The sequence below is a fragment of the Lynx canadensis genome, chromosome B2 (assembly GCF_007474595.2).
Source record: "Lynx canadensis isolate LIC74 chromosome B2, mLynCan4.pri.v2, whole genome shotgun sequence".
Lineage (NCBI taxonomy): Eukaryota > Metazoa > Chordata > Mammalia > Carnivora > Felidae > Lynx > Lynx canadensis.
The window spans coordinates 24,915,160-25,203,517 of record NC_044307.1 but is presented as its reverse complement, the minus strand read 5'-3'; the positions used below and the strand labels follow the sequence as shown (position 1 = coordinate 25,203,517).

At 46.2% G+C, this 288,358-nt stretch overlaps 3 protein-coding genes, 2 long non-coding RNA genes, 1 other non-coding gene and 2 pseudogenes across 12 annotated transcripts; 5 read left to right on the top strand and 3 right to left on the bottom strand.

The window, feature by feature from the left end:
* LOC115514875 overlaps positions 1-1,782 on the top strand; it is a 3,632-nt pseudogene extending 1,850 nt beyond the window's left edge.
* A 2,167-nt stretch (positions 1,783-3,949) lies between these two features.
* Positions 3,950-4,398, bottom strand: LOC115513291 (annotated as a pseudogene).
* Positions 4,399-18,031: 13,633 nt separating this feature from the next.
* Positions 18,032-21,190, bottom strand: TUBB2B (tubulin beta 2B class IIb). The gene is made up of 4 exons (XM_030314937.1): positions 21,019-21,190; positions 20,103-20,211; positions 19,709-19,819; positions 18,032-19,355 (listed from the first exon to the last, which is right to left on the bottom strand). Exons 1-4 carry the CDS (start codon positions 21,073-21,075, stop codon positions 18,295-18,297), a joined length of 1,338 nt encoding a protein of 445 aa, XP_030170797.1. The 5' UTR covers positions 21,076-21,190; the 3' UTR covers positions 18,032-18,294.
* Positions 21,191-54,122: 32,932 nt separating this feature from the next.
* Positions 54,123-64,259, top strand: PSMG4 (proteasome assembly chaperone 4). Its single transcript, XM_030314936.1, has 3 exons — positions 54,123-54,365; positions 60,609-60,684; positions 64,069-64,259. Exons 1-3 carry the CDS (start codon positions 54,192-54,194, stop codon positions 64,188-64,190), a joined length of 372 nt encoding a protein of 123 aa, XP_030170796.1. The 5' UTR covers positions 54,123-54,191; the 3' UTR covers positions 64,191-64,259.
* Positions 64,260-66,127: 1,868 nt separating this feature from the next.
* Positions 66,128-248,160, bottom strand: SLC22A23 (solute carrier family 22 member 23). Of its 4 annotated transcripts, XM_030314934.1 has the most exons (11): positions 247,492-248,160; positions 208,164-208,267; positions 202,211-202,365; positions 117,307-117,475; positions 96,586-96,713; positions 87,335-87,437; positions 85,140-85,372; positions 83,449-83,481; positions 83,293-83,316; positions 82,094-82,217; positions 66,128-70,595 (listed from the first exon to the last, which is right to left on the bottom strand). In XM_030314934.1, the coding sequence occupies exons 1-11, from the start codon at positions 248,158-248,160 to the stop codon at positions 70,238-70,240; spliced, it is 2,100 nt and encodes a 699-aa protein (XP_030170794.1). In that variant the 3' UTR covers positions 66,128-70,237. The 4 variants fall into 4 exon arrangements, with proteins under 4 accessions (XP_030170794.1, XP_030170795.1, XP_035920293.1 ...); XM_030314935.1 differs by lacking the exon at positions 83,293-83,316; XM_036064400.1 differs by lacking the exons at positions 66,128-70,595; positions 82,094-82,217; positions 83,293-83,316; ... (3 more) ...; positions 96,586-96,713; positions 208,164-208,267 and having other exon boundaries at positions 117,406-117,475.
* LOC115515108 lies at positions 174,811-174,915 on the top strand. Its single transcript, XR_003969171.1, has one exon. It is a non-coding gene; the product is annotated as a U6 spliceosomal RNA (small nuclear RNA).
* Positions 237,596-243,605, top strand: LOC115513643. Of its 2 annotated transcripts, none has more exons than XR_004343601.1 (3): positions 237,596-237,778; positions 238,141-238,305; positions 243,050-243,605. It is a non-coding gene; the product is annotated as an uncharacterized LOC115513643 (long non-coding RNA). The 2 variants fall into 2 exon arrangements; XR_004343602.1 differs by lacking the exon at positions 243,050-243,605 and adding an exon at positions 238,432-238,555.
* Positions 247,757-281,639, top strand: LOC115513641. 3 transcript variants are annotated; one of them, XR_003968775.1, is made up of 7 exons: positions 247,757-247,843; positions 261,303-261,427; positions 262,190-262,297; positions 262,647-262,813; positions 263,046-263,187; positions 263,432-263,603; positions 281,020-281,639. It is a non-coding gene; the product is annotated as an uncharacterized LOC115513641 (long non-coding RNA). The 3 variants fall into 3 exon arrangements; XR_003968774.1 differs by having other exon boundaries at positions 263,411-263,603; XR_003968773.1 differs by having other exon boundaries at positions 263,046-263,603.
* Positions 281,640-288,358: the final 6,719 nt, after the last annotated feature.

Below are 288,358 nucleotides of genomic sequence, written 5' to 3'. Positions count from 1 at the left end.
TTCTGCCTGAAGAACCTTCTAAACCATGGTGCAGAGAGAAGGAATCCAAGCAGAGCACAGCAGTCTTGCTGAGCTGAGAAGACAGAGACAGACGTTTGGAACGCTGAGGGAGGCTGAGGTTGCAAAGCAACGCAAGGAAATAGCTCCATAAATCTGCATGACACTTTTGAAGGTTCTGGCTGAAGGCTAGCTTCTGTGATATACAGGGGAGATTCCACAAGGCCAAGCAAAGAACAGCTACCAGAGAAAAAAGAAACGATTTAGTAATTATAGCTTGCATGGCACTGGAGACATTTGAGTTCTGACCAGCCACATGGAGATATGTCGATGAACACCCAGGATATTCAGTAGAAATCCCAGAAAGGTCACACCTGAGGAACAGAACTTAAGTAGCACTAAAGTAAAGGCTACTCCAGATTCACCCAACAGAGCTTAGAAACAAGCCTGGGAAGGACCCTGCCGATCTGCAAGTAAGAGAACTACCTGCAAGAAGGAAGCCCAGCACTCTGTCAAAGAGGACAACAAAATCCAAATGCTCGAAAATGAAACATTTGCAATATCCTAAATTCAATCAAAAGATAGTAGACATGAAAAGAAGTATGAAAATGTGACCCATATTTCGGGGGTGCGGAGATCAAGGCAATAGAAAGAGAGCCAGAAATGACAGATTTTTTAAATGTCAGGATCAGACAAGGATTTAAAAACAGCTTTTATGAATATATTGAAGGATTTAAGTGGGAGGCGGAGCAGGGCTTGGGGAGGAGGACACGCTGGGCTGAGAGAACTGTCTGGGAGCAGTTCTGACGGAGGTGGGCGAGCAGCCCGCGGAGGGGGCGGGGCCGGGCGGGGCCCGCCGGGGTAGCCGCCGGCCTGTGAGCTGTGCGTCGCTCATCGCTCATGGAGCGCTTTGTGCTGCAGGTGCACGTGTCCACGTGTCGCTGCCTGGCCACCGTGGGATGCCTTCCACCGAGGCTTCTTCCTCTTCAGCTACCAGAGCCACCAGGCTAAGACGGCTGTGAGTTTTTAGGAACCAGGAAAAAGGAGTATTACTCCTATGAGACACCTCCTGAGGATCCGCCCCACAGACAGGAGAATCCTTGTGCCTCCAGCTGGAGTCTGGTGCTCCCCTCTTCAGGGCCTGCGGCTATCTGGGCCCCCAGACCTGCTCCAGATGTCCCAAAGCACATTACCGCTTTGGATAGTTGAGTTCCAGACTCCCACTTCCTCTTTTAAGGATTTGAAATTGTAATAGAAACAGAAGATGGCATTACACCTGAAGTCGTGGGAAAGGATGATGTTGCACAGACCATAGGAAGCGTGGGTGAAGCGCACGAGAAAGAATTGGATTCCACAGCAAAACATGAGTCCAGGGAAGATAAAATCTTCCAGAAGTTTAAACCTACCATAGCTTTTGAATCTGGACAAGATTCTCAGAGATTGGCGGAAGTGTTGTCCTGATCTGGATTCCTGGTGAAAATATCCCCCCAGAAAAGGGTATTCCAGATTGCCCCTGTAGTGCCAAGAGAGTATTTGAATTCCAGGCCATGCCTCAGCAGCTCAGTTACCTTGAGGCAGACATACTAGGCAGAAGTGTTGACTAGGCCGCCCGGCTGGCCTCCCTGGTGCTCAAAGCTGTAGACTGAGCTCTGGATACACAGAAGAATTTGTATGAAGCAAGATGTAACAGATACACCTCATAGACATCGTTGTAAAGCCTTAAAAATGCTGCTAATCTCTCAGACCTTGCAGTTCTGTGTCTTGGACTTTATCCTAAGGAAATAATTATACCAGAGACACTAGTACAAAAATGTTATTTTAGGCATTGCTTACAATGTCCAACAAAAATGTCCAGTGACAGGGAATTAAATAAATTTTGGTACATCCATGCAGCGCAAGACTATGCAGTCTTAACAGTACAGACCTATATGGACACCAAACAAGATCTGGATCTAAACTGATCTAAACTGATCCATACCAAGGGGCCATTATAAATGGTATTCACAGTATGATCATATTTTCATCAAAATATTTGTACATGTGTATGTGCACAGAAATAAATCTGGAAAGACATATACCAGGTGTGAACTGGTTACCTATGAATGGTGAGACCAAGTGAAATGATCCTTTTACTTATATGTATATGTCTTTCTACAATAAAAGTGGATAATATGCCTAAGTAAGGAAAAAGAAGTTTTGTTTTCTGTTAAGAATGGATTTTTAGCAATCCGATGATGTAAAGTGAAATGGTTACAAAACTGTCAAATTAGGAAAGATTAGCCGTGCCAAACATTAGGTGAAGCAAGATAGAACTGGTTTTAGAAGGCACAGAGCATTTGGATTCCTTTTCCATTGCATTATATCCAAAGTTGAGATTTCCAGGGTGGGAGCAGATCTAAAATTCCTGACCCACTCTCCCTCTAGAGTGGTAACATGCTTGGCCAGAGACATCAGCACCAAACCCTCCTGCCCTTTGCTTGCCTACTTCATATTCTCCTCACCCTGTGCTGACAGGGTTTTTATTGATTCTGGCCCGACAGCTGGGCTGTAAAATGTCACATAGCACGGATGATGCACGTTCACCCTGGAACATTTTTCATTCCTCAGCAGTCTGTAGCCCAGCCCTTTGCCAGCAGCTGTGAGGCCAAAACTAATGACTTGGAAGCAGGTTGAGGTCCATGGGCATCTCAGATGGGAAAACCACCAGGCAGAGGTTCCTACCAGGGGGCATAGTACTTATAACAAAACGCAGTTCAGCAAAAATTGGCTGATGGAGAAGTGATTGAGACCATTCTCTACGCTTAAGAAACTTCAAGTGTAGCAGAGAGAGAAGCAGAATTTCAGTGTAAAATTGTCAGAACCAAGGGGGTGCAGGAAATCCACGTGGGCGTTCAGAAAAAACGGATTGGGAAAGGGGAGTCACATCTGGAAATGGATGGGTGAGGAATGAATGTCTACAGGAAGAGGGATGGAGCAGGTGCCAAGGGTCAGAACTGCTCAGCAGGAGATTGTGGGGACAGAAGTATAGTACTGGGCAGGGCTGGAGGTAGGGTGAGCTGTCCCTGAGAGGGTAAGTCCGCTTTCAGCAGGTATCAGAAGTGCCATATTAGGGGGCTTCCACATATACTGTGTGGAAGCAGAATTGTAAGAGAAATAACAGAAGGTCAGGTTTCATTTCCAATAATGACTCCTGCCACAGTCCAAGGCATGGGTGGGAATTTTTCTGTGTTACACAGTGCCTCTGATGTGGTAGGTGCTCAGTAAATACCTGTTGAATGAAAGATCAGTGAATAAAGGAAAAGAAAAAGTTCCTTTTTAATAGGCTTAGTGGGTTTGCAGCAAAAAAAGTAGATTATGAAATTCTCCAGACAGGTGGGGTGGGGGCGGGGGAATGTGACACCGCTGTCACAGGCACAACCAGGTGCAGCTTTGTTTCATTTTGTTTTTAATATGCTGATGTTGCCAGGGAAAGGTTTATCCTGGGAGCTCCAGACCTAGAATGTGTCAAAACTCTACCGACAACATTATCTAGAGCCCTGCTACTCACAGGATGGTCTGGGGGCGGCAGCAGCATCCACTGGGTGCTTGTTAGAAATGTAGGGCAGCCAGCCCTGTCCCCAGCTGAGTCAGAATCTGCATTTTAACAAGTGCCCCGGGGTGGGGGAGGGGGAGAGCAGGCAGTCTAAAGTTTGAGGTGTCAGTCTGGGTGTGGAAGCTATGCCCTACGTGAGGAGTCATCAGGAGGACCTGGGAGAGGGGAGAAGAGCTAGAAATCCCCATTTCCCTACTTCTCTCCTGAGGCTCCAAGTGGGACCTAACAGGAATCTATGAGTTTCTTCCCAAACCCCAGCAACTTCACACAGTTCAACCTCACACTTGCCTGTTTTTTTTTCCTTTTTTTTTTTTTTTTTGCCTATGAAAATGTATTACTGTCGTGTGTGCACCATCAAACTTAAGATCCTGGTCTTTCTTTCTTGCCTTTTATACAACCAAAACAGAGACTTTGGCTACTTTGACATCCTTAATGTCTCCAGGAATGTCACTGACAACATGATCTTTGCAACCAAATCCAGCCACCAGAACTTCCATCATTTTCCTCAATAAAATTCAAACAACCATCATTGGGTACAAAGGCTGTGATTATTTATTTATTTCTTGCCTTTCTTGATCACCTGGACCCTGACGCACTTTCTGATACAGAATTTGGCTGTTTGTCTTCAACCCCTACTTTTTCCAACACAATTTCTCTTGCAGAGGAAGCACCTCCAAAATGGTTGGCCTTCGAGGCTGTGCCCAAGCTCGCTTGTGCTGTTCATCACACCACCTCTGATCTCAATGGTGGCTATGGAGCTTCCTGGCAGTACTAAAGCCCCCAACACTTGCCCGTCCTGCTGGCACCATGGGCCTGAGCCAAAGAGCTCAACCTTACACTTTGGGAGTGCCCACAATGAGGCTCGTCCGTGCCCTCTCCTCACTCAGCTACTGTGTGTGTGTGTGTGTGTGTGTGTGTGTGTGTGTGGTGTCACCATCCCTCTGCTCTCTGACTTGAGTACCAGCCATGCCTCCTGAGGACAGACAGGTAGGAGGCTTGGCTGGGAGGGCACTCTGTTTAAGAGATGACAGTTCTGGGGTGCCCGGCTGGCTCAGTCGGTTAAGTGTCCGACTCTTGATTTCGGCTCAGGTCATGATCTCACGGTTCATGAGTTCGAGCCCTGCTTGGGATTCTGTCTCCCACTCTCTCTACCCCTTCCCCACTTGTGCATGCTTGCTTGCACTCTCTCTCTCTCTGTGTCTCTCTCTTTCTCTCAAATCAATTAAGTAAACATTAAAAAAAGAGAGAGATGACAGTTCTTCTGTACGTGTTTAATGCTATCCATAGTCCTGACCACAATCAGTAATAATATCAAATACTGGGAGTGCCTGGGTGGCTCAGTCAGTTAAGTGTCTGGCTCTTGATCTCCACTCAGGTCATGATCTCACGGTTTGCTTGGGATTCTCTCTCCCTCTCTCTGTGCCCCTCCCCTACTCACACGCTCTCTCTGTCTCTCTCAAAATAAATAAGTGAACATTAAAAAAAACACTGCTATTTTAGCACTGTTCTAGGTACACAAATGCACTGTTCTAGGTATTGCATTTGTATATAACCTTATAGAACAGCCATCATGACCATTCCTAGTTTAATGATGCAGAAACTAAAACCCAGAGAGGTTAAGTAACTCGCCCAAGTCACACAGCTTATAATCAGAACGATGCCGGATTATCGTTTGGGCACCAGTGGCAGAGCTGCTTGATGCTCTATTGGACAAAACCTTCAGCAAAAGAGCTTTGCTCATTTATTGTTGGACATACGAGCTAAAAGCTAGAGAAAGCATTCAGAAGGAGCTTGGGACTTAGTGAATAGCTTAAAAATGAGTTAAAACATGGGGCGCCTGGGTGGCTCAGTCGGTTAAGCGTCCGACTTCAACTCAGGTCACGATCTTGCAGTCTGTGAGTTCGAGCCCCGCGTCAGGCTCTGGGCTGATGGCTCAGAGCCTGGAGCCTGCTTCGGATTCTGTGTCTCCCTCTCTCTCTGCCCCTCCCCCGTTCATGCTCTGTCTCTCTGTGTCTCAAAAATAAATAAACGTTAAAAAAAAATGAGTTAAAACAGGACATATGGATCTGGCTATCCAGCTCACTGCAGGGTAGATGTGTTCCCTGGAACCAAGGTGCTCCTACTAAGTCCCCATAACTGAGGCATAATCAGTCCCAAACTCCAGCCCATGCATCTGGGACAAATAGAGGCATCTTTACTGAAAGATGCTGTTGTCGTGAACAGCCGGTTGACTGTGTGTGTGGAAGGCAGGAGAAATGGAGCCAAGGTGGGAGGAGAATACCAGGCTAAGGCCATGGAGCTGAAGGATTTGTTCAAGAAGATTTGAAGCCCCAGAGAGAAATACCGACTGTCCAAAGGGGAAGTGTCTGCATCACCAGTGGCTCAGCGATAACTGAAAGAACAAAACAGAAACCCTGGGTAGCCCAAAGCCAGAGCTCCCACCTCAGGCCATGCCCGGAAGTGAGAGAAAGAAGGAAACCAGTACTTAGGGGGACAGAGGGCCCCATCCCAGGTCCATTGTGGCCCAGATGACCCAGTCTCTCTGCTTGGTGCCCAACTCAGACAGGGTTGAAGTAAGGAAGATGGCGGAGGGGAGCCCAGTGGACGGTGCCAGCTGAGCCAATCTGCAAGATAGTTGAGTTAGGACAAGAATCTTGCAGCTTAGAAGTCCTCTGCTTCCAAGCTTTAGAGTTTCTAGTTTCTTTTTCTTTTTTTTTAATGTTTATTTATTTTTGAGAGACAGAGGGAGACATGGCATGAGTGGGGGAGGGGCAGAGAGAGAGGGAGACAAAGAATCCAAAGCAGGCTCCAGGCTCTGAGCTGTCAGCACAGAGCCCTACGCGGGGCTCGAACTCATGAGCTGTGAGATCATGACCTGAGCCAATGTCAGATGCTCAGCTGACTGAGCCACCCAGGCGCCTTTAGAGTTTCTAGTTTCTAATTTCTTCAATGAAGTTTCTAAGTTCATCTTACAGAACTGTCCTACAGGGGTGCCTGGGGGGCTCACTTGGTTAAGCATCCGACTCTTGATTTAGGCTCAGGTCATGATCTCACAGTTCATGAGTTCAAGCCCTGCATCGGCCTCCATGCTGACAGTGCAGAGCCTGCTTGGGATTCTCTTTCTCTCCCCCTCTCTCAGCCCCTCCCCACTCACACTCTCTGTCTCTCTCTAAATAAATAAACTTAAGAAAACAAACAAACCTTTTTTTTTTTTAAAGGAACGATCTTGCAAAAGGGCTCCCCACCTGGCGAGAAATCGGGAGTGTCAGTGAACCCCTAGATTGCAGGAGGAGTGGTGATCTTGCAGTGACTTGCCTGAAGGCCTGGACATAGAAGCTGGTCTGGGGACGGCAGGGCACCCAGAAGGGCCAGGATGAGGGGCATCTAGGAAGGCTGTTAATCCCTCCTGTCCTGGACTGTGAATTCTCTTCCTCTTCCTCCTCTTTTAGTCAACAGCTTCCAGCTGTGTTTCTCCTTAACAGGCTCCTCTTTCTGGAAGGTCATTATTGGTGCTCATATAGAGAAGGCCTTCTTTAGCTCACATCCTCGTTTCTTCCACCTCCTGCCTGGCTGGCCTCCTCCTGCTTCTGAGCTTCTGGTTCTGTAAGAAGCAATAGCATCACAGACTGAGGAAATACTGCAGAAAATAACCACATCTTCTATGTTAAAAAAAAAAAAATCTAGTTGAAGCCTTGCATAATTGAGTACAGGATTCAACACTAAAAAAATTTTTTTTTTAAATTCTTATGAATAGAAGTCAGACCCACACATGGGTGCTGTATAATGAAGATCTGCCCACAAAGACTGCTCTGGGTAAAAGCTGGGTAGATGGCAGCCCGCCCTCTTCCTGTGCCAGCACACACACCAACCCCTTGGCTTTATAAGAATACCCAAACAAAGGAGCTTGATTGTGTGAAATGCTAGCCAAGGAGCCAGCCTGTGAGCCTACCCAGGTGACCGGATGGTGCAGGGCTGGCGGTGGACACCACAGGTCAAGAAGGCAGGAATGCTGAATGCAGGACCCTGCTTCCAGCAGAAGAGTGGCAAGCTATAGTCTGGTGTGTCTCCTGTGAAGAGAAAGAGTTAGGATCTACAACAAGTGACAGTCATACCGTCTTCCTCCCAGAGACCTGTCAGCATTGCTAGCAAATAAAACAATAGAAGGAAAAGGAGTCCATGCTGAGGGTGACAAGAAGCACACAGTTCTGTACAGGAGACAGTACTCATTATCTCGCTGCATTTTCTTTAATAACATAGCTTGGCTGTTTCAAGAGCTACTGTTTAAATCAGTCCACCCTCCTACAAGAATCCTGATTCCTATTATTATGTGGATCACATTAGACCTTTTAGTTTGGGATAATGTAAATGTTGCTTCTTTATGAAAATTGCCCTGGCTTCAAACCAATAAGAATTAGTTGTTGTCATCTCTGTGTCTCCATGGCACCTTCACAGCATTTACCGCAGTCTGGCTGTACTTAATTGTGCTTATACTTGCCTCCCTGACTGACTTTGGAGACTCCTTGAAGGCTAGAGTATGTTTATTCCTATTTGTAATTTTTAGCACAACATCATGCACGCAGTGGGTACCCAATAAATATTTGTTGAAGTAAATGAATAATTAAATAGAAACATGACAGATGGAACTACAAGACTTTAGAAATGACTGGATTCTGGGAAATGTGGAAGATAGTGGAGGTGGGACCATAGGTTTGAATCTCCCTTGACCATCCTTCCCCATCAGCACCACCCCCCCCATCAAAAAAACAAACAAACAAAAAAAAAAAAAACAAAGAAAAAACAGACCAAGAAGCTAACTAAATGAATGCTCAAACTAAAAAACCAAAATCCCTTTCAGAACAAGCCTGAAAGTGAGTAAAAACTGCTGGAAGGAGATTCCATGATATGGAGGATAAGATTAACAGCAGCAAAGGAAAAAGAAGATCCCAGTAAAAATGAAGGAGAGGCAACATTGAAGCAGATCTTTAAAGTAGGGCGGTTTCTGAAGCCAACAGAAGGGGGAGCTATAGAGCCATTCACCCCTTAAAACTATCCTGGCCTTTCTCTTACTCCTAAAACCACAGTAAAACTCATTTCATCTAAAAATGGGCAACAGAAAAGGATCATGATCAAATCCAATAAAATCAAGAATAAACAGGAGCAGACTAATGTCTTTACAAATGATGAAAGAATGCCAGAAAGACAACAGATACAAACTCGTGAAAACTCACCTCAAATTTCAAATTCACCAAAAAAAGAAGGAAAGTCAAGCAAAGGATAACAGATATATAAGGAAAAAATATGTTAAAATTAGAAAAACTCCGACATGAGATTCTTGGAGAAAAGAAATATTTGTAAATAAGTGAAAGAACTGAGAAAAAAAAGGCAAAAATAAAGAAAAAGTTATAAATGAAGTCCAAATTAAAAGGAACACAAAAGTAAACAGGACAGACACTAAGAGAATTAGTAGATGGAAAGAAAGAAAGCACACTTTTAAAATTTATCTATTTTGAGAGAGAGAGAGAGAGAGAGAGAGAGAGCATGGGAGGGACACAGAGAGACAGAGAGAGAGAGAATCCAAAGCAGGCTCTGCACCATCAGCACAGAGCCCGATGCAGGGCTCGAACTCAGGAACCGTGAGATCATGACCTGAGCCGAAATCAAGAGTTGGGCGCCCAACCGACACCCAGGTGCCCCGAAAACACATTTTAATCAAAGAAAATGAAGAGAGGATTTCTACTTTTGGCTGGGATGAAGCAATCAGCGTTAGATATATCTTCCTGACTGCAATAACTAAAAAGGGGGGTAAAATATATGAACCAATGTTTCTCAGGACATTGCACAACAAGCAATGCATGACAGACGGGGGGGGGGCGGGGACTTCACCCAGAGAGCTCTGGAGATCTGCAGAAAGGTCCTCTCCAGTCTTGGGCTGAGAATTGACAGGCACATACAAAATTAGAAATTACTCAAGAACAGGGAAGGAACAACTGGAAAGCAGTAAACCAAACAATTCCTTGAGGTCACACAGGGCTAGGAATGATTTGTGTTCCTGTGAGCTGGAATGGAAATGCCTCCTGGGCATTGCCTTAATAGTGGGGCTAAATTATCCCGAGACCTAAGAGTACTCTGGACTTGCCCTACTGTAGCTTAGAAGCAAGCTTCGAAAAGATCCAACCTATTCCAAGTATGTCCACTGTTCTTAAATAACAAGTTTTTTTAAGAAAGGAAGAAAAGAGATCATCTTAATAAAAGCAGCTAGGCATAATAAAACATTACATACATACATACATAATAAAACATAATGACTAGTGACTGCTCATACAACACAAGTCAGGAGACAATACAATGCCATCTTTAAACTTTTCTTTTTTTTAACATTTATTTATTGTTGAGAGACAGAGAGAGACAGAGCATGAGCAGGAGAGGGGCAGAGACAGGGAGACACAGAATCAGAAGCAGGCTCCAGGCTCTGAGCTATCAGCACAGAGCCCGATGTGGAGCTAGAACTCATGAACGGTGAGATCATGACCTGAGCCGACTGAGCCACCCAGATGCCCCTAGAATGGCATCTTTAAAGTGTCGGCAGAAAATACATCGTCTATGTAAAATTCTATATCCGGCAAAAATATCTGTCAAAAATGAAGCAGAATGAAGACTTTTTCAGCCAAACAAAAGCTGAAAGATTCATTGCCAGAAGATCAGCGAACAAAAAATGTGAAAGGAAGCCTTTCAGGTAGAAGAAAATGTTATTCAACCCAAACAGAGGAAGAGACCTGAATTGGTAAATATGTGGATAAATATGTTTTCCTTAGTTTTTAATGTTTTATAATGATAACTGTTTAAAGCAAAGCAGTGACAGTGTAGAGTGGGGTTTTCAAATATGTGAAAATAAGATATGGCTACAAACGCACAGAAAATAGAAGGGCCAATGGAAGCACACTACTGGAAGGATCTCATCCTGTATGTGAAATGAGACACTATTTTGAAGATAGATGATGGTAAGTTAAAGATTTATCTTAAAAACCCTAGAGGGGCGCCTGGCTGGCTCAGTTGGTTAAGTTACCAACTTCAGCTCAGGTCATGATCTCATGGTTTGTGAGTTTGAGCTCCATGTTGGGTTCTGTGCTGACAGCTCATAGTCTGGAGCCTGCTTCAGATCCTGTGTATTCCTCTCTCTCTGCCCTTCCCCCACTCATTCTCTCTCTCTCTCTGTCTGTCTCTCAAAAAATAAACATTAAAAAAATTAAAAAGAACAACTTAGAATAACCACTAAAAAACATACACACAATGAAACCGATAGTGGAGATAAAAATGGAATAAAAAAACCTCACTCATAATAGAGAACCAACGAACAATAACCAAAATTGAAGGTGAAAATGTTAGGACTGGAGTTGAAATGGCCTGGCTCCTAGGACTAGGCTTTTATTATACAAAATGCAAAGAATGGGGGCGCCTGGGTGGCGCAGTCGGTTAAGCGTCCGACTTCAGCCAGGTCACGATCTCACGGTCTGTGAGTTCGAGCCCCGCGTCAGGCTCTGGGCTGATGGCTCAGAGCCTGGAGCCTGTTTCCCATTCTGTGTCTCCCTCTCTCTCTGCCCCTCCCCCGTTCATGCTCTGTCTCTCTCTGTCCCAAAAATAAATAAACGTTGAAAAAAAAAATTAAAAAAAAATACAAAATGCAAAGAATGTGCCACATGAGGCATCAGGTAAAGAAAGTTTTCTGAGAAGAAGGAGAACCTTAGTATAATGCTAAGAGCTGAAAAGCATTTTGGGAAGAGAAGTAAAACAGGATATTCTTCAGGGGGGAGGATGGTATCTACAATGGTGAAGGATGGAGAAGAGGAAGTGTGACATTTTAGTTGGAGAAATTAATAAAAGGAAGTATTCGTGCAGAATATTGGAAACTAATAAGGGAGGTAAAGAGGTTTGCCAGATGGTCCAGTTCTTTGAAATTAGACTTGAGTCGCTAGTCAAGATGGAACCTCTGAAGATTTGCTTATCTGTGTATCAGGCATGTGTCCTCACCTGCTGCTCTAGATATCCCTTTATATGTGGCTCTCATCACTTTTTTGGTGTTGTGCTGCAAATATCATGCACTTTGGAGTCAGAAATCCCTGGGGTTTACACCCAGATCCCCCACTTAGAGCTGAATGATTTGGGGCAAATTGTTTAATCTAAGCCTGAATTCTTTTAGAAACTGTCGGTTCCCTAAACGATGAGACTGTCAGTCACGTGGCCCTTCCTTGCACACCTGCTAGGAGGGCACATGATACAGGTAGTTAGTTGATCAGTGTGTCTTTTCCTTTCTCGCATTACTGATTCAGGGGTGGGCACCTGACACAGTTCTGACCAGTCTACCTTCTTCTTTTCTTTGGTTCTCTAGCAATAGGGTGGGTAGAAATGAGCCTAAAGGTGCCACTATGTGGGGAAAGCCTGACAAAGAATGAAGCTGAAACAGAATGCGGAGCCAGGACAGTAATAAAGGAAAAAGTTCTGATAACATATTTAGAGGCTCCAGATGTAATCATGGTGGAACTTGAAAGATCTGCCCCTGGACTTTTTGATTATGTGAGTTGATAATTTCCAAAACTTACCTTTTCATGAGCAAACTTTTAAATTATCTTGGACTCAGTCAAAAGCACCTAAACTATATAGCATTTCTGTAGGATGAAATGAGAAAAATGTGTAACAAACAGTTCACATTCGATTAATACTGATCATTATCACTTTCTTATCACTGTATATACCTCAATGACATTTAAACCTCTGATAAGTAGATATTAAGAACTCTGTTTTATAGGAGGATTTAGAGAGGTGGGGGTGGGGGTAGCTTGTTAAGGACCCGAAGTTAATAAATGACATAAATGAGGTGTTTCTCATTCTACACTATAGTCTCTGCAATAACATCCCTAGCACATGGTAGGCATTTGGTAAATGTTGATTCCCTTCCTCTTTCCTGTAAATGAGACCCTAAAATCATGCCTAGCTACTCAGAGATCTAAAGGAAAGCAGAGTCTGGTAACTTGCTTCTCTAGATCTGGCTCACTTAGGCATAGTTCACTCGTCAGAGCATTAACTTTGAACAATCTTTCCTACTTAATGTTTGACTCTTCCTGTCCTAACCTCTGAAAGCTTGTCCCTCTCAGCTGACCTCCAAGATTCCCAGCTACTTCTGGATGTGGGTATCTCAGATTCCCTGGCATGGGCTGGCCCTCTAGCCCTTTGACTTGCACTAGTCACTGACGCCTACCAGTATCTTCCTGAGCAGGTGTCTCTCATAATTTCTTCCATGTGACCCATGTGGCCCCACAGTTGCTCATGCCTGGTGTGTTCCCTGGTGCCCTCTCCTCCCACTCAATTCACCAAAGTAGCTTTGGTTCTTTCTCTTCAGTGATCAAGTTTGCAAGTCACAGTGAAATACATTCATGAAAGAAAAATCCTATAGCTTTGGCCTATAGGCCAAATGTTCACGATCAGCACAACCTACTACTACGAACGTTTCATTATAGATCTTTGAAAGGAATTTCTCTAGAAGTCATGAATGTGTGTTGTCATCAGTTGATCACAAATTAGAAATGCTGAGAACTAAGTAAACATTTTGATTTAGAAATTTGACTCTAAGTTTTCTAAATATTGTAATCCTGAAGAAGAAACATCTTCTTTCAGGGGCATCTGGGTGGCCCAGTCGGTTAAGCATCTGACTCTTGATCTCAGCTCAGGTTTTGATCTCAGGGTCATGAGTTGGGCTCTGCGCTGGGTGTGAAGCCTACTTAAAAAAAGACAAGACAAGAAAAGAAACCTTTCATTCAGTCTTCAGCTCTCTGCTTTGGAAAATGAGCACTTTAAACATGAAGCCCTTTGCAAACTTATATCTACAGAGAGCACTGGAAAGGAGCTGAGAGATCTGGGTTAATGTCACTTCTTGACCACTTTTTAATTATGAAAGAAACTGCCAGTTTCCCATCCAGTGTCCATTCTCCACTTCTTCCTTTCTAACAGAACCTCTAAATTATTGGGGGGATAATGTGTCCATCTAAAAGCCTATTTGTACAGCCTTCCCTGCAAAAAGGGTAGCCAATGCAATGGAAGAAGAAGTCTTTGGGGGGACTCCTGACATTATCTTTAAGGTGGCTTACTTAGCTAGAAGGTACCTTTTTACCCTCCCTCTTCCCCCTCTTCCTTGCTTAGATCTCTACAGTCCCCTCCATTCCTCTAACTATACAATATTAAGACTCTATATGAGTGCACAAGTACAAAATCCCAAGGCTTTCCTAATCTCTATTTTATCTTGGCCATCTGGGCAAATTCAAAAGCATTTACATTGTTAGGTGGAAGTTAAAATGATTATGAGCATAGAGTTACATGTGACCTACAATTCCACTCCTAGGTATATAGCCAGGAGAAACACACACACACACACACACAAACACACACACACACACACATATGAATACTCATAGCAGTGTTATTATTTTTTTAATTTTTTAAGTTTATTTATTTATTTTGAGAGAGAGCAAGAGAGCAAGCAGGGGAGGGACAGAGAGAGATGGGGAGAGAGAATCCCAAGTAGGTTCCACACTGTCAGCATGAAGCCCAACGTGGGGCTCGACCCACAAACCATGAGATCATGACCTAAGCCAAAACTGTGTCGGACCTTTAACCAACTGAGCCACTCAGGTGCCCAGCAGCATTATTCTTGATAGCTAAAAAGTGGAAACAACCTAAATGTCCACCAAGTGACGAACTGATAAACAAAATGTGGCATATCCATGCAATGGAATAATATTCATCCATAAACAGGACTGAGGCACTGACACATGTTATGGCATGGATGACCCTTGGAAACATTATGCAAAGTAAAAAAAAAAAAAAAAAAACAGACACAAAAAAACCAGAGTGTATGATTCCATTTACATGAAATGTCTAGACTAGGCAAATCCATAGTGTCAAAAAGAGTAGTGGTTGCCAAGGGGCTGGAGGAAGAGGGGAGAGGGAAGGTCTGCCAATGGGCATGGGGCTTGTTTTTTGGGTGATGAAAATGCCCTGCAATTACATAGTGGTAATAGTTGCACAACTCTGTGAATATAATAAAACTCACTGATTTGTACTCTTCTGCAGGTGAATTTTTATGGCCTGTAAATTCTATCTCAGTTAAAAGGAAAAGAAAATATGACTATGAAACATTTTGAGTGAAATAGACTGCACCCAAATAGGCTTCTCTGGGTATGTGTTGGCAAGCATGCCTGAAGAAAAACATGAGGAACAGGGAAGATAGGGGGGGAAAGCTTCTAAGAAACAAAGGTATGAGTGGGCCAATTTTCAAGGTAATAGCTCAACTTTGAGGTGCATTTAAAAAAAGCATGACTACATGATAGAATCTCTCTTAAACACTGGAAGTAAATCAGCATTACAGTAGTTGTCAAACAGCTTTGTCTAGTATATAAGTCACATCTTAACTAAAATGGGGATGTGTAGAAGGTGGCACTCCAATGTGCTACTTCCTACTCATTAACATCCTACTCGTTTTCACAGCAACCATCCCCCGACAGAACATTCTAGCCACCATGATTACACTAGAACAGTGTATCTGCAGTGTTTTAGAACCAGGAAATTCAGCATCATCAGTCAAACAGTGATGCCACTAGAGACAAAGGCCCTTCAGCATTTCATCTGTGCCCAACCTATCCAGGGAGGTTGAGTTGCATTGGAATTTTTTTCTGGAAGCCAGGACATTTCTCTTTCTCGTTTTCATGTGGCCTTGTATATAACAGAACCTGAGAGATGTTGTAGAGAGAAGAACACTGAGTCCAAGATCTGATTTGTACAGAAAAAGTCCAGTGACCTTAGACAAAAGTCACTGAGCTTCAATCTCTTCCCTTCCAAAATAAAGACGTCAAGCTAGATGATCTCTTAAGGTTACTTTTGGTTCAAATTTCGATTAATTGAACACACTTATGATGAAATGGGAGCTCCAACATAGTCTAAGATCATCTCTGGGGCTGATGTAGAGGGGAAGGCAAATTTGGAACATATGGGATTTCTGTTCCTTCTCAGATTCTTGGAAGGACCTCAAGGTAACTCCAGCTTCTCCTCCCTAACCCCAACCTTTGAATCCCAACCTTTGAATCCTGCATCACATCCCAGTGGGTTTTATAATTTGGATACTGTGTCTGCCTAATAGTGAATATCTTCTTGGTGGCACCTCAGGAAGCAATAGAACATTTCCTTTGTTGAGGGGTGAAAACCCACACACATACACGTACACACATACACTCACCACCACCACCACCACCAGCCCCACCAGCCCCACTGCCATGACTATCCCCACCACTACAAATTCCATCAATGTACAATGGTAATGCAACAAAAGAAACTAAGAGTTTCAAAAAGTATCTTTTAATCTAAGTGTTAGTCTGCATTTTCTTGCTTTTGAACTGTTTTCCTAAGTATGCATTCCAAGTCATAGTATACAACTGTGCTTTTAAAGCTTTGCCCCAGAGCATCTGCTTGGACTGGTCAGTCTGGCACCCACTGTTCTGATCATGTGGAAGTAAGGTCTAGCAGCACACAGACCTGGGTATGCTGACAGGCTAGCAGGCTGGCCTGCTGGGTGCCTGCCTGTCCCCTTCTCACAAGGTGTGAAAGAGGCAGGATACTTACAATATGCCAAGAAGCACCTGGCAGTGATCCCTGTCTTCTCCAAAGTCACTGGATCATGTGTCTGACAGGTTGTGGGGAATGCATGGCCAAGGATCCAGGGGGCCCTGGCAGCTGACCCAAGTGTTCAGGGCATTTAAAACCAATGTTCCCCTTCAATTAGGTTGTTGGAAGCTTTACATCAGCCCAGCAGGAATGGCACCAGCCAGTTCATTGTTAAATACAGAATATTGAAACAGAAGTCACTGACTCTTGACTCGTGCCCCTACTCATCACTAGGTCTAGTTTTTATAATATATAATTCTTGTAAAGTAAACTGCTGCTCTTTTCCATTGTGAGGGCCGTTTTCACACCATTTAGAATGACGTTGCTCACACTTTTTCTTTGGAACTGTTTTCATGAATACCTCAGCCTCTTTAAAACAGAAATCCCTTACCCACCCCTCATCTTTTCTCCTTCTCCTCCTTCTTAAAAAAAAAAAAAAAAAGAACAGGGTCACCTGGGTGGCTCAGTCGGTTGAGCGTCGGACTTCAGCTCAGGTCATGATCTCACGGTTCGTGGGTTCGAGCCCCACATTGGGCTCTGTGCTGACAGCTTGGAGCCTGGAGCCTGCTTCTGATTCTGTGTCTCCCTCTCTCTCTCTGCCCCTCCCCTGCTCACTCTGTCTCTCAAAAATAAGTAAATGTAAAAAAAAAAAAAAAAATCCTTAAAAAATAAATTAATTAAAAAAAACAAAAAAAAAAAACATTTGTGTAGGAATAGAAGCAAGTAGAATGAAATAAATACAGGGTCAGAAAGTAGAATGAAATAAATACAGGGTCAGATTTAAGGTAATAATTTTTCCAATTTTGCATTTGTTTAAAAAATCAGAAAAATTATAGCTCCAGTGTTTTATTTATTTTTCTTTCTATAAGGGTATGTAAACAAATTTTGTACCTTTGTTTATAACTTACTCTCTGCTTTTCTTCCCCAAATAAGAAACTGACCAGCCCAAACTAAGGCAGAGCATGACAAAACTTGGCAGAAAATTTCCATGGAAAAATTTACGGGATAGCTATTCTCATACACACAATGACATATACACAAAATTATTTATTGTGGCACTATACTGTAGGAAAAAAGTGTAAACAACCTACATGTCCATTGGTAGGGAACTGGTTAAATAAAGTATGGCACAATACTGTGTATCCATTTAAAGGAGGGAAGCTCTCTATATTTTGAAGATAAACTGTTCAGTGAAGAAGAATCAGCAGAACAGTGTTCCTATCATAAAATGTGTGAAGGGAAAAAAAGGGAATAATCTACCCAGATTTGAAGATATATGGGATATTTCTGCAAGGATTCAGGAAAGAACAATGATAAGAATGGTTGCCCTCCGGGGAGGAAAAGTGTAGCAAGAAACACAGGAGGAAGAGACGTACTTTCCACTCTCTATCCTTTAGAATTTTGTGCTGTTTGCACGCAGTAACTTATTAAAAAAAATTTTTTTTTTGGTAAAGCAGGTGAAGACACAGTAGGATTTCTACATGAAAGGACACTTAGTTGGCTTTCAAGTAGGCAACCTTTCAACTAATAAAATATTTAAAGGCATTTACAAATTCGGGTTGATGTCACATCTTCAGCTGGGTATGACTGTGGTTGGTTCAATTTTAGCATGCCATCGGTAAATTCATTTTCACCCATCCCTTCCCTTTGCTAGAGGAAGAATTTAATATAATGTGTTCCAAAAGTTACATTCAAATGGCAATAAAGAACTCAATAAAGAGAAGGAGGCAGAAGAGAGGACACCATTAGGACACAAACGTTTATGTGATTTTAGCCATTACAACAGTAGTTCAGAAATAGCTCAAATGTTACATTGATGTCAATATTACAAAAAGAAAGGAAACCAAATGACAGGCAACAGTGAAGAGCACCAGAGATGCCGCGCACACACCTAGAGAAGACCATGCTTCTTTCCTTCGACTGCCACGAGATTTTCACCACTAAGCCCCCCTCCCCCGTGCTTTTCCTTCTCAGCTTTCCCTAACCCGCTTTACACCGCGAGCTTAAGCCTCGTCCTCGCCCTCCTCCTCCTCGAACTCGCCCTGCTCGTCGGCCGTGGCGTCCTGGTACTGCTGGTACTCGGACACCAGGTCGTTCATGTTGCTCTCGGCCTCGGTGAACTCCATCTCATCCATGCCCTCGCCCGTGTACCAGTGCAGGAAGGCCTTGCGCCGGAACATGGCCGTGAACTGCTCCGAGATGCGCTTGAACAGCTCCTGGATGGCCGTGCTGTTGCCGATGAAGGTGGCCGACATCTTGAGGCCGCGCGGCGGGATGTCGCACACGGCCGTCTTCACGTTGTTGGGGATCCACTCGACGAAGTAGCTGCTGTTCTTGTTCTGCACGTTGAGCATCTGCTCGTCCACCTCCTTCATGGACATGCGGCCGCGGAAGATGGCAGCCACGGTCAGGTAGCGGCCGTGGCGCGGGTCGCACGCGGCCATCATGTTCTTGGAGTCGAACATCTGCTGGGTCAGCTCGGGCACCGTCAGCGCGCGGTACTGCTGGCTGCCCCGGCTGGTGAGCGGCGCGAAGCCGGGCATGAAGAAGTGCAGGCGCGGGAAGGGCACCATGTTCACGGCCAGCTTGCGCAGGTCGGCGTTCAGCTGGCCCGGGAAGCGCAGGCAGGTGGTCACCCCGCTCATGGTGGCCGACACCAGGTGGTTGAGGTCGCCGTACGTGGGGGTGGTCAGTTTCAGGGTGCGGAAGCAGATGTCGTACAGCGCCTCGTTGTCGATGCAGTAGGTTTCATCTGTGTTTTCCACCAGCTGGTGCACCGACAGGGTGGCGTTGTAGGGCTCGACCACCGTGTCTGACACCTTGGGCGAGGGCATGACGCTGAAGGTGTTCATGATGCGGTCGGGGTACTCCTCCCGGATCTTGCTGATGAGCAGGGTGCCCATCCCGGACCCTGTGCCGCCCCCCAGCGAGTGGGTCAGCTGGAAGCCCTGCAGACAGTCACAGCTTTCTGATTCCTTCCTCACCACGTCCAGGACCGAGTCGACCAGCTCGGCTCCCTCTGTGTAGTGGCCCTTTGCCCAGTTGTTTCCAGCACCGCTCTGGCCTGCCAGAGGGAGAGACTTCGTAAGTCACTGAACTGGATTAAATTCTTTTTTTACCTTAAACCCCTTCATGTAGATCAATGAGTCGGTGTTAGGATTGCTTCAGATTATCACCAAAATGACCAGACATTAAAATATGTGGTTATACATATAATTATAAATAAGAAAGGCTAGGAATACCTGACTATTAAGGCTGAAAGGCAAATTGTTTTAGCCGACACGAAGACTGAACTGGCACACACAACAGGGACGTTCTTCACACAGTAAGCTACTTTCTCCCTTGGGCAGTCATACACCCCTCCACCCTGAGCTGTCAAATGAGCCTCCCATGCCATCAGCCATGCCAGTCACTCACCGAACACGAAGTTGTCTGGCCTGAAGATCTGGCCGAATGGTCCAGACCTGACCGAGTCCATGGTGCCTGGCTCCAGATCCACCAGGATGGCCCGAGGTACGTATTTGTTACCTGCGGGGAACACAGCTGGACTTAGACACATAGGCAGAGAGCTCTAAAGAGAAAGGCTTTTCTCCTTTTTGCAGGCACTGCTCTCGTCCCCAACAAAGGACATAGGAGGGGCTCAAAGGCTTTGGTTGTGAACCGGGGAACCCATTGAAATCATGCAGTGTAAAGTGGGAATCCTGAATCCTAGAGTCCTCCCTCCCCTGGGGCCACACTCCTGGAGTTAGTCCTGGGGACTAGAGAGTAAAAAACTGAAGGGCGGCCTGGGGGGCAGGTGTAAAGCAATTACCAGTGGCTTCGTTGTAGTACACATTGATTCTCTCCAGCTGCAAGTCACTGTCTCCATGGTAACTGCCAGTGGGGTCGATCCCATGCTCATCACTGATGACCTCCCAAAACTAAGACACAGAAAAAAGTTTGCATTTAGCCACGCCCGACCTCTCAGAGAGCTTGCGTCTCACAATGAAAAGCCCTCGACTCAGTTGCAAAAACCCAAACTTTCAGGCAGCGTGACCCGGCCCAGCCTCAAGGCTTGTATTTTACAGGGTGAGAAAGTTGAAATTGGGCGTTTCCCCGGCGAACAGCTGCCGGCGGCAGGAGGTGGGAGTCTCGTCGGGGCGGGGTCGAGGGGGGCAGCCAGCAAGCTGCGGGCTCCGGCGACTGCGGAATTGCGCGCTCAGAGTCGCAGCTGCGTGCGGCAGCAGGAGGCGGGCGCGGAGGGGGTGGGCTGGGGAGCAGGGACCGGAGGCAGCGGAAGGAGGGTGGTTTGGGATTCAAAGCACGTCCTGAGACCTCTAGACAATCGCTCTCCTCCCCTCCCCCACAGCTCGCCTGGGGTTCCAGCGGGTAAAACCACTTCTCCGGTAGTCTCTGCCCCTCCGGTAAACCCGCGCGCACAGCCTCGGGGACACACCCGAGCCTTCTCCAGGCACGCTTGCCTTGCCGAGTAAGGAGCAGGGAGGAAGCGGAGAGCGAGGAGTGGCCGGGATTCCAAATGAGTTACAGCAAAAATGAAAGAGAGGTTCCTCCCCCCTCCAAGTCGCCTCCGAGCCCACGCCCCACACCGCCGCACAAAGCAGCCGGGAAGGTCTGTTCTTGGGGAACCCAGGGCCTGCTCAGGTCGAGGCTCGCACCCGGGAACCCCGAGGGGCTGCAGGCGAAGGCACCCCACCACCCCCCGACCCCTCCCGGCGCGGCGCGCCCACCTTGGCGCCGATCTGGTTGCCACACTGGCCCGCCTGGATGTGCACGATCTCACGCATGGTGTTAGCTAGCTTCTTCTGGCCCTGGTCGGCGTCTGGTCAGTCTGTCCGTCCTCCCTTAAACACCCACTGTGGGGTCACCGGGAACGCGCTCGGGAACCGACTGGCTGAGAACGTCGGCCCGGCGGACTGGGCCTTTTATGCAGGGAGGGTGGGGCAGCCTGCGTAGGCCGCGCCCCCAGCCGGAGCCCCCCAGTCCCCTTCGCGCTAGCGCTCTCCAGGCCCAGCTGACGTAATGCTCCGAGCCCCAAGGACCATCCCGGGGGCTGGACATTGGGCCCGCAGCCAATCAGCACAGGCTTGCGGACCAGGCGAGGGCTGGGGGCTTAGGGTAGCAGGGTGGGGGCGTGGGCATTGTCTAGGACTTGGATGGGGGGAGGTGGAAGAGATGGGTACTGAGAATTGGGGGTAGGTGAGGGAACTGAGGGCGGGAGGTGGGCGAAGCTAGGGTAACCCGTGTGGTAGGCCGGTGATGGGGGGAGAGCTGGTACTAGATGGGGTGAGCAGGGAGACTGGAGCAGGTGGAGAGGCCCTCAGGTGCTCTGGAAAGGAGCGCACGGTGCTCCGGAGGCTGGCAGGTGGAAGGTTGAGGTGGAGGGCATATGTGGCAGGTTGCTCTGCCAGCGTTGATTGAGGCGCCCCCTCAGCCAACGGCCAGGGATCTCTAAGCTACCCGTCCCTCGTGAGACCACTGCCTCTTTCCCCAACCCTAGAAACCACCGACTGTCCAGCGGCCGAACCCCGGTCACACAGAGCCTTGGGACACACGCAAGCCCAGAGGAAAATCGTGTGTGATAAGGCTTTTGGGGTCTGAAGAACAGTGCCCCTGGACATCCAAAGCCCAGGAGCCCCAGGGGGCTCTCCACCCCTCCCCCAGCATCCACTAGCTCTCTCTTTTGTCTCTGTTAAGGGCTTCTGGCTCCCTCTCGCTTGCGGTTGCTGCATCCAGGGGTGGGGCGACCTCCGCGCCCCTCCAGCCCCACCCGACTCTCTCCAAGACTCCCCAGCTCCCTGGCTGGTACCAAAGACCCTTCCACCCCAGGGACTGGCTTTTGTTCCTTGGGAGTAGATGGGGTGGGTGTGGCTGTCCGCGCACTGGTACTGTCCAGTGGTCAGAAAGTGGGTGGGGTACGGGGGGCGGGGCTGCGGCAGAACAAAGGGCTCACAAATATGTGGGATACCTCTCACAACTGAGTATTTAAAAATCACACCCCAGGCACTCCTCCTGTCTGGATTTGGTTCATCTATTGTCCACTAAGGAGATGGGTTTCAAGGGTGATCATCGCCCGCTCCACCGCTAACACTCTTATCTTTCATCAGGTGCTGGACCCTGCTGCCTGCCTGCCACGAGGTCCCCAACCTTGGTGCTACTGCTTGGGGGTGAGGGACACGCCTAAAAACTGCGGCACAGCGAGGGAGAGGCCACCCGAGACCCTGACGCGTACAGAGCGCGTGCGCAGACTCTGAGCACTGACACTTTAAAATCCACAGTTTGTAGGTAGTCGAAGGAGATTATCTCTTTGTTACTTTTCGTGTGTACGTGTGTATTGGGGGCGGGGTGCGGAATCAGCTTATGTTTAAGGGTGAGAGTTGAAAGCGTGCATGAAATGTTTACTACGGACCTGGAACCTGACCCCTGCAATATAATGGGTGCAGGACCCTTCCCCTTGTCGACTCAGGACCGGTCGCCTGCAAGGTGACGTGACCCTTTTTCATCCTCTGGCGAGAAGGGCCGAATGACCCGGGTTCCGGTGGGGGAGCGGAGCCTGCAGCTGTTGAGTGAGACCCTCCCAGAACTATCAGCAAGCTGTCACCGCCTTTCTTTCCCGCTGGGAGGTGGAAGGGGGGCTTTCAACTCAATTCCAGTGCACAAAGAGAAACCGAGAGAACAAAAGCCCAGCCTCCCCCAGACACCCATGGCGCCCAGACTGAACCTTCAGAATTCCCCAGACGCGGCTTCCCTTCTTGGGGTTAGGAGGGGGTCGGGAGAGAGGCAGAGGAGCCGAAGGTCCGCCCACATGCCGCACTTGCGGGGTTCCAAGGACCCAGGACCCCGAGTTTCTAATCCAGCTCCTACAGATGCAGAAACGTCCAGGGTGAACGACTCCCGAGGTCACACAGCAAGTTAAAAACAGGGCTCAGTCTGCAATCCCGTCTTCCGGGCCCCTAGGCCTCGGGGAAGGGGGCCACGTTGGGGCCGCAAGAGCTGTGGTTGGTGTCAGCACCCGGACCTGGAGGGCGGCTGCGATGGGACCGAGGCGTGCAGGAAGGAACCCAGCGAGGGTGGCACCCGCGCCCAGTGTAGATGCTCACTGAGCGGTTAGCGCCTGGCTACCAGGGCCGAGGGGTAACCCTGGCGCGCGGGGCTCCAGGGATCGGCTCCATGCCGGGAAATTTGAGCCGGCCTCCAGCCTCCCTCACCTAACGGTTTATTTTCTCAGCTTCGGTTTCAGAGCCAGATTTCCGCGGAGTGTCGGGTGAAAGCGTGAGCTCAAGATTATGTGGATAAAAGGACCCTTTCCTCTCGGGTTTACTTCGGGGGGAAAAGGCTTGGGGTAGAGTGAGGCTGGAACTCGAAGCCCTTCCTTTCACACATTTGCGGGTACTGTCGCCCACCCCCAGCCGCTGCGAAGCTGGCATTCTTGTTCTCGGTTTTACATCTCCCCCTGCCTCCCCCCCACACCCCGCCCTTTTTGGATTTATGCTGCTGCACATTTTTATTTTCACAAGAAGCTGATTTTACGTTGGTGACAGCCAAACCTTTCAGTTTATCTGCTGATCCTTATCATTCTTATTCCGTATAGTTCCTGAGGAGAGGCTGGTGAGGGAAAGAGATCCGGCCGCATTTGCGTCTTCCAGCATTTCTTTTTGTGAATTACACAGAATTCCTCTCCATCTAGGTCATTGTATATCAGGCGTTAAAGGTGTCAGAACTGTGTATTTCACCATCACTTACAGGCTAAGTAGCTTTAATGATATGCTAATATTTCTAAATTTTCCCTTCACCAGAAGTTGTAGACATAACTTGGTGTAAAATAAAATTCAACATTTATTTTATGCATAACTGATTGTATGGCTGAGGTAGGATACCCCCTAAGCAATTAAAATTATATTTGCCCTCACAACATTGAGAGTATTTAAATGCAAATTCTCAAGTGATTTTGCATTTATCTATTAGTACACGTAGAGTCACTGTTTTAATTAATTGAAGTCTGATAGGGAGTACTGTACAGCTGAATTGGTAGTGAATTTTTAAAGCATTGTTTCCTTAAAGCAAGATTTTTTTTGTTTTACACGCTTATTGAAATCACAAGACCTCTAGCTTTCGCATTTCCTTACTGCCTGTCTGCATTCACCACTTAATACACAGCTCCAAGCCCGGTTAGCCTAACAGCCTACTCCGCAGCGAGATGCACGCGGTTTCCTAGGCAACCGACACTTGGCCAATGAATGAAGAGAGATTGAAAGAGACCGCAAATCCATCATTATTTCCTTTTTCTTTTCTTTTCTTTCTTTTTTTTTTTAACTCTTCCCAATACTCTCCAGCTAGAGGTATTGGAAAGCTACCAATCCTAACTTTTATGTAAAGAAGTCAAATGCCCAGGGGAAGGGGTCGCAGCCCTATGTTGTGACGGTGGGGAGAAGGTGGTGCGGGGGCTTCCTAGGCTCCACTGAGACCTGCGCTTTCTCGGCTTTGTCATTCTCTCTGTTCATATCCCACTGTCCTCCCCCCACTCCCAGGCCTTCCCCTCCCCTGATGAGAAGCCAGCAGTTCCCGGCAGAGTCGGCCCCGTGCTATTTGGTCCAAGGGTTGCGGGGCTGTGAGTCTCAGAGCCCTTGACCTTCCGCAGTCGTGGGGCTCTGTGGGGACCAGCCGGCCCAGGTAACAAAAGAGTGGAATGAGCAGAGAAAATTGCGAGCCCGTGAATGCAGGGCAGTGCGGAAATATTTACTTTTGTTCCTTGGTAAAGCTGGCTGCTTTCCCGTTGCCTGCGTTCGAATTTGGGTTAAAATGGCCTCAGTGCAGGCTGAGAGTGCTGAGCTTTCACGGAAGAGATTTGCCTTCTTTGTCATACAAATGCGCAGAGGGAGTAGAACCCGGCTTTCCAAGGCGCCGGCGCCCTTTTATAAGCAGCCCCTCCTCCCCCAGTGTATCAATGATCTGTAAGACTCTTAGGCTGGGGGAGGGCAAGCCAGAGAATGCTCGCTCTGTGAATCCTAGGTAAATGGCATCTCAGATACAGAGCCAGACTGTGCAAAAGCAGAAACACAGGAGTAGAGAGTACTCTTAAATGGGAACATTATAAACTACTAAGCTTGACAGGGTGCAGCTTGCAAGGTGCAGTCCGTGCAGTAGACAAATTTATAAATAAAGCCCTAATGAAATGAATTGCACACAAGAAGATACATTCGGGAGCCATTTTAAGTGGCAGTGGCAGACTGCTGTGGATTCATGCGATGGCAGTTCTGTCACCACCCCTTAGAAACTTCCACCAGCAGCTGCTGCTCACAGACAGCTAGGCAGCTCACAGTTTCTCTTCTACATGGGCCCCTAGACCTTTGCTTGCCATTTAAATAAAATTAAAACACTCATATTCAGATAGATACAGATACATATGGTAACCCCCTTGCCTCTTGGATTTGGATGCCTGGTGGACTTTAGCTATGTCTTCACAGAAGAAAGAAATAGGTCAGCTTCTGAACAGGAACTCTTCTCTTGACATGTCCAGCCTACTTTGGAGTGCCAGCGCATATTCTCTTTACGTTCTCAAGAAAATAATGCATTAAGGGAACCTACCTCTTTCAAAATAACCCAGAGGAGGGGTGCCTGAGTGGCTCAGTCCGTTAAGTGTCTGACTTGGGCTCATGATCTCACAACTCATGAGTTCTCATGAGTTCAAGCATGAGTTTGAGCATGAGTTCGAGTGTGAGTTCAAGCCCAGCATCAGGCTCTGTGCTAACAGCTCAGAACCTGGAGCCTGCTTCAGATTCTGTCTCCCTCTCTCTCTCCACCCTTCCCCCACTCCAGGCTCTGTCTCTCTCTCACTGTCTCAAAAATAAATAAGCATTAAAAAGTTTTTTTAAAAATCCAAAATAACCCAGAGGAAAAACATTGTAACTTATTAAAAGATAAAGTTTTTCATACACACCCCAAAGAATTGAAAGTAGAGTTTTGAAGAGGTATTTGTAGGGGCGCCTGGGTGGCTCAGTTGGTTAAGCCTCTGACTTCAGTTCTGGTCATGGTCTCACAGTTTGTGAGTTGGAGCTCTGTGCTGACCATGCAGAGCCTGGAGCCTGCTTCGGATTCTGTGTCTTCCTCTCTCTGCCTTCCCCCATTCATGCTCTGTATCTGTCTCCTTAAAAAATAAACTTTAAAAAAAATTAAAGAAAAAAAGAAGAGGTATTTGTACACCCATGTTTGTAGCAGCATTATACACAACTTCAAAGAGGTGGAAGAACTTAAGTATTCATAGACAGATGAATAAATAAAATGTGGCATGCACATACAATGGAATATTACTCATCCTTTAAAAAAAAAAGGAAATTCTGACACGTGCTACAACATAGATGAACTTTGACGATATTATGCTAAGGAAATAAGCCAGTTATCAAAGGACAAATGCTGGATGATTTCATGTGTATGAGGTCCCTAGAATAGTCAAATTCATAGTCAGAAAGAATGGTGATTGCCAGGGGCTGAGGAGAGAGGATAATGGAGAGTTAGTGTCTAATGGGGACAGAGTTTCAGTTTTGCAAGATGAAAAGACTTCTGGAGATGGATGGTGGTGATGGATGTACAGCTTTTAGAGAATGTACTTCATGCCATTGAATTCACACTTAGTAGTGAATAAGATGGAAATTGTATGTTCTGTGCATTGTACCATAATTAAAAGTGAACTAAAAAAAAGATTGGTTTCTCAGTATCTCCTAAATATTAAGCGGCATTTTTTGTCTTGGTGCTAATATAGGACTCTACATTTCCCAATGAAAAATAAGTGGTGATAGATAGATATCCTTTAATTTTTTTTAATGTTTGTTTATTTTTGAGAGAGAGAGAGAATGTGCTAGCAGGGGAGGAGCAGAGAGAGAGACACACACAGAATCAGAAGCAGGCTCCAGGATTTGAGCTGTCAGCACAGAGCCCAACACTGGACTCGAACTCACAAACCCTGAGATCATGACCTGGGCAGAAGTTGGACACTTAACCAACTGAGCTACCCAGGAACCCAATAGGTAGATATCCTTAAAACCAATGTCAATATCATTATTTATTGCTCCTTCTGTTGCCAAGTAAACTGGGGGTTTGAGAGTGGGCGAGTGTTGCTTGCCCTAGGGGTTAGGTTTCTTTTTCTTTTTCTTTTTCTTTTTTTGAGAGAGAGACAGAGAGAAAAAGAGCATGTGAATGCACATGCTCACACAAGTTGGGGAGGAGCAGAGAGAGAGGAGAGAGAAAATCTCAAGCAGGCCCTGTGCTATCAGCATAGAGCCCTACCTGGGGCTTGATCCCATGAACCATGAGATCATGACCTAGGCAGAAACCAAGAGTCAGTCAGGCATTTAACCCACTAAGCCATCCAGGCATCCCTGGGTTTTTATCTTTTATTGATAGTAGTTACCTAGGGGAGCAGAATATTCATTACTTGGGCAGAAAGCAGGGTTTCATACTTTTTCTTCCTAATTTAGTCAGCGGTTTCCTGTCATCTCATCTACCATCTTGGGCCTGTCTGGTTTGATTAGCTTCTTGTGGAGTGCTGCCAGGACAGACTTTTGACCTTCCCATTAACTGGCCTTGACTTCCTCCTTGCTGACCTCCAGGTATCCTTGTAGAGCCTAGTCTAACACTTCCCCAGGCCAATATACTACTGACAGTGATATCAGACAACTAAACTCCTAATTGGATCTTGCTCATTCATCTCTATGAACTCCCTATAGCTTGTAGTGCATGGTCCGAATTCCTAGCATAGAATTCAAGTCTTTGGAATTTGGGTGTGATCCACCTTTTCTGTGTTTCCTGCCACCCTCCTGCCTAGACATGGTACATTCTAGAAGACTTGAACTTGCCCATTGCTTTCCTTTTTAGGTCATGTTGTCTGAGCCTCTGAGTCTCTGCTCATACTGTTCCATCAACCTGAAATGAACCTCTTCTCTTCTTCATCTGGTGACATTTCATTCATTCTTGATGATGCAGCTCAACCATCTGTGATATATCCTCTGGTTGCCTGAAACAATGAACTGTTATGCATACCCAGAAGTTTCTTCCTTCCTACTACAGGTTCTGCATTTATTACATTAAAGCAATGGTCACCAAGCTTATCCAGTAAAAAAAGAAAAGTTGAGCATATATATATATATATATATATATATATATATGTTTATAAACTATATATGTGTATTGTTTTAAGTCAGTATTTTAAGGTGTATATACTTAGATTGAGATACATCATTAATGATATCAGGTGTTAATATTTCAAATACACTTTTCTGTAACTTTTAATCTTATTTTGGCCAACATCTTTTTTAAAAATATTTTTTAATGTTTATTTATTTTTGAGAGAGAGAGAAAGAGAGACAGAGCATGAGTGGGGGACAGGCAGAGAGAGAAGGAGACACAGAATCTGAAGCAGGCTCCACGCTCTGAACTGTCAGCATAGAGCTCTACGCAGTGCTCAAACTCACAAACCGTGAGATCAGGCTCAGACGCTCAACCAACTGAGCCACCCAGGCGCCCCTGTTTTGGCCAACATCTTGCCACACTGGAGTTCCTTGTGGTCCCCTTACCTGGCAGCGGGCCCGACTAAGAGCGTACATAAGCAGCAGAGTGTCAGCTCTGCTATTTCCTTATGTGTTCACATCATTAACATCACCTTCACTTCACCACTTCTTTGCTGTAGTGTTTCAAGTCCCTTGCCCAGTTGTGAAGATCAGTGGAGCAAAATCTAGGTAACATGGTCAGCAAACTACTGTCAATTCCTCCTTTATGAACCTCCCTTTCCACGGAATGATTCATGACATGTGACCCAAAGACATAAGCATCCTGTGAGGACACCAGTGTCATTTGAACATTTATTTAAAGAGTAATTTATTTTGGGGGGTGCCTGCGTGACACAGTTGGTTGAGTGTCAGACTCTTGATTTTAGCTCAGGTCATGATCTCACAGTTCATGGGATCGGGCCCCACAACAGGCTGTATGCTGACAGCAGGAGCCTGCTGGGATTCTTTCCTTCCCTCTCCCTCTGCCCCTCCCCCACTCTTGCGTGTGTGTGTGTGTGTGTGTGTGTGTGTGTGTGTGTGCACGCACACATGCACTTTCTCTCTCTCAAGATACATAAATAACTGTTTAAAAACCAGTAATTTAGGGGTGCCTGGGTGGCGCAGTCGGTTAAGCGTCCGACTTCAGCCAGGTCACGATCTCGCGGTCCGTGAGTTCGAGCCCCGCGTCAGGCTCTGGGCTGATGGCTCAGAGCCTGGAGCCTGTTTCCGATTCTGTGTCTCTCTCTCTCTCTCTACCCCTCCCCCGTTCATGCTCTGTCTCTCTCTGTCCCAAAAAATAAATAAACGTTGAAAAAAAAATTAAAAAAAAAACAAACCAGTAATTTATTTCCATAGGAAATAAGTATAAAAAAGAGTTCTCATAGTTTCTTTTCACACTACAAAGGATGCCCTTGCCTGCCCCACTCTGAGATTTCTAGATTAGATTAGAACTAGTTCCATACATGCCTCAGTTTCCCACTGGTTTGTGACTCCTTGGTGGTAGGGACCATACTATGTCTGATTAGCCTTTGTATCTCCTACACTAAGTATAGGCAAACAACAAATAGTCCTTGAGCAAATAAAATACTTCAAACAGACGGTAACCAGAAAAAAACAAAAAACAAAAAAACCCAGCTCTTTTCTAACCTGAAGCAGGAGCAGGCTATTCTGCAGGTAAGTAGTATGAAACTATCCTTCTCCTTCTTCATCATTACCTCCTAGCCCGGCCAGGCCGAGTCCCATCTTTCCTAGACCATGCTGTTCCAGCAGGATGGTTGATACTGTAGGGTCCAGAAAATGAGGGCTTCTCTGGAATGATCTTCCAATTCCCTACAAGCAGCTGCCCAGCCCTTCTCTTGCATTTCCACACTCTCTTATCCACATTGGTAATGCATGACTGAGATCCCTGGTTAAGCCTACCTAATACGGCAGAAAGGAAGGAGAGAAGGAAATCATTCCTTAGAAATCAGCATTGTTTGATTGATTGTCTCCTATTTCTCACCATATAAATCAGGGGACTTAATCAGACAACTATTTTCATGAGCAGGTTTGGAGATGACAGAACAAAGTGGTTTTCTCCCTCCTGAATGAGGAAAGGAGGAGGAGACACAAAACTGCAAATCCCATCTTTCATGAACCAGGGGAAAGATGAAACAGTCAATATCAACTTTCTGGATCTCATTGGTAAAGAAAGAGTCCTTTGGGCAACGCAGAAAAAAGATCAAGTCATTCATAAAGGTGGGAAACAAAAATCACAGTTGTCCCAGATTTTCCCAAACAATATTGGATGCTAAAAGATAATAGAACAATTTTTTTTAAGTTTACTTATTTATTTTGAGAGAGAAAGAGCATGAGCAGGAGAGGGGCAGTGAGAGAAAAAGAGAGAGAGAATCCCAAGCAGGCTCAGTGCTGTGAGCACAGAGCCCAATGCGGGGCTCAAACACATGAACTATAAGATTATGACCTAAGCCAAAACTGAGAGTCAGAAGCTTAACCAACTGAACCACCAGGCATCCCAATAATAGGACAATTCTCATGAAATTTTCAAACACAGTATGCCCCAATATTTGTTTATCCAGTTACACTGCCTTTTAATTTTAAAGGTAACAAGTATTTTTGAACATAGAAGAACTAAGGAAATATAGTATCTGTGAGTCATTTTGTGGGGGAAAAAGGGGATCCTAAAGAATGTAGAAACAGATCTTAGAAAGGTTGGCTTTTTAATAGCTTGTGACCTAAGCGATAATGGTACGTCTGAATATAGCCTGGAAACAAATATGGAAATCCTTCAGAGAGGGGGAAATTCTACTCTTTCAGTGAAGGATGTTGCAAATGCTATTCCAGGATGCTGGTGGTGACCCTGGCTGACGACCTGAGGCTGACCAATCTCCCACAAATTGGAGCTATTACCGCCTCCCAGGGAATTGGTTGTTGGCCAGTTTATTCAGGAAGCTACTTCTGCCACAAAAAGCAGAAGATTATCAAATGATGGAAAAGCAGATCGCACAGACGTTCAAAATATCTCGTGAAAAAATAAATAAAAAAATAAAAAATAAAATCCTAAACAAACTGTAAGATTTTTATTTTATTTTATTTTATTTTATTTTATTTTATTTTGCTTTATTTTATTATTATTATTTTATCTCTTAGGGTTAGTGATTTGGTATCCTTTGGATATATGCCCAGAGGTGGAAAATTGTAAGATTTTAGACAGAAGATCAAAGCAACAAAGGTGCCTTTTGAACTCACTATGCAAAATAAGAGTGTCTGAGGTGAGAGGGTTTAGTGACACAGTCAAAGGGTTGGAAGAAAGGAATCCTGTGGCAGCAGAAAATTCTGCTTCTTTGACAACAAAAGACAAATGCCATGTATGGGGAAGTCAAAACTCTATAAAAACATCATGTTTTTCTAAGGAATGTTAGAAAACTTTCAGAGAGGGGCGCCTGGGTGGCGCAGTCGGTTAAGCGTCCAACTTCAGCCAGGTCATGATCTCGCGGTCCGTGAGTTCGAGCCCCGCATCAGGCTCTGGGCTGATGGCTCAGAGCCTGGAGCCTGTTTCCGATTCTGTGTCTCCCTCTCTCTCTGCCCCTCCCCCGTTCATGCTCTGTCTCTCTCTGTCCCCAAAAAAATAAACATTGAAAAAAAAAATTAAAAAAAAAAAAAGAAAACTTTCAGAGAGAAAAGTATGTTGTAATGAAGCTGACCTAGCAAAAGATGATGTCTAAACTCCACCAGGCTAAAGAAAAAGATGACCAAATAGAAGAGAAACATGGAGCTGTTATTGTGGGAAAATGACTGGAAAAGGAACACTCTGAGCTCAGTGGACCAACAAAATCATATGAGAACTCTTAGAAAGATGTCTAAAAAGCCTTGCTTGCAGAGGGAAGGAAATTGAAACTTTAAATAATTACATTTTGCAATTGAAACAGAGAGATCATTGGAATGGGATTTTTTTTTTTTAATCAGAGAAGGAAGAAGATAAAGTGCTCATAGATGAATCTTTGCTAAATCCTTTGTTTCCAACGTGAGCTGAGTGGTGAGGGGTCATTTAGGCATGCCGTTCGGCCATAATTCTGCTGGAAAACAAAAGAAGAAACCTTGCAGGAGAAAATACAGATCCTTAATGATCTCTAACTAGAGAAAGACTTGTTTCTGAAAAAGGCCCTGATTCATGGTTGGTATAAATAGGAAAAGAAACAACAGAAACTACCAGCTGCAGAAGTGAAAAGTTACAAGCAGGGGAATGAAGACATGTTGAATGAATTATGACCAGACTGTTCTTCATGGTGAGAAAGCTCACGACAGCTGGCCCACTGTCCTTCTGGAGAGGATGGGGAAATACGCCAGAGCCTGGAACAGAAATTCACACAGCTAAAACCAGGACCCGCAGAGAGAAATCCTTTTCACCATGCTTCTCTTCTCCACTCACTGAATTGAGGCATATACCAGCTGTGCCCAGTACCCACATGGATGATGTATCCATAGCTCCGAATTTCTCTTCTCTTCTCTTCTTTCTCTTCTCTTCTCTTCTCTTCTCTTCTCTTCTCTTCTCTTCCCTTCCCTTCCCTTCCCTTCCCTTCCCTTCCCTTCCCTTCCCTTCCCTTCCCTTCCCTTCCCTTCTCTTTTCTTCTCTTCTCTTCCAAAATTTCCCAGGACATAGGCTTCAGGAGCCTTCATCAATAAACCCAAGAAACTCTTCCCTTTTATAGTGATGACTATCAAAGGTAATGCTGGTGTCAGAGAACACGGACTTTCAATAAGAAGATGCCACAGAGTCCACTTGGACACCTCATCACTGTGGGGGGGCCTCTGCGTCTTCGTCCACATCTCATTCTTATGGGGCTTCTCCTCCAGACTTAGGGAATACTGCAAAATTGAAGCAGGCTTTCCCCTGGACCCAGGGACGTGTCTTTTGGCCCTGAAGAGAGTCCACCTTTTCGAATCGAGGCCCTCACATACTCTTCTCCTGACCTGAAAAGACCACTCCACCCTCGGTCCAGCCCAGGACCAGGGACTATTGTCTCCACCTTCTGTGAGATTCAGGAATGTCTTCGGGTCCAGATTCGACCCTCCTCTCATGGCTGGTCACGGGATGACTCACAGGCCTCATCAGACCTTCATCGTGACAACAAACAGACTGTTGGAAACATTCCCCATGCTTCAAACCCATTTTCATTGTACTACTTCTGTTAAATTTTTTATTTGCTTAGGCTGACCTAAACAAAATGTGCATTTTGATCTGCAAATGAAGAAGACTCTGAAGATGAAGCCGCCTGCAGTACGACCCAACTGTTTTGTTTTGGTTACTATCATTTGAGTGATTAGTGAATTATTGTAAATGTTATGAAAACATTATGCAAATGAACTACCTTTAATATATATTTTTAACGTTCAGAAATGTTAAGGTACTGTGGGGTGCCTGGGTGGCTCAGTCAGTTTTAAGTGTCTGACTCTTAATTTTGGCTCAGGTCATGATTGTATGGTTCATGGGCTCAAGCCCCACATCAGGCTCTGCGCTGACAGTGTGGAGCCTGCTTGGGATTCTCTCTTCCTCTCTCTGCCCCTCCCTCCCTCCCTCTCTCTCTCTCTCTCAAAATAAATAAATAAATAAATAAATAAATAAATAAATAAAATTAAAGAAGAAAGAAAGAAATGTCAAGGTACTCTAAATTGGAGAAAAGAAAGGTTTCTATAAACTGAAGTGCAGTGAGGAGGTCTGCACCTCCACTAATTTCCTCACTCAAGAAATCAGTGATCTGGAGTGGCAGCACACGTGACTTGTTTCTTTGTACGAGTTGTTGTCTTTATCCTAGAAATGGTTTGAAATCATATGTGTTCCTGACAGTGGTGGCACACTGCCACTTTAAAGGTGCATGGATTTCTCTGACCCTATATTCCTCAGGATCAGAAGAACCCAGGGAGAGTGGGTTATGTCACAATGGGAGGTGAGGTTGGGAAAACAGTGCTTGCCTCACAGTGCTTCCCAAAGCCACCTTTGGTTCCAGGTGTAGACCAGGTATGACATACTAGTGCTTTCTCTAGATGTGCAAAGAGGCCCGGTGGACTTCCAAGGAAAATGGGCTCTGGCCTCCTCCTCCAGGTGAACTAGGAAGCCCAGTGTAGGACCCTCAGGGCCTTTGGAAGCACAGGTGACCCTTGAACACCACGGGTTTGAACTGTGTGGGTCCGCTTACATGTGGATTTTCTTTCCAATAAATACAGTGCCATACTGTCAATGTATTTTCCCTTCCTTATAACTTTTTTAAAATTTCTTTTATGTTTATTTATTTTTGGGAGAGAGAGAGAGAGAGAGAGAGAGAGAGAGAGAGAGAGAGAGCTGTCAGCACAGAGCCTGATGCGGGGCTCGAACTCACAAACTGCAAGATCATGACCTGAGCTGAAATCGGACGCTTAACCGACTGAGTCACCCAGGCGCCCACCCCCCCCCCTTATAATGTCCTTAATAACATTTTCTTTTTTCTAGCTTACTTTATTATAAGAATACAGTATATGATACATAGAACATACAAAACATGTGTTAATCGACTGTTTATGTTCTTGGTAAGGCTTCTAGTTAAGAGCAGGCTGTTAGTAGTTACATTTTTGGGGAGTCCCTAACCCCTGTGTTGCTCAAGGGTCAACTGCATTGTCTTACAGCCTGGCACACCCAGTTCGTCCTTTAAAACAACGTTAGAGGCCATCAAGCTCATCCAACAAATATGTACTGTGTGTCAAGCACTGTTCTAGGCGCCAGAAAGATAGCAGTGCATGAATCAGGTGTGAATTGCTGCCCCCCGGGGACAGACACTGCAGTTAGCCTTGCCAACTGAAACGTACAGTTCTTCAAGTCTGCAGTTTCCTGCCTTTGTGTTCTTTCTTATTTCCTTCCCCCTTCATTAGTTTTTTTCATCCCTGTCTTGATTCTTTTCCATAACCTCTTTGCTAAATAGCATGTGTGATGAGGGGGTAATTAAAGGTTACAAAGGACTTAGGTGATACTATAATAAAAGAGTGTCTGGGATGGCTTTATTAGACAGGTGCAGCCAAGGTTATCTGAATCTCACTGCCACATTCAGTAATGACACTGCTCCAGCCTCCAATATGGCTCTACACCCCTCACACCCCCCCACCATCTTTTCTCTTTCCTTCACTCTTTTTCTCTATCTGAATGACTGTAGATTACCTGGTATAGGAAAATTAGTGACTGATTCTAGGATTTCATTCAAAACAAGCAAAGAATCTGACAGCCTAAACGTTGGTGTCTTTAGTTATTAAAGAATCATTACTAGAGTGACCTCTAATTTGCTAAGAAAATAGTGTTGGAAACCCCAAATTAAACAGTGCTCCCCACCACCACCACCAAAAAAATAATACTAATAAGTAAAAAAAATTACTCCTTTATTGAACAGCTATAGCCAGGAAAGGGTGAAGTTCAATGCTAAATGAATTCCATCCTCGGGGCTCATCCACAGGTAATACCACACAGAGAGACAAAGGTCAATATTTTACCAGACATACTTACTCATTGTCAGGTTAGCCAGTGGGAGGGTTGGAAGGTAGGTCCTCTTATTAGGCGACTATTTTTACAGTGACAAATGGATTCAGAACACAACACAAGGCAGCTGAATTCACTAGGAAGGAGCTGCCTGACTGAATTTGCTTTCTCAGCCTTTCACCGACCAGCTGTGAGACCTTGAACAAGCCAGCCACCTGCCCCTGCAGTGCATCTTCAGTGCAGTTTCATCTGTAGGTGGGAATAATAAGAATAGTAACGTGCTTTCCTGAGATGAGATAATGCCGCCGTGTGCTCTGAACTCCTCTCAGGTTGGCACCCAGGGGTCCCGGAGTGTTATCACAGCCATGGTGTGACACCTCCCCCACAGCCTGCAGAACTGCACGCTGAATCTTACGTTGTCTATATTCTTCCATACCCTTCTCCTGCACCAGTGGAACACAGATTGGATGAAAAATTGTTCATTTAGTGTCATTGATCTTTGCTATTTTTCTTCCCAGCCCCCCCCCCAAACAATTGTCAATCTTTAGTTATCGAGAGTTGCTATTGCAGAGAGAGGGTAGGTGCGTTATTTTACCAAACTTGCAATTTTATTGCACGTGAGCATGTGTGTTAACAAGCAAACTGCACGTGGCTAACGCCAGTTCTGCCTCACCTTCAGGCCTGTTTTCTGCAATGGAGGCGCCTCGCTAATCTTACGTGTGTGAAATGTTCACATTGTCTTTCCTTTTTTTTTTTTGTATAAAGTTTATTTTATTTATTTTGAGAGAGAGAGAGAGAGAGAGAGAGAGAGATGAATCAAGGAGGAGCAGAGAGAGAATCCTAAGCAGGCTCTGTCTGAGCTGTCAGTGTGTGGCTCGAATGTGAGATCATGACCTGAGCCGAGATCAAGAGTTGGTCGCCCAACTTACTGAGCCATGGGTCACCCCTATATTGTCCTTCTTTTTAATAAACTGTCACCTTAATCTATATTGTCATAAGTAAATGTAAAACTTAATACCATGGTCCCTGCCACATTTCTACACATAATTCAGCTCAAATGTTAGTTAATAAGTGACTTAATGACTTCTACCTTTTCAGGTCTTTCCATCTACTATGCTTTATTTTTTTTCCATTTGGTATGCACACTTTTCCCCTATAATCCCTGTAATCAGTACCTCTTAAAAATTTTATTTTAATGTTTATTCATTTTTGAGAGACAAAGAGACAGAGTGTGAGCAGGGGAGTGGTAGAGAGAGAGGGAGACATAGAATCTGAAGCAGGCTCCAGTCTCTGAGCTGTTAGCACAGAGACCAATGAGGGGGTCGAACCCACGAATTGTGAGATCATGACCTGAGCCGAAGTCAGACGCTCAACTGACTGAGCCACCCAGGTGTCCCTATCCAGCACTTCTGTATGATACTTTCAGACTCCTGTTCCGGTCAAACCCCAAGTCCTTCCTCCATCCATAAAGGGTGCTTTCTTACTGTAAGAGAGATGGGTTGTTTGGGTGTGCAGGCTTGCCCTGAGTTTGACTTCGGGATGAAATCAGGCCATGCCGCCTCCACATCACTCACTACACTCTCTGTGTCTCTCTGCATGGGACTTAGGGGCAATTTAGAGAGTTTCCTGTCCCTGCAGCAAGAACCCTGGTGCGAGAGGTGTGCCGTTCTTCTGTGAAGTCTGCACTGGGGGAGTATGAAAGTCCAGTTGGAAAAGCTGAGCCCTCAGAACACAGAACGTTTGCAGGCACAACACTTACAGAAAAGATGTATGTGTAAGGCTTAGATCTGCAAACAAACCCTTAGAGCTCTACGTCACTGCACTCCCAGAAAGTCTCCATGTTCCCATGTTCAGTGTTTGTATATTGCACTTTGAAGCCCACTTTGCTATATGAGGGGGTGGCGGAGCAAACCCCCCTGGGTCTCAAATGCAAAATCAGGGATTCTTTTGGCCCCAGCCTCCAGCCACAAGGCTCGGAGCCCGCGGGGTGAGCACTGCGAGGAGCCCACAGAGCTTCTTGTGATTTGTTGCGGGTTGGAGTGGGGGGAGGGGCCTTTTCCATAAAAGTCTACTTCAGGGTGCAGTGGGATGGGTGCTGGTGACCACGTGAGGGGTTTTCATTTGCAGCCGGGAGAAGACAGCACACACTGCCATAGAAGCCGGGTTACAGATCCTCTAGCTTATGCCTTTATCAACTATTTGAGTTACCAATTATTAGATTCTACCACGACTTTATGAAGGCCTGTACCATGAGCCCTCTGGGCCCTACCTTAGCAATGACATTTTGAAAGGTAAAAGAAGAGACAGAGAATGTGCTTCCTCCCCTCTAGTGTCGGCTCCCACTGGCTGCAAGAATTTCTGTGGTTTGCATCTGGGAAGGAGCGATCGGCAGGAGGGCAGGATTTGGGCAGCTGCTTGCCCATCCTTCAGCCTCAGATGGACTTCGATCCAGGAATGGCACAGCATCCATCCAGGAGGATATGGGTCTTTTCCCCATGGGCTAGTCAACAGGTGCGTTGGGGTTGTATTCCATGCAGACAAGTGCCATTGGTGTTGGAATTGTTATTGGACTAGACATTAGGTCCAGTTAGAGGCCTGGAAGCAATGGGGCAGGCCGGGCAGGATACAGGAGAAGCAATAGGTCACAGGAGTATGTGACAAAGTTAAGTATGTTGTTACATTCTCTTTAACCTGGAGGGAAGCCTTAAATATACTTACAAGGGGAGCCCATAATGCATGAATGAAGAAGAGCAGAGTGGGAAAAACATCAGGTTTGGAATCAAATTTTGTAATTAAATGGTGAACCCAAGGAAGATTAGTACCTCCCTATACTGGTAGTGTGAGCACTTAACGGCCCTGAGCAGAGTTCCAAACGCGTGGTAGGCACCGTTGATTGGTAACTACTATCCTCGTTCTATTATGGGATGGGGGATCATCCAATGTGCCAAATGCTTGGGAAGAAAATCTTGGTGTCAGAACTGAGAACGAGAACATGCATTTTAATGCTGTAGAGAGGAAAGAAAAGTACAAAGGAGTTAATTAAGCAGGTTAAATGGGAAAGGCACAGACTGACTTCTCCTCTTGACTCAATGTCTGCGGGCCTGTGAGCAAGTCACTCTTTGACCTCTGGGACACCTGGGTGGCTCAGTTGGCTGAGCTTCCAACTTCACCTCAGGTCATGATCTAATGGCTTGTGAGTTGGAGCCCCACGTCGGGCTCTGTGCTGACAGCTCAGAGCCTGGAGCCTGCTTCAGATTCTGTGTCTCCTCTCTCTGCCCCTACCCCACTTGTGCTCTGTCTCTTTCTTTCTCTGTCTCAAAAATGAAATAAACACTGAGCTTTTTTTTTAACTGTTTGACCTCTTGATGAGACGGTCAGTTCTCCTCGTGGTGCTGCTGTCAGGGCTAGAGGGAACTCAGCAAGCAGTTAACAATTGCTAAGCAGTGATTCTTCCTGCCCTGAGAAGCTGCGCATGGTGGGCTTGTGTCCACAGCTTCCAGAGCGGTGTCCAGAAAGTGGGCTTTTGGAAATGAAGTTGATTCAGAAGCTAGGAGAACTGTAAAATGGGGTCATTCTAGAGTCGATAATTTGTTACTTGTTCTGGGTTCTTGGAGGAGGACCTGTTATATTTTGGGCAACACTGTACATAGAAGCGCCTTGGGATGATGGGGTTTGGTTAAATTCATTCACAAGATGATGGACTTTCCAAGCCAAGGTCATCTTCCTTTTTTACCTTTTAATTTTTAATTATGGTAAAACACACATAGTATAAATTACCATAATGTATAATTTATGGTTCAGTGGCATTAAGTACATTCACTTAAAGCTGTGTAACCATCACACCATCCATCCAGTGAACTCTTTTCATGTTGTAAAACTAAAACTCTGTCCCACTTAAACACTGACTCCTCCTTCCCCTCCCCTTGCCCCTGGAAGCCCCCATTCTACTTTCTGTATCTGACAATTTGACTACACTAGGAACCCCTTATACATGGAACCATCCAGTATTTGAACTTTCTGGCTTATTTCACTGAGCGTATGTCCTCAAGTTTCCTCCATGTGGTAGCACATGTCAGAAATTCCTTCCTTTTTTTTTTTCTTTAGTTTATTATTTATTTTGAGAGAGACAGAGAGATCATGAGTGGGGGGGCGGGGCAGAGAGAGAGAGCTGGTTGGGGCAGAATCCAAAGCTGGTTCCACACTGTGAGTACAGAGCTCGACGTGTGAGTCGAACTTATGAGCCATGAGATCATGACCTGAGCCAAGATCAAGAGTTGGATGCTTAACAGACTGAGCCACCTGAGCACCCCAGAATTTCCTTCCTCTTTAAGACAAGGTGACCTTTCTAAGTGGGTTCCCAGACATTCAGCTGAGGTTTTACATGGGATCATATCGACAGGGGGCATTTTACTGAATTTAGTTCTGCCCTTTTCTTCCATATTGCTGCCCTTTCTTAGCTAATTATGTCTCTCCCTACTTGAGTAATGGCTTCCTAAGGGGCTCCATCCTGTGGTACCACCTTTGTTCCCATACTTCCCCTACCTTCCCATCGCCTTGCTGTTCCCCCATCTGGCTTCCTCCCCCTCTCATGCATGTGCCCTCACTGCCCTGCCGGGGCTCCTGCCAAGTGCATCGGACTCCTCATCATCCTTTCATTCTGCTCTGCTCTCACCTCTTCCAGGAAGCTCTCCTATCAGCCCCACCTGCCCTTGGAGAGCCTCCTAAGTCACTCTGTTTATTTTTAGCCCAGCACTTGCTGTGCTGACTTATAGTTTTCACTGGTCCATTTCTTTCACTAAAAAGAGCTTTGTCTTCTTTTTTTGATATCCTTGGTGCCTGGTGCACAGTAGGAACTCAGAAATGTTTGGAGGATAACCATGTGTATGAGTAAATGAAAAGCTGCTTGGGAAGTCACCAGTGCAAACCAGACGCCATCATCATAATAAGTGGGCATGATGGCTGCATTTCATGGGCTGAGATTGGCCATAAAGAAGACCTCTTAGGGGGAGACATATTAAAGTTTGGGGTGAACACTGAAGGGGCCAGAATTATTTAGATATGATCTTGAGCAAAGGTAATACATAGAATAGCTGCCTTTAAAGACCTCCTGCTCTCCGATTCAGTATACAAATATATGTAAAGACATATATAAATAGATTCTTAAGCTGCTGAAGGCTAGATTCAGAACAACCTTCAGGTCATGGGTGTATAGCTCAACACATGTCCTAGTGAACACTACCAGCCTTCCAGAAGCCCCTTGATGTCCTCCCTCTCACCCCAACCTCCAAAAGTAACACTGCCCCAACCTGTTGCACCAAGGGTTAGTGTAGTTACATTGGGACTTTATAGAAATAGAATCTGCCAATATGTTCCCGCTCTCTCTTTTTTTTTTTTAAGTTTATTTATCTAATTTGAGAGAGAGGTGCGCCTGGGTGGCTCAGTTGGTTGAGCTTCCAACTTCGTCATGATCTCACGGTCTGTGAGTTCGAGCCCCACGTCGGGCTCTGTGCTGACAGCTCAGAGCCTGGAGCTTGCTTCGGATTCTGTGTCTCCCTCTCTCTCTGACCCTCCCCCATTCATGCTCTGTCTCTCTCTGTCTCAAAAATAAATAAACATTAATTTGAGAGAGAGAGCAAGCGAGCGAGCATGAGTGGGGGAGGGGCAGGGAGAGAAGAAGAGAGAGAAAATTCCAAGCAGGCTCCTTGCTGTCAGCACCAAGTTCAGTGAGGGGCTCGATCTCATGAACCTTGAGATCATGACCTGAGCAGAAATCAAGAGTCGGACACTTAACCGACTGAGTCACCCAGGCACCCCATGCCAGTATGTACTCTTTGATATGTTGCTTCTTTTTCTGAGATTCATTCATCTCCTTGCACAGTCACACACACCTCCCACGAGTGCTCCGCTCCTCAGACGCCGTAGCACCGTGGATGGTGAGCCGTGCTGCATCTGCGTGGGCCCGTGTCTCCCGCTCCCTGTGGTGTGCTTGTTTGGAGCTTCCAGGGCTGGACTGCTCAGGGGAGGTGTGGTCACCATTCTCAAGGGCATCTTTGTGTCTGTCCGGCCCTCAGTGCAATGCCTGGAGCACAGATGGCTTCAGTAAATGTTTGCTGAGTGAACCCGATGAATGGACATTTTGTCACTGGATCTTTTCATTTATCCCTTGGCTTATTCGACTCCCCCTGAAATACAGCTGCTTTCATGGGCTGTATCTTTCTGTATTGGGTAGTTGTGCTTGCTTTCGGTGCCAAGAAGATAAAACAAGTGCAGAAATAGGCCCTCCAGGCAGCCATATTCTCTGCAAAGGAGATTTCTTTTGTGCCAAGAATAGAACCATCTTCGGATTAGATGGAGGTTTACTTACAGTCCATCAGGACTCAAAAGGCCATGTGTGGGGAATCAGAAGGGCCAAGTGACCAGGCTGACAGGCCATGGTTCATGAGTCATGCAGTGTCCCGGCACCAATGCGGGGGCGGGAGCCGGGGGGAAGGTTTCAACATTATTGGAAAAAACCCCACAGTGTGCTGAACAGCCAGCCCACCTGCCCCTCCCATCCACAAGGCCTCTGCAGAAGGAGGCTGCTTCAGCATCACGTGATCTATTTCAGCAGGAGGAGGGGGGGGAGAGAGAGAGAGAGAGACAGGGAAAGAGAGATGGAGAGAAACAGTCTTTTGTTCTGCCATCCTCCATGATTGCTTATCTCTGGCACAAGGCTCTGACGTCAGGCCAAGGGTTCTAATAAAGTGTCAGAAGACTCACCCAGCAGACAGGATGGTCTTTCACTAGGCACTAATTTGGGCCTAGGGATGTAAATTCTGCCTCCCCTGAGATAGTAGAGCTGTGCCTGCTTCCTGGTGAGTTTGTTGTGTCTTACTAACCCTCTGTGTATCCCAGAGCCTTAAAGTAACCCCCAAACACAGGCACACATATGGACTATCACATATCTCCTCACCTCTCCTCAGCAGGGTACATGCTGCCGATTAAAACAATCCCTCCATATGTGTGAGTTTGCTCAATGAAAAAGCGTGGAGTCACAAGATAAAATCATACTGAGGCCTGCACGTAATTGAAATATTACAAATTAGGGTTGTGTGGGGGAATCCCAGGCTATTGGATAAGACACCTAGAGCAAGGGGACAGAATACAAGTCCCACTGGCTTCAGTGACGTGGTCTCAGAGCCACAATCCATCTTCAGGGCCTGCTGTGGATGAACAGCCTTTGGGAGTTGACGTGCGAGGCGGCATAGTGCATGTTCAGTGGGGAGAGAGGAGTATCTGGGTAGGTGCAGGATCTAAGGGAGGCCCAGCTCCACCTGCAGGGCGTGGGTGCCTCTGAGCACCTCATCTATTCTCTGAGCGTCCATTTCCTTATGAATCATAATACCTACTTCACAGGATTTTTGTGAGGCTCAATTGGGACAATGTGGGAGTCTTCAAATGTGTGACATCGCTCTTTTCCAGCTGGGCTAATCTACTTCCCAGGACAAATCTACCTCCCTCTTGCCCCAGCACACCCTCTTCTCTTCTTTCAGCCTGTTATCCACCTCTCCTCATTCAGGCCCCAACTGCCCGTCCAGCCTTACCCAGCCTTCCTTGAACTCCTGACCTGTGAGTACTTGGCCCCTGGACCCCTTGCTGGCCTGCGTGTGCCCTGCCCTCCATTGTTAATTATCGTCTTGTCTCTGCAACAGTCTGTGTGTACCTGGAGATCAAGATTAAATACTCTATGGCTCAGAGCTCAGTGTATCGTAAAAGCTGCTGAAAGAAGCAGAGGCGTCAGGAAGGTGAAGACAAACTGCCACCGTCTGTCGCTTCCAAACTGCTTCTTGTTGGAAACCCCTTTCCTGCTTTGCTTCCCTAAATCCTCAGGCTGTGCCCTTTCCTGAAACAAGTAAGTATGTGCATAGGCTGCCCCGTTGGCTCGCCTGACTAGGGAGGAACAATTTTATTCCCCACTCATGGCTGCTCCAGACCTGCACCTGCACTGTGGGAGGGTAGAATTTGGGCTCCTGTGTAGCTGGGGTGCAGTGAAGAAGGGGACGGCCCCCTCCGGGGCCCCTGGCAGGGCTGTCCAGTCTAAATGGCAGAGGTACAGTTGACTTACCAGCTGTCCTCTGGGTAAGGCAGAGCCGTATCGAAGCTTTGTTGGTTAAGAAAACTATATTGACATTTTCAAAGAGTTATAAAAATCTCTTTGTGGTGGATTCTGCCTGTGACCAACAGTGACAATGGTCAACTTGTTTCCAATCCACTTTGAGATTTTCTTTCCACCCCCTGCAACAACCTGATAGGATTAGCTTATTTTCCTTTTGTGCCGGAGCCTGATGACATTAGAACTTGGGCAGGGGTTTTTCTTCCGTGTGCTGAGAAATGCTATGGGACAGCTGCAGCCAGCAAAAATATTTTGTCTGCACTTGTGAAGAGTGGGGGATGGGGGAAGCAGGGTGGAGAAGGTAGGGATGGGGGCAGGGAAGAGGTGGATGTGCTTGAGAATACTTGCCTTTGGGGGGATTCAAGGACTGATAGAGGAAATTTTAAAAAATATGAATTGTTCTTATAGCACCAAGAAAGTCTAACATTCTGGAAGCCTCCCTTGGACACAGACTGCTCAAATTAGACAATTTTGGTATTAGAACCTAATCCTTCTATTTCATAAATAAGGTAAGAGGAAAACTGCTTTGAAAGAGTCCTTCTGACTGTTATGTTGAGAATAGATGGTAAGCGGATGAGGGCGGAAGTAGGGAGACCATTTAGGTCAGCACATGAGTCCAGACGAGAGCTGATCGATGGTGGACAGGATGGCCACAGTCAGTCTGGACAAAGCCAGCAGGATTTGCTGATGCATGGGGTGAGCTGGGAGAGGGTGAGAGGGGTCAAGGAAGATGCCAAGGTTTTTGACCTGACTGCCTGGAAGAAAACAGGTGCCACTTTCTGAATGAGGAAGGCTGTGAGGAAGGCAAGCTTTGTGGGGGACCCTTGTGAAGTTTCCAACACACACTCCAGTGGAGGTGCTGGGTAGGCAGCTGACTCTAGAACAGGGTTAGAGCTCAGGAAAGCTCAGAGCCACAAATGTGGGAGTCATCAGTGTGCAGAAGGCATGGAAGCCATGGGCTGGGGGAGAGCACCTTGCAGGAGGGCAGCTGGAGGAGAGAACTGCCGATGGAGCATTTCCACGGGGGAGGCTGCGACTATGAGTGAGAACCAGCAGAGGCTCTGGGAGGAGGGGCAGGGAGGGAAGAGACAGAATCCTGTCCCTGGAGTCAGTGCTGCCCAGGGCAAGGAAGAGACTCTAGGCCTTGACATCTAGAGATCTTCAGTGACCTTGGCAAGAGCAGAGTAGTGAAGGGAGGGCAGCATGCCAGGACAGAAAGGGAGGCGAGGATCTGGAGACAGCCATGGGAGCCTTTCCCAGGGGTTTTTCTGTAGAAGGGGCAGGGACACAGGGAGGTAGTCAGAGTGATGTGAGGCAAAGAAAGATATTTTAAAGCTCATATCTGTATGCTGATGAAAATAGCCTAGTAGAGAGGAGAAGATCCATGATACAGGAGAGAGAGATACAAATCAATGGCATGCTGTCCTTGAGGAGGGGTGAGGAGGAAGGGGACAGGTGCACAGGTGTAGGGTTAGCTTCGGGTGGCAACAGAAGGTTCATCTGTAGTAACAGGAACCAAAGCGGACTTACTGGGTTCAGTTGTAGACAGTTTGTTGGGTTTGGTGGGAGGAGCAGATTTGGAGCAGAATGTGAATTATTCTCTGCTCTCTAGATCAGAGGGAGGCCACTTGGGTGATGAACAGAGCTTTGGGCTATACCTCTTGACTCCAGGCCACAGGGGTTCCTCAGTGGAGAATCTGGACAAACACTGATTGGCAGATGTAGTGACTCGGCAAATCATTCGTACATCTTGTCACTGTGGCAGGTGTGGGGCATTCTGACTGGTGTGGGTGGTGAAAGAATTTACCCAGGGCAGATCAAAGGAGAACTTTCTGATTATACTGCAAGGGAGCAGTGGGCAGGACAGCAAAAGAGAGACTGTCTGCCAGGAGGTGGTGGTAGGGGGCTGTAGTTATGGGGTGCAGTGAGGGGGTTTGGGAACCTATGGAATTTTCCCCTTTTTGGTAACTGTGCCTGGTTGTAAGTAGCCCATTGGTCAGTTAGGGCTTGTGGTCATTCAAGGTGGTCACTTATGAGACTGTCAGCTCAGTAGTCACTGTGGGCCCTTTTGCCTTAAGTTTCCATTGCTCAAGCATTTCAGGCAACAGGCCTGAAGGTGGCCTCCACAGCAGGACAGTGGTGCTCACCAAATGTTCTGTCTGCCTCCCAGTTTTTTGCACACACCCCTCCCCCGGATGAAGGGAGCCAACAACAGGTGACAGTTTCTGGCTAACGGGCTACAAGAAGATTTGATATGTCACTTCTAGGTCAGAGCATCAGAAGGCCAGACCCAACACTGTAGATCTCTGTTTTGCCAGACCCAACACCAGATGTTGTCTGGGGTCCCTAAAAAACTATATGGAGCAAAGTTCTCCCACCTTACCTCCTACCCCCCAATGCCAATGCCCTTGCAGGATTAAAATGTTACCAAAGCATAACCCAGCCTACTGCTAAACCAAGCACCACATCACCAATCACGGCATATAACAGAGTTTGGGTTGGGTTTTGGATTAAATGCCCAAGGGTCTCATGAGAGAATGCTGTGATGCTGAAAACATCCTGGATGTTCTTATGACTCATTTAATTGCACTTTGAATGTGCCAGGGGCAGCTCTATCTTCAGATGGCGTGCATTATAATTCCAAGACTCATCTTTCCTCACCTGGAAGGGAGGTGACAGGTAATCCTCCCCACAGAGCAGCTTCCTTATCTGTCATCTAAAAAATCCTGTAATTCTTGGTTCCTACTGAAATTCACAGCCCAGATTGGTGGCAGAAAGGAGAGGGATGAATCAAAGCACTAATACCCTCCTGGCCCTCTTTTCAAGCAGACAGCCAGTCGGCTGGCCTCTTTGGCGATGTACAGCTGGATGTTTTGCATCCGTGGGCTGTGGGCTTCCTGAGAAACAAGACTTGTTGTGTCATCTCAGCATTCTAAAATTGCAGAGCCTGGTGAAAACACTACCCCTGACAGAGTTCCTGAGTTAAAAAGAGTGGGAATCCAGCCACTCACCCTTGCTTTCCGAAAGCGAAAGCTCTCAGGCGCAGTTAGCCCGTTTCCTTCCCACCTGCCATCTAGTGGCACCAGGAAGAATTACACCCTCCTGCTCGGGACTGGCCGACTGCAAGGCTCTTGTTACCATTCCTCCTTCTTATCTGATCTGCAAAGGGCATTAGTTCTGGAAGGCGCCTTACAGATCATCTAAGCCGATCTTCTCAGTTTACAGCTAAGGTAACAGAGACCTAGAAGAGAGGCTTAGAACTAATTAGTGGTGGAGCCAGGCCTAGCCTCAGCCTAAGGGCCTTAGGAGGCCTTATTTATCTTTCCAGCATTTACTCATTTACTCACTCAACCACTCAATCCATATTTGTTCTGTGCCTATTAGGTGCAGGGCACTGAAGATGAGAGCCCTGGTAGCCCTCAAGGAGCTTCCTGAGAAGGATGATGAGCCTGCATACAGGCCAGCACTTAAAATGAGTGCTCTGGGGGAGGTGAAGATGAAGGGCCAAAAGGGCTACCCCAAGGAGTGGTCCTGGGGCTGACTTCAGGCCAAGGGGTTTCTCCAGCAGGTGAGTCAGGGATGGGCCCAGGCAGGGGGAAGCATGAACAATGGTGCACAAGGCAAATAGAGGTGGTGGGTTGTGGCCGCGTTGTGGGGTTCAGGAAAGCAGGAGGTGAGGGAAGAGACAGGCATAAGTAGACTGACAGCTGGGTGAGGGCCTTGTATGTCTGCAAAGGCATTGAGAACATCCCTGAACATCCCTGAAGAATTTTTCATTACAGGAAATACTGTGAGCAGATTTATCCATTCAGTAGATCTTTCTGGCGATGGTGAGAAAGACACACTGGGGCCTACTGCAACACGAAGCAGGGGAGCCAGTCAGAATGCCAGGGCAGAAGTTCAGACAAGAAGAGAAGGGCAGGGTCTCCACCAGGACGGAAGCGCAGGTGGGGCGGATGTGAAGGAGGAGTGTGGGAGAAATCCGCAGGCAGTGCTGTTTGCAGTAACTGAGAAGATTCTTTAGTTGTGGTTTGGGAACATTCACCAATGTAGGGAATACAGTAAGGAAAAGAGGGGGGGCAGGAAGGTGAGGATGGAAGAGATGATGATATTGGGCATGGACATACTGAGGGTCCAGGTGTTGTTGGGGACAGTTGGGAAGTAAAGGCCAGTTGGCAGTGCAGCATGTGCGTGCCTCTAAAAAGAGCTATGATGGCCGTACATTCATACTTTAGAGATTAGGTGTCAAGGAAATCATTACCATGGATGAAATTGCCCAGGAATGCATACGGTGAGAGGAGAACAGGCCATAGAAGGAGCCTGTCCCAGGTTGGGTTCGCCAGAAAGCAATTTCAGAGTTTAATCTGAATATTTTATTAGGGAGTACCCTTGGGATCAATACCCTTGCAGGGGAGTGAGAGGAAGTAGGAGTAGGCAGAGGAAGAAGGAAAAGCCTCAGTTGACCCTATGGGGACCTCTGAAGCTCATGTGGCTGTCAGAGTTGAGTGCATTGGGCTAAAGTGGCTGCATCTTTTTCCCCTTGCCCCCATCAGAGAGCCCCCCCCCCCACCCATCCCCCTCAGTCCCAGGAAAGACCTTGGGGCAAGATAGCTCTCAGTAGCAGAGGCAATCACTAAAGGATTGACTCTTGAAGGCCCTATGTTCCTAGCAGCTGGGCAACAATTCTTTCCTAGAAGGAGGATCTGCCCTTACGCCAGAGTGACAGTTATCTGCTGTCACAACTGGGCAAGGGAGTACCAAGTGGCACCCAAGTAGGTCACCTGAGTGCCAGACAGTTTCCTCCCTGCCCCCACCTGGTGACAACAGCCCCATCTCCTTATGATGAGGATGGAGACCCTCCCCCAGGATGGTGACTCTTCTTTTTGAGTTGCTGGGCTTGACACAGGGATGATTCTCCATCCTTGTAAATTACCATCTCTGAGCATTTCTGTCTTCAGTGGGCAGCTTGTGGGTAGCACAGACTGTGTGAGGGGGCCATTGGCTCCCCTGGTTCTGGGCCCACTCTCCCACCTCTTCTGCTGTCTCATGTGACATCACACACAAAGCCATGCTGGAGGATCACGCACTCTGTAAGCACTCAGATAATGGCACTAAGGCTCTGTGGACAGGAAGGGCAAACACATACTCACCACGTGGTTCTATTTCTGTCACAACAAATTGCTGGTCCTTCTGGGTGGAAAGAACCCAACATCCCCACCTTGCTATGTAGTGGTCAGTTCTCCTTGAGCAGTGGTGCTGCACATAACAGAGCGTCAGCCTGGGTCTCTGTGGGTAGGTAGGATGTTTGGTGACAGCAGCAAGAACAGCTTGGCAAGCAGAATTCCATGCTGTTGGCCCCACACAACCTCGCCTCTGTTACCGTGGCTATTTTGTGCATGGCCTGTTTACTGTACCAGCCTGGGTGGTGGGAGACAGGGGCTGTCATCAACTGGCTGTGTCACTTTGCCCACTCATGTTCTCTGCTGGGTCATAACACTCGTGATACAGAGATCTTCATACTTTGTGGGCCCTCTATCCACATGCCTCTTCCCCCGACCTCCCTGTCCTATTCTCCGTCTTCCCATCTTTCCCACAGTTAACTGACTGGCCAGGCCAAGTCATTCCCCACTGCCCCTAAGTCTGTGTGCACTCTGACCTGGGGCTACTGCTCTGCCCACATGGCATGGATGACCAGGTGCACTGCCAGAGTGAGGCCGCATCACAGCTGCACCCGTGTGTACCTTGCACCCACGCACTGACCCATCCCAAATCCAAGCTCTGGCTTTTATCTCATTCTTCAGCTATTCCTATGGGATCCCCCATGCAGCCATAGGTGCTAACTCAAGACAGGGCATTGGTGAAACAGAAGTGATAGTGACGTAAGGCATCAGTGTGATATTTTGTGGGATGTCTGGATAGTCTAGATCTCTTCAAATGACATTCTGACAGAGGGTGGAGATTAAACATGGTCTTGGATGAAACTGTATGTGAATATTGTCCATCTCATGTAAATGCAAACTGTTTCTGCTCCTCTTTTCTGATTGCAATAGAAAAGAATGCATTTCCCAAAGCTTTGGCCACATACTATGTACCTGAGGCCTTATTACATTGCTCTATCAAAGATATCACATCAGCTGCAATTGGGACTGCTTCTTGGTTGAGTTTATCGTAGTCTATTGCCACCTTCCAGGATTCAACTGGGGAAGTAGAAATATGGTGAAGCCCACCACCATTGAATCCTCTGGATCCTTAGGGGTGGCACTAATTTCCACCATGCTCCCCTTGATGCAATATTCCTTGGCTGGGGCAGGGGCAGTTTCATAGGCTTCCACTTGGCTTTCTTCACTATGATAGCTCTTACCCCCCAGGTACAGGCCCCACCGTGGGGATTGTGCCAACTTTCAACTATGCCTATTCCAATTATATATTCAGGGACCAGGCAAATGATCCCAGATGGGGCTGCAGACCAAATGGACCCTTGGTGGGACTCCATCTAATGTCTGGTTCCTGTATACGCCCACTTTAGCAGGAAGACCAAGATGACACTTCAGATCTGCATATCTCAGTTCCAACTCTGACTCTTAAAATGCTCAGATCTTCCTCTTTCCCTAGCATAGTGTTACCTGAGTAAATGACCTTCGGTCTCTTTGGGGGAGGGCTGGATAGTAATACTGTGTATACTTACTATGGTGTTGCAGGGGACCAGGACATGTCTTCAGTTATTGGGTTCTAGGTCTGGAAACTGAGCAAGGGACCATAAGATTTGACTGGGGTGACACACTCAGCATCCCAATCATCCATCCATAGTTTCCTCTGATGGTGTAAGGTGAATACAACTCTTGTAATCGGCCTCAGTTGAATCCGTGGGCACTGTGGAGCAAAAATGGCCCATCATAGTTGTCTTGCATTGGACTGAAATGGCCTGACCTCTATACTGTTACCTCCATCAGTCATTGGATGTGAGCTGCCCTGGGAGGGGTATTCAAACTCCAAAGGAGGTGACAATAGAAGACTTTCTGCTAACAGCTTTTCCAGCAGCTGAGACAAGTCCTTTCCTGAAGGGGGATCTGGGTCGTACATCCCAGAGCCCACCACTGACCCTTTGGAGAAGCCACCAAAGTTGACAGAATTCTTGAGGATGTGGAGAAAGACAGGTTCAGAGTACAGGTGGATAGATTAACCTTTGACAGGGGAGGAGAAACTCACTGTAATGGAGGGAGGAGAAGATGGCAAGAATGAGGTCAGATGAAGATAAGAGTAACCTCTGTTTTCTTTGTAAAATTAGAGGCAGCTTATCTGGTGAACTTGAGCTCGGGTAGAGTTAAGGCTTGAGGAGAATAGTCCTTGGAATAAATGAGAGAGGACACAGTCTAGGGACTGCAGGGTAATGTTTGAGGGGCAACTGATGTTGAGGGCCATGGCTGACTGTGACCCTCACCTGCTGGGTGAGGTGGTTTTCCCAGGGGTGCTCAGTGCCCTGACGTAGGTGCAGAGAGGGGTTCTCTTCCACCTGTGCTGGGTGCGTGTGGAGGAGAGCATCGAGGCAACAGGCTATTAACTAGTTGCCCAATTTCTCCAGACAGTTCTTCTGGATTCCTTAGATATAAATTCTCATTTTAAAAATTGTTTGTTGTCTAGGGGATGAAGCATTAGAGGGTGTCAGAGGTGAGACGTGGTGAGATCATTTGCTTCATTGGTTCCATTTACCAATTTGTTCTTTTATGGATCTTGCTTTCTTTCATGATGCTTTCTTGTATCTATGAAATCTTTGTCTAATTAAAGGTCACAAAAGTTTCCTCTTACATTTTCCTCTGGAAGTTTTATAGTTTAAAATTTTATGTTTAGGTCTATGAACCACTCTGAGTTTGTTTTTGTGCATGGCGTGAAGTATAAACTGAGGTCCATTAGTAATTAAGGAAATGCAAATTAAAACCATAATGAGATACCACTACATGCCACTTAGAATGACTAAAATGAACAATCTTGATTATATCAAGTAGTTGGCATGGTCCTTGCTGTTTGATGGGGATGTGGAGGACCTAGAACTCCATACACAGATGGGAATGTACAATGGTATAATCACTATGGAAAACAGTTTGTCAGGTTCTTAAAAGGTTACACATACAGCTACTATATGATACAACCATTCTACTCCTAGGTCTTTATATATGAGAAGTGAAAGCATATGGGTAACAGCTTTAGTGTAATAGCCCCAAACTGGAAACAGCCTAAATGAGCATCAGTGTGTGAAGGAATAAACAAAGAGTGGTGTGACCATACGATGGAATACTGCTCAGCAATAAAAAGAAATGAACTATTGATACACACAACAATGGATGGATCTCAAAGTAACTATGGTGAGTGAAAAGGCAGACAAAAATAATTGTACATACTCTATGATTCCATTTATCTAAAACTCTCGAAAATTCAAACTAATCTGTAGTGAAAAAATGCAGATTAGTGGTCATGGGCAGCAGGAAGGATTAAAGAGGGGCTTGAGGAAACCTCCGGGGCTGATGGACATGTTCACTATCTTGATTGTAGCCATGGTTTCACTGGTTGTACATGTGTCAAAACTTCAATATATACACTTTAAATATGGGTAGTTATTGTATGTCAATTATATCTTAATAAAGCTGTTTAAAAAATTGACCCGAAAGTTAACTATTATAGTGCATCATTGCTAATTAGCAAATAGAATAGACCTGTAAAAATACTTAATCTTTTATTTTTTTTTAACGTTTACTTATTTTTGAGAGAGAGAGGGCGTGCAGGGAGGGGCAGAGAGAATGAGACAGAGGATCTGAAGCAGGCTCTATGCTGATAGCAGAGAGCCCAATGGGGGCTCAAACTCAGGCACTCTGAGACCATGACCTGAACAGAAGTCAGATGCTTAAACCACTGGGCCACCCAGGCACCCCAGTACTTAACCTTTTAAATTTCAATTTAGTCAACTGAGACCTATTAGAGATTTAAAAAGTTGGACTCTGATAGTTTTATTTTTTTTATTTTTAATTTTTTTTAAACATTTATTTATTTTTGAGACAGAGAGAGATAGAGCATGAACGGGGTGGGTCAGAGAGAGAGGGAGACCCAGAATCCAAAACAGGCTCTGAGCTGTCAGCACAGAGCCCGACGCGGGGCTCGAACTCACTGGCCGCGAGATCCTGACCTGAGCTGAAGTCGGACGCCCAACCGACTGAGCCACCCAGGCACCCCTGGACTCTGATAGTTTTGATGTAAAACCCAAGGGCCTATTGTAACAGAATCTGACAAAATGGGTCCTGCTTGCTTTTACCATAAACATTCTCTTATATTGCAGGCTTCCTTATTTCAACTCTGCAATGTCCAATTAACGGGTTCTTTAGCAGGCGTTATAATGGCCACCATTGATGGTGCTTCCTACATAGAGACTCATGCTTTCTACTCCTCTGAAAGTTACCTATTCTTATTTTCGTTTTGCCTACGAGGAAGCTGAGTCTCAGAAAAGTTAAAAGGTCACCTCAAGGCCCAGGCTTGCCCAAGACTACAAACCTCAGGGGGTCTGAGTTCAATCAAGAGTTCCAGCCCAGCCTCCTGCCAATTTAGTTGACTCAACTTTTAGAGGCTTTCTCCCAATATTGCTGCCTTTCTCAAAGCCTAGCTGCATTCAAGGCTTCCCTGAAGGTACAGGGCTGCTAGGGGAGGAGGATTTTGGTAAACCAAACCTAAGACGGTGTGAGGGGAGGCGGCTGCGCTACGAGCGCTTAAGGCACTAATTTAAAAGTGGTTGTCTCCGAAGGGCTGTGAGTCAGGACTTGGGAAGACGAGGCAGCTAGCTCCAGCCCTTGAATGCTACTCATCGAACACTAATTGAGGTGAAGGAGGGAAGGAACAAGCAAGGGCGGGTTCTGCCAGGCGCCCGCGGACTCCCTAAGGTCACCGCCGGACACCGGCCCAGCCCCTGCTGCTGAGGACCGCGGGTTTCCAGTAGACCCGGGCGCCAGGAGAGGCCGGCGGGACAGCGCAGCCAGGGCCCGGCCTACTCGGCGTTTTCTAGCCGCCCGCCCCCGCCCACTCCCGGCCCCGCCTACGTCCCGGGCTAGCCCCGCCTCCTCCCCGGACCGAAAGCGAAAGCGCGCTCGACCTCTCGTCGCTCGCTTGCTTGGGTCTGGCCCGGCCGACGACGGCAGCGGGACCGGAGTCTCGGCGTTTGCGGGCGTGGGCCCGCCGGGCGGCATGGACGGGCCGCCGGCCGCCGCTGGCGGGGACGTCTCCCTGCACAACTTCAGCGCGAGGCTGTGGGAGCAGCTCGTCCACTTCCACGTCATGCGGCTGACGGACTCGCTCTTCCTGTGGGTGGGGGCCACGCCTCACCTGCGCAACCTCGCGGTGGCCATGTGCAACCGCTACGTGAGTGCGGGTCTGGAGGGGGCGGAGGCTGGGGGAAGGACTGGGAATGCCGGCCGGCGTGGAAGGTTGGGGTGCGAGGGGTCGGGCGGGTATGGGGGCGGGGGCTGGGAGGCAAGGTGACTGAGGGTCCAGGCACGTGACTGAGGGTCCAGGAATAGTGGGGGTTGTGGTTCCCTACTTGTGCCCTCAGTCTTTCCTGGGCCCAGGGGGCCTCGGGGCTCTCCGGAACTCTTCCTGTGATGTCTTAAGGAACCGGGGTTCTGGCCTGCACCATCCGTGGGGAGCCGAATGCCGTCGGCCGGGCGTGGGCCCCCAGGCGATCCCCGCCGATCCCTTCCTCCTCTATCTTTAAGGCGGGCGCCCCTCTGCTGGCTCCTCGAGCCCCGCTCAGTAGTTGGAATGTTCAGGGCTTTGTCGTGGGACTTCTGTCTGGTCACACTCCCCCTCCCGGAGGATGGTATCCACCTCTTAGTTTTCCTGCCATCTCTGTATTGAACACACCTAATTTTCTTTGTTTCCAGTACAGACCTCGGACTCCTGTGTCTCCACCTGAAAATCTGATAGGCATCTAACACTAGACATATTTTAAGATCCAACTCCTTCCTCCCCGCCCAACCCCCCCCCCCCGCTACTTCTAAGGTGCTGCTTTTTTTTTAAATATGAAATTTATTGTCAAATTGGTTTCCATGCAATACCCAGTGCTCATCCCAACAGGTGCCCTCCTCAATGCCCATCACCCACTTACCCCCCAACCCCCATCAACCCTCAGTTTATTCTCAGTGTTTAAAAGAGTCTCTTATGGTTTGCCTCCTTTCCTCTCTGTAACTTTTTTCCCCTCCTTCTTCTCCCCCTTGGTCTTCTGTTGAGTTTCTCAGGATCCACATATAAGTGAAAACATAGGGTATCTGTCTTTCTCTGCCTGACTTATTTCCCTTATAACACTCTCCAGTTCCATCTATGTTGCTACAAGTGGCCAGATTTCATTCTTTCTCATTGCCAAGTAGTATTCCGTTGTATATATAAACCACATCTTTATCCATTTGTCAGTTGATGGACATTTAGGTTCTTTCCATAATTTGGCTATTGTTGAAAGTGCTGCTGTGCATCAGCACTCCTGTATCCCTTGGGTAGATTCCTAGCAGGGCTATTGCTGGGTCATAGGGTAGATCTATTTTTAATTTTCTGAGGAACCTCCACACTGTTTTCCAGAGCGGCTGCACCAATTTGCATTCCCACCAACAGTGCAAGAGGGTTCCTGTTTCTCCACATCCTCTCCAGCATCTATGGTCTCCTGATTTGTTCATTTTAGCCACTCTGACTGGAGTGAGGTGATATCTGAGTGTGGTTTTGATTTGTATTTCCCTGATGAGGAGGGACATTGAGCATCTTTTCATGTGCCTGTTGGCTATCTGGATGTTTTCTTTAGAAAAGTAAGACCTAACTCTTAACCTCTTCCCTCAGACCTGTTTCTTTCACAGCCAGCCCATCTGTTGTTGTGGAAACTCCATTCGAACCTTGATTACTCTCCCACTCTCCCCATGGCAAGTGTCAGTGAATCTGTAGGCACTGCCGTCCATCAACACATAGGGGGAATCCAACCACCCTGTTGGCCTGGCTGGGTCAGTGAAAGAGTTCACCCAAGGCAGAACAAAGGAGGTAGAAGTTTATTGAATACACCACAAGGGAGCTGGGGGAAGGACAGCAAGGGAGAGACTGCCTGGAGGCAGTGGTGAGGGGCTGTAGTTAAGGGGGTGTGGGTTCTAATGGAATTTTCCTTTTTTGGTACCTGTGTTATGGAACCAGGCTGGAACCCTGGCGGAAAAACCAAGCGGCACTAGGAGATCTTTGTGGATTGGAGATAATTGTTTCACACCAGTGTTCTCAGAGGAGACTGTTTCTCCAAAGGTCTGAGCCCGGAATGCAAGTGAGGAGGGTAATTTATAGCCGCCAGCTTCCATATCTGTGGGGGGTTTTCGTGCACACAGCAAAGGAAGAAGAACCTGGAGGAGGGGTCTCTAAGCTAGAGACCAGAGTTTGTTTTAGTTCCTTTGGCCATCTTTGGCGTACTTTATTTACTTCTCCAACACTGTGCCCAAGTGTAAGTAACCCACCCATTGGTCAGCTAGGACTTAAGGATATTTTGAGGTGGGTCACCTAATGGGCCTGTTTGTATTCAGCCAAGGGGTTGGAGGGCACTGTGGGCCCTTCTGTCTTACTCAGGTTTCCATTGTTGAAGTTGGTTGCCTAAAAGGTTGCTTACACACCTCTCACCTCCTTTCCAGCCTGCCCTCGGTGAAGCCCGCAGCATCTCCTTTCCTCCTAGCCTGATTCCCCCTTTGCTGTTTGTGTTCATTTCTTAGAGCTGCTGTGACAAAGTGCCACAAACTGGGGGGCTTAAACCAACCAAGATCTAGTCCCTCACAGTTCTGGAGGCCAGAAGTCCAAAGTCAAGGTGTCGGCAGGGCTGGTTCCTTCTGATGGCTCATAGGGAGAAATCTTCCCATGCCTCTCCCATCTTCTGGTGTTGGGGGCAATCCTGGCATTCCTTGGCTTGTGGCTTCATCACTCAGATCTCTGCCTGTGGTGTCACTGGCCATCTTCTCTGTGTGTTTCTCTGTGTGTTTTCTTGTAAAGACCCCAGTCATAATAGATTAAGGGTCCACCCTATTCCATTATGACCTCATCTTAACTTACATCTCTGCAAAGACCCTATTTCCAGTAAAGTCACATTCACAAGTGCTAAGGGTTAGGATGTGGACTTTTCTTTTTGGAGGACACAGTTCAGCCCACAACACTGCCATGTGGCTAGTTCCCTGCAGGGCAGCAGACGGCAATCAGATACTGTCATCCTTCTGCTGCAGACCTTTCAAGAGGTAACCTCAGAGTACAGGTCAGAGACTTTACAGTAACCCTTTAGGCTCTGCTACCTGGTAGAGCTCCCCTGCTACTGCCTTCCTCCCTGCTTTAGTACATGGGCATGCCCCAGTATTGCTTCCTCTGCAGTTTATTGTCAGTATCCATGGTGGAGGTGAGGTTTGTCTGGTTTAGGAGTAGCCTGGCAAGCTGCTCATTAAATCATTGCTGAATGAAACAATGAGGCCCCCCTGGAGGAACTCTGGGTTTGCTAGGGAGGGCTACCAGTAGTAACCTGCAGCCTGGCAGACTGTACGGATTGTAATCTCTAAGGGGCCCTTGGGGTGGTGGGCAATCAGAGGAGAGAGCCATCAGGCAGGACCTGGGCAAGGCTTCGGGAAGGAGACAGCCTCTGAGTGGGACCTCTGGATGTCTTCACACAGTGTCCTTCTTCTGCCCTTTCCCTTCTTGCTGTTCTTCTCCTGGGTGGGTTTTCTTTGATTTCTTTTCTGGTGGGTACCCGCAGCTGGGCCTTTGGGCAGGTGGCAGTTCCATGTCTTCTTTCATTGGAGGGGAGAGGTAGAGGGTCTGCGGGGGCACAGGGTGATGGATACGGTGGTGTGTTTGGAGCCTTTGGTGCCCTGGAACCTCCTTCTTTCATAGTCCTAAGGCTATAGTCATAGACAGTGGGTTAGGCTGTGGGTCACATGGGGCCCAGGACTGCTCATTAGTAAAACCAGGCATTGCTTCCTTGAGTCAATTTCAGGATTCCTCCTGTGGGCTGCTTTGGTGCAGTTTGGCAGTCTGACCATTTGGTAGTCATAGTTCCTAGAAGGGTGTATTTTCTCAAATGGAAACTCACATTCCACGAAGATCAGGTAGGAAAAGGAAAAGGGGCCAGTCTCAGTTACCAGACCTGTCAGAAGTTCATTCCCCACTTATTGGCCACCTTGTGTACCTGTACATTGTCCTTCAGGAACAAAGCACCCAGCCAACCGGAGAGAAGTGTAGACCATAGCTTACAGCAGGAAACACAGGATTTCTGTGGAATAGGGCTTGGCAAACCAGGACCTACAGGCTGGCCTGCTGCCAGTCTACTTTTGTAACAAAGTTTTATTGGAACATAGATCTGCCCATCCATTTAGTAATGTCTGTCAGAGCTTTTGTAATTTGATAGCAGCATCAAACAGTTACAACTGGACCTTCTCCATAAAAAACTTAAATGATTTAGGGGCGCCTGGGTGGCTCAGTCGGTAAAGTGTCAGACTTCAGCTCAGGTCATGATCTCGTGGTTTATGAGTTCTAGCCCCTCATCGGGCCCTGTGCTGACAGCTCAGAGCCTGGAACCTGCTTCAAATTCTGTCTCCCTCTCTCTCTGCCCCTCCCTCACTCATGCTTTGTTTCTCTCACTGTCAAAAATAAATAGAAACATTTAAAAAAAGCAACAACAACAACAAAAACCTAAACGATTTACCCTCTGGCCCTTCCTAGGAAAAGGTTGTTGGCCCATGCATGGAGGATGGCACCAAAGGGTCTGTGATGTCTCCTCCCTCCTCCCTTTCCCCTCTACCCCCACACGCAAGACAAGACCATCTAGAACAAAATTACATGCCCTGCTTTTCTTCCAGCTGGCCCCACGTGGTCTGTTTGTGGCACCACGAGAGGCTTTAGAACAAGGGTGATACAGATTCCCCCAACATGATGGAGGCTGGCCTGAGACCAGGGAAAAGGGGACATGGGGCCCTATTTGCTCAGGTAATTTAGCATGTGTTGGGCCCACTTGGTGCCCCATCCACAGTAAAACTGTCTAGGCCTATGTGTGCCTGGGAGACCAGTTGGGTGCAGTATGATTTTGGAAATAACGAAGTACTAAGGGTAACAATATGGAGTTTTTAGTTTTGTTTTTGGTGGGAAATGACCACCTTGTTAAGGTAGATTTTCTAGAGTTTAGATACTATTAGCATAGAGCTGAATGTTGAACTTGAACTTTGTAAACAGCATATTCATTAAGATCACGTTTTTGTTATCTTTTCAACAAAAAAGCTTGCAGTAAATGCTTTTGTTCTTACCCTGTATTTTTTGATCATCTCTTATAGACCTGAACAAGTTGTCTCTCCTTTTGAAGTGACTTTGAACCCCTAGGAGACAAAGAGCAGTCTCTGATCCATGCTTTACTCACAGTATCTGGCACACAGCAGGTGTTTGTTCAGTTCACCTGTCTCTACCTGGACAGTGTGGGGGGATGGGCACCAACCCCAGAGCCTTTGGTGGCAGAAGCTTATTCTTCTAAAAATCTTGCCTCTGTACTGAGGCTGTTTCTTTTAGAAGTCTAATATTTTGATAGAAGTAAGTTTGACCATATTATAAGTTAGTGATTTTTTTTCTCCTAAGCTAGGTAGGAAGTTTAATGGTAAGGGGAGTTACTTCCAAAAGTAATTGGATGGGGCGCCTGGGTGGCTCAGTCACTTAAGCGTTCGACTCTTGATTTCGGCTCAGGTCATGATCTCCTGGTTTATGAGTTTGAGCCCCTCATTGAACTTTGGGCTGACAGTGTGGAGCCTGCTTGGGATTCTCTCTCTCTCTCTCTCTCTCTCTCTCTCTCTCTCTCTCTCTCCCCCCCTCTCTCTCCCCCCCTCCCCCTCCCTCCCTCCCTCCTTCCCTCCCACTTTCTCTCTCTCCCTCTCTCTCTCTCTCAAAATAAACAAAAAAGCAAAACCCCAAAGTAATTGGAAGTAAGATTTCTTCTAAATTTCAGAAGGGCCACATTTATTTATCTTTAGTTTTATTGCTTCTTATCTGAAATGAGGATTGGCCAAACATAATCTGATGTTCCTTTATTCGTTATTTGGACCCTGATGACTGATGTCCTTTTGCAAACTCATAGGGCCCTTGTTGACCTTGAAGAGCGTAGACCCCTTCAGGGGCATGGAGCTGTGTGCTGTCTTACAGGTCTGGATGAGGAGATTGGCGTCCTGCCTTCTCCGTTGATGCCTGACTTGCGGGCTAGAGGGACCTGGTAGCAGTGGCACCCAGACTCTGTGACGAGCTTTCCTCTGTGCCCTTAATGATCTCTTGGTGGTAATGTTGCCCTTCAGCATGCTTTGGGGCTTCCAACCCTAAAACAAGCCTTTTGTGTAAAGTAGGTCTTATAGCTTATTAACAGCACTGTGATGCCAGCTTCAAGTGACTGCTCTTCGTCTGTCCTAGCTCTGTGACATCACATACAGTAGAGGGTTAACCGACCTGGCTGTTGACACAGATGCCAGACCTTCCTCTTCTTGGTAAAAGTGTCTAACCTACCAGAACCTGCCATTGCCAGGAAGGATGAGTCAGAAGCTACAGAAGTTTGGCCGATGGAGAAGCAGCATTGTTTTCTTTGTTTCTTTTTAGGATTCCATCCCCGTGTCTACCTCCCTCCTCGGAGACACTTCTGATACGACCTCCTCTGGCCTTGCCCAGCGCTTAGGTACGTGCCCACGGCTGGTGCTGCAGGAGCAGCTGGGTGGGGACCTCGCTGTTTAATGGAACCATGAGGCCGGTGACTTTAGAAGGAAAGAATCCTTGTATTGAGAGATGAGCACAGATGTCTTCTTTAAGGAGGGCTTGTCCATGCCCTTGACCATGACCACTGTCTCAGGGCCAGCATGTTCTTAAGGGCCTCCCATGTCATGCCTTGGCTGCTGTGCAAGCTGATGAGTGACAAGGTGATTCAGTTCCCTCCTGTAAACACATTACCTCCTCGTGGGAGGAGAGTGTGAGTGGTGCCCATGGTACCTATCAGGCAGTGGCTCCGGGTAGCCGCCTGGTGACTCAGGAGACCCCGGGCAGCCGCCTGCCAGCACTGCACAGGAGGGATTGTCCTTGTTCAGAGATCGCAAGAGGGGAGGCTGGCCTGATCTGAGTGTGGCATGGAGGGTGGTGAGCAAGAACGAGAGGTTAAAAGCGCCACCCTCTCCCGGGCCCCAAACACATACTTTCTGGAAATACCCAGGTAGTTGGGGTCAGGATGGTATGTGTTCTGCCCTCTGCCAGTGCTCAGTCGCCACGTCTGCCAGCGCACCTGGAGACATGGGACAGCCAGGCAACCTCTGTCTCCTCCTTGGGCATCGTGTTCACCAGTGCTCCCTGTCAGTTCGGTTCCAGAGCCCATTATGGGGCCCCATGTCTTGGTGCTGGGGTGTACAGTGGCTGAGGTGTGGGTTCTGACTTTAAGAAGCTTCTGATTTAGTGGCACTGTCATTTCTATCAACCTATCCCTGCTTAGTGGAAGTTTATATGCTGGTCACTCAGGGAGGCAACTGGGTGAACAGCACAGCCACACACTGGAGGGGGGGTGGGGGAAGAGGGGGCAGGGTGAGGACTGGTCATTCTAGACTTGCCACTCTGAGTTCTGTGCGTGAGGAGGGCCAACCACAAGGGCAGCTGTGGCATTTTAGGAACATCTACTGTACCTTTTTAGAGAAACCTGGCTACTAACTAGTGTGCGCTAGTAACCAAACTAGTAAGTTCTGGTAACTTGTTATTAGGAAGTAATTTTACATTTACAGAAAATTTGCCCCAAAGATACAGGGAATTTCTGCTTAGCCTTCGCCTAGATTCCCAGTTGCTCTCATTCCCTGTGTTGATACTATTTTTTTTCTGAACCACGTGAAGTTAGTTGACGACAAGATGCCCCTTGGCTTCTACGTGCATCACTCTGTGTTTACCAGCGTTGAAGGGCTGACACACGTAATATCATATAGACCACTGCATGCCCTGCCTGGTCAGACGAAGACGTGGGAGAGTGTTCATGTTTATAGGATCACCCCAGTGTGGGAGACGGATTCTGGTAGAGGATGGCGGGGGCTTGTTTGCTGTGCCACGAATAAATTGTTTATGCCAATAAAGTAAGATGGGCCCAAGGGTACCCTTGAGATGAAAGCCTAGGAGCAGTTTGTATGCAACAAACTATTATTTTTTTTTTAGTTTTGTGCAAATTTTAACAAATTTTTTTCCTATGTGGTTTCCATCAATTTATAATAATCTGTATAAATTGTGACAGAACATACACAAAATAAGTCCTCACCAACTTATTATTAAACTCAGATATTAACGAAGGGTCCCTCCTGCCTTGTTATCAGCAAAACCTGGCAGTCCTGAGTCCTGAGTCCTGAGTCCCAGCAAGGACAGGCACACAGAAAAAGCTGGAAAAGTCAGTGGTATGATGTGGCTGGGTCTGGTGATGCACTGGTGCTGGGGTCACCAGGGGGCTGTCCAGCACTGCCCTTCCCTGTTCTGGTCATCTCGAGCTTAGGTCTGGACCCTGCCGTTGAAAATACATTGCTTGTGTAGAGGGGTAATGAGAAGAGAGAAGCATCCTGAAACAGTATCTTTTTTTGTTTGTTTGTTTGTTTTTAACTTTTTTAAATGTTTATTTATTTTTGAGAGAGAGAGAGACACAGCATGAGCGGGGAGGGGCAGAGAGAGAGAGGGAGGCAGAATCTGAAGCAGGCTCCAGGCTCTGAGCTGTCAGTGTGGAGCCCAACATGGGGCTTGAACTCAAACTGTGAGGTCATGACCTGAGCCGAAGTTGGACGCTTAACTGACTGAGCCACCCAGGCGCTCCCTGAAACGGTATCTTATATGGAGGGTGAAAGGAAGTAGAAAAAGAGAAGATCTAGTGGGTTCAGAGTAACCCCAGAAGCATTGGAGGGCTTTGGTGTGCATGGGGACGCCCTTATTCTGTGCAGCACAGAGGGCACAGCTGGGTCTGCTGGGTGAACAGTGCAGGCAGATAGTTTTGCTCCCTGTAAGAGCCTGTCTGAGCAAGTAGAGTGATTGCCCCCCCCCCCCCCCACTTCTGGGGACAAGGAATTTCCTGCCACCGAACAAGAGTAGGCCGAGTGGGCTGTGACTTGACAGATGCCAACCTCACCTCACCTCACCTCACCTCACCTCACCTCACCTCACCTCACCGTGTTTTCACCTTTGATGACAGGGCTGGCATGGTCATCTGATGTCTGTGGGCTGGGGGAGGGCGGGTGGGTGTCTCTGTGGGGAGTAGGAGTTTGCACTTGCCCTGTGTGTGTGGTGAGGCCAGGTTGAGTGAGGAGGCGTCATCACTGGTGTGGTCGATATTTAACTGGTTTAGGCTTACTGCCTGAATTGCCTTCAGGATAGGTCTTTCTGATTCTGGGCATGTGACTGTGCTTGATTTTTGTAGTTGGAGCAGTACATCCCAACTGTTGGTTCTGTAGAAAGGGTCAAAATGTCTCTTCAACATCAAATTGAAAGTCCTACATTTGTGTGTATATGCACACAATATGTGCATGTAAGTGTGTGTTATATAAATGTATAGAAATGTAGCCCCAGGATTATCCCTGGGAAAAGACTGGAATTGGTAGAAAGGGTGGTACTGAAGGAGAAATTAAGTATTTTAAATACTTTGGTATTATCTGTATTTTAAAAAAGTGAAAAAAAAAACCCACAAAAAAACAAACCAACTTTTTAAGTAGAATAGTGGATTTGCGCTTGGATCCCCTGGAGGGCTTGTGAAGCAGGTTGCTGGCCCCACCCCCTGCTTCCGGGATGGGGGCCTGAGAATCTGCAGCTCTAACAAGCTCTCAGGTGCTGCTGCTGAGGTGGGGCCATGCTTGGAGAACCACTGTGGCAGAGAGCAGGAGGGGGTCTCAATGACTGTAGTCTGCATTTGTGGCCGCTGCTGGGGAAGAGCATTACAGATTAGATCCACCTTCTCTCCCTGCGACCTCGCTGTCTTGTCCCAGGCATCTCTCTGCTGTGAGGTAGGTGTGAGGTGCACACAGCCTCCAGGCTTTTCAGTCACGTCTGTGCCAATGTTTTCTCTTTTTAGCCAGGAAGACCAACAAACAAGTGTTTGTCAGCTATAACCTTCAAAACACGGACAGTAACTTCGCATTACTCGTAGAAAACAGGATCAAGGAAGAAATGGAGGCTTTTCCGGAAAAGTTCTAGGCAGAGTGGCAGAAGTGAGGATTTGTAACTTATGTACAATGTACATTTAAATAAATGGATTGAATTTCACTCTTTGTCATTAGGTTCATGTATGTGTTGACGTTTTGTTTTTAAAGGGTTAATCTTCCTAACTTTCCTTCTTCCCCCTCACCAGCTTGTGGGCCAAAGGCTACAATTGATCAGCTTGGGGGAGGAGAAAAGCAAAATGGGCAGGTGGGGTTCCCCTTGTGACCGCTCAGTACTAGGGAGCTGGGGTAAAAAATGGGATTTTGGGGCCCCTTCGGTGGCTCAGTTGGTTAAGTGTCCAACTTCGGCTCAGGTCATGATTTCACGGTCCATGGGATCGAGCCCCACATCAGGCTCTGTGCTGACAGCTCAGAGCCTGGAGCTTGCTTCGGATTCTGTGTCTCCCTCTCTCTCTCTCTGCCCCTCCCCAACTCCTGCTCTGTCTCTTTCCATCTCTCAAAAATGAATAAATGTTAAAAAAATTTTTTTAAAAATAAAATAAAAAGGGATTTTGTTGGAACTGATAATTTAGGAAGGAGGTAAATTAGTTATGACCCTGCTGTGTACATTCCCAATTAGAATTAAGGTAATAAGTCTTTGTGCTTCACGTTATGTTCTTCCTGCCCCATTCTGGCTGAGCCTTTTCCCAGCATGGCTCCTCCTGCCGTGTTCTCCCTTGGGCCTGGGTCCAGTCCTGCCTCACACTGCTCACTGGATTTATGGACTGGGTGAAGTTCTAACTTCTCTGGGCCCTGTTTCCTCACCTGTAAATCAAGAATAATCTCTGCCTTGACTGGGTTGTTGTTAGGATTAAGTACACCTACATGTTTTGCAGACTCTGTGAGTGCCCTCACAATTTAGATGTCAGTTATTGTATTTATCCACTTCATTTTTATGGATCCAAATGCTTTAGTTCCTCCTTGCTCTTCTTGCTATCACTTTCTTTTCTCCCAAGTCCTAAGAACCTGCTTTGGCTACCTTCGATCTGTAGCCCTTTCCTGCCTGCCACGTGTAGTGGGTTCCGGACTTTCTAGTTTCCCACACTACACATTTTCTTTCACACTCTTTTCTAAAAGCCAGTATTTCATGGGTCAGTGGCTCCTAACCCCAGCTTCACATCTGAATCCCTGGGGGTGGCCTTCACAGATTGCCCACGCCTGACCTTCCCCCAGAGGTTCAGATGGCCTGCGGCCCAGGTTTTGGTGGAGTTGCAAAGCTCCCCACAATGTTGCTCTGCAGAGGCAGGGTTGAGGACCCCTGGCAAAGGATTTTCTAATCTTCAGGGTCCATGTGGACCCCTTTTGTTGCTAGAGGCAGATAGTTGAGGGCCCTGTAACATTTTTCATGCAGTGGCAGAAGTCTCATACTGAGCTAGTAGGCAACCAGGGGTGGGTACACTCTGGCCAGGACATAAAGGCACTTGAGAGGAGCCGATCTGCCTCCTTTGCAGACTTCCTGTGCTAATGTCGAAGGCCTCGGCCACATGGTAGGTTGCAAGCATGGTGGGCCCCTCTCTAAGAAGAGTAACACAAAATCAGGGATATGGAGAGAAGAGTTTGGTATAAATACTTTATTAAAGAAATAGTGTTTTCTTGTTAAAAAATACTACATTAAAGAGAGTTTGGGTTATCAGTCTTTCCTCCCAGAATCACAGTGTAAGAGAGTCATTTCTTGACCTCTCTAGGGACTGTCAGGCCACAGAATAGGACATTGACACACAAGAGAAAAGAACTCTCCAATTTCCTGATGGCTCCCGTTTCTCAGGTGGTTTGAGAAGATCACTAAGCGAACAGTTTGTGTTTACTCCAATCTCTGCCTCTGCCTGCCTTTTAAGACTAGGACCCTGCAAGCGAGGTAAGAGGCTGTCCCCTCAGGGTGAGAGTAAAGACTCGGTTTACAGAGGCGCTGAAGTAGGGACAGTGAGAGCTGCATAAACAGGTAGAGTTTTTATTACTTTGTAGTCAATGGTTGTGAAATGCCCTTCATTGGATACCATCAGATGAGGTAGGGAAGACATTCCAGTGGAAATTTGTTAATGGGGCAACATTTTTATTTCTGTACATTTACATACAAATTTTCCCCAAAGGTACAACAGATGTGACATCATGCAGACGTTTAGCTTTGAACGACAGTTCAGAACCCGATTTAGGCTTGTGCTATGAATGAGCACCTCCAGAGTAATCCCGGTCGACATGTACAGTAACATGGTTCTTACAGAGAAACCTCAAATGTTGGGGTTGCAGGAAGGACAGAGGGAAGTATTCCCCACTAGACATAACACACTGTACTGCTTTTCCAAAACACACAATACATTAAAGTGAGGTGTCCTTTAAAAGAGTTGAAGTGTGGGCTCCCCCAGCATGTGCGTGCACCTGCGCGCCACCTAGGGGCTGGGCGATGCGATGGTCACACGGTTCATTTAATGGCACTTCAGTCATTTCTTGTTTGGCTCTAGGAAGTGGTAATGTTTGAGTGCAATTACTTCCTTTACGAGGTTTATTTTTGCTCTCTTTCTGTTCTGTGGCGAAACCAACTTACCAGCCCCCTTTCCCTAGTTGAAAGTGATTATACTCTTTTAGAAAACAAAGCATTTAAAACTGTTTCCTATTTGTCTTGGGTGCTAATATTTAGTGCATGTGGTGTTCTTGTTGACTTCTGGAAAAGAACAAAATGAAATATCCAGCCCTATCTCAAGTGTTCACATTTGTGCATAACTTTTATTGAAAGGGGATCACAGCTCCCTGATAGGATAGCGGGATGCACGAGTGGGTGGCAGAGGAGGAGGAGAGCTGGAGCACGTACCTTGGGATGTCTCCCCGGGCAGTGGGGGGGTGGGGGTGGTGGAGGTGGTGGGGAGGGCGGACTTGAATAGCAGGTGCCTGAGAAGTGTTTCCTCACTAACGACGAAGGAAACAGGACCGAGGAGTCCAAACACTACTGACAGGTGCCAGGGAGCTGGTGGCCTCAGCCCCCACCCATGCAGAGATGGATCAGGCTCCGGTGGGCCCCTGCTGCCTTGCTCACTTGGTACGGATTTCCCAGTGCTCAGCCCACACGGAAGCTTTTCTGCTTTGGCTCCGTTTCGTAAAGGCATTCCTCAAGAGCTTCAGAAATCCCTAAGCTGAACCAGCAACAGGACAGGAGCTCAGCCCGACCCTGAGGCTGCTGGGAGAGAAGAGCTGTGGGACCTCTTTGCTGAGACCTCACTGATTGTTGGCAAGACAGCCTCCTTCACATCTGCCAGACTTTGGTCCCAAGAGCCCAGTCCTCACGCTAGCTTCTCTTCTAGTGGATGATGAGTTAGTCCCGATCGCTGAAGCGACAGTGCTGTCTCTGCTGGACTAGTTTTTGTAGTTGTCACGTCAGATGGAGCTCAGAGACCAAGCAACAGGATTTTGTGCTGTGCCTCGTCTCTGCCTTCCTGGATAGAGATTACTGGCAGCACATGACAGCTTCAGTACACTTCTTACAGAAGGTCTACGTGACCAGCGAGAGAACACGCTCGAGTCCTGCAGGACAGCAAGGGGGCTGTCCCAGCACTGCAAGGTGTCCCGGGGCTGGGGTGAGGGATGCAGACATGTACCCGGCCAGGAGCAGCCCCAGGGACCTCACTGGCTCCTTCCCGCCTCCCCAGCTGCCCTGTGGCCTGACTGCTGCACACGTTGTGTCCTGGACTTAATGGGTCTTGCTGCCAGGTGGCTTTGTAGCAAGTACTCTAAAAAAGGCAAAAGGTATGTCACAAGTTTGGCACGTGAAGGCTGCACAGATGTAAAGAAAGTTCTTTTTAAATTAAGGTGAATGCAGACTAACATTGAAACATGGAACAAAAGTGACTTAACCGACATGAAGGAAGGCCTGGGTGAGCTGGGCTCAGAGCAGGTAGAAATGGGGAGAGACTGCTAGGCGACCTTCGTTCCCAGGAGGCCCTCCTTCCCAGGTGGCTTCCTTCCCAGGTGGCCTCCTTCCCAGGCGGCCTCCTTCCTAGGCAGCCTTCTTCCCAGGTGGCCTCCTTCCCAGGCGGCCTCCATCCCAGGCGGCCTCCATCCAGGTGGCCTTCCTTCCCAGATGGCCTTCCCAGGCAGCCTCCTTCCCAGATGGCTTTCCTTCCCAGGCAGCCTGCTTCCCAGGTGGCCTCCTTTGCAGGCAGGCTGGACACCCCAGGCACTAGTGATGAGTCAGACACAGTGCAGTTGACTCCCTGGAATCACACATGCCTGCAAGTCTGCTCACCTCCCCAGCAATGTTTTTATCACATCTGAGGGCTCCTACTGGGGTCTAGCAGTTTTGGAGGAGAGAGGTGGGTGGACTGAGAATAGGCCAGGTGGAAAGCTGGAAAGGGAGAAGGGGAAGTTATAGCAATCTCTTTTCTGGCCCTTTTGAGTTCTAGCAGCTGTCAGCTGGTAGTCACCTAGTTGCTTCACAGACTCGAGGCCACAAGTTCCCTGGAAGAACACAGCTCACAGCAAAGACATATGTCACAGAGTGCAGAGGTGGACAATTCTAGAAAGAACCCAGGCTGTCCAAAAAATCAGGTGCCTGTGTTGCTACAAGGCAGTGCCTGCCTGCGCCAGTGTTGTTTCTTAGTGGCCCCTGGGTGTCCTTGAGGAGGCCCTCCAAGGTTCCTCTGAAGTACCCCCAGACAGGCGGAGAAAGCCTGACCTGGAAAGGCAGGAAGAAGCCTTCACTGGGACAAAAATGAGGAACACAATGAAAACCCTTGGCTATCGGGGATGGGTGTTGAACTTTGGTGAGTTATTGCTTTCTCTCCACTGGTCTTGATGCTTTAAAGAGGCTGGAGGTCAGGTGGACTCACCTGTGAGATTCCCACTCCTTGCCCTAAGCCCCCCTCTGTGCTGACGGAAGTGACAGGAAGCAGGAAGCAGGCAAAGGCAGGCTGGAGGGGGCAGCGGCTCCCACAGGCTTCGCAGTCTCTCAGCGTGAGGTCAGTGAGAGCTGACAGTCGTCCGGGCTGGTGATCTCTACGCGGTGGTGTGTGCTCGAGATGTGGGTGACGGGCTGTGTCTGGGAGAGCACCCCTCGCTCCTGTGGGTTTGCCTCAGGCGTCTGTTTCAGTTAATGTCCCTAGTGGTTTTCAGTTCAGAGAGTAGCCTGTTTTCAAGTTGCGCTGGCCAAGAAGCTGAGTGTGAATGGGGCGCTTTCCTGCTGGAGCCAAACCCGGGAAGGATTCCTGATCATGTTAACATGTCTCACGTCTCCACACCGTTGCTCGTCGTGAGCTCGGCCAGGCAAGCCTGCGTCAGCGAACTGTGGCCGGAGTACCACTCATTGTTTAGGATTTCTGGTGAAATGTCCAAACTTTTCCCCAGACACCTTCCAGCGTCAAGTACGAAAGGATGATCCTGAAGGAAGACTAAGCTGGTTTTAATGACATCTGGGAGCTGCTTTCCCCCAACACATGGAACAGAAGCTCTTACCTCACAAACACACACACACAAAAACCCTTTAAAAACCATACACAGACTCTCTAGCAAAAACCTAATCATTTACATTTCACTCTGTCTACAATGTGGTCATGGAGATGCTCCACGACCAGTCTGCACACAGGCAGGCGGCCTTGGGGGGAGCGGGCCCAGAGGGAGCGACCCCTGGCTCCTCTGTGGGGTGCTGGGCAAGGATGGCATGTAACCTCCAGGACCGCTGCGCTGGTTGCCTACAGCGTCCTCCTTGGTGGCCGTGTCCCTCTTCCGAAGGAGGTGGTTCCGTTTCGAGATCAGAGGAAAAGGGAATAAAGTGCTTCTTGTAAAAATGACCAAAATAAATACAAACATTTCATGGCAGAAAAGAAAGTCCAAAGGGTTATTTCCAAAGAGTCTGCTTCTTCAAACACGGTCCTTAGAGTCTTGGAAAGACAGAGTTTCCCCACAACAGTTGACAGTCTTACCATCTGTGGCATCAGCAGCAGAATTGGGTTTCCCTGCCCCCAGCCACATGTTCGGTCCCTGGTCTGTAAACCTGTGCCCAAACAGCCCCAAACCCTTGGAGCCCACAGCGCCCCCCTTCAGGGAAGGCCATGCTGAGAGCTACATGGACTTCATGCCGTTGGCCGTGGCATTCTCCGGCAGCCCATCCCCCGCGGTGGCCGCGTCGTGGAGGCCAGAGTAGTCCTTGAGCTCGGCGTTGGTGAGCAGGAGGGGCTGCTCCCCCTTCTTGTGCGGCAAGAGCGGCTGCCGTGTGTAGTGCTCCCCATTGGAGATGTTCTCGGGCAGGCTCTGGTTCCTGCTCTCAGGCAGCAGGAGGATGCAGATGATGCAGATGAGCGTGCAGCAGGCAAAAATGATGTGGTGCAGGAAGTAGCCTTTCTGGTTGTGCAGATCGATGATGGGCGCCGTCAGCATGCCGAAGCCCGCGCTGGCCAGCACCAGCCCCAGCCCGCCGCACCTGCAGGAGGGCACGAGCACACACGGTCAGTGTCCACAGTCACACGCCGCCATGGAAGGGCACGGCAACTCTGTGGGGGGGGGGGAGGGAGAGGACACGCTTGGGCAGGATCACGGAGCAAGTTCATGGCACCACCCCAGTGTATCCCACATGATGGATATCCCAAACCACCTTCGCCTTGGCTGGCTTTGTACCACCTCTAGAGAATAACTTTTTCTCACCAGCGCAAGTTGTTTTACTTTATTTTGAAAGGCAATTTCACAACACTACTGTAAATGGAAAACCAGTACCACTTGCCATAAATGATATGCAATGAAAAACAAAGTATTATTAAATTATGCTCTTTCCCAAGGTTTGCTCTTCATTTAGAAACTGGGGAGTAGGGGTGGGGGTGGATTAACAGAGGTTAAAGAGAGTAATATAGACATACCAGCACTAACAGATTTTCTCTGGCCATAACTAGAGAGACTGGGAGATACTTTGAAGGACAATAATTTTTCTCACCGTGAGTCGTTATTTATTGTTGCACACCATACCATCATTCCCAGCTTGGGGAGCTATTATACCAGGAACCTTACACTGTGATTGAGAGAAATTCACAGCAGCACTGAGCTCAGAAAGTTCTAAATGTAAGCCTAGAGCGAGTGCCATTTATCTCCGTTCCTCTGCCATTTGAGGGAACCTACCAAAAGTTCTAGAGAGATTAGTAGATATGCAACATTAAAATCCGTCAAAGCTCCATCTCTCCTTTGACATAAAGGCATATTTTGGGGGATAAGGTATCATGTGGCCACTGAGAAAGCAGTGCAGGGCTGGGCTGCAGTAAAGGGGACCATGACATTCAGGTGACAGGAAGTTGTGGCCCCACTGGGCCCTGTAATGAACAGGCCAGGGAGGGCTGTCTGGTCTCTGCACTGGAGCTACAATGAAGGGGCCTGATGGATGCAGTCTTGTCTCAAGAAAGGGGTTGTCTCAGAGAGCAGACCCAGACCAGTGGGCAGAGGGTACAGGGATGTGGATTTCAGTTGTTTTAAGGAAGAACTTTTACTGGAGTTGCTTAAGAACTTATGCACCACCCTTTAGTAAAGTGACCTTTATTCTTGGATGTGCTTGGGCAGAAGGCCCCTCCAGCAGGCTCTCGGAGGAGCCTCTGATTCTCTTGGTTGGCACTATAGGTGGCTCTAACTCACAAAAGTACTGACCTACAAGGGGATGAGACACAAAACCAATGTGCGAAAGTCAACATGCTAGCAACAAAGAAGCTGAAAATGAAATTAAGAAAATTCCAGCTATAGCAACATCAAAAGAATAAATACTTAGAAATAAAAACAAAAAAATTGCAATACTTGTATACCGAAATCTATAAATCATTGCTGAGAAAAGATTAAAAATATATAATAAATGAAGAGACATTCCATGTTCATGGTTTGGAGGACTCAATACTGTCAAGATGGCAATTCTTCCATCTTAGAAGGAATGTATAGATGCAACACAACCCCTATCAACTTCCCAGATGACTTTTTTTTTCCAGAAAAAGATAATCTGATCCCAAGATTTATATGGGAATGTAAAGGACCCAGAAGAACCAAAATGATTTTGAAACGTAACAAAATTCAAGGGCTTACCTTCCCAATTTTAGGACTTAGGATAAAGCTCTAGTAATAAAGGCAGTGTGGTATTATACTGGTGTGTCGATAGATCAATGGAACAACTGAGAGCTCAGAAGAAAAAACTCTTACATTTACAGTCAACCGATTTTCGACAGAGGCAAATTCAATGGAGAAAGGAGAGTCTTTTCAACATGGTTCTGGGACAACTGGAAATCCACATGCAAAAGAACAAAGTTGGGCGTTTATGTAATATCACGCGTAAAAGTTAACAAAGAATGGATTTGAGGACTCGAGTATAAGCGCTAACACTAGAACACTTTTTTTTAATGTTTATTTTTGAGACAGAGATAGACAGTATGAGCAGGGGAGGGTCAGAGAGAGAGGGAGACACCGAATTGGAAGCAGGATCCAGGCTCTGAGCTGTCAGCACAGAGCCTGATGCAGGGCTCGAACCCACAAACTGTGAGATCATGACCTGAGCTGAGGTCGGACGCTTAACCGATTGAGCCACCCAGGTGCCCCAACCCTACAACAATTTTAAGAAGAAAATATAAGGGAAGCTTGTTGTGATCTTAGATGCGGCAAAGATTACATGTGAAATCAGAAGCAGGATCTAGAAGACAAAATGATCAATAGGACTTCATCACAATAAAAAACTTCTGCCCTTCAAGAGACACTCTCATGAAAATGAAAATGGAAGCCACGGCCTGGGAGAACACGGTTACTGAGCATGTCTGATAAAGGACTTGTATCCAGAATATATAAAGAACCTTTAGTGTGAAGACACCCAATGTAATAAATGAGGCACAGATCTGAACAGACATTTCTCCAGAGAAACTGTACAAACTATAAAACATCTGGAGCACACAAGCAGGTGTATGGTATCCCTGGCCATTAGAGACATGGATATCCCCACCCCAATGAGACACCGCCTCACCGACATGCACTAGGACGGCAGGAATCTCAAAGGCAGAGAGTAACCTGTGTTGGCAAGGCTGAGGAGAGGATGAGACCCACAAACCCTACTGCAAGGAAGGAGGGTGGCGGCTGTGGAAAAGTTTGGCAGTTGGTGAAAAAATTAAATATAAACTTCTGTATGACCCAGCAATTCCACTCTTATGAGACATGAAAACATAGACCACCCAAAAACCTAGAAGCGAAGGTTCGCTGCGGCATTATTCGTCATAGCCCAAAACCGGAAAGAATCCCGATGTCCGTCCACAGGTGACTGGATAAACAAAAAAAGGCATGCCATGCACAACGGAACAGTATTTGGCAGGAAGAAAGGGGGCGAGGTGCAACAGGTGCTCATGGGTGAGTTTCAAAAATATACTGATTGTATGATTCCATTTATATGAAATTCCGTCCATTTATGAAATACCAGAAAAGGCAAGGGGGGTGCAAATCTGCAAGACAGAAAGATGAGTGATTGTCTGGGGCTGGGAGTGGGGACAGAGACGGACTGCAAAGGGCCAGGAGACAACTTTTGGAGGTGATGAAAATGTTCTACAACTGGGTTTATGGTGGCGACTGCACTAAGATCATTGAATTGTAGATTTAAAATGGACGGATTATATGGTATGTAAATTATACCTCAATAAAGCTATTAAAAACACCCCAAATTATTCCAGCTGTGGGGACTGGGTCCTCCTGCAGACACAAACCCCCAAAGCTTCCAGTGGCTGCCCCTCTCTGTCACCCCTGCTCAGGCTTGGGTGGCTGAGCAGCCGGTTCCTTCTCCCTGGAGCCTTTGCTGTCAACAGTGAGTGGGGCGAGCTCCTGCTGTCCTGCTGGCCAGTCTTGGATGCACAGGAGTGACAGGAACAAGGGGGACTCCGACAGGGACGGCAGGTGCCTTGGGGCTCTCCAGGTTGACAGTTGTACCTAAGTGCCACCTTAAAGCAGACATATCAGAACTCTACGGCCAAGACAGGAAGGAGCACAGAAAAGAAACACTTTTTGGGGCACCTGGGTGGCTCAGTTGGTTAAGCATCTGACTTTGGCTCAGGTCATGATCTCAGGGTTCATGGTTTCCAGCCCCGCGTTGGGCTATCTGCTGTCAGCACTGAGCCCGCTTCGGATCTGTGTCCCCCTCTCCTCTCTCTGCCCCTTCCCTGCTTGCACTCTGTCTCTCTCTTTCTCAAAAATAAGTAAATGTTAAAAATTTTTTTTTAAAAGAGAAAAAGAAACGTAAAGAAACACGTTAACAAAGAATGGAACAGAAGAATGACAATCCTGTGCTTGGGTGGGACAGTGGATGAGTCTCCCTTCCCCATTTTGTCATGTTTCATAACAAGAGAAGACACTTCTCCCTTCCCTTCTCTCAGCCCCAAATGAGCAGCGGTCTTGTACCTTCACACGCGGGAGGGGTTTCCTCATGTCCCTTGTGCTGAGGCCAAGGTGGGGGTGGGGTGACACCCCTTGCCGGCTCACCAAGCACACGGCCCCCAGGACAGAGCCGGAGCCTGGGAGTCTGTTCCCTTTCCCAGCCTCTTCTGTCCAACCCATGGCCAAGCCCCATGGCCAAGTTCAGCCTGTCTGGGTCACACCCCCCTAACTGGCATATCTTGTGTCCTCCTCCTATTCCCTCGGGTTCTTTCCTCACTGCTGACAAGTGCCTTTTCTAGAATACGCTCGCTGGCCTCTGGCCAACCCCTGGCCCTGCACCCCAATCCCTGAACTCCTTGGCTCCCCCGACCCCACTCCCTCTGTGAGGCTCTCGCCTCTGCTCTGCTCAGCTCTGCTGGTTCCCCAGCTGGAAATGGTCTCCCCATCCGTTGCTCTGGAAGGAGACAAGTCTCGTCCCCTGCGGTCCCTGGGCCTGGCACAGAGAGGCTCACTGGGGTTTGTTCAGGTAGAGGTTGTGAAAACGGGCAGCCGCCTGGCCCACACGCACAGGCCAGGCCAGAGCAGCTGCCGAACAGACCTTTCTTGCTCCCCAGGCTGGAGATGCACTGATTTAAGAGCACAGGTTGGGAGCCGGTGGGCCCGGGTAAGAATTCTGGCTCTGTCATGAGCAGCCTCACCTCTGTGAGCCTCCGGGAGGATCTGAAACGGGGACAAGAAGTCATGCATTGGCAAAGCCGGGGCACTGTGTCCCTACTGCTGGGACAGGACGTGCTGAGTACACGTTGGCTGTTTTGATTCCCAGCTGTCTAAGCTCCTTCTCCCTTCTCCTCACAAAGCAGAAATATTGGTGTATTTCTAACTTCTTTCTTGCTGCGTTAATATTCAACAAGTGACACAGAGCAGGAAGTAAAGGGAAGAGCGGGAGATCGGTGGGTTGGTCTCGGGGGGTGGTGTCTGTCCTGCAAGTGCTGGGGAGAAGCCTGACGGCAGGGGCCCAGCTGGGGCTGAGCAAGTTCAAGAACTGATGGGATGAAGACAGCATGAGCCCTTCTCATGGGTCCACCGGAGCCTCCAGGGATGAGAGACCCACAGGTGGCAGAGGATGCCAGTGCCACTTTGGTCCTTCCTCTTCCTTCTCCCCCTGGCCTCCCACCCACACCCTGCAAAGGACGCCTCTTGAAGCTGCCTCAAACCCACCCACCCTCTTCCTCCCAGGGACCCCTGCCCAGGCTCCCTGCTCCTTCAGAATGAACACTCGCTCCCTGCTGCCTCTCCTTTGGATACACACATCCATCCTCCTGGGCCACCGTCTCTCTGCAAATCACAGTCCCGGCAGTTTCCAGAGCACAGAATGACCAAGCCGAAAAAGTGCTCTGGCCCAGCTGCCCTGTCCTCCCTCCCCTCGGTGCACCTTACAGAGCCCAAAGACTCCTTTGTGTTTGTGTCTCTAACAGACATTAGTGGTTTTCAGGGGCAGGAACTAGGTGAACTCAGTTTGGTATCCCTCTGCATGCCAGTCAGATTTCTAAAGTGGCTCCAATGATTCGCACCTTCCAAGCATTCATAACCTTGTACCTTGAGTGTGAGCTGGACCCAGTAACTTTTCACCAGTAAAATATGGCAAAGGTAATGAGATGTTCCTTCTGTGATTAGGTTATGAAAGACTTACTTCTAGTAGATTCTCTTGCTGGCTTTGATGAAACAAGCTATTATGCTGCTACACTCCAGGCAGCAAGGCTAAGGTGACCTCCAGCCAGCAGAGAACTGAGGCTCTTGGTCCAATAGCCAGAGAGGAACTGAATCCTGCTGTTATGGTCTGAATGTCTATACCCCCCAATTCCTAACCCCCATTGTGATGGTATTAGGAGGGGGCCTTTGGGAGCTGATTAGGTCATGAGGGTGGGGCACTCATGAATGGTATTAGTGCCCTTAGAAAAGGGGCCCCAGAGAGCTCCCTCACCTCTCTCCCATGTGAGGACACAGGGGGAAGATGGCCATCAATGAACCAGGAATCAGACTAAACACCCAAATCTGCTGACACCTTGATCTTGGACTTCCAGCCTCTAAAACTGTAAGAAATAAATTACTGTTGTTTATAAGCCACTCAGTCTGTGGTATTCTGTTCTAGCAGACCCAACAGACTAAGAGATCTACCCATTACTGAATGAGCTTGAAGACTGATCCTACCTTGGTCCACTGCAGCCTGTGGGAGATCCTGAAGCAGAGGATACAGCTAGGCCTTGCTGACTCTTGCCCACAGAAACTGTGAGACAGCAAGCCTGTGCTGTTTTAAGCCACTAAGTTCTGAGGGTTAATTTGTTACACAGCAATAGATAACTAATACACTCAGTGAGTGATGGAATTTCCTAGCCTTAGCTATGGAAGAAAATAGACAGCCAGCTCTCACCAGGCTGTGATGTGTCACCAGTTAGAAACTCTTCCACCACCAGAGGCACCTGGGTGGCTCTGTTGGCCAAGCATCCAACTTCGGCTCAGGTCATGATCTCACGGTTTGTGGGTTCGTGAGTTTGAACCCCACATCTGGCTCTCTGTTGTCAGCACAGAGCCTGCTTTGGATCCTCTGTCTCCCCTCTCTTTGTCCCTCCCCTGGTTTCTCTTTCTCTCCATTTCTCAAAAATAAACAGACATTAAAAAAAAAAAAAAAAAAAAAAAAGAAAGCCTTTCACCAAGGGAGAGAGACCAGATGTACTGTAGGAATAGTCACACCATTGTGCTACTGGGCCAACAAGGGGACACAAATAAGGAATAGCAATATTTTGGAGAGGGAGGATCTCCCAGATATCAACCTCCTTCCCAGGCAGAGTCCCAGACCACTTTTTAAAGACACTCTGTACCTTTTTGTTAGTATTTCCTCATATGCCCACCATCTTCATTTAGTCTATGAGCTTGTCAAGGGCAAGGATTATTTTCTAGAATACCAACTGGCACGTATTATTTATGCCTAATAAATATTGGATGCTTGTGGACTATACTGGCTTCCTAGGTAGGAAGGTCAGCTCACCCAAATGAATGGGGTAGGTTAAATATAGACAGCCATTATGAAGGGTGATGTGAGTAAAACCATCTGTAAGATGGATAATATGAACACCCAAAATAGCCACTCAGTCTTTTTGATAATTTTGGCCACTCTGGAAGCCACAGGATGCTGCAAGGGACATACTGGATGCTGGGGGTAATGGGTGTGCTTCCTTGGGGCTGTTAATACCAGTGAGACATCATTTTCTCTGAAACCTTCTGGGTTCCTGCCTGACCTTCTTGTCGTTAAGTGTGGACGGCACTGACTAGCAATGAGAGAGACTTAACTTGCTTAGTGCAAATGAAGTCCACACATGAGTTAATATACAGGAGGGTAGAGGACACAGGCCCACAAGGAAGGGGGTTCACAGATTCACCGTTAGAGAAGTTGGCATGGGATGAAAGTCTTACTTCATAATATAAAAATATGTAATATTAATGTTAATAAATCCTGCCATATATATTTGATTTATGGTAGGATTAGACAGCTCATTTAAGAAAAGTATCTACATATGTGTGTGTATATAAGGTGCAGTCCATGTGCATATATAATATGCAGTATATCTTTATATATTTTTTCCATGAAAGCAATTTGCTATTTGGTTTTCTATCAAGGATACTTTGAAATTACACAGGAAGGTGAGGGACGCTTTTGGAAGAATTTGGTATACCATTTTTGGCTTGGTGTTGTTTTTCTGAAATCTCAGTTTAGAGAATGGGGTCATTATTAACATTACGTTAATTTTCCTCTTCTAAATGCTGACTCTGTGCATTTTTTGCTTTTCTTTAGATTGGCACTAGAGGGCAGCATATGCCCATGTTTAAATATCACAGCAGGCGGCCACCTCAATTTACAGTTAAAAGAGAACCAGGGGGCAAATTTTGCCTCCCCATGCTTTAGAAGCAGAAAAATTTTAATATCCACTGGCTTTTATTTTACTAGTAATAGTATCTAAATTAAAGACATAAAGACTAACTGGGTGTTGTATGGAAACCAATTTGTCAATAAATTTCATATAAAAAAAAAAAAGACATAAAGACTAATACACAGGCCGACTGTTAGAAGTAGCAAGCTTAAATTAAGAATTCTAGAATCTTGAAATTATGCTTTTAAACACTGGAATCCCAGCATCTTGCATTTAAACAGAACAAACCTCCCAGTTTTCACTTCCTCTTTTATATTACTTAGTTTGTCTTTACTCTATTTCTGTAAGTCAAGGATAAACAAAAATTTGTGCCAATTCTTACAGAAATAAATATAACTGCCAACAACATTCAGGTAGGAATAATTAATAATATCAACTGTCATCTGCTGAGGCTGGATCCTTTCTATATATCCTTTTTCCCCTCAGCATCCCCGCCAAATAATAAGGCAGTCATAACGAGTTTCATGTTAGGGCAAAAGAGATGAATGAAGGCTGGCAGAGGGACTTGCCTAAGGCCACCCAGAAAAGCAGCCCTTGGGATCACACACAGCTCCATGTCACTCCTTCCTCGTGCTGGAGATGCGAGTCTGAGGCTCTAGGCCACATCCTCTGCACTTTGGTTGTTCTCACCCTGCTCTTGAACTAGCCAGTGTGCCTTGGCTCCTTGGTCCTCAGCATTTGTAATATATGTATGTATGTAGATTATGTAAGACACAAATCTTTAGAAAGGTTAAACAGACTCCAGATGTCACATTACACATAGGCCATCTCTGTCCTTGAGGCAGTTTAGAGAGGAGGACATCAGGGCCCAGGTTCTTAGTCCTGACATGGGCGTAGGGAGGAGTTACTCAGAAGGAAGGTCTCTGAGAAGGCAAGTTCCAAGAAAGAAGTTTCTAGAAGAAAGGGGTCAGATAGCCTGGAGGGGAGGAAAGCAGGAGAAGACACCAGGAAGGATTAGGTAAGCTCAGACAGAACAGAGAATTAACAGCCAAGGCCCAGGGGCTCTGAGGAATCTGTGTGGAATTGTTGGAAAATGAAATGGGCCTGTTATCACCAGTGCCTGCCTCCTCTATTAACTGATCCCTTTTGTGAGGGGTGAGCAAGACAGCAAAGGCCTCAGGGGCTCCCACCTGCAGCTTCCAGATGGACACTGCATGGAAAAGATGATCTTGCACAAAAAAGCCACCAACTGCTTGTAGACCAACCAGGGCCCCTGGCCACTTCTCACCAAGCCAAAGGGAGAGGTGCTGCAGACAGGTCTTTCCCCTCTCTCGCTTGCTCTCCCTCTCGTTCTCCCTCTCTCTCTGTCTCTCTCTCTCTCTCGTCCCTGTCTGCCTGCAGAGGCACGTAACTCCTGAAGCCTTTGGAAGAGAATCCAAGAACTTGTTGCATCAGCTGATGATAAATGAACAGCATGTGGACCACGCTTGGGTCAGAGGGAAGTGCTTCTCTGTAATATAAAGTCTGGATGGAGTCTCATGAAACAATGGTATTAATCAGTTCATTAGATTCTAGTGAGTGTCCTGTCAATTTTTTTTTAATTTAAAACAAAAAAAAATTATTTTAGAGGGAATGAAAGAGAGACTTCTTGAGTGGGGGAGAAGGGCAGAGGGAGAGAGGGAGAACCTCAAGCAGGCTCCAAGCTCAGCACGGAGCCCAAGGTGGGGATTGATCCCAAGGCCCGGAGATGGTGACCTGAGCCAAAAAAGCAAGAGGTGCCCTGAGTCTCCATCATTCTTGGACAATGGATTTCCACGAGCCTTTGTTCAAAAAAAGTTATTATCCTCCTATTTGCTTCTAGTTAGTTAATCCTGGCATCTTAACCTTGGCTACTGTCCTGGTTCAGAAGGTACGTTTTTAATAACAGCCTTGTAAAAAAAAGGTTAGTTTAGTATGAAGAAAAATGAAGCTAATATAACACTGGATGTCAATGACACTTCAATGAGAAAAAGAAAAAAAAACAAAAAACAAAAACGAAGCTCACACACCCCAAGCCGCTCATCCTAGTTTATCTTGGGTTTATCTTTGTAAAGTGGGGGGAGGGGAGGGAGGCCAATTATTGTCCAGGGACTCCATGGGAATTGTCCCTGAGTGTATTTGCAAGAAAGAGACTCTGAAGGGAAGGGTAAGGGAGTGACACCAGCAACTCTTCCCTCCTGGGCTGAGACCCCCTTTGTACTTGATTTCCTTTCATCCTCGGCAGTACAAAAACATCACCAAAGGTCAAATATTTTTTCCAGTTTGTCATCTTGGCAAGCCGAATCTAAGAACATAGTTGTTAATTTGTATTCCCAACATAATCTTCCAGGTTTGCATCAAAGAGGGAAAAGGTTACTGTATTTCCTTCAGTTTAGCTTGTTAAGCAAATCTAACAATGACTAATGAGGTCTATCAACTCCCAGAGTTCAGGGGTAGCTGGCCGCTCCCAGAGAACGATACATAATCACACAAATCTGCGGGGAGGCCAGCTGGAAAGCCAGAAGGTCCAACCTTGACTTGGGCACTAATGAAAGAACCCTCTTTGCTGCATTCTTTCGTAAAGTAAGGGAATTTAGGTACAGAAAGGACACTGAGGGAGATGCTGTCCGCCTAAGGCATTTTGCAACCTCTAGCATGAAATAAGCTTTAGGCTCTTCACTTGGCTTAGCAGAGGGTTGGAACAGGATGAATTACTTGGCATTTAATTGCTTTTTTCTTAATATACAGTTCCTTGGCATGTATTGTAATAATCCAGGAGAATGAAGCAAAATGAGGTCATGTGAAATTTCTCTGGTCAGCATGACTCGTGGAATGTAGGAAGAAAGTCCATGCACCTGCCTGTCTGCTCCCAGAGCCCCATGCAGCACCCGAGGGGCTAAAAATGATTAGTCCTGCACAAGTCCTGCCTTGAACTGTACTGGGCTCCACTTGTTTGCTCATGTGGGCAAGTAAGGGTGGATGGGTGGCATCAAGCTGACTTCTGCATTTTAATTCATGGCTGAGTAACTGCCTGATTTATTCACAATTTATATTTTTTAAAAAGCATGTGTGTTAAACATGCTAATGATATTCCCATGCAAAGTTCAGTGTGATGTAAATCAAGATGAGCTCTTCCATAAGTCCACAAACAGTAATTACCAGGAAAATGACACGACTCTGTAGTTTAGTGATGCCCTTTAAATGAAGGGAAACCCTTCTATTATGCTGTGATCTCAATAGCATCATGGAGCATCCATGTATCACTATGTGGGCACAGCACGAGAAAGTATCAAACCTTACCTTGTGAACCAAAACAAAAGTAGCTAAGCACGAGCTTCCTATACCCTGAAAAGGTCCCTGCTCCTTGTTCCTCAGGCTCCTTGCCTGGATGGACCCCAGGGTCAAGTTCTCGGCTGACTCTCGGTGCCTCAGAGTCAGGGCAAATTTCCTCCCATTGGAAGCCCTGACAGGCCCCAGCACACAAGCCACGCCTCATCCAGAGGCCAGGGTGGGACAAAGCTGATGCTGGTTCGTTCCACACAAGCCGTGCTAAAACCTCCCGCCCTTATCCTGAGTCCTAGGAAGAAGATGCCCTGGGGGGGCACCTCCTATTACGTACCTGATTACTGTGGGGGTGATCTCTGCACAGAAGAACACGCTGAGGCTTCCCACCGCGTGGGAGGCGAACATGCCCACGATGGAAAACGTGATGGAGAATTTGTCCTTGACACTATCACTCATACCTGAAGGAGAATCAGAGGGAGACAGTGAGGGGGGCAGGAGGGAAAGGGAAAAGGAGGCTGGCATGGCAGGCAGGGGTGGGGGAGGGGTGCAGAGACAGCAGTAGGACAGGGGTGGGAGGAAGGCCTGGGACCACAGGAAGGGTCTTCCTCCTTCCCCAGTAGAAGTGCAGACTAGGGCACTCAGTTTCCTCTGGAGACCGAGGAGCACGTCAGGTGTAAGAGGTCAGACCCTCTTGGTGGAGACTTTGTTGGGGTTCCCGTGATTTCCTGTGGGCCTCGAATGCTAGAGCTCACGCGGACTCTGCCAGAGTTCCTTAGGCCACAAGCCGGGCCTGGCAGGAGGGAAGGTGGGTAAAGAGGGGAAGGCTGGTCTCCCTGGTGCTCTAGCAACACCCCTTCTATCCCAGCTTTCAGAGAAGGAAGGTCTCTGCTATTCCGGCCTCAGGGCTGACCCGTCCAGTACACAGGACAGGGTTTACTAGGCTGGATTTAAGGGAATAAAAACTCAAATAGCCCAAACAGAAGAATTTACAGCCCAGAGGGTCAGACTTAACCCATCCAGGCATTTGCAAGTGGCACCAGAGTCTGACCACACACCCACGCATCATCTAGCACAGGGTATTGGCATGCTGTTGGGGTCATACACGTGGGGCACAGCTCAGTTCCCTGCAAGGCTGCATTATGAACTCAGGGAGCCCGCTGCAGAAAGCCCTGGCAGCATGGGCTCGGGTCAGGCCAGGCGTGTGTGACCAGCAAGATGCGGGACTCCAGCTCTGCCATCCCCATGGCCAAGAGCAGCGAGTTTTCACGATTCACAAAGGGGGATAGCAGCTTCCCCAGGCAGCACAGTCAGCCAGGCCTCCAATGCTCCCTGGGGTTCTCTGATGTCACCCAGGCACTGTCCGAAAGATAGCCCGCAGCACTGCGTCGGCACCAGGGTGCCCTGTGCTGACCGCCCATGCCGGCGGAAGACGTGAGGCCATGCGTGCAAGCCGGGCGCAAACGGGGAAACGAGGTGCTCTTTCTAGAGGCAAGAGGGAGTAGAGAATACAAATGTATGCTTATAGTGTCCAACCTACGGCCAACTTCAGCTGCAACTCTTGAAGGGTAGGAAGAGAGGAGGAGAAAGAGAGAGGGAAGGGAAACCACAGGTCTGTGAGTCTTTATGAAAACGCGTATTTGGGTGCAATAAAAAATGGTGATGTGCACAGCACAGGCATTTGGGGCTCACCTGAGTCTGGATGCTGGCTGTATTTCCCAATCACTGGGCCCATGCAGACGAGGGTGAAGAAGGTGGGTAAAGAGGGGAGAGAAGAAAGCATGTTAGGTACAAAGCTGTCACTGTGCTTTTCCATGGGACCAGTTTCTAAGCCAACTCCCCTCCACGTCTGGGTTGGCCCCACTGCCAGCCCGCCAGGCCCACTTGGGGAGCAGAACCAACACCCATGGAGGGGCCAAGTGCTAGAGGGACACGGAGACCTGGGGCTAACAGAGTCCCTGGACACTGGGATTAGCACCTGACTAAACAAAACTCGTTTTGTTTGGAGGGGAGAGGGCTAAAACCGTTCTGGCCTCCAAGTGTGGGGAGAAAATGGAACTCTTCAGAACAGAGACTCTAGCACACCTTCTAGACCTCAAGCCAAAGGGTTAACTTCATTGTGAAAAAAATTATCCCAGAGTCACTGCTGGTCTGTGCTCAAGGAAGCAGCAAGTTCTGCGGGGGCAGACCCGTCAGGCGGCATTTCTGCGAGCTCCGAGCCCTGATGCTCATAGTTACTTGTGTGCAAGGAGTGCCTGGGACATTCCTGCTCAGGGACAAAGAGGGCCTCTGTGACACTCCCAGGGGCTGCTGCTGTCACCCAAAGCTCATGAGCTTGCACAAGGGAATGGGATGGTCAGGAGCCAGTTGCCACTTCTCCATTTCCTTATTGGTCACAGCTGACAATAAGACCAGTCTCCCATCAAGATACGGAGTGCATGAGGATGTGACCAAATTAGAGAAAGGGCTCCTGGGTTTGCAAGTAGCTGCTCTTTAATCCGGTTTGCACAATGAGGTTGAGAAAGTGTGGAGTTTTTCTTTCTGTTCTGGATACAGACTCTCGCACCGTGGATGACGTGAAGGCTGTTTTCCCCGAAGCCCCACTGCACCTGGATAGTCGTGAATCTGATTCCTGGCTCTCCTTGTGAAGCTGGGGGATGACCGGTGGCATCTGTTTCCTGCAGTGTCCCAGCCTGTCCCAGGAGGACCGCGCCTGCTCAGAGCAGGCTCGGCTGCCCGGCTCTTTTGTGTCTCGCTCTGGGCAGGTCAGAGAGAGATGCCTGGTGCCTTTTCCATGCACGAGGAGCTGTACCAAGTATGCCTCCCACAGCTGGAGGCGCTACGTGGATTCCCTCGTTTTCATTTAAATTATTTTTAACATTTACTGAGGAATTCTTTGGCCCAAACGCAAGCTGGTAAACTTGGGAACATCTGCTGACAAGCAGTGTCCCGATGCAGGGGTGTCCAAATGTCCCCCTTGTTTCCCATGAAAGAGTGCTTTGTTCTTCTGGTCATGTGATGTGTCACAAAGAAACAGTCTGGCTGTCAGTGAAGTCGTGTCCACCAGGACTGGGAAGGCCTCACGTTCAGGGAATCGTGGTGAACCCAGGAAGGAAGGCTCCAAGTGGCAGCCCGGGGGCTGGGCTGGGGCAGGAGGGGGAAAGGCACAGTGCACTCAGGGACAGTCACCATGGATATTCCAGTTAAAACCTGTCCTTCCCAAGGTACTTCCCTCAAACTGTTGGCTTTGGAATAATAGCTCGGGTCACAGAAAACTTCCTAAAGTCTCCCCCAGCTCTGCTGAACACCCTTTGGTCACAGGCCAGCTCCCCTCCCCCAGGCTCTGCCCCCGTGGCCCATCCGCACCCCCAACCCCCACTCACAGTTGAGCAGCCCAAGCTGCAGGAGCGAGGCCAGGGCGGTGAGGATCATGAAGAGCAGCAGCCCTCCCCTGCGCCCCAGGAACCTGACCACCACGCACATAGCCAGGCAGGACGCCAGGGCGATGCTGGCCACGGTGTAGTAGTCGGCATAGAAGTTCTCGAGGAGCGGCACCTTCACCTCGTGGCCCATCATGCTCCTTGCAAAGCAGTGGTGGATCCCGTACCCCGTCAGCCTGTGGGAGACGCACACGCCGAGGGGGGCAGTGTGCAGGCGTACAAGGACAGGAGGGCTCAGTGACCAGGAAACAGACATGCAGCTCAACACATCACAGAGAACATGCTGTTACCACGACCGCATGTCTGATGGGGTGCAATACAAAGAGACTTCAGAGAAAGGACAGCAGCAGCCCTCTCATGGGGGTGCCTGATCACTCTCCTCACCATCACTTTAGCAGAGAGTGTGAGCATGAAAGCGGTGAGACATTCTGTTCAAACACCATCAAATGGATCCAACATGTAAGACAAAGCGCTCCCATTGGTCAACTCAATCCCATGTCAGCACCGTAAGAGCTGCTGTCAGACCCATTTTACAGATGGGAAAAAAGAGGGTAAGCAGCTTGCAGAAGGTTACTAGACATACTGCCTATCTGGACCTCTGACTTTTCCTTCAGTGCTCAGGGTTCTGGAAACTTGGGGATCCACCCAGAGAACTACCTGCTTAACCCATTCCTGCTGCTATTGACAAACACACCCTGGGGAAGCCAGCAGGAAGCCAGGCCAAATGAAGACACCTGGTTTTAGAGACTTTGTTTCAGTTCTTAATTTATCATCGTTTCCCTCCCTTTGCCCTGGGTCAAGCCTCTCTATCGCCTCCAGAGGCTCGTATAAACCTGCTGGGAAATGTGTGTCCCACCCGCTGGAGACAGATGTCCACTTGGGGAGACGGGGGTTACGAATGCACCCATGCACCTGGAAGGCTGCAAGTGCATGTTCAGGGCATGGGCAGTGCTGCGGGAGCGCATCTGTTACATCAGCGCTCGGCACCCACCCCAGAGTGACAAATGTCCTTCTCTCCCAACCCCCACTTCCGTGCTTTGGGGAAATCAAAGTGCTTTCATCAAACTGTGAGGATGCATCAAGGTCAACTGCGGCAGAGCCTTGCCCCCACAGGGGAAGCTGCTGTTTGCCAAATGAACTCATTTCCACTTGGGACATACTCAGCAAAGGACCTGCTGGGGCAGTCGCTTTATAATCTTGCAACTGGGGAGATTCGGTTAATCTCTGGGGATCCCAGATGACTTTCTCTGTCTCTTGGCCTACAGAGGTCTCAGAGAAATTGCCTTTTTGTTCTGGTAAGAAGGAAGTCTTTGGATCATAACAGGTAATTTTAAGATAACAAGGTCAGAGAGATTGATCCCCCTTTCCCCAAACAAGAAGCATTAAAATAGAAACTTGGCATCTCCTCTATGTCACAATTTGTGTTTTTTTTCCAAACTAAAGTTGGAAAAGGCATTCCATTTGTAATGGTCCCATTAGCCTAGCCGGCATCTGCCTGAGACTGGACAGCAGCACGGTGGCCATGTCTGGAGCCGACTCTGGGCAGGGAGGCTGAAGCCTGAGGGCTCGGGCCCTGACCAACGGAGTGGCTAGGGCCTCCATGTCCTTGTCTGTAGGACAAGGGTGACAGGAGGAGCCCCAACATCGAGAACTGATGAAGTGGAGTGGCTTTGATAGAAATAGCCGTGGGGAATGGTAGGAACAGAGCCCTGACTCTGGGTCTCTCTCTTTCCAGGACAGGAATCCTGATGCCTTTCAAAATTGACTGCAAACCCTGCCCCCTGCCCTCCAATAGTCTCTAACATCAAATGAGAGTTAACATCCTCCCTCACCTGAGGTGACCTCTGACCCTGAGTGAGGGCCACTCTGTGTGGTCAGGGAAGGGCAGGGTTATTGAGCTGTAAGTCAAGATGGGAAAGACCTTCTTGGTCTACACAGGGACCCTGGGGCTTATCAGACTTATCCAGGGCCCCGTGGTCAAGCGCGAAGCCCTGGGCTGACCAGAGGCCCTCGAGTTGTGGCTGTAATTCAAGATGCAGCTGTGGGAGAAGGAGGGCCCTGCTGGCCTCTCCTGCAGACACTCTCTTCTCCAGCCTCTCCCTGACCTCCACCCTGCTCGTGTCCCTCTTGTGACTCACGAGTTCACACACAGGACCACGATGTTCTTCCACAGGTTCCGGGTTCCCACCACTTTCACGATGCAGACCTTCTTGGGCCTCCGGGAGAGCTCCTTCTCCAGCTCTGCAGACAAAGAGAACCCGTGACCCATCGGCAAGACCCTGGATAGGCAGCCTCCTACGCGTTCCTGAATTGGGGCATCATGAAAAGGGGCAATTTTTTTTTTTTTTTCCCTTTAAGCCAGAGGATAGGGTCTGGCTCTCAGGATAGAAAACGCATTCACAGAAACACTGACTTTGCCGTTCAAATTTCCCCATGGGGCCTGAAGGGAGCCGAGGCACACCCTAAGTGTACCTTTTCACTGCAAAGCCTTTCTTGCAAGGGAGGCAGGGTACATACAAATAAACAATGAGTGTAGACTCACTCCACTTTGCCTGACTACCAAACTTAATGACAGGGGTGCCTGGGTGACTCAGTTGGTTAAGTGTCTGACTCCTGATTTAGGCTTAGGTCATGATCTCATGGTTACTGGGATCGAGCTCCACATCGGGCTCTGCACTGAGAGCACAGAGCCTGCTTGGGATTCTCTCTCTCCTTCTCTCTCTCTGCCCCTCCTCTGCTCATGTTCTCATGATCTGTCTCTCTCTTTCAAAATAAACATTTTAAAACACGTAAAAAAAAAAACAACAACCCAAATGACATTTTGGGTTACAGAGGCACTAATCAGGTTCAGGTCGTATTAAAACAAGCAGTTCTTTTCTGTGTGGAGTCTGATCTGTCCACCTCACCCACTGTTCAGAGACCAGGAGAAGCACGTGCTCATATGCTCCTTAACTTCACAGGTGGGAAGTACAGTGGCTGTGGCTGTAGCTGCTCCTTCTGATGCGGCCCCTAAGGGTGTGCATCTCTTTGGAAAGAGAAATAAACACATGCATGAGCACGTATGCACAGAAGTGCATATATGTGTGTACGCACATATGTGTATATGTACGTTTTAGTTAACAGTCAAAGGTCTTTGGGGGCTGAGCATGACAGTGTTCTGCCTCAGAGTGATATGACCAACTACAAAGTTATTAGACAGAACTCCTCATGAGGCTCAAATTAGCTCTGAAAGCCATTCTGAACAGAGTCCACTAGTGCTCCAATGCCACATTGACATTTGCTGAAGCCCGGGTGTCAACCTGGCAGTTTAACAGGGAGGGTCAAAACACAGAAATGCCCCAGCCTTCAGGATCTGCCCTTGTGTCTGCAAGCAGAAATGCCATACATTCAGCCCCCAAGGCCCCTCCGTGCTCTCCTAGCCCAGCAGATCCTCAGGGAGTAATTCTCTCTACTCAGGAGCTCAACAAGAAAAAGGAGACCTAACCCATTGGTTGGGTGGTCCGTGCTCCTCAAGACTGTCAAGGCAATGAGAAATGAGGCCCAGACCAGAGGAGGCTGGGGAGATGACAACAAAGTGTGATCCTGGATGGGATCCCGGAACAGGAAGTCATTAATGGAGACACTGGCGACATCCAGATGAAGGCTGGGGTTTGCTTAACACTACTCTACCAATGGCAGTTTCTCAACTGTGACAAAGGTCCTATGGTATTATGTTAACAATGCAGAGACTATATTCAGAAATTCTGTACTAATTTTGTAACCTTTCTGTAAACCTAAAATTATTGCAAAATACGTTTACTGAAAGAAACAAAAACACAAACAAAGCCAAGTAGTATGGGTGGGAAGGCCCCATCTAATGAGGGCAGGGCTTCTGTGCTTGGAGGAAACAGAATTACCTCGGGACAGACCCTGCAGCAGCCACATGCATGGGGACTGCTACTGATGTGCTCTCTGGCACTTCCTAGGGCCTCTTCCACCTCCTTGGTTCCAGTTTGAAGGGAAATATGTTGCTTAACCATAAGGCTTTAGGAGTTACTTAAACAAAAAATTTTTTGGATCAATGTCACCAGCTGGGGCATTTAAGGGAGAAAGGAAAAACCTTTTCGATGTCGAAGGGATGCCATGCCACTTGAGTTCCCAGACCTTTCTTCCTTCCCACTTTTAGATGCAAAGCCTGAGGCGTGTGCAAAAGCCAGAACAGCTGGCACTTTGGGTGTCTATCTATGGATCCCCCTCGACTCCCAAGCTCTTCGGAACCTTTATTTTCCCCTCTGCAAAAATAGACTAATCTGATTTACAAACATCCTTTCCCCATGGCTAAAACACTAAAAAACTTTTAAAGAGCATGGCAAGGTTACGGTTAACAGATAATGCGGGATCCAATGATCTTAGTATCTTCACGGTTATAAAACTCATCAGGAATCAACTATAATAGCCACACTTGCTCACCATGGAAGTCATCCAAGAAGAAAATTTAAATGTCTATTAGCATGTTTACAGAAGTTAAAATCTCTTTTTGTAATGTGGTCCAAACCTAACTGCTAATACATTATTGTATATGAAATAGATGTTTAAAGAAACTGCAGCAATTTCAATTGTGACTTAATTTTTCTTTTTTATAGGATTAAACTGTAGAGCCCAAGGTCTAAAGAACTGACTGTAGTCTACAGGGGTAACTGCATTATTCTAAATGGAATTAGATTAACCTGTCTGGAGCTATTGACATGTTGTCTCTGTTACATACCCTACCAGCCTATGAATAACAACATAAAGCTTCCTCAGCACTAGGTCTGTTTCTCTGGGACAAAAATCCCCCATCTCTGAGTTGTGAGAAACATCAGATGACTTTTGAGACACCCTAAGGTAACTGAATACAGGAGGCCTTTCTGTCTCTCTAGTCATCAGACAGAAACCAGGGATGTCCTAAAGTCCCTGAACGTGGCTATATGAGAATAAGAAGGGGAAGTGCAAGTTGATCAGACTCTGAGCACCAAGGAAATGACTGATAAAAGCATTTCCTCTCCCTGTCTCTCCTCCCAAGCTCTCTGACCCTCTGGATTCACAGCCATTAGAAAAATTTCAAAATGGGGCGCCTGGGTGGCTCAGTCGTTTAAGTGTCTGACTTCAGCTCAGGTCATGATCTCATGGATCGTGGGTTCAAGCCCCACATCAGGCTCTATGTTGACAACTCAGAGGCTGGAGCCTGCTTCAGATTCTGTGTCTCCCTCTCTCTCTGCCCCTCCCCCACACTCACTCACTCTCTCTCTCTCTCTCTCTCTCAAAAATAAACATTAAAAAAAAGAAAGAATAATTTCAAAACAAAACCAAGTGGGGCTTATTTAGTTTTGACAAGCCAGCAGCTCCCACTCCACCCTGTATTTCCCTGCCCCTTCTCCTCTGCATGTTTGGTCACAACCTAACCTGGGATACAGCAAGGAGTCTGAGAGACCTGGCAGAATCCCACTTTTGATTCTCTTTGCTGAGCTTCCTTGGGAAAGCTGCTCTGTGCCTCAGTTTCTCAGCTATTAAGCGGGACAATGCCCCTACAAGGCCCAAATGAAGGAAGCAGATGAAGCCCCACGTGGCCCTTGGTGGGCAGGCAGCCTTCCTAGCCCAGTGCTCTGGCTGGCCAAGACTGTCCTGGCTCCCCCACCAAACAGCTGTAGAAGGGAGAGGTGTCCTTGCAGACACGCAGAAGGAGACATGACCTCTACATATGTAAGAGATCCAGGTGAGGGCCAAACCGTGCTTCTTGAGGATAGACAGGGAGAAGACGGTGGTAGTGCACCGAAGCCCAGGCTCAGAGATGCAGGGACAGCACACACAGACGATAATCTGCGTTTGTTTGGATGGGGGTGTGAGATTAACTGGCTGTGCTTTGATGCTTGTGTGCACTGTTAATGCATTACGGGTGAAACTGGGAAAGCAACAGTTATAGAAAGGAGAAGACAAGAGAAGTAGGGGAAAGAAGAGGGGAGGAGGAACGGGAGGAGGAGGAGCAGAAGCAGGAGGAGCAGGGGTTGGAGCAGCAGGAGGAGGAGCAGGAGGAGCAGTGGGAGGAGGAAGAGCAGGAAGAGGAGAAGCAGATGTAGCAGGAGAAGAAACAGCAATAGCAGGAGGGGGAGGAGCAGCAGGAGGAGGGGGAGGAGCAGCAGGAGGAGCAGGGGTTGGAGCAGCAGGAGGAGGGGGAGGAGGAAGAGCAGGAAGAGGAGAAGCAGATGTAGCAGGAGAAGAAACAGCAATAGCAGGAGGGGGAGGAGCAGCAGGAGGAGGGGGAGGAGCAGCAGGAGGAGCAGGGGTTGGAGCAGCAGGAGGAGGAGCAGGAGGAGCAGTGGGAGAGGAAGAGCAGGAAGAGGAAAGCAGATGTAGCAGGAGAAGAAACAGCAATAGCAGGAGGGGAGGAGCAGCAGGAGGAGGAGGAACAGCAGGAGGAGGAGAGCAGCAGGAGAAGGAGGAGCAGGAGGAGCAGGGGGAGGAGGAGGAAGAGCAGAAGGAAGAGCAGGGGGAGGAGGAAGAGCAGGGGGAGGAGGAATGGCAGGAGAAGGAGGAGCAGCAGCAGGAGGGGGAGGAGCAGGAGGAGGAGGAACAGCAGGAGGAGGAGCAGGAGGAGCAGGGGGAGGAGGAGGAGCAGGAGGAGGAGGAGCAGCAGAGGAGCAGCAGCAGGAGGAGGAGCAGTGGGGAGGAGGAGGAGGAAGAGGAAGAGCCACAGCAGTCCCCCACCCCCATCACAGCCATTGTCAATCGCATGCACTAGAAGCTCCAAGGCAGTGGCTTCTGAGGCCCAGGCCCAAGCTCAGAGTAGAGAAGGCGCCCATTGTCTCCCCCACACAGCCCCTCAGTCCTCAGGTGTGGATTTAGAAATGATGGCACTTGGCCATTTGGATAAGGTGCTTCAGAGCAAGCAGATGAGAGCGACTATACGGACCTTAGCGAAGTCACCTCACACAGCTCTCTCTTCAAAATCTACCCAAAGTTTTGACAAGTGACCCAGCAGTGCTGACCTCTGCGACTCCCTCTCTGTGCACGTGACTGCAGCTGGCCTGAAGCCCGGAGGAGAAATTTTCTGTAACCACTCAGGTTAGGATCAGAGCGCTGGGGTCAGCCTGCCTGGGCTGACCTTGGTGTCATCACTCTCTAGTGGTGTGGCTTTGGGCAAGTTACCTAACCTGGGGACTCTGAGGAGTAATTCACAGACCCTCTTCTCACCTCAGTTTCCGAAACAGATGGACAAGACAGAGGGGGCAGTGAGGGCAGACTCCAAGCCTGATTACTTGAGAAGGGCAGGGGGGCAGCCCCACAAGGGCCTCATGCTGGGACTCACCCTCCCATCCGGCAATGCTGGGCCAGGTGGGCTTCTCCGGGGGGGGGGGGTGCTTCCCAGAGAGGGCCTGATGCATGAGGACAGAGGGACACCCACTCCCCGCACGGGGCTTGCTCCTTCCACATGGAGGCCACATCAGCAGCAAGAAGCAGTGCTCCCCAGCACTTAGCTTCTCTGGGCCCCACATCCCCATATGTCAAGCAGGGATGATGTGACGACTGACCTCATTAAGACTCTGGTGAGAATCAAATGCCGGTGGAGAGTGTCACCCACGCCTGCAGAGTCACTGCCCAATGACTGCCTGTGTTACCGTTACTATTGCCAGGGGCTGAGCACAGGTCTGACTCCAAGATGTCTTCTCACGGTGGGCTGCAGTCTACAGGCCACAGCTGGGGCCAGCAGCACTCGGACTCTTGAGAGGACGCTGAAAGTCTTGGGAATTAGGACGTGAGGACAGATGCCAGTTCCTGGTCGCTTTCTGTGACACTAATGTTTGCAGGAATGACACTGACATGACACTCAGGAGGCACATCCGCTTATCTACCTAAATTCAGCTATCAACTCTGCTGGGGAAAGCTGACATGTTCAAGATAAACAAGATGGCTTGTTAAAGAGGAAAGGGCATGGATAATTCTGGAACGTCAGGTTTTCTTCTAGCATGAATGCAAAAGGATGTGCTGGCAGGGGCATGAGCATTGCCCCCACCCCAACCCCCCATATGCATCCAGGCCTGAGACTCTCATCTACCCAGAGGTGAGGTGTCCGGCAGCCATGACCGATTCCCATGTGAAACTGCCCTGCCCCCTCCTGGACTGCAGGAGGCCTCGATTCAATTGTTCAGTAGACATTCAGGGCAAGCCTGCTTCGTGTCAGGTCTGCTGCTGGTGCCAGGATGCAAGGGAGCCCAGCCTTGCACACCCAGGCTGCCATGCCAGCTCTCGTCCATGGCAGGGTGATCAGCCCAACAAGGAGCCACAGAAACTGGTCAGCTACAGCTGCACGTGAATGATGGGGGGAAAACACCTAACTGGAGGTCTCGACCTCGTCCCTGAGGAGCTGACCACAGTATAGATGGGGTAGCAGGAGGCCCCAGTGTGGGGACGGCCCTGCAGAGGGGAGGCATTCGGTGTATTCTGAGAGCCTAATGTGGGCTGCAGCGCCTTGGAGAGGCAGGCAGAGGTGACACAGGGTCTCTGAGCAACTTCAGTGAAGGTCTTAGGGATCTAGCTGGAAGGCCCCTGGAGACTGCTGAGGGATTTCTGAGCAGGTGATGTGAGGGGAGGGGCAGTGAGGTCAGAGACAAGAAGACTCATTAATGTGAGTCCCAGTAAGGGACAGGTATTGGCAGGTGGACGAGATGAGGTGATGGGAAAAAGATTCCAAGCAGAAAAACAAGCCAGCCTAAGAAAGTTGGAAGTGGCCAATTCAGATGAAGCAGACTTCACCTACCTTCCCCCAGCACTGGCTTCAACGCATTTGACAGCTGGGAGTGAGCAGAACTCCAGAGGCAGAGGGGAAACATGTATCCCCTGGGAGTGAATGCAGTGATAACCCTCCCAAGAGGGGGAAAGTCACATGCATCAAGCTACCTCTCCCCCCGCCTCCTGCTGGAACAGCAGCAGAACTCATAAGCAAAGACAGGCAAAAAAGATGGAATACTACTTGCCAAAAATAGGAGGAAAATGAATCAGTGTAATTAGTATTGAGAAAACAAGCTTTTCCCAGACAATATTTTAACCGGAAAGAAGTGGATTGTGGTGATTTTAATTAGGGAAATGCCAGAAACAATTATACTGTAAGACTTAAGAGCATGAACCTGCTAATGAATGTGGCCCAGAGAAGTTTGGGAAGATGGCTGGACATTCCAAAATGAGCAAACATGGCCCCAAAGGGGAAATGAATCCAATTCTCATTCTTCTCCACAGTTAGAGTAGTATCTCTGTCTCTCAGCTCCCCCTGATCTCTCAGAAGTAGCACAGTGAAGCTGCCTCTCTTGGACTTCCTGGGTTCAAGTCCCAGCTCAATTACTTACTAGTCTGACTTTCAGCAAGATGCTTAACCTCTCTGTGCCTCAGTTTCCTCACCTGCAATTCTGGATAATTTTAGTACCTCTCTCAGAGGACTATTGTGAAGAAATAGAAGTTAATATATGTGAAGCACTTAGATTCTATATTAAATAGAAGTTGGTATTTGCAAATCATTTGGAAAAGTGACTGACATATAAGCACTATGTAAGTGTTATTCTGTTTATTATCATTGCCACTGGATAAAAAGGGACCACAGATGTCCCTCTGCAAAGCATGAGCACTCAGTACTCTTCATGTAAAGCAGACCTGGTTCATGTCCTTCCTCAATCCAGTAACGCAAGGGTTCCAGGCTTCCTGAACTCTTCTGCCTGTGCTGAAGTGCCTGGCAGATCAAGCCTGCCCTATAGGTGGAGGCTGCCTAGCCTTGCTGTCCCCATCTGCCAGGTCATAGGTACAGGCCAAGGCAAGGATGCCACCTGGTTAAGCAGCAGCATCTGGGGGACTTTTATTGACCATGAACCCCAGACCTGAATCAGGAGTCTAATTAAAAGCCTAAGAACCATGGAATAGATGATTCCAGAAGCCCTTCCTAGCCAGTGTGATTCAGACTTCCTATGTTCCTTTCCTGTTGTGAATGGAGACGTCCATTCTCCTGCACTTAGGTCTCTGCTCACCTGTTACCTTGGAGCCGGGCTCCCCCTGAGCATCTGAATGTGACCCCTCACCACCACCCTCTATCTCTCTACTCTGGATTTTTCTGACAGCATTCATTCCTCCTGATGTATTATACACTTAACTGTTCACTGCATGCCTTCCCCTGCTTGCCGGTAAGCTCCACGAAAGCCAGGCTTTGCCTGTTTCCTTCTCTGTTCTAGAACAGTGCCCGATGCCTGATACACAGCAGGTGTTTCGAAAATATCTGCTGGACAGAATTTCAGATCATGCAGAGGGGGGATGTGCATGTTCTGTCTTAGAGCCTGTAGATTATTTTCCTGGGAAATTATAACAACAGTTCTGTCTACACCAGGTTGTCAGGTTGTTGTAGTGGGTCAGAGCTTGGGACTGGTTTTATCAGGACTTTCAAAAGGTCTGTGTGCCATGTACCTTGGAATTTCTTCTGGTGCTTATTAAAAATGCAGCTTCTCAGAGCTTATTCCAAATCTACTGGATAGAATCTCTAGGTACCAGGGAGGGGGCCCAAGAATATGGATTTTTTTTTTTAATTTTTTTTTCAACGTTATTTTGTTTTTTGGGACAGAGAGAGACAGAGCATGAACGGGGGGAGGGACAGAGAGAGAGGGAAACACAGAATCGGAAACAGGATCCAGGCTCCGAGCCATCAGCCCAGAGCCTGACGCGGGGCTCGAACTCCCGGACCGGGAGATTGTGACCTGGCTGAAGTCAGACGCTTAACCGACTGCGCCACCCAGGCGCCCCCCAAGAATATGGATTTTAATGATGTCCTGGTGATACTTAATATAGGATCCCCAGCCTGAAAGCCCCGATCTAGCTGTGGTGATGCTCCTGGCACAGACAAATTCTATGGATCTGAACTGCTATATTAAAATACTTCACTTTTCCACTGCTTCAGATGCCCAACAAACGGGTCACGACAGAAACCAACAATGGCATCTATGAAGGTCATGCTAGGGAAAACAGACATAGTACAGACAAGTCCTACCCCCAGCCAGGACTCTGCTGGTATATAAACCTGGCTGGCAGGCAAAGGCTGTGTTCCAGACTCAGGTTGTCCCCCTCCCAAATATTCCTTGACAGCTGGGTGCATATTAGGCTCGGGCCTCACTTCTGGGTCTGGAGAGGCTATGTGGGGTGCCACAGTGTGTTAGACTCAATCAGGAGAGAATCCAATTCTCTCCAAAGGAAGGTGGAGAGAATTTCAATTCACCCACATTCCTAGTTTGGCTGCAGATAAACAGCTAAGGAAGCTGCTTGGTAGGAGAGTGATGACTCCTGGTCCAGCATGGGAGGCACCTCTCCCACCTGGGTGGGGCATGCAGGGTTTGATGTGAGCAGTACTCACCGGGCATCACACCTTTGATGTCACTCTCAGGGTTCATGCAGTTCTTCTGTGTGAAGTGCAAGATCAGCTTCTTTGCAGACTCAAACTGCTGGGTAGCCATCAGCCACCGGAGGGACTCGGGGAATATCCTTCAAAGAGACAAAGGGAATTGGTGAATGTCTTCAACTCTGCAGGGCATCCAGAAGCACAGCTTCTGTCCTGAGCCTGGAAGCTTCACAGGTGGGTGGTGTTCATTCCTACCCACGTGCAGTGAAGGCCAGTGAATGCTCAGGACTCTCCTGAGCCAAACCATAGCAGTGGACGGTGTCTAATTGTTTTTTTGAGAAAGCATAAAACTGGGGGCGCCCTGGGTGGCTGAGGTCAGTTAAGTGTCTGACTCTTGGTTTCGGCTCAGGTCACGATCTCACCATTTCACAGGTTCGAATACCGCATCAGGCTCTGGCTGATGGTGTGGAGCCTGCTTGTGATTCTCTCTCTCTCTGCCCCACCCACTCATAGGGTCTCTCTCTCTCTCTCTTTCTCTCTCTCTCAAAATAAAGTTAAAAAAAGTATAAAGCTTACGATTTTTAAAATGTGGCACATAGGAAATAACATCCTACCAATTATATCAAGAAATCAGTGTGAACTCTTCCAAATAACTATGCGTTTCTAAAGCATGTTTAAGCAGTTTGTTGAAGGGATGCTTTTGTTATATGTTGTCATGAAAACAAACATTAATAGAATTATTTTAAGTTTAAAAAATGCCCGGCACGAGCAACTGACAGTTATTTTCAGTTTTCGAACATTTCACAGGACTTGCCTATAGAATTATTTTCATCTTGCTGCTAACTACATGCCACACTACTCTGAGATGATGCTGCAAGACAGCAGTTTTCAAGTTTTATTAGCAACAGATTCCTTGTTTGTTCTTAGTCTGAAATCTTGTGAGGATCCCAATTAAAAAAAAAAAACACTAGTGTTTTATTATCAAAGCACTTTCTAAGTTTCCTTTTATGACGACATTTACAAGTCAGCCAAACAGAACCACGTGCCTGTTTGGAGCAGGGTCAGCCACTTTTTCTGTACAAGGTGAAAGTCAATATTCTAGACTTCGCACACGACGAGGTCTCTGTGATAATTTCTCAACTCTGCCATATGCAGAAGCGGCCACAGACAGCACGTGCAGGAACAGGGGTTCCCTATGTTCCCTTAGACCTTTATTATAGAGGAGGTGGCCCCCCTAATTGGGAGAAAAGCAAAAGCTAGAAATCAGGCCAGGGCTCCGGCTATCACCATACTTCACTTCAGTTACACAGTATCAAGGAGTCATGGCGAATGCTGCTGAGACGTTACTATTGTAACTGCTCCACGCTGGCCATACTACTAGCTCTGGAGAGCCTCTAATTAAAGTAATCCAGAAGCTGGATTGTAAATCTTCCATTTCTTCATGCAGGATCCCAAACACAACTATTAAATCAAGCTCATCTTCTGCATCCTCTAATCTGTCTAATCAAGTTATTGAGCTCTGAGAAGTGGGTTAAGCTGCTCCTGACTGCAGATTTTAGGTCCTGATTTGGGTAGAGAGCACTCCTCGCACAGGCCATTCTGAGTGGCCGGCCCCACGGCGGGTGATGGTGGGGACCTGTGTGTTGATCAAGGTGCTTCTATAAACAACGCTGGGGAGGCTGGATAGAGAGCCTCAGGCCAGCCAAGAAGCACCCCCATTTCCGGATGCCCCACACGACAGCCCCCAACGTGGCGGGACACCTGCCATGGCACTTGACTACTGGGCACAGCGACAGTGCAGGGCCTCGCTGGCACCGCAATGGCTGTGGCCTCAGCCTGGGACCAGGGGGCCGCGTGGACCCACGGTGTGCCGTTCAGGGTGGGGGGCAGCGCACAGGCCCCATCGCCAGCACCAGCACACAAGTTGCCGCCTTTCTCACGTGGGCACGTTTGCAGGTGGTCCAAATATGCTTCGCCACTTTGGGAGAATCTTGTTAAAAGGCATCCCAGGACACCAGCTAATGTATTACTCTGACAACATGGTGGTTTTGCAGGTGGTCTCTGAAGTGTAAAATATGGTATACAACAGGAGAAAGCTTAGAGTTCTTTTAAAATAATTGAAAATAATTTATATCCAATGTTTATGGAACTCTACAGCAGGGAGCGGAATTTGAAAATCAAGACCATAAACAAGCATGATGAGAGAAGAATAGGGCCCAGAGCACAGGAGGCAGCAGTGGGGAGGAGCACAGCTCACCTCTACCCCGAGGCCGATCCCCAGGTGCCCAGGGATCCAGGCACAGGCCAGTAAACAAGCAAGGAGCGTCATCCACCAGAACACAAGGTTTGCATGTCCCCAGCACGCTGAGGTCCTCGGCCTCGATTTACCCTAAAGCTTTGCCAACAGGGTAGGGCTAGGTGTGGAGAACTGTAGGGAGATGCTCACTGTGAACAGTTTTGATCCCTGAATGGGAGGCAGGTGACAGTTGTGGGAAAATACGAAGTGATGTCTATTTGATGCCATTTTGTCTTCAAGGTAAAGCCCTGCATTACGCATAAAAAGCCAACATTTTTGTTACTGAAATCCCACCAGTCTAGGCATTAACTCCAGTGAGGACAGCTGCTCACCTCTTATCAGGACCCACAGAGCCCTTGCCCTTCAGGAGAAGAGGTTTTTTTCCCAGGTTTCAAAGCCACAGAGACCACAGTCCCATGGGGAAGGAGTCACGTGCAGTCTGGCGGTGCAGAGGCTCATGGGTCTCAGGGATGCTGCCCCACCCAGCTGGCTGCCCCTGTCACCCTCTATCACTTGTTTTGTCACACCCAAATCGTGCCTGAGGACAACAGACTTTGGGTAACTAAAAATGGCTAAGAATAATTAAATACCCTTTATGAGAAACGACAATGAGGAAGATTCTTCCTGGAGAATCTTTGAGACTTGCAAAGCTTGTGGAAGAGGCTTCAAGGACAGCACCTTTGCAAATGCATGGCATGATCTTTGCATTTAAGAGGTGGGTGTGGGCCTGTTCTGGAGCTCAAACACCCATTCAGTCACCAAAGTATTTTTTTCTAATATGTGTTGATCATCCCAAATGGATGTATCCCTGACCACAACGTCAGAGTCTTGTACAAGGAGATCTCTGTAAATAAACAGGTAGATGGACAAAGTAAATAAGTAAACACACACACACACACACACACACACACACACACACACACACTATTTATAAGTGATTTGGAGAGAAGCCTGTGCAGTATGGGACACAACCGGGGCCATGGAGAGCGAGCACTTGTAGAAAGGAGGTGCAGGGAAGACTGTCGGGCAGCACTGTGCTTGGGCTCCTTAGGGAGACGGGCAGGTACTACAGCATGACTGTGGGAGGGGTGTGGGGACAGGACCCCAAGAAGAGGTGCAGGATGTGAAACAGCATGTGTCTGGCGGGGGGGTGGGGCTGCAAGCTGGTAAAACGGAATGCTGGGGGTGAGGTGAGAAGAGAGAGGAGAGGGAGAGCGGCAGGACCCAGGCAGCAGAGGCTCCTGAGTGCCCTGGAGTCTCATGAGTGGCGGCCGTCTGACCAGAAGGACCTGCAGTGAAGAAGCAGTGCTCTCTGGGGAGACCTGAGCATAAGAACACGGGCCGGCTCCCATTAGCCACCCAACCCTGCTGCCAGTGGCAAATGGCACTGCAAACCACCTTCCCTAGGGCTGGATTTACGACCACCAGGCACCCTTCTGCATGTTTCCCACATACTAAGCTCTGTCAAGCCTTTGATGGGGTAGAATAATACTCCCTGCATTTCACAGATAAGGACAATCAGGCACAGAAAGTCCAGACCTTTAGTTAAGTGGCAGAGCTTGATCAGAATCCAGGCAGTCTGACTCAGGAGCCCACATCCTTAACCTCAGTGGCTGCGGCAAGGAAACATACTCCACATGCCCAGATGGTGTTCAGGTGACAGCAGCTCAGGAGGTACCGTTCTAGTGATGCTTCCTCAGGTGTTCCAGAAAACCACAAGCCCGACGGGCACATGTATGGAATAATGAAGTTTTGTGATGCCCTCCACATATTTAAATTTACTGCAAAGTCATAAAGAACTTGTTGGCCCATCGGCCTCTAAGAAAGCCCAGAGATGGCTTTTTAGTTTGGATAACATGTAGTGTGGCCACGTTATGGGAATTTAATGAAATCTCTCCTGACAAGTACATAATGTAATAACACCATGCAAATTAAAAAGCCGGCTGACAGCCCAGGACCTGGAAGGAATGCAGCTGAACCTTAGAGAAATTGATCATTTTCAACAAAAATAAAAGAGCACAGCAGGCAGTGGGCGGCCACGTCTGCCTGGTGTCCCCTCCTGTGTAGATATGGTGAGAAAGTGGCCGTGAGAGTGACTTCTGCTACCACGAAAGGTAACCTGGCAGAAAAGCCACAGTGGCTTCTCCGGGAGATAGCTTTGCAGATGGCTGCTGGGGGAGGCCGTGGCTCCGGAAGAAGGAAGTGTCCACGGAGCAAATGGCTTGCCTCAACCCCCAGGAGCAGAGCAGGAAGTTTCAAAAGCTGCAAGCATTTAATTCTTTCAAGCTCTGTATGAGGTATTATTATTATTCCTCTTTTACAGATGGGGACACTGAGGCAAAGAAAGTACAGGCCCATGGTCCAGCTTGCACAGCTGGTAAGTGACAGAGGTGAATTTGAACCCATGACTAGAGAGGTTGGGATCGCTCCAAGCCAGGTGGTTCAATGAACCCCAGGGCTTCTGCAAGAAGGATGTAGGCAAATCTGAAGTCTCCACTCGACCTGCTCTGGTCTTAAACCCTGCAAAGGAAGTGAGCAAAGAGCACAGTAAGGGCAGATGGAGGACCCTGTCAGGCAGACATATCCTCTCTCTGCTGAAGATCACAGGTCCGAGGGGCCTCTCGCCCCAAGGCAAATGATGGAGTGTTCTGAGGCCTTCTCCGAGCTACATCAGGATGGTTAGAAGGTCCCTGATTCCTCAGTCACAATTTCAGAATCCCAAAGGTTCTGAAATCCAAAAACCTTACTGATTTAATTCACTTGGCAATGAAGCCTGAACTGGCCTGGCCTCACCAGAGGCAGAACCAGACCTAATGGATACGAGCATTCTGAGTCTCAGGCACAGCTCCTCATGAATGCACAAACATTTCACTGCAGAAGCATCGAATATCTGATGCTGAGTAGCTGAAGATGGGATGGGGGCTGGGCACTTCAGAATTTGGGACAGGCGAGGGTGGAGCTGCACATGGATGATGAGGGGGGTGCGGGGCACCTGCCAAGTGCCTGCCTGAATGACACAGGCAGCGTCCTGTCTGGCTCTCCTGATGGCCTCCTGGCAGTCATAGGCAGGCCACCATCCACCGAACTACAGCTGGGGAGACTGGATCAAAGGCTTGGGCTATGAAATTCATTTTGCATTAAGCAAATCACAGATAAATCCATTCTCTACTTAAAAAATTAAAGCATTCCAGCCCTCCTGGAACCTTTCCCCCAATTCTGGTGCCCTCGAGAAGGCCTCCGCCCTCCTGTCGTCCTCCCCTCCAGGGGCAAATACACCTGCCTGGTGGGGGCGAATCCTTCCAATCATACTGTGGGCACTTGTACACTGATAGATCTTGGTGTTTCTTCTGCTATATTGCATTGCCCCCACTTTCAGTGACAAATGCGAGTTTCACCCTCAAAAATTCCCTTCCTGCCAGACTGCATCAGTGGTGCAGAGAGCATCACCCTCAGATGTGTGCATAGTGGTTTCTACCTCCAGGTCCTAGATATGACCTACACTAACTTCCTACTTGTGGGCTGGGGGCACCTGACACAAGGCTGGTCCAACATCAGAACAAGCTGAGCAGCATCATTTTCCAGCATGTACTTGGAACATGACAGAACCACCGTTCTATAGGTCACTCACCCCGTGGCCTCAATTATTCCACAAAAAGCCAAGAATCAGCAGTCAAGTGAAAAGGGTCTTTGACTCAATCACCTGCAGCTTTCAGAGGCCATCCACTGAAACACAGACATTCCTCAAAGAACTCTGAGGCTCCCGTTCAGGCAACCGTGGTCTAGACAGCCCCAGGCCAAGGAGCAGAGGGTGCACACCGGCTTGGGAAAGACAGCAGGACAGCAGCCAACATGGGAAAACACAGATGTTCCAACCTTGATCAGGTGCCGTGAAGACTCATCCCACCATAACACAGATGTGCCTAGTGCCATGACGTAAACCCTCTCATCACCCACCAAGAAAAGGCAAAGTTACAAAAATAAACCGCGGAGTCTGAGGGGGGTGTCTCTCATTTGCACTTAATTCAGCTCCTCAGGGCAAGCACATGGGCTGAGCCTCTGCCATGCCCTCCTGGGGGAAAAGGTAACATCAGTGGCAGGGTCAGACCTGGAACTTGGTCTTTAGATCTCTAGATCAGTGTAATTTTCTGCATGTCATGCTGTTTACCACATTGCTTCAAAACCAGGAAAATCTATTTTGGAAAGATGCCTACAGGGGCGCCTGGGTGGCTCAGTCGGTTAAGTGTCCAACTTTGGCTCAGGTCACGATCTCGCGGTCCATGAGTTCGAGCCCTGTGTCGGGCTCTGTGCTGACAGCTCAGAGCCTGGAGCCTGTTTCAGATTCTGTGTCTCCCTCTCTGTCTCTCTGCCCCTCCCCAACTCGTGCTCTTTGTCCCAAAAATAAATAAACATTAAAAAAAACTTTTAAAAGAAAGATGCCCACCAAATAGCTACAATGAAGTGTTGACTCTTTAAAAAAATTTTTTTAATGTTTATTTATTTTTGAGAGAGAGAGACAGAGATCGAGCAGGGGAGGGGCAGAGAGAGAGAGAGGGAGACACAGAATCTGAAGCAGGCTCCAGGCTCTGAGCTGTCAGCACAGAGCCCAAACTCATGAGCCAAAGTCAGATGCTCAACTGACTGAGCCACCCAGGTGCCCCTAAAGTGTTAACTCTTAAAGAGGTATATGGAAAATTTATTTTCATAAACCTTATTTTCCCAATAGCGTCACAACTGATATTACCATGTCATCATAGGCGGATAAATTTTCTGTGTTTGCCTAATTGACACTATGAGGTGGTTGTTCTTCAAAGCTGTGTGTCTGTGAGCAATTCAGACAAGGAGAACCCTATCTGCTTCTCCAGCAACCCCAATTCACCACATGCTTTTCAGACCACAAGACTCTATGATTTAACAGTCATGTGTTGTTTCTGATACGCTTTCCTATCTTTGCCTTCATTCCTGCTTTCTCTGTTATTTGGCTAAGTCATAAGCCCATCTGATTTACATTCATTGACCTGTTTTTGCACGTTGGTCTTTGTAACCTGTGTAGTCACTCAGTAGAATCAGTAATTAAAACTCAATACTGTGATCCTTTCCTAATACTACGAAGTCAGTATTTTTCTTTCACATTTAAAGATAAAACCACATATTTCTTCTACCCAATTGGAGAACCTGACACAGACAAGTATACTATCTAGGCTGTCTTCTTCCTAATACATTTAACACCAGCTCTGATGAGATGCCAACTTGGCAATTCTCTACATTAAAAGCATGTCTATACTCTTTAAATTACTGTCCTAGAATATTTATTCATAAAGGAAATATAGGACAGAGGTTACTAAGATTAACAGCTAATACTCTTATAAATTTTATCTTCAAGTATTAATTTTAGGGCGATACACGTGGAGAGGTATGTCTTCACACTGTCAAGTACAACATTACATCATTCATGGAATAAATGTATACGGGGCATGATCAACCTGCCAGCAGAGAAAAACATGTCATTTAACAGACACCTTACAGGTAAAAGCTTACAGCAGGTAGGCCATCCAATGTAGAGGGAAGGACACAAGGGTCATGAAAGGCTTTGTAGAAGTCAAGTTTCCCTGAATGTGTATGTGAAAAAAAAATCTCAGACTGTACTAAGGGTGCTTCTGATTTAGAGGTAATTGTAGCTGTTGGTACTTTAGATTATCACCAAGTTATCACATAAAATCCTGAAAAGGTTCTCAAAATTAAAAAAAATAAAATCAAAGTCTAGAATTGAATGAGTTACAAATTGGGAGAATATCTTAAGTTTCTGGTCCAAAGCTCTTATAATAATATAAGCTTGGTTCCTGTAAACAAGCTTTCACTTGGATTTTTTTAAAACTTTAGTTCTGTCTGATATATATTTATACACACGCATATATACATATGTACACACATGTACATACATATGCACATGTGTATATGTATGTATGCATATACATGTGTGTACATAGGTACATATATGTATGTATATATATAAAATTAAGTCAGTTCAATTCAGGGGATAGCAAGTGAATATAAATGAGCTCTTTTTAATTTTTTTTTTTCAATGTTTTTTATTTATTTTTGGGACAGACAGAGACAAAGCATGAATGGGGGAGGGGCAGAGAGAGAGGGAGACACAGAATCGGAAACAGGCTCCAGGCTCCGAGCCATCAGCCCAGAGCCTGACGCGGGGCTCGAACTCACGGACCGCGAGATCGTGACCTGGCTGAAGTCGGATGCTTAACCGACTGCGCCACCCAGGCGCCCCTAAATGAGCTCTTTTTAAACAAAACTTTAAATCATGATTTGAGTTAAACTTAGTAATTAAGTGAGAAGGGATGAGTATCATGAAATCAAATAAAAATTGGCTTTTAGGATGGTTAAACCCCAAAGTTTTCCCGAGACAAATAAACTCTTCATATAAATCTCTTTGTAGAATATAAAATTCTTTCATAATTACATGGCCTTTCCACTTAATTATCTGTCACAGAAACTCAGAACTTTGTGTCTCTAATGTTTTCCAAAATGGTATCCACCTAAGAGCCATAATTCTTCTGTTACAGAAAAATTATAGAGGAAATACATCAGGAACCCTGTGTTTATATACTAGTTTTGTGACCTTGGGCAAGTCACATCACCCTCCAGACCTCAGTTTCCTTGTATCTATAGAATGGAGTGGGGGGTATGGAATGACACCAAGGCCTTACCAGGCACCAACATTCTCTAGATTTATTTCATGGGGCTAATGGTGACTGTTGCCTTCTTCTGAAAGGTAAAAAAGATACTGATCAGGGCAATGCACTGTACAAATTCTAACACTGCTTTACGTTTTTGCCAAGCAGAATGAAGTCAGTAACTAAAATGTCTTTAGAGCTAGCCTTTTAAATAAGCAACCCCAGAATACTTAACAGTTGTGATAAATTGAAAACATCCTTCAGCTCACGTTCTAAACAGATGAATGCTTGGAATTCACCTAAAAAGACTCTGTAGCCTTGAGTGTACCTGGGTTGATTTTTTCCACATTCTCCCTCTTTATATTCTCTTTCTCCAGCTCCTTTTACTAATTTATCCATGTAAGCAATTATGAGGCCACAGAAAGTATAAGGCACCCAGGGCATTCAAAACATAATGTTACAGGGGGAATTAATTTGGCAGGCAGTTTTGCAAATCACACTAAAAAAACTGTGATGTTGGAAAACAACTGGAGGAGAGAAGTAGGCAGAAGCAACAGAGGCTTTATGCGGCACCTGCTTCTAACTGGAATTTTATTGGCACCTCTGTCGTAGCAGTCTGTCCAGGGAGTCCTGTCAACCTTCTCCCCCAGAGTCTGCTTCTGTCCTTCTGGGTCCTATCTTGATAACAAAGGAGCCCACGGAAGTCACACATTCATGGACTCATCACGAGGGTGGCCCCTGCCGGTTCCACCCTGACCTTGTACCTGACTCTGGAAAGCAACTTCTTGCTATTAGCACGTTCACCCTCCCAACCTCAACAGAAACAGTCTCTGAGACTGAGTGAGGTCATCCTGATCTGTCCGGAACCCCCACTTCGTAGCACCAGGCATGTACTTTGCCAGAGTGGCCAGCTGACGGGGCTGGGCCGCTTGGCCTCACTCTCTGTTCCTGTCCACGTGGACACTTGCCAGCAGTCCGGGGGGCAATCGCTTAGCAGCTAGCACTAGACATCTGTCACTGGGAGGCCATCTACCTGCTTTCTGCCTGCTCCCAGCCGTCCGACCCCACCACTCCCACAAAAGACACACATGCATGCATGTACATGCACATGCGTGCACACACTGGCCCCCCCCCCCCCCCCCCCACCGCCCGAGGTCTGCCTGGTTCCAAGGCTCAGTGCTCCTCCAGCTGGCCTGAAGCACTCCAGCTTCCAGAGGGTAGTGAGATGGAATGTTGCAGCACATTCCAGGTGTGGGGACAGTGCGACAAAGGAGTTGGTAACACTGGCTTTTAGAGCAGAGGCTATATCCTCTGGCACAGCACGTGGTTTTTAAGGATCACTTGTTGCCACGTTCACCAGGCTTTCTCCACTTTGAAGAGGAAGTGGTTTTGTTGACCACAGGGGTTCCTATTATTTTACATAATCTCTGCACAACTCACAAATTAAAAATGGGCAGCCTCTTGCCTGAGGGTTCCCTAAAATTCCATGCCATTAGCAAATCCCCAAACACCAAGTCAGAGAACATTTTGATCTCCCCTTTAATTGCTCATTCAATTGTTACGATCGAAATGTGGGCTACCATTTTTATTTACACACTTGCCTCGGCAAGTATTACCTAATCTTCCCGCCATCTGGATAACTGGTAGACAAATGGGATTTGAGTAATTTATTTTTGGCTTTAAATTTCCTAGAAGTCTCCCCAAATTAACTATCTGATAACCTGTAAAAATAATTATTGCACATTTTCAAGCTCCCAGAGGCTATATGCTTTTTATGATTTACCTCTTACACTTTCCTTTGAGGCAAGCATTTTCTCTAGTGACTTTACTGTTGGTATAACTGAATTCCGTTTCCCTCCTGCTGTGCAGGGAGCCCTGTGGCCCTTATTTTACCAGTAATAGAGTTTTCAGCATGTGGTACTTTGACCCCCTTCTGAAATAAAACTGTTTTTGACGGAAGAAAGTGTTGGGTCCCTCAAGTGTGTGTGGGCAAGAAAAAAGACTGATAATCGCTGGACTGAATATATCTATGTATCTGTGTATAAAATTTAATCGAAAGGGTCAGGGTGCCTGCGTGGCTCAGTTGGTTGAGCGTCTGTCTGACTTCGGCTCAGGTCATGATCACACTCCGTGGGTTCAAATTCCACATTGGGCTCTCTGCTGTCAGCACAGAGCCTGCTTTGGATCCTCTGACCCCCCTTTTTTCTGCCCTTCCTCCACTTGCACACTGCCTCCCCCTGCCCCTGCCGCTCTCTAAAAAGTAAACATTAAAAAAAAATTTAAGGGTCTTTTGAAATAATTTTAACAATGACAAGAAGCAAAATTAATTCATCAATTTAACAAATTTTTATAAGTCCCCCATTAAGGAAGGTACTGATAACCCAATGATTTTAAAAAATGCTTTTGTGGGGCACCTGGGTGGCTCAGTTGATTAAACATCTGACTTCAGCTCAGGCCATCATCTCGTGTTCTTGAGTTCCAGCCCCACGTCAGGCTCTGTGCTGACAGCTCAGAGCCTGCAGCCTGCTTTGGATTCTGTCTCTCTCTCTCTCTCTCTGCCCCTCTTCTACTCATGATCTGTCTCTCTCGAAAATAAACATTAAAAAGCTTTTTTTTAAAAAAAGGAATACTTTTGTAAATGTTAAACAAATACAAAAAGAGGAACTAGAAGAGAAGACTCCCCTGGTGAGAAGTGTTGCTTGTGCCTGGTGCATGTTGCTCTCGGTGGTCCAGGGCTCTGCTCATCTGCCTGACATTTTCGGTCCTATCCCTGGGGCCCAGCAGCACCACTGCACGTATGACTGAGCCAAGAGGCTTGTGGTCCTCATCCTGGCTCCGGGTTGCCTGCAGGTTTTTATATCCTGGCTCCAGGTATGAGTACTAGGACCTCAAGGCAAGCTGCAAATATCCCTGTACCTAGTTTCTCCACCTGTACTGGAGGCCATCCTGGTCCCTACCTCAGAGGATTAGTGAGAGGAGTTAAGGGACCAAATTATTGAAAATGCTGGGCAGCACCTGGATAGGGGCAAACCTTCCAGATATGTTAAAACTTGGAATTATTCTGGGGGCGCTTGGGTGGCTTAGTCCGTTGAATATCTGACTTGATTTTGGCTTAGTCCGTTGAATATCTGACTTGATTTTGGCTCAGGTCATGATCTCATGGTTCATGAGTTCAAGCCCCACGTTGGGCTCTGTGCTGACAGTGTGGAGCCTGCTTGGGATTTTTTTCTCTCTCTCTCTATCTGCCCTTCCCCTGCTTCATGCACTCTCTCAAAATAAATAAACTTAAAAAAGAAGTGGAATTATTCTGGCCAAAATATTTCTGATGGTATTTAAAAGAGCCAATGATTTTTAGGACCATTTACATATTGGAATTGTTAGTAAATTTTTATGCTGGATACTTATCTAACCTGAGGCCATTTAAATGTTTTACAATGGGTTTTTTCTCGAAATTTTTAAAAATTAAAATCCCTTTTAGCACATTCTTTTTTCCTAAGGGTTTTAATTGTTTTACTCCTCTACCCTGTGAGTTCCTTATGACAGCGTGCTCTAATTTCCTCTGTCTCAAGGTTTATCTTTCATTTGGGGAATTGATACTATTACTTATTCTCCGTGTTATTCAGTGCTGCTTGATCCGTCTCTAATTTCCTCATTATTTCCCATACGGTTTATTATCTTCTTATTGCTTTCCCAGATGCTTTTGATGATCACGCGGATTGCCAACAGCACTTTTTCTCTCGTCAGGATGAAACTCCCACTGAACAAAGCACTCTCCAACATATCTGTTCTTTCTCGAAGCAGCTCATGCAAAACACGCATTAGGTGAGTCCAAGATGAGAATCCGTCCTAACTCGGTACTTGGCTAACAGTCTTGGAAGAGAGCAAGAGAAAACTGTATGCAATGCTCTCCTGCATTTGAAGGTAGAAACTCACAGGAAGATGCCCCAAAGCAGCCTGCTCAGAGGGCAGGTAAGCAAGGTGGGAGAAACCTTTCCTTCCCATTAACCTTGATCACAGGCTGTAATTTAAGACTCCCAAACATACCTGTGTATAGGTTTATGTTTGCATAGTGCGGATAAAAGTGTTAGATCCAGCACCCAGAGTTTTTGCCTTCTTTCATCAGTTCCAGGAATACCTATGACATCTGCTGTCTGAGATGACGAGACAAATTTGCTCTCCACAGTGGAATTGGATTGGACAGCCAGGTCTTGCATGATATCTCACTGATCCTCAAGGATGGCATCTGTTTTCTTTCCCTACAGAGCCGAGAAACCTCTTCCTACAAGACGTGTGGCTTCTCCACAGCTGACTCAGTCAGTTCTTCCCTCACGCCTCAACAGCACCTTTATCTGGGGAGCACCAGGTCCCTCAGTCCGTGTGCAGGACATCTGGCTTTTTCTTCTATGATACACCCATCATACTTCTCGACCTTGAGCGCTCATCAGCATCCCCTGGAGGGCTTCTTAAACCACAGAACTGCATCCCACCCTAGACCTTCTGACCCAGTCAGTATGCCTGGGGTGGCATCTGAGAATCTGTGTTTCTAATGCGTTCCCAGGTGGTGATGATGATGCTGGTCCAGGGACCACATAACAAGAACCACTGATGTTCAAAAGCCAGCTTTTAATGACTTTCTCACACTTCTGAGTGTTCTGGTGAAGCTTTCTAAATGCCCTGGTTTCCCCAGCTAAAACCAGGAATAATCCCACCAACCTAATCCAAGGGTTAATGGTTAATATAGTGTCACACACAGAGAGGCTTGCAGTTGATCTCGGGAAAAGTGTGTTCCTAAATTCTGAAGACATGTTCAAATCAGTATATATTACTGTGCCTCTGCCACAAAGGAGGCTTGAGATGTGAAATGTGATGTTTTCTTCCCTTGCCGAGCTGTTCCAAGAGTTAGGATGGTGTCTGCCATGTTCATGAGGATACCCTGACACTCATGTTCTGCTCACGTCCTCATGTTGCAATGACAGCACTCATGGGGACCTTACTGAACTGGCATCACAAGTGTTCCCCAGCACATGCCGGGTCCAAAGCTGACATGCATACACTTGTTTTTACAAATAATCACGCATACCCAGCATCACTAATTTACATGTTAAGGCATGGTGATGTCACGTACTGACATCTTGGAAGAGCGGCAGTAACATCTTCATCATCTCTTGGAATCCATACTTGGTGCTGTTTCCTCCAAACACTTTATATAGACACCATGTGGGTGCCCTGTCCACCACCTTCTCACTCCTGTGTCATTCTTCTACAACGAGACCCACCCAGAAGGCCAGGTGCCACCTGTTCTGTGTATCGCCTTTCTGATTTTCCACCCTGTGGTTTTCTTAGATGTTCTCGCTTATCACAGACCTGGAGCCCCAAACACCCTGCTCCCCACAAGGGCTCCTGGCCGAGAAGGGCACCCTGTCCCCGAGCTGTGTGTCCTGGAGCAGGCTGCAGCCACCTGGAAGGGACACCTTTTACACACTGTGCAATCAGAAAGCAGAAGCCCTTCCAACCAGCCCCTTCTTCCACTCTGGGGTCACTGGCTACTTCCACATCCAAGCAGATGCTCTCTTAGATTCTCCCTTCCTCTAGTATTTTGGCTACTGAATCTGTGCCTCTGCCCCCTGCCTCCATTTGTTTTCTGTGACCCTGGAAGAATTCCACATTTCTTCTGGAAAAAGGATGGATCGATAGGATTTCCTTTCAGATTAGCATGGAAGCTCTACTACTCTGACTTGAGTGATAATGAATGCCCAAGAAAAATGACTAAGGAAGCACTTCTATTTGGTCTTAGTATCCTGAGGGACAAAGGCAGTGTGGATCTTGGCTTCAGGCACTGGCATCCGCCAGTGGATTTACCCCCTACCTCTGACAGGATTTTCATTCAGATAAGAAATATTCACAGAATCCTCTCCTCTGTTTTTGCTTCACGACAATGTGCCTAAATATGACTCTGTGAAGCATGCTGGAATACCAGCTCCCAAGCAAGCACATCCTTTCCTTCTCCTGGGCCACCAGTGAAGCTCTCCCTTCACCTAAGCCTGCAGGCCAACTGCAGTGGGTCCTGCCTGGACCTGGGAGGTATGAGCATCCCCAGGCAGCTCATGAAGTGATATCAAACTCCTATCTTGGCTCCACTTGGTGGGGCACAAATCATGCACACGCCACATCCTCCCCAGAATTCACCTGTCCTCACCACACCCCCTGTCAAACTTTGTCTGGTCCCCAGGCACATCATGCCTCTGCTGCTGCCACCTCTTCCTGACTGGCTTCTCCAGTCCTGGGCTCACTTCATTCGAGAGCATTCTGTAACCCTGTAGCTGCTGTAGGGCCGTGTATTAATCATGCCCTTTTATTTTCTATGTTTTCTGATGTTTCTGGGAGGAAAGACTGCCCCTCCCAGGGTCAGCCAATTCTTAGGGATAGCCAACAATTCACCTGTGAGCACACCTTTCAGATACAAACCAACCAATCAGAGCCCACAACCCCCACCACCTCCTCTGTGGCTCTCACACTCCAGCCGCTGTCCACCTGCTCTGATCGCCCCAGGGCCAGATGCCAGACAACCAGGGGCAGCCCCTGAGCCCCACAGCCTGCAGAAATTACTCCAAATAGCTAACCTGGAGCCTGCCTACCCTTCCTCACCCCTTTCTTCTGGCTGAAACCACAGTGAAGGCTCTTGCCCATGTTCCCCTCCCTCCTGCCTCCTGACCAGCTGGTGCTTTCCTGTGGGGCCCCTGGGATGTGGTGTGCCCCCTTCTCTAGGGAACAGAGACTGACAACCTGTCTTCTTTGTGGAGGTCATCTCCTGATCTGCTAGCCTCACCCCACACCTGGCTAATAAAAAATGTACACTTCCAATTGGGCTGGCTTTCAATCATGGCTGAGCTCTCCATCCCACTGCCCTCAGGATCAAACCATCCCTTTTTGAAGCTCCCCCCAGCTGGTCACCTTGTTTCTGGGCATGTACTCTCTGAGCTCTGCCCTCAGGATAGGACTCCATGCTCCAGTCCCTGGTGGGGCCTCCACACCACAGAGAGCCCTGTCTCTCCACCCCAGGAAACAGCCCGAGCCGCTGCTCTTTGCCCTCATAGGCCCAGCAGCACCCCTAACTGGGGCTACTCCCAAACACACCTGGAGTCAGGCCTCTCCAGGTGAGCAACCTGCCTGCCCCCGGTGCAGACTCCTGGCCCCGCGGCAGTGGCCATCCTCCCCTCGGTCACCAAGAGACTTTTTCACAGCACCGACCAGAGCACACTCCTCCCTGGCTTAAACCTTGACGTGTTTTCATGGCTTTTAGAACAAACCCAATCATGCTGAAGACAACCCCGTTGTGTGTCTGAGCTTGTCCTTTGTTCTCAGCTCCAATGGTCTTCTTCCTCTTCCAGTGGAAGCCAGATTTTGCCCTGCTGTTCCCATTTGCCTGTTTTCTCACCCAGAACCTTGTGTGACTTCCTCTCTTTGATCCTTTCCTTAGGTGTCAGCCTGAATGTCACTCCCTCAGAGACGCCATCCTGACCACTGTTCCTCTCTACCTACCGCTTGGTTTCATAGACATAGTGGTGGTTCTTTGAAGAATATTATTTGCTTGTTTATGGGTTTATGGTCTCTGGCCTCCCTCCCACCCCCATATAACCCACTGTAATGTATGTTTCAAATGAGATTTTTGCTCACATGTCTGGGTCCTCTCTAGAACCCTTAGTATCTAGGACAGAATTTGGCATGAGGTGGTAGTAACTACTTTAATAAATCATTTGAATCCACTTCTCTTTCAGATTGCTGTATTTCCTAGAGTTCCTGAGATGCAAACTTCTCCATTTATAGTTCTGGGTCCTCCTAATGGATTCCTGTGGACCCTGTGAATTTTGGCTGTGAGTTCATCCTTGGTGAAAATTTTCTTCTACGTGAGTCTTGAGTATCTGGCTCCAGTGATTTTCCAGGGGAGGTTTTATTCTTGACCCAGAGGGTCCAACGAGCTTCACTGGTTCTTATTTCTCAATCTTGGAGAACGGTTGAAATTTGGAACCCATAGTCATGTGTGGTGCAAGACTTCAAGGCTCCACTGTCGTAAGGGTGGATCATTTATGCCCACAGTCCAAGGTGTCAGCCACCTTTGGAGGGGAGTCCCTATGATGGGAAAAGACTTTCTAATCCTGTTATTAGAACAGCACAGTTTGGAGGCCTGGATTCATTCAAGGAGCTCAGTTCGAAGTGCAGAAAGGGCCTGAGATCTCAGCTCCAGCCCTCAATGCAGGTATTAAACCTCAAGCTCTCTGAGCTTCTTTCTGGCTCATGTGCCATGCAGGCTGTGTCTGTGTCCACTCCTGCTCGAACATTCTCCTTGGTCTGGGCCCCAGGAGTTCCCCTTTCTGGCACTGGAACTCAGCACTGTGTACATATTTGGTTGGTGCAGGGTCTTATCCAGCCTTGGGTGTGTGTTTGGAGGGTCCCTGTCAGTTTAGCCAACCCTTTGGACCACAGAATCCCTTCTAGCCAATCTCCATCCTTTGTCTTACTGCTCCCAAGCCAAGACTCTACGTCTTGGTGACGTTGTGTTATGCAGTTTGGCTTATGGTCCTTGTTTACACACCTGCTTCTGCATCTGTTCTTAGAGGTACTGAGAGCACCCTGGGTACCCACCATATATACTTGCTCATTAAAAGGAAAGCGAGAGGCTTTCAACATTTTGTCACCAACAGCTGGCCTTGCTGGTTGGTGCTGCAGCTCTGTCTGCTTCCCAGCAGACCACTTCATCCTGTCCAACTACGGAGGCTTCAGGAGTGAGGAACTTCCTACCGCAGCAGGTGGGAGGAAGGGTGGCAGGCGATAAAAAGACCATGATTCTTACGGAGACTTTCAAGGCTATAGACAAAGGTGGAATATGTCCCTCACCAGTGATTTCTTTATCCTGCCCCTGGCTACACCCTAGTTTCCATGCATATGAAGAAATGATACAATCGCAGTCATAAAGTAGCTAATATTTATGAGCACTTGTAGGCCAAACATGTGCCAAGCCCCTTAGAGAATAATATGAATAAAAAATAATGACAGTAAAAACCTTGGATGGCAAGTAACTTCTTCTGTGAGCGTTCTGCAGGACGAGCAAACATTTCTAATAAACTTTAACTTGACAAATGAGCGATGTCTTGCAATACGAGTAGTATGTGACATGGAACATCACATGATCACAACTGAGCCAATGGTTCTTGAAATTCACTTTGAGATATGAGTGTTTTGGATCACAAGCATGTCTCTGGAACAAATTATGCTCGCAAACCAAGGTTTTACTGTACTGTGATGATCGCAGCAGGTAACATATTTGGGTAGAGCTGGTCTACCCCAGAGGGCAGCACCAGAGCTGTAACCACATGGTGTCAGTGCCTCGGCACATCCATCCGTCTATCTGTTAGTGGGTACACACGTCTCACTTATTAAATTACCCTGGGTGCCCTTTTTCACTATAAAGTTTTATTTTTACATTTGTGAGTTTTAAAGGATTTTTTTCCTTAGGTTTTATAACATATTTAAATAAACGAATGTCCTGTCATTAAACCTTGATATACTTTTTAAATTTAAGTTTAAATAAGAGATAAAATACGATAAGCGAAACCCCCAGTCCTTTACCATGTGGGTCAGGTCCACAGACCTATTCCAGGAAACCCTTTCCTGCCGTTTTTCCCCTGCCAGGTGTCCTCCTAACTGGGACAGATGGAAACAGCACTGGCTGAGACTCAAAGCCTAGAGGTGGTGGGGACAACCCCATCTTCCTGTATGGGAGTGTGAGCCTCCGAGAGGCTGTGTCTACCTTGTCTAGTCCCCCAGGGGCCGGCAGACAGCCCTGGGGGCCCTTGGGGCTATAGTGAGAGGAGGTGGCTGAGATGATGCCAGACCTCACAGAGCGAGGGTTTCCAGTGGTCAGAGACAAGAGACAGAAGCACAGGGAAGGCAGGAGGCTGTGCTACGGGTGGTTAAGAGAGGCCTGGGTTCAAGGGCCAGCTGGGAGACCTCAGTTTTGTCATCTGTACAATGGGGTGATGAAACACAAAGACTGAATAATCTACTATTTGTACAGCGCTTGCAATTTGTGTCTGACATGGAGCAAACACGGTATAAGCATTTGTTAAATAAATCAATGCCCTTGAATTCCAAAACAAGTGAAGCAAACTCTAGATGCACCAAGGGAAGGAACAGGAAGGACTTGCATAGAAGATTAAAAGGAAGAACTGCCTACTCCATCCTGCTTTGGGAAACGATTTCATTCTTTGCCTCTTGCGACCCTGCTGGAGGGAGCAGGATGTCCTGAAATATGCACAGCTCCCGCGGGAGGGGGTGTGATGTCCAACCCCAGCGGGCTGGCAAGGCTGGAGGAAGCGTGGGGAGAGAAGCAGAGGAGACAGGCGCAGTTTTGGCCCCTGATGCGCGGCTCCCCGGCAGGTGGCCTTTTTTCATCTGTTACCGCCAGCTGCCTGCTGCTGAGGCTCTCCTGATCTAGTGAGCAAGAGCTGGGCTCTGGAGGAAAATGCACCTGTGCCCTCACCCAACGGTTTCTCTGCCGCAGGACCTACCGGCAGGGTGGGGCCAGGGCCCAGCACCGTGAAGTTAGAAGGTAGATGCTTTCTTCTCCTCCCTGGCACCTTAGAAAAGGAAGCCTGATGAGCATTCCTCTCTGCTCCTGAAAGCTACGACACAACTGACCTCTTGCCAGAAATTTGGTTTTCGTCAGTGACTAAACAAGAGCAACACAACACAGTACGCGTTATCCATACTACAGTGTCTCGCGCTAAGGGTGTGAAGTGACTGTTGGCATGAAGAGGGGCTGGGAGGGGCCGGGAAAGAAAGAAAAGAGTTATTTATAAAAAAGGCCAAACAATCATTTTCCCCCTAAACATCTTTCTATTCACAAGTGGGGTTTTTCGACCTCGGCTGTTCAGCCAATTGATAAACATCGATGTTTTTAAAAATCTGGTTGCCCAGGTCAGACCCCCTGGCCCTGTGTGTTCAGTTGTTTCCTGCCTACAGTCACCCCAGCCAAAAGCCAAAGTCACACATGGTTCGAAAAGTCCCAGTGGACTCATCTAGGGCAGGGGCGGGCAAACTTCTTCCGTAAAGGAGCAGAGGGTATATATTCGGCTTTGTAGGCCACTTTGTCTGTGGAACGTACTCAACTCCACCACTATAGCGTGAAAACAGCCAGAGATGATGACACTTATGCAAACATGTGGGCAGGCTGTGCTCCAATAAAACTTTATTTCCCCAAACAGATGGCGAGCCAGATTTGGTCCATGGGCCATAGTCTCTCTGACCATCCCTAATCTGGAAGTGACAAGGGGGCTTTCCTAAATCACTCCTTGAACATCTCCGTATTTCACCCCTTCCAATACAAGAACCCGCCCTTTGCAAATCAATTCATAAAATCGTGTCAAAAGAACCCAGCAAGCAGGAGTCCGAGCAGACTGATAGAGGGCAGGTTCCTGGAGCTGGGTGAAGGGCACCTGGGAACTCACTCCCCTCTTCTGTCTACTTTTGTGTATGTTTCAACATTTCCCAAGATAAAGTGTTTAAAAAATGAAATTTCATAAAAGAGGAAAATTCCCTCACACACGCAAAAAAGCACAAGCTGAAACCGGCAAGAAGCCGGGGCACTGTGGGACCCCAGTCGTTTGCTTCTTGTGTCTCCTCCCCAGGGGATGCGCCCTTCAGAAAGCATTTGCAGATGTACCAGGCGGTGACACCTGTGGGGAGGATACTCACGACCAATAGAGCAGCATGAGGAGGAAGGGGCAGATGATGAGGGCCTGCAGGACCTGCCAGTCCCGGCACAGGGCGGCCAGCCCGGGCATGAGGAACTGCCCCGCCATGGCCACGAAGCTCGCCACCATCGTGATCATGAACCGTTTTCCAGGGGGGCACAGCTCTATTCCTGGAACACAGAAGGGACAAGAGAGATGTGAGTGCCCTGACCCGTAGCCTGGAGGAACCACGGGTGCACCATGGTCAGTGCACTTCTCAAACAGCCAATAACTATAAAATCGTATTTATTTGCTGGACTCCACGAGAGCCCTACATCGTATGTCAATGTTGAGATCCTTGTTTTTACAGCTGGATGAGCTGAGGACTGAACTGGGAAGGGAGCGATCATTGCTCGAGGTCACAGAGCAAGTCAGTGGCAAAAGAACGCTCTAATTCAGAGTGGCCCCCAGCCCAGAAACTAGGAAACGCTGCTTTGTATGGGGATAGTATTTGTATCACACAATTCTACTTCCTCTGCTCTCTGGATGTTACTGAGCTTGTTGTAAGGCAGGATCCCTCTCAGACTCATGTGCTCCCATTCCTTTCCCTCATGATGCCATATTAGGGGACCCCCTCAACCTCTGGACAGAGCACCTGCTCACTCCCACCCACCTGCACCATCCCTCCTTCTGGCCCTGACTCTAGTGCTCCTTCGGAGTTCAGAGCTCCGGGCAACCTACTCACACTTGTGAGACCAACACAGACCAAGCTGCATCACAGCTAATCTATTTGAACAAGACCAAAAAAAAAAAACCAAAAAAACAAAAACAAAAAAATGAAAAAAAAACCCACAAAAAACAATCAATAAAGCAGATTTGGACCATGTAGTATCTCCTCCTCCATACTGGAATTCTGCAGCCCATGATGACATGGGTGTGTCCCACTACCCTTCCTCTGTCCCTATTAGATAGTCAGCTCCTCTGACAGAGGCAAATCTGGTTCATCTTCATAGCTTCAAAACAACACCACTGTCTGCCTTCAATAACTGTCTATTGAAGGCGGGGGGCACCATGGTCCCCCTTGTTTGCAAAAGAATCTATGCTCTTAATTTGACCTAAAAAAGAGGGTCACAAAGCTTAAATGGTAGCATCCAAGTGCCAGCCAGTACAGATTAGTATGTAAATTCCTATACTCAAGGTCCTCAGGGCTAGAATGGGAGGCAGGTTTTCTACATTTCCCTTACAGAACATGTGTGTTTGCTTGCTAGTCTTCTACAATATGCAGTATTCCTCAAAGCTGACTTTTTTAAAAGTATATGTATTTTTAATATTTATTTTTGAGAGAGACAGAGAGAATGTGAGCAGGGGAGGGGGGAGAGAGAGAGACAGAGGGAGAGAGACACACATACACAGAATCTGAAGCAGGCTCCAGGCTCTGAACCCTCAGCACAGAGCCTGACATGGGGCTCGAACCCACGAACCACGAGATCATGACCTGAGCTGAAGTTGGATGTTTAACCAACTGATCCACCCAGGTGCCCCCAAAGTAGAGTTAAAATGACTTTTTAAAAAAGCAGAAAGACTCTCAGGAGAGAATACTTTTTATGCCTCTCTATTCAAAGATTGTTTGTAGATCGGTTGCTACGCCCCTTCTGCTGGTTGTCTAGAGACCAGAGCTGAGGTAGCAGATTGAAAGGCAATATGAGGGGGGGAAGGTTTGAGGGGAAAACAGACAAATTACAGTTGGCCACAAGGACAGAATCAGCCCTAACAAGGATAGGACATCATGCCAGCCAATATCCACACTGGCTCGACTGCAAGGAAAGAAGAACAAAGTCATCAACATTTCCATTCCTGCTCCACCACAAACAGACCATCATTGCAGTTACCAGTGAGTGAGAGAGAAACCTGGCCTCACTGAATGTAGCTTATAAAGGACTTTTTGCCATTTAATTAAGAAAACAGGATTAAGCATCCCTCTCCTGGCCATTTACTGTGATGCTCTTTCTTTCCACATGCACAGATCAGGCTCACTTAAAGATCACTTCTGGTGGGACTCAGGTATTCGCTCCAGACCTGGCATTTCTGCTCTTAAAAATAACAGATCAGGGGCTTTTTAGAAAGGGCAAACTGGTGCACGTGCTAGCTTTCACTTATTAAGCACATGCATAGATTTGCCATGGAAACCAGAAACTGGCATTAGCCAGGGTAAGTTCATGGCTCTGGGCTCAGCACAGGCTCTTATCAGAAGAGAAAATGGAGCACTTCACCACCCAGGTAACCTTTTTTTTTTTAAAAAAAAGTTTATTTATTTTAAGAGAGAGTGCATGTGCACACAAGTGGGGGATGGGCAGAGAGAGAGAGAGAGAGACAGAGACAGAGAGAGAGAGAGAGACAGAGAGAGAGAGAGAGAAGGAGAGAGGGAATCCTAAGCAGGCTCTGCACTGTCAGCACAGAGCCTGGTGCGGGCCTCAAACTCATGAACCGTGGGATTATAACCTGAGCCGATATCAAGAGTCAGACACTTAACTGACTGAGCCACCCAGGTACCCTCAGAAGAGAAAATGAAGCACTTGGCCACCCAGGTAACCTTTAAACAAAGTCAGAGAGATAATGTCAAAATAGCACAATGGCTTCATGTCAGTGGGTTGCTGGTGCAGTGGGCACAGCACACAGCTAGCGGTTTATCTCTCCACCACCTGTGATAGGTAATTCTGTAATATGGTAAGTATGAAAATTATCCGCAACTAGATTCCTTTACCAAAGACCCACTTTGGGACATCTAATCCCACACACTAGTCTACACTCCATGCTATCACATGAAGGATCATAAGGCAACTTTCCGAAGGAGGGTCTAGGTTTGTGGAGGCCAAATTTGTCCCTTGATGGGCAAATGATTCCACAGTCTGACTTCTCACCCTTCCCTTGCTGCAAATGACATGCTGTGCCCGGTGCATATGTCAGTGTTACTGTCGATATGACAATGATGAACTGTCAGTTTCTCTCCAGTAGGGTTCTCTCGGCCTTCTCCCATAGGTGGTCCAAGTCTAATTCCTTGAGACGTCCTGATGAATCTGCACCACCTTTGAGACTGCCAGGGATGACACAGACCCTCAGTCCCCACCCAGACATCCAGAACCAGCTTCCGCATTTCATCAAGATCCCCAGATCACTCATTGAGAGGCACTGGCTAAGTATCCTTCCCCAAAATGGTTACCCTCACCCATAGCAGGAGAAATGTTTTTGCCTCCCAGACACACTATCTGAGAGCTGAATAAGTAAAATAATTTTCTGACCCCTCCACTTCTGTTTTTGCTAGGAATTTTAGCACAGATTTTACTTTATTTCATCAGGTAGAAAAACGTAAGAGCAGTCCGGCTGATACATATGTATTTTAGCATTCCTGCCAGGGCAGGGGAAACACAGTGATTTGATGTAAGGACACAGGTACGACACTTGCATATAATGACCTTTTTAGCCTTGACTCACCAGAAATGCCTTCCCAACTGCCTGAAATCAACTACAGTCTGAAGGTGGCTATAAAGATGTTAAAAAAAAAAAAAAAAAAAGAAGCAATTATCAAAAAACCGTGGGCACTTTACACTTGCCATTAATCACATGTTCCCTTTTGGATGATGAGAAATCAGTTTTCCTGAAGTGGAAGACAGGAAGAAATACATCAGAGCATTAAAGCCTTAAGTCCTGGCATCCGGTAAAAAGGGATGGGGACGGCACATAGATGGTTTCTGCCCACAAAGGGCCTGCTCCTAGCTCTGCAAACAGGAGCACTTGGTGTAAGGGTTCACACATCTTGGAGATGCCTACAGCCACCAGGCCAGGGCCACTGGTTTTGGTCTTGAAAGTCAGAGAAACCTGCCACCAGCAGAGAATGGTATCCCCAGTCCCACTGCCTCCTCAGGACCTGGGGATCATGCAGAACAGGTCACCCAAAGGCAGGCATCCACAGACCTGAAGTGCCAGCCGGTCAGCAGCACCTGTGGGTGGCCTGGGCTGCATGCTGCATGCAATACTCCTTAGAGCCACTTGTACTGTAGGCCCAACCTAAAGTCATCTTAGCAGATTTTCACTTATGAGCGGCAAACAACTCCCACTCCCTTCATTACGTAAAACAATGAAGCGTCACAAAAAAAGATCATCTTAGGTGAGGCATCACAGGTTCAAACGTGGAGAACATGCACTCTGGCACCAGACAGGCCAGGTTTCAATCCTGTCCCCAGCACTTACAAGCTTGTGACCGTGGTTCAGTCATCTGTGAGTTCTGTCATCTGTAAAATGGGCCATTGTGAGCATTAAATAAGCATGGAGCGCCTGCATATGGAAAAAGTGATATTTTGGCTTTTTAAAGTAATAATACGGATTATTACCATATATAATAATGTAATTATTAGCAAGTCACTCTTTTGTCTCATTTGACCTCTTTATTATTATTCACCTGATCTGGTGAATTTCAGGGTAGGACTGAAGGGGCATGCCTGGCTGGCTTAGTTGGTAGAGCATGGGACTTTTCATCTTAGGATTGTGAGTTCTAGCCCCATACTGGGTATAGAGATTACTTTAAAAAACATAAATGAATGAATGAGTGAACGAATGAATGAATGAATGGATTCAGGGTAGGACTGAGTTTTGTTCTAAAAGACTGAAAAAGAGAAATAACCCACAGTGACAGTCTGCACTCTTTCTTCTCCATATACAGTAAAACCCTGGATCGTGAGAAATTTGTTCTGTGTGTGTTCCGCAAGACGAGCAAACATTTCTGATAAATTTTATTTTGATAAATGAGCAATGTTTTGCAATACGAGTAGTATGTAATGTTGAATTTCACACGATTGCAATGGAGCCAATGGTTCTTGAAATTTGCTTTGATATACGAGTGCTTTGCATTACAAGCATCTTTCTGGAATGAATTATGCTCACAAACCAAGGTTATCCTGTATTTTATTTCACAGAGATTCTCTCAGGCCTAGCAACAATCCACCAATTAAAAACCAGAATCAAGTGATTCCAAGAAAACCACATCAAAAATCCCTACTGGTAAATTACTTTTCCCCTAATGCCTTCATGGAGAAGACTTAAAAGCTACTCTTCCAAGATTGATGTATTTTGACGATAAACAGAGGAACTGCAAAAGGTTATGAGAATTAACAGCATGTAATTAAGACTTAACTGAGGCATTTGGCCTGTAGAAGAACAGGGGATCACAACCACAGCAGTCTGATCACGCAGGGGACAGGAGCAGCCCAGGGACCACGGGTGACTTCTGTTGGAGATGTGGTGTTGGGACAGGAGAGCTTTTCAGGGGCTGTAACCCTAGCAGGATGTGCTTTCAGAAGCTTTCAGATTCTTACAAATTCCCTGGAGGAAAGGAAGCGTGCTGCCCAGGTCAGTTGCTCCATGTGAGGGAGGACAAAGACCCAAGGGGAACCAGACATCAAAGTGTGTGTGGGGGTCATTAGTTGGCCCACAGCTGCTCCTTGGAAGAAGGATGTGAAGGTCAGAGTGATGGGTCAGTATGACTAGGCTACAGTCTCAGGTATTCAATCAATAGTAATTGAGGTGCTACTATCAAGGTATTTTATACCTGTGATTAAAGTCCATAATCAGTTGACCTTAAGTAAGGGAGATTATCCTAATCTTGGTGAGCGTGACCCAATCAGTAGCAAGGCCTTAGCAAACAGAGCTGAGGCTTCCCGGAGGAAAAAGAAAACATCCTGCCTATGGACAGCAGCTTCACTCTTCGCTCAGTTCCAGCCGGTTCTTCTTGCTGGCCTGCCCTCTGGATTTCAGATCTGCCTCATGTGCCCCCACAGTTGTGTAAGCATCTTCCTTGCAGAAAATCTCTTCCTATAGATCTCCTCCTACTCCTGTTTCTCTGGTTGAGCCTTGATACAGAGGGCAGGCTTCTTGTACTGATGCAGGGTCATACAGAGCTCCCCGTGAAGCCTTGTCTCAGGAGCCGCTGGCCCAGCCGGCCACCTGGACTTCCTACAGTGCTGCCAGTGGGGATCGACACCTCCTACCTGCTTCTCTCTCCAGGCCAGCCTGGACCCGGTTCCCCAGCCTCACAGGGCACTGCCAAGCTCAAGGGGGCATCTAAGTCAAACCTGTGATGGTGGCATTGTTTCCCTCTGCACTAAGAAACACCACAATGGCTTTTATTTTTGTTTTGGGAGCACAGGGGTTAGGAGAGGATGCTCTGTCCTACTGACAACCTCCCCACCTGGGATTTGAGGGTCAATCTGAAAAGGGAACAAACATCTCTCCAAGGTCCATCCAGCTTGGAAATTCCATGATTCTACAAGAGCCACTAAGAAGCTTCATACTCAAGGGGACCAAACTTCAAACACCCTCCTGCTCGAAGTGATGGCATCAGAGCAGAAGTAGCTGAAATTAGCCATGTGGTCTGGATGGTTTTAAAGGTGCAGAGTCCCAGGGTGGGTCCGGGGTGGCTCCAGCACTCAAATCCAGCTCCACTGTGACCTCTGTAACCAGAAATGCTACAAACTCTGTGGGCAACAGGCACCTTAAGGGGAACCTGGAATAATTAGGAGGTGCTGCAGGCAGAGCCTAGAAGTTCAGGTGACAACCATGGAGGAAAGTTTCTTCTAGAAAACACCCCTGAAGTTCCACCAAGAACCTCAATGTCTTCCTTGGGCTGAGACCAAAGTTTCTGCCGTCTCATTTATTCTGTGTCATAATGTTCAGCCTGATGGGTTTTAAAGGCCTATGGTTTAGCTGGTATCAATGCCAATCAATAACTTTAGATACTCCTTGCTTATATAATTTAATTAGAAAAAAAAGATGCCCTGTTCAGTAAAAGCAGTCTTCGTGGATCTGTGCACTCAGCAGCAGGTGCACCTGGACCTCCTGCTCAGAGCCCCCTTGGGTGAGTTGATGGTGTTGGACCAGGGCCATGCTCCGTGTGTGGAGAAGCTTCCAGCCAAGGAGCACTAGGGGAGAGATGAGGGTCTGTGATGGCATAGCTGGGAGAGCTCGTCTCTGAGTCAGTGCTAAGGTATTTGCCAGCCAGAAGTATTCTGTCCCCACCTTCCAACCCCTGTCAGCACACTTACCTAACCTGCTGACTGGATTTGGGAATTTACAATATTGATTTAAAAACAATCACTTTGGAACCAGGCTTAAAAAGACATGTCCCATCCTTCTAGAATATGTAAGTGAAAAAACCACGGGCCTTTTTTTTCTTAAAATACATATTCCAAAAGCTCTGTGCATGTTTGCTGAAATCTACATTTTCTTGGGATTGCTAAATGCTCCCAGCTCTCCTACAATGAGTCTCTGGGATTTTTCTGGATCAGAGTTGGCAATTAGTGAAGGAATCTGTGCAGTTGACTGATCATATTTACACCAGAGAATAAGGAAGTGTGCTCTGCAGGGGGAGCTTAGTAGAGGCTCAGGTATAGGTGACAGTGGGGGTTAAATTCCTCCTGCCTCCTCCAGGCCTGGTGAAGTCACTCAACCTCTCTGTGCTCCTGTTTCGTCATCTATACAGCAGATAATAATAGGACCTGGCTCACACTGGCGCATACCTATCTGGTATAGAAGGCTTCCTACTTACTGTTGTCCTTACAGACCTCAGGCCACTGCTGCAACGGTCTGGGTGGGCTCAGGTCGTTAAGAGACTAACTCCAGTGAATGAAGTTCTTCCACCAGGGGCCTAAACTATCCTGTGTTTTAGGCAAAATTTGGACAGAACTGACTGAAACGATGTGATATGATGTACAAGCCCCATAATAGGATTCTTATTTTTTATAGTCTCTGCTATCCAGGGAAAGCTGACAAAGCTCCTTGGAAGAAGAAGAGTATCTTCTGGGGGCAGCTGGGTGGCTCAATTGGTTAAGCCTGTGACTTTGGCTCAGGGTCATGGTCTCAGGGTTTGTGAGTTCAAGCCCTGCATCAGGTGAGCTCAAGCCCCTCATGGGATTCTCTCTCTCCCTCTCTCTCTGCCCTTTGTGGGATTCTCTCTGTCTCTCTCCCTGTCTCTGCCCTTTGCTCACTTGTACTCTCTCTTTCTCAAAAAAATATAAAATTAAAAAAAATAATTATATATAAAAAAAGAAAAGAGTCTCTTCTGGGAAGGCCTTCACCCCACCTGAGGTTGTGAGGCATGGTGGGGGAGGGCGAAGCCTGAGATCCCTCTCTTCCTGCATCCACGTTCCCCTTGTGGTCCTTCATTCTAACCATGAAGCCAGGCCCAGGCCGCCGCTCCTGCCTCCCTGATTAATTCATACACGAGTTTCTAAGGAAGGGAGCAGAGACAGCTGCACTGGGGATAGGCCTGTGAGCATATAAAAGCACACACTCCTCCTCACGGGTTCGGCAAGGGGTGAGCACACTTCTGTTACACACCCTGCTTTATGAGAAACTTTGGCCTTTGCAGCTTCCCTGGCTGCACTGTCCCAGGTTATTCTCACTGGATCTGAGGACACCTGTCCACACAGGATGAGCCAGCACAAGTTTAGGGATGGAGAGGGGGGCGAGACCTGTTCAGGAAAGGGCAGCGTCTTCCCCAAACCATATCCAAGCACCAAAATTAACCACGATTCCCGGAATGGCCCAGGGAATGAGACACCTATGGAAACAGCACACTCTGACTGGCGGCCCTGCAAGGGGGCAAGCCCACATAAAGACTGACCACACTATACAGCCCCATGCAAGAACGCATGCCATTCTCAGAGGCCACTTGACCAAAGTCACGGTCCTTTCAAAGGGAGCCCACTCTCCCTCTCCTCTGCCAACCCTCCTCTGTTATCAATCAAATGGCTCAGAAGCGCACTCACTGCAGCCACTGGAGAAAAACTGCCCAGTGGGAGGAGGCCCTGCTCGCTCAGTGGTGTCCTCCCACCTCATCTGGGAGACCAGGCATTGGCAACACCATCCGCCTCACCCGGGTACTGGCTTCCTCCAGCCTGGCTCACTCGGCTCAGCCTCATGGCTGCCGCTGCCCACCCAGCGGCCACCGGAGCCCCCCTCCAAGCAGCCCCCGAGCCACTGTGGGCTCCCCCTTCCTCCTCCCTTCCCAGCAAGAAGAATTCCTTCCAATCTCTCACTGGCCTCTGGTCTCCCAACGCCTGTGAGCCTCTCTCCTCCTCACTGCACTCAACCTCTCCTTCTGGCCACTCACCCACCGGGCCTGGAAGTGAATGTGTCACTCAATAATTACGGCCCTGGCCGAGGACACAGGGCCCCCCAGGATCCTGCAAAACAGACCTCTGCACATGTGATTGTGGAATTCCTTATTATAGAAGAGGGCCTGAAATTGCCAGTCATGTCGACTCAAATAGCATTTGAGGGTATGGCTGTAAAAGGTTGCTATTATCAGAACAGCTCTGAATCTTCCCTGTGGAAAACTCCCTTTTCCTCTTCATTTAGGACCTGCTGTCATGAAGGAATGCTCAGAAGAGTCCGAGAGGCTGCCTTCTCCACTTAGTGAAAGGGAAAATAAAAAGCACAGAAATTGACATATTTCTTACAAATCACATTCTACTGTCTGCCAGACATGTGGACAGAGGCATTTAAAGCTCGGATGTAGAAGTACTGAATTAATTACCAGTCCAGTAACCTAGTATAATATCTCCACTGCTGGCCTGAGTAACAACTCCCACTCACTGGGGGCCAAACACTTTGGTAGGCATTTTTCACACATTAAACTCACTTAACCTGCATGACGACTCTATGATATAAATATTGTTTTTAATGCTCATTTTACACAAGAGGACCTTGAAGCTCAGGGTGGTTAAGTGACTCATCCAAGATCACAGAGCTAAGGGAGAAATGACGCAGGAATTGAAGCCAGGTCCCCCCTGTGCATCTCCAGCCCTCTGCTACAGGCAGGTGCTGTTTTCAAACAGAACCCCTGGTGTGTATGGCCTCTGTGCTGTGTCCTGCCAGAGTCTAAGCTCTGTGAGGGCCAAGGCTTCTTCAGCTTTGCTCACTGCCCTCCCCCAGAGCCTGGGACAGTGCCTGGCACACAGCAGGGGCTCGGATATCTGCATGATGCAAAGCTGCATCATGGACTCTTCCTGTCTAGATTTGTCACTTTTTTGTTCCTCCTTTCTTAGATTTCTATGATGGAATCAGTTATGGTGGCTGAGATCAGTCAGTAAATCTGCAGAAGCTAGTCTTACATGTGCATGCAGTCACATGCTGATCAAAATTTGAGAGAAATATTAACCATAAAACCCAGCTACCCAATTATGAACTGTAAAAAGTTCAGTTTCCTTTCCAGATAATAAATTATTTCAATTACTTTATGTTTTTTTAAAATAACAGTACAATTACTCAAAATGAGGCATGGGGGTTTAAATGCTTAGGAATGTTTCTGCTCAGAAACACTGTTTAAAAAACAGTGACTGATGGGGGTGCCTGGGTGGCTCAGTCGGTTAAGCACCAGACTCTCAATTTCGGCTCAGGTCAGGATCTCACGATTTGTGGGATTAAGCTTCGCATTAGGCTCTGTGCTGACACAGTCGAGCCTTCTTGGGATTTTCTCTCTGCTTCTCCCTCATGCTCTCTCTCTCAAAATACATAAACATTAAAAAAAAAAAAAAACAAAAACAGTGATGCCTGACATCCAGCAGTACATGCTGAAGAATTTAAATTAATACCACTTTTTTGGTTTCCTGGTATTTAATAAGAGAAGAAAAATCCAAGGAGAGAAATGACTTCAAACCCCAAAACAGCCTCAAGTCCACTGAAATCCCTGCAGTTCAGATCTGTGGATCATTCAAGCTGAGTGAAAGCACAGAGGCAGAGAGTGGTGATTTTAGAAATCATCATCCTTTAAAATTCCACACTTTAGAACTTCCACACTTTACAAATTATCATCCAGGTTTTCCAGCTGGCAGTTCCAAAGTAACAATCCTCACTCTTCCTTTTCTCTGGTACTGTCCATGCTTTGGATTAAAACCACACTTATGAACTGATCACGTTTGCATAATTAGATTATGAATATGAACAAATGGAAACCTCCCAGGCTTTGCTATTTGAAACAAGTGTGGCCAAACAGAACAGTCCTAAATTACTTACAGCTCTGACTTCAAGCGGCATGCACTTGGCTCCCCAGATGTCCGAGGGCAATGACTGGTGATATTGTCGTTATTTTATGAGACTGGCAAGCAACCAGGAGTTTCAGGGTTGGGTTCACAGTAAATGGAATATATCTCAGTACGAGTTCATAGTATCATTAATTGTAACATGTAGTAAGAGAAAGTGCATTTCACTCTGTGGAGTAGTTTTCCTAAATAGGCAAGAATTATTAGTAACTTAGTCTTTCTAAATAAGGCCTTTCTTTTGTATTTTCTTAGCTTCCCATCTTCTCTTGTTTCTGAAAGAACTTTTGTAAGTTCACAAATACACAAAGAGAGAATAGGATAATCAATCTCCATATACCATCTGCTAAGATCAGCAATGATCAATATTTTGCTTCTCTTGGTTCTTCTGCTCTTTTCTCTTTTAGTCCCATATTTTAAATCAAATGCTTGAAATTATGTCATTTCACTTCTAAAGACTAATGTATGTCTCTTTAAAAAAGGACATTTTCTTACATAAAGACAATACTGTCATCATATTGGAAAAAATCAATAATAATTCTTTGATATTATTTCCTCTCCAGTTCGTGTTCAAAATATTCAGTTGCCTCAAAAATGTCCCTATGTGGGTGTACTTTTTAAAAATCAGGTCCGAGTAAGATCTATATGTGGCACATCTCTTAGGTCTCCTTCAAGCTAGAAAAGCCCCTCCCCATCTCCTTCTCCGTGATGGCCCGGTTCTGCTGGAGAAGCCAGAGGGGTTCTGGTTTTATGGGATTACTTTCCCATGGTTCCTTATCCCTAAACTGGAAGCTAGACCAAAAGATCTCATTGGACTCAAGTTCAACATTTTTGGTAAGAAAGATTCCTGGGTGGGTTTGCACTTCACCTCACAGCACCCAGGGGCTCACCTGCTTCAGACGATGTGAAGATTAATCACCTGATTCCAGTGGTGGCCTCTCAGCCTCCTGTCCTGGATTCATTTACCAACATTCTCATTACTGGTTTTGGCATCCTCTGATGATCAATGCCCGTTATCAATTATGTCATTAGGGGGTACAAAATCGTGATGTGACTTTCTAATTCCATCATTCATTGTGCATTTTTTTTCACCTTGAACTATTTTGTAAAGGATTTTTATTCACCAACGAGGTCTATTTCTTCACCCAGAAATATAGTTAATTCAGAAGAGGCAGCAGTATATAATCATGATCACTCTGGGTGATGGATAATTTCACCCGTCATGTCACCCTCCCACTGCACTCAGAGCAAAACAACGCCTTTCACAATAACTCAAGACCTCATGTGATCTCCACCCCTCCCTCACCCCTCAGACCTCCTCATCTGCAACTTTCCCCCTCCATCATGCCACTTTGGCTACATTGGCCTTTTGCTGCACTTCTGTCTGTCCCCTGTGCTTGGAGCACCCTCCCTAGAGTCACAGCGGTCTGTCCTCCCTTCCTTTGGGTCTGTGTCCAAGCGTCACCTCATCAGGGAAGCTTTCTGCCTGACCAGCTTATACTGAATAGCAATCCTTACTCCCCCAGTTCTCCTTGATGACTTATCACGCGGGTGAGAGTGTCTATAAAAAGGCTGGTTCTCAAATGTGGACCCAGACCAGCAGCATCAGCATCACTTGGGACCATGATGGACACACAAATTTTAGGGCCTTTCTCCAGACGACTGAGCAAATCAGAATTTGGGGTTGAGTCCAGCAATCTGTGTTAACAAACCCTGTAGTGATTCTGCTAACTTTAAGAACTCTTGTAGTGGACTTTACAAATATTATATCATTTTATCCTCCTAATCAGCCTATGAGGTAGGTACTATTTTATCATTCTATTTTCAAGGTGACAAAACACAGATTTCTGGGTCCCACATCTGGGGATTTGGATTCAGGGTCCCAGTATCTACATTTCTAATAAATTCCCAGGTATTACAGATGCTACAGGTTCAGGGACCACACTTTGCAAGCCAGTGCTCTGAACAATGTAGGCAAAGTTTTATACACCTCAAGCCTGAGATCTCACAACTGACTCTTCCTTTGCAGCATTAGCATATTAAAACAGGGGCACCTGGGTGGCTCAGTTGGTTAAGTGGCCAACTCTTGATTTCAGCTCAGGTCATGATTTCACAGTTTGTGAGTTCAAGCCCTGCATTAGATAGTGTGGAGCCTGCTTGAGATTCTCTGTCTCTCTCTTAGTCTCTCTCTGTCCCTCTCTCTTTCTGTCCCTCCCCGACTCATGCTCTATTTCTCTCTTCCTCAAAAATAAATAAATAAACATTAAAAAAAATAAAACAAAACAAAGCTACCTTACAACTTATAATACTTGTTGGCCCACTGGCTGTGGCAAGACTGGATGCTTGCTTTTTTCCTATCACCAGACATGTGATTTATTTTCCCTATTGAAGAAAATAGTTCTTCCAATGCCCAAAGGGCAAGGCAGGCAGAGGCACAAAAGACCTGGTGTTGCAAAGAAATTCAACTCTTAGTCTATTTCAGATGAAAGGAAACTCAGAGAACACCCACCAGTGCTGCTGGAGTCAAATGCCAGGCAGATAAGAAACGTGCGAAACTGACCTGGCATGGGGGGGTGGGGCCTGTGGCAAATCACCCAGTGCTCACCCATTTAAAGGCCTTTAAATTCAATTAGAAAATAAAACACTGTCTGGGTCACACAAAACATACCTAGGGTCAGGGTCTGGCCACTCACTGGCAGCCTGCAGCCACTGAACCTCACCCAAACTGCTCGTTTTATTCAAGGGGAAAGTAAGGTCACAGAGTTAGCTGGTAGCAAAAGCAAACATGAATTCCAAGCCGGGGACTCTCTGGGCTTTACTGCCTCGCTTCTGGAGAATACAAGTCACTTGGATTGCTTCTGGTTATTTTTAAATGGAGATTACAAAAAACAAAAATTAAACTTGACGTGCCACACGGCAGTTAAAATTAGCTCTCTCCCCCTCCACCAAACTGGAAAACCCCCTTGTACTCAATTCAACCTAAGAACATCAACCAACTAAACAAAGGGTCAGATCAGGCCAGCAACTGGGAAGGGATTTTCAAGAACTAGATCTGTGGTGAGGGGATATACTGGCCAGAAGGAGTAACAAGTGGTTTTCCTCCCAAACCAAGTGCAGTATTCTCAGCAGAAGTGAGTGTGAGATGTTCTAAGATGTTCTGAGATGTTCTAAGTTCCACTGCCATCTTGCCCCAGGGCCATCTTGTTTGTTTTGTTTTGTTGTTGTTGTTCTTCTTCTTTTTTAAGTTTATTTATTTTGAGAGAAAGAGAGAGAGCACTAGCACGGTAGGTCGGGCAGAGAGAAGGAGAAAGGATCCCAAGCAGGCTCTGCACCGACAACGCAGAGCCCAGTGCGAGACTTGAACTCAAGAACTGTGAGATCATGACCTGAGCTGCAACCGAGAGTCGGACGCTTAACTGACTGAGCCACCCAGGCACCCCTGCCATCTTGTTTCTGACAGTTTGCTCTACTTGGTGTTTGACTCTGAATTTCTCATATGTGGGTTGAGGGAGGGGAGGTGAGGAATTTGACACTACAGAGCACTAGTTCTTGGCCAAGTCCGGCCTGGGAAATTGTGAGACAACGCCTCCTCTGTGGCAAAGCCTCTCGTCCCAAGAGGGAACAAAGCCTCACAGGGCACGGCTCTGAGGTCCAATCTAGGGAACTCCAAAGGTCACACGGTGTTCATCACACCCATGTCCTGCTGCATGCACAGTGTGGGCTCAGTTAATAGATGCTGAGTAACATCTTTATAAGCTTCAAGTAACAGAATACTCCTCAGCTTAAATCCCCCACCAGTTTGCCAAACTCTTCCACAGCCAGACTCAAGTTTACTCCACTGGGTATTGCCCTACAGTGACCCCAATTACAGTGGTGTAGCCTCGAGGCAACCATTCATCTTCTTAAACCTTAGTCAGGGGCCTCGCCTTTCCAGGGAGTGTGTGCTTCTTCTCTCCTGGAAGTCAGGTGCTTGTCTCTCCTGGGGGGACTCTGTCTGTCCCTCCAGCTCTAGGACGTAGGAGATTATAACACAGCAGACTCCAAGCCGGCCCCTGGGGGAGCACTATGTTCAAGTGCTGCTCTGCCGTCTCCTACAGGTGGCTCTTGGAAGCTATGGAGAATGCACACACAGAGATGTGCAAGTCACTCAACTTGGCAGATGGCAAATGCTCCCAGAATGTCCTCCTGGTCATCCACTCCAGGCGGTTGGAGGCAGAAGACAGAGTCTTCATGGCACGTTTCCTCTGCTACCCACATTGTTTCTCACTTGGACTGCTACAATAGCTTCTCAAGAAGGTTCTCCCCTAAATTTGTCTGAGAGTGCTGACAGACTACTGACCCTAAAGCATGGCTCCGTTATATTTCACTATTACTGAAAATGCCCAGTCAAGTCCAAATTCTGAGCATGCTGTTGACAGTTCTCTCTGATTTCGCCTTCCTGGCCCATTTCTCTCTCATTCTCTGCTCTCCCTGCATAACTCAATGTGCCGGGCAAATCAGGCCATTCCAAGCCTTAACACTGTGCCCTCCACCCTTGCCCTTCCCAGCTGCCATGGCTCTGTCTACCCACCTTCTAAGGCCCAGCTGTCTCTGCACCTTCCCTGACGGCCAAGCCAGATGCAATCTCTTCCTTCTGGACCCCAGAGCACTCGGCCAGTGCATTCTAGCAGCTCTTACACAGCCTTCCCCTTGTGCGGACACGGGATCCTTGAGAAGGAGGATGCATGCTTGCCCCTCTCTGCGTCCTCCATCATATCTAGCGTTGCATTCAGCACCTGCCAGATGCTCAGTAAGTGTCTGCTGACTTAAAACACAGGAATGAGAGAGGCACAATTTTCTACAGGAGCCAGAGAATCTGGTAAACTAAGGACTGTAGCTTTTTATTAAGAAGCACACTGACGTGAGGGCATGAGGATCTATCATGAGTAGAGCCTGGGAGGGCTCTTTGCACCAAACACAGATGTGATGAGCTTCTCAAAGCTGTTCTACAACAGAAGAGCTTGCAGGCCTATTTGTTAGAGAATCTCCCCCTCCTCCACTAGGGCTTCCGATGGATATTTACTGAGCTCCTACGGTGGTGCTGGGGGTGGGGGACACACGTACCATTTACAGAGGGCTTCTATGTGCCAGTCACTGTGCATGGCACCTTGTATTTTTATTTTTTTTTTCTTTGTATTCTTGCAGGGAAACTCGAAAGTGTGTGATTATGATCTGTTTTGTGCCAATGAATGAACAGGCTGCGACAGGCTCAGTAATGCACACAGATTCATGCACGGTGGGGTGGGGTACTATACACACATCTTGTTTAAATTTCATCTGCACAGCCCCCCTCTTAGGTAGGTGTTAATATTCTTTTCTTTTTTTTAATGTTTATTTATTTTTGAGAGAGAGAGAGACTGTGTGTGAGTGAGCGGGGGAGGGGCAGAGAGAGAGGGAGACACAGAATCAAAAGCAGTCTCCAGGCTCTGAGCTGCCAGTACAGAGCCTAACGTGGGGCTCGAACCCACAAACAGTAAGATCATGACCTGAGCTGAAGTCAGATGCTTAACAGACTAGCCACCCAGGTGCCCCTAGGTGTTAACATTCTTATGTGAGGCTCAGCAAAGTTACTTGACTGGCTCACAAACACACAGCTGGTGAAGGGAAGGGGCAGATTTGAAGCCCAGGTCTCTGTGGAGTCCCAGTGGAATGGTAATAGGAGAGGAAGGCACAGGACTCGGGTCAGTATTCCCTGTGTGCTGGTGTGCACGCGCTCTACAAAGGGTGTAAACAGCCAGAGTGGGAGAAAGGCCCAGCGAGGCCCCAGGCTCGGCTCTGCCTCAGTGACCCTCGAGCACTCCCCTGGGTACTTAGTTTTCTCATTTGTAAAAGGAACGTTGGAGATCTGAGTTTGCCACTCCAAGATATGCCACTTTGGTGGAAAAACTGCTGTGAGCTGAAGGCAGCTGAGAAACATCAGATATAGAAAAGCTTCTCGGCCTTCCTTTTTTTTTTTTTTTTTTTTTAAGTAAAATTTATTTATTATTTCTGAGCAAGAGAGAGAGAGAAAGAGAGCACACAAGCAGGGAAAGGGCAGAGAGAGAGGGAGACACAGAATTGGAAGCAGTCTCCAGGCTCCCAGTTGTCAACACAGAGCCCGACATGGGGCTCAAAGCCACGAACTGCGAGATCATGACCTGGGCCGAAGTAGGACACTCAACCCACTGAGCCACCCAGGTGCCCCTGCCCTCCTCCTTTCTGCCTAAAGCAGGGCAATACATTTGCTTTTCTGAAGGTGTCCCCCTTTCCCTTTCCTGTTCCAGGATGAGGAAACGAGATGACTCTTGTCACTGGAGATGTCACCAACTAGAGTCCTCATAACACAACTGTCTGAAGTTGCCCTTATCTCCCATTGCTTTCCCCCACATAGTTACATCTCCACAACTGACCAATCTTAGAAATCTAAACCCTTTTTCTTTTGCAGGTAACCTCTCCATCTCCATATATTATTGCTATTATCGCCCCTTGTTAAAATTATATATAACCTCTCAGAGCTAATGCTTCTTTGGGTTTTCACTTTATTTTCTGTGAGACCTTATGTACACACAAAAGTTACAATATTAACATCAAATAAAATTTGTTTGTCTTTTCTCCTGTTAATTTGCCTTTTGTCCATTTTACTTACATGGCCCCAGATAGTTGAATCTAAGAGAGTAAAGGAAAAGACTTTTCCTCTCCTACAGTTGCATTCTTTTAAGTTTTATTTATTTTGAGATAGAGAGTGCTAGTGGGGAAGGGGCAGAGAGAGAGGCAGAGAGAATCCCAAGCAGGCTCCACACTGTCATTGCAGAGCCCGATGAGGAGCTTGAACTTACAAACTGTGAGATCATGAACTGTGAGCCAAGGTCGGACGCTTAATCGACTTAGCCACCTGGGTGCCCCTGCATTCTTAAAATTGTAACATTTTATAATTGTGTGATGATTTTTTTTGGTGATAATTATTAAAAAGGAACAATGTTGAGAAAGAAAAGTGTGTGTGCAAAAATAAAAGTGTTCAATTGTACAAGAAGATGTAGACGTTTGAATTTTCTCCTTTTGTCTGAGAATATTGGCTCTTTCCAGCCCAGAGTGCTATTCCAGCATGAATGAAAAGATAGAGAATAAGAGGCAAGAGAGATATCAAGGTAGGGGCTTCAGGGGGAGAGCTGCAGGGAGTGGGGGTACAGGAGGGCTTAATAGAGAACATGAATCCCTAAGCTGAGACCTAAGAGATGTGGTGGCAGTGCCACATGATGGGGTGTGGAGAGAACACACAGAGAAAGGGAGGGTCAAGGGAGAGGGTAGTCGGTCATCCCTGAGGTGACACAATGGCTCTGTGGCTATTATTCCCATCACAACTCAAATCCATGCCAGCTTCCTGCCTGCCAATCAGGGTTTCACATCTCTTAAAACTCCCCGCCAATTCTGATTAAAAAGAAAACTAGTATAGTTTCCCCTGCCCTCCCCATGCTATCCCTAACCCAATAATATAGCACCGTGTGCACAGGCCTTCGACGGAGACAGATGATGATCCGTCTTCAAAGACTGTGTCAAGCTTTGCTCTAAAGCTTTTTGTTTCCTGCCCACTCCCCAGTGCAGCTGAGTTCCCGAGCCCTGGCCCCATGCCTCCTGGGGTGAGAACTTCAGCTTTCCAACTCATAATGCTTTCGGATATATGCCCAAAGGCTGGCCTCCTGATGTAGACAGATGTATGGGATTAAAAATGACTGTATCCACGAGAATCCACCTTCTTTTTCTTGCTTCCCCATAGGCTCTCCTACAAAAACAGTTTTATCCAAGCATGACAGACTGGAGAAGGCAGTGGAGAGAATGGAAGCTTTGAAGTTGGTTGGACTTTCCATCTTCCACTTAGGTACCAAGTGAGTGGCATTAAGCAGGGTACTTCGCGTACTCCTGTCTCTCTTATGAAATGATCACAGGTACCATCTGGAAGAATCGGAGCAAGAAGTGAAGAAAATGAATGATAGTCCCTTGACATAGCACATCAGTATAATTCAAGGACATAGCTCGACTGTGGGCTGGCCAGGGGGCCTGTTCACAACCATAACAGAGGCTGTGACAAAAATGTCCCTTTAGTTCCAGGTAACCATGATATAAAAGAACTTTTGTAAAAGTCTCTAACTCTTGCAAAAGTTGGGGACTTTTTGCATAAGAATGGCAACTTCCAAAATGACTGGATTTCTAACCACAATATAAAGGCCTTGCTAAATGATCTACTGTGTAAAGGGGGGAAAAAAGAAAAGATTTCCAAGGTCCTACGTGAAAAAGGATGAGACAATTGCCATAGCAAATTTACAGAGCAACAGAGTGCAATTCTTATGGAAAACAGACAGGGGTTGACAGAACACACAGCCCCACAATGTGCTGAAAATGGGAGAGCAGGGAGATCTCCCCAAGATATTTGTGGATTTTGATGGAGATCCACTTGGAACAGACACATTTAGTAGTTGGAAAAGCAGAAATGGAGATAATATAGGTCTGGAATATTTATGTTTAAAAGGGCAGTGTTTTCACACTACATTCTTTCTTTAGGGGGAAAGCTGAGCGGTCAGGAGGCCTGTCTTTTATGTTCCGTGTGCACATGGTCATTAAAATCACATTTTGCACGCAACAATGCCTTCCGATCATTTTATACTATTGAAAACGGCCTGCTGTGAAGTCAGGGGTTCTATGGCTCCTGCGAGTGCTTGGTTCTGAAAGAAAAATGTTCAGAACACATAGTATTTTGTGAATAAGCACATTAATGGCTTAGACAGGCTGGCCCTATTCTCAAATGCTCTTCCCAGTGGGATGAGCTTCTCAGAAAGCATTCCCTCATATTGAGTTGGGAGGAAAACCTTAAATGCAAAGGATTTAAAGTTTAGAAAAGTTACGCCACAGAAATTTGTTGTTTTTGTTGTTCAAAAGATGTTATTCCAGAAGTCTGCCTTTTATATGGCCCAAGGGGCCATTTGGAAGTTGCGAGGGCACACCTGATGCTCATGTTTGGTAAGACAACTGTCCGACCTCACTGGAAAACTCCTTTGGTGGGTTTGTTTTGTTCTCTCTCCCCCTGTCCCTTCGGCCCAGGACATAAAAACACAGAAGAAGCCATTCCATTTACAGCACTTTGGAGGTGATGCAGCAGTCCCTGGTTAATCATTTCTGCGGTATCAGACGACATTCACATGGAAATGCCACCACACAAAACACTCCCAGACTCTGGGGGTAAATGTTCAGCCAGCACTTCTGACTCATGCTGGGCTGCCTTTGACAAAGTTGACAGAGAGAAGGAGGCAAAAGAGCAGAAACCAAGTGAACGATTCGTTTACCATCTATGAGACCAAAGCCATGGCTTTCCTGCCAGAGTTGGGGGTGGGGCAGAGGGAGAGAAGCCGAAGCCCCGCCTGGCCACGAAATACAAATGGAGAACAGCTCCAGCCCATGCCTCACCCTCCCCATGCCTGGTTTGGGGAAAAAAATAGAATTCGAGTGATGTGCTTTATGCCAAATAAATAACTGAAGTAAATACTTTCAAAGAAAAGTTAACAGTTTTTTTTAAGTCATATAACAAATTTCCATGTACTTCTCTCATTTCAAAAAAATTTTTTTTTCAACGTTTATTTTTGGGACAGAGAGAGACAGAGCATGAACGGGGGAGGGGCAGAGAGAGAGGGAGACACAGAATCGGAAACAGGCTCCAGGCTCTGAGCCATCAGCCCAGAGCCTGACGCGGGGCTCGAACTCACGGACCGCGAGATTGTGACCTGGCTGAAGTCGGACGCTTAACCGACTGCGCCACCCAGGCGCCCCTCTCATTTCATAAACAATTCCTAGGGCCCAAGTGATTAAACATATATATTTTAAGTTTATTTATGTTTTGAGAGAGACAGAGCAGGGGAGGGTCAGAGAGAGAGGGAAGAGAGAGAGAATCCCAAGAAGGCTCTGTGCTGCCAGCTGCAGAACCTGACATGGGGCTCGAACCTGCGAACCATGAGATCATGACCTGAGCCGAAACCAAGAGTTGGGTGCTTAACTGACTGAGCCACTCAGGTGCACCTAAACTTTGGTTCAGGGAGACAGGAAGCAATCTGACTTGTGGAGGTAGGAAGATCATCTAGATTTAACAATTCCGAAGCTAGCATTTTCTTCCTTTAGGTAAATAGTGTTGGTTTAAGTGCTAGGGGTGTCAGAGTGAAAACTTATTTTTAGTGACCATTTTTGTTTCAAGCTGATGAAAGAGGACTTGGCACCTGCATTCTGTTGTCAGTACTTTCTAACTGATTAAGTTCTTCATTCCTGCTCATCTCTGAACTGGGGCAGAAGACACCGTGTTCCCTGTGGGAGCCAAAACTACCCCCTTGAGCATCAAGGGCTGTCCTGAGCCATCAAGACCCCTGTGACTGATCCCACAGCCACCCCACCTGACCTTCATGGCCCACCTGCACGTACCTGCCCATCTCTGTCCTACATCTTCCTGACTTAAACCTGCTAGGATTGTCAGTACTCTGGCAACAGTCTTTGAGACTCTAGTCCACGTCCTCCCAGTGTTGGCCTCATGGAAATAAATTCCTTTCTTGTATCATGACCCCTCATCTCTCTGCCTGTGGATTTTGTCAGCAGTGAGTGGCCGAACCTAGTCCATCTGGGACCCCCCCGAGCCAGATGCTCCCACATCCCTGCGCCCCAGCTACAGTAGAGCTCTGAATTTCAAATCAACTCGTTATGGTTTGATATTTCAAGGATATATATCTCCTTATCATAATTCAACTCTTTCAAAAAGTCTTTGTGTAGTGTTAAAAAGAAAACCACAGGCCCAAAATGGAGTCATTTTTGCCAGGCCAAGTCACCAAACTGGGCCTTAATACCTAACCTAATTGCAGTTTCAACCTCCCCCAGAAATGTGGTCTTCACCATTGAGTCTGGAATTTTCTGGCCACACCAATCAATCTGTCACATAGGCCCTCTCCATCCCCCAAAGGAGGATGAAGTAGTCCACCTATAAGACCCCCAGCACTTCCCCCTAAGGAAGGTGACCTTGCCTGAAACAATTCTTTTTTTTTATTTATTAAAAAAAATTTTTTTTAACATTATTTATTTTTGAGACAGAGAGAGAAAAGAGAGAGCATGAACAGGGAGGGTCAGAGAAAGAGGGAGACACAGAATCTGAAACAGGCTCCAGGCTCTGAGCTGTCAGCACAGAGCCCGACACGGGGCTTGAACCCACAGACCTGAGATCATGACCTGAGCCGAAGTTGGATGCTTAACCGACTGAGATACCCAGGCGCCCCAACAATTCTTTGTTCATTTTGCTAATCTCTTCCCTGTCCCACCCTTCTTCCTATAAGCCTTCCAATTTGTACAACTTCTCGGAGCTGCCCTCTACTTGCTACATGGGAGGCTGCCTGCATCACAAATCAATTAATAAAGCCAACTAGAGCTTTAAAATTTACTCTGTTGAATTTTTGTTATTTAACCGTAGCTAACAAACTGAAATAAACCAAACCCTAAACTTAAAATGGAAATTCAGAATGAAGTACAGCCCAGAAACCATGCCAGGTTGGGCCATCCTGGGTCATTGCCTACACTTTTTGATCTTCCTATATGCAGAGGTCCCTGAAAACAGTGCCTCTTGAAGTGTGGGTTCCTTAACCCTCTGCATCAGACTTCCCTGGGGCCCTAGACCCAGACCTACAGTATCAACATACTTTCGGGGTAGAACCCCAGAGGCCAGAATTTAACAGGGGGCCCAACAGGTTCTGATGCACATTAAAGTTTGAGAACTTTTGTCATCAAGTGTCAGCAAAATTGCTGGAATTTTCCATCCATCACAAACCACTACTGTACAAAGAACACCTTCACCTGTTAGTGTTGGGGAGGAAAAACTTTTCTATATCCTCTTATATTCAATCACTGGGGCCTGTAAATTAAACCAACAAAAGATTAGGAAGAGAAAAGACAAAGTTTGTTGGTGAACGTGTGCTTGCAAGGGATCATAAAGAAGGTGGCTCAAAGAAGTGGTTAGAATTTAGGGGCTTATCTACCATCTTAACATGGGGAGGGAGTTAGGATTTTAACAAACAGTAAATGGTGGCAAATGACTGCAAAACAGATGAATGAAAGCACTGAAAGGCGAAGTTTGTTTTAGTAAAGTCTATGTAAGCAATTTCTCATCTCTGGTGACAGGGTCACTCCTCTCTCTGGTACAGGAAGCTTCTCTTAAAGGAGGATTTATGACAGTTGAATTCTTTTGGAAGGATCTGCTTTCAGGCAGTAAAGGGAGCACAGAGAAAGCCTCGTCCTGCATCTATCGATTCTCAAATGTCTTCATCTCAAAATAACCCTTATGCCACAGTGGTATATTCTGGACTCCTTCATTAGCAAACACAGTCAGCTGCATCCCTGCATTTAGTCCTAACCATATTCTTGTCATGTAAACAAGAATTAATCCCATTTTACAGGGTGGTCCCAGGAGATTGGTTACCAACTAGGCATCAGGTCATATGGTTTATGATATCCAGAATTCAGAGCTTTTGATTTTAAACACCATATTTATCCTTTCAGAACAAAGCAAACAACACATCCTCCAAACACACTAGCTTCCTTTTAGTCATGTCTTTTCAATAAGGCTAGCACAATTTATCACCAGGACTGTTAACAAGACCAGCCCTTAATAAACTACACTTATCAACGAGGGCTCTATCCAGTGTTGCCGAGACATAATTAAACACTCAGCAACCAGTCAAATGTCTAAGGACCATAGGTTGCTTTTGAATTGTCCATCTGCTTCCAAACATAATGACACTGATTGATGACCTCAGGGACTAGGATGCAGTTAAACCTAGTGAAGAGCTAATCTTTGTCAAACACTAGTATCTGCTAGAGAGTAGCTCTTACCAGGAAGGGAACAAGAGGTTTCATCTGGAAAAGGACAAGGAGAAGTACAAGAAGGCACTGGAAGGAACTTACATTCTATAAATATTTAGGATATTATTTCCTTTGGTAAATTTTAGACTGGTTCATTAATTCCTAATAAGCCTTTAAGAGGATTTTTTTTTTCCTAAGGAATGATTCACAAATTAGAATATACAGCCCAGTCTCTGATAGCACTGAAGGACTATCCTGGTTTTTGCAGCTTTTTCTTCCAGAACTGCACCTGTCCACTATGGCAGCCACATATGGCTATTTAAAATTAAACTTAAATTTAATAAAGTTGAAATTAAACTTAAATTTAATAAACTTGAAATTAAATAAAATTTAAAATGTAGTTGTTCAGTTGCACTAGCCACATTTCAAGTATTCTATAGACAACACTGATCTAAACTCTGATGTTAAAGTGTCAAAGTAAAGACATTTGCAAGAAAATATAAATACAAAGGTCAAATTGAACTTGAATTTTTTTCACATCATGAAATATTTCAAGTACAGTCGATCCTTGAACAATAAGGGATTTAGGGGAACTGACACCCTCATGCAATTGAAATCCATATATAACTTTCGACTTCCCCCAAACTTAACTATCAGTAGCTTATCGTTCACTGGTACATAAGCAGTAATTAACACACATTTAAAAAAATTTTTTTTATGTTTTTAATTTATTTTGAGAAGCAGAGAGAGATGGAGTGTGAACAGGGAGGGGCAGAGAGAGAGGGAGACACAGAATCCAAAGCAGCTCCAGGTTCTGAGCTGTCAGCACAGAGCCTGATGTGGGGCTTGAACCCATGAACCACAAGATCATGACCTGAGCCAAAGTTAGACACTTATCTGATTGAGCCACACAGGAGCCCCTAATTAACACACATTTTATGTTACATGTATTATATACTGTACTCCTACCATAAAGTAATCTACAGAAAAAATGTTATTAAGAAAATAGTAAGGAAGAGAAAATACATTTACATTAATGCATTGTATTTATTGAAAAAAAAACATGTATAAGTGGATTCACACAGTTCAAACCTGTGTTGTTCAAGGGTCAACTGTATAATGGAAAAAGTGTAAGAGATAATAGAAAACACTTGGGTGTCCAACATTTGGCTTGGTCAAATCTTTCCATTTGTCATCTTCCCTCTCCCCCTTTGCTTAAGTGAGGATAAGAAATAAAACACAACAGATATAGAAGCCCCCCTGGACCCCTTAAATGAATCCAGTAATTGCTCTACTGAAGAGTTCAAAGCATACAAGCAATGGTGTTCGACACAACTCTGTGGTTAAGATCCTGCCTGGACTCTAGAACCAGACTGCATGGGGTTCTAAGTTTCCTGGACAACTAAGAACAATTCTAGAATGTTTGGAGTTTCTTTGAATGTTAAAGCAAAACTAATTTGAATGCAGGGAATGATTCATAAATATCCTTCTTCTCGAGGTAGAAATGGCCAGCACATCTTAAAAGAACCAATTTCAAACTTTAAGCATATTGAAATAAGTAATCATTATGCAATCACATACCCCTCCCTCAATATCATAACCTTTGATCTTATAAATAACTTCAGGAACAAGCTTCTTGCAAGCTATCTGCCAGCTGCCTCCTTAAAACAGAATGAAGGTGCTTGTGTAGCTATAAGCAAATTCACAGGAAGCACTGTTTTTTTTGTTTTTGTTTGTTTGTTTGTTTTTGTTTTGCTTTGTCTTTAGGCAGCTCTGGGAACCTGGGTTGAGGCGGCCATGTCTGTACTCTTGGTAAATCATTCAATAAATATTAAGTGTCAGGAAACAAGGGGACCCCTCACTGAGTAAGCTTCCATTATACAAAGCAAATGGCTCTTTATCGTCCAGTACTTGACAAAAGATCCATTGCTAAGTCTGTAATAAATATGTCCCTCATCCAAATGTGATGAATGCATGGCTTGGTCAGAATTCTTTACACTCTTCTACTTTAGTGCCACTTCTATTATGTTCTCAAATCCAGGAGAATCCAGGCATCAGCGTTTGGGGAATGAGCACGGAAGGGTTTCAATGGCCACAGAGACTTCAATGATGGAGAAAAAAATGCGAAGACACATGTTTAGTTTCGTGCGATCCATCTTTACTCACCCGAAGAAAATAGTTTCTTAGCAGGAAACCACTCACTTTTAAATTATAAAGAAAGTACACGTAGCCTAGATTTCTAAAAACATGCCATCTTTCCCAGGATAAGAAGTGGGACTTGTATTCACACAAATGTGAGGTGGCATGGTCCATGTGATCTGAGCAGCTGACGACAGTAATACGTTCCCATTGCTTAGAAACCCCAAATAATTGTTCTGCCCCCAAATAATCATTGTAAAAGAACCGCCTACCTGATGGTAAACAGATTTCAGTTTTGTTCTTGTTTTGTATTTATAACCTACTATACATACAGATGAGCCTTTCCCTTATTTGGGGGTCTCTTATTCTCTAAAGCATGTAGTCTGCTGTAGGCTTCTTTGGTTTTGGAGAAAACACCACATGACCCTGAAGGGACATGGAACCCAGCCTTGCTGTCAGCTGCCCTGGGCTACTAAAGGGCTTCTATCCAAGCATGTGAAGTGTTTCACGGGTGCCTGGCTGGCTCAGTTGGTGGAGCACAGGACTCTTGATCTTGAGGTTGTGAGTTCAACACCCATGTTGGGCACAGAGACTACTTACAACCTGGGTGCAGTTCACCCTGGTACCACTGAACCTCTTCTGTGCTCCAGCTGCTCAAAGCCAGAGACGGGCTGCTGTCCTTTAGAGGCACGGACTCCCCTCTGGTACGTGAAGGATGCCACCGTGCCCTGCCAGCACTGTCTTCCCTCTAAGTTCCAGTTCTACATCTCTGCTTCTCAGCTTGCAAGTTTCTGCCATGTTGAAAACCCAATACTCAACATCTGAGACGAAATTGCCCATTGCCCCTGCCCTCCTCCACAGAAGTCAACTCTTCTGCTGACCTCTTACATCTGTTAATGGCATACACACCCCTTCACCACCCCAGGTGAGAGGTGGGGGTCTCTTCCTCCCCCTGTCAGGACTCTGTCTTTGGATCCAGCAAGATTTCTCCCTACAGATCTTAGATCTGACTGTCCTCCCCATTTCTGTCCTACTGCTCCAGCTTAGGTGGGTCCCCTTCTTCTCCCCCTCCAAATCTGCCACAGAGCTTACAAGATCATTCCTTAACCATCAAGTTGCTATTGAAACCCTTCTGCTGGCATTCTACTCCTATAGTCGTTAGAATTCCAGCACCTCCTGTGACTCTTCTAGCTGTGCCTTCCCACCACCATCCAGGCAGTGCACCTGAGTGGTACTCATTCCCTTACTGTCCTGCCGATGCCTTCTGGTCTATTTTCTGTGGTGCCATTGCTAATCCCAGTCCTCCCATTAGAAATATTCTGAGGGTGCCTGGGTGGCTCAGTCAGTTAAGTGTCCAACTCTTGACATTGGCTTAGGTCATGATCTTACAGTCGTGAGATCAAGCCCTGTGTGGAGCTCCATGCTGAGCATGGAGCCTGCTTGGGATTTCCTCCCTCTCTGTCTCTCCGCCCCGCACCCCCCCCAGCTCTGCCCTCCTCTGCTTGTGTGCACATGTGCACGCTCTCTCTCTCTCTCAAAATAAATAAACATTACAAAAAACATTCTGCCCTTGATGACCCCCAAGACAAATGCTACTCACCTTCTAAGATCTAGCTTAGAGTCCTAGGACCTGGTGAAACTGTCTGGGGTCAGGACATACATTTGACATAGGGCACATGTTCCCTTGTAGCATTTAAAGAGCAACACTCACATTTTAACTTCAAACATTAAGACACAGGGGCGCCTGGGTGGCGCAGTCGGTTAAGCGTCCGACTTCAGCCAGGTCACGATCTCGCGGTCCGGGAGTTCGAGCCCCGCGTCAGGCTCTGGGCTGATGGCTCAGAGCCTGGAGCCTGTTTCCGATTCTGTGTCTCCCTCTCTCTCTGCCCCTCCCCCGTTCATGCTCTGTCTGTCTCTGTCCCAAAAATAAATAAACGTTGAAAAAAAATTTTTTAAAAATTAAAAAAAAAATTAAGACACATAACAATGCAGGAAATTTTGAAAATATAGGTTAAGTCTACATTAAGTGAATCACCAGTAATCCAAATGCCCAGTGTTGATATTCCAGAACATTTCCTCTTCATCTTTTAAAGAGTTACTTAAAAAACGATATTGGTTATAAGTTTGCTTTCCTTATTTAGCATGACATTGTAAACGTTTTCTCAAGTCATTAAATATTCCCCTAAAATATGGTGTTTCGTGAGTGTGTGAGGTGTGACTGATGGCTACACCATTAATGACCCTACCCATTTCTTCACTGCCAGACACCTAGCTTCTTCCCATTTTGTATGGTCATTTTATCTTATATGTATATGTATTTAGCTCCTAAAATGCATCTTAACTTGCGTCAGGGTCAGGTCCTCCTCCCTTACTTCCTGGCAGTCCCCCATGATGTAGTAAAAACTGACCCAGCCCCAGATAAAGGTCAGTTGGTTGACCGATTTAAGTGCTGTACCTGCTAATGTCTGAGCTTCCCCAGATCTTACTTCTAATAGCAGAACTGTATGTAGAGTATGGAATTCAACTGCAGCAGAAATACCTGGTCATTTCCCCGCCTAACAGGAAGCAAGACCCAACCACGGCATGAACTCCCCAAGGGCTTGGATCTCTGTTTGGGTCTCCTGGATCTCCCACACTGTTTCTCCTCCAGCTTCCCCTCCTCAGTAAGAAGCACCTATACCTGCTCACAGCTCATGCTGGAGACCTGGTGATTCTTCCTGACACTGTCCTCATTCTTCCAGCCATCCCCAGGCCACATCTTCTCCCTCTCTGCCTGTCCCCATGCTGGGCTACTCTGTTCTCCCAGCCACAGGACATCTGGGGTTGAAGCCTCTGCCCAGATGCTCTTCTCCTGTCTTTCCCCTTGCTAGCCCTCGAGGTCCCTGTGAGGGTGACATGTCCTCAGCCTTTTTTTTCCCCTCTGTCCCCTCACCTAAAATCAGTTCTTCCGTGTTACTTTAAGTCACCCTAGAGTCCTCCTTCATAGCACTTGTCCCACCTGGGGGGCTGATTATCTGTATAATCAGATATAGATCTCCATCCTGTCCTAGACCTAAGGGCATACCATATCATATCTTTAACACTGTATCTCTAATCCTCCTGAACATTAGAGGTGTTCTGTGCTTGTGGAAGGAAGGAAGTGGGGAAGGGAGGGAGGAAGTTGTTTTCTGACCACTGCCCAGTACAACTACTCCAAATGACGGGGTACTAACTTTAAAGCAAAGCCCAACCACCATCTTCCCTGGAGCAGGGATTCTATTTTCCATGAGCTTCCATTTTACCTGCCTACATCTGCAAGGGTGTGCTCTGGCTGATTTGTGGCCATTTGCTTTGAATGACAATACCAATCTGTATTTTATTAATCTTCCTCTCTCATGATTATGTGTTGAGGCGGGCCACTGCCTGGTTTGCTGGCTCCCATCTGTCCTATCCATATAGGACTGGCCCTGTTGACAGTATGACACACCCTGCCATTCTGCATTTACTAACTCAGCAATTCCTTGAGTGTCCACCATGTTTCAGATACTGAGCTGGGTGTGAAGCTTTCCTCTACTCCCAGGACCTGCCTGCCCAACATCTGAGGCTCGACACCTCACTACATGTCTACTCACTCCAAATCCAATTGACAAACTGCACGGGGGACAGGGGGCTTCACACCTTCCACCTAGGGAAGATTCCCTGATCAAGGACCTTACAACAAGGGTCCTTGACCATGAGGAGATAATCCCTCCCAGCCAACCTACAGGTCAGAAGCAGTTACCCAAAGGTCAGGGCAGGGGAGAAGACATCTGGTGTCAGTTAGAGTCTTTGTTCTGAAGGGGAAGCATCCGACACTCTTCCCTTCTACCCTGTACTTCAACCTTCATCACCACCCTGGAAATAGAAGCTAATCTTTCATTATCCCTTCAGAAGAGTAAACATTTCTCCCCTTGGGTAAATAAGAAAGCCACAAAGCATCATCTCAGCCAGAGAACACGGAAGCATGACTCTCCTTGTGCTTCAGCCAGCACCTCCTCTCCTCCCAAAAGCTCCTAGATGGAGTGTTTCCCACTCATCGGCCAGAAGCATCCAGCTGGCCTCAGGGCTATTCTCCCTGCTCCTTTTATGTCCCCTCTGTGGAGGCCTACAGAGCTGAGGAGGCCCAGAGGCCTCTAGGGAGGCCGTCCCCAAGCACCAGGAAGCACAGGGCTGAGCTGAAGCTTCACACTGTTCAGTTTCCAGACATGTTTCTATCCCTCACTTTTTCTTCTTCCTCCCCACTCTCATTTTCTAGAACTGGTCTGAGAGGCAGGAAACTAATGGTCCATCTCTCCTGCCCCCTCCCCCATCTTACCGGCTGGAACACTCTTCAGCCCGACCGACCCTGACCACCAGAATGCAAAGCCACAGTCCCAGAGAGCCTTAGGGCCCCTGGAGTTCCTGGAACCTTCTCTAGGATGTGGATGACCTCCAGGGCATCCCCTGTGGGCCCGGAATTATTATAGTGCCCAAATATTCCTTGCTTCCTCCTCCTCCACCTCCTCACAGCCTGGCTTGCAGTTAGGCTAACAGTTATGGTTGGCATAAGTTGTTTTTATCAGATTAAAATGCACCATCCCTCTTCCCACACACAATTGTGTTTCTGTTTGGTGAAGAATACTGAATACCCAACCAAGTGCTTTAAATATCACAGAGTCTGGGGCGGCAGAAGAGCAGAGAGCTAAAGAAGGATTCTTAGAACTGCTTAGAAAGAAACAAAGCATGAAAGTAGGCAATTTCTTTCATGTGCAGTGCCCCAACCAACTTAATATCATAAGCATAGATATTTGCTTGTTGCTGTTATCTCTCTCCAACTACAGATCTAGGAGAGAAAATCAATGTTGAGTCTTGACTGCTCCGACACATGAAGTAAGGTGACCACACTCGCTTCTGTCCCTCTTGTTGGCTAACAACCTGAGCACTCTGTTGATTCTGACTCTTTATGTTCCTTGGGGTATACAAAGTCTGGGGATGGGGAGGGCCACGGCTGACATAAAATTCTTTCTGAAAGCTCAACACAGTGACCCAGTACATTTAACTCTTACTATGTGTGATGCACTAAATCCTTTTCTTTTTCTTTTAAGATCCTGAGAGGACCCCCCAAATGGACTTCATAACCCACAGATGCATTAAAAAATTTTTTTCTTTTAACGTTTATTTTTGAGAGAGAAACACACACATAGAGAGAGCATGAGCAGGGGAGTGGCAGAGAGGGGAGACACAGAATCTGAAGCAGGCTCCAGGCTCTGAGCTGTCAGCACAGAGCCCGACACAGGGCTGAACCCACCAGCTGGGAGATCATGACCTGAGCCGAAGTTGGACGCTCAACCGACTGAGCCACCCAGGCTCCCCTTGACTGATTCATTCTGAACTGTAGTTTGAAAATACAGCTTTAGAAGGCACCTGAGTGGCTCAGCCGGTTAAGCCTTTGACTTGATTTCAGCTCAGGTCAACATCTCACCATTTGTGAGTCTGAGCCCCGTGCCAGGCTGTGCGCTGGTGGCTTGGAGCCTGCTTGGGATTCTCTCTCTTTCCCTCTGTCTCTGCCCCTCCTCTGCTGGCACTCTACCTCTCTCTCTCTCAAAATAAATAAAATAAACATTAAAGAAATAAAAATAAAATAAAATATGGCTTTAGAATAGGATTCAGAATCATTGCTTGGCCTTTTGGTTAAGATCAAATGTCAAGTAGAGCTCAGGAAACTATGACCTGTGGGCCAAATGCTGCCCGCGGCCTGTTTTTGCACAGCCTGCTGCCTATTTTTATTCAGTGTGTGAGCTAAGAATGGTTTTTACATTTTCAAGTGGTTCAAAACAACCAAAGAAGAATAATATTTCTTGTGTGAAATTTATGTGAAATTCACATTTTAGTGTCTGCCAACAACGTTTTATTGGAACACAGCCACTTTCATTCACTTGCAGATTGTCTGTGGCTGCTTTCACACCAGAACATTGGTGCTGAGTGGCCGTAACATAGCCTGTACAGCCCAGGTGGCCTGATGTACTGAGTTTTTGACCTTTTACGGAAAAAGTTTGCTGACATGTGTTCTAAGGCTATGATAGGTGCAGACTGGATTATCTGATTAATTTGTCAAATTGGTTTTCAGAGCTAAGACGTTCTAGTTTTACTTCAGCTTGTAACAGAAAAATCAGTAATATCACTTGAAGAAAGCAAATAATGATTTTTATTATGAGAACAGAGTCCTCAAGGAGGCTGAGCTATCTTCATATCAGAGATAACACAAATGGAATTTCTCGGGGTGTGGGGGAGATGGCCATGCTCACGTATTCCGAGGGCAATGAGCTAGCATCGTCAAAGGGCGTTTTAATTTTTAATGCTCTTCTCTTATTGAGGCATTTAATTTGTGGTGGGAGAGAAAGATTTTTAAAAAGCAATCCCTTTTGCATTTTAGTAACTTACAAATCATGAGCCTGCATTTCCTCTACAAGAAATACCACCAGGCTGATTAGAACAAAGTTCACTTAAAATTCAGGAAACCAATGTCAGCTGAAAAGTACCCTCAGAATAGTTGCAAACAAAGGCATCGTAAAAGGCTAATGCCATTTGTATAGAATTACAGGAAAGAAAGTGAGAGCTGGGGAGGCCCCGCAGCTAAAGCGTCGGCTTTTGTGAGGCTCACACGGCATAGAAAAGAAATCTCCCTGTTAGCATCACAGCACATGGTTCTTTGTCCAGTGTAATCAGAGTATGGTGGAAAATGCTGGGGATTTAGCCTCTTGGGGTAGAAAAAAGGAGGGGAGAAGGAAAAGGTGAAGGGAAAAGTAATCTGATGTTATCACTCATGCTGGCAGAAAGAAATCTCAAGATTTTATGGGGGTGGGATGGCTGAGGTGGGCAATGGACGACAAACCCTGGGGTTTTGTCTGAGAATGCGAGGCCCATGTGCAGCCTTCGCCAAGTGTGTATAGTCAGAACTAATGAGCAGTCACTGCAGCTGAATAAATGGCCCTTTCTTCCCTGACCTCCATTCCCACCCAACCCCAGCAGCTCTAAAAACCTCTCCTCTTTGCCTGTCCCAGCTTCAGCCCGAGAACGTACCACTGGCCACTTTGAAGATTCACCACCTCTCTCCCAAACCCCCCCACTTCCCATAGCAGCTGGCCTAACGGAGGCCATATTTCTGCTATTTGGTACCAAAATGGTAGCCAAGGAGACTTGCTGCTTCCTTTTGGACAGAGTCAGGAGACCAAGGCTCTAATGTATTCTCATTAGATATGCATACCCCTACCTGGGCAGGATTAAGGAATAAGGAAAACAATGCCAAGGCCTGTCCCGTGCTCTGCAGATGGTGGGATCCCCCTGAGGCAGCCCTGGTTCCCTCGTGGCCTGGCAAACAGGAGAGCAGGAAGGAACGCTCAGGGTTGATGATCGCCCAAGGCCCAACTGGCAGGGCTGCTCCTTCCCAGATGGGTGAGATCAGAGTGGAGGGGGAAGCTTTCTCCAGCCTCCCTCTGGAGGTGGGCTGGAAGGTGGGCAAGAAAGGCAAAGAACAAACCTGGGCCTACAGGGACCACAGAGAAGGGCAGGTTATGAAAGGAAAAGTGTCTCTTGTCTTTGTACCCTGCCAGGGAAAAACTAAACACACACACACACACACACACACACACACACACACACACACACACACAGTGAGAGACCAGGAGTGCGCTAGAGTGTCAAGCTTCAACGATAACAATGGTTTACAACAAAAGGGTTTGAAGAAAGCTCACTGCAAGGGTTTAATTTCTACAGGCTTTGCCCTTTGTTTCCATCTGAGTCTCATTTTTCCACCTGTAAATCAGAAGTCTCTACGGGGACTCACCGGAATCATGGAAAAAGGAATCACCTGGGTCCTTAAATCATATTCTCACATCATGTGAAAACTGCCAATGTCTTAGCAGCAAGTTTCTGTGACTTCTGAGAACGATTAGTGCTGCTTACCAGTGGTAAAAGAAAAGACTACAATTCTGTCATTAATCCGAGTGAAAGGTTTTTGCTGAGAAGGGAAAGCACGTAGCAAAACCTCAGCTTGCACAACACTTTGGAAACTCATTCGGGTCCGACATGCGGATGTGTTGAGAGCAGTGCAAACATCTGGGAGAACATTAGATAGCCCACCTGACCTTCCTGCTGTGAACAGAACCAACCCCTGATGACTGGCTTGCTTTCAAGAGAACTTTGTTGCTGAGAAGCAGGGCAAAAAGTCTTACTTAAAAAGGAAGGCGGTAAGTCAATATAATTACTGTACAAATATTGACTGTCCCACAATACATCAGGTGAAGCCAAGACTTGCCAAAACTCTGCTTAATCTAAAATTACATATAAGAATTGCTTGTGCCCAAAAGAATAACCTTTATCTTTTGGAAGAAGAGACAGCAGAGTGCTGCAAAACACATATGACTAGGGGCTTTACCTGGCTGCCGGAACTGAAACCTTGTTCTCCAATAAATGAACAAAAACAGAGAGGCTCTGTCTGTTCGATTCCCCACATTGCAGCCAGAACTCCAATTAAGAGGTGCCTCCCTTCCCCAGGCCTCTCAAGTTGCCAAATTTACCCTTTTCTGTGGCTGTTTTAGTTTATACAACAGCCCGTGTCTCCTCAAAATCTCTCAGGTCAAGTGGCCTGGATCATACCCAGTTGAGAACGCTGAGACCCTTGGTTTTGAAACATCCCACTGCTCTGAATTAGGTGTCTATTACCTTTAAAAAATCATATAGGTATAGCCATCAGGAAAAAAGTTCAAATGAAAACAAAAAGACTAGAACTGCTAGTATTTTGGTCCCCAAATCACCAAATGGGCCAAGTGTTACTCTCCCAGGTGGGCGGTGGGGTGGGGAAGGGGGTGGGGAGGTCGTGGGGGAGCCTCCTCTTCTTCTTACAGAAGCTCTGACAAGTTCTTTGTGTCCCTCCCACTGCCACTCCAACGTGTTCCTGTGAGTTCTCCTTCCAGGAATGCTTCCTCAAGGGCCTCGACTCAAGGAGCCCCTGCAGCCCCTTTCTTAGTAGGGGCAGACCCCTCTCCTCCACTGGCGAATGTTTCCCAGGACTCTAGCTCTGAACATGACAGTACCAAAGAAGCCACATGCAGAGGCTCCTTCCAAATCCTAGCCAGACAGTTTTCTAGATCTCCTGGGGGTGGGCTGCTTTGCTTTTCTAGGAAGACAGTGGGAAAAAATACCACTCCTTGGGCAGGTTGACTGAATTCTCGGATGTGTTCCCAGGAGTGACTGATTAGTTCCCGATTAGGTAAACCTCACTGGCAGACTTGAATGGCTTGTGCGAATTTCAATGACAATCATAGGTATTTATTCCTTAGAGTTGGCAAGTCCCAGACAAGAGCCCCAAGAAAGGCTGGGAGAAACTTCCAAGCCAGAAACACACAGACAGTTTAGCATGACAGAATGATCCTTTCCCCACAGAGGCACAGATACTCCTTTCAAGAAGACTCCATGGTAAAATCAGCAGGAAATGTACACTTGCCAAAAAGCTAGTAAATAAGGGTACTCAGAGACTCCCCCTTCTCTTGCCTTTTGTTAAACAACACCTTTACCTAAAGGCGAATTAAGCGAAGGAAAGAAAATCTCGGAAAGGTTGAGATTATCCTTCTCTGATATCTCCACTGCATTCAGTATGTGCCTCCGTCACAGCGAACACTGTACCATGGTCAGATGCCATAGTCATACTAGAGACCATGCACCTCAATGTCAGGACAGTATCTTTTCATCTTTAGAGCCCCAGCATCCAGCAGGCACTGAATAAATGATGGGTGAGCCATTTGTTAGTGGATAAACTACAGCATAAATTGAAACATGCTCTGTTTTTTAGTAGATGCCCATTAAGAGCCTTAGAGGGAAGACAAGAAGTTGGAGGGGTTGCTTAGATTTCAATTAACAACACCATCTCTAATTTCCTACTAATCAATCAAATAATTAGTGAATGTCTATAATGGGGAAGGTAATACGCTGAGCCAAGTTACCATGTAATTGGTTGCTGAATCTCATAAGTCAATGTCATCTCCTTCAATTAGTAATTGTCCTTCCACGTCAATTAAGATGGTGGCTTTGTCAGTTCATGGGTGGGTGAGATGGTGTAATAGAAAAGCAATGATCTGAGGGTCAGAGGGTTACAGCATTGATTCTGTCCCTAAAAGCATGAAGTATTTGAATGCTTTTGTGCTCCATGATTTTCTTTAAATAGGAAACAGGAAAAATACGGAGGCTTCTATTAATGAGTTCACAAAAATGAAACAAACAAACAACACATTGCTTCAATACCTCTACAGCATGTTGGTATTTAAATCCTTATCTTGGGGTTCTTGTCCTCCAGCAGCTTGGAAACGGCCCCCTCCTTTGGTGGTTACTGCCCTCACCAATCAAAAAAATCATCTCACTCTCCAGTATGGACTAGAATCTCTTCATCTTTACATTGTGAAATAGGATGAACAGAGAGGCCCTAACTATCAATTGTCTTACCTTCAAACTGAAAATCTGAAGTAAGAATATCAGAGGAGAGAGATGAACTTATTACGTGTGGTAGAAGGCTTTGAACTTAAAAACTAGGAGAAAGACAAATTTCCAAACTTTAACTTTAACACAGACGAAACAGAACCACATTATTTCCTGGCTCATCTACTTCACTCCTGTGCTATTTCTTAAGGGAGGGTCTAAGTCTTGTTCAATCCTGAATCAGCCCCAACTATCAAAATTGGTACTATTCCAGTTCATCCCTTCTTCCCTTGTTGACATGTAGGGACCTCCCAAACATAAAACTGAGTGTTCAAAAAGGAAAAAAAAGGTGGGGGGGGGAGTTCAGAAGAACAAATACAGTATGATTATCACTTATTTTGAGCTTTTAAAAAGGGCAAAACAGTACCCTCCAGCGTTCTAGAGAGCACTAGGTGGCAGGGTGAGTAGAGATGTTAGTAAAAACCAAAGGAAATTCACAGGGATGATAAAGAGCAACGCAAAACTTCTGGAAATGGTGGGGAAGAGGAAGATGTGGGGCAAGAGGGTCAGACTACGCTAATAAAGCTCTGTTTCTGAGTCTGGGGAGTGGGCGGGTAGATACCTGATGTCAGAATTAGTTCATCATTAATAATGATAGAAGAAATCAAAGCACACATGCTTCTTCTGAGTGCCTTCCCTAAGCCTGTCAGCCCTTGGCATGTGGACCAGGGGCTACAGGGACTGTCCAGAAGGAGATGGTGAGCAACTAAACAGCTCACAGAACCGGATGGATCATAAAATAATGTATTAAACCCAACCTAATGGCCTGCAAGGATAAAGGGCCATACCCCCATGGGGCGGGGTGGGGTTGGGGGGGGCGCCAACCTTCTCAAGGAAAGGAAAACCTCTGGGGAGTGATCCCGGCAGCCCCTCACTTCCTCCTCTGCTTCTGTAAATGCATCTGACCCTAAACTTAGCCACTACACATGGGGCCTTTCTATTTCTCTGGGCAAATCTTCAGCTCAAGACACGGGCATGTTAATTTTAGCACTGAGCTGGGAGGCCAGGTGTGCAACCTCTCTTCTCAAGTCGGGAGCTTTGTTGTAGCCGGGCCATCTCCCTCCTACCCGTGTGGTGTAAGGACTGGCTGGCTTGGACCCTTGGCTTTGGATACCAACAACCACACATAATAAGGTGTCCAGTTACGCCCAAGCCCTTCAAAGCACTTTTGGATGTGTTACCTCCTAGGCCCTCACCAAATCCTATAAATAGGGACGTGAAGTACTATTCCCATCTCTAACATAGGAAATGGCCCTTTGGAAGGTCAGTTCATGGGCACACTGATGCCAAGTAGTGTCTCCAAGAGAGGTTTCTAGATTCCAACCACTGTGGTGAGCCCCAGCACAATGTATGGAGTTGAGTTTTTGAAATAGTTGAGGTCTGTGGCTAGTACAGTGTGTAAAAAGCTGGGGAAAACACACCTGGGGGGAAAAGCAGCCGAGACCACACACCCAACCTTGAAGCAGACAATCTAGCAATGCAGCCTAGAAGAGAAAACCAAAACAGAACGAGAAATAAGACACGAACGAGGCAGGCACTGTAGGAAAAGCTCCATTCGGTGCAGCGCCCACCTCACATTACCAGTCTCAAAAATCCGGCAGCTCTGAAATGCCATGGGAATATTTATCACTGTTTCTGCCCAACAAACCCTCCCTTACCTTAAGCGAAGGTCAAATGCACTGTAAAACCCCCAGTGCAAACAACCAGCTGGGAGGACTTGTCATAGCCTCAGTAAAGTGTTCGCTAATAATTATCCAGACAGCTTTCATATGTAAACACATGTGGTTCAGCAATGTTACACAGACTAGTCCTTTGTCAATTAGCATGAAACAATGACTTCAAGCACAGAGTAGGTGTGTTTTCCCCAGCTTTTTACACACTGTACTAGCCACAGATCTCAACTATTTCAAAAACTCAACTCCATATGTTGTGTTGTTTATGCCTTTCTAAATATCAAAACAAGGGGCGCCTGGGTGGCTCAGTCAGTTAAGTGTCCAACTTCGGCTCAGGTCATGAACTTGTGGCTCTTAAGTTTGATCCCTGCATCCAGCTCTGTGCTGACAGCTCAGAGCCTGGAACCTGCTTCAGATTTTGTGTCTCCTTCTCTCTCTGCCCCTCCCCCTTTGAAAAAATAAAGATTAAAAAAAATTGTTTTAAGTATCAAAACAATATCTAAAACCATGTCACAAATCGAAACTTAGTGTCTTTTTTTTTTTTTTTAAACCAAATTAACATCTCCTTGAGTTTAGAGACATTTCTTACTCAATGTCCCATGCTCAGCTCCTGACCCAGGGAAAACACTGAATAATGGTGAATAAGGGAAAACAGAAGGATGGTTGTGCATAATGAATGCATCCTGTCTACTTATGCAGCAAAGATGATGCAGTGGTGCTATGCCTGGGGAGATGCTGAGATGACTAAGCCGCATTCCTGGCCTTAGGGGCCAGCAGTCTGATGGAGGAGACACATGACAAGGCACACCCAGGTATGATGCCTATGCTGCAGGAGTGAATCCTGGGGAGGATTTTGCAGAGGAATCAGCATTTGAATTTGACCTTGAAGGGGAAAGTCAGTAGGACTGTCCTGCCTGCCTGGTAGAGTGTTGGGGGAGAAAAGGGCACTAAGACAGGGTGGGAGGCAACTCCTTGGAGAAAAAGGGCCTGTGCAGAAGAGGCTGAGAGAACGGGTTTGGTTATCAGTGTCAAAAAGTCTCTGGGAGGGTTTCTGTGTCATCAACCAACTACAGGACCATAAGGAGCCCCAGCTCTGGTGAAAAGCAGACAGCAGGGATTTGCCTTTGGGAGGCTGGCAAAGGCATTGGGAGATGTTGCCCAACATCAAACGGAAGCTCTGGCATCCCCTGCTTTCTCTCCCCCTACCTGTGGTGTTTCTCCATCAGGTTCGCTGCCCCCTCCTCCCCGTCCTTCACCCCTGTGCATCCCAGTCACTTAGCATGACAGGATGGGAAGTCCAGGTTACGTTCCTGCAAAAAACAAAACTCCTGATAAATTCAGTGCCACAGAGAGACAGGCCACACCCAAAGTCACAGATCATTGCAACTGAGAGCTGGACGGGCACTGAGAAGGGGGAGTGAGGAGGAGGACCCTGGAACACGTCACTCTGGGGCAGTGCAAGAATGAGCATCTCCCTGAGGAGCTGCCTCCTTTGGGCAGGCAGCAGATGCTGTGAGCCAGACTGGCTCCTCATCTCATCTATCTTTCATCATTGAGGGGTTCTTCTCAGGTCACACACATAAGTATCCACATGAATGAGTATCATGAGTTCAAGCTTAAAACAAAATAGAAACCAAGGAAGATAGAAGATAGCCAATAAGCACATGGAAAGGCGCTCAACATCGCTGATCATTCAGGAAATGCAAATCCAAACCACGATGAGATACCGCTTTGCCCCCCGCCAGAATGGCAAGCATGTGGGGAAAGAGGAGCCTCTGTGCCCTGCTGGTAGGAACTTAACATGGTGCAGCCTTTGTGGAAAACAGCATGGTGGGTCCTCAAAAAGCTAAACACAGAATTATTATATGACCCAGCAATTCCACCTCTGAATATGTACCCACAATAACTGATAGCAAGGACTCAAAACGATATTGGTATACTCATGTTCATGGCAGCATTATTCACAGTAGCCAAAAGGTGGAAGCAACCCAAATGCTCACTGGCTAATGAATGGGTTAACAAAATGGGGTATATCCCTCATTAATACAATAGTGTTCCGCCTTAAAAAGGAAGGAAGTTCTGACACAGGACACAACATGCATGAACCCTGAGGGCATTATGCTCAGTGAAATAAGCCAGTAACAAAAGGATTAATACGTATTATCCCACTCACATGAGGTCCCTAGAGTCATTAAATTCATGGAGATAGAAAGTAGGAAGGTGGGTGCCAGGGGGTCGGGGAGGGAAAATGAAAAGTTGGTGTTTAATGGGTACAGAGTTTCAGTTTTGCAAGATAAAAAAGTTCTGGAATGATAATGTGAAGTACTTAATGTCACTGAATTGTACACTTTAAAATAATTAAAATGGGTAAAATTTATTTAAGGTGTATTTTATCATAATAAAAAAAAGCCTCCTCTAAACAAAGAAACAAACAAACAAACAAACAAAAAACCCCAAGATGTAAAGTAGGTGTATTTGCCCTTGGGGACACTGACCCCCAGGGTCTATGACCATCCCTACCTTATTCTACCTGCACAAGGACACAAGGATCCTCGTGCTGGCCCCTCTTTTCCTTCAGAGGATCAGATAAACTCAATCACCAAGACATGGAAGTGATTCATAGAGCTTGCTGTGTTACCATTCTCAGTGGTCAAGTCTCTGTCCGATGTGGCTTAAAATAGAAAATGACATTCGAATGGTCAGATTTCAGGCACTGGCTCAATAGCAGGGGGAGGTTGCTTCAGGGCCTTTTCATCTCCTAAGGTTAACCCTGACAATCTCATTACACACATCTCCACACTTCCACTTATACCTATGGTTCAATGCTCATCTCAGCCTCAGATGCTGTCCCAGGTACTTAGGGAACAAAGAGAACCAGGAGCTGAGCCCTCCATGATAGAGACAGGAGAGAAGCAGGTGTCCTCCAACAGACACTGCAAATGATGTGGGCATCCTGCCTGGGCCAAGAGCAGGCCGAGAAGGGTGAACTGAAGGGGACTTCCCTAGGATGGGATGGTGGGAGGAGGGGCACGCCAGGAGCTAGAGCACAGTGGGTCAGTAATGGAGGAGAGCAGGGTGCACGCAGCAACAGAGGAGCACGAGGCTGGAAGGACCCCACATCCAGGCTGCAGAAAGCACCCCACATTTTACATATCCACGGGTAATTTATTTTCTATTTCTATGCATTTTACGTTTGTCCCCAACTTAAATTCTTCAAACGACTTAGGACATCAACTAGCTGGGATTTAGATTGGAGCTTCCTTCCCAAAGAAGACCTGTAGCTGCATCCCACAAAACATACCCTCTGTGTCACCTTTCTACCAAAACATCAACAATCCACATCAAATGGCATTTTGAGAGGGAGGATGTTGGGTTCCCTAAGCCTTCCCTTTTTAAGATGCTTTAGGATGATTTCTACATCATTTTTCATCTTTTTAAAAACTTGGATGAATTAAACCTGTGCCAATGGGTGGTTTATCCCACGTCCTGTCCTTCTCTGTCCTTCGAGTGCCTTGAGTCACCTCATATAGCATGGCCAGGTAAGGGCCAACCTGTCACAGTGATGGAGGTATCTGAAATTCAGCGGCTAGGAGAGGTCACACAGGCCAAGGTCCTGAGAGGAGGTGGGGAGCCTACCTATCACTAGTTCAATTTCCAAAATTCTGGGGTTTGGCCCCTCAGATTTACACTTTTATTCCCAGTTTCAGGGCGAGGGACTGGGCTGATGCCCTGGAGAGATCTCTCTGCATCACCAATACCTCACTCTCTTTTGAAAGTGCTGGGAACACCCTCTCTACAAAGCACAGTCTTGACAAGAGCAAGCCCTATGTGATCCAAGAAAAACCCTCAATAGCTTTGTTTCTTAATATTCTTTCTGTTGAAACATATCATTGGGGTGATAAGAAACACAAGGCCATCTCCATGGACTATAAGAGGCATTTGTGCAATAAACATTAGTGAAGTATGACACATGAGTCATTCCCATGTTAATAGTACAGACACAGTCCCTACCCTGGGTGAACTACAGTGAGATCCAGAAAACACCCCAAATCCCAACATTGCTCTGGCTCATGCTGCCATGCAGAGACCATAAAGAAACACAGAAAACATGTGGCTCACCTTCCTCAGAGATTCATATGCATATCAGTAAGTTAAAGGCTCTGCAAACCTCTACTGGGCATGCGTGCATGTACACACACATGGTATCATCTTAAAGTATACTCAAAAAATGTTAGTATAGGGGCGTCTGGGTGGCTGAGTTGTTTAAGCGTCTGACGTCAGCTGAGGTCATGATCTCATGGTTCCTGAGTTTGAGCCCTGCATCAGGCTGTCTGCTGTTAGCACAGATCCTGTTTTGGATCCTCTGTCCCCCTCTCTCTCTACCCCTCCCCAACTCGCACTCTTTCAGAAAGAAAATGAACATTAAAAACAAAACAACAAAAAAAAATTAGTGTACATTTTAATCAGGCATTGAAACCCGTTCTTGACCCAATTAGTTGTTCAATAGGCAAGGGCCTGCTGGGGTCCTCCTGGGATCTCTCATGGAGCCAAGCGTTGTAGGATTAGGATTAATGACACTCACAAAGCCCCAGACCAATCTTCCTGAAGAAGATAGTGCAGGACCAGAATTCTGGGGCAGGAGGAGATCCCCAATGTGTCATCTATGAACGTGGTTTGTCTCTCCACCACTCAGACCGCACAGTGGAAAACAGCAGTTCACAGCTGCAGGTCCCAGAAGCCTGTGGGCCCCTCTTAGCCAGGAGACACAACCTGAATTAAGTGGAGATGTTAGAGGACCATCAAATCAAGATTTCTGAGGGCAAGGGGGACAGGGTGGCGGGGAAAGGGGAAAGTTCTGTGTCAGCCTCTGCCACGGGCCAGCCTCTTTGTTTCCATGGGTGTGAATGAAATATTAAACAGGCTCAGCCAATTAACAGCCTTTCAGTGACGGATGCTCCAAGGCTGAGGAACTGAGTTTTGATCCACATTCGCACTTGATGGCTCAGCACTCAGCCGGGAACAGTTTCCTGTTCTGCTGTTATTAGCATTCTGCTCACCTCACTTCCTACCAAGCTGGCAGCACTTGATGGGATCTGTGCCCACCACAGCTTCCGGCAGTCTACGGCCAGCCTAGGCGGCCTGATCCCTGTGCCTAAAGCAGGTGACATCCCCTGCTCTGAGAAAGTCTAACAAGGGCCCTTCCCTGCTACCCTGAGGTACCCTGAGGTACCCTGTCCTGCAGCCCACCATCCGTAACTTCTGACTAGGTCAGAAACGGGCCCTCCACTCAGCTGAGGACATAATGTGGGTTTTTTGTTTTGTTTTGTTTGGCTGTGTTCCAATAAAACTTTATTTACAAAAACAGGTGGCGGGCCATAGTTTGCTAACCTGCTTCAGAGGCAGCAGTGGAAGGCACCATTTTTAGCAGACAATTGCAGGAAATAGGGTGCAGGGTGTGGTAGAAGATGTAGAGAGGAGGTCCAGATTCAGTGGTTACAAACTGAGGCCAGAATGCTGCTTCTTTTTCAGTTTGGAAGCAGCTGTTCAATGAATATTTATTTTGGTTCACATTGACATGAACACTAATAGTGGTGGTTGGGCCAGATTAGGAGAATCTTCACTTCTACGGTTCTTTTAAGAGGGGATAATTAGAACTGCAATTTTCAGTATTTGAAATCTAACTATTTGACCTCAGTTTTTTGTTTTTGTTCTTTCCTTAAGGACGACTTTTCTTTGTAAAAAAAAAAAAAAAAAAAGGTGTGACATGCTTGAGCAGTGGCATTTTTTCCACGTGACTCAGGTTTGTATTGTTTCAAAACAAACAAGAAAACACAAGCAGTTGTCTCTCCCTTCACCAGTTATTTTCTCTCTGCAGCCCTGCCTCACCTGTCCTCACTGTGCACAGAAGCAGGGGAGAGGTTCAGAGAGCTCAGACAGCCATGTAACATCAGGGCTGACAGCCAGCAGGGGCCTGTGGTGCTCTGTCCCAGGGGTCAGGCCACCAGCCAAAACAGGACGTAAGACACGGCCCAACTGGGATGCTGCGGCCACGGCAGGCTTCCTCCTCAGAGAACACTGATGGCCCAGGGGGCACAGGCTGAGGGGAGGCTGGGAGGGATAAAGCGAGGAGGAGGAAGTAAGAACATGGCTCAGGGGCTCAGTTCCCCTTTCACTGCCTGGCCATCCAGGGGTCACCTTGATGAGATAGGATGATGCCTGAGGCGAGCTCCAGGACTAGTGGGGGGCCCTGCTGCCGCACCCAGATTAAGACTAGGAACTGAGGGTCCTGCCTCCTACTCTATCTGCTTCCTACTCTACAAGGACAATGGTTTTCCTTTCCAAAAAAAGGAAACCCTAGCACTGTAGGCTGGCTCTTTCTTGCTCCAGCCACTGCCATGCTGTGGGGAGAAAGAAGCAGATTCTTCCAGGGGCAGTGCTGAGAGGGGCCCGACTCAACCCCTACTCAGGCTCCACTTCAGCGATTACCCCACTGCCCCCACCCCTCCTATCCTGGCACACTCACCGGTACTAGCTTTATGTCTCCAAGAGGACACAGAGACATGGGACAGAGCCAGGGACTGCCTGGCCCCACGAGTCATTAGCCACCTACCAGGCACAGCCAAAGGGTATCATTAAACTTCAGGCCATGAGATTCGAGTCTGGTCTAGAGGCCCAGATGGATGCTGACTTTACCTGGCCTGACCCACTGGCCCAGAAAGCACAGGACCTCAGCGTGGACCTACGTCCATGCCCCTTACCAAACCTTGCCTCTGCCGTCCAGCTCTGCTGGGGCACTCTTATCAGTCCCTTTGGGATTGGACAAAGGTAAGGCATATACAGAAGAAAAAAGCTCATTATCCAATCTGCACACAAATATGCAATATTCCCTCCCTTGAAGATGAACACCAAATGCCCTGACAGTGCCAATGAACACCTGCACGGAGTTTTCTAGTTTACAAAACCCTTTCCATGCATGCGAGCATGTTTGATCCTGTGTGATGGGGATAAAATGGAATAGGTATAACTCAACTCTCAGCTCTCTGAAGTGAATTGGCCTCGGTTACAGAGCTAGTAAATTTCTCACTTTAGGGCCATAATCCACATTTTTAGGCTCCTAGGTTAAAGTTCTTTCATGCTCATTCCCTTATTCAAACAAAAACCAAAAACCAATAGTCAGGACAAGTAAAGCACTGTGGATGAAGTCACATCTGTCCCACGTGCCCTATTCACTCTGTGTGATGACCCGCCCGGGTACCTTGCTCTTCCTACAGGATGAGGTCACACCTGTCCCAAGTGCCTTGCTCACACCATGGGATGAGGTCTTACAGGAAGGTCATCTAAAGTTGGCACAGAAGTGAGGGAGGGTTTCAGGAGGTCCCCCCACTGCTTCATTTCAGCGTCAGTTCATGAAGCGCACATGTGAAGGAGCTGCAGGAGAGGGAACAGTTACTCCAGGCTAAGGAAGCCACCCAGGGAAGGAGGAGACATGCCCCATATCCACTGCTGGGCCTTCTGCTCAGGATGCCTGGGACACAGGTCCCTGAAAGGATCTGATGCTACACAGTGATGTGATGGGTTTGGGGTTTAGACAGATCACTCTGGCTGTGGAGTGGAGAAGGGATCAGACGGAGGATCAGAAGCTGTTCTTGGTCCCTGGGAGCCACGGGGAAAAGAAAGGAACAAGAGGATAAGACACAGGGGTCTGCTTGTCACTAAGCTGTGACTAGAGATGGACCAGTCCTCCAACCAGTATTCTGGGTCTGGAGAACATGGAAGGAGACCACAATCAACCTAGCTTGGCACAGAGCCTGGAGAAAGGATAGGGCTTCCTTTAACACTGGCTTCCAGAACAGCCCAATCAGGCACTAAGTATATGCTGAGTCCCCATTGTATGCCTGTCCCTGTTCGGGCTCTGCAGATGTGGCAGTGAGCAAAGCTGGCAGGATACACCTGCCCTTGGAGAGCACACGTTTTCCATTTCACAGTATTTCTGGCAAAGGATTAAACATTAAAGAACATAGTTTAAAACTATAACCATGGAAACTATCCATTATGGATTTTCCAGAATAATTCCATTAAAAATCTCCTTTTCTGTTGTTACTGTAAGACAGGTGTTGAGCTGAAGTCCACAGAACTCACACAGACCTTTTTCATAAGCAAAACACCCACCCCAAATATCCTTCTTAGAGGAATACTAAACCACAGAGCTCACCCCACTTCTCCCCTGCCAGGAGCCACTGTGGGCCCTGGAGCAATGGTAGGCAAAATTTAGCTTAAGCAAGCGACCTGTGTCCCCACGCCGTCCTCTACTTAAAAATAAAACTTCATTGAAATCTGTCAGTGTTACAGCAATCGCCCTAGGTATTTCCTCTAGAAGGAAAGGGCAGGGGACGATCTCAAGTCTGGGGCAGTGAGCAGATGAACAGGATCCTACCTACACACAAACAAAGCCATCGGTCAATCCATGTGCCCCGTGAACTTCTGATCAAACATCTTTGTTTTTTCGTGCCAGACATTGCTGCTAGCAAACCTTTAGAGAAAGCGCACATGTAGATCATGGGAAATGCTCTTTTTTGAGGAGCTTCCTGCTTTCTTGGGCTTCTTGGAGGTCACTGCTGCTTCTGTCTCACAAGCTTCAGGAATTCAAAGCACATAAGTAGTCCAGAAATCAAATTTTCAAGGCAGGATGAGGGATCCAGGCAAATGCAATTAGTTGGGATATTCAAAGCCTTGTCCTTTGGTCATCTTTGAAAAAGTCTATTTCTATATGCCATCACCTCAGGCATCAGTGAGCCAGGCTTGATGGCACCTGCAGGGCCATCCTCTCGCAGCCCCAGGCCCAGGCCTCAGCAGCACCTGCAGATAGCCCTATGTATCTCGCTGCCAATGCCCCCTCCCCCACAAGCAGTGCAGGCCCGTGGCCACCCCAGCCAGGACCGAGCCACATCTGGGTCATGGAGAGCAGAGAGGAGGGGCCAGACATTCACTACATGGCTTTATAACCACCCCGAGAGGAAGATATTGGTATTCTCATCTCACAGATGAGGAAACTGAGGCTCAAGGAGGTGAGTCAGGTTGCCCGAACTCACACAGCTTGTGGTAGCAGTAGAAGGACGCAGACTACATCCTAGGTGAGGTTTTCTAGTGGCTGCTCTGCCGAAGGATCTCATTAGCACTTAAAGATTAGTTACATGAGGCAAAAAAGGGATTAGATGTGCCCCATCCCCACTTATACCCCATGTCCTCAATTGGGATTCAAATGACTAACCAGCGTTCCTTCTGCTTACCACAGGGCAAAACCCAGGCACTGGTCCCCACACCCTTCTCAGTGGGCTAAGTCACATGTTCTTGAATGCTAAGTCCTACTATGCTGTCTCAGCCTCATCCAGAAACTCAGGCTCTCTGCAGCTTTACAGGCATCCCAAGCGCCTGTCACATGGAAAGCCCATCACTGGGTTCCAGCGAGGTCAAGGCCACTGAGGGTGGAGAGAAGCTGGGAGGCCTTCTGGGGTGGGAAGTCGCAACCACTGAAATCCCCACCCTTTTGGCCAAAGGTATTTTCTGGTACCGGGGTTTTCAACCCAAATTTGAATCCTTGGTTCAATATGACAAAGTAATTGACAGCACCTCCATCTTGGTTTTATGCTTCTCACTCTGGTTCTTCCCAGAATGCATCTTCCACAAGATCCTAGTGTTTAGGTCACAAGTCAGGCTCCGTCCAGGTCCCCTGGCCCTGGTGCTCAGCCAGAGCCTGTAGTTCTCAACCTAGGATCCACAGATATGTTTTAGGGATAACCATGAATATTCTGTAGTTTTATGTAAAACTGTGTGGGCACGTGTGTGTGTGTGTGAGAGAGAGAGAGAGACAGAGAGAGAGACACAGAGAGAGAGAGAGAGACAGAGAGAGAGACAGAGAGATGCATTTTTTCCAGGGGAAGGACCCATTGTTTTCATCAAATTCTTGAAGGGGTCTCTGACCCAAAAAAGATTCAGAAGACTCAAAAGTATTGCTTTAAAAGGAGCTTTCATTTCTGTCAAATTGGCCAAATTTCAACATAAAGTGGGTCAGAGCGATTAAAAGCTGAAAAAAGTCAAGGATGGGCAATTCAATCTGTAAGATTTCAGGGAAATTAAAACAAACCCTCTGATGCTCTGCAAAAAGGATCCCCACAGAATGGGGGCTCACCAGCTGTGAAGGGGCGGGGGCACAAGAATAGGAATCAGGGAAGGAGAGCAAGAACCAGCAGAAATGAAAAACGGAAAAGGGAGTTCCACACAGGGCTTGCTACCAACCAATTCCAGTTGCCAAGATGTATGCTGCTCATAAGGTGGGCTCTATGGGCAGCCTGTCGAGGCTGCACACCAGTTCCTATTTTTACCTCAACGTACTGAAAAAAATGTGAATGCAGCACAGAGGTCCTGGCATCCCCTCTGGGACCAACCTGCTGACACGTCAGAACTGCTCAGAGTGATGAGCTAATTAAAATTCTGTGGTCTTTCCCAGAGATGGCTCTATTTTTAACCTCATTCTGACTGTCACTTAACGTGTAAGGTTTACTTTTTTTTTTAAGGAAAATACATTTTTTCCTTCTTAATATTCCCATGAATAATTTAGCGCAGCTGATAATTCCTCCAGACCCCTTCAAGCATCTCTTCACAAGACAGATAGGGACACTCCAGGCAGAAGGGAACTAATGAAAGCAGGTGAATCCTGTGTCCCACCCTTTGGGGCCCCTAATTAAAAACACAAGGACAAAAAAAAATTATGACAAGCAAGGACTATAGTCACAACTCTCTATAATTTTCCTCTAACCCTATGTTCGAGGCAATTTCCACCTCACAAATGCTTTTCAAAAGTTGATGTGTAACTTGCTTATTAGAAATAATGGTGTAGGGGAGCATGGGTGGCTTAGTCTGTTCAGCATCCAACTCTTGATTTTGGCTCAGGTCATGATCTCACAGTTCTGAGTTCAAGCCCCGCACTGGGCTCTGCACTGACAGCACGGAGCCTGTTTGGGATTCTTCCTCTCCCTCTCTCTCTGCCCCTCCCCTGCTGGTATGCATGCATGTGCTCTCTCTCTCAAAATAAATGAATACACATTAAAAAAAAAGAAATAATGGTGTAAACATAGGTTTAGATTCTCAACTAGAAGCACTTTTTTTAGAGGCCCTAGCCTCATCCACACAAGCATTTTAACCCAAAGACTGCTGAGATGCGTCAGTCTTAAAACATGTCTATGTTGAAACAATCAATACTTCTTCAATATTAGAAGTAGTTTCCCTTCCATATAGATACTTTTTCTTCCTTCCTTTCTTCCTTCTTTTCTTCCTTTCTTCCTTTCTTTCTTTCTTTCTTTTTCTTTCTTTCTTCTTTCTTTCTTTCTTTCTTCTCTTCTTTCTTCTTTTTCTTTCTTTCTTTCTTTCTTTCTTTCTTCTCTCTCCCTCCCTTTCTCTTTCTTTCTCTTCTTTCTTTCTCTCCTTCCTTCCTCCCTCCTTTTTCTTTCTTCCTTCCTTCCTTCCTTCCTTCCTCCCTCCCTCCCTCCCTCCCTCTTTCTTCCTTCCTTCTTCCCTTTCCTTTCCTTTCCTTTATGCCCAGCATGGAGCCCAACATGGGGTTTGAACTCACAATCCTGAGATCAAGACCCGAGATCAAGAGTCAGATGCTTAACCGACTGAGCCACCCAGGTGCCCCCATAGAGGTACATTTCCATATTCAAGAGAAAAAAAAAACTCACTACATTATAACCACAACTAATATTTGTTGTGCATCACACTTTTAAGAGAATGAGGCAAATTATATGAAAATAGATCCAATTTTATGAGGATGACCATTAGAGAATGGATTACAGTGTCCTGAACTTCACTTTACGTAACATACACTTCTATTTTAAAAAATCCCTTGGTTGGAGCTTTTTTTCTCCTAAACTTATTTTTCCACTGATTTTCTATATAAAACTGAAGGTGGTTAGCCACATGTAGGAATGCAAAGAAGTATTTTTAAAATTGTTTTTTGGTGGGGGGAATGACTTAAAAAGGGAAATTACTTGGTAAAATAATTTAAATGCTTAAAACTAGTTTTGAAGAATCTTGAATTGGTCCTTGAGGAACTTCAGGTCTTCCCAGGGGGCTGGGGGTGGGGGGCAGTGTCCATGCAAACTTCCAAGGGCAGGTGGCCCCAGCTCTTGGTTCTGACTTTGCATGAGGCTTTCTCCACCGGGGTGTAATGAATGGAGCTCTCTCCTGAGGGACCCCTGAGCTCCAGAGCAAGCAGTCTCCCGGTGGGCGGGGAGAGAGGGCTATAACTGCAGAGCTGGCTGGGGCACTGGCCAGCTATGCTGGTCTAAGTCTGCTCTAGCTGCCAGCACAGGAAGGCCCCAGGGTGTTCCTGTGCCACTTACTTCCTGCAGTCAGACAGAGCGGAGCTCCTCATTCACCTCAGCACCCATCGCCTGACTGTGGACCCATGTGCCCCACAGCTGGCTCAAACTCCAAGTTGAGCAAGCCCTACAATGACCTTGCGTGTGTCTATGCTTGCCTACGTTGTAAACATTTAATGAGGAGGAAACATTGATCCTGGTTTAGTTTCAATAATTTGATTGATCTCTTGAAACTAACAGGGCCTTCAAAGCCAGGACATCATGGATTCATTTCTTCACACACCTGCTGAAGGGTCTTCTGACAGCTGAACCCCCTGCCATCTGCACTTGGCCCTGTGGCAGCTGTATGGCACACCTTCTGAAGGCTGATGAGCAGGGAACTGTAAGTGCTCGGTTTTCTGAAAACATCTCCTACCTGACACTTATTTACCCATTCAGCTGCTCCTAGAATGTGGCCTTGTCCTTAGGGAATCATTTTATTTTATTTATTCTCTAAGAGATACTGCAAAACAAATGTGAACATGTGAAAAAGTGTCTTAGAGAGTTTCTGTATCTGGTTTTCCTCTCCTTGAGCTTATGGGCATTTTATTTTGATGTTTATCTGGTGCCATGGTAACCAGCATGACTTGAGATTTACTTCCTAGACTTAGGACTGATTACAGAAATTCAATTCAGCAAGCACTTACTGAGTGCTTACCGAGGCTGGAAGATAAAATGATGAACAAGAAACTCTCTTTCCTCAAAAGGACACCCGTCAGAGTGCAAAGAGGAGTTGGCAAAATTTACCCCTTAAAAAACCAAATGGCAAATATTTTAGGTGTCATGGGGCCATGTGGTTTCTGTTGCACTCACCTCTGCCACTGTCGTGCAAAGGCCATCACAGACTAGATGTAAATGTATGAACAGGGCTGGGTTCCAATAAAACTTTATTGAATATACACTGAAACTTGAATTTCTTATAATCTCTATGTGTCAAAAAACATGAATCTTCTTCTGATGTTTACAATTAAAAAAAAAATCTAAACACCACTCATTGCTCACAGACTACATTAAAAAAGCAGCTGGCCAGGGGCACCTGGGTGGCTCAGTTGGTTAAGCATCCGACTTTAGCTCAGGTCATGATCTCACGGTTTGTGGGTTCGAGTCCCGCATCAGGCTCTGTGCTGACAGCTCAGAGCCTGGAGCCTGCTTCAGATTCTCTGTCTCCCTCTCTCTCTGTTCCACCCCCACTCGTACTCTCTCTCTGTCTCTCTCTCTCTCAAAAATAAACATTAAAAATAAAAAATTTTAGAAAGGCTGCCCAGGTCGGGTCGTGGACTGTAGCTTGCAGACTCCAGGTGTGCACTTTGCCAGCTCCGTGGGAGAAGCTAAGCCACCAGGACTTCCTGAACCTCACTTGGCTCATCTGTCAAGTGGGGATAGGAATCTTTGTCTTGTGAGTTCTAAAGCTCCTATACCTAAACAGGAAAAAGAGCTGTTCTCCTTCCTGGAGGAGTACTCTGTTTGATGATGACAATGAACTTGATAATGGCAATGACAACTAACTATCCTGCACATTTGTTCCCTATGAGGCATTGTGTTAAGTGCTATAAACTTCTACAGTATTTCATCTAATCTATGGTGCTATTGATTTTAGGGTGTACCATTACTGAATGTACCGCTAAAAAGAAAAAGCTGCCAGTTAACCTCTGACACAGCATTGATTGTAAGATGCGTTCTGATTTCACAAATGCTGAAATGTGTGTGTGTGGGGGAGGGGAGGACGCATTTTAGAACCAATAAAAACAGTATCTCTGTTAAGCCAAAAACAATCCTGTAGGATAGGTATTACCTATCATCCCTATTATCATCCCTAGTTTACAGATGAGGAAACTGAGGGACCGTTTCGGTCTGTGCTCAAAAACCTAGAAGTGTCAGTGCTTTGTAAAACAGGCAGGTTAACCTGGTCTAGAGTTGAAGCTGTGCCTTAAGGGCATGAACACTTGGAAGCCGAAACAGCTGGAACTTCGGGAACACGATCCACTTCGAGGAGTCTTGGCACAAGTGAACTTTTTCTTCAGTGAGAGGACACACCTCACGCCAATCACGTCCCTCTGGTATTTCAAAGTAGGGTGCTAGTGCAGCAAGAGGTAACAGGAAACAGGAATTCTTAAGTTTTTTTTTTAAGCTTTTTTTTTTAAGTTTATTTATTTATTTTGAGAAACAGTGGGGGGGGAGGGAGAGGGTGGGAAAGTCAGAGAGAGGGAGAGAGAGAATCCCAAGCAGGCTCTGCACTTATCAGCATGGAGCCTGATGAGGGACTCAAACTCACAAACCGTGAGATCATAACCTGAGCTGAAATCAAGAGTCAGATGCTTAACTGACTGAGCCACCCAGGCACCCCTGGAAAATAGGAATTCTAAAATACAGAGTAACAATGGCAAGGCGCACTAACATCTAAGCTTGCAGATTCCTTGTAACAGCTATACTGGGCATCCTGTCCAGATCATGGGCAGAGCAGGGCAGAGAAGGCCAGGGAGAGGTTTCCTATCCTTGAGATGTATTTTCTTGTGGGGAAGGAATGTTTGGGGGTGGAGTCCAAGGCCAGAGACCAGCCTGCAGCTCTGGTGCCTGTGGAATCATGCTCCCCTGGGTCTCTGCACAGGGGGCTCAGGACACATTCTGGCCTCCTGGCTTAGTCGCCATGTCAGCCACTGAGAGCAGGAAGCACAGTGCAGGTGTTAGGTGCAAGCCTGTGAACGCAGAAATTACAGAAGAATCTGGGCCAAAATTCGCTTTCAAATTTAGAATTGTTTCTCCTCTCAAAAGTTTAGACTCAAATCTCTTTCTCCCCATTATTAATTCATCACCAAATATTAATAAAGTGCTTAAAATATGCTCAGTGGGATGAGATTTCTCTTTTTCCTGTAAAATTCCAATTAGTCAAAAGCTTGCTCAACATGTAGCTTCGGTCTGAATTGTTGTGCTCAGAGGCGTCAACACAGCAGACCCGAGAATGCCATCCTCAGAAGGGCCTCCTTGCATGGCTGGCCCTCGGTGGGCATCTGGGAACTTGGACTTCAGGAATCCTACCATTCCTTAGCTGATGAGTATCTCACACTGTGCCCATACTGTTTGTACAGACAATGTGGTTCATGTTGAGCACCTGCATTCCTTCTGAGAGTCTGGAGTTTGGTACATGCTCAGCAGAAGGTGCCTGTGTGAACAGCCTCTGAGAAAAACCTTGGGTGCTGGGTCTCTAAGGAGCTTCCCCGGTAGACAACATTTATGTTGTCACAATTGTCACATGTCACAATTCACTGCTGGAGCAGCGAAGCACATCCCGTATGACCCCACCCGGAGGGGACTCTCGAAGGCTGCTTTCCTCTGCACTTTGTCCCATGTGTTTTTTCCCTTTGCTAATTTTTCTCTGTATCCTTTTGCTATAAGCCAAACTAGATGCTGAGATGCTGAGTCCTGTGAGACCTAGTGACTCCCCCGTTGATCCTGGGGGTGCTCCTGGGGACTCTTGACACAACCACCCTCAACCAATTCACTTCAGAACACTGTCCTTCTGTGCTGTGCCAGGCATAGGAAGTTGTGGGGGGTGTGCAGAGAGAGAGCCCACTTACTCTGCTGGTCCTGAAGCAGAGTACACGGGACACCAGGTATCAGATGACCTACTGTTCTATTCAAATGTTGACCAAGCACCCATCACATGCTCAGGGAGATATTAACCTTGTCATTTCTGTCCTTGAAATTTGCAGTCACGTGTAAGAGATGATGATGGGGAGGACCATGAGGACCAAGGTGATGGCAGGTGGAGATGATAATGGCTAACACTCACCTGGTGCTTACCGCGTGTTTGACACTCTCCTGCGCACTTCCAGTGTTAACTCATTTGATTCTCCCAGCGGCCCCGGGAGGTGGGCACAGTTATTATCTCCATTCTTCCAGAGGAGGAAGCTGAGCTCATAAAGGAGACGTACTGCCCCAGGTCACATAATACACACCTGCCTCGTTATTGCCAACACCTCCTCTGGCTTCAGAATCTGAGTCCTTAACTACGATGCTGCATCATCTCCCTCTCTGGACAGAGGTGAATCTGAACTAGTGTAAACAGGCTCAATTTTACCTACATCTTTAACAACCACAGTCCTTATTACGTTCCACCCAGCATTAACATCGTTTATATGCATGTTTTAATGCCTGTGCTAGCCTCTGAGCTGTGTGGCCAGGATCACATGCAGCACACCTCTGGGTCTCCTGTATGGCACCGCACTTTGCAGACGATAAGCATTTAGGCACAGATGGATGGAAGAGAACCACCATTCAGGAGGAGGAAGTCAGCGTGGTCTGAAACTGTAATGATAGGTCTCAGGGAACACTGAGGGGGATCTCAAAGGTAAGTTCTGAATAGTCAGAAGGGGAAACAGGCAATCCATGTGGCAGTAACAGTATGAGCAAAGAGGTGGACCCTGCAATGACCAGCATATATGGTGAGAGCACCAACAGAAGACTGGCTGGAATACAGGTGTGCCTGGGTAAAACTGGGTGAAACCAAACCATGGCAACCCTTAAATGAACAGAGTTTCAAACCGAAGGGCAGCCCGTGAGGAAGAGAGTGATGGTGTTCCAAGGGATGATTTGGTAAGATTTATCTGGGGGCAGAGAGATGGATGGCTTGACGGGCCAGAGCCCCGCAGCAGGGTGAGGAGGTTAGAGGCTGCTGGACGAAGTGATGCCACCCAGCATGAGGTGTGGCCAGAGCCCCAGACCCACTGTGGGGCCAGTGCCAGGTCTGCTGTGAAGGCAATCAGGGTCCAGGACAATGCAACCAGCTGATGCGTGGTCCCTGACCATCTCAGTCATTCTTCCCCGCTCTCACCCTTCAGGATTCCAACAAGTTCAGGATGGAATTAGGATGGGAGCTGTGTTCTTAAAGAACCATTTCTAAAGAGAGACTGGATGGATCTGGTATCTAATGACAGTAGCAGGAGTGTTAAAGGCAGGCAACTGAGTGAGTCATGGTGATACTAACAGGACAGGAGTAAGGAAGTCCAGAACGAAAATACAGACGTTGTCTATTTCACACACAAACAATGTGTTTACAGGAACAATCTTAAGAGCTATAAGAAGTGAGCCTTTAAATGACAATAAGCTACAAGAAAAAAAAAGCAGAAAAAAATTAAAAGCCCAACAAGAAATGAATGAGTGGATAGTTGCTTTATCCACCGCTATTCATCATTTAAAGTTTCCAGTACGCCCAGCTTCAAAACAAACCACCCCCTGTCACAACATTGCTTATACAACTACAGTTGAGTCAGATTAATTCTCATGATTATATCTGAGCACACTCTGTGTTTTGAAATAGAATATCAGCTCCTGACCCTCAGGAAGCTAATTGCTTTTCCACATATCCTACACAGTTACACATCCAGCTAAACCATTCGCTCCTACTACAGTGGCCATGCATTATAGTGAACTTGATCACTGGGGAGTATCGAGGGCCAGTGGGCCAGTGCCGTGGCTGTGAGTGGGGCAAAGAGAGGAGCTCTAGGGAGAAATGGTTCAGTCCTACCGGACTTACTGCTCTGTGTACAATCTCTCTTTCCAGGGAGGGGAGGTAAAGCCTCTAATGTTGTATATCTGTACCAAATATACAAGGCTGGTGTTAAATACGACAGGCTAAGCAGTTCTGCAAAATGGCCCCCTTCCAGTTAATTATCTTGCCTTGTACACATATACTAGGTCACTACTGGCAAACACCAATTTCTAGTTTAATGGGGCAGAAAGAAGAGATCTGGATATAAATGTCTATCAACTGTCTCTATTCTGATTAAAACATTCCCCTTAGAGGAAAGCACATGTCTCTTCTGTTTACTTGAATTTGCCTTTCAAGTACTTGGCAAACTAGGAATTTTAATACTAGCAACAAATTCATTTGGTGCTGTGTGTATTTCCATTCCATTTCTAGCAGGCACTAGGAAGCCTTTTCTATATCTCATCTTTGAATGCTTTATAGCCATAGATATTTCTCTGGAAAAACACATTGCATTTGGGGTAATAAAGATCCTGCAGATTTCATTAAACAACTGTGCCAGTAAGAACACAGCAATAAACACTAATGCTGGCTTCAGAAGACAAACATTTATTGTGCAGTCATTTCAGGGTGGCACCCACTAGTGGGAAGCCAGACCAAAGGATGGACACCCAGCCTCTTCCTCCTCCCTCTTCATTTCATGGTCTGATTTGAGAAATTCATGTGAGCCTTGGCCAAACAAGGCCAACACCAAATCATGGTGCAAAGCGAATGCTCCCCTAGCTCTCCTCGCAAGCCGGCCTTTCCGGGCTGGGTGTGAGCCCCTATCAACCCTGCCCCTTCCACTGCCCCTGTGCTCATACTCTGCAGCTGGCATCTGACACTGTCACCTCGTGCCTTCTTTTATTCTAGAATGTGCCTTCTTCTCCCTGCCACGAAACACCTCTGCTTCCAGCCCTTGTTCCCACAGGAAGGCTTTCTCAGCTCTCAGTGCTCGTGTCCTTCTTCTCTACTCCTGACTTTCCAATGACTTTTAACGCCCCCTGCATCAATCCTTAATTCATGCACTGCTACTGCAAATACTTTATGATCCGTTAAATACAGGTCAGTATATTTGGGTGTAGTTCACTGTACAAACACTGTGTGGGGTCAGCTGGACAAAGCCCAGTGGGACACACATTTACCCTGTAAGCTGGCTGGAGAGGAACACTGATTATACAAAAAGTATAGTCAAGTGGGGCAGGGGCTCAGAGACTGAGGGGGCTACACCCTGGCTTAGGGTGTGGGGGGTGGAGGATCTCTGTAGAAAAAGGGCATTTTGTGCCCACTTGGGCGCACATGTACGAACACTGGAATGATACAGGGAAGACTAGCATGGCCCTTGCACAAGATGACAGACAAATTCATGAAGCACCCCGAATTTTAAAAGAGAAAAAAAAAGGGGCCTTTTGACTTGGCTCAATGAGACATTGGTAGAATTTGGAACTGCAAATGGTGGATGGAGGGGGAAGGCATTTCAAGTACAAATGAAGGCATGGAGAAGGGGTTAGGAGCAGAGTAAAGGGGGGGGTGGTGGGTCCACAGGAATGAGAGCCCCGGGAAGGGGATCAAAGACCCCTCCTGAAGTTCAGATGGCACCTCCTCCAGGGGGGCCTCCACACTCCTGGCCAGGGCAGTTGCCCCATGGGAAGGGGGTGGTGATGCCTCACATCTAGGGTCTTATCTCTTCCATAGAATGCACATTCCGAGAACATATCAAGTCTCCCCCATGGCTTGGTGGCCACTCCAAGGTCAAAAGGACATACACAGTCTGCTGGCTGAGGACAATGCTGTTAGGCAGCTCCTATGAGTGGTTCTATTACCGACCAGGATGCACATATCAGAGACGGGTGACATCGCTATGCCATCTGTTTATCAGGAAAGTATCAACAATGGTACACACTTAACACATTTGTAACTAATTCCTGCATGTTCTCGACTCTCTATAATATTTAGCACTGCTGACACTCCGGACAGCCCCTTCAGGTGGGCCTGCATTAGTCAGATGGGTGCACTGGAAGGTCAGAGGTCACCATGGCCATTGTGGTCAACAGGTCAATATGGTCATCAGGTGAGCACAAGGGGAATCTGGGTGGTTCTCCCAGGAATTAAAAGCCCATGTGTCAGCAAGACTTGAAGGGCACTGAAACAAAACTTTTTACAAAGTGGCCATTGCCATCATTACTACTCAGGCAATGGACCTCCATTTTCCATGTGAAGCCATCATTCCTTTTACTTTCTGTACATTCCCTGACAACTCCGCTCTCCTTCCAGTATCTGAGGGGCATCTGACGGTTATTCATAGGTTTCCGTTCTGACTCTGGTTCAGACACTGTCTGGACGTAGGTACATCTCTTAACCTCCCATAGCATCAGATTTTCCCAGGAGGGAGGAGCTGGACTGCAGTCTGGGCCCAACGTTACAGCTCCAGCAAGGCCTGTCTTTATAGGACAGCCTGGTCTGGGCCTTCCTGCCAGCTTGTCCCGGTCTGCATTGTTTTCTCCATGATGTAAGCCTGAGTCCTTAACAAGCTCCCTGGAGATTCTCTCCTCTATCTGGCCTACCTCTGAGACAAGCTCTACTCTAATGCTGAATATAGACAAGAGAGCAGAGCAAAGGGGCTTTAGAGACTTCTCCCCAACAGGTGCTTTCTTCTTGGCAAATGTCTTATAACCTACTAAACTAGAAGCTCTCTGAGGGACAGTCCCACTTTTTTTTTTAAGCATATATTTACTTTTTTATTTTTGAGAAGGAGGGAGAGTCTGAGCACAAGTGGGGGAGGGGCAGAGAGACAGGGAGACACAGAATCCAAAGCAGGCTCCAGGCTCTGAGCTGTCAGCACAGAGCCCAACACAGGGCTCGAACCCAGGAACCGCAAGATCATAACCTGAGCTGATGTCGGATGTTCAACCGACTGAGCCACCCAGGTGCCCCAGAAAGGCCCACTTTTTAATGATAATCGATAAACCTTAAAGATCATCAAAGGCTCCCTGAGAAAGTTCAGGGTTCTCCTTGTGCTTCTCCTTTTCAAGGATGAAATTTTCATCCCAGGCTATGGGACGCTGTCAGTGAACTAAAGGGCACCGTGTGGCAAACTCAAGGCATCACACTTACAGCACACAGGGAGGGAGAGGGGAGGATGGACAGCATTTCTACTTGGTTTTGGAAACTTTAGCTTATGTGAAAGAGAAAGGCAAACATACCTTGTGGGGATTGGAACGCTGCCATCTTTCCTTTCCCTCAATATTAAATTTCCCCCACACATTCTACCCCTGCTCCCTATCACCTTGAACACAAGTTGAAAACCTAAGCCTCTGGAGTACGTGCTTGAGGCAGAAACTTAGGCAGTTCAAACTGAAGTCATGCAGCTGGGTGGGCTCAGATTACTGAGCACTACTCCAGTCTCCCTAAGTTCCCAGCAGAAGCGTTTCAAAGGGTTCCTACAGCTGTGTTCAGTGGGGGTGATGAGTAACGTGCAGACATTTTCCCCAGTGTCAGGGATCTTACAACAGGACCAATTTAAATCTTTGGGTGTAGGGGGACAAGGGAGAGGGAGAGAGAGAATGCCAGTGTGTGAGTGAGAGAAAGAGAAAAATATGAAGAACATGATGAGGGATAAGGGGGAGAGAAGGTGAAAGACATAGAAATCCTAAATGGTAGCTGTTCAAGACATGATGAATGGAAAACAGGTTCTGGGCTGGAATGGTGCTTGTATAGGGACAATACACTAACTCTACAGGGCTAGTGGGGTGAATGGTTTGCCCAAACTTGACAATTTAAGCAGGTTTCTAAAATATTTAGGTGGAAGTTGCAAATGAACAGAAATCAGTTCAGGCCAATAGGAATGATGTTGTTGAACACCACACCTACACTGACCTATCCTGTAACGTCTGACATAGTTGGGTAAGATGTTAGTAGAAGGTCTTCCTATAAAGAGTGATTTCAAACCACAATAAGGAATTGATAGGAAGAATATCAAGGGAGTAACTTGCATGTATCAGTTAACAGTATTTATAAACATCTGAGTCCCCTAACAATGGCCTGCCAAGGAAATAAACATTTCTTGACAGTATCAGGAAGCCAGACATTTTGGTATATTTATCAATATGTTACAAGGTCTTATGGAACTGGACTCTATTTTTGGAACTTATTTACTCTCTAAAAAACTCTATACACCCAAGGTCAACACTAACATTTCTTTCATGCTTAACTCTTATCAAGTAATAGTAATAAAAAATTGTATAAAAAAGCTGTTTGCAAGAAAACTGCAGTATATTTATATATTAGTCATGAACTATGTCATGCTACAGTAATAAACAACTCTTAACAATTTTAGAGGCTTAAAATACCATAAATTTATTTCTTGCCCACACTACATTCCCATTGAGGGTTGGCAGCGGGTGGGGCGGGGGGGTCCGGCTCTGCTCATCACTGTCACTTGGGATGCAGGTTCAAAGATCAGACTCCATCTTGAAGGTTGTTGGTTGAAATGCTAAAGGCCTAGAGGGTGTCTCATGGGTAATTAAATGCTCCAGACCAGAAGGGACATGTCAATTCTGCTCACAGCTCATTGGCCAGAACTAGACACATAGACCTGCCCAATCTCAAGGGAAATACTGGCAAAAGGCACCAGTGACATCTATACTTTGTTATGTGCAGTTAATTCTTTTAAAATGTTCCAAATACATATCATATGTGAAGACACTGACGTGATTTCCTGGCTGCTTTGTGTCCTTAGAGAAATGGCTGACATCTCTAGATCACTTTCTGTCTCCTTCATCAGAGCCCTAGAACCATCCCTGGGACTAACTGAAGTCCCTTGCCATGTTATGTTTATAGAGCACTGAGGCACAACATCTTGAGGAGGTGGGAGACAGGACTCCTGGCTTAGCAATGCCTGCCTGGCCAATGACCACAGCACCTGTATCACAGTGTAGCTTTGGCTCTTTTCAATTTGCCATAGGTGGGTATAATCAACTACAGGAGAGCCGCATGGGCTGACCAAGTCACCTCAGTGGTGAGGGATTTCAGGAGCATTCCCCAATCACAACTGGCTATTGCTATAGCCAGACTTAAAGCCTCAGTACCAATACCATGATAAGCAGTGCCCTGGTGAAGGGTGGGGACTCTCCAGCCAGACACATGTGTAACAATCCTGTTTCCACCATTTACTAGCCAAGTGACCTACCTTCTCTGGTGCTTTATTCACCATCTATGAAGGGGGCCAGTAACAGTACCCTCCTTGTCACTGTGAGGGTAAAAGGAGGACTAACAAGCTAGAACAGTGCCTGGCAGTGCATGGTACGTTCTGGCTTTTGTCATTCCTATTCTTTTGCTTATCCTCATCATCTGGACCTCCTTTCAGCCATATTGCTTTGAAACTAATTTGCTACCGCAATGAGCAAGTTGTATTTCTCACAATAATCCTGTGAAGCAGGTATAAGTATTCTCACTTAAATGATGAGAAGACCAACACTGGGCCAGGTTTCAGATCTGTTTGTCCGAGCCTGCATTCTTGCACTGCGGCGTTCTACCCATGATATGGGTTTGCCCATATCATGAAAACAAGGGGGTCCACTTTAATGTAAGGAAAATGACCCAGGACATCACATCCCTCCACTTATACTTAGAACTCTCCAAAGAAGCTGTTCTGCTCAACTCAACAAACAGAAGTCAGCATTTCCTCCATCAGGCTATATTTGGTGTGCTTGACACAGTTAAGACACCAGCTCTCAGTTGTCTGTATGCAGAGCCAGCCAGGCTCAAGCCTCAGATGTTAGAAAGGAACCAGGAAAGAAAGCGTAGGGATAAAAGATGGTAAGATGGATATCCAAACTCTTACCCGGCCTGCAACTCAAATATTATAGTAGTATTTTGATCCATGCCTTTGTAACATAGTCTTTATGTTATATACATTGATGACAACCTTGAGCATGCATGTTGGTCCTAGTCTGAAAACTGCTACTTTTCCACTTTGACTATAGCTGTATCATATTGCTTAAGGCCTGATAAGGTGCCATAAGCCCACTGTATTTGTCTTTGTCTGTGCTAGACTGGGAGGGTCCCCCTGGGAGGCACAAGATGATCAAGGCTTCCTTTCTTGACCCAGTAGCTGTACTGGTCAATAGTAATTAAATGCTCCAGACCAGAAGAAACGTGTCACTTCTACTCACTGGCCAGAACCAGACACATGGAACCAGGAAAGTACTTTATAGCAGAGGTTGGCACGCTATATAGGCTGTGGGCCAAATACGGCCCAATGCCTATTCTTGTAAATAAAGTTTTATTGGACCACCCATTTGTTTATGTATCATCTATGGCTGCTTTCACTCTACAGTAGCTGAGTTGAGTAGTCACATGAGAAGCCATATGGCTCAAAGCATAAAATACTTACCATCTGGCTAGATACATGAAAAGTTACCTGAGCCCTGGTCCAGAGTGCTAGAGCCCAGGAAGGTGCAGGGAGGAAAAGCCTCTGTCAACCAAGAATGCGGTTGTACTGATTACCATTCACTGGAAAACTCTCAGACCAAAATTTACTGGGGCTCATTTAACAGATCTTTTCTTACATGCAGGACACTAGGACATAACAGTGGGCAAGATAAACTCAATCTTTGCCCTTGGGGAATTTAAAATTGTCTCTTGGGATAAAGATGGGGCATAAGGGAAAGAAAAGGCATAGAAATATGTAAAAAGACAAGTACAGGCCAGATAATGGTGGTATATTCACATGGCAGTGAAATGAATTACAGCTATGAAGGTCAATGTAGATGCATCTAAGGGATAATGAGGAGTGAAAAAAAGAAACCACACACAGAAAAACACACGCTCTATGATTCGACTTACTAAAAGCCTCAAGCCATGCAAAATGAAATGATATATTGTTTAAGGATCCTAAAAAATGAGGCAAAATTATACAGAAAAGCAGGGTCAGGAGGAACACCAAAGCCAGGCTCATGGTTACTGGGAGGTCAGCAGGGACACAGAGAGGGCTTGGGAGGGGCACACAGGGCATTTCAAAAGTCACGACCATATTCCTTCTCTAGAACTGGGTGGTATATGCACAAATGTGCATAGTGTCAGAATCTTTTATACTTGATGTATTTTATTGGTCCTTCGATGTGTACTTGATATTTAATTGAACTGAATTTTACAAGTAGAGTCACTGTGATGGGCACTAGGATTCAGTAAGAAAGACAGCAGAGGGGCGCCTAGGTGGCTCAGTCAGTTGGGCCTCCAACTGTGGCTCAGGTCATGATCCCATGGCTCGTGAGTTCAAGCCCTGTGTCAGGCTCTGTGCTGACAGCTCAGAGCCTGGAGCCTGCTTTGGATTCTGTGTCTCCCCCTCTCTCTGTCCCTCCCTGCTTGAGCTCTGTCTCTCTTTCTCTCAAAAATAAATAAACATGAAAAAAAAAAAAAAAAGAAAGACAGCAGAGAATGCTTTGGGAGGGGAGGGGCCAGCAGAGAGGAGGCACGGCTAACTCAGACGCGGATCTCTGGAGAGAATCCCTAGAGAAAATGGCACATGTCACTTGAGGACTTAAAAAGCAAATTTCACCCTGAGAAAAAGTCAGGAAAGACTGTTCTAGCCAAGAATAGTCTGTACAAGAGTCCAGAGATGCAACAGATTACACCGTTTTCAAGGAATTGAAACCAGCAAGGAACATGCAGCGTAGGGAACTCAGGCTGGCAAGGATCCCCTGGGGCCACGCTAGTAAGCCTTGCAAGCCGCAGTGAAAAATGTGTACTGTATTCCAAAAGCAACTTGAGCCTTTGAAAGATTGAAGCCAGGGAGTACAGAGATGTGATCAGAGTTGTCTTTTATAAAGACGGTTCTTGCCGTGGCAACATGTTTACTCTGCTATCCGAAAGTCCCCTCTGCTTTCTGCCGGGCTGAGAACAATGACAGTTCCTGTTATGTGCGGAGCAATGATGTATACTCCTACTACTTAAACCTATGAACAAAACCAAGAAGGTGTCAGGCCAAAATTACCAGGTACTTCATTAATACAGCAGATGCTTATTGATTAGAGACTGTTATAAGCAGAAATATAAAATTTTGTGTAAGTGAATTTTTTGTACATTGAATTAAATATTAGTGCACTGGAATAAATAAATATTAGCGCACCAGCTAACAATGGTAAAGACACTCCATGGTGGATCTTTGCAAAGCAGATGTTCCTTCTCTAAAATAAAGAATCTCCTACAATATACCAAATTTACAACAATAGATTTTAATCTATCAGCATTCTATCTTTAAACAAGCATTCTATCTAAAAATGCTTAAATTTACCTAAAAATACTTTTAAAGTATAGACAAGTGAAGACTGTGAGTGCTATAAATATCTTTAAATCATAGCAGTAGGAAAATCAGTTAAAAACCACACTTCTCTAGTGGCAAGAATAAACTTGGATATACATAATGTTACAAAGAAGGGACGTCTGGGTGGCTCAGTTGGTTGACCATCTGACTCTTGATTCCAGCTCAGGTCATGATCCCAGGGTTATGGGATTGAGCTCTCCACGCTTAGCTCCTTCTTCCACTCTCCCCAGCTTGGGCTCTTTCTCTTTCTCAAATTAAAAAAACAAACCCAGCACTGTCTTCTCTTCTGGTTTCATCATCACGCCTCCTAGTTCAAACTTGTACCTTAATTACTAAATATTGACCACGTTTTTTGCCTCCTGTTACTTCTATTTTGAAAAATGTCAACAGAATCTTTTATGGATTAAATTCTTATGACAAGTTAGGCCAGAACTCCAAAGATATTCTCCAAAGAACAGAGTGAGTTTAAGAGTCCTTAAAACTCTGATCCAGTAACTCTGTTTCAGAGGATGTATCTAAAAGAATTGAAAGCAGGGTCTTAAACAAATACTCAGACAGTCATGTTTATAGGGGACAGCCATGTTTATCACAGCATTATTCACCATGGCCGGAAGGCAGAAGAAATCCAAGTGTCCATCAACAGATAAGTGGATAAACAAAATGTGGTAGAGACATATAATGAAACATTATTCAGCCTTAACAAGGAAGGAGATTCTGACACAGGCTACAACACAGATGAGTCTTGGACACTGTGCCAGGTGAAATAAGCCAGGCACAAAGGACACATGCTGGATGACTTCACTTACATGAGGTCCTTAGAGTAGTCAAACTCCTGGAGACCGGAAGCAGAAGGGTGGTTTCCAGGGAGGAGGGGGCAGGGGAGTTAGTGTTTCATGGGTACAGAGTATCATTTTTGCAAGATGGAAAAAGTTCTGAGAGGGATGGTGGTGATGGCTGCAAAACAGTGTGAATGTACTTAATGTCACTGAGCTGTACACTTAAAAATGGTTTAAGTGGTCAATTTTACGTTATGCATGTTTTTTCACAATAAAACAAAAGAGTTCCAAAACACGGATGCCTCAATGGATGCCACACAAGTGCTGAGTTTATTACAGACTAGACTTGCCCCTCATTGTTGGACTCAGTCATCTGGGTTCCCTTAAAAACTTCCTTGGGGAATCCCTTAAGGTCACAGCAAGTGCTTGGCCTGGGGTCAGAGTATCCCCGACTACCTAGCTATGGTACCCCACACAAGCACCTGTTACTGGCCCATATGGAAAACAAAAAACCCTGTCCTCAGAGCCAAACATTCCTCAGAGAACACTTTGTTGCCAGGACGGAAAGATGCATTAGAGGTGGGATGCTGTGAGGGCAAATTTGGTCACCCAAGTTTTTTCAGTTCATCTTCTCTAGAGAACATCCACAGAATAATCCATTAGGCTGCCAAAATACTGTGACAAGTGACCCCGCTCTGAGTTCAAGCAGCATGCTGCCAAATTAAACGCATCGCGCCCTAACTGATGCAGCGAGAAAATTCCCCATTAAACATCAGTTCCTGCTGGACTTGGAGAAGACATGCCAATAAGCTTTAACAAATATCTTTCCTACATCTTTACGTACTTGGCAAGACGGATTTTTAAGTGACCCCGCTCAACATTAGCTAGAAACATGCCCCGGACGCCACCAAGGCTCAGAAAGCACAGTTAGGAGTTTAGAAAGGGACCGGAGGGGAAGGGAGAGAGGAAAGCAGGCAGGGCTGCTGTGGGGAGGTGGCCATACAGATATTGCAGGAGGCAGACAAGCCTCCCAGCTGAAAAGAGAGAAGGAAAAAGAAATACTCACTTGTTCCACAGAAACGATACACAAAGCCAACATCTATGAGCCCTGGAAGTGGGCACTTGTAACTCATTTCTCCCTATCCCTCCTCAAACACTTGGCTTGTTTGCAAAATCGAAGGAGGGGCTCAAAACAAAGCAGCCACGGAGGCTGGAAGTTCTTCCAAGAGCCTTGTTCTTAGTGCCACAGAGGTGACTGGCACCGCTGGGCAACTCCCACCCCGCAGGCTGGGGGCTCTGAGGGCCCTTGTTCCTCAGCAGTCATGCCAAGCATTGCTGGAGATAGCCCCGGAGCACAGAGTGGGCTTCGAGGACCAACCTCTGGTTTCACAGATGAGGAAAGGGGGTCTGTGGGATCCAGCAATCCCACTTCTGGGTGAATGTCCAGAAGAACTGAAAGTAGTGTTTGTACGACCATGTTCAACTGCAGCATTCCTGACAATAGCCAGAGGGTGGAGGTAACCCAAGGGCCCGTTAGCAGATGAAGGGGCAAACAAAATGTATATACATATACTGGACTATTACCCAGGCATGAAAAGGCGCCTCTATCACAGGCTCCAACATGGACGAACCCACTTCTATGAGGTCCTTAGAGCAGTCAGATTCACAGAGGCAGAAAACAGAAGGGTGGGTGCCAGGGGCTGGGCGGGGAGAGGGGAATGGGGAGTTGGTGTTCAATGGGGACAGAGTTTCAGTCAGAAATGGATGGTGGTGATACTGCACAACAATACCATCCACGGAGCTACAAGCTTAGATGTGGTTAAGATAGTCAATCTTATGTGGTCTTCTACTTTACCACAATTGAAATGTTCTTTGAAGCAAAGAATTGGAGTGTGCTTATAGAAGTAAGCTAGTGAATTCTGAGTGAAGAGTCGAGGAAGGGCTCTCTGAGGGAGGAAGTTGGGTGGAGGGCAGGACAAACGTCTAGGCAGAGCTCTCTGGCAGCTTTTGTTTCTGCTGCTCTCTGACCACTCCATGTCTTTGACCTTTGCAGGCTATTTTCTGGCAATCCCCTCCTACTCCAACCTCGTGAAGGTCTAGACTCATCAGGGTGAAGGAGCTAATATACATGTATTCGGCCCGCACGAGGGAAAAGGCTGTTGTTCCTGATTTGTGAAAGCATCATAATGAACACATGCAAACCAGGCATGAGGGGAAAGCACATTTCAAGTTGTGGCCAGATGCTGGAAACCAACCAGCATTATGCAGTTGTTACTGAAGAAGTGCCTTGTTGGAACCAGTTTCAAATATTTGCCTTTTTTGCTAACTCTGCAAAGTTGATGTCACTTGTCCTCAAAAGAGAATACTCAGCCAGTCCAAGGGTGAGTTAATAGATGAAAGTGACATCATAATTTTGTGTTTCAAAAAAGGTCCAGTGTTGGATAAAATGCACAGACCTCTCCTGGCATGCCATCACCAGGCTGGGTGCTGCCATCTGTCTCTTAGCTCCTTTGGAACAGCTACCAGCTGTAAGCTACAGTCAGGCATAAGGGAATGGTGCTCTCTTCACAACCTCTTGGCCTGAACTAAATCTTATATCTGATGACACTGAAGAAGAAAGGGTTTGATAGAAAAATGAACAATTGCCTGGAAAATTTACATACACTCAGCCATCTCAAGTAACTGGCTTCAAATCACAGAACACACTCATCACAATTCTAAAGATCCCCTCCATGAGAATGGAGAGAGATCTAGGCACATCCTGTGTCCTTCTGCCTGCCTCACTGCCTCTTTCCTCCATGCGAATGCCTAGTCAAGTCCCCATTCAAACCTATGCAGGCCCAGAATTCTATTCATGGTTGCAATGACCTTAGCCCCCAGGCTCTCCATGAGGGAGAGCCTTAGAGCCCAGAGTGAACTAGTCCTTCCAGGCGGACAGAGCTGTGGGTATACTTTATGCCCACCAGCAGGTTTTAATATATGCTAAGGAATGATCTGGGCTGAGACGCTTCCCCTGCAGCCACCTTGGCTCCATTTCATGATCAATCTGTGTCACATATGGAAGGTTGGGTGAAAACGGGGGAGCTGGCATGTACCCCATATTGGACTGCTATGTGTCACTGGACCCTGAGGGAGGACGCAGAATATATGAAACTCTGCTTTCTTTATTTTCAAAACATTGGTTTCAGGTCCTATGGGCTGAAATAAAATGCTGGCTGTCAATCACACCATTGGCTGGACAGAGTTAGAGCCAAGGACTCTAACGCTGAAGCTGGAGTCCTGCCGAAAAGCCTCACACACCAGTATGAGCGAACCAGAAGACTTACTGTTGACGTTGGTTCCACTTTTTAAATGAATCTGGTGAACTGCATGGACAGAACAATACCCTGATTCTTTATAACAATGGAAAGTTTCCCAAACTTACCAGAAACCCCTGATGGGATTTCCCCTCATCTTTTAGTGATGCATTGATCATTCCTCAGAAGTTTTTACTGGGCTATTGGGAAGGCACTGTGTGTCACACAGAGGATGCAAGACAGGTCTGTCCCCTCTCTCATGGAGCTATGATGAAGATAATAGCAATGACCCTGGGGGAAATCAACTAATTATGGTAAATAAAAGGAAGATGGTGACCCTATGTCATCATTCATTCTTGACCAGCCCTTAACTTTATGCTCATTACAACATTATTGGCATATAAATGTCCTCATCAAGTCGCCCAGAGCTTATCTGACTGCTACCAGTTCATTAATCAATAGTTGTGGGACATGGTTGAGGCCAGCTTTAAACCCAACTTTTTTGGTGTCCTGTCCAAATTGATCCAGTGCATGAGGATGTCACGGGAAGTCTCAGCACATTATCTCTACTATTTATAACCTCCTATGTGACAACATCAGTTGTCTGTTATCCTCATCTTTACTATGTGGGAATTGAACTAAGAACTCCAGCCCTTCCAGCTTTACTAATTTACAGTCATACACCTACATCTACTCGGAACTACTGCTGCATAGATTTTCATCATGTTCCATGAGTCCATTCGTTCACCCAACTCATATTTAGATGCTCTTTCTGTGCCAGATGCAGAAGACATAGTAGAGAAAAAGAATGATAAGGTCCTGCTTTTGTGCAGTTTACTCTAGAGTGGGTGAGTGGTATGCATGGGAATGCAAATAAATAAATCTATTTTCGGGGAATGGTAGATGCTTAAAACAAGGCAGATGATTCTAAGGAAATTTTGAGTGCCGGCTGGATAGGTGGTCTGAGAAAGCTCTGCAGATGTCACAGGAGCAGAATCATAGTGACAAGACATGGCTGGGCCCACAGATGTCAGGGATGGAACATTTCTGGCAAGGGGAAAGGCTGGTACAAATGATCTAGGGAACAAGTGAGAGCTTGGCATGTAAAGAAACAAAAGAAGGTCAATTTGGCTGGAATGCGTGGGAGATCATCAGGGGTCAGTCCCCATAGAATCTCATGGCCATGGTGAGCAGCTTACATTGCACAATAAAAGCCTCTGGAGGGTGTGGCAAAGACCATTGTCATCCCAGACACCATTCTCCCCTTCTTCCTGCAGGCATATGTCTATACAAAACGGGACAGTATTTCCCAGCCACCTTGCAACTGGGGTGGGCAGGTTACTAAGCTGTGGCCAGTGGGGTGTACAAAGTGGTAACTACAAGTTCTGGAAAGTGACCTTACTGGGAAGAAGGGCTCCCTCCTCTTCTTTTCCATTCCTCTGCTGGCTAGCACATGGACATGACAGCCAGACTGGCACACAGGAAGGGTCTGGGACCCCAGTGTCACGAGACTCTCCTTGTCAGCCCTGGACTATACTGATGGCAGAAACAAACTTCTACTTTGTTTAAATCCCTGTTGTTCTGGTTTTCAGTGTTTCACAGTGAAGCTATTGCTAACTAACACAGAGCGTTTGAAGTAGGCGAGCATAAGGTCTGATTCACGTTGCAGAAATATCACCCTCGTCGTAGGGGAAGAATTAGTTGTAGAGGTTTGGGCAGGAAGCTGGGAGATCCGTCAGGAAGTTATGATTATCCAGGCAAGGAATGAAAGGCTTTGCCTCAGGGGCTGCGGTGGAGGTGGACAGAAATCCAGGGACTCAGTATACACTCTGGAGAAGGGCTGAGGGTGATCAAGAGAGACAGAAGAAGGGGTGGCTCAAATACCTTTGCCTGAACAAGTGCACAGGTGGTGTTTCTCCTTACTGAGACTGGAAAGATGAGGGAGGAGGAGGTTTGAGGCTGCGGGAGAAGGAGGAGGGTACTACAGTGGCCAGACGGAATTTAAATGCCTATGGGACTACCAAGTGGAATATCCACTAGGCAGGTGGATATAGGAGTGTCGAACCTGGTAGTGAGGCCAAAGTTTATGATATAAACCATATGGAGATGATTAAATGCCACATTTCCATCAGATCTACCAATATAGTGGCCACTAGCCACTTGAAGCTACTTAGGTTTGATTAATTAAAATGAACAGAAAGGGCACCTGGGTGGCTCACTCGGTTCCGCGTCCACCCTCGGCTCATGGTTTGTGGGTTCGAACCCTGCATCGGGCTCTGTGCTGACCGCTCAGAACCTGGAGCCTGCTTCAGATTCTGTGTCTCCCTCTCTCTCTGACCCTCCCCCTGATCTCTCTCTCTCTCTCTCTCTCTTTCTCTCTCTCAAAAATAAACATTAGAAGACTTGAAAAATAAATACAATAAAATGAACAGAAATTACAGATTCAGTTCCTCAGTGGCACCAGCCGCATGTCCAGTGTGACCAGCGGTTAGAGCACTGGCCAGTGCAGAGAGAGGACATTCCCACTGTTACAGCAAGTCCTCTTAGAAAGCTGTGCTCCAAAACTCTTTAGAAATAGTTTATTATGATTGCTTTGCCTGGTCTCATAGGATCACATGTGAGAGAGAATGGGAGAGAAAATAAAAGCATACGTTCCCCATTGGTTTTCTTTTTTCTTTTACAACTTCAGAAGGTAATTGTCCAAAGAGTTTCATTTGTTCTTCCATTTCGAATTGCCTTGTTGTCCCCTTTAAAAAAGGGCGGATGGAAGCAAAAGTGATCTTTCAGTGTGCTGGAGGCGGCAGAGGCTGTCCCCTGCATGTCCCCTTCCCTTCCCACTCCACACAAACACCGAAGCAGCAGTGACGGAATGGAAAGGCCAACTGTGCAAACATTCGCTTCCAGCGTCACAAGACAGAAAGGAAACAGGCCAAAAAGGAGAGTTTGGAAAAACAGCAAAAGAGCAATTACCCCCTGAAGAGAACATGAAATAAGACCGTACAGTGACCCCACAAAGGAAATGGAAAATAAGATCCAACCATGGACAGGTCAGAGAACACCACTGTGTTCTTGGGTAAAACAGGATTTGGGCATTGTGATATCCCAGGACTTCATCCGGGGACTCACTGGGTGGCACCTTCTGTAATTCAATTAAACCCTTTAAAAAAAATTTTTTTTTCCAACGTTTATTTATTTTTTGGGACAGAGAGAGACAGAGCATGAACGGGGGAGGGGCAGAGAGAGAGAGAGAGACACAGAATCGGAAACAGGCTCCAGGCTCTGAGCCATCAGCCCAGAGCCTGACTCAGGGCTCGAACTCACGGACCACAAGATCGTGACCTGGCTGAAGTCGGACGCTTAACCGACTGTGCCACCCAGGCGCCCCATCAATTAAATCCTTTTAAAGAACAAGATTCATGTATCCTAGAGGAACTCGATACTCCCTGACAATTCCAAGCTCACGTGAAAGTTCTAACAATAATTCTTGTATGTGGTTCGTAGGCTCTTTATGCGTGAGACTCAAGAGTCCACCAGAAGCCTGAGGAAACTGCCCGATGATTCCAAAGAAGATCATCTTGTCACTGACAGCACTGTCAAGAAAAGGAATGGTTTTGGTAAATTTCGTTTGTGGGAAATACAGATTTGGAAGACGAGTTCTCCATTTAACTTTTCCCAGGGATGCCATATACATCAAAGGGGGGAATTTAGGGGTCAAACTTGTCAAACTGCTCAAATGAGTATTGCTTCCTGGCAGCCCATGGGACAAGGGAAAGATCCCGAGAGTTATCTCCCCACAAAAGAAAACAAAAGCTGATGACGGCTCTCCACTGCCCACAGAGAAAGCCCAAACATCTTGTCCCCATGGCCTGACCCCTTTGGGAAAACCTTCCCAGTCCCTCCTCTGTTCCATCTTTGCACGGCTGCCACCTGTAGAGAGGTCCTATATGGGCTGGCCAGGCTTCTTAGTGACAGGGGCTGAGGTAGGTCTTGGGATGCTGGAGAACGAGGCCAAGAGTCAGAGTGGAAGCTGAACCACGACAGGGACAATGGAGCAGGGAGCAGGTCTGAGCTGAGCCGCAGCACAGTAACAAAGTGGGAATTGAGGGCAGAAGGAAAGAGGACAGGGAGAATGGGTCACCTCGGTAGGGTCACATTCTAGAACACGGACTTCTGAAGTGGGGTGGGAAGACTGTGGCCATCTGTGGATGTGTTCTTGGAGGGCTACAAGAATTTTTAAATTTTATATTCTTGTGTCAATGAAAATCTTAGTCGTAACCTGGCTCATCTAGATGAGGAGTTTGTAACCCAGTGTGGACCTAAGATTTCCAAGCTCACATCTGCATCTGGATGTATACTCACAAAGACCAAATGTCATCATGACAGGCTACACAAATGCAGGCTTCCCAGGAGTCCACACACAGTAGCAGGAGAATGGAGTGGCCACATGTGTGCCATGGCATAGGCACACAGGTCTCAGTGGAGCCTGGCATCGGGCAGAGGGTACCCATCACATAGCACAAGAGTACTAGGCAACAGGTGGTAATGATGGTTTCTAGTCTCGATTCCAGTCATAAGTGGATTAAACACCAGTTTAATTAGTATTTGAATAATGCCATGAATCTACCTTTACCTTCAAGAGAAGTAGACGGGTTGGTAGAGCCCTCAGGAGGCACCCTGTTAGAATGAGTGACACAGGTGCGCTCATGAGCAGGGATGGGACAGGAGGAGGTTGGAGTGTTCTGTGACGGCAAAGCCTTAGAATGGCTCGCAGTGGTTTAGACAGCAAAATATGTGAAAAGGCATCATGCACACTGGAATTTTTCAAGTCCAAATGCCAAAGTAGATTAAATATGAAATTGCACCTGAAGCTCTGCCTTTCTGCTATTTAACCCAACAGGGGTGAGCGGGGATTCCCCTTCAAGAAAAGACCATCATCTATCACATTAAAGTATCGCAATTAATTTGGATAGTATCGGTTTTCCAATTGGATGTTGTCAATATTTTGATCTTATAGTTATTTAGAAGTTATAAGAAGTAATGTACTCCTTATAAAATATTTGTACACATTTAAATAATCTTATAACAACATGTTTTAAGACAAAGAAAAAGAGGGCTGTTTGAAACAACACTGGAGCCATGCAGACCTGGCTTTCGGTTCTGGCTCCTCTACCTCTGGTAAGGGACCTTGGGCAAGTTACCCTCACCCACATGTCAAGTTTCCATTTGTTAAATGGGTTAAATAACAGTGCCCATAGAATGATGGGGTGGATTAAATTAAATATTTGTATTACATTCAGCATAGCAGCAATGTACATTGTAAAAACCCAATAAGTATTAGCTCTTACTTAAAGGCCCTACTAGTGAGGTAGGCAGGCAGGTACAGGGACTAGAGGTCTCAGTTTCCTTATCTCTAAAACATGCCCATTATTAGGATCTACTAGGTTAGTATGAAATTTGAAACGTTGTGTGCATGTGGGTGTGTGTGTATAAATTAATAACTTAGCATAGTATCTGAACTTAGAAAATGCTCAATAAATACCTTATTATTGTTACCAAACAACTATCATCGTGACCTCTTCAGTTTCTCCTTTTTACTCCTCAACATCAAAATACTACTCAGTTGTGAAATACCATGCTACATACATGCCGTGCACATGATGGACTGTGTGAAAAGGGAGGTCACAGCACAAGGCTTCCCTTAGATATTCTGTCGAACCCTTGCACATCAGAGTTGCCTGTGCCTCTTTCTAAAAGGAAAGAAGGGACATTATCTACTTATCCATCCATCCATCCATCCATCCATCCATCCATTCAAGCAAGGGAGTGATATAATGAGATACCAGACAAAGTCATGCTTCAAGCACTGAGACCAGCTAAAGAGTGAGCAAATGACTGGGAATGAAGGGCCAGGTAGCCTCCCAGGGTGACCTCCCACACAGTAAGGAAAGGCAGTCACACGCCCTCCCATCCACACACACAAAAGAAGCTAATAACATTTACAAACATGGTCTTTTGTTTTTGTTTTTAAAGTTGATTTATTTATTTTGAGAGAGAGGTCACAAGCAGGGGAGGGTCAGAGAGAAGGAGAGACAGAATCCTAAGCAGGCTCCACACTGTCAGCGCAGAGCCCGACACAGGGCTTGAACTCCAAAACCGCAAGATCATGACCTGAGCCTGAGCCGAGATCAAGAGTCGGATGTTTAACCAACTGTGACACCCAGACACCCCAACATAGTAAATCATTTTTATCCCTACATGCTACTCCATCTCAGGAGCCCCTGGTCGCCTCTGCAATTAGAGCCCACGGCCAGATAGACAGGGCCGTGCCAGCTTGACAAATTACATAGATGTCAGGGAAGAAACAGAAATTCCAAGTCACAGCAGAACTAGCAATAGCTCTTTCTTATGTAAAACTGCTGTGACTGGGGGCTGGGCTAGAACTAAATGGCCCTAATTCCTCCCCTGCCCCCACTCTGACAGGGGTTTGGAGAGAGTTCTGAGCCCTTTCCCAGAACTGGCACAAAGCAGATATCAAGCCTTGATGCTTTCAAAAGGCACAGGTTGGAAGGGACACAGGCACCTTTCAGTTTTCAAAGAAGTGTGGTCAGAACCAACTCCGGTTGGACACAAAGTACCCTTTTCTACAAGAATCGTCAAAGGCCCCACAGAAGGAGGAAGGAGGGGAAAATAGTAGCCCTCAATCGGAGACCCATAGTTTTCCAGGCTCTGTGTTGCATGCAGGAGGCTCAGGGGGAACTCGAAACCTGGGCCTCTGAGCTGTCCTACTCGGTCACCTGAGAATGCTGCCCTGGGAGGCCCTGCGGTCTCATTCTGGGGCATCTGGCCCAGCTGTTATGCTGCTGGGCTCCTCAGACTCCCCGAGATTGGTTTCCATCAGGGTAGAGTCACAGCCTTAAAGATGCCCAGAGGCCCCGGGGGGTCCAACTTCACAGAGAATCACCACATCCAGAGACCCGGCCAGCAAGAGCTGTACACGGGGTGAAGGGAGGGCCTGCCCGCCACAGAGTTTAGTGGGTTCCAGGTAGAAGAACCGAGTGGGTCCCCACAGCCCAGGAGAGAGCCTAACAGGACGTCCCAGCTCAGCCTCTGACACATGGTCCCTAAAAGCCTGGATGCTGGGTTGGGGGGCCTTGTTCCTGCAGAGGGAACACTTTTCTAGAGGGGGCAGCAAAACCAACAAATAAAACCAGGTGCTGTCCATCATGTCATCCCACATAGTGGCCAAGTCTTCTGGATTCTTGGACCAGCAACTGGAAAGTGGCTTCTGAACAGCTTTTCCTCCTGAAGAGTCATTTGGGAAGAACAACAGAAAACGAACCTTGTGCCATGTCAAAGTAAAACTTCTCTTCACACCCCACTCACACCTGTCCTGGGAGCAGACATTTTCACACAAATCATGTCAAAAATAGGAGTTGCCATCTTCCTGACACGGAGGAGGGCAAATGACACAAAGTAAATATATTTTCAAAAGGCACAGGTTGGAAGGGACACAAGTACCTTTCAGTTTCCAAAGACAAGGAGGATGCTTGTGCAGGGGACACATCACTTAATCCTAAGCAGACCCCCAGAATCTCACTTGGACCGTAAAGTGTATGTGCTTGGGGGTTTGGAAATATCATGGCAGAACATGGCAGACAACAGGACCACAATAGGCCAATAGCTGCATGAAGGGCCTGCATGCAAGTTTTCTGAGTTACCATTTAAAACGGGTGCCTGGGTGGCTCAGTCAGTTAAGTGTCTGATTTCAGCTCAGGTCATGATCTTGCAGTTTGAGTTCGAGTCCTATGCTGACAGCTCAGAGCCTAGAGCCTGCTTCAGATTCTGTGTCTCCCTCTCTCTCTGCCCCTCCACTACTCACATTCTGTCTGTCTCTCTCTCCCAAAAATACATAAACATTAAAAAAATAAAAGATAAATAAAAGTATAGAAAATAAAAGGGGCACCTGGGTGGCTCAGTTGATTAGGGGTCTGACTCTTGACTTCGGCTCAGGTCATGATCTCATGGTTCATGAGTTTGAGCCCTGTGTTGGGCTCTGCACTGACAGTGTGGAGCCTGCTTGGGATTCTCTCTCTCCCTCTCTGCCCCTCCCCAACTCATGCTGTCTCTCTCAAAATAAATAAACTTAATAATAATAATACTACCCCGAAAACCACATCTCTAATTCAACTGTAGTTCTAAATGCCCCATTTCGAGCCATAAAAATGTACTGTTTCAGGTGACTTCAAGGAAAAACAGTCATTCCAGATTTGCCTTCCAGTTCAATTTTTTCTCTCAATTATAATGAACATTTGCCATTGTTAAAAATGTATTTCCTTGCACAGCAACATGGGGTATAATTAAGCCACTGAATTGTACACTTAGTGGTTGAAATGGTAAATTTTATGCTATATATATTTAATCACAATAAAAAAAACCCCGTTATTTCCTTTCTCAAAATACTTGACGTTAAGGACAAGGCAGTGCTGCTCTGGGGAGGACAGGAAGTAAAACCTATGTTTGAAATGATTTAGATTACATTAATCACTAAATTGAATTATGGTAGCTTTTGCTCTAGTTAACTCTGACCTACTGGGCAATCATGGCTACATCCAATGGACATTTCTCAATCCCGGTCTTGCATCATTTGACACTCGGCCCCTTCCCTGACTCCCTGCTTATTAGCCTATTCAGACTTTCCACTGACTATGCAGGCTATCCCTTCCCATCTCCCTCAACTAGTTCTTCTACCTCCACCCATTTATTCCTCATGTTCCACAGAGTCTGGGTGATCTCAGTTATCCATAACCTTTAACTGCTACCTTTATGCTGAGGACACACAGACCTTACTTCTGAACTTCTGAATAGCCAATCACCTGCTAAGCAACCCCCTCAGATACCCCTAAGGCACCATCGAGTCACCCTATCTGAGACTGAAGCTGTCATCTTCCCCTACCAAACCTGCCAGAGGAAGGGAGTGGACAGTAGCTTCTAAATCCTAAAGGATTTGGAATCAGGATGCCTGGGCTTCATCCCTTGTCTCATCACTTGGGGGGAAATCCATCCAATTGTCCAAGCTGGCCACCTAGTCCCCCCTCTCCCTTCTCCCGGTTCTTCAATCAGCTAGGCTGTGGATTCCACCTCCTTAAAGTCTCTTTCCTTGTGGTCATGGCTTTTTTCAGGCTCTTCTTCTGCACCTGGATCCTGCACCAGCTCCCAGCTTTTAGCATGACCTTCTTCCTTGGTCTGCTCTCCACTGCCACAGCCTAAGTGATTCCCCCAAAGCACATAAAGGTTTGCCTTTCTTGCTTGAGATCCTTCAGTAGCCTGACACTGTCCCAGGGTCATGGAGGATGGGACTTTGTGCACTGTCCCAGACTCCTTCCCAGGCTGTGCCATTTGTGATTCAGACTCTGGGTTCCAATCAGTCCCAAATCACCCAAAGTCCCCAGAATTATTAGTCTCCTTGACCTCTGAGCACCCACTGCAAATAGCAAGCACCTATTCTCCTTGACCCCGACCTCATGGTTCAGAGGTCGCTTCCTGACACTCTCACTTCAACCAGGGCCTGTCTCTCATCTTTACTCATTAACCTCTGACGGTCCTGGACGGCAGGAAGGTGCGTCTGCCTTTGTGTGCTCAGCAATTGACAGTGCCTGGTAAGTGCCCAAGTCATTCCCCAGGTACCTAGTAAGCCCTCACATGTTTGCCAAGCAAGTGAGTGAAGAAGAAAGCAGTCTTGTGTTTCCATGAGGGTCACCAAAGACCAAAAGGTAAACTATCGAAAGGAGGGTTTATCTGGCAAGACACAGTAACACAATGCAAGGTCCAAGCACATCTGGTTTCATGCCCCTCCAACACTGAAGTTGAGCTTAGAACTCAGGAGCCATAGAGGGAATGGTGGAGACCTGTGGTTTTCCATTTGGTTTTGTTGTTATTGGTTTATTTTTTTACAGCAATATTAAATGTTGTCATATAGAATCCATTGTTTTTGTTTGTTTGTTTGTTGTTTTCTGTCCATCTCCCCCACACATGGTTCCAGGAAGGGATTGAACAGTTCCACAGGACACAGTTTGAAAGCCTGTGCCCTGACTTAATAGACAGGGGAGACAGAAGCTTACAGATAAAGCAATTTGTCACTGACACAGAGTCGGTCCATGGCAGAGCTCATACCATAGCTCAGATCTCCTGATTTCTAGATCTTTCTACTTCCCCTGTTAGTGTGGTGAACTGTTTTGTTTCAACTGAAGCACCACTAAAATTCCAGTGTGAGAAAAACCTCGTCCTTAAGGATGCATACAGCTTTCAGCATCCAATACTCTGATTTCAAAATGCTGGATATCTAAATATCTGCTGTTTATCCCCGTGATTTTGAGACAGGACCATCTTCAGCAAATTTAAAACACCCAAAGAAAGAGGTGCTTCAAAGCCTACTTATACTTTTAGATAATATATACACACTGTCTTGGCTTGACTTCTGGACAGAAGAACACTGGGTGTGTGGGGCTCAATGACACCACCCAGCCACTTACCCTTCCTCTGGGTAAGAGCCCCTCACTTTAAAGTGAGAAAAATCAGGGGCGCCTGGGTGGCGCAGTCGGTTAAGCGTCCGACTTCAGCCAGGTCACGATCTCGCGGTCCGTGAGTTCGAGCCCCGCGTCGGGCTCTGGGCTGATGGCTCAGAGCCTGGAGCCTGTTTCCGATTCTGTGTCTCCCTCTCTCTCTGCCCCTCCCCCGTTCATGCTCTGTCTCTCTCTGTCCCAAAAATAAATAAAAAACGTTGAAAAAAAAAATTTAAAAAAAAAAATTTAAAGTGAGAAAAATCAGTCCTCAGTGGCATTTTCTGGTTCTCTGTTGGACAACTCATCCCCAGCATGTGGGGCCAGTGAGAAGCATGGCCCTAACTGGCTGCCACACTGTCTCCCTCCTGGGGACTAGAGCTCACAGACCAGGAGCTTCTGTACTGACTCAATATTTCCTGGTTACCCCCAAGAAGCGATGGTTCCTCAGAGCAGTGACAGAGGCAGGTAGAGAGGGAGAGGATATGTATATATATATATTTGCTTATAGATTAACTCCCTTACTCTTCACAGTCTGCCTGTGTGCTTAGTAAAGTTTCCAGTGAAGAAAAAGACTGGTGGGGAAGCCCCAGTCTGTTCTGATTTCCCAGCTACTCTAGTCTGAATCTGGATAAACCCAAAATTCTTCCCAAGCTTAAAAAAAAAAAAAAAGCAGTTGTCAAAGGCTTTTGGTAAACTCTGATTCATTTCCTTGGTGGAAAAAAGCCCTGTCAGTAGAGCTGGTCCCGCCAGAAGGTCGGGGTTCTGGCTCTGTCTTGCTGCTCTGGGGAGGGCCCAGAATCTGAAGATGGGGAGGGGTGAGAGGGGAAAGAGGAAGGCTGTGGTGGACAACCACAAATTCACGTGAAACTTCCCCTTTGCCCGAACGCACTGCCAATATTTGCTCCGCAGAAGAAGAGAACCACAAGCCAGGGGAGGTCATTTGTACCGGACAGTGGCAATCACCGTTCTTTCTATTTATTCCACAGTTCAGCAACTCACTACCTGAAGAGTTTTGGCTCAGTCAATAATAATAATAATAATAATAATAATAATAATAATAATTCTTCTTCTTCTTCTTCTTCTTCTTCTTCTTCTTCTTCTTCTTCTTCTTCTTCTTCTTTTGTTAATGTACAGTATGACTTTGGTGTTAACAACCCATCTGACTGAAATATGTTCCAAGGAATAATAGTTAAGAAAGACAGCATGTTACAGAAATATATGCAATTGTGAGGAAGAGTCACCCAACACCAGCACATTAGGAATTACTTGACCACTTCAGTGTGAAGTTAAAACCATCAGTGCCATGTGAGACAGAGAACATCACCCCTTGAGCAAACTCAAGTCTTTTCTGAGTCTATCTGCCAGTTAGACCTGGCTTCTCATTTTGCGAAATACTCAGTACCTTAGTCACCTGTGACACTTCTGGTTATTGCCTGATTATGTGTAAAAATCACCCAGTTATTGAGGCTGATTGGGTTTAGGGAGGGTTGTTCTACTGAGAACACGAAGCTTTGAGAGCAATTTTCAAGAAAAGTGTTCACAGTTGTTAGGTCCAAAAACAAAACAAAGGAGGTGACATTCATTTGCCCATATTAACTAAAATATGGTCTCTGCCAGCAAAAAGTAGTGTTCATTATTTCAAATTGGGGGCAGGGGAGGTTGGCAGTGATGGGGAGGGGGAAGACAGAGATCAAATGAGGAGAGAGACTAGAAAAAGTATTTATATTTAAAAAAATTGTCTCCCATAAGACTTATTACATCAACATCAAATTAACTTAAAAACGATAATCTCGTATGGGCTTCTTTTGAAGAAAGATACATTTGAAATGAAACTGCAGTACCCTTCTGTGATATTATGAAACCCAGCTGGAGAAAGAATTCATACCACAAGGCATCATGACAGCCTGTACTGAAAAGTGACTATTTCTTTAGTCTTTGAGAAGACTTCATTCATAAACAAATAAGGAAATGTAATCCATTGCTTCCTTTCTCAGTCTGTGGTTCCCCACCCCTTGCTTAGCAGAGTCAAGATTTTCTCCCTTATTTTTTTTTTCAGTCCAGAGGCAAAGGGATACAATTAAGCCCCCGATTGAGCCCAAGTATATTTAATTATTTCAGTGTCTCATGATGGCCTCCCAGGAAGACAGGGACACACAAACCCATCCACCTTCACTGGTTCACTCTGGTGCCAAGCACTCCGCTTCCATGTAAAAACTCCTGGGGAAGATGCCAATAATCTCTATTTTATGTCCTAATTACACAACCACATCTCCCTTTGATGACTTGAAAGAAACAAAAGTTTAAAGGATGGCGTATTTAACTGGAATGTACCTTAGAAAAATTCCAAAGCAGAAAAAAAACCCACAAAAAACAAAAACAAAAAAAACACAAAAAACAAAAAACCTCAGGCCGCCTTGCACATAAAGCCGAAAACTTTCACGAGTCAGCAGCATTTCTCAAAATTGAGAGTCCACGCTCACGGCAAGCTACACAAGAAACAAAATGTGCACAAATCAGTACTTCCCCTCCTTACATCGCCAAGCACCTGCAAGGCTAAAAAAAGGACAATATCCAGTTCTCTTCTGAGACAGTACAGGCCTTTCCAGCAGATGCATTAAGTGAGATAAAAAACCTCATGGCTGAAGCAGGGAGAAAACGTTGGGACCATTAAGAATGTATTTTCCAAATAATCAATGTCCCAAATATAAAAACTTTTCTTCAGAGTCAATAAATATTTCAACCCTGTGACCTTTCCTTTATGCAAAACAAATTCCCAAGCATTAACTAAGCACATATACTACCGGGGTATAAACACTAGCAGGCACGTAGACTCAGCTTGCCCGACTGACTGGGGAGCCTGCCTCTCAACGTTTTATCACCAGCCTCTGTCTTTGCCCCAAACTGCCAGAGAGATGGGCTATCTCAGCCCAGCACATTCCATATCCTACCCCATCTGGTCTGCCCATTACAACTTCATTTCCACTTTCGATTCCCCTTGCCAGTCTTAGCTCTCCTGCCATGACTCAACCTCCCCCTAATTTACATTGTCTAGATATTAGTCAATGAACTCCCACTACTCGCTGACATCCTTTTGCTTTAACTTTGCTCTATCAGATACGGTATTAACTCAGAGGACTGCTAGGTTGATACTTGAAAATGTTCGTTGCAATGATATTTGTCACAGTGTGTGACGTGGAATCCCGATTTAAGAAAATAATTATTTATTCATGCCTGGCTTCATTTCCCAAAAAAATGTAAGGCTCCTAGCACAAACACATGCAATAAAGTTAACACTTGCATTACGGAAATAGGAAAATGGGGCGAAAGACAAATGAAGGCAGGAAAGTTCAGAAGGAATTAGGAGAGAGGCCAGAGTTTAAAGCTCAGCTTGACAGGCCCATCACACACATGCTAGATTAGAGTCTAAGCTTTTTAGAGCTCCCTAGAAGCCAGTGGACAGAGAGAGACTCACACATATCAGTGGCTGAAATATTATGGCTCATTGGTCAAACCTGGCCCGCTTTCTGTTTCAGTAAGTGAATTTTTGTTGGCACACAGCCACACCTACTCATTTACATATTATTTATGGTTGTTTTCAAGATACAGTGGCAGAGTCCAGTGGCTGCAACAGAGACCTGCAAAATCTGAAGTATTTACCATCTGGCCCTTTACAGAAAAAAGTCTGAAGATGACCAGGTTATATGATTCTGTGCACAGCAGTTTCCTGGGACAAGCACACCCAAGCATGGTTCTGTAGTGGCAGAGAACTTTCTACTGTGTAATCTCATGAAGACACATCCTTCGCTTCATTTTCCACAGTAAACACAACAACAGGTTTTTGCAGGGCGGATGGCATGATGTCACCACACACGTCAGTGAAACCATTCTATGTGAGGCTGAAACAATGCAGGTCAGGAGAATTGGTCTCCTGCTTTGGCTTCATTCAGGGAGAGTCGTACAGATGGCAAGTGCCTCCCCACCCTCCTCGCTTATCACGGGCAGACATGGCCAATGGCTCCAGGTGGTTTCGCCCAGTGTCCTCCGAAGGCTTCTCTGAGTTCTCTGGCAGCCTCAGCCATCCACTAGCGATTGGCATGCAAGGTACACTGATATGCCATCTTTGTTTTCTGACAGTTTTCCATTAACACTCCCTCTCTGAGTCTGAGAAGTGCCGGGGTGGTGAGATGGAGGAAATGCTCCTGAGCAGAGCCATTCTATTCTGCCTCTCATGGCATGCGTGAGGATGCACTGGGCTGATGTCCTCCTGAGAGAACCTGGAGCTTGGCAAGGACGGCTGCCTAAAGGGGAAAACCCATCACGCCTGCACACGTGTGGGGCAGGTGAGCATCTGAGAGCAGGGCCAGGGCTCTCCTCCAGAAAACAGAGCAAGGAACCTCCTCCTCTCCACGGACTGCAGGGTGGATAGGGCCAAACACTGGCACTGGCATTTTGTCCGCAAACGTTCAAGCCTGATGCCCATGTTGTTTGCTCAAAGAAACAAAACCTCCAAACAGCCATCACCCAGACCCACTGACCTTGAATGCACATATTCCTAAAGAAACCCTCCCTGCCAGAAGCAAGGGTTCCAAAATAAATGCAAATAAAAACTGGCAACGGTGATTTCTAAGAAAGTAAAATTCAGTTGAGTGTTGGAAGAGGAAGACAGACCCTGCCCGCTGTGGATCTGGAAGAATACATCTGTCACCTTTCTCTGTGCTCATTCCTCCTTTGTGACTATAAGACTATGTTATAAAGTGATCCTATTTCTATTCTCTACAATAGGGAGCAAAAATTCAGGTTACCCAAAAGTGCTACTGAGTCTAATATACAAATCTAAGAAAATCAGAACTATAGGGCATTGCCACTTGATGTGATTCCTACCCATGTTGTCAAAAGGAAAGAAACAGGCAAAATATGTTATGAATCATTTTACATGGTCCCTAACAGATATTTCCACAAGGTAATTAGAAAGTATAAAACCAGGAAATAAGTAAAACATCAATGCCTAAAACCTTCCTCCTCCCTGTGAGTTTGCAGCTATATCTCAACTACAAAGAGGTGACATATAACCACATCTGACAAGGGAATTAATACAGCCAACGAGCATGATAGGTCAGTGCAGGACATTTTTCTTCACCCTAAAAAGAGCAAATACTAACAAATGCTACCATTTGCTCTTCAAATACCAATGCTGAGGGTTCAAGTCCAGATTACATAAGGCCACATCTGGACACGACAGAATGTGGAAAATTTGGACTCCACATAACCCTTGAGAAAAAAAGTAAGAAACACTCTCAAAGAGCCAATCAGAATGCTGAGTCTAGACCAACCAACAGTGGGACTCAGTGTGCTGTTCCGGAACTAAGTTCAGGGATGCCCAATTACGCACTGGATTTGGAAGTACACAGAATGTCAACACAGAAGATTCTGGAGGAAAGCAAAAGCCCCTCCATATCAGGAGCGGGCTGACCCCCACTCCTCCAAACAATTGTGTGACCCTCCACGTCCTCTCATGAGCCCTGAGCCCAAGCTGGAAATCAGAACGGAGTGTTGGATGACATTGCCTGAGAAAACTTTTCCAGAACAGTTGAGGCCACTAAAGTTTGTGCTTCCAAAAGACTGTCATCCCAAACCACCAGCACGCAGGGCGCCCTGCCCATAACCTCACAGGCAGCAGCAATTACTTTTACTAATTTTTTTAAGACAATTGTGAAGGCTCTTACTTACGTAATGCATACAAGGTAAGAATTATCCCAGCCAGGCAGAATCCTTCAAAGAACCTGAGTGTGCTGAACATTGTCACATTCACTGACAGTGCCACAGTTAGTCCGAAGATCAGAATGAAGATGATGGAAAAAAGCAGCACAGGCCGCCGGCCAACCCTGCATACGGAGAGGGAAAAAATTAGGAATCATCGTTAAACAGGATGAATGCTAGATGCTGAAACCCTGTATCCAGCCGGTGCTCTACAGATGTTGATCTGTACTCACTACAGTAAAAGGCTTTGTAGTATCTACACCAACTTGGTAGATCTAGGGGTCCCTCAGGAGACATTCAGCCCAAACCCTTGTTTTGTACATAAGGGGACAGAGGTCAAACAGCTACTGAACAGAATTGAGACAGGGACTCCATTCCTGTTGGCAAGTCTGTTTCTAAGTATGTAGGAGGATGATTCAAGGCAAGAGTAACAAAATCAATAGTAACTCCCCAAACACAAACCTTGACACACCCAGCATAAAATGTGCTGAGAAATCGCTGACCTTTGGATTTGGCTCCAAAGTCAACATGGACACTGAGCGGAGTGGCTTCATTTCCTTTTTCTGGGATGTTAAGTCGTCCTACCTGACCTCAGGTACATGCGGCCTATCAGAATCAGGGCCCTGATGGCTGCTGGCTTGTTTTTTTTAAGGGATCACAGGCTAAACTAGGACAGGCTGAACTTTAAATAAGGAGTGTGGACCTGAAAGTGAAGCCTACTAAGCAGCAAGGCGGGGGGGCGGGGGTGGGGGTGGGGGGGGGCTGTGGTGGTGGTGGAAAGAACCCAGCCCACTGTGTTTCTGAAAAGGGCAGCACAAACACTAGGTTGGCGGGCTACAGAGTGGGCTTGTGCAAGATCGGTGACCGCTAGGGGGCGATGTGCTTCTAGGTGGGGCTGGCAGGACAGTAGGGGTGGTCCCAGGGAAAGGAAGTCACTAGTTCTCCATCCTTCCAGTGCTACCTTTCCACCTTTTCCTTCATCAACTCATTAGGAAAAAAACCAAAAAACAAAACCAAACTCTCCATCACACAAATTAACATAAATATAATCGGCTTGAACTAGAAGGCTAGCTCACAGAAAAACTGGAGTAGTGGACTATCGGCCAAGGGGAAAAAAAATCTAAGCCTGGCATCCCAAACACCTAAAGAGTTGCTGCATGGCTTAAGCTCGCCTAGACATCCTTGTGACAGTCTTATGACCAATAAAAACAGAAAGTAGATTCACAGCCTAGGGCTCAGGATGAGAATAGGGAAATGACTGGAAGTGAATGCAAGATTTCCTTTTAAGGTGCTGGAAATGTTTGACACTTAGAATGTGGTGATGGTTGTATAACTCTGTAAAGATACTAATATTTATTGAGTTATACACTTAAACTGAGTGAGTTTTATGGTATATAAATTACCTCTCAATAAAGCTATTAAGAAAAAACCAACACTCTGTAATGCATATCCTTGTCCTATGAAAGAAATGGATATAATTTCAAGAAAATTTGGGGGGAGGGTACTACAGGAAACAATTTCATCCATAATTTCTTAGGCTTCTAACCATCCCCATTAGTCACACTAGTTTAGTGAAATGAAGCCAAGGCCATGAACTCAATGCCAATGGAAGTCAACTATCCTGTCAAGAGTTTTTAGCCATTACGTCCCTTTGACTGGTGCTGGGGTCATTAAGCCCTTGTTGCGTAAGACTCTATACGTAGTTTTATCCAAACCCAATTCATTTAAAGAAATAAATTTAGAATATGGCTTAGTTGGTCTCCTGAAATGAAGGAAAACAAAGATGAGATCTACCTTCTCCATTTTTATTTCCCTTTACTCCCCTTGTTTGTAAAGTGGGGATAACAGTCTGACTTCACAGCATCGAGATCATTAAGAGATGGCAGATACAGGCGCAATGTGTAGCACAGACCAAACGGTTAAATGTTTAGCTTGTATGATTGCTTCCTACACATCTACATCCCAGCTGCCCACCAAACATGGTTTGCCCTGTTCCAATACTTTAGAAAAGATCCTGATTTTTTTTTTAACTTGTAGAAACTATTCTAAATCTCTCCATCCCAAATGGTTGCTAAAATCATGAAGTAAAAATTATTTTTAGGAACTCTGGGGCAAACATGGTCTTTGAAAGCAGACACCCTGGTCTTGAATCCAGGCTCACCACTTAGAAACTATGTGATCTTGGGAAAGACTAAGCTTGTTCAAACGGGCCTTGAGTTTTCTTTAGGAGGGACCAGTTACTGCCGACCTAAGGGGGCTACTGTCAGGTGGGGATATGTGATTCAGTAAGCGTTCAACAACTGTTACAATCGCTGGAGTCTTAGTGTGAACTGGCTCCATCCAGAGCAGGATCCTGCTCAGAGATGTCTGACAAAACTACACTCCTAAGTCTGTAATGCAGAGGGGGGACCTAAGGGGGGGCAGAAGAGTGGCCCTCAAGGATGTCCACGTCCTACTCCTCAGAACATGTGAATATGCTACCTTTCATGGCAAAAGTGCTCTGCAGATGCAAATACGATTAAAGACCCTGAGACGAGGTGGTGATTCGTTCAGGTGGATCCAGTCTAAGTACATGGAGACCCTCTTCTGGCTGTAGGGAGCCAGAGAGATATTAGCGTGAACAGGACCTGATTGCCATTGCTGGCTTTGAGGTTAGAAAAGGAGCCACAAGCCAAGAAATGTGTGCAGTTTCTGGAAGCTGGAAAAAGCACAGGAAAGGATTACTTCCTGGGGCCTCCAGAAAGAAATGCAACTCTGTCGGCACCTAGAATTTAGCCTTCCATGAACTGCAGACCTGTGAGTTCATTAACTGAAGCCACCAAGTGCATGGTAATTCGTCACAGCAGCCATTGAGAAGTAATACAGGCTCTCAATAGGGAACAGATGCCCCACTCAAAATGAGTTGAGGAGATTTTAATAAAGGGATTATTTGCAAAAGGCTGGGCAGGCTGTAAGAGAAATTTGGGTCTGCTAGCAGAAGGAGGATAAGGGGGAAGATGGTCTGGGAACCCAGAGAGAGAGGTGCCATGTGGAGGGGCTCCTAATGAGAGGCAGCTAGCCTCTGATAGCCCTGCAGAGACCCAGCTGGGGACAAAAACATCCCGCCTCACTATCATCTCTCCTTCAGACCTCTAGCTGGTACTCTCTCCCCATGGCCAGGTTCAGCCAGGAGCTAGAGGGCAAGGGGTCCTCTGGTGCAGTCTAGAAAGGCCAGGGCCCAGGACCCAGGGCCCAGTGCCAGCTGGAGACTATGTAGAGGGCTCGTGGAGGCAAGCGTGCTCAATATCCAGCAACAGAACCAACCACGGAAGGAAGGGAGCTCATCTAGCAAGAACAGTGACTGGGCTACTCCCTTTCAAACGTCTCAACTAACACATTATAGGACAGTATATAATGTATATCCCCAAACAAGATTTGTGTGGAAAATGATACCTTTTTAAAGAAAAAGGTGTACTGGGGTGTCTGGCTGGCTCAGCCAGTAAAGCATTTGACTCTTGATCTCAGGGTTTTAAGTTCAAGTCCCACATTGGGTGTAGAGATGACTTTTAAAAAAAAGTGTATTCCTGAATTTCATTATATGCTGACTTCAGTCTTAGAAAGCTTAACCTAGGACTTGGTCAACTTCCCTATGTAGCCATGAAACGGGTGCTAGCAGCTGTGAAGTTTGAAGTTCCCTCTAAATGTGCTTATTTCCTTTCAGCAAGGCTCTAGCAGGGAGTCAAAGGCCAAAAATAAATTATAATAAATACAGGATGGAAAACACCAAACTTTCAAGCTGGAACTGAGGCCCTCTCAAGATGTTCAAGAACCACAGCACAAAGCAGCCTGGCCTGGCTCTCCGGGCACCCCTCGCCCACTCACCCCAGACTTTGGAAAAGCAAACGCAAGAGACGTGGCTTTGCAGCATGAGGCTCTGGCTATTTGCAAAAGGAGACCTCCAAACTCCTCTGCCTTTTGTCCCCAGGCCTGGTGTGTGATCAGGGACGCCAAACAGCAGGTATGTGCCAGAGGTAAGAAATCACAAAAACAACTTCTAAACAGTTGAAGCCATTACAGACTGATCCATTAATAGAAGTCCATGTTTACTTTCCCATTATATAATTGAATAAGGACACTCAAACCTCAGCCAACTCTGCAGTTTTTAGAAAGAAGTGACATGGATTATATTAGTATATCTTCCTCATCTATTTCAACGCAGATCACTGGGAAACAAAAGTCGTTGTGGTGAAAATATTGGGATTACAGTATGTTCCAAATTAGTAACAGTTTACTCTGAAAACCTATACGCTCAAGTATTTGGTGAAAAAAACCCTATGCTCCTCCACTTCCCCATTCCTCCCCATGACATGTCAAAAAAAACCCTCAAGGGGGCTGTAGTATAGGTTTTCAGAGGTCACTGACAGCTTCTCTGTTACCGTTCCCAGGGAACTTGTCCTTAAGAAGCATTTACAAATGCTGATTAAGCAAATTCTGAACACACAGGAAGTCACATTACCTGTGAATGCAAGGAACTCCCAAATAGATGTTTGCTTTTGGAAAGAAATTTCCAGAACTTGAAAGTGCTTTTGGAACCCCTCTGGGCCCCACCTGCTGCTCTATTGCTCCCCTGCCCCCCTCCAGCCTCTTGCTGGACGGCCTCAACCAGCTGTGTCAGCTAACCAGGGTACAGGAACAGTGCAGAGCAAAGCCACAATGTCAGGAGTTTGCTCCATATCACTCTTAGCCCTTATTACATCACTGGGTCCAAGAAGTCCCTATTCACAAAAAGTCCCTTTAAAAACAAAACAATGTCAAGAGTGGGAGAACAGCTACCCCACACCTCTCTCCTAGAGCAGTCCCATTACTGGACAACCCCGTCACCATTGGGCAATGCTGCTCAGATGTGTGCTCGCTGCTGTCCTTGTGACCATGGTGCCTTAAATAAAAGTGCTGTAGCATGCTTGTGAAGAGGCAGGCTCTGGAGCCACTGGGCTTTCGTTCAAATCCAGCTTGAAAAGCTGAGTAAACCTGGGATTTTACTTAGACTTCTGTGCTTCTGTTTTTCTACTATAAAACAAAGATAATAAATAGTATCTACCTAACAGGGGTGCTCTGAGGATGGGATATTTTAATGCATAGAAATATTTAGCACAGTGCCTGGCAACAATAATCAGTAAGTGTTAGCTGCTAATATTGTTGCTATCATCATCATTATCATCATCATTCTAATTCTCTTCACTACTCCTCTCCATCTTTCTAACCTTCTCACTTTATCATGAACCACACACTTTGCTCCAGGCACTAAGAACTCCTTACCCACCCAAGTAAAGCATATTCATTCTCACCTCTGGTCACCACCCTTCCTCCACCTGCAAATATCCACCCATTATCCAAATGCTGTCTACCTTACAAGATCCACCTTCCCCATGGACCCTGCAGAGGTGTCTCCTGGCCAAGCCAACTGTAAAGGACTGTGCCTCTCTGAAATCTGCATGGTATTTGGAAATGTCATCAGCCTACCCATTCAAATCATGTGGGTGGACTTTCTAGCTCCTCCTCTCCCCATTTTTTGATGCATCTCATACACCTACCTCCTCAGAGCCCAGCCCACAGAGCCCTGAACCTACGCCCTCAAACTCTTCCCAACGCAACAATAAACATCAGGAGCAGATGGGGCTGCAAGTTGCATGCAGGTTTTGCTAGACTTAGCAGCTAGCAAATTGCAATGACTAAATTCTCACTTCAAAAGGGTCTGTTGCATGCACTGGCCAATCCTTTCGGTTCTGGATTCTCCAGGTGATGGCTTCAGCCCTCTGCACTAGCACCAACACCAGGGCAGAGAAAAGACCTAGTTACAGTAAGCTAACACCGACCATTCTTCTTTAGCCAGCAAAGGCTTGCTGTGGCTTCCAAAGGTTCGTGCACACGGCATGTTGGTACTCACCAGTCAGCAATGCATCCAGTTATTAGGTAGCCAAAGATTAATCCAACCAGTAAGGAGAACTTAGCGATATGGACCTTCCAGGCATTATCACACACAAGATCCCACTAGAGAGGGGCAAATAGAAAATAAATCAGAGAGAAACATACACAGATGCCAGTTGTAGTTAATCATAAGGGCAATATAACAACTACAGTAAGGATCATGACACCATTTGGAGCACCAAGTCACACATCCCATGAAGACTCCCTTCCATGTGTTTGAAAATCCAACGAGAAATAGAATCTGCCCACAAAAGGCAGTGTAATGTTTTAGTCCAGGACAGACCATAAAAGTCTGCAGGGAGCACCCCATGAAATGTGGGGGCACATGCTCTTCTGTGCCAGCTACTTGGGGACATAACCTGAGGGAGAGGAAGCAGCTAGGAGGCTGGGCACCAACACCCCTTCTCACCCACAGAGCTGTCACGTGTGCAGGGAGGGAAGGCCCTGTCAACTTTTTGCAAGAGGTATCACAACATGAGAAAATTAAAGGCAACTTCTGTGTTTCCATCCTCCAAACCTCCCCTGTGCTTTATAAGCAGTCTGAAAAATATTTAATAGTTAATGTTGAAATATCAACTAACAAAACATTCTCACTTTTTCCCTTGTAAGTGTCCCTTATGCTTTCCCTTATTCCATTCTGAGGCTATCTGCTTAGAGAAGAGAGAGAAAGCCAATCAATTGGTAAATACAGCATTTAGACGCTTTTTACAATTCCATTTTATTATTTAATAAAAAATAAAACAAGTCTCCAAAGTTTTTGTTGTCCTTTTGCAAAATCAGAAGAGAAAACCATGTTTGTTCCCTGGAGATGATGTGTGTCCAAGTGGAAGACATGTGAGGAGGGCACAGCGTTCAAATCCACAAATATCTGGGCCCCAGGAGCAAACCGGCAGGATCTCCGCTGGTGACGCTATGAAGGCTGCGGCCCCCACCCCACATCACCCCATTGATGTCCTCCTTCTGGCGCAAAGAAGTGGCTAAAGAACTTCAGGTCAGTGGAGATGGAGAGATGCACAAAAGGCAGGGGAGCTGGACATGTCAGAAGTTCTGGAAGCAGAAATGGGAATTCGTTGGGGTGAAACCTGATCTTAGCTGTGTCTTACTCAGTACCTCCCACTGCCCCCTTTTCTGTCCATCTTGAGACCCAGATGGCAAGCTCTGGTCCTGTCCCCCGTTTCCAAACTTCTGGAAAGCCTGAGGGAGCCTCCCTGGGAACTCTTAGCTGTGGGTCTCGACTTCAACAGACTTTGGGAAAAGCCAAGCTTCTGCACCTGCCATTGCAGAGTAGAGCACTGGGCCTAGACAAAGCAGGAAGGCAGCCGCCTGTCACACTGTTCCATGACTCCTTGGGACACACATTTGTTCCCTGATGCCCCCAAGGCATGTTCGAATTCCAGAGACCTTGGAGAGAATAAATTTCTCTTCTACCCCATCTGTTTGCAGAGTGATGTCCAATGCCAGGCTCAGGAAGAAAGGGAATGCAAGCACAGACCACACAGGCCTTGTCAACAAAGGATGGTTTGTGCTTGGTTCTTGTCGGGATTTATTCAGGTGTTTGGGAGCGGGGCACTGCTGCTTGCACAGAATCTCATCATTAAGAATTGAGATACGTTAGGGAGTGAATATCCTCCTGTGTCTACTCCGGTGGTCTTCAAACTGTGCTCCAGCAACCAGCAACCTCAGCATCACCTGGGAACATGTTGGAAATATAAATTCTTGGGCCCCACCCCAGACCCATTCAATGAGAACTCCTGGAGTGAATCACAGGAATGTAGTTTACAAGCCTTCCAGGCAATTCTGATGCCTGCTTAAGTCTGAGAACCAGTGGCCAGCCCTGTCCTGCCATTTCCCTGTCATTTTGAGGTTGGTGAATGAGCTTCGAAGTCCAAGGCTGGGGTTTAATCAACTCACCAAAGGCAGGATGCAGCCAAAAACTGCATGAAACACATACGACAGTATTGTCTATTATCTTGTACTGCAAATGAAGGAATGTAAAACTAGATTTAAGTGGGCTTTTTGGAGGCAAATCTGGAAAACCAATATTAATGTATATATTGTTTCCAGGAATAAATATATTAAAAAAATTTTTTTTAACGTTTTATTATTTATTTTTGAGAGAAAGAGCGCACAAGCAGGGGAGGGGCAGAGAGAGAGGGAGACACAGAATTTGAAGCAGGCTCCAGGCTCTGAGCTCTCAGGGCAGAGCTGGCCATGGGGCTCGAACTTACGAACTGTGAGATCATGACCTGAGCAAAGTCGGACATTTAACTGACTGAGCCACCCAGGTACCCCTGGAGTAAATATATATTTTAATAATAAACACCTTTCAAGGTGCAACCCATATTCAGAAATACAGGTTCTGCTTTATAATGTGAGTTACGGCATCATAACTGTGTGTGTATATTCGGTTTCTCCGGCTAGGTTTATATATTCTGAAACCATTTCTGAATTGTTTTCTCTCCTCTCTGCCCAGCACAGATCGTGCCCACAGAGTAATTGATTCCAAGACTAAGAGCTACGTCTACACGCACACCTGGCCAATCTGAAGAGGAGGTGCCTACAACACCTGTAATCATTAATGTCCCAATCACGTCAGATTGTCCTGCACCTCAGCATGGCACATTCTTGGCAGGAGAGCCTCCTGGTCCCAGGCTGCTGCTGAGGAGAAGGGCACCAGCTGCTGGCTCTATGGCAAAGAATCACTGGCTTATGTCTCCACCCAAACTTCCCATTGATGAGTTTATTTGAAGCTAAGTGACGCAAAAGAGTACATTATGCTTACATTAGATGGCCAGGAGACAAAAGAGATTTTAATGAAAACATTCAGGGAGACGGGGATAATGCCAATACTGTTGTGAGCTCCGCCACCTGAGCAATAATGGTACCCAGCCAAGGGCAGCCACAACCCCATTTAGTTGCTACCTAATAAGACTTTCCATGGTTACCTAACACAACTTGTATCAATTAACAATGCTGGAATGAAAGAAAACACAGTTGAGAGAGACAGAACTGCTTCCACGGCCAGTAAGGAAAGAAAGCCTGCCTAGAAGTGTCGGCCAGCATGGTTGTTCTCAGCTTGGGGTAGGGGGTCAGGGAACCCAGAGGGTGCCCTGACCCCCTCAATTAGGCACAAGACTAGACAACTTCTCTGAGACAATAAGCAAACTGCCTCCAGACTCCCCAAGATAAGGTGTCTCATGCCTGGGGATCTGTCTGTAACAACACCCCTGGGGCACATTCCAGAAGCTGGGTAGGGTGGGGCTGAGGGAATCCATGGAGATGGCATCCCTTCCTTTGACTTCTACTTCTAGGATGGACAAAAGTAACTGGAAGACAAAATGTGTTCAGACACAGTAATATCTCCAAAAGAATTTCAGAAGCACGAGGAAGCTTTGAGATCACCTTTCTCTTGAAATATGTTCACACCAACTCTTGATAAAATAGAGCAATTAGTCATTTCGCTAAGCAAGGACTAAGAGACTTTTAAAAATCTAAAATGTATGTAGTATCTGGGTGGCTCAGTCGGTTGAGTGTCTGGCTCTTGGTTTTCAGCTCAGGTCATGATCTCATGGTTCCATGAGTTCGAGCCCTGCGTCGGGCTCTGCACCGACGCTACAGAGAGCCTGCTTGGGATTCAATCTCTCTCTCTGTCTCTCAAAATAAACAAATAGACTTTTAAAAAGAATCTAAAAGGTACTTTGTCCCTGACATTAGTCTCTACACCCTTTGCATGCCACCAACACAATCACAGAATCCAGAGGATTCTCCCTTTCAAACACATCCTGCCCCCATCCCCCACACTCCGTCTTCACTATGGGCAACCTGACTGACCTGGACTTGGTAGGGATGCACTCATCATTCTGGTGTGTGTTTCTGCAATGTGAGCTGGAGGCTAAAAACAAACCACTTCCGGACTCCCTTCCAGCTAAGGTTTCGGCGGTGATTTAGGTTCTGTCAATCAGCTGCACACCCTAAAATAACTTCCAGTACACAACCCAGACCTAATTTGGGGGATCACTTGCATTAGGAAGAGTGTGCAGTGGGGGTAAGTGGGCCATCCATTCTGCTGTTCAGATCTAGCAGTGCTCCATCTGGAGGTGGCTCAGGTGTAATCGTGAGCCAGCAGTTGGACAGTGACCTCCTGATTCTTTAGCCTCCTCACTGGGCGGGCCAGTTCTAGGGAGTTGTTCTAGGAAACCTTCTGGAGGCCCAGCCTACAGCTGCTCCTGCAATTTAGTGAGCACTGTTTACCTGTATTCGATCCCTACTCCCTAACCACATGGAGTAGTTTCTGTTATCTGCAAATTGAACCAAAGAACCTGATTAAACTTCCTTGGGACGAGTTGGCAGGGTGAGGACAGGATGTGGGCCATGTCACCATCCTCCCTTCCTGAACTAATACAAGCATCTCCATGCATTAACTCTGGCCTCCCTCAAATCCATTCCCTACAGAACAATGAAAACAATCCTCTAATTAAGCATGTTAACACTTCATCAGCAGGTTTAACACAATCATAAAAGCGTTAAAGTCATGGCCCCGTTTTGTAATCTTAGGCTTGCTTTCTTTGCCATTGTTCCCAAACCAGGGACATTCTATGGAGATGCCTCATGATGCTTGCCAGCCATGACTAAATGGTGAGACAGCTGACCCTAAAAAGTGTTCTCAATTTTAGCTGCACATGTTCTGTTTAAAAAAAAAAAAAAAAAGGCAGAGGTTGTGGAAAATCTGGCAGACTGTTTTCTATCTATATATTTTAAGGATAAGCTAAAAGAAAAGAAATAAAATTTGCATTATTTTCAAAGGAGTCATCTAATTGCTTGACTTGCCAGAGTAGAAAAATATTCATCAAGGAAACTAATGAAATTTCTAAAGAAGATGCAAAATCAATGGGAGATAAGAAAAGCAATCTTATTTTCGGTAATAATAAATCCTATGATAAAGTAAATGTAAAACAAGAACATGAAAATATTGGAAGAAAACAGATTACTTCTTCAATTTTGAAATGGAGATGAAATCTCTAAAAATTAAGGGAGAAAAAAAAAGTACCTAAGGAAAGAACTGACAGATTTTATAACACTTTAACCCTTACGACTTCATTACTATTCATTTATTTACTATGATTTAAATTATGTAAATTATTGCTTATTTATTATTTGAAACTTCCATGGGTTAAAAATACCATAAACAAAATTATAAAGATCTAAATTTGTCAAATATATTAGGGGATCAGAGTATGCCGTTCCAAAATACGCCATGTTGGCATAAAGATTATTTTGAGCTGAAGGCAAATGAGAGTCAACATATACAAAAAGAAGCCTTCTCACGGTTTCTTTTATCTGACTAAAAGCAGAAACTTCTGAGAAATGAGGACTGCTATAAATCCCCTCTCCTGGGAAGTTTTATGGCCATGAACAAGACAGAAAGTCTGCACAGAAATGGGTCTGCAAACAAAACTCACTACAGGGAACCTTATCTTCCATGAGTTTCCCCACATATTTATCTTCCCAGGTTTGCCTCCCCTGACAGCCAAACCCCCTTTTCCTTTGTCTTGTCACTTCTCTAAAAATTTACTGTACTTTGTTCAGAATTTGTATAAGCTCAGATTCTAACACCCCTTTGAGTTACTGAGTTTCTCCTGTGTGTTTTCACACTGCATACGTTCATAAACTCTGTTTTTCTCTTGTTCATCGACCTTTTGCCAGTCTAATTTCCAGGGCCCCAGCCACAGAACCTAGGAGGGTAGAGGGAAAAGTGTATTTTACAATATCCAAAGAGTTAATATCTTTAATATTTAATAAGCATTTACATAACAATATAGACTAATACTCCAACTAGAAATGGGTCAAGCACTCAATTAACAAAATATGAAACAAATGGTTAAAAAACATTTGAGAAATACTCAATTCCTCTAATGAAAATCAAAGCACAACACTTTGATGCCAAAAAAAAAAAAAAGATTTTTTTTTTAAATTTCTTAAAGATGTAGGAGAAACACCAAGGTGCAAATCTGTGCTAGGAATGTAAACTAGACCCTGTTTCCAGAAGGCAGTTTAACAATACACATCACGTTACTTTAAACAGTGTGCACTCTACCCCAGTAATACCCTTTCTTGGGACTTTTTCCCAAGGAAATTATCAGAGATACCCACAGAGGTCTCAGTGCAATGATGTTCACTGATTGTTAACCTATAAAAATAAAAAATGGGAACTTGACTAAATGTTCAATACTATACAGTCATTAAAATTTTGCTTCTGATATATACAATGAAATATTACTCAGCTATAAAAAAAGAATGAGATCTTGCCATTTGTGACGACATAGATGGACACAGAAGGCCATCTGAAATAAGTCAGACAAATATCATATAATTGCACTTACATGTGGAATCTAAAAAATGAAATAAGTGAACAAACAAAAACAAAAACAGACTCATAAATACGGAGAAAACACTGGTGGTTGCCAGAGGGGATGGGGTAGGGGATGGGTGAAATAAGTAAAGGGGATTAAGAGGTACAAACTTCCAGGTAGAAAGTTTCACCTGGATGAAATGTATAGCATAAGGAACACAGCCAATAAATATTGTAATAACGTTGTATGATGACAGATGGTAACATACTTATAGTGATGAGTACTGCATAATGTAGAGACTTGTTGAGTCACTATGTTGGACTCCTGAAACTAATGTAACACCATGTGTCAGTTAAAACAAAATCTGCCTTGGGGTACCTGGGTGGCTCAGTCAGTTAAGCTTCTGACTCTTGATTTCAGCTCAGGTCATGACCTCATGGTGAGATCGAGCCCTGCGATGGGCTCTGTACTGACAGCGCAGCCTGCTTGGGATTGTCTCTCTCCCTCTCTGCCTCTCTCCAACTCATGTATGCATGCGCTCTCGCTCTCTCTCTCTCAAAATAAATAAAATTCAAAACACCCATTAAAACAAAATTTGCCTTTGAAAACTAATGATTGAGAAAAATGCTCATGATGTAATGGTATGAAAAAAACTCAGAATAAAAAAGAACCCAGTGAATAGAAGAGATATTTAAGTATGTAGGGAAAATTATTAGAAGGTATTCCAAACTATTAAAGTGATTATCTCTGGAGGGCTGAATTAAGACTGAGCTTTATTTTTGATTTTATTCTTTCCTTGACTTTCTCAAACTTTCTACAATGAATCTATGAACCTTATAATGACAGAAAAAATACAGCAAATATAATGTAAACTCCCACAATGGTAGGCAGAAATGGTGGTGGTGAGGGTAAGACAAAAATCATTAAAAATTAAAAATAACACTCAAAAACCTTGCCACCTTTTCAGGGATGTGCATTTAACACAATTTAAAAACTCAAGCCTAGAGGAAGCTGGTGTGGAAACTGACTTAAAACCAGATCTTCAGGGCCCAAAGATTGCTTATGTTAATGCTCATTGACTAAAGCAAAGGCATATTTCTTACAAATGGGAAAAAGAAAATTTTCCCCAAGCTCATCTCTTGTAGTGATGAGCTCGCTCCATTAGAAGCCACATGCTTTCACCCATCACTCTGCAAGTCGTCTGTTCTAAAGCTGAGGACAGTCTGTTGAGATAAAAGGAAACATTTCTGTTCAGCACTACAAAGGGGATAATGCCACTTAAAATTTCAAAAGCTTAAATAAAATAAAACTCCTAACTGAGCTGTAGGAATTTAGAGAGATATAAGGTCAGCATTCTTCTGCCACCGTTTTTCTCCCTAAAGTAGCATTCCAGCAGCTTCTCATGAACCACTGGTTTATAGACCATGGATTTGCCATTTCCACATTTCTTAATTGGAGACCATAGAAATGGGCAAGTGCGCACACACCCATCCACCTGCAAGATCAGTCATGGACGCACACACTCTACGTGAGCAATCTGACAAAGCACATTAGCTACAATCAGCTCCTCGACATTTAGGCAGCCTCTTCTACCCTGTGTTTTTAAATAATTTTTTAGTCTAGCAGTACATGGATTTTTTTTTTCCCCTAAAAGACTTCATCAAAATTCAAAATATACTGCATGTCCTGAAAACCCCAAATTGCTCTCTGCTTTTTGCCTCTAAGCTCACCCTCCAATTCTAGGAGATTCACTGCCAACAGTAGCCAACACAACTGACAATTAAAGTTGGCATCCTTGCAAGCTTCCTTATATGACATAATAAACACCCTTGCCAGGTACTCTGGGGGGATTTTTTTTTTTTTTTTAGTTTTGTTTCTCTGTCTTTCATTAATTGCTACTGAAATTGCTCTTTAACTTTTTTTTTTCTTAACTTAGTGCCAAAAAACCAACACATGTCGAAGGAAACAGTTGCACCAAAAATCTATTGCAAGCCCATTCATGCTAGATATAAGACACACTTCGACTAGAAATCCTTCATTCCCAATCATTTGCAGGACACCCAATCCAGAACCAAGGCATTAAAGTTGATTATGTTTCTTAAAGTTCACACAGCCCCATTTCTGATTAATGTAGTAATTTTGGATTCATTCTAACCCTCATGCAGGGATCTCTATCTCGTTTCTTCATTTCTTTTTCCAATGACAACTCTTACTGCCTGCCACTTCCTGCTGTCACGTTCCCAGGAAGAGAAATGAAAACTGCAATGCTTTAGTTATTGATACTGGGGGCTTCCCTGGTTCTTCCTGAATTTGACCATTTTTTAAAGGGCTAGAAATACAAAACTGTGATCGAAGAGAATTTTAAAAGTAAACAGAAAAATAACCACCTGAACAGGCCCTTACTAGTCAATGTAGGATCATCTATGGGAGACACTGATTTTCCTTTACTTTTTCTTAAAGGAAATAAAGACATGTATTGTTCTCAGCAGAGGTTTACATTACTGAATATTCTTATTCATTTGGTTTAATGCCCCCTTTGGCATTTGGGGAAACTGTATCTATATCCCACAAGGCAATGAGATTATAAATAAGTAATGCCCTTCTACCAACCAAAACCTTGGAGAGTCTTTCCAAATTCCAAAATGCATATTTTACTAATGGCCCTCACCAGCTACCCTTATAAAGGGAAATTAAGAGTAAGCCCTCTAAATTAAAGAGGCCTATTGCAAAGCCAGAAAGAAAGAAAGAAAAACCTCCACAGTCCTAGGCATTAAACAGGAGGAACTATTAATGCCCTGAGTGAAATCAACACACAGGCTCCTTAGCACACTAATTCATATTTAAGTAACTGGAAGACTTTTAACTTGAAAAATTAAAAAGTTGCTTCATATGTTACTAGAGGATATCTTTTAGTATGACACAATGCCTGAGCAAAACTGGACTGTAACATTAGCATTTAAAATAGCTCCACTAATTTTGGAAGGAGCCAAGTATGGGAAACTTTTGACAGTTGGATCAGGGAACCTTTGGAATGAGAAGAATTTGATGAGCCAGGTGATCAATCAGAGAAGAATTCAGAGGCAGAAGGAAAATCATCTTTCGTTTGCTGAAAACAAATGCCTCAATCCCATCCTACTGCCTGACTTAACACAGCCCTGTTAAGTTCTCTGTATGACCTGAGCTGCCCCTCCCCTCCAAGTCACATGCCTGCCCCACCTGCCTGCCAACCCCTGGCATGATCCAGCCATACGAAAGCACCCGCCAGGTCCCCAAAAGCCTCGTGGTCCTCGCCTGCATTGCTCTTCTGCACCTGCCCCACAATATCCACATACACCCCAATTTTTTGGGCTCAATGCCTATCTGAAGGACAAAACTCATTTCAGCCAATGATGTACAATGACATTGTATATCACCAGTGCATTGTAGTGTGCTGACTTTCTGTACTGCTTGCATTGTTTTCTTTCAATGAGCATGCATTATCTTTGTAAGCACACAATTAAATGAACAGGGAGAGGGGTACAAAATTACAAAGATTCAAATGAACACATTTCCATAGATCTATCAAGTTCAATAAACTCAATTGAGGGTGTCTCTTGTTTCTGTACTGGATCAGAGACCCCTTCTCCCTATTCTATGACATCCTGTATCATGACAAACATGCAGACTATGTAACATGCATATTGTAATCACCTATTGTTTACAAGTTTTTCTTTACTAGCTCAGGGATCAGCAAACTACAGCCTGCAGGCCAAGTACTGCGCTGCCACTTGACTTGTAAATAAAGTTTTATTGGAACACAGCCACACTCATTCATTTACATATTGTCTCTGACTGCTTAGGCATTTCCACTGCTTATGCAGGGTTAGGTAGTTACAATAGAGACCATAAGGCCTGCAAAGCTGAAAATATTTATTATTTGGCCCTTCGCAGTTAAAGCTTGCCAACCCCAGAACTAAACTGTGAGTCCCTGCAAGAAAGGGACCATGTCTTATTTCTATAATCCTAATCGCTAAGCTAATGTCTGGAAGGGGGGATATGCAAAGCTGCATCCTCACCCAGGAGCTCCCACTCCCAGAATTTCTTTGTATTTGCTTGTGTTCACTGAACCATGCATCTTCTACTCTTCCCCCCACCGTGACTGTAGTTCTTCAAATATAATTTAAACAATTAATACATAATTATTATACAAAATTTATATAGGCAATATAGTTTTAAATGTTTCTGCTTACCTTTCCACTATTAGCAACTTACCTCCAGGGAAAGATAATTCTAGTTTCATTACAAAAACCAATAGAATATTCAATATATGAGAAATTTTTCTTAAAACAATAAAGAACTCTCTAATAGAATAAATATCTATTCTAAATTAGGCATTGTTTTAAGAAGAAAGGAACTAACATTTGTTAACTACCATAGTCTAGCACTCTGCAAGCTGCTGTGACCAGCCTCTCTCATTCAGATATCACAACGATCCTACAACACAGGTATCATTATCAGTGTGCCCATTTTACAGATGAAGAAACCAAGGCTAAGAGATGTGAAGCAACTAGTCTGAGGTCAAATGGATCTTTAAGAGAAGATAAGAAATCCATGTCTGATGAAAACTACTATCCTTTCCCCCAATAAACTCAAAGAAACAGCTCTAGTTCATGCAAATAAAAACAACTCCCTGGTTTGTATTACATAGGTTATAAATTTTTTTTTAATGTTTATTTATTTTTGAGAGAGAGACAGAGAGAGAGAGAGAGAGAGAGACAGAGTGTGAGTGGGGGAGGGTCAGAGAGAGAGGTAGACACAGAATTTGAAGCGGCCTCCAGGCTCTGAGCTGTCAGCACAGAGCCTGATGCAGGGCTCAAACTCACAAACGGTGAGATCAGACCTGAGCCAAATGCTTAATCGACTGAGCCACTCAGGAGCCCCAATTGTCATAGGTTATACAGCTTTGGTGTTGCTGGGTATGCAACACTTCGTGGACACAGAAGCAAAGCATTATAGTGGAAGTAGGACAGGCTTTGGTGTTATTTCGTTGTTACAGTGACGGAACCAAAGCAACTTAGAAAGTGCCTGTGAATAGCAGGTGTTTCATAAATGGTAACTGTTAAAAATAAGAATATCACAGTATCTTTAGTATTCATAGAAAAATTTTAGCACCAAAGTGCTGGGAAAAGTCAAGGTCAGCATTTTAATGGAGACCAAATTTTGGGCTTCCTGTCGAATGGCTATCTTTTTTATAATATAGTACGAACCAGAGTAGTTGAGAAGCTAACCCAGCTTTTCTTCTGTTTCAACTCTGCTCTATGCATCTTGAAAGGGCGTGAATATTAGGTGAAAAGGTCTCTTTGAACAAGGATGTTTTTGCTTTGTCTGACTCAGACTGGAAAGCAGTACCACCTTTTCCATGAAGACAGCCAACACAGACCTGCTGAGGACAACGTGCACAGAGCCCACAGGCTGCACCTGGCCTGTGCCCTGGCCCACGTTACTGCACACAACAAATGGTCTAACTAGAGGACAGCACAAGTCGTTGAATTTTTACCAATTTTGTCTTCATTGCACTTGGGCTGAGCTGTTTGTCATCACCCCCGAGGAAGAGCATCATAGGAGGAATAAGAACACTGGAAGAATGAAACCTAACCCAACATGAGGGCTGAGCCCAGGGTCCGGATGTGACTGTTGGGAGGTGGTGTCATGTCTGGGAGGCACAGATTCTGCATCAGATGCACCTGAGTTTTGATTCTCTTGTTGCCCCAGATAGTCGTGTGACCATGGGAAGTAATTTCACCTCTAGTGGCTTGAGTTTCAACATCTATGATAGGGCAGTCACAAAACCTATACTGTAGGTTTGTTCTGAGTCAATAACATAAAGAATGTGCCTCACGTAGTCACTGGTACAAGGTGAGGATCACTCATTAATTCTGTCATTTAAGCAGCTCCTTGGGGGCTGATGTCTGTTGATAAGTAACACCTGAATGTGAGAATAATTAAGCTATTTTCAAAAAGGGTTTTGATATTTCGAGTCTGTGTTACTCACATAGGCTTACCCCTAATGGATCCAAATGAAGGGGTATCTTACTGGCTGTATATACTGTCTGCAATAGCTAGTTGCCAGAACAGAAGGTGGGAGAGGCAGTAAAGAAGCTGCCCCCCGAGGGGACAGCTGTGCTCACGGCTGGGGAGGGACCATCAGGAGAAGGGGCACAGCTCTGCACAGGGTTTCTACCTGCTCTCCAAGTCCCCGCCAGATCTCAGGATGCAACGCCCTTCACTTTGACCTCATCAGCAGCAACAGCTCCATTTCCCAGCCTCCACAGTCATTCAGTAAAAATACTATTTCTCTGATCAAAAAGAGAAAGAGCAGCAGACAACACTATTCTACCCAAAGCCACGTTTATATTTTTCCCCCCTGAACTATTAATCTTCTACAAACACTGTGCCGAGCTGGCAACGTGACAGCAAAATGTGACTATGCACTTTGTCTCCTCAGATGCCCGGGGCTGGGCAGGGAGGGTGTTAACATGCAGACACAGCCCACGGGCACGGGGAGCAGTAGGGGGGCTGCCCTGCCCCAGGAAAGGGCCCTTTACCTTCCACTTTGGATGCCTCTGACACCCTGGGCACAAGTTCACTGGCAGACAGTTCTCTAAGACTCTGCCTCAAACAAAACTCAAAAGCATCCTGAAGTCAAAGCCAGAATCATCTCGCTGGGGGCCCTGCTTCCTACCATGAATCCATTCTCCTGAGGACAGATCCCAGGAGCCCACGTGGGCCTAGCCAGATGTATGGGAGAAGGAAATGGAGAATGTGCTAGGTGTTCTGAATCTCACCAAGAGGAGAAAGAGTTACAAGGGACCCTTTCAAGCCAACATAGCTGCAAAGTTCTAAGACCATGGCTTCCAGGTGGTTTCCCAGTGGCCCTCCAATGTGGCTTTTCTGGATGTCCTCAGCCCACCCAATGCTGCAGGTGGTCAGAATTATATCGTATTTAATGCTGATGACAGGCCTGGAGGGGCTAGCTCCAGAGAGGACATCCTTCTGCTGCTAATGGGCTAGAATTAAGTTACAGGACCCGGGAACTTGTCTCGAGGAGCCCCTTCCAGTGAACACAATAAACAGCTGTTCTGATCCCAGTGAGCCTCAGAAAACCATGGGGTTTCTGCTATAGTGCTAACTGCAATCACTATCTGGATGAACTTGGCCTGGCTTAGCTAAGCCAGGGCATCTGAATTCCATCCCAGCCCTAAGGCGTGCTCTGAAAAGGTTCAATTCATACAATCCAAATTCATATTCTCCATTAACCACAGGGGCGCCTAGGTGGCTCAGGCAGTTAAGCAGCTGGCTTCAGCTCAGGTCATGATCTCACAGTTGGTGAGTTCAAGCCCCACATCGGGCTCTGTGCTGTCAGCTTGGGGATCTGCCCCCCCCCCCCCACTTGCATCTCAAAAATAAACATTAAGAAAAAAAGACTATTCTCCATTAACCACTGATTCAACAGAGCAGCCTTGTCCACACATTAGGTGCTCCCCACTCCTCCTCTCTCTAAGGCAGACAGGAAGCAAACGATGAGATAAAGTGAATGGTCCATAAATGAAACCTTGCCCCTGGACTGTGCTCCCATGTGTGGCTGCATCTTTAAAACCCATTCACCTCTGAGTCAGCATTTAAAGCATTTTCTCAAGGCAGCATGCCTGAAAAAGTACCAGGAAATGTTCATTTCAAAAAGGGAATGGACAGTCACATAGTTTGTGGTGACATCCAGTTAAACGAAGTGCAGCTGGGGTCTCATTTGCCGGGTCTGTCAGAGCCTTGACTATGTTCACATGCATCACGAATCCTGAAGGGTGGGATCTACACATGGCATTTCCCAAACTTATTTGACCTTGGAAACCCTCTCCCCCTTCAAAGGGTGTGTTTTTGGACTGCAGCATACGAGAGATGTTGGCCATGTGTTTTCTGTTTGCCCTTCATGACATACTACTCTCTGATCACAATGTGAATTACAACATGACAATTCTTGGATTTTAAGGCTGGAGTGAAGGAGTCCCGTCAACTCCAGCAAGCCACGTGTGGGGAGGCGGGGCGCTAATCACATGACTCGAGGGCCACTGAAAGCAAGCACAGGGATTTGTTTTCCCTCCTTTTGGTCAGAGAAAATAAAAATGATAACTATTTTCCTCTGTCTTTGCAAGAGATCATAAAAGATAACTGATAACAGATGGACAAACATGAAATACGCTTAGGAAATGATATGCAAAAGGTCAACCACCACAAGAGACAATCAGCTGTGTAAAATCCAGCCTCCTCCAAAAGCAATGTAACTGCCCTTGTGCGTCCCTGCTTCCCTCAAAGGAGGACACCCCCTCACCAGCCCACAACCGGTTGCGTGTACTCTGTACGAAACTGCACACACTCTCTCATTCTTTTAAAAGTCGTCTACACCAAAGAAGTGAGATGGGGACGGAGCTTCAGTTGGGCAAGATGAAGTTCTGGAGAAGCATGGCGATGATGGATGTACGACAGTGTGAGCGTTACTGCCGCTGAACTCTACACTTAAAAATGGCTAAGATGGTAAATTTTATGTGTATTTTACCACCACTAAGAAAACAATTTTTGTTAGTGTATTTTCAAGTCTTAGCTTCAACTGTTCACTGTATTCCAGTGCTGCTAATGACAAACTCAAGATGTGGGACGGGGATGTGGGCTCACCAGTGTTCCATGTAACTCACACACAGACAGCATTATCACTTTGAAGAGAGCCCCAAATTAAGATCTTAGCAGAGTATAGTGGTGCAACCACTTCCTTCCTGTGTATCATCAGTCCTGTGGATTCTAACACCAAGGAAAATCTGCAAGGTTCGGACCCCTCTGCATGGCTCCCTCTTGCCACTGGAGTGACTATATCTTGCAGGGAGATATCTTTTCCCCTCATACTTGCCCGTGAATGAACGGTGGAAAGGAAAATCCCCCACAATAAAGGAAGAGTGACCGCACCTTCCTGTGTCACATTGTCACCCGTGCCCCTCAACCTTCACCATCAACCTCACACAACGTTCCAGGCAGGTTGCCCCAAGCTCTTAGGGCCGGCCCTCAACATAAGCAGTTTTGCTTTCTCCTTCAGGCCCACCAGGAGCTCATCTGCGTGTTGCAGAGTACGGCACAGCTTCAGTGTTTAATGACCATGTACTGCTCACCTACAGGGTGCCACACCCCAGGGGAATAACACTGTCCTGGCTCTGAAGAGTTGAAAGTCTAAGAATGGAAAACGGCCATGAATAAGAATGACAACTCTGAGAAATGAAGGGCCTTGATGGTGGATGTGTATTAGGTGCCCGAGCAGTGCATCAGGGGGGTCTAAGTTTCCATTTCTCATCATGACTTCTTTGTGGGAACCTTCCAAGCCTTGGGCATGTATGGGGCTATGGGTGAGCAGAAAGCTGCACTAGAAGACGGCAGAAGCATGGGGAAGGAAGGAGACCCACACCTGGGCCTGACACGGAGTTAGAACAAAGGTGGGAACAAGCAAGGGGGTGAATGCTGCGGGGGGCCTCCCACACCATGTTACAGAGCTGAAATTGATCCAAAACAAATTTTAAATGGAATTAAAATGTTAACTGAAAGCAAACCTTCTTTTAGCTTTTGCTTGATGCTGCTGTTGTTACACATATCCTGATCAAAGATCTCAGCCTTTTTCAGAGGAAGACAACCAAATCCCTGACCCTGGCTCTTCATGGGATGGGGTGGGAGGGAGGGTGGTAAAGACTTTCAAAACAGCCTGCCCATGGGTGAACATGAGGGTTGCAGGTTGTTGGTTAGTCATTGATTAACAGGTTTAAAGATGTGGATGAACCCAGAAAGGAAGAGAATTAATCCTATCAGTCATTTATACCTAGGTGTGAACTGCTTTCATTTCTTAGCTAGGAGAGTTGCACAGATATTTTGTTTTTAAATGTTTTTAATTATTTTTGAGAAAGAGAGAGAGAGAGAGAGAGAGAGCAAGTGGGGGAGGGGTAGAGAGAGAGGGAGACAGAATCTGAAGCAGGCTCCAGGCTCTGAGCTGTCAGCACAGAGCCCAATGTAGGGCTCGAACTTGTGAACCATGAGATCATGACCTGAGCTGAAGTCAGACGCTTAACCTACTGAGCCACCAGGCACCCCTGGATGTTTTAGAAAACAGGGAGAGGAGATTTTGAGAACCAGAGCATTTAAGGAGACCTAGGAAATGCACCTAAATGAGGAACAGTTGACTAGCCTGGAGATGAGGTGGGGCCAAAGGAAGAGGGTTTCTCAAAGTGAGAGAGAGTGGAGTAGCCGCCTGTCTCCATGGCTCAGCTGGCTGGCCACAGGCTGCAAACGCTGGCATTTGCCAGGGCTGATCTTAATTACGTCCGGTGACCTTCCATACTTGTTGTAAAGGTCTAACGTTAATGGCTGGGACAGTGCAGCAAGCTCCAAGGTGCATTACAGAGCCGACTGCGTGACTGCCCTCCTAAGTGCAACGCGAGCCTCTTGCAGAGAAGGACTCAAAATACACACTCTGCTGAGACAGAGCGAGCACATCAGTCATTTGGTTTAATCCCCACAAAGCCTCATGCAGTAAACGTCGTCTCCACCTTGGCAGTGGGGTTCCCAGAGGCTAAAGAACCCCCCAGCTTTTCATAGAGGCGAAGAGGCAGCTCTTCGGGATTCAGACCTGGGTCTTCTGCACTGAGCTCCACGCTGGGCTCCCCACCGCCACTCCACGCAGCACCCGCACGCAGGAGAGCCCGGATCCCCGCTGGGATGCGCACTGAATTCCTCCCAACCACTCAGGGTTTGCAGGGGAGCTGGCTGCGAGACCATGAAAAAGCCCACACCAAAAATCATTAAAAAAAAAACGTCTTTTTTCAAATCATGGGACTGCTTTCACAAAGCCTAAAGGGACCAAGCTTCTTTGCTCCTGTGTAAAAACGTTGTTCAAAACACTAAATGCCTAAATGTAGGGAGAACCTTCTTCTTGGGCTTTGTCATTTCAACAGCCATCATGATGAATGGGTCAGTACGGTGAACATGCTGGGGTCTCCAATCTCTAAATGGTTATTCACTAAAAGTGTACCCCTGGTTGCTTCACCAGCTTTAAAAAAATGCAGGTCATCTTGGGTTGACACGTGTGCACAGGCACAAACACACCTCCTGACAAAACGCCGAGTGATTTGCAAACAGAAATGTGAAAACCCTGTGAAAAATGCCACATGGTCGTATGTTTAAAAATGGTGGGCACCGTCTGCCTACATTTTATGGCTTCCTTTAAGGTTTTCAGACAGGTACTGAGAGCCTGGGAGGGCCTACTCTCCTCTCATTCCCTCATTCCTGTTGAGAATTACTTCCCTAGGGGTGCCTGGGTGGCTCAGTCAGTTGTGTCCGACTTGGGCTCAGGTCATGATCTCGTGGTTTGTGAGTTCAAGCCCCGTGTCGGGTTCTGTGCTGTCAATGCAGAGCCTGCTTTGGATCCTATGTCCTCCTCTCTCTGCTCCTCCCCTGCTTGTGTGTGTGTGTGTGTGTTTGTCTGTGTGTGTGTGTGCATGGGTGTGCTCTCTCTCGCTCTCAAAAAATAAACATGAACAAAAAAATACTCCCCTAACTCCGCCCTTAATCCAGTGAAGGGAACAAACAGGATTTTCCATCAGAGAAGAATTCCCCTTGCTAGGGCCCCTGCAAACTGGGGCCTTGCCACCATTTCCATCCAGCTATGGGCTGGCTGATAGGGGATGTACCATGTGTTTTGTCTGGGGTTTTCTCCAAAGGTTCTTTAAACCTTGAGGTCTCTGCCCTCACAAGACTGACCTGGGTCGTTATCATCTTCTTCTTCTTGTTTTTTTTTTAAAGCATATTCATTTTTTGAGGGGCGGGGGGAGGAGCAGAGAGAGACAGGGAGACACAGAATCTGAAGCAGGCTCCAGGCTCTGAGCTGTGCTCTGAGCACAGAGCCTGACACAGGGTTTGAACCCACAAACTGGAAGATCATGACCTGAGCCAAAGTCAGATGCTTAACTGACTGAGCCACCCAGGAGCCCCTGACCTTCGTCTTGTTAAAGAAAGAAAGGAAGAGGAGGTTGTCAGCAAAGTTGCCACCAGTGGGAGGTAGCTACAAAACAGGCAGGAAGGCCTGGCTGCTGCACGGGGTTCTCTGTGTCACAAGAGATGGGAGGAAACTACAGCTGACCTTTGAATAAGGTGGGAGCTAGGGGCACTGACCTCCCATGTAGCTGAAAATCCACACAGAACTTTTAATTCCTCCAAAACTTTACTAACAGCCTACGGTTGACCAGAAGTCTTAATGATAACATAAACAGTTGATTCATACATGTGTTATATATGTATTACATACTATATTCTTACAATAAAGTGAGCCAGGGAAAAGAAAATGTTATCAAGAAAATCAGAAAGGAAATAAGTTTACTGCCCTGTATTTCTTGAAAGAAATCCATGCATAAGTAGCCCCTTGGAGCTCACATCTGTGTTGCTCAAGGGTCAAGTGTACATCAGAACCCTTTGGTGACAGCAGCTGCCTGGCAGTACCTTGTCCAGGTGTGGCCTCTCCCTGCCTGTCCTTATTCCCGGTCTGTCACAACCACCATCCTTAGGGCCTCCTCCTCAACCTGGGGAGTGAGTCACTGGAGCTGTGGTGCCAGAACTCTCTAGGGCCAGGGAAATAGTATCGAGATTCCCGCCCCACAGAGTCGGGGGCCCCTCCTTCCCACAGGCACCCTGTCACTCCGGCTTCTACCCATAAAAAGAAAAGACAAAGAAGGAAACTTACCTAGATTATAAACAAGTCAAGATTTCTCTCTAGCTGCTCTGATTCTGTCAATCAACTCTTAAATATTAGAGCTAGAAGGCAGTAAGGACCAGAAAGGATGAATGTTCTTGGCAGTCAATGCATAATAGCCAGAAGCAGGAAACAACTCATGGGTCCATCGACTGGTGAAGAGAGAAACAAAACGGGATACTGTGTGGCAGCAAAAGGGAGAGACTATTGGTTCACACGGTAGCCGGGACGAGTCTCAAAGATGGGGCTGGGTGGAGCAGCAGACGCAAAAGCCTGCATACCGTGTGGCTGCATTTCTGTGACATTCTGCACTAGGCAAAGCTAAGCTGGGGTACTGGAAATTAAACCAGTGGCTGCCTGTGGGGGTGAGCTGATTGGACAGGCATGAGGGAACTGAACAGGGTGAGGGAGATGTTCTCTGTCTTCATGTAGATGGTACTTAATGGGTGGAAGAGGAGTTGAAACCCACTAACCTATACAGTTAAGATACGCACCTTTTACCAACGTGTTGATGATACCTCCACCTCCAAAAATCTGGGAAATTGTTTTAAATGGGTCCCCAAAGATAAGACAGGAATACCCAAAGAGACTGGGGCTTCCCAGCTTCCTCCTCCCACTGGCCAGAGGGAAAGGGGAAGGAGCCGCACAGGGCACAGACCCCTGGCTGACGGTACATCTCAAATAGCTGGATTAACCACAAAGAGGGAAGGCATGTGTTTGTACTTTCCCCTTCTACAGTAGATCTGGAGGCCAAGCACTCAGAACAGAGGGAGTTACACAGTTGCTATTTCAAGGCCTGAGATTCTAAACAAATGTGCTTATGGGTTGTACGTCAGTTCCAAACAAGAGTGTTATTGTTACTGTATCAAAACGCAAGCAAAACAGATCCCCACCCTGGGTTTACGCTCCTCCCTAGAAATGCAGGGCTACGACCACCCTGGTAAGGAGCCTCCGCGAATGCCTGCCTTCAGAAGCCCGTTCACAGGGACAGTGATGCATCCCCAGAACTGGAACGCTGATCCTCAGGGGCCCAAATCCCACCACCCCTGCCGTTTTGGTCAGCTGGGTCCATTTAGCCACGTTCCCTTAATCTCTCTTAAGTCCAAGTTCCTTATGAGTAAGCCGGAACCAGTCCCACTTCTCAGAAGGGCTGTGGTCAGGACTCAGCGATGACACATGTAAGACACTGGGCCCCAGTAAACCTGCCACAGCCTCTGTGTCCTCCTCCTTCCCCTCCCCGCCGCGTGAAGTACCCCACAGGTACCCACCCTGTTCACAGCTACCTCTTCTCTTTACCTGCCCCTCTCTGTCACCACCTTGATTCCAACAGCACCAAAACGGATGGAAAGCCCCCTTCTTGCAAAACTGACGTGAAAGATACAATCACCAGAGTTCCAGTGATTGGAACCTTCTCCCTTCTCCCTGAAAGGGCTCTGTGGTGGGTAAATTGTGTCTCCCCACCCCCGCCACCCCCTCTAAGTTCTGGTGAAGTGTTACCCCCAGGGGCCGCAGAACATGACCTCATTTGGAAACAGGGCCTTCACAGAGGTAATCAAGTTACAATGACATCATTAAAGTGGGCCCCAACCCAGTGTGACTGGTATCTGTATGAAAAGGGGCAACTTGGACACAGAGACACACAGGGAGGGAGGATGAGGTGGAGATAGGAAGACATGGGGTAAAGGCTGCGGGAGGGTGGAAGATGGGAGTGATGCATTTATGAGCCGAAAAGAAACCAAAGAAGGCAGCAACCACCAGGGGCTGGAGCAGTCTTCCCCCAGCCATTGGAAGGAGCCAACCCCACAGACACCTGGATTCCAGACCCCCTCGAAGCTTCATGCCCTCCCATCTCCCTCCGTCAGATACGTCAGTGACTTTGCTCTATCTTCCTTCTCCAGCACCCCTGGCCTGGGTCTCCAGCATCAGCAGCACCACCACTTGGCACCTTACCCCCTCTCCTCCAGCACAGCCAGCTTTGTCTTCTGAAAATGTGGCACTGCCGTCATAGAACGAGCATAGATATTGGAGCTGGGGTGATGCCTGGTGGGCTGCTGACTTCACCACCTGTCCACAGCGTGACCCCGGTCGAGTTTCTTAGCACCTTCATGTCCGTTTCCTCACCTGGCAGATGCTGATAACAGGGCAGCCTCATTGGCTTCTCCCAAGGGTGAATCGAGGGGCCTGCTTAGAGCAGCCAGTACACGGCTGGGAATATAAAGGGCACCTGGGAAGGTCATGCTGCCGTGACCTTGCTTAAAAAGTCCTTGCGGCGCCTGGGTGGCTCAGCTGGTTGAGCGTCTGCCTTCGGCTCAGGTCATGATCTCACAGTTCCTGGGTTCAAGCCCCGCGTTGGGCTCTGTGCTGACAGCTCAGAGCCTGGAGCCTGCTTTAGATTCTGTGTTTCCCCCTCTCTCTGCCCCTCCCCGACTCATGCTCTGTTTCTCTCTGTCTCAAAAATAAATAAACATAAAAAAACTTTCTTTAAATCCTTCAATACCCCCCATCACCTGCCAGAGGAAATCTGAACTCTCTGCAGAGAGCGATGGGCTGTGCTGGTAACTTACAGTGCCTCCTCTCACCAGTGCCATTCTTTGCAGAAGTCAGCTTACACAGACACCCTCCTCCCATAGCACCCAGGGTAAGGTGGCCCATCCCTAGTGCACACACGGCACTTCCCAGTGAGTGGTGTCAGTCCAGGGACAGGCATGTGATAAGGGAGGCAGATGACAGAGAAGGATTTGTGCCCCATGCTCAAGGAGAAGGCTGTTGGTTCCCTCTTCTCCAAGTCATCAGGGGGCTGGGGGGACAGCAAATAACCTGCTGTCATAGGAAGCCACTTTGACACTACAAGGAACTTGGTGTTTGTTATGGGCTGAATTGTATCCCCTCAAAATACACCTGTTGAGGGGTGCCTGGGTGGCTCAGTTGGTTAAGCATCCGACTTCGGCTCAGGTCATGATCTCACGGTCTGTGAGTTCGAGCCCCATGTCAGGCTCTGTGCTGACAGCTCAGAGCCTGGAGCCTGTTTCAGATTCTGTGCCTCCCTCTCTCTCTGGCCCTCCCCCGTTCATGCTCTGTCTCTCTCTGTCTCAAAAATAAATAAACGTTAAAAAAAAAATTAAAAAAAAAATACACCTGTTGAAGTCCTAACCCCCTCCATTCCCCACCCCCATTCCTCAGAATGTGACTGTATTTGGAGAAAGGGTTTGTACAGAGGTTTAAGTTAAAATGAGGTCGCTGACCAGTGTCCTTATAAGAAGAGATTCGGAGGCAGACACACGCAGAGAGAAGACCATGTGAAGACACAGGGAGAAGATGGCCATCTGCAAGCCAAAGAGAGAGGCCTCGGAAGGAACTATCCTGCCGGCACCCTGATCTCGGGATTCTGGCCTCCAGAGCTGTGAAGAACGAGTTCTGTGGTTCAAGGCCCCCAGTCTGCAGTACGGACTAACACAGCATTAGCGTGAAGCAATGCTGAAGAAGGCCCAGAAGCATGCAGGGGAGCCCATCCTATCTCTGGGTTTCTGGAAACATCACAGGTATTTCTGTCTATTTAAAAAAAAATTTAAGTTTATTTATTTTACGACAGAGAGAGACAGGGAGAGAGGTGGGGCTCTCACCATTAGCGCAGAGCCTGACATGGGGCTCAAACTCACGAACTGTGAGATCATGACCTGGGCTGAAACCAAGACTCAGGCTCAACCAACTGAGCCACCCAGGCACCCCTCTAGATAATTTTTAAGCGCATTTGCTCTGAGGTTCTCTACGATGTGCAGCAGACAGCACCCTCATGAACCCTCCAAGCTTTCAAACCCTTTACACTACCATACGTGCTCACCCATCTCGCTGAAAACACATACTTCTTCCCATTCCTTGCACAGGCCTTACGTTCTGGTTATTCCCCTGCTCATACCTGCTCCCCCTCTTCACCATCAGTTTGCTCCATTCTTCCCTCTGCCCAGACTGCTCTCCTACTGCCCATCTCTGCCTATCTTCAAGGCACGGCCCACGGGCTCCTTCTCCCCAGTAGCCCCAGCACAGTGCCTTGCACAGACAGCCTGCTCAGTGAACGTGTGCATATCACATGCTGCTCTGGACTTTTCTCAGGGGTGTCTTCCCTGCACATACTTTTAACTATATGAGATTAGGCCACTATATTTGCTATACAAACAGATCACTGAAGAAAGACTGCTGTGTGCCCTGCCTCCCCATACTAAAGGAATGTAGATTTAAAAACCTATTTTCGGTAGGATAAACTATGAGTCTTTAAATTCCCTGGTAACCTTTTGCCTGTTCAAGGTCATTTCAGTTTCCCCCAAATTGATTTTGGAGACGAGATTCATAATCGAGGTTATAGTTTTCCTTTTCACCATCCCTCCCATTAGTCACTTATCTGAGGTCCTGTCAAAGAAGAACTAGAATTATAAATGGGGATAAATCCAATGGCAGATGAGAAATTAATTAGAGAAACCACTGCTTATACTTAAGCACAATTCAGTTTAATTCAAATGTGTTATCAGCAGCTACACAAAAATAAAACAAAATAAAATAAACCAAAAATAAAACAAAAACAAAAACAAAACCCCAAAACATTCTCATAGCCTAGATGATACGCATATTTGAAAACTTGTTTCTTATGGGACTTCCCAGAAAAAAGATTAAAAATAAATCTTCTATTAAGATGAAACAATAAAAATCCTACCTTGGAACACAGAAGATCCGATGACTCACCATACAACACGGCTCCAGAAACTACCAGGCTCCTATGAAGACACATCGCCTTCCTGCATTTCACTACCTCTCACTGGATGACCTCTAGTTGAAGCACCTTTATTTACTACTTGAAAGTTCCTTCTAAGAGCGAGATAGGACTCTCTGCCCTGCCCCAGGACACTCAGCTGTCTCACCATCCGTGGCCCTTGACAGTTCTTTATCAGGGATATCAAGGATATCAAGCACAAACTCTCCAAATGTAATATAAATGAGTGGGACAGCCAGGTTATGCCATGAACATCTAAGGAGGGAAAGAGTCCACTGCTGAGGAGGGCATGGAAGCTGACTGGGGTCAGGACCTCCCTGAGGTGGGGAGTTGGCTTAGGTTAATTAAAGGGGTGCCTCACCAGCATACCTAGCTGATACCTCACATCCTCACTTTCACAGATAAGCACAGGTAAATGTCACAAGAGGACTACTTAAGGTTCACTGCCTGTGCCCAAGGGAAAGGTCAAGCCTGAGCTGCTACTCAGTCAATGTAAACAGTGCTTATGTTTGATTCTGAACTCTACTTCTTGGCCTCTGTCCCCTGGGGGAGTTCTTGTTTCCTGCTGCTGAAAACATTATCAAACCACCTTAATGGGAATTAATTATGGAAAAAGCTGGTCTGAATTAGAGACGTTTTGAAAATAAATACCTTTTACTTCCAAATAAATGTTTCCTTTTCAAGTAATTAACCATTATTCCAAGCAGTTTCAAAGGACCTCCTTTAATGAGTGACTTGGTCGTTTAGCAACATTCATTTGTACATAAATATGCTAAGGCAGTGTTTCATAATGCGCTTCCCTAGGTAGGCTAAACGTGCCTGCTGACACTTAGTTTACACCACTAATGCACTTAGCAAACCCGTTCTTCACAGAGGGCAGAGGGGCCCTGGCTGAACTGTGATAATTCCTGGTGTGATGAATCGCTCTTCTATAACTCCTGAGCCTGCATACCAATGCTCCCCTTGTGGGTTACAGAGGAACCAAGGTCTCACCCGGGCTGACCCCGGCCATCTGCTGGGTATGGTCAGAAAAAACAATGAACTTCTGTATTAGCCTAGACCAGGATTTCTCAAACTTGGCATGCTCAACTGGATCATTCTTTGCTGTGGGGGCTGTCCTGTGCATTGTGGGATATTCAGCAGCATCCCTGGTCTCTACCCACCAGATGTCAGTAGCACTCCCTTCTCAGCTGTGACCACCCAAAATGTTTCTGGACATTGCCAAATGTCCCCTGGGGGAAAAACTGTACCATGTGGAAATCATCCAGAGAATGTTTTTAAACAACTGATGCTGGGGTCCCATAGATGGTTCCAAAAGTTCCCGGGTGACCTGAAGAGCCCCAGCCACCACCACTGCAGTCCTAGATTCAGACCAGTTCTATGTGTCACTTTCATGAGAAGAAAAGGCTCTGTGACTTAAAGTTCTGAAAAACCAGGACTTAAAGTAAACATACAATCTATTCTATAGCCTAGCATGAATTCAAGTTTGATTAGCTGCTATTTCAAATATATTACATCACCTTCCTTAGTTTTCAATAACTCACTGAAATTAGACTTTAGGTCTGAGTTGGCCTATGTACCTGTCCTCTGGCTTATTATTATCATCCTAGAATTAAATCACCTTACTTTGCCCAGATGAGAGTAAAGGCCCCTTTACTATCCCTTTACCTTCACCATTCAAGAAATGTTAATTGAGCACCTACTAGATCCAGGTACCATGGATGCAGATCTGGGCCAGGAAAGCAGGGACAGAGGATTAGAGTGGAGGAATAGGGAGGCAGGAAAGGCTTGAAGAAGGTGACAGGATGATGGGGAGGGCAGGTGTATTCTGGGCCAAAAGAGCACCACATACAAAGGTCAAGTATTGTTTGAGAAACTGGGGGCTGGAGCACAGAGTCCCTGTACAGGCATGATGGTGGGGGGGGGACAGTGTAGGAGAAGTGTGCAGGGTTCAGACCATCAAGGACCCCGAGAACCAACCAACCAGACCCAACCTCATCCTGAGGGTCATGGAGCACCACAAACCACAAATGATTTGAAGCAAGGAAGTCAAAGAAGCTTCTCATCTTCAATTTAGGACCAAAACACTGGGATTTGAAGCAAGGGGGGGTGGAAAAGATCAGGGGCCAGATGAGAGGTCCAGGCCAGTAGTTAACCAAATACACAGGTTTAGGGCTTTGAGGAAACATTCAGGCTACAGATAAAGATCTGGTGCTGCCCTACTCAGGTGTGCTGGAACTTGGATGTTATGGGCTGAACTGTGGCCTATCACCCTCCAAAAAAGCCCCCCAAGCCCTCAAATGTTGGGAGTCCTGACCACTAGTACCTCAGAATGTGAATGTAAATAGAGACAGGGCCCTTACAGAGGTGATTAACTTAAAGTGAGGTCATTGGGATGAGCCATAATCCAACAGGGCTGGTGTCCTTGTAATAAGAGATTAGGACACAGATACATACACAGAGGTCACAGGGAGAAGACACCATGCACAAGGCAAGAAGAGAGGCCTTGGAAGGCCTGTTGACATTTGATCTCAGACTTCCAGAACCAAGAGGAACTAAATGTCTGTTGGGTAAGTTCCCCAGTCTATGGTACTTGTTACGCAGCCCGAGCTGACTGAGACACTGGGGAATGATCTGAAGATAGAGGGTGATGGAAAGGATTCCCGAAAGAGAAGAGAAGCCAGTGAGGCAGAAGAAAAATCAAAGAAAAGCAGCATTCACCAGCCCCTGCCCCTGCCCCCATCCCAAAGAGAGAGTGCCGAAGACTGAATGGTCACTGCCAATGCCATGCAGAGGCTGACAAAGATCACTGAAGCAGTCCCAGTGATCTGGCATCAGGCAAACTGACACCATCTGTGGCACAGAGACCACAAGGCCCAGCAGGTGAGGCAGGGACGCTGGGCCAAGCCAGTGCTTTCCAGGGGAGGGCCACAGCCCCTGGGACTTGGCCACACTTGTGATGGGAGCTTGGCGAGCATTTTTCATGGAGGCCCAAACCAACATGCGTGCTGCAGGAGATGCATGTGGCAGCCGGAGAGGCCAAGAGGGCTGCTGCAGGGGTCCCAAGGACACAGGGCCATGTGGACCCAGGCTGGGGCTGGGGGTACCCCTGCCCTGGGTCTCTACTGTCATTTCTCCATTACAAAGCTCAGATGACTCACTGTCCGCTGGGGGAAAACCAAACCTATCTCCAAGGACTGACTCTGGTGGCCTGTGTGATGGCCCCCCGCCCTGCACCCTGCACTCATCTCTTCCCAGCCCTTGTCAGTTCCTCTGCACACAAGGCCTTTTCTCAATCCTTTCCATCTTTTCAGACCCCAGCCCACCTTCAGGACCCAGCTCCAATGCCACAGCACCCAAATCCCCTCACCCATGGTGAGGACTCACAGGTCAGGGCACACACCTCACCTGCTCTCCTGGGCATGCTCACTTCAGCACCCCACACCCTCGGCTCCTGGCCCCCACACCCTCCTCTTAGCTGGTCCCACACTAACCTTCCACTTACTGATGGTCTCAGCTACATCATGAGCTCCTTCTCCAGGGCACAAACCATCTTCTACCTCTCTGTGTCACCTACCCAAGGCAGGGCAGAAGGCCTGCCTGCAGAGATGGGCCAGGGCCAAGTGCCACACATGTGGCTGCAGAAATCCCTCTAACAGGGGAGGGGAGGGAAGGAGGGGCTGTATGTAACTGTCTTCAAAAAAGTAGGACAACACCTATGTCCACAGCAGCATTATTTCCAACAGCCAAAGGGTGAAAGCAACCTACGTGTGCATCAACGGATGACTGGATAAGCAGAACGTGGTCTATACGTACAATGGAATATTGTTCGGCATTAAACAGGAAGGAAATTCTGACACAGGCTCCAACTTGGATGAAGCCTGAGAATGTCACGCGAAGTAAAAGAAGCCAGTGACAAAAGAACAAGTCCTATAATGGTTCCACTCACACGAGATCCCCAGAATAGTCAGATTCAGAGACAGAAAGTGGAAGGGTGCTTGCCAGGGGCTGGGGGAGGGGAGTGGGCAGTTAGTGTTTAATGGATACAGAGTTTCAGTTTGGAAAGATGACAAAGTTCTGGACACGGATGGTGGTGGTGATCACCCAACAGTGTGACTGTCCTGAATCCCACTCGACTGTACATTTAAACATGGTTAAAATGGTAAATTTTCTGTTATGTGCATTTTACCACAATTAAAAAAACTTGAAAAAGTAGGACAAAACTTTGTGTTCACTGCAAATGCTCATGTATATTCATTTGAGAACAGTGGAGTTTCTCAGTATGTAACAATCAAGGGTGCCCAATTTGTAAAGCATCTTTTAAACACACAGAAAAAAAAAAAGCAGCTTTTAATCTAATCTGGGAGGAAACACTCTGTAGTGCAAATTACTATGCCGAGTGCATAACCCATCCATAATTTAATATGGCCACTGGGATGCTCGTGGTGGCTTTACACTGGCATCATCTCCTTTGCACTTCTTCTTCAAATGATATGAAGAAATAAAGTGTGACTGCTAGCTAAAACAGAATTAAATTAGAGGGAGGGCTGACCCTCTTCTCCCCTAAAAAAAAAAAAAAAAGGCTGATAAACACTTAACTAGCATTCCTATGACTTAACATTCTTTACCACACATTCCTATGACTCAGCTGTTTGGTTTACTGCTCAGATAAGTAAACCAACTGTCCCACTTCTGGGGCAGTGTTTTCAAATGTAAGAATGCTCCCTGGCTCCTTCTGGCTGTGGCACACCTTGAGCAAACTCAACATTCAAAACGAAACTGGCCAGGACTTTCTGAAGCTGTTCCCTGGGAAAAACAGACCCACAAAAAGTGTGTTTCACTTTTACTACAAGAAATCTAGAAAAAGATACAAAACACAACCAAGGAACAGAGAAGCAGAAAAGACACTGACAAGTCAGGAAGAAAGGCTTGGAACGGCTTGGGGACGCTTGCTTAGCAGTGACAGCTGGCTTGGTGAGAGACCACAGGCTGGAGGTCACCAGAAGCGTTGCTACTCAGAAGGGCCCACATTTGGCTTCATGCTCGGCAGTCACTGTCTTGATCTTAATAATTTTTCAGCCAGGGGTTCTGCGTTTCCTTTGGCAATGGGCCCCACAAATTATGTTGCTGGTCCTGACCAGAAAGGTTTGGAAAAACAAGGAGACTCACCCTGTATGGGGGCAGGGGTGGGGGTGACTATTTGTAAAACTGTTTCAGTGACCGCCCAAGGGCTGGTTCCAAGCTCCCTCTGTGATCTGGAGCTAATAAATGAAACCATTTATCACTATTTCTAGAAAAGAAAAAAAAAAAAGCCTCAGGAGGGTATTCTTGCCAATTCCATACTAAGCTTAAGCAGCCAGGTAAGTTACATCCCGAGTCTTCGGGAAGAAAAAGAATACTTCATTTAAAGCATTTAATAGTTAAACTGTCAATATTCAATTATTCCCAGTTAATTGCCAAAAAGATTCATCTCTAATCGCTTGCATCCCAATAAAGAACTGCCACTCCCCCCTCCTGTCACACGGTTCAAAGGAGCTGTCCCAGCGCTAGGTGACTGTATCCCCTGCTCTGACACCCCAGCCCCAAGCTGGACATCAGATCTACACCCGAAAATCTGGAATCGACAGAGGAATGCTGGCCTCTGTGCTGACTTGCCTGACCAGGTAAGCAAAAGCATGGACAAAGCCAGTCCGCAGGGGGAACAAAGCGGACTTCTGGAGAAAGGGTCGAGAGCACATGTGGACTCTCGAAAGATCCAACCCCCTGTCCCTCAATATTCAGATCCCATCCCGGGTTCCGTGAGCCATTTCTGCATCGTTCCAAGAGATTTCCTTTCTGTTTTGTGAATTTGAAATTTGTTCTCGTTACTTGCAAACCAAAAGAGTCCCAGGAGAGGTTTTGTAGAATATAATCCTATGCAAATGGGGTGGCCTGGAGAGCCCCCAGCAGGGTTCTTTTTCAGCAAAGATTTATTTTAGGGGACATCCAGCTAAATCTGTCAATAACCACTGTTCCTCTTTCCTAGCAATATAGGGCTTGTCAATCTCTAGGTCACTTGTTCAGAGGAAGATCTGCCCACACATAATGACCAGCACTGAGCAGCCTGGAGCAAACAAAAGAACAGACCCCAAATTGCAGAAGATCAAAGTCTGAAGGTTCCTGGGGTCAGTCCGCAAGGACAGCACTCCAGGTGGGTGGGGCAGGGGCTGGTCTTCACCCACCCCCTGAAGTTAGCCCTCTGATGCCTGCCATTGAGGTCCAAAGTTACCATCAACTCCTCTAAAAGTCCACGGTTTCTCTGATCTGTTTTCAACAGCACAGCTAACCCAGAAGTTTTAACATGTTTAGATCATTCTCCACCCAGGGGCATGAAGTCAGGTTTCTGAGCGAAGACCTCTGTGGGGGCATGAAGCCCCTGGCAGGGCCCTGCCCTCCCATTCCTCAAGGTCGGCCAGAAAAGGCTTTTCCTTTTCAGATCCTTTGGAGCTCTGTGACCAGTGACCTGAAAACAAAGCCATTAAATGGTCTTTTTCATCAGACTAGGGGTCCTTTTCGGTTTGACTCCTCAGGCCTCCCTGGATTCCTGTGTCCTGTATGAAGGGCACACCTGCTCCCCTATGTTATCAGTTTCTGGGCGGAGGAGAAAGACACCTCGGATTGCCCGAGGAATAAATCACTTCCAGGTGTGGCCTGTCAGCTCCTCCCCACCTAAGTATTTCTCAGATGACTCATCCCGCTGGTCCTCACCCCACAGATAGGGAGGAGAAAGGGATCTGAGATTCCCAGGTTCCTCCTGACGGACTCTCCCCAGCTTTTCTCATCCTAGCCTCACAACAGCCCTCGAGGTAAGGTGAGCAATGACCCACTTTGCTGACGAGGTTCCTGCCGCTCCCAAAGATACAGATAATAGAGTTAGACCTGTAACTGTTACAGCTGCTGGTAATAACTGCTGAGCGTAAGCAGCAGAGTCAGGACCTAAACCCACACCTGCCAAACTAAAAAGCCCTTCCTCTTTTCATGACAGCAAACTCAGGTGAGCTCAGACATTTACAGGGAAGACTGTGGGTAAGAGCCGAACAAGGCACACCTCCAGTCGGGAGGGGGACAGCGAGCACATTGATCACCATACAGCCAATGTTAGGACAAAGGGATGGTTGGGTGCTAGAAACACCGAGTGAGGATGAGCAGACCTGGAGGAGGAACAGGGACCAAACGGATGAAGGAAGGAGGAAAGGGCATCCCAGGCAAGTGGTCTAACAAGGCAGAAGGAGCAGAGGTCAGTGACATCTGCACAGAGAGGTGGTCGGCACGAGCCCACCCCAGAAGCCACAGTGTAGCCAACCACACCTCAGCGTGCAGTTCCTGACAGGTATGACCCTCCTCAGCAGCACAGGAGGATGGACCCTGACAGGCCAGTGAAAGGGATCAAGTCCAAGAGAATGGGCAGGAGCCATTCTTCCAGCTCTTCCCGGCCCCTCTCCCCTCATGGGGGCTGCTCCTGGCCAGAGGCAAGAGTACCCTACAGGTGAGGGGAACCAGACTCTAGCCCTAATAGGCTGGTGGCTCTAAGTCAGCGACACCCCCCACACTCACTCCAGCCTCAGTCTTCTCATCCGTAAACTGAGGACTTTGGACTAGGAAGAGAATATTATACGTTAGCCATGCCCAGGACAATTCATTTTTTTAACCTACACTAGGCATTCGGTAAAGGTAAAGCTGGTTGAATCAAAGTAAATTCTAGACTGATGGTTTCCCCTGTCAGGGTCTTTCAGCTTTGTGGAAATCAGCATTCTCCTCTTTTGACCAGGAGAGCAGGAGAAAATGCTAGAACACTCGAATGGGCCAGTGCTGCTTCCTATCAATAGCCCTGGAAAGAGGCTTCAGGCCCACTTGCCCCAGGGTCTGGTCTGGGCCTGCAGCAGCAGTAAAATTTCCCACAGCTCCTCCTCAGACCCGCTTCCTGGGCTGGCCGGCCTCCTCCCTACAGCCCAAGCTACCCGGTTCCCCGCCCCACCTCCCAACCCGAGACTTTGGTCAGACTGCCTCTCCCCATCTGACCCCCTCCCCTCCCCCCAACCTCTCTTCAGAGCCCCACACCCTGAGTCCTAGGTCCCTTCTCACTTCACATGCTCTGCCTGGCCGCCCTCCATCCCGGTTCACCCCCTCAGCTCTTCATCTCATGGCTGACGTTCTGAACATGACTCATGAGCCACCCCTCCCCACCTTCCCACCTTCCCTGCCTCCTGTCAGTTCTAAGCTGGCACATACCAGAGAGCCCATGCAAGTGCCATTCTCTCTCTCTCCCACTCAAACCTAAGATCTTAACTCAGATGTCAGCTGCACTCAGAGACCAGTCAGTTTAGGCCAGGCTTTTTGTTCTAGTCTTTCATTTCCCTTTCTTTCTACACACTTAACTCAGTTTGTAATTAAAGAATTATTATTATTTCAATGTGTACTTATTATTTATTTTGAGAGAGAGAGGGGAAGGGGCAGAGAGAGGGAGGGAGAGAATCCCAAGCAAGCTCTGCGCCATCAGCTTGGAGCCCAGGCCAGTCTCACGAACTGTGAGATCATGACCTAAGCCAAAAGCAAACCCAGGCACCTCAAAGGATTATTATTAATTAGTTAAGGTGTGACTCCCTCATTAGTCTATAAGCTCTATGTGAGCTGAGCTGTCTACATGTCATTGTATCCCGAACACATAGCACAAGGCTTGGCCCAGAAAAGGGACTCATCTATGGAAGGATGGAGGCAGAAAAGTTAAAAAAAGAAAGAAAAAAAAGGAAAGGGGTGGCCTAGGGTCACACTTGGTGGCACAATAATTGTTTAACAACTGGCTCTCTGCAGAAAAAAGAAAACCCCATGTGTAGCGTTTGCCAGTTCCATGGGGTAACTGTTCCCACCATGGCTGATTCCAAGCCACGGTAAGACATTCCTGAGTGTGCAGGTGGATGGAGATGGGGGCACGGGCTCAGAGTCCGGAGAGGCCCAGCTGGCCCCTGCACAATGCTGGTTTGTGGCGACGCCCACACTGAGATCCACAAAGCCTATCATGTTTTTAAATGACATCAACTTTTGACTCAGTCCTACCTTGGGCTGAAGGCCAAAATGAATCGAGACCTGCAGAAAATGCTACGGACAAAAGAGGAAAAAGAGAAAAAAAAAAAAAAAAAACAAAGAAAGAAAGAAGAGGTTTTGCAGCTGGCTCAGGACAAGACAATGAAGGAAAGGTGAACCCTGGTGCGTGGGGATGATCACTGGCTCCCAAAACATGTCAAGAGCTGCTAACAACTGTGTAGCTTCTGGTCTTCTCGCCGGGGCCACTGCCAAATGCAATGTTTAGGACACTGTTAGGAGCAAGTCAAAGCCCACATGAAACGCTGGTTATACCCACAGACCCAATATTTACTTCCCTTTCTAGCAATTTATCCTACTAGCTCAATAAAAGCAAAACTGATACCTGCAACACTAAATTAAAGAGGAACTAAGATAAAAAAAAAAAATTAGAAGAAAGTACGGGTGTTTTCCTGATATTCCAGGATTATGGGAGCCCTAAATCTTAATGCAGAACCCAGAAATCGTAACAGAAAAGATTAATTTGACTCTATACAAATCAAAAGTTTCTGCATAACAAAACCAGCATAAATAGAATAAAAAGACACACAAAAAAACCATGGGAAAAAACATTCACAAGACATCCAAAGAGTTAATTTACTTTCTGCTTGAAGTACTCTGACAGATCAGTAAGAAAATAAACCCCCTCCCCCAAACCACACACAAAGGCAAAGTCCCTAAGGAGGCAGTTCAAAGAAAAGGCCACATGAATGGCTCAAGAAATTTCAGAGCCGTCTTTAACCTGGCTCGTAACAATAGAGATGCAGATTACAACAATAACCATATGCACCTCACATATCAAACTAGGAGACATGTTAAAGTGTGTAAGTCCTTGGCCAGGGAGGGTGTGGGGAACAGGACCTCAAGCATTACTGATGGCAGTGTAAATTGGTTAAGATATCTAGAGAGAGCATTTTGACAACATGTATCAAAATAAAAACAGAGCCTACTTTGACCTTCCACTTTAAAAAAAAAAAAAAAAGTTTATTTATTTATACTTTTAGAGAGAAAGAGCAGATGAGGGGGCAGAGAGAGAGGGAGAGAGAGAAGACTCAACAGACTCTGCACTGTCAGCAAGAGCCCAATATAGGGCTCGAACTCACAATGTGTGAGATCATGACCCAAAATCAAGAGTCAGCCGCCTAACACACTGAGCCACCAATGTGCCCATGACCCCCCACTTCTAAGAGTTTCATGCATATCAGAATTTCATTATATATTATGTAACAGCAAAGACTGGAAACAACCTAAATGCCCCCTTAGTAGGTGACTAATTAAATAAATTATGGCCTGGTCATACAATGGATGAACAATGAGGGGCTCTCTAGTGATACGCACCCATCCCCAATTTAGGTGAAAAAGGCATAGAACAATGTATATATTATGTCATTGTTTGTGAGAGGAAAATATATAAATGAAAATATACTTAGACTATTTCTGGAAGGATACATAAGAAACTGGTAACCATGGTTGCTTCTGAAGAGGGAAACTGGAGGCAGGGATGGCTAGAAATGTTACTTTTACTGTCCGCTTTCTGTAACATGTGCATGTATTATCTATTACAGTCAATTTCTAAAAATAGATATGCATAAAGATGTTCACTACTGTGTTGTATACACTAGACAAAATAAATAAAATACCATTAGGATGACCTAACACTGGGTTATTTTTAAAATATTACCAATGCAATGAAATTGTAATTATTTTTAACCCTAATTAAATTGTACTGAATCACTTTAAATACTTCTAGACTTGAGCCCCAGAAAAAGAATACAAATTACTTCCCAGGATATTTAAACAACTCTCAGATGTACTTACAGGATGAAAGCCAGCAATTTTTGAGAATTCATGGAGAACAGAAGAAGAATCAGACTGGGGACAAACATCCCAAGCTTCATATACAGGAAAAGGATCGTGCTTATTACTCAAGGAAGTCGTGAGCACTGGAAACCAAGGAAGATTCACTCGGAACAACGTAGGATAACGATGCAAATTATTAAGAAGAATATTTTAAAGGCAACAGAATCGTGGGGTTTTGTTAACCTTGTGTAAAATCTCTGACCATCTGAGCTGCCAGGGAATGCTCACGTCCAGCCTCAGTTCTTCCACAGCTGACCTCTAAGTGACTGCAGAGCTTGGTTAGATTTGTTTCAGGAAGACACAGACACGGTTTTCAACATGGCTGGGAGATAAAATGCAGAGCTATGCAGTTGAACACAGGGCTCAAGGTACACCACACCTGGCCCACTCAGGTATGTGTTACCTGGAAATCCACAATAATGCTCAGTGTTAAGGCGGGCTTTGGATTATTCAATATTCTTTTTTTTTTTTTAAGTTTTATTTACTTATTTTTGAGAGAGAGAGAGAAAGAGTGTGCATGAGCAGGGGAGGGGCAGAGACAGGGAGAGAGAGAACGCCCAGCAGGCCCCATGCCATTAGCACAGAGCCTGACGCAGGGCTCGAACCCACAAACCGTGAGATCATGACTTGAGCAGAAATCAGGAGTTGGATGCTTAACCAACTGAGCCACCCAGGTACCTGGATTATTCAACATTCTTTTTTTTTTTTTAATTTTTTAACGTTTATTTATTTTTGAGAGACAGAGAGAGAGGGAGACAGCATGAGCAGGAGGTGGTAGAGAGACAGAGGGACACAGAATCTGAAGCAGGCTCCAGGCTCTGAGCTGTCAGCACAGAGCCTGATGCGGGGCTGGACCTACAAACTGCGAGACAATGACCAGAGCTGAAGTTGGACGCTCAACGCCACCCAGGTGCCCCTCAACATTCTTAATAAAAAGAAATAACATGATAAATGTTTGGAGAACTTTATATGGTTGCACACAAAAAGTCATATTATTATTATGATTATTTTGAAGGCATTGAAAATTTTGGGACAGATAACAAGTACCAAGGACCAAGGCATAAAACAGAAATAAAAAGATCCTAACAGGAAAGATTTAATAACGCAAAACTATGATGAAATCTACATCATGCGCCATGTCACCAAAGTGCAGCCTGAGAAATCTCTTGACTTAATGTAATCCTATAAAGACAGAAGCTTGTCATGTTTACTGAAAGCCTTTCATGCATCAATTGCAGGTTTTGTCATCGGAAGCATAGGGTCCATCTACGGTCCCTTTTGATTAGAACACATGGGGTCTGCCAGGCTGTTTTCAGAGTGTCCTGTTTAAGACACACATATGTCAAGTAGAGCAATTGCTATGGCCAATTTTGTTATGTGTGGAATGTCTGAAGTAGCTGGGGGTTTTTTAGCCAGGGAAGAAACCACTTGGGTATCCTCAAATATCTGAACACGTATTATACAAAGGAAAAAGAACCCTTCAGAGGGGGCAAGCCATACAAATAAGTGTGAGATGACCTGAGTTATATTCACCAAAAAACATGCTTTGCTGCAATTATGGAGCGAGCTGCCTAGCCAATAGCCAATGGGGCCCTCCCTTCCCATGGTATCCATGTCAGGGATATTAATCAGGAGGGGAGATAGGCTCATCAGCCCAAAGATCCCTTTTAAGTGTTATAACCTGGGATTCCAGTGGCTTGGCAGTTTCACATGTGTAGGTGGTATTATATGCGTATAAACTATGTGATAGCCTATGTAATGCATATAATATATATTAATAATGTATATTTATGATGGTATATTTATAATACAACCTATGTTCAGAATATAATATATATTTATAATATAATGCAATATAATATAATATATGCCTGACAGATTTTCTATGTTCCCCACCCCACCTAACACTTAGGGACAGAACAGGACACATATTGGAGGGCCACGTATAGGCTGAGGCAAATCTAATGACAAAGGCACTGCGTGAGATTATTTGCAAGTAGGAAGATCATGGTTTGGAGTGAGGAAAGAGGGTACAAAAGGCAACTTCTCAGACTCTGAACTTTCAATCTACAGACAGAAAGCGAACCGTCTCCACTTCTGCTCCTACATACAAACAAAGCTGACAGGCACCTGACCTCTAGAATGCTGCACCCATCACAGTATACATTCCATATTTGTACATCTGATACAGTATCCACTGTGCACAGCTCGCTTCAGTGCAAGTCTGGCCTTAGTATATGCCAAATGTGCTCAAGGAGCTCTTTGAAGCATTTGTTATGGAAATAGAATGCTGTGGCAGGACAGTCCTTTATTTAGATCTCATTTGTGCGTGAAAATCAATATGTCCTTTCTAGTCTTTATTTTACAGGAAAATGCATCTCTAACTATTGTCCGGAGGTCTTCAGCTCCCAGTTTCACCGTGTCTGCTACACGTAACCATGGCACAGCTATCAAGCGCCCCTAAAGCATAGTGCACATATTCCTACCATCTTTGACCCTCTTGAGTGCTAATTTAGAAAAATTGTCCAGCTCTCCAATATGCCTTAAAAGCCAGTTTTCAAGAACTATTTTAGTTTTTTCATCCCGCCCTCCATGGCAGTGTAAATAGCTGTTCATGGGTCCCCACCACTAGGATAATGATGCTCTCTCCCACCTCCTAACTTTCAAGTTCCCCTCCCCTTGGACCCCAGGATGGAACAACTTCTAAACACATTCGCTTTCATCTATATTATTCCTCTTCTACTTTAAAAAAGGGGTTTAAAGTATTTGAAAATGTTGCCAAATTCTTACTTTCACAGAGTATTAAAATTGTCACTGTAGTCATTGTTCTGAATTTTTCCATGATGGTAACAAAAAAACAAACACTGCCCTCCGTGGATGGGAGAGGGTCACAGCAAAACACCTTTGGAAAGGAGAGGCTGTGGGGCTGGGGCTGGGGGTGGGGTACACCTCAAGGTGAACCTAGCCTGAAGGATCTTCCCCATTAACAGTGAATCCTGTCAATTCCCACAGGACAGATCATTTCTTGCCAGTTTGGTACAAGATTAAAACAGCGATTATGATGATGTAAGAGTTTCATCTTACACATCCATGAGCTACAACTGTTTACTAACACTCATTTGGGGGAGAAAGTGCATGCACATTGGTTTTTACAAACTGTCCAATTTCAGTCTCACTTTTAAACAAGGTATTTAAAATTCTGCCCAGAACTGCCCAGAAGGGTGGGAGGGGAAAGGTCTACACTACTTGGAAATGTAAATTTGTTATTTAAAACACAGAAAGGGCAAAAAACACAAATTGCTTAACAAATGGGCATACAATGTCTCCTAGATGTTAAGAAAAGCAGAAAATACAGATGTCTTAGGGACTGGATTTCAGACATTGCCCATTCTGCATTTTTCTGCTGGCACACATCTTCTCAAAAAACACTGCTGCTCCATTTCACACAATGCAACACCTCTGTAGAGGGGCTACAGGACTCTCCGCAAGGCAGCCGCTCTGCTAAAACGTTACCAGGGTCTCAACGCCTCACTCAGACAAAAGCAGCTGCTATATAAGAGCAGTGGTGGGCCCGGAATACAAAACAGATTCTTAGTTTCCTTCCTCTACTCTATAGGGATATGACTAAAGTCCCAAGAAAACACTTGAGGGAACGCTTGGGTGGCAAAATCTAAAGTCAAACATCCCAATCTTTGGAGAGGGATGAGCATGATGAGGGGGGAAAGGGTATTTTCCCAAGCTCTTTGCTTTTGTGGCCAGCACCTGGGTTCTTTAGTTGGCTTTAATAGTCTGTTTCCAAACCTGGCGCGGGATGACTGAGGTCTGCGGGAATGAACACCTGGGAATATGACATCGGTCCCACGGATAGATATTTCTTTGTGGGAGGCATAAGGACACTCTAGCCCCACAGAAGACTAGAGCCCCACAGAAGACATGGTCCTGGCTCTAGCCATCAGACTCTGAATGAGGCGAGTCTTCCAGAGCTGGACGGCTGACAGGTCAGCAGCCTTATCCTTCGCAAGGGACACCCCCGGCTGAACCGGGGTGATAGTTTGAAGGATAGGTGAAGGGAGACCAAGTCATTTTAGGGGGAAGGGCGCTCTCCCCAAATGTGCACTCGGACGGGAGTTCCGGTGAAAACTAGAAAAGGCTGTGGAGCCCCCTTAGGGTTGGGAGGCAGTGTCCCCGAGGAGGGAGGCGAAAAGCCCCTGCTTCACACCCAAGCAAGCGCATCTGGTTTGGGGGACGGAGGATGAAGCCAACGCGAGATGCATACACACAGGCTGGCATCGCTTTGAGGGACCTCGGTCTGCTCGGAGGGAGACGGAGGGAAGGGTGGAAGAGATCCAGGAGTAAAAGGCTCGGGAGAAGGACGCGAGGCCCGGGCGGTCGCAGCCCTTACCTTGCTGACCACGTTTTGGACGAGGCCTGTGCGGATGCCGTAGTCCCACGCGTGGCAGTCGCAGTTGGAGGCGTTGTTCCCCTTGTCCGGAGGGGACGGCAGGGGTGGCGTGTCGCCCCCGTCCGCGCCGCTGCTGTTGCTAAGGTTGCCTGCGGCCCCCCAGGAGGCAGTGGAGAAGGGGGTGGTCGGGGGGCTGGTCCAGTTGGCCACGTCGCCGGAGTCCCACCGGCCCGTGGCGGTGACCCCCGCCAGCTCCGCGCCTTTGCCGGCTCCGCGGCACCAGAAGTTCGGCTGGTCCAAGAGGAAAGAGTCCGAGAACTGGCTAAAGCCGATGAACAGAGCCGGGATCCAGGTGAGCAGCACGAGGGTCTTCTGGTAGCCCCCGCCCAGGCCCCCGAGGAAGGGCAGCACCGACCCGTCGTAGTCCAGCAACAGGAGGCTCGGGGCCGCCGCCGCCGCCGAGCTGCAGCCCGGGTGCTGGCCGCCGGCGGCGGGATGCGGGGCGGGCAGCGGCTGGATCTCCCCGCCACCGCCGCTGGGGCCCGCGCGTCCCCCGAGGGGCGCCGAGGCCGCCGCGTCTCCGGGCGGCAGGGAGCCGTTCTCCTCGGCCGGGGGCGGCTGCCGCCCGGGCCCGCCACCCGCCGCCTCGCGCCGCCGGTCTATCGCCATGGCCCGGGCCCACGGCGCCCGCAAAGGCGCATAGAAGCGCGGCGGAGGCTCCCGCGGGCGCTCCGGGCAGAGCGCGCCGGGCCGGGCGCCCGCAGCCGCCGCCGCCGCGGAGGAGGGCCCGCGGCTCGAGAGAGAGCGCTCGGCCGCCCCGGGTGCTTCAGTCCGCCCCCATGTCACCGGCCCGGACCCTGCGCCCCGGGCGCTGCGGCCCCGCTCGGGCGCCGGGCAGAGGGCGGGCAGAGGCCGGCCCGGGCCCTCAGCCGCCGCCGCTCATCGGCTCCGCGGCCCGGGCGCCGGCGGCCGAGCCCGCCGCTCTCCGCTGCTCCGCGCCTAAGCCGGGCGGCTCGGTGCTCTGCGGACCGCTGTGCAGGCGGCGCGGGCGGCGGTGCGGGTAGCGTCCGCTGCTCCCCGGGAGCCCGGGATGTATTTATCCGGCCTCGGGCGCCTCCCGGAAGCCGCGAGCTCGGGTCCCAGCCTGCTGAGCCGCCGCGCTCTCCGGCTCCGCGAGCCGGCCTCCCTTCTCCTCCTCCTCCCCTGCCCCCGGCCCGCCCCCTCTCCCCCCGCCGAGGTGGAGGTAACCGCGGCACCTGCTGCGCCCGGCTCCTGCGCGCGAGCGCCCCCTCCAGCCGGGACGCGCCGCCGCCGCCGCGGGATCCACGGGAGCAGAGGGGTGGGGGAGGGCGGGGAAACGGGACACCCCGCTCCTGCCAGGCTGGAGGATCCCCTGCTTGTTCCCCCTCCGCGCTGAGCGAGGCGGAGGAGGAGCAGGAGCAGGAGCGCGCAGCTGCGGGCGCGGGTGGGCTGAGGGTCCCGGAGGAGTCGGCGTGCGAGCGGAGCGTGTGAAGCGGGTTGTCTTCAAGGCTTTGGCTTCCGAAGCCTCGAGGGGTTTCCACCCACCCCCTGCGCCGGGGCTCGGTGACCTCTGTTGGCTTCAGAGGTGCCTGCAATCCCGCTGTCCACACCCCATTCCCAGTCTTGAGCCCAAGAGTAGCCAGCGTTCGGGGACAACCCCCTCGCACTTTTTAGGGATTCAGTTACGGTTGATTTTTGTATCCACGGAGCAGCGTCAAGAATGCGCATTTGCCAATATCAGGTCGCTCGTCACCCGCAGCGTCGGGTCACCCGCGACCGACCGCGGCACCTACTCCCAAATCGCCATTTCTTCCCCACTCCAGAGTGCATGCTGTATAAGTACAATAGCTAGAAGGATACATGGCCAACACGAGTTATACTGTATACACATAAACGTGAATGGTGATGGTATTCCCCACCCCCTCCCCAAGATCTTGAATTCACGTTTTGAATGCCAAGTGCACAGGCGCACGCGTCTATATTCACACACATGAAGACAAACCTCTCCCTCCTCTCCCGTGCTCCAGCGCGAACCTTGCCCAGCCAGCACTATATAAATAACACCAGCCCTGCGGCAAACGGCTGCATTAGCATATTTCCTCCTGCACCCGGGGACTGGCAGAAATGAGAATAGCGTGGCACCTTTCACCCCAGCGTCCCCGCATGTTGGAGACATTTCACATTCTGAGAAGTTTATTAATGGAAGTCTTAGAGCAATCCATTTCCAGTAGGATTTGGGGGGGGGGGGGAATGTAAAAGAAATGCTTTTGCTTTACAAAAGAATACACTCTAAGCTACATATAAAAAAGGTATTCGTTTGCATTTCCGTTATTTGCTTACATTTTAAACCTGCAGTTCTTTTTGTTGTTGTTGTGGGCATTATGTGCTTACTACTAAAATACTGGCACATCTGAGAGAATTATTTCTGAAGGCTGTTGGTGAGCTGGGCCTTGGGGATGGGAGGAGGTCATGGACTTTCTTGGGTGGCTGGAAGGGGAGATTAGATAACTGTAGGCCAAAGGGGCCAGCAGGGCTGCAGAAGACACCAATCTTCCGAGAAATGGGTCTCAAAACCTGCACGCATTTAAAGAGCTTTTGGGGGTGATAGGGCACATTGTATAGTAATGATTTCTTTTCCAAGTTCATATTATTTATTACCTTGATTTTTTTCTCTCTCTTCCCCTTTCGCCATTAGAAAGGATTATAAATGCAAAGTGCTGACCATGCCTGGAACAGAGAAAGTGCTTAATAGTAGCTGTTTCTTATTACCACCGCTGTTACTATTATATAAAATCTACATTTTATTTCTGAATTTAAATATGGCTTTACAGATATTAATTTCCTTTTCAGTAGCTGATTTTTCCAGAAGCATTCTGTTTTGTGTTGGGCTCTGCCTCCGTACCCCAAAGTCACAAGGACACATTTATTTTTTTAGAACTCATCACAAAATAAGGATTGCCAGTGACCTTGACGGCCATTCCAATCATAAGAATAAATAATATTGAACTCTGCAAGGTTCAATACAAGGTTTTCTAATACAAGGTTTTCTAATGCAAGGTTTTCTAATACACACTCTCGTTCAGTCCTCACAGGACCCCCAAGTGGTGGGTCTCCAAGATGAGGCTATAAAGGTCAAGTGTCTGTCAGATAACAATGTTTGCCCACAGCAGAGCCAAATAACTGGCTTTGAACCCAGATCTTCTGACCTGACATTCCAGGATGTCTCCATTTTAACATGCAGGGGCAGATTATAATACCACAGGAAGAGTTTGGGGGTTTTTTGGTTTTAAAAAATTTTTTAAAGATTTTATTTTTAAGTAGTCTCTATACCCAAAGTGGGACTCGAACTCAACCCTGAGATCAATAGTCACACCCTCCAATGACTGAGCCAGTCAGATGACCCAAGAGGAGTTTTAAGAGATACTTGTTAATATACATTTTTAGGTGGGAGAAACCCTAGCCCTGGGGAGAAGTTTCATTGTCATGTTGTTATTAGTCCTTGTCCCCAAAGGTGATAAAAATCCTCAAATGGTACATTCTCAGAATTTGGAAGTGCACTAGAAAATGGTACCCTCTAAAATTCAAACTAAAAGGAACCAATATAAAATGTTTGCAATTAGCCGTCTGCAGCCCTGACCCAGCCCTGACTTAACTTTAATTAAGTTCCTGATTAGATTAGAGGTTTCCCTAAATCCCTCTCAGAACAAGGTACTCCCCCCTCCAAATGTAGTCAAGATTAAAAAGTAACTAATTTAAATTACACTGGACTTCAATTCATTAAGACATCACCAATGGCTTCACGGAGAAAGCTAGACTGCAAGAAGGAAGGGAGAATTTAACACTCTGATAACCTTCAGGGTAAGGATAGAGGTTCACCAGCTAGTATGGGGGAGCCAATCTGGCACCCACTATCTCATTACCCTCTTTTACTCTTCTGGGTGATAGCTCTTGCTAAGTACTCGTTCTCTCATTTACTTATTTATTTACTACCTCCTGCCTCTAGACAGGTACTTTGTATTTGTTCTCAGCTGTATTTCTGGTGCCTGACACAGTGCTTGGCACATGCAGGGCACTCAATACACTCAGGACCCTCTATCTGATGAGTAAACGAGGGTGTCAAGTTATTATCACTGGATGATATTATCATCCAGGATCCTGCAGCTCTATTTACTGTGATTCTTAAGCCACCAAGCAACCTTTTCCTATTTGCTGACTCTCTCATATACACTGGTCAGATCAGCCAGCATGAGAATTCATTTGAACTTAACAGTTATGTAGTTTTTAAATGTTTATTTACTTTGAGGGAGAGAGAGAGAGCATGTGCATGCATGCTTATTTGAGCAGGGGAAGGGGCAGAGAGAGAGAGAGAGAGAGAGAGAGAGAGGGAGAGAGAGAGAATCCCAATCAGGCTCTGGCTGTCAGCACAGAGCCCGATGCAGGGCTTGATCTCACAAATGGTGAGATCATAACCTGAGCCGAATCAAGAGTAGGATGCTTACCTGACTGAGCCACTGAGGGGACCCAACAATTATATTTCTTCTTATAAGTTATTGTTATAAACGGATTAGCTCCCAGTATGATGTTCTTGTGCACAGTCATCAGCTTGCAGATGATTGGCTTGTAAGCCAAATGCAGCTCACAGACCACACACAATGTTTCCAGAAAAATAATGCTCAATGTTTGAAAATCAGGAGACTGAACATTAAAAACAAAAAACCAAAAACAACAATGACATAGAAGAAGCCCAAGGCCTTTTGATGCTCCCTTTTGCAGGGCCATGCTTCCTTGGAGTATAGCAGATGGGCAGGTATTCTCCAACTGCCCCTCGTCCCTGCCTGGCACATGCCCCTCATGCATGTCATTTGTCTGGCCCCCAAAAGCATCTGAGTTTATGACCTTAAACTTGTATTCATATCCTGAACTCACTCTTCTCCAATGTCAAAAAGAAAGCTACAGGCCCCAAATGGAGTCACTTATGCTAGGGCATGTCACCAAACTGGGGCTTAAAACCTAACTTAATTGCACTTACAACCTCCTCCAGAAATGTAGTCTTAACTGGTCAGTCAAGAATTTTCTGGTCAGTACCCATAAGGTCATCTGTCACACGGGGCCTCTCCATCCCCCAAAGGAAGATGAAGTAATCCACACACTAAGACCTTTTTGTCCCTAAAAGAAGGTAACCTTGCCTGAAAGAATCTTTTTATTTGTTTATGGCTTCATTGTCCTGTCTTTAAAAACCTTTCCCTTCCTACAGCCCTTTGGAGCTCTCAGCTGTAAGCATGCATCTGTTGCCCAATTCATAAATAAATTAATAAAGCCGATTTGATCTTTAAAATTTACTCTGTTGAACTTTTGTCATTTAACACTGTAAGGAAGCTGAGCCATTCTCTCTTGCTTTTGAAAAAGCATGTTAAATAATCTTTCAGTTTGTAATTTCCTAAAAATTGAGAAAATAAAGAAATGAAAGCTACAACCTAATCATGAATATACTTGAACAATTTTATTTCTTTGGAGATAACAGGAGGAAAAAAATTTTAAGCTTACTTCTAAAATTGATAGAAATCTAATTTTAAGTCCTCCATAATTCTGTAAAAGTTAGTTCCAAGGAATTGGTGTCAGGGTTAATTAACTTATTATGTATAATACTAGTCATAGCAAATGGAATTCACATTAGTTTTACTTGTATGTTCATGTTTTCTTTTTAAAGCTTATTTATTTAAGTAGCTTCTACACCCAATGTAGGGCTTGAACTCATGACCCAGAGATCAAGAGTCACATGCTCTTTTGACTAGCCAGCCTGGTGCCCCTGTATGTTCCTGTTTTTTATTTATACTTGAAATATAGATAGCACAGTTTGGAATGTTATGTCTTTATATTTTTTTCTTACTATAGTTTGATTTCTCTCTTTCAAATAATTGTTTGAAAAGTAGGTTATCTTGATTGGGGTGGGGGGTAGGAAAAAGTGAGATGAAATTAGTTCAAACTCTAAATGTGTATACTTGAACATTATTTATATCATCCTTTGACTTTTGGAATGTTAACTCTGACTTTCTAACAAGAGATTTGACATTTACAAGACCTAGCATAAACGAAAATGAAAAATCTACTTTTGTTCAGTGGCAGAAGTAATAAAAATGTCACATAATCTATCCAAAAGAAAACTACAGGTAATATCTTAAGAAAAACTTACTCATTGGGTAGAGCCAAATTCATCCTTCCTGATCAAAAGGCCAAATAAAATAAATAACAAAATGAAGATAAGGCTTCCATGCAAAACTATATTCAATTGTAAATGTGATTGATAAGGCCCAATTACTTTTAAAAGCTTGGTCAAAATTTAATTTTGAACTCTTTAATTGAGTTAAAAAACAATTAGTATAAAAAATTGATCTAGAATTTGATGTTGGCTTCTGTTTGCTAAAAATCACAGATGTCACATTTGCCTTATTGTGCTTAAGAATATTCTTTGTCACACGCACACACACACATACACACACCAGAAAAAGGGTAGAATGAGAGGACTGACAAGTAAACATTATATGTTTCATTCCAGCATAGAAACAGCCCCTTTTGCTTGGGCGAATCATCCTAAAATCTGCAAAGGAACCTCAGGTTTTAAGTAGGGACACTTTCAGCATTGAATGAGCAATCCACTGTCAGGAAGGTTTGTGGGAACAACAGTCAAGTAACAAGTTTAGAGAAAGAGGCTTTAACTTCCTAAGATAGAAAAAAAGAATGCTCTTTAAACAACTCTTTCCCCCTCTTTCCCTCATAATTCTAAATGGAGATGAAGAAACACTCACAACTGGATGGTCTAGGTGTTCTCCTGGCCAAATCTGAATCTATGAAGCTGATTTCTTTCAGTGACTAGAAGCTAGAAATATGAGAGTAGGGAATAATCCTGAATGGGATAAATCATAGACCTAGAATATACCCTCTACGGCAAGATGTTTTGATTAAAAATTTTTTTAGATAAATGTTTGGTCTAATAAGTTTGGTTTGAATTTATGGCTATTAGAGTCATGAAAGTCATGAAAATCATGAAAGACTTTTCATATTAAAAAAATTAGGGATGACTAGGTGGTCATTCAGTTAAGGTCCAACTCTTGGTTTTGGCTCAAGTGATGATCTCATGGTTCATGAGTTTGAGCCCTGAGGTGGGCTCCAAACTGTCTGTGCTGGATTCTCCATGCTGCTTAGGATTCTGTCTCCCTCTCCCTGCCTCTCCCAGCACCGGTGCTCACGTGCACTCTCTCTCTCTCTCTCTCTCTCACACAAAATAAATACATTTAAAAAAATTTTTAAAAATTAGCCGTATATGCATATTATTGTCGGTCTAACTTGTTGGCCACTGAATAGAGCTTTGAATAAAAATTTAGTGCTTCTATAGTAAAATAACATATAAATATATAGATAAAGTCACCGAAACATTTTTTGTTAACAGTATTTTAAAAATGAAGCTAAGTTTTTAAACTTAAGTAAAACACCTTTCAAAATCTTATTTAACACCCCAGTAGTAATGAGGACCCCTAACATCAGTTCTTGGTTTCTAATACCATTCTCTACTAAAAGGAACCAAGGCTTCTTGGAGCTATGGTTGATTCCAGGACCGGGGCTGGAAATATACAAGATGAGCTCGGGGTACCTTGTAGTGCCTCAAAGTATGGAAATGCTGAAACCACCCCCTATATGATAGGGTTGTGTCACAGGAGCCGACTGAAAGAGCTAATTTGAACAACAAAATCATGTAGTATTGGATAATAACCCAAAGTATAAAATATTCATGAATCCATACTGATATAAATAAATGATTCAATAAAAAAAAAAAAAAGAAAAGAAATGGGAAGAAGGGACAAATCTTCTCTGCAGAAGAATTCCAAAGAATGTATGTAGATACATGGCCCTCAAGGTGGAACATAACTCTCAACTGCGGACTGTACAGAGTATTTCTTTCCAAAGAGGAGAGTATGGAAAGGAAGGGGGAAAAGAGAGAGAAAAGCTACCGTGGAAAAACCTGATAATCACTACTTCAGCTAAGTGACCAAGGTCAACATCAAGAGTGATAAAACATGTTGATAGCATGTAGCCTCCACATGATGTGATAAGAATGGCCCTTTACATCTGTGATCTTCGTCCCCCAAACCCATAACCCCATTTTAACCACGAGGAGAATATCAGACAAATTCCAATTGCGGAGCATTCTAGAAAATACCTGATCAGTACTAAAAACTGTCCAGATGATCAAAAACAGGGAGAGTTGGAGAAACTGTCACAGCCAAGAGGAGGCTAAGGAGACAAGATGATCAAAGTGTAATGTGGCATTCTGGGTGGGTTCCTGGAACAGGAAAAGGACATTAGGTAAACGCTAAGAAAATCTGAGTGAACTAGGCTTCAATTAATAAAAATGGTTCATTAGTTGTGACAAATGTTAGATATCAATAATAGGGAAATCAGATGTGTGGTATATGGCAACTTTGTGTACTATCTTTGCAACTTTTTCTAGAAGCCTAAAATTATTCTAAAAGAAAAACTTCTTTTAAAAAAAGGTGATTTAACAGTCTTTTCAAACATTAATATTTCATTTAAGTGCAAATCAGTAATTTTTCTCTGTATAGGTCCTAGCTCTGTGATGATGTTTTTAACCAAGTAAAGTTTTAATGGTTTGTAACCCAAAGTTGATGGGGGAGAATAAAATGAAGAAGATGTAAATAAGAAGAAAATGTAAACAATTGAAAAATAAATGCTAATAAAATCTTGTTATAGTAACCAATTTTTAAAAATACTCCAAAATGTTAAAAGATGCCATCAGTGAGGTGCCTGGGTGGCTCATCCGTTAAGCGTCCAACTTTGGTTCAGGTCATGATCTCACAGTTTGTGTGTTCGAGCCCTGCATCTGGCTGTGTTCTGACAGCTTAGGGCCTGGAGCCTGCTTTGGATTCTGTGTCTCCCTCTCTCTGCCCCTCCCCTGCTCACTCTTTGTCTCCCTCTCTCTCTCAAAAATAAATAAACCTAAAAAAAAAATGCCATCAGCAAACTAGTCAGCTGTGGTCCAGGCTCTAGTCTGAAAGGCCACCAAGCCGGGGTAAGCCTCAAGGCCCATCTGAGAAACTTGGCAACTCTAACTGTTCGGATTCCCCTTTCGTTTGAGTTACGTTTCCGTGTTTTGTCATGTTTTCATCATAGATCTAGGAATGTACTGTAACCAAGTGTTCTTTTAATTTCTCAGAGATGTTTTCCTCCTGTCTTGTTAACCTCCTCAAAGATTCCATTTCTTCAAAGTTAACACAGTACCTTTAGGGAGGCTGCAAAATACATGGGTATGGAATAACCAGCACACGTTCAGGTAATGTAATAGAGCGGCCTGTAGCCTCCAGGTTAACGGTCTTTGACAGAGTCTTTTTATCAGCCAGGAAATTCTGGGAATATAAATCTAACGGCATTCAAGTAAAACTCCATTTTCTAGCATATGTCCCTAAAGGGCAGGGGCCCCTGATTTATATCTCAGCAACCCCACTGCCTGTCACAGGGCCTGGCACTCCATATATATGTGGGGAATGAATGAATGAATGAATGAGGAATCAGATAACATGTAGGATTGTGTCAGGGAGTGAAGAGGGAAGAGTGTATTCCCAGTTGAAGGGACAGCAGGAATGAAAGTACAAAAGAAGTAGCAAGAATCGCCTATTTGGAAAATTTTGTGGACCTCATGGCATGTCTATAGTATCATTTAGTTATAATATTTATAGAATAAAATTTGATGATACTACTTTAAATATAAACATTTTGAGTCTTAAAGTTAAGAAAATCCTAGGGAAATACCTCACTTAAACTTTATTGAAGTATATTTTACATTGACACATTTTTAATGTACAGTTTCATGATGTATACATTTGTGAGACCATCACCCCAATCAAGATACAAAACGTTGCACTCACCCAAAAAGTTCTGTTGTGTTTCTTTGCAACCAGTCCCCCCATCCCACACAAGACCCTAGGCAACCACTGATCTGCTTTCTCTCACTATAGGCTAGTTTTTTTCTTCTAGAACTTACAGTAAATGGAACTGTATAGTATGTGCTCTCTTGTGTCTAGTTTCTTATTTTTAAATTTTTTTTAGTTTTAGAGAGAAAGAGTGCGAGCAGGGGAGAGGGGCAGAGAGAGAGAGAGGAAGAATCTTAAGCAGGCTTCATACTCAGTGCAGAGCCCAATGTGGGGCTCAATCCCACAACCCTGGGGTCATGACATGAGCCAAAATTAAGAGTCAGACACTCAACCAACTGAGCCACTCAGATGCTCCATGTCTAGCTTCTTTTACTCAGCAAGATGCTTATGAGGTTTGCCCACGTATTGTTGCATGTATCAGTGTTCTATTCCTTTTTATTTATTGCTGAGTAGTGTTCCATTGAATAACTGTGCTAGAACTTCTTATCCATTCTCTGTTTTAATGGACATTTGGGTTGTTTCTAGTTTGGGGCTGCTTTGAATAAAGCTTCTATGAACCTTAATATATGGGTCATCATGTAGACATATGTTTTAATTTCTCTTGGATAAATATCCAGGAGTAGGATTGGTGGCTTTATACAGTAAGTCATGTCTCACTTTTTGAAAATGATACCTTGGATCCACAAAAATTGTCCTTATGGCCACTATTAAATAAAGAACCCAGGGCTGGAGAGGGCATCATCTGACCCAACATAGGCCAACTTACATGTTTATGAAATTAGAATAATGCCTGTATTCTTTGAGGAAACAAGTAACAATGAAAAGATGCCACAGAATATGCTGGTGAGTGAGTCTAAAGCTAAAATGAATTCTTTACATGTCCTTATCTGAAAAATTGACTTATTTTAGGCAGCATACTAGAGTCTCATCATACTTCCTTACATGGCAAAAAATCTATAAGAAATTACCAATACTGTAAGGGCATTAGCATCTTTTCATATATAAAGTATAGAAAATCCAAAGCAAACTGACTTATGCAAAAAAGGGACTTTATAAGCTTGTGTAATCAGAAAGACCAAGGATTATATGGCCTTACACATGACTGAATCATGGTCTGTTTCCATGTCTTGGATTTGTTTTCCTTCTCTGTTACCTTCATTCTCAGGTTCAGTGTGGTGTTTCCTCTGCTCAGCTTGGCGGCTCTGACAGAAAGAGAATGCCTCTCTTCTACAAGCTCCAATAATATCACAGCCAATCTCATTGGCTGGGGCAGTACTATTTTTTACCCTATCACTATGGTCCCCAGCCCATGATGCTCTAATTGGCTAGGCTTAGTCACGTGTCATGGAGGCAGCCATAGCCAAGTCTGAACCATGATGATTGAAAGTGGAATAGTAGAGTTTCCCAGGCACAGTTACCAGAAGGAGTAACAACAATGTCCATTTCTGTTGTTCCTGTTAGAAATTATGTGCAAATTCTAGATTTTTAAATATATAGATGTTATTGTGGGTCCCCAAGCTAAGACAGAAAGTAGATGTGTTGTTAGTTATAGGCTGTGTCAGGAAAGCCTCCTCCTTTTCAGGATAACTCAGGAAAAAAAATTAGAGAGAACTGCTACAGAGCCACTAAGGACTCCAAGTTAAACCCTATCTTTCATCTAAAGCAAGTGTGGGAGAACCATTAACATGACCCATCATTAGGTGATTGGGATACAGGACTTCTAAAGCCCTCCTGGCTAAGGTGACTGTGGGGATGATGTCAGTGCTTTGCTCAGTCAGACCCCTCAGGACCCTTTTAACTATTTTTGGAGGTCTGGGGGTTGGAGAATAGGAGGTCAGCTTTAAAGGGCTTTTACTTCCATCAGCTTGTAACTTAGACTTACTTCCAAAGCACTGCTCTGGGATCAGTGAAGGTGATTTTTCAGGAGAGCAGGAAGTCCCTGGGAGTTTACTTCCCCCTTAACCTGTGACAGGTGAGTGTGGGACAACAAAAGCCCCAGTTCCCTTGCTTCCTTCCTTGCACATGAAGCCCCATTTTAGGGTCTACTTCTAGGCATCAAAGCCTAAGTACATGAGGATAAAAGTCTCAAGGCCAAAGAAACACTCGATAGGATCATGTGGGGTAAACAGCATCTGAAGTCAGACTTCCTGATTATTTGTCCAGACCTCACAGCCTTATGGTTGTGTGAGCTTGAACAAGTCCAGTCACTTCTGTGAGCCTTGGTTTCTTCATCTGTAGAATGGGAATCATCATAACACCCGCCTCACCCACCTATCACACAGGGTTGCTGTGAGAAACAAATGACAATGTGAACATAGGGCACTTGCAAATGTAAGCAGTTATACAAACATCCAGTATTACTTAGGTGCTATCAGAAGCGTTCATGTTGACCCCAACCACCTGAGATAGCTATGCTTAGTTTATCTGATTCTTCATCACCACAAACCTGAGGTCAGATTTCAATATCAATCAAATAGAGAAAAGAGGTTGAAATCCCCAGTGGACATTTCATTCCATTAGCTCTGCTAAATAATTCTACAGTAGAGTCAGACAGACACAGAGCTGGAGTTTGCTGCGTGTGGTCAGAGTTCCTGGTAGTGAATGTTTGCTGGCCCAGGCCTTTGTGTATTGTTCTGAATCCCCAGTTGCCTCAGTCCAGGGGCAGGCAAGCCTGTCCTCCATCTTGTCTACCAGATTAAATAAACATCACGAAGAGTGGAGAACCGTCATGCTGTGGACAGGGTCTCATCCTCCTGACCCAGCCTGCACCAGGAGCAGCCTCTGTTTCCTGCCCCTGATTTTATCCACTAGTAAGATCTGATGCTATGTTCTGGCCTTACCTCATCCTGCTTGCCTCATCTTGCTGCAAACACATTGCTCTGCATCTTTGAAGGAACCAGAAATCTGACACGGTCCTAGTAACCTTAATAATGATCATAGTTTCCATTTCTTGAGTCCTCTGACACCTTTCCATACATGTGTTACTTCACTTAAAGTACCCTTCACACCTGTGAAGGAAGCACCATTTGCACCATTTTGGAATGAGGAAAGTAAGATTTATTTGTTTGTTTGTTTGTTTAGAGAGACAGCACAAGTGGGGGAGGGGTGGAGAGAGAGAGAATCCCAAGCAGGCTCCACGCTGTCAGCGTAGAGCCCAATGTGGGGCTGGATCCCAAGCCCCATGAACTGTGAGATCATGCCCCAAGCCAAAATCAAGAGTCGGGTGCTTAACAGACTAAGCTGCCATGGTGCTCCAGAAAGCAAGTTTTAAAGACGTCAAGTAACTTGCCCAGGGTCGCACGTATCAGAACCAGGACTCAACCTCACAGCAGAACTCAGGACTCTGGTTCACTACAGTAACTGCCCTCCCTCCACCCCCACACCACCCCCATCCCTGGCTCTGATAGGAGTAAGCTCCACAAAGCAGGGATTTGTGGTTCCCTCATCTCTGTGATTCGGTTGGATGAATGTCCAGATCTGACAGGGCTCATCCCCAGCCAGAGGGCTGCTTCCCCTTTCTCTCTCCATCTTCTCAGCACAAAGTCACACTTGGTGGGCTTCCTTGGCCCCTGTGAGTGCCCTTTTGCTTCTGGGACCAGTTTCCTCTCTGTTCTAACATTAGTGACCTTAGGAAACCCCAAAGTGCTTCCCTACAGGAAAATGTCCACTTATAGATCCTCAGGCCATTACTGTCACCCACTGCCCTCCCTGGAGACACCTCTGAGCACTCCAGGAATTGTTTACCTAGTCAAGGGGATAATTTCGGCATTAACCTTCAGTCAATGAACAAAACAGAACTCTAGACAATGAGGTCTTCTTATAAATTTGCCTGATTCTCTTTTGTTCCAGGTTCAGAAATATTCTCCCACTGAAAAGTCTCTGGAGTATAAAATTCTGTCTCTCCCTCTCCATCTTCATTGTATGAGATGCCCAGAAAATCCCGCTGTTGCAAATGGAACTAACTAGAAGCACAGGTGAAGTACTTCAATCCCTCACCTTTCTTTTGAGGCCTTAGGGATTCACCTTCTGGGCTGGAGCCAGAGCTGGTTTGAGTCATCAAGGGAGCCAAACATACCTCCCGAGATCCTGGGGAAACTTTCTGCAGAAAAGATCCAAAAAAGGAGAATCTAAACTCTATTACCTGTGAATCTATTTTTTGTTTTTGCCTTCCCACCCCCCCAACCTAATTCATTTAAAAATGTCTTGCATCAGGTGAGACTTTTACATACAGAAACAGATATTTTTAAGCGAGCAGGCCTGAATGTGTACCTATGAATCTCTCTCCTCTTCAACAGAGGACAATAGTCTTAGGAAAAAGGTGCAGCCATTGTTCAAACCTTTTCTGGCCCTCTTTTCTTGAAATTGCATTTGGAGTCTGCAACACATCCTCTTGAATATTTTCTCTTGTGATTTTTTTTTTTTTTTTTAATGCTCTTGACTTTAAGAAAAGTAGCTAAAGTCAATTGAAACCAGGTTTAGTGATTAAACTGAGAAATATCATTTGGGGCTAAAAATGATCTGTGAGTATAAAATAAGGAGGAAGAAGGTCTTTTGTTGTCCTTAAGGTGGCTCTGACAGTAATGATTTTCTTCTGAGGCACAGGAAAGCTTTTCAGGGGAGGCACCCTCACCTTGGTAAAAAGGCAATTCGAGATCAGGCTGTGGCTAGCTGCTAAAGAGCTTTCTTTCTTCTCTGTTCCCGCTTTACAATACTGCCCCTTTTTGATCTTTGCCCAGTGTTTATCCTTCACATTTTCATTTAATGAGAATGACAACTGTCTGAACCCCAAGGGGAATTGGTGAAGAATTTAAATCCTTCCTTGCATGTATGTCCTCTACATAAAGGTATGTGTGATATTTGCTATTACTGGTTACTTGGATGGGCCTCACTTTCTAACAGCGGGAAGATAAAAGGATAGAATACAAAGTCCTGTTCCTTTGGGTTCTCTCTTCCTTGCTTTTTATTTTTCCCCTTTCAAAGGAGTAAACATGTGATGGGTGCCCCGTTCACATTCCCCTACCTAATTAAACCTCAGGGTGTGAAATCTTGTCGATGGCAGTTTGGCAAGTTTCAACACCACAAACCCTTATCAATAGTTTGATGGGGATCTTCGGTCACTTCAGGGTAACATGCTAATCAGCTACTTAAGCCTTCTGGGGAAACTAATTCAGGTGGGTCCCCTTCCTCTTCTAGTTACCATGGTTTCTGGATTCCATCAGAAGTCTCTCATTTTCCCCTTCAACATCGATTGCTTACTCCCTTCTGGAAGTGTCCACACTGGAATTCGGCCTCACTGTTTGAAGTTCTGTGTTGCTAAGAGATGCTGTTTTGCAGTAAACCCAAGTGTGAACACACACTAAGTAAGGCCTTTCTGTACCTCTGCAAATATCCACTTGTGCTTATGCCCAGGGCAAGGAGGACATTCTTTTCATTTGTTTCAAGAGCTAGGTGGCCACCAATGGTGGCTGGTCAAAATATAAGACGGGAAGAAGCAGCTTGTTCAGGGTTGAGCTTGCTACTGTATTTGCTAGTGCACCACATCTGGTTTTCTTCCAAGACAATAAAAATAATAATAATTTCTCCCTCTCTCAGGAAGGAAATGCAATTTTTAAAGGATAACAAGTAATGAAGCTGAATGGCGTCTCTAGTCACCTACCTTAAGCCTCCTTTTCTGGGAGAGGAAACTGAGGCCCCAGAGAAATGGAATCCTTTGACTTAAATCAGTTCATCACAGGTCAGCCTGGGACTAGAGCTCAGTTTTTCCGACTCCCCGTAATACATCCTTGGTGCTGCCTCCCTGGGAACTGAAATTGTGTAGAATATCTTATGATCGATAATAATACCATTGACATACAATCAACAGGGCATTTTTCCCTTTAGCAGAAATGATGGATTTATACCAATGATTCTCCTCCTTCATCACTCTGTAAACAAATAACTTATATGTATTAAAATAGGCTCTCTCTGAGTTCCTCCAGAGACTTCAAGCTCTTTGAAGACCCAAGGGTGCATCCTTCATATCCTGTGCTTAGTAGGGACTCAGTAAATGGTGAGTGGATGGATGGATAACACAAGGCGAAACCACCCACCCACAAGAGACTGCATGGACTCCCCCATTAGGCCAATGAATTTAAACAGCCACAGGCAGAAGTAAGTGCTACCATGTTTACCTCTGTTATTTTGATGGAGATGGCTTATTTTAAGAATATCAATGCAATAAAGTAAATCAAAATCCAAAATAAAATGTTACTCATCCGAAGTTTCACTGTATCTCCACATTTTTAAGTATATGAGTCCCGGAAAGAAAGACTGTTCTTCTGAAAACGCTAGGCTCTTTCATGAATTCTGCCTTGCTTGAAATTTCTGCCCTTTTCAAAATTTCTGTCTTTTTCAATCAACCTCTGACCTCACTCTGATTCTAGGAAGAGCTGACTTATGTCCCCAGGGAATCATTTCACAAATATCTGAGAGCTGCACACAAACAAGGCAACAAATAGACCAGGCTCCCATGACTCAGCACTAATTTAGAGCCACACAGGTTGGTGGTTTGTTTGGGGGTTTGTCAGGGGGCTCAGGGCTTCTGTGGAGAAGGAAACTCCTCTTTCTTTCTGGCAACATAATTAAAATGCTAGACCTACACAAAGTGAAAGAGCTTTGCAAAGCTGAAAACAGTGCAAATGTTCCTTATTATATTAGTACTATTCTTGTACTAATGTACTCACAGATCTGATGACTAAATGTCAGGAGAAGTGAGTATTCCTGGAAGGTGGTGTTTTTTTCAGAAGGGCTTGGGGGTCACCCATTGAGAGGGGTGGGCATTGGACTTTCCTTTGAGGCAAATGAACACCAGCCTGGGGGAATTAAACCTCAGGATCTGGGCTTCTTACATCACCAGAGTCTTACACAGATGGCTCCTCTTTTCTCTTGATACCTTTGGGCATTACGTGTTTTTTTTTTTAATTTTTTTAATGTTTTATTCATTTTTTGGGAGACAGAGTATGAGTTGGGGAGGGGCAGAGAGAGAGGGAGACACAGAATCTGAAGGAGGGTCCAGGCTCTGAGCTGTCAGCACAGAGGTGGACATAGGGCTCAAACTCATGAACCACAAGATCATGACCTGAGTCAAAGGCGGACGCTTAATGCCCTGAGCCACCCAGGCTCCCCTTACATGTTTCTAATGCTTAAACCATGTGGTTGTTAGATGGTGTTTGTAAATAGAATAAAAGATTTCTACTGCTTTTGTGACTGCTACCAAGGACATTTTATGTATCTTGAGGGGGGAAAAAGCCTTTTGATAAAATGTTGTTTGAACCAGGCAACTGAAGATAGGACTCACTCCTTACTCAGGCCCACATCCCTCCTTTGTGATTGCCTATGACTGACTGTAAGTATTGATTCTAGTGCTGACTTCTTGTTTTCTAGACTTATAGGTGGAAATTGTGCGATTAATTCAAATTGAATACACTTTATTAGCTGGTGATGGCAAACGTTATTAGGTGGTCATGCTTTTCACGGGATTGCTGGGATTACTTTTATAGCAAGAGAAATGAGGTTGCTGCCAAAGGTATCATATGGTGGGAATGTCCACAGACATATTTTTGTTTACATGACACTGTGGAAAACCCTAAAACAATGAGAGGTAAGGCTATCCCGCACAGCCTTTTAGACTTTCTTTGGAATTTGTAGATACTGAAATTATAAACTTAAATTATGTGCATTTACCTGGGGAGAAGACCCACATCTTTATCAGGCTTTCAAATGGGGCCCAGACTTCTGGAAAGATTAAGAGTTCCTGAAGTAGAGACATTTTTAACACCGCTTGACTAAGGTGTGCCATTAAAAACCAAACTGAAACAAAACAAAACAACCCCACAGAAAAACAGCACTTTGCTACAAAATTTTAAGCATGCATGTTTCCTTAAATGCTGAAAATTTAAAAGCATATTTAATTTATTTTATATTTAGAGCCTAAAAAGGTGGTAAGACATTGATTCCATGTATTAAAGTGCTTTAGAACTAGACATTCCCATCCCCTGGATGAACAGTTTTAACACGAATGATCGCCAGTTGTGGCTAAAAATGTGGGTCTTGTGGATTCGTGGAACATTCCTTAAATTTATGCCCTATGCCATATATTGTGAAAAGGACGACTGTCTAAAGGCTTATAATGGGAGACTAACAAGGAATTCACAGTCCAGTTAGCAAATGATGATAACGCTGCAGGTTTTGAGAAAACAACTCTTGACCTACACAGGGGTTCAAAGAAACCTTAGAACAGGCAATCATTTAACTACATCCAGATTAGAGTTTTAGGAGTTGGCTGGTAATAGGGACAGCAGGCAGGAGGGATTGCAGCAGGAGCAGTTTCCGGGAGGCGGCTCAGACTTTAATGTACATTAGGAATTACCCGGGGCTTGTCAAATGCAGATTCTGAATCTTCGGGTCTGGGCGGGACCTGAGATCTACATGTTCAACAGGTCGCTAGTGATCGCTGTTGGTCATCCCCACTTTGAATCTTGAGGGAGGAGAATAGGTGTACCAGGCTGTTTGGGGACCAGCAAGTAGCTCAGGGTGGCTGGGGCTCAAAGAGGGCTCAGGGTGGGTTTGCTCCAGATAGATGCCTGGAAGAGCTTCTCTCTCTGAAATATTTCAAACATGTAGAAAAGAACAGAGAATAGTATAAGCATGTACCATCTGGACTTTACAAATGTGGGCATATCTACTTCGTGGTTTTTAGAGATACTTTGGAATTCCTTTCACTTCCTCCACCATCCTGCCCTTTACCTTCCCCTCAGCATCCCCTCCTCGGATCCTGGTGTCTGTCTTTTCCATCCACGCTTTTATGTTTTTACGTGTATATTTGCAAATGATCGATATGTACTGATGTTTGTATTTTAGATAAATGACACTTCATACAGTTTTATGCACCTTATGTTTTTACTCAATTCTATATTTTCCAAATTTGTCTTGCTTGATACTTGGAGATCTAGTACATTTATTTTGAACTGCTATTTTAGTATTACTTGTATAAACATTACAATAATTCATTCATTTCCCTATTGGTGAAGATTTGGGTTGTTCATTCTCCCCAACCCCCCCCCCCCAATTGTTCATTCTTAGAAACAATGATTTAGAGGGGTTTTTGCATATACTGAATACTAACCCTCTGTCACTTCCGGGCATTGTTAATATCTTCTCCAGGTCTATGGCTTGTTTTGTTGCTGGTATTGGTTTTACCTTTATTATGGTGACTTTCGTTAGATGAAAGTATTAAATTTTAATGTAGTCCAATTTGTCAACCCTTTTCTATTGTTGTTTGTGCTTTTTAGATCTTGTTTAAGGAATCATAAAGTTATGTTCTCTAACTCAGGATTTTAATACAACATTGTGGGTAAACTTGACTGAGGTTTTCTTAACTATTTTCTGAGCTATTAATACAATGATGTCTCTTTACAATAGTTGCTGCACAGATGTAGTCTAGTTTGATCTGTTTCTCTGGAAGGCTGGTAAGTTCTTCTCAGTGGAAACAAAGGCAAGTCCTGATGCTGTCCATCTTATTTCTTAATTTTGGTTTTTAAGTGTATTGCCCACTTCTGGGGTCTTTGGCTGGTACTCCCTGATAGGTGGGAGAATTCCCTAACTCTCCCAGAATCTTCAGCTCCAGCCCCACACAGGATGAATGCTCCTGCCCAAGTGGCCTCTCTGCATGCCTCCTGTTCTGCCTGATTTCCACTGGTATTTCTCCTTGTCCTTTCAGTTCTGCGGGCTGGCAATAGCTTCTCTCTGCTGCCAGATTCTGGGTACCTTAACACCCCTATGTCTTTTCAACAATTCTCCATTTTTTTGGACACCAACTGGATGTCCCATAATTCAGCTCAATCCTTATACTAACCACCCAGAGTTAGCACAGACTAAGGGGCTCAGCCCCACAAGACTGCCCCTCTCCACCCCCGCCCCTGCCGCTTCAGATGGCAGCTGCAAATCCCAGGTCTCTAAGGTGACCCATACTTCTGTCACTTGGTTACAAATTCAGGGATTCCCACAACACACCAACAGGTTTGATAACCTACTAGAATGATGGATAGAACTCGGGAAAGTACTATACCTACAACTAAAGTTTTATTATAAAGTATATAACTCAGAAGCAGCCAAATGGAAGAGATGTGTAGGGCAAGGTCTGTGGAGGTCCTGAGTACAGGCACTTCTGTTCTTATGGAGATGGGGTGAAATACCCTCCCAATGCATCAATATGTTCACCAGACAGTCCCCTGGGCCTTGTTGTTCAGTGTTTTTGTGGAGGTTTTGTTACTTCCACACAATTGATTAAATCATTGGCCGTTGATGGTTGAACTCAACCTCCAAGCTCTCTCTTCTCCCAGGAGGTCAGAGAGTGGGGCTGAAATTTCCAGCCCTCTAGTCATGTGGTGGTTCCTCTATGGACCAGCACCATCCTAAAGATGTCTAAGGGCCCACCAATAGTTGCCTTATTAGCATAAACTCAGGTATGGTCAAAAGGGGCTCATTATAAATAACAAAAGACATGCCCATCACTCAGGAAATACTAAGAATTTTAGAATCTCTGTATCAAGAATGGGCGACAAAGACCAAATAAAAATTTTTAAGTTTATTTATTTATTTTTAGAGGCAAGGGGCAGAGAGAGGGGGAGAGAATGTCAAGCGGGCTCCATGCTGTCAGTACAGAGCCCAACACGGGCTTGAATTCATGAACTGTGAGATCATGACCTGAGCAGAAACCAAGAGTCAGATGCTTAACTGACTAAGCCACCCAAGCACCCCAATAATTTTTTTTTATTATACCACAATCCCCAGTTGTTTCCCCTAATCCTACCCACACCTTCTGATGAATTGTCTGGTGAAATTTTTTTCCCACCTGTATACCCGCAGGTTCCTGCAGACACAGGGGCCATTCTCGGTACCCCCATGTGCACATAGCATCATATTTGTAACACCACGTTGCGGCATCCTGTATGCCTACTTGTGTTCTTTGTGTTCTTCTCTAAATTGTAGACTCCTTGAGGCAGAAATGTGTCCTTTTCTCCCCTGTATTCCCAACATTCTAGCCCAGTATCTGGCCCATAATGGCTGTCAATCATTTTTTTGATTAGTGAATGGTTTCATTCTTCATTCTGGGCATCCATTCATTCAGTATCTCCTGTGTAAGAGGCTGCCCTAAGTGCTGGGTAGACAAATTCACTGCTAGCTAGGTCCTGACATTCTAGGGAGCTTGGATTTCATCTTGGAGTAGACAGAAGGACTGCCCAGGTTCACCTACATTTCTACCAAACCTTAGACATACCTCAGAAGCAGCAGGGGTCTCCTTCACAGACATGGAGATAACCTGTAGCAGTGATGACCCTACCATGGCTCTCTGGCTGGGGACAGTCTTTGCTACTCTACCCTTCATGGTCCAGCGACCTCATTGGCCTATCTTCTAATACCCAAGGAGCAATGGTTTATTTGATTCTGAAATGGTTCATCTCCTTGGAGAGGACATAAACTCTGCAGAGTTTTCTCTCTGACTGAGTGGAAAGAGGGTAGAAGGTCGGATCTCCAACCCTGCGTAGTTCAAATCCTACCTCTGCACTCATTTGGGCAAATTACTTAATTAAGTTTGTACCTGCCTCAGTTTCTGCATCTATAAAATGGGGGTAGCAATAATACCTCTTAGAATTAATTTGAGGATTAAATGAACACTTAGAGGATGTTGTAAATATCTAATAAATGTCATCTGCAATTAGCACTTCTTGTTTATAATCATCCTATTGGTGGGGGGAAATAAAATATATCCCCATGTGCACAGAGGAATGCTGGAGAGACATACCAGGAACTATTAAGTAAGAGGCGGGAGACTGACTTTTTAATGCCAAATTTTTAAATCATTTTTTCACATGTTCTGAGTTTTAACCATGTGTATCTATTTTAAAAACTCTTCTCTGTTATATCTGACAGATTTCAAAATCTTTCCTCTGTATATATCTATAAGTATCTGAAGCTGAACACACACACACACACACACACACACACACACACACAATTTTATACTCCTCCACCTCTATCCTGCCTCACTACTCATGGGTCATGATAAACATTTCCAGTGGCTTGTCTTGCAACCTCTCTGTTCATCGAGGTTGTGCTAGAAAATGAGCCTTGGAATTAATGGCTGGGGCAGAACACATCCCATTGGCAATGTCCTATTTATGTGAACTTGTACTTCCGTCAATGATGGCAGTGAAAAACAAATATCAAAGCAGGGCCTGGATTTAAAATGATTTGAATACATTATAGAACATTAATTCCATAGAGGCTTTCAAACCAGACTGATCAGGCATTTGAAAATCATTTATCTTAAGTGGGTCTCTGAAATGTACCAGGACATTAAAAATGACAGTGAATTATGTTTGCTTCATGTTTTACATTAAAAATAATCGGATGCATCACAATTCCTGTTCAGGGTAAGGGCATTTTTCTAATCCCATAATTAGCTCTGTGAGCATCCAAAATAACATCTAATTCCAGTCTTTTGAATAGCCACCTCTTTTTAAAAAGCCAGCTAATGTATGCGTTTGCAGACACAAAGACCAAAATAAATCAAGTGGTACCGTTTTGGTACCCTTAGGTGTTGGGATATGGGAGAAAGAAATGAGAAAAGGAAGTCATGGCTGGCATCTCCAGCTTTGGGAACTTGATAGCTCCCTTCCTCATTTATCTGTTGAGTCTTCTGTCTCACAAACAATCCTACTGATGTGGGAGATTGTGTGCCCAGCTTTGGCAACACAGATTAAGAGGGGCTTCTGGCCCTTAGGGAGTTCATTGTCTAATGGGAGAGACAAAATAGAATGACAGTGACAAAAGTGACAAAAGTACTCAGAGTGACAAAAGTACTCTTAGAGCATACAGAAGTGAGATGCCTGTCAACATAGGTAAATCTGCTTGTAACTATTTATTGGTTTAATTTTCTTAAGTATTTTTCTTGTCTGAGATGATACGTGGCAGTTTTCTGTTTGCTTCGTAATTCAAGGTATGATGCTTGAGGCATGAAATCTAGCAATACTAACTTAGCAATGCTTTGTGCATGCATGCAGGACCTCACTCATCAAACATTCACTTCATGTAGGCTCTATGCTCATTTCTGGGAATACTGAGGATTCACAGGATCTTAGTTTGTGGTTTAATCATCAAACAGTGCTTACTACCTTCTGATATTATGGTTCCATAACCTTGAACAACAAATCCCCATACTGGAGAGTGTAAGTAGGGTTATTGAGAACCTGGGGAATTATAAATGAGAGCCCAGTGACTGACACCCAAAGCCCCAAGTAGTCTGGGTTGAGTGTGCCCCTCCCCGCTTTGTGCATGGCAGGCCCCACCACCCAATCAGGCCATGCTGAAACTGGACAGTGCTGAGACTCCTTTGCAACACAGTATTTGCTACCCTTGGTCTCTGTTCTAAAACACCGTACCCCCCAAAGCAGTAAAAAAAAGTACCCAAAAAAGAGGATGCTACCATTCCTGCACTTACCAGCAGGCAAGAGATTAGTATGAGGGGTGTGTCCCCAGGGATGAGGATAGAGATGGGCTTTGGTTGTTTGACTGTTAAACCTGGAAGGCTGTGACTAGGAATCCCTTAGGTGTGCAGGGTACTGAAATGCCTCCGCATTCACGATTGGATCTAACCCTTTATACAACTCTGGGGAAAGGTCATGTTTCCCTGGACCACAAAACTGAGAGCTAATGTAGTTAAATGGCTTTCCAAGAAGGAAGGGCCAGGATGAGAGCAGAAGTTGACCTGAATAAGGTCCAGTGCTCATTCCATGTTGTCACCTAAAACAGACACATACTGCTATGGACTGAATTGTGGAAAGGGTTTCTTATGTTGAAGCCCTAACCCCGAGTGTCATTGTTATTTGAAGACGGGGCACTTAAGAAGGTAATTAAGGTTAAATGAGGTCATAAGGGTAGGGCTCTAACCTGACAGAAGTGGTGTTCCTATAAGAGGAAGAGACGCCAGAGATCTCTCTCTCTCCACACATGCACAGAGAAGAGGCCATGTGAGGACATAGCAAGAAGTGGCCCCCCCTACAAGCCAGGAAGAGAGCACTTACCAGGAGCTTAATTTGCCGACACCTTGATCTTAGACTTCTTGCTTCCAGCACTGGGAGGAAATACGTTTTTACTGTTTAAGCCACACAGTCCATGGCATTTTGTATGGTAGCCGGGACAGACTAATACAGATTTTGGTACCAAGAATTGGTGTGCTCTGCAAAGAGCCCCCACAACGTGGAAATGGCCTTGGAACTGGGTGATGGGGAGGGGCTGGGAGAGTTTCAAGGTGCATGCCAGAAAAGCCTAGGTTTCCCTGATGTGACCGTTGGTAGAAATATGGGTGTTAAAGACGATTCTGGTGAGGCATCAGGAAGAAAAGAGAAGAGCTAGAGAGAAAGCCTCTGTCATCGTAGAGAATATGTGTATCACCATGAACAAAATGTTGGTAGAAATAGAGACAGGAATGAGGAACAACATTGGAAACTGGAGGAAAGACAGTCCTTACTATAAAGTGGTAAAGAACTCGGCTGAACTGGCTGAATTTGGCTGAACCTCTCTCTTCCTCTCTCTACCCTTCCCCCCTTGTGTGTGCTCTCTCTCTCTCTCTCAAAGTAAGTAAATAAACATTTAAATATATACCTTTTTTATTATTCTTAAAAATTGTGCTAAAATATATAGGTATCAGAAAATTTAACCATTTTAACTATTCTTCACATTACAGCTCAGTGACATCAAGGACATTCACAATGTTGTTTAACTATCACCACCATGTATCACCAGAACTTTTTAATCTTTTCAAATGAAAGTCTCTACCTATTGATCACTAACTTCCCATCCCTCCTTCCCCAGCCCCTGGCAACCACACTTCTATTTTATGTCTCTATGAATTTGATTACTTTAGGAACCTCGTATGAATAGAACTATCCAGCATTGTTCTCTTTGTGTTTGGCTTAGTCCACTCAGGACAATGTCTTCAAGATTCATTCACGATGTAGCATGTGTCAGAATTTCTTTTCTTTTTAAGGCTGGATCATATTCCTTTGTATGTATAGACAACGTTTTGTTTTTCCATTAATCCCTCCATTGACATTTGGGTTGCTCCCACCTTTGGTTGCTGTGAACATGGCCATACAAATGTGTCTATTTGAGTCACTGCTTCCGATTTCTCTCTCCTAGCATGTTTTTCTGTAAGTGAACCAAAGCACTTCTTCAACATATTGCTTAGAAATCTCCTCAGCTAAATATCCAATTTTATTGCTTGCAGGATTTACCTTCCACAAAATACGGTTCAGCCAAGCTCTTTTTTTTTTTTTTTTTACTTTTGTAACATTTATTTATTTTTGAGAGAGAGAGGGGGACAGAGTGCGAGCCGGGGAGGGGCAGGGAGAGAGGGAGACACAGAATCTGAAGCAGGCTCTAGGGTCTGAGCTGTCAGCACAGAGCCCTATGCGGGGTTTGAACCCACGAACTGCAAGATCGTGACCTGAGCCTAAATCAAGAGTCAGACACTCAACTGACTGAGCCACCCAGGTGCCCCTAAAAAACTATTTTTTTTTAAAAAGGAAGAAAATAACTCTTCAGCTCATTTTTATGACACAAGAATTTGCCCTACACTTTTAACCTAGCAGCGTCAAATCTTTTTACCTCTCTTACCTAAAGCCTCTTTTTTCTCCATCCGTTGCATCTGATCTATTACCAAATCCTGCCATTTTCACCTTGGAGTTGTTCTTTCTTTCCCATCCCCACCCCAGCTACCCCAGGCCAGGCCAGCACCTCCTAAAGCCTACCCTACTTCTCCTAGTTAATGTCTCTGCCACCCCTGGTTGCTCCTATGCTGCCTCCTGACCAATCTCTCTGAATTACTTGCTTTGATTCATACACCAAGGCTTTGCATGTCCCCTGCCAGCTGGCCCCACCCAGCTAGTTAACCACTGGCAGCTGGGCTCACCCAGCTAGGTAACCCTGTTGACCCACACACCTACCCTCCAGACAGGCTGGTCTCATTGAGGTGCCCTGAGACAGCATATCTTTCCTGTCCCTGTGCCTTGGTGCCCACACCACCCTCACACTCCACGATTCCCCCTTTCGGCACTTCCCTGTTCAAGTCCCACCCCTACCTTCTCCACCTGCCGCTGTTCCTCGTCATCCCCCCATCCTTCAGCTGCTGTTACTGTCAGCATCCGCGTCCCAGAGTGAAGCACCTAGCTGCTGTCTTCAGCATAACCCGGGCCTCCCCAGGTAAGGGGGAAACTGCTTTTAGATATGGCCCACTCTGTGTTTCTTTTGACCTAGCAGAGTCCCAGGTTCCCAGTTGATATTCCATAGCTACTAGCTGATTGATATGAATAGATTTTAACTTAAGAGCTGAGCCGAGCAAACATCAGGTTACTAATCAGTTTCCAAAATATCAGCTGTGCTATTCTGAATTTATTTAGAATGTGCGGTCCCTGGCCTGAGGGTGCCTGCCAGTAGCAAAAATGCGCTGGGTCCTCATTTGGAACAAGACAGCTTTCAGGGTCACTTGAAGGCAAAGCTGGGAGCATCAGGGCAGGACTGCGTGGGAAGCAGTTGAAATGTGAGACAGAAGAGCTGTCAACAAGGACACTTCAGTCATCTTATAAAGAAACACCACTCTATAGAAAGGCAGCTTGGATTCCTGACTCTCAGATCTCAGTGGTGGGCAGGAAACTAGGTGGCTGGGCTGTTGGAATCTAGACTATCTTCAGGGGAAAAAGGAAGGTCAAGGTCGAAGATTCCTACCTCGTCACTGCAACCACCTCCCACCCTTTCCATTCTCTCTCCTGCTAAAGTTGCATCGATCTGCACGAATGAAATAATCTGAAAAGCTCTAGGGTAGGGCATGCCTCTGGATAGTGAGAACTTGACTTTTGAGTCCTCAGATACTCATTCATCAAATACTTGCTGAACTCCTCTATGCCCCAGGTGCTAGAATAGAGCAGCGACCCTGCAGACATCCTGCCCTCCTGTGATGTCGCCTTGTGCTAGGCACTGTGCTAGATACTGGAGATTCTTTGATGCAGATAACACGGGCCTTACAAGAAGGGACTTACAGTCAAGGGGAGAGACAGTCATCAGTGGGAAGTTACAGCACAATGTGTGATGTGAGTTCTAAATAGTAGTGTTCAAGACTTGGTGTTCACTTAGATAAAGAGGCTGATAGGGGCACATTTTATTTTTGCTTATGTTTTCAAATTCTGTATGATTTTTAAAAAACCCTCTTCTTTGAAATGCCATTCTCCTATTTTTCCAGATCTCAGCTTCTTGCCTTCACTGCCAACACTAACAGGCCTACATAGGCTAATTGTCTCCTGGATATATTTGATTATTTTCAAGCACCTGTTCTTAGGATTGTAGGACAGTAGGAACCTACTGTGTCATGGTCCCTAGGGAACTGGTGGCAGAAGGCCCACTTCCATCCAGACATCCTCTTTCTGCTAAAGCACCACCAACAACGGAAAGACTGTTTCCTGTCCTTTGAGGATTATGGGTGTTGTATAGGGTGGGAGCTAGTTCTTGGCTTGAGCACAGCTCAATGCATTCTCAGAAAATGAGTAAATTTCTCTGTTCTAAATAAGGGAAATGACACGACAGCTGATGTCTCAGCCCCCTATACTTTCAGACAAGGATGATCTCACAAAGCACTAAAATGACCTCATTCTGTTATTTGAAGAACAAAAGACTTGTCTGTCCATAGATATTTTCCCACCATTGACATTGGTGGTTGAAATTGTCACAATTAAGGTCACTTACTGAACAAGTGCACCTGTTACAAATGTTCATATATGAACTGTGGAAAAGATACCTGAGAGCAGTGGTAGAAATACCTGGGGAACTTCTTAAAAATACTGAGACCAATCCCAGACTAATCTGGATCTCTGGGAAGTGGGACCATGAGGACTTTGTTCAAGCTCCCTGGATGGGATGGGTCTAATGTGCTATGAAGGTTGAGAACTGCTGCCCTGAGTTCACAGAACACACTTCCTTGTTGAGAATTGCTCAGTCTTACTCACACATTAGCAAGACCTCTCCAAGAGGAGAATAGTCCTGGGAGAGGCTGTATTCCCTCCACTCTCAAAATGTGATTCATAGACCACCAGCATCGGCATCAGCACCATCTTGCCAACTGTTTTAAAAATACAGAATCCTAGGGCCCACCCAAGATTGACTGAATCAGAACCTGTATTTAATAAGGTCTTCAGATGATGCATGTGCATATTATAGTTTGAAAGGGACCGTAAAAGATGATGTCTTTTTAAAAAATATTCACTCATTTTTGAGAGAGAGTGTGTGAGCAGGGGAGGGGCAGAGAGAGTTGGGGGGGGGGAAGAGGATCTGAAGTAGGCTCTTTGCTGACAGCAGCAAACCCAATGTGGGGCTCAAACCCACAAACTGTGAGATCATGACCTAAGCTGAAGTTGGATGCTCAACCGACTGAGCCACCCAGGTGCCCCACAAGATGTTGACTTTCATTGTCTGCTTTAATGTCCACTCAGTTACTCACTGTTACAGGTTATGTTGTATCCTACCCAAATTCCTATGTCAAAGTCCTAACCTCCATTAGCTCAGAGGATGACTTTATTTGGAGATAGGGCCTTTACAGAGGAAGTCAAGTTAAATTGGATGACCTCCCACATCATCAGGGTGAGTGCTAATCTAGTTTGACTGATGTCCTTATAAAAAGGGAAAATTTGGACACAGAGAAATACGTACAGACAGAACATCATATGAATGTGAGGATACCTTTCTGCAAGCCCAAGAGAGAGGCCTGGAGCAGATTCTTCCCTCACAGCCCTCAGGAAGAACCAACCCATACCTTGATCTCAGATTTCTGGTCTCTATAACTAAGAGACACTAAATTTCTGTTAAGTCACCCAGATTTGTGGTACTTTGTTACAGCAGCAGTAAAAAAAGCTAGTTCACTTGTGATATCTTCTATCTATTTTACATACAAACTGCCCCCGAAAGGAGCAGAATCTCTCCATCCTCCACTGACATTCCTGGTCCCCCAAATCCTTGGGTCAGGTCCACTTCAGGAACCACTAGCCAGCCTATACACTAGCTGCCTGGGTCTAGAAGCCCAGTGTAAATCCCATCAGCTGAGGGCAGGGTAGTGGTGGGTTTCATGACCAGCTTTCTTGGAAGGTTGAAGGGTTTCCTGGAGTGGTTGGAGAAATGTCAATGTCACCAAGTTCCTTAATCAGTCTTGATCACCCACCATGGCCAGCACATGGTATAGGAAACTGTGGGGACGAAATTATTCTTATCACTATCAAACTGCCCTGTAGACGTTTGCAGACTGGTGAAGAGTGAGTCTTGGTAACCCAATAGATAGTTCTTGGGGCCACTCACCTCTCTGAAGGTATCTGCGTATAGCCCAGTTTCTTCAGCCAATTATCATAAGATTCAGCCCCTTTTGCCCCAACCCCAGACGCAATTTCAAGAGTTTAGTGAATGGTACTGACACTATTGCAGTTTTTGTTGGGAGGTGGAGGAAAGGGTTGCCCTCATAGAGGCAACCTTCTTGGTGCCTCCATGGAAGCACCAAACCTGTCTCTCCTTTTGGAAATTGACTAACCTCTCCTCTTAAACTTTAATGACTGCACTTCATCTTCCTTTTGACACCCCTTCTTAAATTTTTGGCAGTTAGTATATCCCACTCCATCAAACAAAACCCAATTGAACAGCATTGTCAAGGGGCTCCAGCCTGAGATCACCAGGGACACATTAGGGGTTCATTACTAACTGCAGTGAGAACATCACCATGAACAACCAGGGGATCCAGTAGGAGGGTGTTAGGACCTATTGTAGGATTGGGGATTTGGTTACCTGATTTGGGGGAGGGTCTAAGGAAGTCAAGATTGGCTCTATAGATTGACTGCTTGGAGGTTGGGGGCTGTCAGAAAGTGGGAGAAATTCTTTGGGCACCTCAGTAAATCTTTATGAAGAGGGGAGACTAAAACAACATAAAGCTGTAATTGGCAAAGTAGCAGTCACCACAAACTGGGTGGCTTAACAGAAATTTAGTGTCTCTTAGTTACGGAGACCAGTCATTTTAGTCCAAACAGGGGACTTTGGGAAGAGTATTTTTGTGGGCGACACAGTGACCTTGTTTTTGTCTGTGCTTAGATGAAATTATGAACTGGCCTTGCTTTGTCTCATTTTATTGTGGTTTCAGAGTGACATCTGGGGTTGGTGTTCTGTGCCAAGGCTTATGTTCAATAGGAGAATAACATGACCAGGTGAGCCTCTGGGTATCTGGGACTTCTTTTTAAAAAATTTTCTCCACATTCAACAAAAGTAAAACCTGTGTGTTTTCAGCCACTCCCTTTTGCCTGTTGTTTTTCAAGCATAGCTCTGGGCAGTGGTAAGGGGCCTCAGTTTATCTCATGTGTCTCTTATATCTGATGCATACAATGGGGCTTTATTAATGAAATATCAGGACACTGTATATATGGATTCATCCAATGATTCAGTCAACGTCCACTTCCCGAGGGCCTCCTAGGAACCAGGGACTACCCCAGGCATAAGGGTGTCCAGGCATGAACTTCCAGGATGAACAATACTGATCTCTAAGAGGACAAAGTGTCTATTACATTTGTTGGGATGGGTGTATTAATCTGCTGGGGATGCAGTAACACATACCATGAGCTGGGTGGCTTAAACAACAGAAATTCAGTTCCACAAGGTCTGGAGCCTGGAGGGCTGAGGTCAAGGTGTCGGCTGGGTTGATTTCTTCTGAGGCCTCTCTCCTTAGCTTGTAGATGGCCATCTCTATCCTGTGTCCTCACATGGTCTTCCCTCTGTATGTGTCTGTGTCCTGATCTCCTTATAAATACACCAGTCATGCTGGGGCACCTTGGTGGCTCAGTCAATTGAATGTCTAACTCTTGATCTCCGCTCAGGTCATGATCTCCGTGGTTTGTGAGATTGACCCCTATGTTGGGCTCCATGCTGACAGTGCAAAGCCAGCTTGGAAATCTCTCTCCCACCTCTCTTTGCCCCTCGTGCTCGTGCATGCATTCTCTCTCTTTCTCTCTCTCTCCCTCAAAATAAATAAATAAGCATAAAAAAAAAAGAATGCCAGTCATACTGGATTATTGCCCACCTTAATGACCTCATTTAACCCTAGTTACCTCTGGGGGTTAGGGCTTCAGATGTGAATTGTGTGTTAGGGAACACAATTTAGCCCATAATAAGGGTCAACTAGGGGAAGGAAAGCATTCTTTAAAGTATCTCAGATGCTGAGGTATAAACATGTCGGGTGCTGGGGATGATGGTGGTTTGAGGGAGGGTCACTGCAGGGTGAGAGCTCTGGCCCCAGAAACCCCATGGAGGGGTGGTGATGGACCCAGCCTTCACAGATAAATGATTACCCTGGGGGCACAGGGTTGGGGGAGGAAGTGGTGAGCTTTCTGACCACCAGCAGGGGAATAGCTGTGTGGAAGGAACTACAAAGAGGAACAGCTGGGCACCCCTCATTCTCCTGTGGAGTTTTGGGGGCACAGATGAGAGGTACTGATAGCCCTTGTTGATGGTTGAATCTGGGATGACTGTGTCAAATAGACGCTGAGAACTAGCAACCATGCTAAGAGCATGCCCACTCTGTTTCACTGGTCCCTGTGGGGGCATTCTGGTTTGCTTATTTGTGTTTGTTTGTACCCCCACCTCTCCACCCCTCAGTGTCTCCCTCGGGCCTCTGAACAGGGCTCAGATTGCAGCTTCATTGCTTGCCGGCTGGGTAACTCTGGGCAGGTTACTGTCTTTCTTAGCTCAGTTTCCTCCTCTGGAAAATGGGGCAATGCCACCTGCCCCTTAGGGCCGCCCTAAGGATTATGGGAGGTGCTTGTGTCTGGCTTGGCTCCTTTTCTTTCCCTTTGGCTATAGCCAAATGGGGAAGCAGGAGATACGCCCGAGAAAGAAGAGAAGCACAAGAGCAAGTTCACACACTGTCGGCCACTCTAACTGGTGCAGGATGCAGACACTTTTAACATTTGAACGTTCAAAAGAAGGTGTGACTGGATGTAGTTTCCAAGCCAGGGACATTCAAAGGTCTTCCAGTAAGCTGCAGAAATCACTTTGTGTTTATGTTAAAAGGAACCTTGAAACCAACTCTCCAACGCTCCCACTTTATGGGTGAGGAAACTGAGGCCCAGTTATTAGTTGACTAGTCTCAGTCTAACAGCAAACAGCTGAGGGGAGAATGTGGATTCACATGCAAGACATTTAGCAGAGTGGATTTGCTCACTCTGGGCCAGACTGGCCCACAGAACAAACAATGCAATCGTCTAAGTTTAAAAATTTATAATATTAGCTAATATTTGTGCATGGTTTTTACCATGTGCCAGGTATCGTTCTAAGTGCTTTATCCATATAAATGTATTCAGTTCTTTAGACAATGCTATGAAGTAGGATTATAGTCCTAACTCCCATTTATAAATGAGGAAACTAAGGCACCAACAAGTAATTGCCCAGGACCACACAGTGAGCGAGGTGGAACAAGGGTTTGGATCCAGGCAGTCTGACTTTCAGACACTGTGTTCTTAACCACTATAGTTTCCTGCTTTGTAACTAGTGGTTCTCAGTGATCTCTAGACCAGCAGCATGAGCATCACCAAGAACTTGTTAGAAATGCAAGTTATCGGTCTGGCCCTGACCTTGTGGGGTTGGGACTCAGTGAGCTGTGGTTTAACAGAACTTCTAGGTGATTCTGACATGCGCTCCAGTTTGAGAGACACTGGCTTTCTTTCTCTTCTTCCCTTGGAGAGCCTTTGCTGGAAGTGGAGAGGTGGGGTAGAGAGATCCATTAGTGAGACTCTGGGAAGTTTCCTCCAGGACACACTTGGACCAGAGCTTTTGAATTTTAATGAGTGCAAGAAATGATCTGGGCTGGGAAGGTGCCATATTGGTATTTGGCACATTTATTTTTGCAGAAGTAAACTTGGGGATTATTTATATTTTTCCTTCTTTCTCCTTGCCTAAGTACCTACCACAGAGTGGACCATTGGTAATCAATAAGCTTTTATGGTGCCCCTAAATTACTTGTTTTCCACATAAAGCTGGCCTGAAAGCAATAGATCACTGATGGGGAAAGGCTTTCCGGATGGAGATGGTGTTTGTGGGAGAGAGAAAAGGACTCTGGTGTGATGAGGTAGTAAAACATTCAAAGCTGGAGGTTTCTTGCCTTCCTTCCTTCCTTCCTTCCTTCCTTCCACCTTCCTTCCTTCCTTTCTTCCTCCGTCTCCTTTTCCTTCTCCTTTTCCTTCTTCTCCTCCCTCCTGTAAAACTACATTCCAATTCCATTATTTGTATTTTAAAAGTGACTTAAATAGGATACTTGGGCCTAATTTGGGACATTATCCTCAAGGGCAGAGATAAAAGCTTGATTCAGAGGGGAGAAGAAACCCAAAATAAGGGAAAGAAGAAATGGTGCACTAGTTGGCTTATCCATGATTTGACTTTCTTTTTTTTTCTTTTTGGTAAGGGAAGAAGGAATGCTTTGAGAGCCATTCAGGAGAGCAAATCTGCCCTGTGGAACAACTGTTACAGATTCACGAGCTCGGTGTCTATTGGGAAGACCGACACCTAAAATGTACAAACTGAAGAAACCCATTTGGGGACTTTGGGGAGTAGGCTGACTCACCACAAAACTAAACTAAAGAATCGTTTCTGGCTTGTGAGAGATGGATGATGCCCCAGCAGGAAGTGTTCAGAAAGTCTACTGAGAGGCACAGGGTGAGATAGGGAATGATGAGTGAAGCAGGATCAATCATCAGGGCCCAAATCCGCTGACAGGGAGACCTGGATGCCCATGCAGTAAGGAGGAACAGACAATTTACTGTCTTCTACTCCTTTTACTACATCTGGCCTGAAAATCTTCATAGCTACTTCAGGATCATTTGATTTTAGCCATAGCATCTTGACAAAGAGAATGATGCCTATAAAATCTAGTAGTTAAGCAAATTCCACTACTTTGTGTTAATTTCTGGGAGTCAGGGTGGGATGGATTGGAAATCTTCATTTTCTGGGTTTAAAATAGTCTCATAAATCTAACCAACTGAAATATAAAGTCTTTCCAAATAGAGGACTCCCTGGACCACTTCAATAAATATAGTATATTAAAAAAAAGAAACAAATTGCTGTTTGAAATAAAATCAATCTAGTTTTTTTTTTTTTTTTGAGGAGGTTAGATTCTCATTTTGAAGCTTTTTCTTTTTTTAATGTTTACTTATTTTTGAGAGACAGCAAGGGTGAGCAGGAGAGGGGCAGGAAGACAGAGAGACAGGATCAGAAGCGGGCTTTGCATTGCCAGCACAGAGCTCAATGTGGGGCTTGAACTCACGAACCATGAGATCATGACCCGAGCTGAAGTCAGACATTCAACCAACTGAGCCATCCAGGTGCCCCAAGGAGGTTCGATTCTCTTAAAGGAAGTGTTAGAGGGTAAACATGGAATGTTGTGCTACTAATGAAAAAGTGTCCCTTAATTTCAGCCCAGCATCTTGACTTGGATTTGCAAAGAAGAGTTCAGGGCTGAGTCTGGGCATAGGGCTGGGAGAGCTGGAGAGAATGGGAGGAACTCAGAGTTCCTGGCAGCAATCGAGGAGGAAGGAATGAGGCAAAATGGGAGAAAAGAGTTGAGCTGTGCTGGGGATCAGGCCAACCCTGGGGTAGGCCCTGAAGGGTGTGGTTGGTCAGTGGTGCCTGGTCTTGGAGGAGCTGATAGAACATCAGGGACAGGAATGTTGACTTTATTCTGGTGAAAACTTCCTCCGTCTCCTCATGTCTTCCGGGAATGTGTTGGGGACAAGAGCTCTGTGTGGGTGCTGTTTCTTTAGTACAGACCCAGGAAGGACCAGTCATCCACCTGCAGATCCACACTGGGCCCAGCGGGGGGTTGCTTGCACACACAGGGTGGGACACATGGCAGACTGAACTCACCTTGGTGAGTATATGGGCTCGGGGCCAGAGAGAACCAGGAGAAACGCTGAGGATGGCACTGAACTTGGACAAATTCTGAAATAGGGATTCAGGCCAGTGTCATCTAGGTGTTAAGGGTCAGCATGACACCAGCTGGTGTCGGTTACAAATGAGTGAGAAATATTACAACTGGCATGTCTGTGAACAACGTTGGTTGACAACCCATTTCTGATCTTGTTCGCATTATTATAAGCTATACAGATGTAATACCACGTGGAAATACAATGCTATTTTGTGGGTATAGATTATTAACATCATGTGGGAAAAGTATAATTCAAATGAGCCTTAGATGATAACTCCCTAAGTGGCCCCTGCAAGGCCCTTAGTTCACGTTGCCTTGGTTATCTTAACGGGTATAATATTAGCATGTGAGCCTATTTACCGCTAAGAATTATTAGAACAATGCACATGTGGAGAACCTGAATGTGTTTTGAGCCAGGAGAGGAAGATTCTAACACAACACTATGTTGAAATGCCATTTTTCCTCTTTTCTTATTTTCTGGATGGGATAAAAGCACCACCAAGACCCAAGTCAAACAAACACAAAAAACAATAACAGAAAACAGGGCCCAGTCCTTATGAGCAGAGCCGACCACATACAGAGAGAAGAGATTTTTTTAGCCCTGCTGGCTTTGCCTGTCTCCCACTTCCTGCCTGTGTTCAGACTGATCAGAAGAGCCTGATGGAGAAAGAGGACTTCTGAGGATGGGCTGTCGGAGGCTGTGTGTCATGGAAGGCGTGTGCTTCTGATGCACAACAGGTCAGGTAAGGGGCACTCTCAGAGAACTTCATGGAGAGTGACCTGTGAGCACAAATACTGGTACCTGAGGAAGCTGGAGGCCCTGGCGGCTGCAGGTGCTCTGATGGCACAGAAGAGAGCTGGCTTCTGCAGTTCTGCCAGCAGCAGGATTGGGGGAGAGGGTATTGGGAGGAGTGGCCAGTGGAGAAATCAGCCAGTGTGATCTGTTCCAGTAGAACTATGCCCGAGCGGAGGGAGAGAGAGTCAAAGCGGGGTCTACCTCTGCAAGTGGGAGCCAAGAGGGTGCTGGCCATGGCCAGTCAAGGGGGCACAGCCTGCACCCAGCATTGGGGCAGTGGGAGGGTCCTAGGAGATGAGGTCTCTAAGGAAACCACAAACTTGCCTGTGGGAGAGAGAGCCACCTCCAGAGGCTACCAATGTGACACCGTAACATCTCCTGTGCCATTTTCCTGTTTTTCCTCTCTCCTCTCTACATACTCTGGGGGTCAGAGGTGGCATGGAGAGTGTAGTGGAGTGGAGCTTTGAGGCAGAGAAATGGCCAGGAACCCATCTGGCCCTCTTGCCCATTGTGTGTCTCTGAGTCTGCCTCAGGTGAAGCTGGAAAAGCATAAGACTAAAATGGACATTAAAAGCTTGATTTAGACCCAATGGAGCTTTTTGGTACCATTCATTAAAATCACAAAGGTTAAAGCATCTGTTTGAGATATATAGTTTAGGCATAGGTAAAGGAATTTGACCTAAGTGTGATTTGGAAAAAGAAGAAGAAGGAGAAGTGGAAGAGGAAGGAGAAGGAGGAAGAAGAAGAAGAAGAAGAAGAAGAAGAAGAAGAAGAAGAAGAAGAAGAAGAAGAAGAAACAGCAGCAGAAGCCATTTCAAGGTACTTGTCCTTATGAGGGCACCATGTTCAAACAACTGCCCACACCTGTGTCAGAGGGTGCATGAGCATGTGGGCATGGCAGAGGGCTATGCTACATGCTTCATTAGCCTAAAGCAAATTTGAGATTGGGTCAGATAACCCCCTGGTAACTATTACAGTGTTCCAGGAGTCCTGCAAAATTTTATGTCCACAAGGGACCGTTGCATGCCCTCTAGTTAAGTCTTTAAAAATATTTAAATCATGTATATCCATTAGTTAAAAAATTCATCAGACATATCAAATATATTTATATACAATCGTACAAATATATTAATTATAAAGCATTGTAACACACAGGGTTTAATTGCAGATAAGAGAAAAAGTTAAACATAAAGGATTTAATACAAGAAATTAGATACTTAGAAATATCTGGAAGAATAGGTTATGAGATCCAAGGAAAGATTCCTAGAAAACACTGTAGGATTCATCTGGCAAGGGAGCTCCTACCTCTATCTCAGTCAAACAGTTGTGGGATCAGGAAGGCTCCACTGGATTGCTTGGCTCCATGTTAGAAAGCCTGGAACTTTTCTAAGTGTCCAATATACCAGTAGCAGAGACCAACACTAAGTCCCCAGTATGGCATCTTCCTTGGGGAGACTAGCTAGCCATCTGGGGACAGGGGGATTGCATTGGTGCTCTTGCATCATGGAGGGAGCAGAGATTCATCCTCACAGGAATAGACAACATATTCTGCATATAGATATGCCTCACCTGTCTGTATTGCCTCTGCCAGGGCTGCCGCTGTGGACTCTGGAATGCCTTGTTCAGTGTCACGGTAATCTGCACAGCATTGCTTCTGATCAAGGAACTCACTTCATGAGGGAAGTGTGGAAATGGTCTCATGTCATGAAATTGCCCATATACTCACTCCATCACCTGGAAGCAGCCAGCTAGCTTAACTGAAACGTGGAATTGCTTAAAGAAGACTCTGTTAGAATGCTTGTTGGAACACAACAGATTGAAGAATGGAATTCTGTCTTAAAGGATGTTTCTCCTTTGCTAAGATCCACAGATCTAGGATTCAAGAAATAGGAGAAGAGTTGTTCTTCTCCCCATTGTCATTAATAACTCACTCACAGAAATGTTCTTATCCTAGCCAGCATCTTTGTGCTCTGCTAGTCTGGAGATATTACTCCAAGGGGTAATGCTTCCACTATTGGACACCAGAGTGGTTTCAATGAATTGTATGAGACTGCCACAGGGCTATTCTGGGTTTATTATACCACTAATCACTGGGTAGAAGAAGTCACTCTACTGGCTTGAGTGATCGATCCCAATAACTAAGGGGAGATCGTGTTGCTGCTACCCAGTAGGGCAATGGGGATGGTATCTGGAACCCAGGGATTCCTAGGGTAACTCTAAATATTTACATGCCTGGTAGTGAGGTTTATAGAAAACTGTAGACCTTTCCTTCTCCCCCACAAAAAAGGGGAAAATAACTATTTAAGATTCAGACCATTTTGCCAATGAAGTTTTGCATCATTTTACCAGGTTATGACTTAAACAACAAGTTGAAGTTCTGGCTAAGGGCAAGGGAAATATGGAATGGGAGGTGGAAGAAGGAAGCCACAGATAACAGTGACAGCCTTGTGACCTGTTACATTAAGGGGGACTGAAGTAGCTCTGCCTATTTTCTCTTTGCTTTTCTGTGTATGTCTTTATGTGTGTATGACAGTCTTTTTCTTCTCTCTTCCCCTTCCATTATTATTTTATATATGAATACACTTTATCATTTAGTCTTTAGGTGACAGAATATTCGGTGGGACTATGGCTGAATTGGAGAAGTAATTAACATATCCAGTGATGGGTACAATGGCCATTGTGCCTCCTCATTTGGGAAAGGGGTGAGTACACATTTTAACACATGTGTGTTAAAAAATGCGTCTAGAAGCCAAGTAGCCAAAGGGGTGGACTGTTATCAATGATTGACTCAATACTTCTGTTCACCAAATCTTCCCTTCCTTGAGCTGCTTTGTGATCCTGGAGCTGAATCTGTGGCCTGCAATGCAGGATAGCCAGGAGCACTTGGAGGTCAGCAAAATTTCCTGGCACTCCCTTCAGGAAGCTTTGTAGTGGAAGTCCCTTGAGATACCTCCCAGGAACAGCTTTCTGGGAGTACTTTAGAGGACAGATTTCCAGCAAGTTCCACTGGCCAGACACCACAGCAACTTGTATGCTATTGACTGAGCCACAGCCGTGACCTCACTAGCAGGTCTTGGATCCCAGCTCAAGGTTGGGGCATAGTTACTTCCTTGGACATTCTCTTTCAGCTCTAGAGGTATTGCTGCTTCTTATATCTGTGTCTCCTAATGTTTTTAGAGTTCCCTTTACTTCTCAATAGCCACTCCCTCACTATTCCCATCCCCCATTATAGCTAATACAGTAAAACCTTGGATTTCGAGTAGCTTGTTCTGTGAATGTTCCGTAAGACAAGCAAACGTTTCTAATAAATTTTAACTTGATAAACAAGCGATGTCTTGCAGTACGAGTGGTAAATGACACTGAATCATGTTACATGATCACAACTAAGCAAATGGTACTTCTCTCTCTTGCTATGGGATTGTGGGTGACTGTCTCCCATGCTCGGATGCTTGGTCTCAGGCCACAGTATTTGGCAGAAATCAGTGACTTTTCGGAATGTTGGAAGGTGTCCACAACTGGCACTAGTGTATTTTTTGTCACTTCAAAGCACCTATGGACAGTCCTTTGCTTTTCCATACAAGAGGAAGCTTAGGAATGCTTTGCTTCAATCTGAGTCAGTCTGCCTGCAGATATAGACCCTTTCCTCTGATCCCTTATTGCCAGTTACATTAAATACAGTATATGACAAAAGTTTATTCATACTGTACTGTAGTCAACATCCATTAGAGCATATACAATGGACCCCATGCAGAAAAAGATTCCATTGAGCCATAGTCAGCAGTGATTTCATTAGTGACAGTGAAAGTCGTCCTACACAATAACTCTTCTCTCTCTTGTCTCCCTCACACCAGCATGAAGGTTTTCAAAGGTAAATGCAGGTTAATTAATTTATTTTTCTTTATATTTTGTATTATGTTACAGTATTGTAATCATTTTGATATGAATATTTTTTGGGTTGTGGAATGAATCACCTGAGTTTCTATTATTTCTTATGGGGAAATTCAGTTTGATATACAAGTGCTTTGGATTCCAAGCATGTTTCTGGAATGAATTATGCTCACAAACCAAGGTTTTACTGTAAAACCTTGGCCCCCAGGAACACACTGCAGACCCAGCCTGACAAGGGAACTCCTACCTTTGCCACTCGGGGCACTGTGGGGTTAGGAGGCACACTCACGGTCTCCTGGCTCCAGGAACTGAGTGCCTTAGCTGCAAAGCAGAGATCAGAAAGTTGCTGCCAAACTTGTAGCTCCAGGGTTGTGCTGCACCTGGGTGACTCAGCAAATGGATGCCCCACCTCCTCTCTTAACCTTCCAAATACAAGTCTCTGGTGAGTTCAGCTGCTCTGCAACATGTTTGAAAATACAGCATATTGATAGAAAACCTGAGGTAGGGTGAGGCCAACAGATCAAGAAATGGTTGCCATCGAAAGGATAGCTTATATCTCACAGATCCCAAGAGATGCGCACATCATTCAGGGCCACACTAGAAGCACCAGGGTCATCTAAGAGGCAGAGGAAGAGAGGGGAAATGTGAATTAGAGTCTTTCTTGGGGTTTCTGCAGGAAATAATAGATGAGGTGGAGTAAGCAGGCTTAGGATTGACTCGTTTGAAAAATTTCAGCATGCTCTGGGGCATAGGAGCTATACCTGGCTGTCTGGCACCAGACCCTGGGGTGATTAGAGCAGGTGGACAGTGGCTGAAGTGTGCTAGCCCACAGAGAAGCTGGTTGGGGCATGGGCTCTGATTGGCTGGTTTGTATTTGGAAAGCACTCCCCACCCCACAAAGAGCCCTCCTGGTGTGTGTAGGGAGGGTGGGGGCCACTACTATGGAGGCAGGAGGCCAAGATGAGGTGACTCAAGCAGGTTGTCCAGGATAAGGCTTGTTCAGTATATGCATGTAGGGCAGATGTGAACGGATCGAGTTTACAGAAATGAGAACCGTGGGCAATACACAAAGGTAAATAAATTGCCTCTGGAGCCTTAGCCATGAGTGGTCTGGGAAGCATAGTTTTTCGGCTTTCC

Bases quoted from the DNA above. Each gene is read 5' to 3' on its own strand.
- PSMG4 (XM_030314936.1), top strand. From the start codon at position 54,192: ATGGACGGGCCGCCGGCCGCCGCTGGCGGGGACGTCTCCCTGCACAAC. The intron at 54,366-60,608 runs GTGAGTGCGGGT...GTTTCTTTTTAG, and splicing joins TGGCCATGTGCAACCGCTAC to GATTCCATCCCCGTGTCTAC. The intron at 60,685-64,068 runs GTACGTGCCCAC...TTCTCTTTTTAG, and splicing joins TGGCCTTGCCCAGCGCTTAG to CCAGGAAGACCAACAAACAA.
- TUBB2B (XM_030314937.1), bottom strand. From the start codon at position 21,075: ATGCGTGAGATCGTGCACATCCAGGCGGGCCAGTGTGGCAACCAGATC. The intron at 20,212-21,018 runs GTGGGCGCGCCG...TCTGTGTCTTAG, and splicing joins GCAACCAGATCGGCGCCAAG to TTTTGGGAGGTCATCAGTGA. The intron at 19,356-19,708 runs GTGAGTGACTGG...TCCCTCTGGCAG, and splicing joins GCCAGACAACTTCGTGTTCG to GCCAGAGCGGTGCTGGAAAC.
- SLC22A23 (XM_030314934.1), bottom strand. From the start codon at position 248,160: ATGGCGATAGACCGGCGGCGCGAGGCGGCGGGTGGCGGGCCCGGGCGG. The intron at 117,476-202,210 runs GTAAGTAAGAGC...TCTGTGTTCCAG, and splicing joins TCTTACCTTGTATGCATTAC to GAATAGAGCTGTGCCCCCCT. The intron at 83,482-85,139 runs GTGAGTGGGGGT...GCATGGGCCCAG, and splicing joins GCAGCTTGGGCTGCTCAACT to TGATTGGGAAATACAGCCAG.